This window comes from Podarcis tiliguerta (genome assembly GCF_965153285.1).
Source record: "Podarcis tiliguerta genome assembly, chromosome: 11".
Lineage (NCBI taxonomy): Eukaryota > Metazoa > Chordata > Lepidosauria > Squamata > Lacertidae > Podarcis > Podarcis tiliguerta.
This window is the reverse complement of record NC_139544.1, coordinates 36,610,713-36,899,070: the sequence shown is the minus strand read 5'-3', so window position 1 is coordinate 36,899,070 and position 288,358 is coordinate 36,610,713. Positions and strand designations below refer to the sequence as shown.

At 43.1% G+C, this 288,358-nt stretch overlaps 6 protein-coding genes and 1 long non-coding RNA gene across 11 annotated transcripts; 5 read left to right on the top strand and 2 right to left on the bottom strand.

Annotated features, from left to right (window-relative positions):
• Positions 1 to 123,780: 123,780 nt before the first annotated feature.
• On the bottom strand, positions 123,781 to 127,075 carry LOC310660149. The gene is made up of 3 exons (XR_014503243.1): positions 126,588 to 127,075; positions 125,928 to 126,140; positions 123,781 to 123,888 (listed from the first exon to the last, which is right to left on the bottom strand). It is a non-coding gene; the product is annotated as an uncharacterized lncRNA (long non-coding RNA).
• A 79-nt stretch (positions 127,076 to 127,154) lies between these two features.
• SLC30A5 (solute carrier family 30 member 5) lies at positions 127,155 to 145,342 on the top strand. The gene is made up of 16 exons (XM_083403936.1): positions 127,155 to 127,633; positions 129,873 to 129,995; positions 130,858 to 130,924; positions 133,236 to 133,321; positions 134,098 to 134,185; positions 134,589 to 134,676; positions 135,051 to 135,127; positions 136,556 to 136,726; positions 136,850 to 137,138; positions 137,977 to 138,185; positions 139,041 to 139,198; positions 140,003 to 140,132; positions 140,823 to 141,048; positions 141,322 to 141,548; positions 142,375 to 142,503; positions 144,448 to 145,342. The coding sequence occupies exons 1-16, from the start codon at positions 127,557 to 127,559 to the stop codon at positions 144,616 to 144,618; spliced, it is 2,316 nt and encodes a 771-aa protein (XP_083260062.1). The 5' UTR covers positions 127,155 to 127,556; the 3' UTR covers positions 144,619 to 145,342.
• Positions 145,343 to 148,050: 2,708 nt separating this feature from the next.
• CCNB1 (cyclin B1) lies at positions 148,051 to 153,125 on the top strand. 2 transcript variants are annotated; one of them, XM_083404220.1, is made up of 9 exons: positions 148,051 to 148,210; positions 148,739 to 148,891; positions 148,998 to 149,111; positions 150,305 to 150,487; positions 150,825 to 150,983; positions 151,387 to 151,623; positions 152,147 to 152,287; positions 152,614 to 152,724; positions 152,911 to 153,125. In XM_083404220.1, the coding sequence occupies exons 1-9, from the start codon at positions 148,190 to 148,192 to the stop codon at positions 153,013 to 153,015; spliced, it is 1,224 nt and encodes a 407-aa protein (XP_083260346.1). In that variant the 5' UTR covers positions 148,051 to 148,189; the 3' UTR covers positions 153,016 to 153,125. The 2 variants fall into 2 exon arrangements, with proteins under 2 accessions (XP_083260346.1, XP_083260347.1); XM_083404221.1 differs by lacking the exon at positions 152,147 to 152,287.
• Positions 153,126 to 155,434: 2,309 nt separating this feature from the next.
• On the top strand, positions 155,435 to 166,148 carry CENPH (centromere protein H). Its single transcript, XM_083404372.1, has 9 exons — positions 155,435 to 155,710; positions 157,471 to 157,526; positions 157,798 to 157,846; positions 158,860 to 158,934; positions 159,646 to 159,702; positions 161,577 to 161,640; positions 162,587 to 162,638; positions 164,482 to 164,645; positions 165,019 to 166,148. The coding sequence occupies exons 1-9, from the start codon at positions 155,577 to 155,579 to the stop codon at positions 165,109 to 165,111; spliced, it is 744 nt and encodes a 247-aa protein (XP_083260498.1). The 5' UTR covers positions 155,435 to 155,576; the 3' UTR covers positions 165,112 to 166,148.
• Positions 166,149 to 168,942: 2,794 nt separating this feature from the next.
• On the top strand, positions 168,943 to 197,390 carry CDK7 (cyclin dependent kinase 7). 2 transcript variants are annotated; one of them, XM_083404311.1, is made up of 14 exons: positions 168,943 to 169,179; positions 171,242 to 171,305; positions 171,683 to 171,885; positions 180,621 to 180,680; positions 181,327 to 181,360; positions 183,808 to 183,875; positions 184,607 to 184,675; positions 190,958 to 191,068; positions 191,576 to 191,694; positions 192,732 to 192,831; positions 193,084 to 193,170; positions 193,384 to 193,533; positions 195,801 to 195,948; positions 197,164 to 197,390. In XM_083404311.1, exons 1-14 carry the CDS (start codon positions 169,141 to 169,143, stop codon positions 197,187 to 197,189), a joined length of 1,278 nt encoding a protein of 425 aa, XP_083260437.1. In that variant the 5' UTR covers positions 168,943 to 169,140; the 3' UTR covers positions 197,190 to 197,390. The 2 variants fall into 2 exon arrangements, with proteins under 2 accessions (XP_083260437.1, XP_083260436.1); XM_083404310.1 differs by lacking the exons at positions 168,943 to 169,179; positions 171,242 to 171,305; positions 171,683 to 171,885 and adding an exon at positions 177,654 to 177,823.
• A 1,252-nt stretch (positions 197,391 to 198,642) lies between these two features.
• Positions 198,643 to 240,804, top strand: SERINC5 (serine incorporator 5). 2 transcript variants are annotated; one of them, XM_083404155.1, is made up of 13 exons: positions 198,643 to 199,185; positions 213,885 to 214,052; positions 218,089 to 218,267; positions 220,058 to 220,140; positions 224,541 to 224,634; positions 225,648 to 225,859; positions 227,169 to 227,264; positions 228,492 to 228,618; positions 230,114 to 230,180; positions 232,978 to 233,017; positions 235,510 to 235,657; positions 236,471 to 238,381; positions 238,658 to 240,804. In XM_083404155.1, the coding sequence occupies exons 1-12, from the start codon at positions 199,159 to 199,161 to the stop codon at positions 236,616 to 236,618; spliced, it is 1,389 nt and encodes a 462-aa protein (XP_083260281.1). In that variant the 5' UTR covers positions 198,643 to 199,158; the 3' UTR covers positions 236,619 to 238,381; positions 238,658 to 240,804. The 2 variants fall into 2 exon arrangements, with proteins under 2 accessions (XP_083260281.1, XP_083260282.1); XM_083404156.1 differs by having other exon boundaries at positions 198,658 to 199,185; positions 235,513 to 235,657.
• An 8,945-nt stretch (positions 240,805 to 249,749) lies between these two features.
• THBS4 (thrombospondin 4) lies at positions 249,750 to 288,113 on the bottom strand. Of its 2 annotated transcripts, XM_083403830.1 has the most exons (22): positions 287,754 to 288,113; positions 281,093 to 281,296; positions 274,205 to 274,452; positions 271,856 to 271,961; positions 268,878 to 268,972; positions 267,964 to 268,015; positions 266,277 to 266,449; positions 264,403 to 264,540; positions 263,736 to 263,813; positions 262,374 to 262,526; positions 261,900 to 262,004; positions 261,365 to 261,472; positions 260,269 to 260,428; positions 258,209 to 258,327; positions 257,230 to 257,282; positions 255,836 to 256,029; positions 254,368 to 254,546; positions 254,027 to 254,075; positions 253,255 to 253,451; positions 252,829 to 253,001; positions 251,175 to 251,314; positions 249,750 to 249,855 (listed from the first exon to the last, which is right to left on the bottom strand). In XM_083403830.1, the coding sequence occupies exons 1-22, from the start codon at positions 287,845 to 287,847 to the stop codon at positions 249,794 to 249,796; spliced, it is 2,880 nt and encodes a 959-aa protein (XP_083259956.1). In that variant the 5' UTR covers positions 287,848 to 288,113; the 3' UTR covers positions 249,750 to 249,793. The 2 variants fall into 2 exon arrangements, with proteins under 2 accessions (XP_083259956.1, XP_083259957.1); XM_083403831.1 differs by lacking the exon at positions 249,750 to 249,855 and having other exon boundaries at positions 249,870 to 251,314; positions 287,754 to 288,010.
• Positions 288,114 to 288,358: the final 245 nt, after the last annotated feature.

The following is a 288,358-nucleotide window of genomic DNA, read 5'->3' as shown; positions in this document are numbered from 1 at the left end:
TGACACAGACATGCAAGCAAAAGAGTGCAAGAGTCATGAAAATGTGGCAGAACTACTTCTTGTGTGTTGTGCTTTATGCTACCAATGGGAACAAGGAAAGACCCAGAAGCCTTCAGAACAAAGCAACTATTTCACACCTTCTGCCCAATTTCCACCTGGAGCACTTGCTGTTCCAACCTCACTCAAAACTTCCTTTCATTCTTCTTCCTCCTGCCAACTGAAGGCCTCCAGGTTTTGTTCAAGTTCACTGGCAGTTCACTCGACCCTCCGAGCAGCAAGTCCAAGGCTTTGAGTTCAACCTGTGAAGTCCTCTTGTCCTCAAGGCATCCTCTGGTGACTTGAGCAGTGCAGGAAGCATCTGAATCCTTCCAAATCATGTTCAGTTTTTGCTCTGCCTTTATGGAAACATTTCTTCTTGGTGGAACTGCCTACAGAGGCCAGCAAGCAATCAAACTGAAAATATTTTCCTCTAAAGACAACAGAAAGGATTTAAGTGTAACTTAGGCTGTCTACTTAAAGCACACCCACCAAAGAATCCCAGAAACTGTAGTTTGAGGGTGGGATTGGCCATTGTAGCCCTGTAAGAAGTAAACAACAGTTCCCAAGATTCAGGGAAAGGCACTTTGAATGCATTGTCTCAAATCTTTGGTGAGGTAGGGATTTTCCCTGCATGTGAAGGCAGGCTCCAGCAGATTGAGCAGACAAGACCAATAGTGGGTCCAATGGTCAAGAAGGCAGAGGGAAGTAAGAGCCAAGTGAGGCTCAACAACCTGAGAAGGTAGCGCATGTAGGAGAAGGAAAACTCTGGTCCTAAACCTCCAGTGCCTTCACATTCAGGAGAAGAAAAGGCTAAGGAGTAAACCCTACACAAGTCCGGAGTGAAGTCCCTAAAAAAGTTGGATGGCAAGTTGTACATCTCTTTCCAGCAACTCCTGCAGCCAAGCTGGTGCCAAATGTATTGCTCTGCTTTCCTTTGGACCACAGCTGTGAAGCCAAGAGGTCTTGTTGTCTGGGCAGCCCAGGACTTCCATACACACTGCCCAGGCTTGCACCCCAGGGAGGTCACTTGGTACTGCTATCACAGCAGTTTGCACACTCCATTGTCTCTAGAGATGGATGAATGCCAACAAGACACCACTGCTGGCAGGCATTTAGCCTTTAGCTGGTCCACACGCGGATCCTCTCACATCCTACTGATGCTTATCCCTGGAACACGAACAGTAAATCAATGAATAAAGCAAACTAAAAACCTTTGGTGGGCCAATAAGACAGGAGGAAGAATCGTACAAGCCATTTAACCTATCTCCTCAAAATACAGAATTCTTCCACAATAGATTTCCCCTCCAACACCCCAAAACAAGACCACCAAGCCTTAAGAGCCTTCTAAACTATAAGTCCCTGAGAGCTGGTTTTATACCTGGGGCCAGGATCAGAAAACCAGAATCGAAGCTTAAATATTGTATATGCTCCAGAATTCTCAGTCCACCCTTCAACATCACTCTGCTAAACTTCAGTAATCTAAAATCTGCCCCACACATTCTCCGTTTCCAAGCTGCATCATAAGGCAATGCTGTGCCTGCATCTGGGATGACATGAATCAAGTAATGGTTGCAAATCACATCAGGGCTTTTCGTTGTGGCAAGTGATTCTTGAATTCAATAAATCTAATGTAAACCTAAGAAAGACACTGTAGTCTACATGCATTTATATTTACTTGACAATGTGGATTGCCTTATTGCATTGGCTGGAACAATCCATAAGCCTTTTGACCTGAGATACAGGAAGATTTGAAGAAGTGAAATCATACTGCCTCCATCAAATTGCTAATGTGCCAAAATAACCCAGTCTGATTTTGGGGTCTCTCTCTCTCTCTCTCTCTCTCTCTCTCTCTCTGCAGCGTATAGCTCTGATTTGTTCTTAAAGCATGTGGCCTTTCTTTCCTTTTTAATTACCATGTGAATATGCTTTCCATGTTCTTGCTTGAATCACACAGCCAAAAAGGGAGGCACATTCTGACCAGAGGGGGATGAGTGATGTGAGGTGTGTGAAAGCGCTAATCTGAACTGGTAATGACAGAAGAAGTGGCCCAAACCATTACCATTAAGCTCTCTAATGAGAAGGAAACATCTGGAGTTTTCAAGGCAGTGACAGAATGAAAAACCTTTAGAACATGACATCCTAGCCGTCTGAATCATCTTACTTAAAGACCATTTCTCATTCTACTTAGAGCAGCAAGAATGCTGCGAATTGCCACCACAGCATGGTGTACTGCAACAAACCTTCATTGATTTATACAGTGGTACCTCAGGTTAAGAACTTAATTCATTCTGCAGGTCCATTCTTAACCTGAAACTGTTCTTAGCCTGAAGCACCACTTTAGCTAATGGGGCCTCCTGCTGCCGCTGCACTGCCGCTGCACAATTTCACATCCTGGAGCAAAGTACTTAACCTGAGGTACTATTTCTGGGTTAGCAGAGTCTGTAACCTGAAGCGCCTGTAACCTGAGGTACCACTGTATATTTCTCCAGAGCAGGGTAGTCTGCACTATAGAATATATGGGTGATATTCAGCCATAGTCAGAGTAGATTCTGAATATGGATTGACAGTTGAAGGGCTGAGGCTCAGTGGCAAAGTGTTTGCTTTGCATCCAAATGGCCTCTACATGTCAAGTTGGAGCTAGGAGAGACCCCTGCCTGAAATCTAGAAGAGTTGCTGTCAGTCAGTCAGTATAAACAATACTGAGGTAGATGGACCAATGATCCGACTCTGTATCCTTTTTCTGTTGTGTATTTTGTGTTCTCATTTTGTATTTCTATGCTGTAAACCATCCTGTGATTATTGGATGGAGGGTGGTACGTATATAAATTTAATAATTTATGAAATTATAAAGGTCCGCTTCCGGGGACCTTGAATGTGACTTTCGTTGGCTATAACCCCATACGATTTATCCAAAATTAAGATCCCCCTTTTCAGTGGCGTAGCGTGGGTTGTCAGCACCCGGGGCAAGGCAAGTAATTTGCGCCCCCTAACCCGTGGATTTGCGCCCCCTAACCCCCAGATGTTGCGCCCGGTGCGGCCGGCCCCCCCTGCACCCCCCCCTACGCCACTGCCCCTTTTCATATCAAAAGCAACCAACTAGCTCAGCTGGTTAGAGCAACGGCTGATAGCGACAAGTTTGCAGGTTCGATTCCTGTGTGGGATAGCTGCATAGTCCTGCATTGCAGTGGGTGGGATCACCTATGATTCTCAGGTTCCCTTCCAACTCTATGATTCTATGAGCCAAAAGGCAGCCTATGCCCATTATAGACTTAGAATAGTCCAGGCACCCAGATCTGAGCACAGGCAAGGTTCTCCTGCCCCTGAACACTTGAAGCAGAAGCATAAACCGGGTGCGTATGAAGTCAGTGGCAGCACAGATAAGCAGCCTAGTGAGCTCCTGCAGCAAAAAGATGGCCAGACTGAGAGAACAGGGCAGATCTGTCATATATTTGTCAGGAGTGGCTCCCTGAGATCACCTCACTCCCAGGACCAAGTGCATTCTGGGTTGCGGTCAGTGAGCTTGAACTGCCTGCAGTTCCCTCTTCAAACCATCCGCACTGATTGTGAAGGCTAATAAATATCAGGGGCTGATCTGCAGGTTTGAGCCCCATGGCTCCTGACACCAGATCCTCTGTAGATGCAGAGGAGGCGTTGGTCCCATGGTCACTCAAGCCTACTTGAGATCCTCCTCAAAACTTGGCATCTTCCTTGGACAGGAGGATTTTTTCCCCTTTTATACCGAGGCTGTCTCTGCCCAATTACTTTGCCTTGGAACTGTCTCAGCAGGCTACCTCAGGCTTGGCGCTCCCTCCATTAGAGGCACTGACATTTCCTTATGATTTGTATTACTCTTCTGCGGCCGCTCGCCTCCAACACAGCGGGAATAGCAATCACTCTATCTATAAGCTGATGTCATCGTGCCAGAGCACAGCAAAAGAGAAGCACTAAACTTCCCTCTTTCTTGCAGAAAGCTGCATAACACACAACTAGCTACCCCTGTATAATGATGGAGAGCAAAGTCTTTTTTTCACTACATCAAAAGCCCTCTTTGGGCATTATAAAAGAGCTGCAGTGGACACATGAGGGAGGGGGCTGTAGGGATCAACCCTCCATCACCTCACAACTTGTGGAAGGCAACAGTATGAAGCCCTGGACATTTCTGAACCCTGATTATGAAGGACTCTAAAACAATTTTTCTCAAACTTTTGGGGGCCACCCCAGCTCCTTGGTTCTATAAACTCACCCCCCAGTGCCTCCTATTCTACTCTTCTCTATCCTACTCTATAAAATCATTAATCAGAATACAGTGGTACCTTGGGTTAAGTACTTAATTCATTCCGGAGGTCCGTTCTTAACCTGAAACTGTTCTTAACCTGAAGCACCACTTTAGCTAACAATTTCTGTTCTCATCCTGAAGCAAAGTTCTTAACCCAAGGTACTATTTCTGGGTTAGCGGAGTCTGTAACATGAAGCGTATGTAACCTAAAGCATATGTAACCCAAGGTACCCCTGTAGCTGTTTCCATGACCCGCTAAAGAAGACAATAACAATAAAATTTAAAACAGAAACAATTAATTGCACGTTTATTCAAAATCTAATTCAAAATATTTTGTTTAATTGACTCAACCAAGCTGATGAACTTGATCCAGTGATACCAGATTTTCAAAGTCTGATAGTCATTGACACCTCCAGAGCCCCCTTGCTGCCCCCTTTCCTCTTAGCACCCCCCTGGGTAATCTCACTCTCCCCCGCCTCCAGGAGAAAGTATAACCCACTTTGGGTGCCACTGCTTTAAAGTATATGGGGCGTTCCCATGGCTACAGAAGGCTCCTCACATCAGACAGTTGCCTTCAGACAGTCACAAGTTGGAAGGCAACAAAAATGGGAGGCAAAGGTGGCCCACTAATTCCCCCTACCATTCTCCCTGCCCCCTTCACATTTTAATGGTCACTTGAAAAGGGTTAACTTGTTTTTCATAATAATATCCAACCCATGGATGTTACGGAAAAGGTCACTCTGCCATATTTCGACTGCCACAACTTAGTAATAGTGCCACTGTTTTCTGCTCTGGTCAGACCTCACCTGGGGTGCTGTGTCCGGTTCTGGGCACCGCGGTTCGGGAGGGACGCTGGCGGGCTGGGGCATGTCCAGAGGAGGGCAACCGGGGTGGTCAAGGGCCTGGAAGCGATGCCTTATGGGGAACGGCTAAGGGAGCTAGGCATGTTTAGCCTGGAGAAGAGGAGGTTAAGGGGTGATATGATAGCCATGTTCAAATATATAAAAGGATGTCACATAGAGGAGGGAGAAAGGTTGTTTTCTGCTGCTCCAGAGAAGCGGACACGGAGCAATGGATCAAAACTACAAGAAAGAAGATTCCACCTAAACATTAGGAAGAACTTCCTGACAGTAAGAGCTGTTCGACAGTGGAATTTGCTGCCAAGGAGTGTGGTGGAGTCTCCTTCTTTGGAGGTCTTTAAGCAGAGGCTTGACAACCATATGTCAGGAGTGCTCTGATGGTGTTTCCTGCTTGGCAGGGGGTTGGACCCGATGGCCCTTGTGGTCTCTTCCAACTCTATGATTCTATGATTCTATGATTCTAAGTTTGTTGCTTGCTTGCTTCACTTACAGTATGAATCACTTCCCATAAAACATTCCAAAGCAATACAGTTACACTCTGGGATTAAAAATAATAATAACCTGAAAGGCTTTATGGGAAAGGGAGGTCTTCCTTAGACATCAAAAAGACCACAGAAGCGGCTCCTGTAGAGTTTTTCCCTCCCCATTTTCTCCTCACAGGAGGCCCTCTACAGGTGTGTGGAAGAAGCTTCAGATACCATGGCCCCATATCCTATAGCCAAAGCTAACCATATGCTCTGAACCCTGGTCACTTTAAGCTGAAGAAGTATTGGGTACTCTCCTCATCATTGGCCAGCCAGTGCCGGCCAGGAGCATTGATGCGGCACGTGTCACTGGAGCAGCTCTCAGGCCAAAGAAGTTGCAGAACTGAGTTTTCCTATACCACAGAGGGTATTGCTGTAGCCACAGGGGCTATTGCTCCTAATCTGGGCAGTGGCCCAAGGCACTGCTGATGTTCCAGTCAGGGCAGAGGTGTTCAGCCAATCATCCTGCCCTCCCTTCCTGCCACCTCCATTGCTACAACCTGCCTATCAAGGGAAGGAGCTTTTATCATTTGCAGCAAGGGCTCAGGCAGCAAGTATCCAGGGAGCCAAGGCCCTTGCCTGGAAACATAGAGGTGGGTAGATCAGGCCACAGTCATGCGAGAAAGCCATTGCAGTGTGTCCTCCAACAGACTGGGATTTTGGAACTATTTTTGCTCATATACAAATGCAGTAGGTTGGTCATCTAGTTCAGTCTTTCCCAACTTTGGGCCTCCAGCTGTTTTCGAACTACAATTCCCATCATCCCTGACCACTGGTCTTGCTAGCTGAGGATTATGGGAGTTGTAGTCCAAAAACAGCTGGAGGCCCAAGGTTGGGAAATGCTGGTCTAGTTGACCTCATCTCATCTAACTGACAGCAATTTCTTAAATGAAGTGGCAGCTAACTTAAGACAGTGGTATAAAAGACTGAAACCCATTCAGTAGATAAGCCTATCAATGGCACTTAAACACAAATGCAAGTCTCTGTGTTCAGAAGCAGCATATTTTGGGTTATCAGAACCTGTGTACAAAGGATAATGTTGTCTTCATCTCCTGTTTGCAAGTTTCCCAAAGTCATCTTACTGAAACAGAATGCTGTGCAACAGAGTGTTTTCATAGATCCATAAAATTTGAGAGTTAGAAGGGACCACGTTCAACCCACTGCTAAGTGCAGGAATCTTGCACCTGAAACATCCCTGGCATATGCCATCCAGCCTCAGCTTAATAGAATTTGTAGGGCTGTATCAAAGAGTTACTCAGAGTAGACTCACTGAAACTAATGAACGTGACTAAATTCAGTCCATTATAATAGCTCTACTCTTAATAAAACTTAGTAGAAGACCACCCATTTAATTTTAATGGGATTTTGAAGGTCATCCATTCCAACTCCCTGCTCATGGAGGAATTTCAGCCCCGATCCAACCAGGATCTTCCTATATAACTAGTGATCTTAAAGACAATCACTCATTTTCCTTCCTTAAAAATGTCCTGGGGGGGGGGGGGGATCCAATGTCAGACATTTGCAGTGGTCAGCAAAAAAAGGAAGGCATGAGAGAATAAAAATGTTTTAAACATTTTTGCCACATTCACACAAAACGATGCCTTTCACAATGGTGTTCTTTAGAAATATCTCTTTGTGCATTTTGTGTTATGTGTTAAAATTCCCCTGTTCTGCCTCTAAGCACACAGCTGCCTTGAATTCACATATTGATTAGTACAGCCACTGAGTTATGTGTTCTGATGAATGGCTGGGTGAATGAACAAGACCCTCACTGTATTTCTAAACTACTGTTAAAAATAAACTTTCTGGGTCATGATTACAAGAGGAAATTAGCTTCAGACCAACAGTTTAATGAAAGCTAGAATGTTTGCAGCTAGTTTATGTGAGGGAAAGGGAAATTGTCAATTTGGCTGGACTCTAGGGATAGGAGCAGCTTTGTAGGGCACGGTGGAGACTGAAGGCCAAACTAGAAATGGCCTAAATGTGTTATTACAAACCCAAACCAATGGATTAAAATTAAAAGAATGGAGGAAAAACCTTCTGGCAATTAGAGCTGTTTGATAGTGGAACAGGCAACCTTGGAAGGTGGTAGACTTTCCTTCGTTGAAGGCTTTTAAGCAGAGGCAGGATTGCCATATTTCAGGGATTCTGCTATTCCTGCATTGTAGGGGAATGGACTAGATGACCCTCAATGTCATTTCCAGCTCTGCAATTCTATGATTCTATGGAACAGAGGGAGGAAACATCACATTGAATAGGAATGGGGAACCATTATCAGCCTGAGGGACTCATGGTGGTGAGGACAGAGGCAAAAGTGGGTGAGTGAAAGATAAAAAACAGGTGGGAAAATGGGTGTGACTCTCACCTGTGTACCTGTGTACATTTAGGCCAAACATAGTCAGAGGTTTCTATGCAAATAATAATAATAATAATAATTTTATTATTTGTACCCCACACATCTGACAGGTGCCTCAGCCACTCTTGGCAGTTTCCAAAAAAATATTAAAACACAGGGCTACCTTCAGATGTCTTCAGTGTAGTTGTTTATATGTTTGGCATCTGATGGGAGGGTGTTCTGCAGGGCAGGAGCCATTAATGCAGAAGCATAACAAACATTCATATCAAAGTATCAATGGCAGCATTTTGCAGCATTTCCATGAAGAAGAAGAAGAAGAAGAAGAAGAAGAAGAAGAAGAAGAAGAAGAAGAAGAAGAAGAATGCAGCCATAATATACAGTATGCATGCCTTTAAGATAGAAAACAAAGCCTCTCTCTCTCTCTGTGTGTGTGTGTGTGTGTGTGTGTGTGTGTGTGGTTACTGTTCACCTGTAATGCATTAAACCAATATTCAGGCATTCAACTTGAAGACATGAGGGCATATAGTGTGGAGGGTATCAGTGGAAAAGCCCTGATCCGGGAGTCTGAGAAGTCCCCCAATAAATTTCTAGCCATGGCACTCCCCCCCCCTCCCCACATAAGCTGTATTGTGGGCCTCTGCAATCCCATGGAAGTTTCCTTCCAATCTAAGGATCAGGATCCAATAATCAGAGTGGGGTTGGCGGAGTCCTTGCTTTGGTGATTGTTACAACACCATTGTGTTCATCACTTGGCCCCTTTTGACTCTAAATTCTCAGAGTCAAGGGAACCTCAGGCCGTGGGGGCTCATGTGGCCCTCCAGGCTTTTCTATCAGGCCCTCAGTACTCTGCCCAGGCCACGTGGTCTCTAGAGTGCTTTCGTCTTTCTGAAACGTGCCCTCAGAATGTAAAGATGCCCACTGCTTGCTTGGAGCACAATTCATCGAGCTAGTGCTGATGGTTTCAGCCCTGTAAACCTGAAGGAGCGTCTCCACTCCCATTGTTCAGTTTGGACATGGGAGATCCAGCTCCGAGGGCCTTCTGGTGGATCCCTGACTGCGAGAAGTAAGGTTACAGGGAACCATGTGGAGGGCCTTCTTGGGAGAAATGTTTATTGCCCAAAATCAGGACTACCTTCCTGCCTCAGCTATGATTCTTGAACTGCAGTGGGTTGGACTAGATGACCCTTGGAAACCCTTGCAACTCTACAGTTCTGTGGTTCTATTATGTAGTTTTTGAAGCACAGAAAACATAAATGAATATAGGACTCCAAAGCACAAGTGAAACATAGCTTGGTTGGAAGCATTATTTTATATTCTGATTCATTTTCCAACCTTTCTAGAGCACACACTATCCTGCTTGCCAGTTTGACTGAGGAAGCAGCGCTTTCAGTGAACTATCCAAAATATATCCAGTGAAACAAGGTGTTTTGCATTCGGATTTGTGTGCTCAAATCTACTTGACAATTTTGGATACAAACGCTCAAGCTGCAATAATTTGACATTTGGGCTTATGAAATGTTAATGAACTTGCAGTGCGAACAAACACCCCTTTTGCGTCAAGCTGCATCCTAGTATTTGTCCAGTTTTTCGAGGCACAAGTCCAGTCTACAAATAACTGTGCCATGACAAACCAAGCAAGAAAGTTTTAAATAAAGTTACACATCGCTGAACAAAAGAGGTGGTGTCTATTCCCAGTTGACCAGCTTCTGACATCTCCCTCTTCTCAATTTTTTCCTGAGGATCCATGTTCTCATACACAAACGCACACTCCTTTGATTCCTTTTCTACCTACCCCAAACAGTAATGTTCAGTCCTTTGGAGTACCACTGAAGCTATCATTCTGAAACTTGGTAGGTTTCATCCCCTCAGAAAGATTGGTGATGCCTGTCAATGGCATCCAATTCTGACAGAAAATGAAAAAGTTATAAACTTTTCCTTTGTTTCGTTTTTTAAATGGAACATTAAAAGGTGCCCTACAGAAAACAAGCTCTGAATATATACCCCTGTACAAGTTGGCAGGCTTAATCCACTCTGTTGGAGTTGCTACATTTGCAAATGCCATCCTGTTCTGTGATTTTTAAATTCCCCGTTATAATTAATGCGGGTGAGGAAAAACTGACCTTCATTTCCAACAGATCTAATTCAATTCTGAACAACAAACTGAACTGGAAAGATGCAGAGTGGATCCAAAATAGATTGGGCTGCTTTCCAATGCTACAGATACAAGTTAAATCCTGTGGCCGGCACACATCACTGCAACAGGGCTGGGAAAGCTGTGATGCTCCAAAATATCTTGGTCTCCAGCTCCTATGAGCCCTAGCCAACATAGTCAATGGTCAAGGATGTTGAGAGTTGGAATCCAGCAAAATCTTCCCTACTCTACAAGATATGACTCCTCTACAAGGTGACATTCCTAGATAATGTTTCAACTATGTTCAGGCATTCTGTGGAAGCACCAACATTTCTGTGAAAAGCTCCTTTCTCAGGAGGAATGGTGAAAGCTGGAGGGTGACAGAAATTTTGGCAGAATCTGCATTTGCCCACTTGCCTTTTGGGGGATGTTAGACCTCATCGGGGATCTGGTCATTTTATTGCTCCTTGGCTTTCAAAGTGATTCTCACACTTCATAAGAAAAGTGTCCGAAATGGAAGTCTTTCTACTTTGCCTGCCTTTTAAGAAGCCAGTTTATTGAATAGCTCTAAAGAAGATACAGGAGTATAAAACAGTTTCCAGCATGTTGACTGCAATGTCAGAGATAAGTTTAATAATACACTAAAATAAAACTTTATAGGCCCATGATAAATCGGGAAAAGATGAAACAGTTTGGAGAAAACAACTTGGACAGGATACAAATTGAGTGCAACCTTTCCCTCAGCATGAAACCCACCCTCCTTTTGGATGATCGTAAAAGTTCAGAAAATGACTTAATAAAACGTATTGTTTGTAACCAGAAGTAGCAGACCGTTACCCAAATAACACAGTTTTATATGATAACAGGACTCTTCTGCATCTAAGCTGCAATAACCTTTCAGTGCAATGGAGAAATCATTAGGCTTTGTAACCAAGACTGCAGTCCAGGCCCTGCAGCCAACAGAGGTGGGGCCTAGTGGGGTTGCCCTGCTGCCCATCATGGCTGCCGCCATCAACTTGCCACTTGCACCTGCCAGCCTGGAAAGTGGAGGGCAGGTGGGGAGAAGGCCTCTCTTCACTGCACCAGCTCCCAGGCTGGTGCCCGCAGAGGTCTGGATTAGACCTGTTGCCATCATATGAGGCCTGCGAGGTCAGCTCAGAAGCTCGTGGATCCTATGCCATCTCAAGCTCTGTTGCCTCCCCCAAATGTGCTGTTGGGGGTTTCTGCTGGTTTCTGTTGGAAGGGATTCCACTAGCAGTAGCTTCTCACCATCATTTCAGCAGGTGCATTGGGGCACCTCTTGGCATTAGGGCTCCCGTGCCAATGGGGCAGGGCTTGGCGGAGAGACACCTCTTCCTCAGCCAAACCCCCTCCAACATGGCTGACTGGGAATTTGAACTGTAAGGCTGTAATCCTAAACTTGCTTCCCTGGGAAGCCACTGGTCCCCATTGAACTCACAGGGACTTACTCCTGAGGATGCTCACATAGGATTGTGCTGCAAATTAACTTTGTCCCATTAAGGGATAAATGAAGCAAATCCATCCAAAGAAGTTTTGTGGAGCCCAGTTCATCCAAATCTACTGTTTCTTTCCCATTGCCACAACTTCAGCCATCTGTTAAATAATGTAATCCTGTGCAAACATCATAACCATCTTTCATTAGAAAATACTGATGGTCCAATCCCGTTGCTATGATTATTTGAAAAAATAGAACTGAATTAAGACTGTGCTTGATATCCAACACAAATCTTTCAGGAACTGCTCTTGTCAGAATCTGTTCATCCAAGTTGGCCAGCTTTCACAGCCTCAAGAGGTCTGATACACTGAATAAATGAGGGATTATCTTCCCACTACCCCCTGCCAACTCACTCAGCAGCCATGTCTAAATTCTTCCCCCCAAGCGAAGTCAATTCCCTGGAATTAGATTTACCCACAGACATTATAATAATGACAACGGATGAGGGAAACTGCTTTCCTCAACCAATTCTTACGTTAAAGTAAGCTGCAGAATTTAGCCGTTAACAGTACACTGAAATCTCCCAGTACCCCCAGAGCACACTTTAGCATTTAACCAACAAAGCAGAGTAAGCAGTTCCTGTGGAATAGTGCCATGTGGCAAGGGGCTGATCACGGACAGACAAAAAGTCAAGTTTAGTTGCACACAGTTTTAATCATGTGACCTATAGGTCTCATCTGCACTGAACGTTCACACCCGAGGCACTAAAATTATTCAGTTCAGCAGCACGTTGCCAATCCATTCCTGAGCTTGTTTATGGTCATGCTTCAGCTGCATGATCACCTCAGTTGCGCAGACTCCATGTGTCTGTTCCACTAAGGCAAATATGGCACTTGGGCCCACCATTCCGCAGACATCCACCACCAAAGTAATGGTGAAGTTGGAACTAACCACAGGATAGGATATCGTCCCTTATCAACATTGCCTAAATCTGTATTCTTCAACCTTTCCATCTTTAACCCAAGCACACATCTGAGGACGCTTTTCTTTTTTTTAATCCATGTATTTGTATGGTGGCCATACAAAGTAGGCTGCTGTCGCAACCTACTTTGGATCAGGCTGCGGCCTACTAGTGAGTCCTGATCTAGGAGTTGAAGACCAGTGGCTTAAATAACACCACTAAGGCCATTTTGTGGCCTTACACAGCATGTTCAACCAAAAAGGGGTTGTTGTTTTTTTGTTAAGTGGATTTGGTTATGTTTGGGGAAGGCTATGCTCATCAGGCTAACTGGAAACTGAAAATGAGAAACTCAGGGAAAACTCAGTGGGGACGACGAGAAGCAGGGCTTGTTCCATCAGGCATCTCCCTGAACTATTTCCAACTGGTCATTATAGGCACTACTATTTACATTTAATTGGCACATCACTTTGCTTTGTCCCCACCACCCCCAACCTTCCCTCCTCATCTCTTCCACTATTTGATGTCTTTTAGAAAAGAAGCCTGTAGGCGGAGACTGTCTTCTTTTAACTGATTGTATGTGAGCCACTCTGGGAATCTATTTTGGCAATACACATTCAAGTTATTTTATGCCTACGAACCAGCTAATTTGTTACACAAAATAAGGTTAGAAGCAACAGTTACCCCACTGCCCCTTTGGTTTTTTTGTCTTTAATAGGCTTGCCAACTTTAACTGGCTGCCAGTGCTTCTCTGCCTGCAACGATTCGTTCCCTGAGTGACAGTGGCAGGGGGCTACAAGCAGAAGTCCTTGTGAAGGGCTTCTGCCAGTAGGGGTCACTGGGTGAATCCCACCCTGTGTGTCTCGATTCCAATCTCCCCTGGGTGACCTTGCGCCAGTACTATCTCTCAGCCTAACCTCAGTGCTGAGAAGGAGACAATAAGGTGTTAGTGTTGAGTGGTTTCTTTAAATTTTAGGGTTCATTATTGTTTCACAAGATGTGTATGTCTTTAAGGGCCAGAGCAAATAACATGACCTAGTTTTACAGCTGTGAAGCAGTATAGCAGGTGCTGTTAAGTTATGTTAATTAAGCTGTTGGGTATAGTATATAAAAGGGACGCGGGTGGCGCTGTGGGTTAAACCACAGAGCCTAGGACTTGTCGATCAGAAGGTCGGCAGTTTGAATCCCCATGACGGGGTGAGCTCCCATTGCTCGGTCGCTGCTCCTGCCAACCTAGCAGTTCGAAAGCACGTCAAAGTGCAAGTAGATAAATAGGTACTGCTCCGGTGGGAAGGTAAACGGCGTTTCTGTGTGCTGCTCTGGTTTGCCAGAAGCGGCTTAGTCATGCTGGCCACATGACCCGGAAGCTGCATGCCGGCTCTCTCGGCCAATAAAGCGAGATGAGCGCCACAACCCCAGAGTTGGTCATGACTGGACCTAATGGTCAGGGGTCCCTTTACCTTTATAGTATATAAAGAGCAGCTTGTAGCTCTCTCAGTACCCTGGTGGATGGGTCACCCTTATTGATATAATGTAATTTGTGGAAAAGGAGTTTTTGTTTTTGTTATTTGTTATTAAACCAAGCAAAAGTTACTTTTGCGTTTCTTGAATCTGTGTGGTCTCCCCAGCATGCCTTCTGCAGCCCAACTAATCTGCGAAAAAGCCAACAGTTAGAACCATGTACACTGCTCTGAGCTGCTTGGGGGAAGAGTGGCGATCCAATGCCAATATAATTTGTGAAGAATAGCATTGTTTAATAAATAATAAAATGATGAGCAGGGGAGCAGGGCTAATTCGCACCTCTTGATATGTCTGCTACAGCACCTACAGTGAGGGAGGCGAAGGAAAGGTAGCGTTGAGTATTCCCAAGACCTCCTAGCCATTGCTGGTGCTGAATACTGCTTTGCTGGTTCTCTCCCTTCCCAAATCTGGTTTGGGAGGGAAAGGAAACCTTTGTAACTTCCTTTTCATGGCCTGAAGACTAGGGCAAGTTCTGGAGAGCAGGAGATAAGGCCAGTTTTGGAAAAGTAGGCCTGGCGTCTCTTTGTGCTCTGACAGCTAAACTGGCAAAGGCCCACGCAGAAGGACAGGAGGACACAAAGTCATAAGGGAAGAGCTCTTCCCCACCCATCCATCATTAAGCTGTGTGTAAAGGACCAGGCCTAATAATACAGTCACTGGTTCAGAACCAGATGCCTCATTCTATATCCCATATTCTCAGAACAGCTTCGAGACGCCTTTGGAAAATTATCTCATCTTCTACGAGCGGGTTTTCTATCCATTTCTTTTTGTGCATGTGCCATTAATGACTTCTCTTCTGAAACTCGGCGAGAAACTGTCATAAAAGAAGGTCGTGTTTTTCCCAGTTTATTCGAGATTATTTCGAAGTGACTCACAACACAGAAAAGAAATACTGAGGTGACTTCAGCATTATTTATGTTTCTGCTTGGCATCATGAGACTAGCAACTGATTTGCTTTTAAGATCGGCACATTTAAAAATCAGCATTAAACGCATTAAGCCCATATTTAACCACGCAGAGCAGCTGTTTACGAGATGAATCACATACTTTACACATTTTGTGAAATACAAGCTACAGATTTATGTGGCTGCATCTGCTACATTTGGAAGGATTTTTAAGTGCACATTTGCCCATCAACCGAGCCCTAAGAACCATTAGCTTTCTGAAGGTTAATGTGAAATCAGTCATGTTCCCTCTCCTCATAGTCTGTATTAAAAAAAAAATGGGAGGGACAAATTATTATGGGACATAGAGAAGAGGAGATGTAGTCGATCTTACTTTTTTCATTGAAGTAAGTTAGTTTCAGGGTTCAATTCAAAGTGCTAGTTTTGACCCAATTCCCCTCGCAGAACTACAATTCCCAGAGTTCCTTGGGAAGAGCGATTGACTGTTAAACCACTCTGAGAATTGTTGTTCTGTGAGGGAAACTAAGAACTCTCAGCACAAGAAACACTTACCAGGATTGTTTGGGGGAAGCCATAACGGTATTAAGTGGTATAAAACTGCACAGATGGGGCCTTAATAGTCAACTGCTATCTTAAGCCTTTCTTCAATCCATGTTGCCTCAACAAATCCATCAGTGCTAGCACTAAATATTAAACACAACTGGATACCTGCTATTGTTGTTAATCTTTTCACTCAAATTCAAAACACACTTTCTTTCATGTTTACATAATTCGTTATGAAATCATGAAAAATTGTTCAAGTTCACTTAGTCATTGTGTGTGACTTCTGGCCCCACAGCCTTCCCAAAAACAATCTTAAGTGCTCTATATTCTATAAACAGAAAAGCCCAAATTTGGTCAACGTGTTAACTCACTCCATAGTAGGAGTTCTATCTCTCTCTCATCACAATGTTACACCCATTACCTTCCTCATACATAGCATTGTTCAGCTATGGGATTCCTTTCCACAAAAAGATAACCATCAATTTAGAAGATTTAAAGGGGGATTAAATAAAATAATGATCAACAGCAATTGGAACAACAACAAACAAACAACAACAACAATATTGCCTATATGCAACTCCAGGACCAGAGGTCCCTTGGCTCTGAATACTTTTCACTTAGATAGAACCGGACTGCTGTTCTTTTGTAGGCTTTCCAGGGGTATCTGAGAAGAACTTAGGAAGTGGCCTTGTCAGTGAGACTATTTGTCCACCTATCCTGGTGCTGTCTACCCTGGATACATCCTGGCAGTGAATCCCCAGGAACTCTTACTACCAATCCTAAAAACCAGAGATGTCAAGAATTAAGCTTGGGACCTAGGATTGTCCAAATCTCAGTGTCACCTCAGGGAAGATTCAGAAGTGAACAATTCACAGGTAACATCATTCAAGGCGCGCCCCTCTACAGTCCCTCATCCTGAGGACATGGCTTTCCCATGGACTTCAGAGTCTGGGACACCTCCCTTGTAGCTTCGCCTGCAAGAGCATGTATCTGCAGAACTGACTATGGGACCTTTAAGGACTGCTAACAGCAATATCCAGGGGTGGAGCCACTGCAGAGGAAGGCCTTGCCAGCCTTCTTAAAGCAAACAGATAACTCTGGTACTCTGCTGAGACATCTTCCTAAGCTCAGCTAGAAAGGCCCACTGGGAGCAATCATGGTCCCACTTACTTCCCCTGGACTGCCAAGGTGCTGTTCATTGCTTCAGCTTCCCTTTCAACCCTGAAGCCCCGGGAACAGCAGAATAAGCATGTAGCTGAGGGCCTCTGATATGAGATTTGAACCAGACACTTCCTTGCTTTCATGAAACATAGCTTGCTCTTATACAAGTCTGGATCTTAAGTATTTTCAGTCTTTAGAAAAGTTTCAACAATTTATATATTACTTTTTAAACATTTATGCAGTGGTTCTGTTTTGGTAACTATCTACTTCATTACCAATCATAATCGATCCATGTCTAGATCTAGATAGAGAAATATCTCACAGCTGACTTGGGGGTGGGGCGTCTTCTACATGCATTTTTATCATCTTCCCCCATTAATCTTGCCATAAAATCTCAGCTAAATTATTGCAGAATATTACATCAAAGTTATCCACTGATCAGCAATCTGACTTATTTTCTGTTGAGAGCATCGCTGTCACTTTTATCTGATGGTCAATGCCGCTCTATGCTCGCGCACATCTTTCTTCTTCATTTTGGCCCCAGAGCAGATTTATATTCTTGGCATTCTCCTCTCGTCTGATGAGTTTGAGAAGACTCAAATTGTTGTTTTGTCCCCAGGAGCAAAGCAAGAGCTGGCTTGAACTGATAATGACACAATTTAGCTGCCCCATAAACAGTCATTTTAACTCCATGATATGCGGCTGCCACCTCAACGTTCAAGCAATGGGAATGACATAATTATCAGGCAACTCTAGATGATGAAAAATGGCCTGCATTAGGAAACAATCTGAACCCACGGAAACTTCAGCTATCAATCACTAGCATTGGACTGCACTTGCTTCTATCTGCACATTCAAGACGCAGATGAAGTTAGATTGAGGAAAACACACACATGCACACACCATTTCAAGATATGTTAAGTAGAAAGACTATTCCCAGAGCAAATTTATCACAGCCCTCTATTTCAGGTACACAAAAGAGCACATGTTCTGAAAGTTACATGATTTCAGTTCTGCCAGCAATTAAATTCTCTCCTAGAAATTTGCTCCAAGCAATATTAAGAATATGAAGAGGGCAACCCTGTTCAAGCTACAGTAGTCCTGATCACCACACCAAAACATATGCATTAAATTAAACTCCAAAGGCCTGGGTGAATAAAAATATTTTTACCTGGCATCTAAAAACTGATAGTGAAGGCACCAAGTGTGCCTCCCTAGGGAGAACATTCCACAACCAGTAAATTGCAGGTATTAATATTGCACAGCTTGAAGCAGGATGCATAAAAACTTATTCTTCTTGGGGTGAAAAATGACCAGACCTATAAATATGATTCAGAAACTTTACTTACAGAACTTGCTTCAGAACATATCATAAAAACAAATAATATCATAAAAACAAATAATGATACATCCAAACAGTTCTGCATGTCCAGCACAGGTTTCATCTTCTTCCAAAAATGAAATAACTCCAAACAGACCTAAAATCGGAGGTTTGCCTTTCACCATGCCCTCCATTAGCCTGGAGCTGTTTTCTCTTCAGGAGAGACCTCATTAGCACATCCAGAGAAAGACTAACTCCCCAAGATGACAATTTGCAATTGAATACCTCTCTCACATGATCTAAAGTTAAACATCACATGAGAACAACAATTATCAGCCCATGTAGGTACTCAGAGAGCTTCAAAATAGCCCAATGGAATTTCCCATTCAGCAATACCTATTTGAACATATATAGTGTTATTTTCCATTTCAGTGTCAATTAAACAATTATACTTAACAAGGTAGCCACCACTGAGAAGGTCCTTTCTCACATCACCAACCTCTGCACCTTCTTCAGAGGGGGCACACAGAAAAATAAAGTGCAGTTGTCTCCAGGGAGATACAGTTGTGGGATTTTCCCCCCTCAAGTACCAAAATAAATTGACTAGCCTTGGATACTATGCACCTTGACTAATGGTGTGGGGTGGCATTTGCTGTCTTGGGACAGCCCCAAGGATAGACTGGTGGGAAGGGAAGAAGACAAGAAGAAGTCACTGTGAAGGAGTTGATTTAGGTCAGGCAAGTCCAACAGGTAGGTCATGATCTACCAGTAAATAACTGGCCATCTGTGGTAGATCATCAACTTTGACCTGAACCCCAAAAAATGGGGTAGATCACTGCCAGTTTCTAACTCTGTGAGTAGATAGCAGTCTCTTGGGAGTTGGCCACCCCTGATTTAGGTGATAAATCAGAATGAGCCCAGAGCTACTCATACAATGTCTGAACCTCCACAGTGTTGTAGGGAAACAGTGAAGCAGAAAAGGAAGACTGGGGGATGGGGGTGATTGTTGGAATTTAAAGTAGTTCCAGGTATAATTCTCCCCTTGCATTCTGTTACATGGCATACACTCAGCTTGTTTTAATAATAAAGAATCAATGACGCTATCCCATCTCCTTCAAGCATGAATACATCATATAAAGACTTCTCGTTATCTCAGAAGAGTCCAATGTGTCTAGTAAAAGTAAATCAATGTAAGCCTCAGCCTATACAAAAACAATATCACCTTTTCCCCTCAAATAGGATTCAGGTCTTAACTCAAAGAAGGATATCAAGAAATGGCAGATTGATGAGGTTAGAGATTATAGTTTCCAGGAATCAATATTCTTTGATTACATCACCATTGCAATTAAAGTTTCTCTCACTTCACCATTATATTTTGAAGATAATGCAAATGAAAAAAGCACAGGAGACCCACATGGCATTCTTAGGAACTTAAGCAGCAGCCTTATACTCAGTGGTTAATACAGCCATTGTCCATCTCATTAGCAGGCTGCCACTGCAATTCCTGGTGAAATTATGTGTAATGTAAACTATTGTATTCCCTTTGGGCAGTCAGTATTTTCTAACCCTTTTCTTATTCCTACTCAGGAATAGGATATAGGAATAGGAAACTCAGCTTTGCTTTGGGAGGTTTTTGGTTTTTTTAATGTATCCATTTCAAAGATTGGTAGTTCAGTCAGAATCTGAACTCACGTCTCCCAAAGTTTAGAAGCAAAAATCTGTCTATTCCTCTCCTGCTGATATCTGTCGCAACCAATCTGAGACAAATAGTCGCTCTGCTGGTTATTTCCTGCAGGGCTTCCCTGCAGTTCAAACTGGTCGGTTTGGTCTGTCATGCGCTGGTATATGCAACTCCAGTTGATGTTCGGTACAATGTGCTTTTACTGGAGGCAGGGCCAGCCCAGGAAATTTTGGCACCTGAGGCAGACTCCAGATGACATCCCCTCCTCACCAGGGAAGAAGGGGTGAGGGAAGAGCTAAATCAGGAGTAAGAGAAAGAAGATGGACATAGGGAACTGTTGCCCCGGTGGAGCCTGCTGTCTCAGGCAGTTGCCTCACCTTGCCCCGTGGGTGGACAAGGGCTCTCCAATATTCAGGATGCATGTCCTCTGTAAACTGTATCCATTCCAGTTGTGGTGTAGTGGTTAAGAGCGGTAGCCACGTAATCTGGGGAACCGGGTTCGTGTCTCCGCTCCTCCACATGCAGCTGCTGGGTGACCTTGGGCCAGTCACACTTCCTTGAAGTCTCTCAGCCCCACTCACCTCACAGAGTGTTTGTTGTGGGGGAGGAAGGGAAAGGAGAATGTTAGCCGCTTTGAGACTCCTTAAAGGGAGTGAAAGGCGGGATATCAAATCCAAACTCTTCTTCTTCTTCTTCTTCCTCTTCAAATGAAAAAAATAAGCTGTTCTTTTATCTGTCAGACATGCTCCAGGCAAAGTTTCAGGGCCTTTCCAGATTAAGTGGGTTTCAAAAAATTAAAAAATAAAAATGTGGCTGTTATTAAATTGTTGTGCAAGATCCCAGTCAGCAAACGCCTTTATGGTGGGGGAACTGAATTGTTCTGGTACTCAGAAAACTAAATCTAGTCGCTGCTGTGAAAATGGTGGTTTTTTTTAGCTAACACATTCACTCTGACTGCAAGCACCATGTAGTGTTAGGGTGGCCCTGTGGCCTACTTCACAGCTGACAATCCTCTGGTTGAAAGGCTGTCAGAGGAGAGTCCTCTATTTGAAGGTTCGCGTCAAATTTAAAGCACCATAAGAAGGGACATTTAATATCAAATCCCATTGTCACAACTGTCATTTGCTCTTTGCTTTTGGGTTGGCAACAGAGAAGCCAAAAGGCATTCTTTGGCAAGACAGAGCCTCTGATGCCAACCGCTCTCTTACAGCAAAGCTACTGTCATTGATTACATGGAGATAGTAAAACATGGTTATTGCTGGACCTGGGCTATTTCTAGTGGCCTACGACAAGGTTGCAGTGGATTTCTTTATCAATGGAAATGGCCCTTGCTCTTTTGGTGACCTATATATTCTTTGAATGTGCAATTTTGTAATAAATTAACCACCGGAATGGCGTTGTCTCTTCAAGCCTGTAAGGAACAAAAATTACAATTATACATCAAGCCCAGTGATGAACCAATTAATAGTTTAACATCATTTTATACTTCCAATTAATTTGGTTCTGAATTCTGGGGCCTTCTGCATTAAGAAAAATGGTGTTCGAAGATTAATTATCCTTGTCAGAGATGAAGGAGCTCATTTCAATTTTCTTAGCATGTTGTAAGACACTGGTGGGTGGACAAGGCAGTGTGGGCATACTTTGAATCTCAGCAATCGCAAAACACATGAAGCAAGTTTGGAGCAATCCACAGTGTGTGATTGCTATTCTTCAGGCTGTATTGTGCAATTCCAAATTAATTTTTAGAAGATGGGGCCATGCTTTATCAGCAGGATAAAGTGCATTCTGAAATATGCAAAGCCTACCCAGTAATGCTCAAAGTAAGCCCAGCATGGTGATTCAGCTCTTTGTTAGAAACTGGTCTGATAATTAAACTGCACAGTGCATTTCATTCAGAGTTGGGAGGCCCAACATTGCAGTTGGTTGCAATTTGATTTCAACACTAGGTAGGACAGATTCAGTCCAAGTGCACACTCTATCTTTAAAGTACATTTGAAGCACATTATTTTCCCCAATAGCGTCGCAGGTGGCGCTGTGGGTTAAACCACAGAGCCTAGGATTGCCGATCAGAAGGTTGGCAGTTTGAATCCCTGCGATGGGGTGAGCTCCCGTTGCTCGATCCCTGCTCCTGCCAACCTAGCAGTTCGAAAGCACGTCAAAGTGCAAGTAGATAAATAGGTACCGCTCCAGCGGGAAGGTAAACGGTGTTTCTGTGCGCTGCTCTGGTTCGCCAGAAGCGGCTTAGTCATGCTGGCCACATGACCCGGAAGCTGTACGCCGGCTCCCTCGGCCAATAAAGCGAGATGAGCGCCACAACCTTTACCTATTTCCCCCAATAAATAAATAAATCTGGGCACTGTAGTTTCCTCCTCACAGAGTGACAATTCCTGGCAACCCCTTAACAACTACTGTGCCCCAGAATTCTTTGACGGAAAGAACATGCTTGGGATGTGCTTAAAGGAATAGAATGAATGAAGCCTTAGTCTTTGGACGAGGATCCAGAAGGTTCTCCATAGGATTGCCAGATGCAAAATAGGGTTGCTTTATCTTTTGTAGTTATGCAGAAGAGGGAAATTCAGCAGGTCAGCTTGCCATGATGAATTACCCCTCCTGAGACCCCTTCTGTTAGAACCCTTGCCCAGTTTCCCACCACCCATGGTTATTTTATAAAGTCAGAACAGGCAAATAGGGAGGACTGCCATTTTCCACACCAGCTGGGATGGGACACAGTAACCTTTTGAGAAGGAGAAATGGAATATGCATCAGCTGAGGTGGTGACACTGTCATCAGAGCCTCATGGGTGATAGTCACAGCAGTTTTCAAATCACTTATGAAAATGTCCTTAAGACTGCTAGAGTTTTGGGTTCTTTTTCCAAATCTCAGCCTCCCAAAAACAAGGAATTGCGAAACTAAGCCAGCCACACTTATTTTAATATGGGTCACTGTGTATTTGTACACAATTATTTCTTGATGTTAACTGCTGAGCAAAGAACACAGCCATAGTCATAGCTTGCATTGCCACACAAATGCCTTACTATTGTGGCAGTCAATGACCCTATGTAGCATTAGGCATGCTTAAGGCCATTGAAATCAATTAGGCGTATGCCTAACTCTGTCTGGGATTAGGCTATTAGAGTGAAACACTAATAGTGCAATCCTGTCCCTGTCTATTGAGAAGTAAGTCCCACTGAGCTCAATGGGACTTACTCCCAATTAATGCTGTTCTTATGCACTGAAATATGTGTATGTGTGACTGTCTGTAGAGCTCATTGAATACGAGAAAGACACACTGGGGATAATCTGGTCAATGCTAAGCACTTTCAATTGGTATCAATGGGAGAATTAAGGACATGCTTAACTTCTTCCTACTGAAATCAATCAGACCTTAAATTGCATAATTTTGACTAGTAGTGATTAGTAGATGACAGTGCGATCCTATGCATATCTGCTCAGAAGGAAGCCCCATTCAGTTCAATATGCTTCAGGCTTACTCCTGCTGGATATGGGACTGTGACCTTTGAGGGGCAGAAAAGGAATACCATTCACATGTAATTTAGTCATCCAATACCTTCCAAGAGATTTTGGAAAGGCATTAAACATCAAGAGTGAAAAGAGAATTCACTCTTTGAAGCAATGAATTCACCAACAGATCACTCTCTCCTCCTCAGAGCATATCTGAGGTGAGAGTTTTCCTCAGGGCAAAAGGCCACCACCATCTCTCTGGCCTGGATGGTTCACTCATCACAGCTGCCAAATCACAAGATAATGAATCAGTCTTGTGTACAAGGTCAAGTTCTTCCAGTTCTCCTGCTCTCTTTCTTTCGGGGTCTTCTTGATCTTTTAGCTACGCAGAAGCTCCTTGTTAAATTTGCCACTCACTCCTGCATGTCAGATGATGTAAACAGCTGTTTGGTTCTACTGTATGGTTCTTCCTGCTAGGAAGCGGTAAGATTTCCTAGTAAGGTCCGATTCCAGTAACTTCCACACCAGGCAAAACATTCCATATAAGGGTTCACTCTTCAGCCCTTCCCCATTTTCTTGGAATACCTATTATTTGGGATGACTTCATTTTTAAAAGATCCACATGGTCATCCATGAAGCAGTTTCTCACCCATAGAATTCTGTGGGTCAGGTGTACTGTTTAAAGCCTTTGACCTTAAGGTTGCATACAGGGCTGTAGAAAGGGGTGCAGGGGTGCGGTATGCCCTGGGTGTCATCCCTGAGGGGGTGACAAAATGGCACACCACGGGAGTGGCACTTACCGTGGGCCTTGGCCTGCAGTGAACCCAAGCCACGTGTCTCTCCTGGGAGTGAAGAAGAAGAAGAGTTTGGATTTGATATCCTGCTTTATCACTACCTGAAGGAGTCTCAAAGGGGCTAACATTCTCCTCTCCCTTCCTCCCCCACAACAAACACTCTGTGAGGTGAGTGGGGCTGAGAGACTTCAAAGAAGTGTGACTGGCCCAAGGTCACCCAGCAGCTGCATGTGGACAAGCGGAGACGCGAACCCGGTTCCCCAGATTACAAGTCTACCGCTCTTAACCACTACACCACACTGACGCCGTGACTTGGGGCCCCACACAGCCTGAGACGGCAGTGTGGGGCTTTCATCCACTAGGCGGACTCAGTGGGCAGCTCACCACATTGCCCCCCTGCGCGGATCACTGAAACGCCCCTGGGGGCAGCTCACCCCGCCCCCACTGCTCCGGGTGCCGGAGCAGCTAGCTATGCCCCTGGTTGAATACACACCTGTTCATTTAAAGCGCATTCAAAGCACATGAATTTCCGCAAGGAATCCTGGGAACTGTAGTGTGTTAAGAATGCTGGGCATTGTAGCTGTATTAGGGGTTCTGCACTTGAGTGAAAAGTGCAGAAGATCAGGGTGAAAAGACACAGACGTATATTTGGGGGAAGTCATGTGATTTAAATGCATGGTGTGTATGCAGCCTCTGCCAATCAAATCTAGGCATTTGAAGGAAGAAGGGAGCTGGAATGGAAACTTGCAGTAAGCTCTAGCCCTTTCTCTGGGCGGCTCCCAACAGAATATTAAAAACACGATAAAACATCAAACACTAAAAACTTCCTGGGCTGAATGATGCTGGTGGAGACACTCCTTTCTAAGATCACAACTACCCCAGATATCTAAAGCACACCACTTTGCCCTGCAAAATAAAAATTCCAGAAAACTGTGATTTGCTAAGGGAGCTGGGAATTATAGTTCTGCATAGTTTTGAAGGTATACCATAGCTCCCAGGATTCTTTGAGGGGAGCCATGTGCTTTAAATGTATGCTGTGCATGTGACTTAAAACTCCCAAGTACATTTACTCCCTTGTAAATCTTAGAGTCGGGATGATCATTTCATTTGGTGCCGTTGCTGTGCTTGGAGAGCAGCAAGCCATTTGGTCATTAACTCAGTACCCGAAGCAACACTGTCTTTTGAGAGCTCAAAACTGTGCCGAGCCCCAGGCTTCTCAGAAGACGCAGCGTCTCCCGACAAACTCCCTCTTAGATGATGAAAGGTGGGATTGAAGTTGTTGCAGCTGTTTGTTTTTTCAGCATCCTAGGGTTTCAAAATAAAAGTGCATCTTCAGAAAAACAAGCTCCGCCTATCCACGAAGCTTGTTAAAATGGCACTCTGGGAGCTGCACAGGGGGAGGCTTGTTTTTGCTAAATTAAAGTGGGCCTCAGATGCATAGTTTGCTCAGGCCGAGGGCGCAGATTTGCCGCCACCACATCTGTTTTCATGTGAATTTATCACTCACAAGGTCTGCCCTTGCTCGCCCTCTTTATTGTTGTTTTAGCAAATTAGTATTTCTGAAGTGCCACGGAAGCGCCAGTTCTTTGAAAAACCAAGACATAAAAGAGAAACTGGATTCTGCTTGAAGCTACAGCAACAATGACAACGGGACAGACTCCACTGTGCAGTGCATTACATCATTGGTAGATAATTGATATCTTGCTAGCCTGAGTGGGAGCAATGGGGCAGATTGGTTCAGCAAAGTTTCAGTTGTTTCTGTGTTGTGTTCTGCCATTTATTTGGAAACTCATACAAGTTGAGTTGATGGTAGAGCAAGACTGTATTTTTGATGAGGAGCCTGCAGGGAGGAGTAACGACTTCTCCAGCCAAGCCACACCTCTGAGGAGCTGGCCTCCAGGGTCATAGCTTTTTCTCTTGATGGGGCCATATGCAACTGGTAAGACATTGCTGTTTCAGCTGCTGATAGAACATTGGCATGTCCAAGCCTATCCTGGGTAAATTGCAGTAGCTAAGTTCACCTTGACACAGGCCACATGTCAATTGGCAACATTGATAAGAACCATTTAAACAGTTGCTGTTATATCCTATCCTTTGGGACAGGGTTTAGGAAGAGAGAAATAAGGTCTGTCTGTGAGCCTATAACTTACTGAGTGAACAAGAGAAATATGCAACTATAAAAACAGCACATTTTTAAATCCATAGTAATTGATGAGAGAAGAAAATTATCAACAGAGAATGTTGCCTTTGGCCAGGGAGATTCAGAATTTTAAGTTTACTCTGGTTTTACATACTTTTATTCAGATTTGCCTCAGTTATATTTCATTTCTTCTTCTTCATTTTAGCATTTGTTAAGAAGAATAACTTTTTCCTTTTGAAAGATGCACACACAAAGCTGCACACAAGCATTTTACAAGAATAAAGTCATTCAAGCAAAGAAAGAAGAAGAAACAAGAGGCATATTTCACACAGTAGAGATTAATGGTAGCCGTGGTGATGTGCCAGCCCAGGATCTCAAACTCTTATTAATATTAATATTATTTTTCTATTTTAAATTTCTATTCTGCTCTTCATTCGAGGAACACAACATGATTCACAATATAGAAACACAAAAATACATAACATCAGACCCTCCAAGTGTCCTTATTTTCATTGGAGAAATGTTGGAGGGTATGTAACATGAAAACAAATAAAAACAACAAACCCTCGCCCACACCCACAGTTTAAAAGGCCCACACATTGTTTAGGGAAAGGCCTGGGAGAAGAGGAATATTTTTGCGTGGTGCCTAAATATATGTAACGAAGGTGCCAGGTAAGGCTCTCTGGGGAGTGTGTTCCACAAATGGGGAGCCACCACAGAAAAGGCCTGTTCTCATGTTGCCACCCTCCAGACCTCTCGCTGAGGAGGCACACAGGGTCTGGGTCAGTTCATATGGGGAAAGGCAGTCCTTGAGATATTGCTTGAGGCATTTAAGGCTTACTAGGTAAAGGCCAGGACTTTGAATTGGAAACTAATTGGTAGCCAGTGCAGTAGGGCCAGAATTGGTGTAAGCCGTCTTGCTCCAGTGAGCAACCTAGCCACTGAATTCTGCACGAGCTGAAGTTTCTGAACTGTCTTCAGAGGCAGCCCCACATATAATGCACCACAGTAAAATAACCTAGAGGTTACCAGAACATAGATGATAGAAGTTAGACTATCCCTATCCTGATAGAGGCTCAGCTGGGCCACCAGCCAAAGCTGATGGAAGGCACTCTGCACCACCAAGCCCTCAAGTGACAGAAGTACCACGGAACTGCATGCCCGTTCCTTCAAAGGGAGTGTAATCCCATCAAAAAGAGGCAACCTCCCAAGCATCTGGTCTGGGGAACCACCCAGTAACAGTGCCTCAGCCTTATCTGGATTGAGCATCAGTTTGCTGGCTCTCATCCAGTCCATTACTGAGGCAAGACAATGATCCAGCACATCCCCTGCCACACCTGCAGATGCAAATGAGAAGCTGAGCTGTGTGTCATTAGCATACTGCTGCCAACATACACCAAAACTCCAGATGACCCAGTTTAGCCATTTCATGTAGATGTTAAACAGCAAAGGGGATAATATCGAACCCTGAGGATCCCCACACTGAAGGCTCCACAGGGTTGAAGGACACTCCTCAAGTATCACCTCTGGAAAGAACCATCTAAGTAGGACCAGAACAACCGCAAAGCAGTGCTGCTCACCCTTAACTCAAACAGTTGCCCCAGAATGATACCATGGTCAATGGTATCGTAAGTCAATGAGAGGTAAAAGAGAACTAAAAAGGACACATTTCCCCTGTCTCTCTCCTGACAGAGGTCCTCATACAGGGCAACCAAAGCAGTTTCTGTGCCAGAACTAGGCCCTGAATGAAATGGAACTAGAAAATCAGTTTCCTCCAAGAGCACCTGGATCTGGTCCACAACCACCTGCTCAGGAATCTTGCCCAAGATGTGGTGATTGGCTAGTAATTGCTTAGATTTTCTGAATTCAGGAACTCTACTGGCAACTCAGAGCTGGCCCAGATCCAAAATAATCATGCATGCCCACAAGGTCGTGTTCTTCTCTGATTTATGTACTGTTGGATTCTTTAAACGGTTGTGCACCTCAAATGAAGTACCCCATTGGCTCTCCAAATGACCTTCCTTTCCAACATGTCGCTTTGACCAACACCAGAGAAGTCAGGCAAGCGTACTGTCTATGAGTCAAATGTTCCAGCAAGTCCTTTCTGGCTGTGGTCTGTGTTTATTTAGATCACAAACATGCACAGAGTGCCTCTAATCTTTGGTCACTTTTTTCCATTCTTGCTCAAGCTTAGCTGCAAGCCTGACCACAACTTCCTGTTCTGATACAGCCAGCACATCTCTGTGAGTGCAAAAGAGAAACAGGGCAGAAGTCCCAGTGTTATGAAGGAGTTGTTGTTGTTTAGTCGTTCAGTCGTGTCCGACTCTTCGTGACCCCATGGACCAGAGCACGCCAGGCACTCCTGTCTTCCACTGCCTCCCACAGTTTGGTCAAACTCATGTTGGTAGCTTCAAGAAGACTGTCCAACCATCTCGTCCTCTGTCGTCCCCTTCTCCTTGTGCCCTCCATCTTTCCCAGCATCAGGGTCTTTTCCAGGGAGTCTTCTCTTCTCATGAGGTGGCCAAAGTATTGGAGTCTCAGCTTCACGATCTGTCCTTACAGTGAGCACTCAGGGCTGATTTCCTTAAGAATGGATGCGTTTGATCTTCTTGCAGTCCATGGGACTCTCAAGAGTCTCCTCCAGCACCATAATTCAAAAGCGTCAATTCTTCGGCGATCAGCCTTCTTTATGGTCCAGCTCTCACTTCCATACATCACTATATGAAGGAGTATGGGTATGCAAACTAAGGCCCAGGGGCTGGATTGGGCCCAATCGCCTTCTAAATCCGGCCCATGGATGGTCCAGGAAACTGCGTGTTTTTACATGTGTGGTAGTTGGAGCATTCTTTGGCACTGCCCTTCTTTGGGATTGGGAAGGTTTACTCCTAGGTAGTTGCAAATAGGTTTGGAAACCATAGAGCAACTGCATTGGTACCTCAGGTTACATACGCTTCAGGTTACATACGCTTCAGGTTACACACTCCGCTAACCCAGAAATAGTGCTTCAGGTTAAGAACCTTGCTTCAGGATAAGAACAGAAATCGTGCTCCGGCGGCAGGGCAGCAGCAGGAGGCCCCATTAGCTAAAGTGGTGCTTCAGGTTAAGAACAGTTTCAGGTTAAGTACGGACCTCCGGAACGAATTAAGTACTTAACCCGAGGTACCACTGTACAGTAAATTTCTACATAAAAACAGCCTGCGGTCACTGCAAATATTGTTTCAGATTCTTACTGAGTTATTCCAGCACAATGTAGTAAGGGCTTCTTTGGAGGAAAGATTCACAGGAGCTAAGCACTTTGCAGTACTTAGGCTTTCCCTGGAATATATGAAAGCTATCTCTGAGCATGTACAAACAGCACCTCTTGCTACTGAATAATCTTTCCCACACCTACACAACCAGGGATTGCAAACCAGAGCTATTGTGTGGTTGTGAGACTCATAAAATCTTTTTTTTAAAAATGTAATCTGCCTGTATTCATTAAATTGGTTCTTTTTATTAATAAAAAGGTTGTTTTTAGTCATTATTCTTTTGTACAAATAACACTTGCAGTGTACAGTTTAACACTAAGGAAAAGATGAGCATTTTTAATAAAAATGATGCTGTCTGTGTGAGTGTATTAAATCTCAAGAAAGCTTTTTTTTTTTCTTTTTAAAAAACACATTCAATATTCCAAGCTCGAAAACCTTTTGCATATCAAATTTTCAATGCAGGTTCATTACCCTAAGCTAGACTTCAAGGCTAGAGAATGGAAATTGACTGTAATTTTATTTTTTTTTATTTCTTTGCAGCTATCTGACATCATCGTCTTCTTTTAGGGCATTATGTCATTCCTGCTGAGACGCATTATCTCACGTTGGATCAGCATTAGTGATTTTTGTGGGCCTACTGCAGTGCTCCTAAAGTACTGCCGGGAACTACAGATTGAAATCAGAAGCATATTTTTAAAAATAATAATAAATTATTTTTCATTACAAACTGGAAGGAATGAAGAATTTAACATTGTAATATTATTTATTTCTTTTTCTATCTTCTGAACCAGTACCCTTGTTTGATTAATGCTGAGTACCCTCCATGTAGGGACGCGGGTGGCGCTGTGGGTAAAACCGCAGCGCCTAGGGCTTGCCGATCGCATGGTCGGCGGTTCGAATCCCCGTGGCGGGGTGAGCTCTCGTCTTTCGGTCCCAGCTCCTGCCCACCTAGCAGTTCGAAAGCACCCCCAGGTGTAAGTAGATAAATAGGTACCGCTTTATAGCGGGAAGGTAAACGGCATTTCCGTGTGCTGCGCTGGTGCTGGCTCGCCAGAGCAGCTTCGTCACGCTGGCCACGTGACCCGGAAGTGTCTGCGGACAGCGCTGGCCCCCGGCCTCTTGAGCGAGATTGGGCACAACTGGCCCGTACGGGCAGGGGTACCTTTACCTTTACCTTTACCCTCCATGTATTTAAAGCACGTTATCAAATACACACCCAAGAGTCCTGGGAACTGAAGTTTGTTGAGGGTGTTTGGAATTGTAGTTCTATGGGAGGTAAACTACAGGTCCCATGATGCTTTGGAGGAAGCTGTGTGCTTTGAATGTGGTGACTGTGCAGTCTAAGAGAAAACAACAATAGAATAAAAAAGTTGTGATGGATTTTATATCAAGAATCTATGTAGTAGGTAAAAAAATACCCAGACTCAAAGACTTATATCAATGATTTGTCCCCGTTCCCCACATAATAAATATGTGTCCAATATCTGGAGACAAGAGTTAACATAGAGTTTTTGTTAATTAGCAGCTTATAACAATAGCTAGTATTTGCTGGAGCTTCTTTAGCCAGCCAGGCTCCATCCCCTCACCCTCACCTCCAGGGATCATCTCTAAACTCCAGTCCCAATGTTTCCTGTAAGGAGATGTCTCTAAATGACTACAATCACTACAGCTCCAGTTTCCAGATAATTGGGGTGTGGTGTGGAGGGAATTAAGCAGTAAGTGCTGGCCTGTTCTAGCCTGTCAGATAAATCTGTCCTTATGCCTTTTTTTTTGAAAAAAAAATGTATAGTTTCTGCCCCATTAGAGCCAAATACTTCCTTTGAAGCTGTGCAGTTTTAGTTTTTAATGTTGACTTGCAAATTCGTGGTGAAAAGAATGTTAAGCAAGCCAAGGGTAATTGTTCCTGTCAGGCAAGTTACAAAAGGTTAAGGACATTACTTTACCAGTATCATTGTACTGATTTCAACACAGGGTCAGATCCAAAACCTACCGAAAAAGTCAGGATTTGTTGAATTCAGTTTAAGCATTTTGGGTTACTATTTTATTTGCAGAACCCTGTCCCCAGTACAGATTTTCAGTCAAGATTTGTTTTTCCTATAAGTTCTCGCCAGATTTCTTTGCTTACCATGAAAGATGCTTTATTTTTACACACACACAGCCAGGGCGAGAAAGTGAACAGATGGGATTACTTGTACTAGCTTTCCATATTGCAGTCTTGCGATGCAAATATTTTGGAAGATTGTTAAATACTTTTCGCTCCTGCGTTTGCCAGTCGTCAACCAAATCAGTTCTAGAGTTTTACATCGATAATCCGAAACATAACCAGGCTAGAATATATTGCTTTCTATTTAAAGACAACTCTTAAATTGAGAAAGGAGTCTGCATTACATCAGCGTGCCTATGGCAGCGGAAGAAGTGCGATGTGATTTATGAAGGGTCAGTCCATGTCCTGTGATGATGCAAGATCTATGCAATGCTTGCCTTGCATTTCATCAGAAATCTACTGAGATGCAAGACGAATGTACCGCCAAAGAAAGCCCTTGTGTCCTGAACAGAAGGTAGGTGCTCAGTCCTCATCCTGAACTGGGGCACTGGATAAGAAGTGGCCTACGAAGGAGTATATTTCAATGTGAAGCATTAACAGTGTTACCAACAGTATCTGTAAGTGGCTTTACCGCCTGAATTTCAAGAATGCCGCATCAGCTTGAGCTGAAGGGCCTTCATTGAGTCCCTTATGGATCCCCTATTTGTGGGTCACTGTTGCTTATGGGATGGGGTGGCAGTGATCCACCTGCCAGGAAGCTGATGCCACGGCTCTTCCCCATGGTGCAGAGCCACTTCTGACAGCACTGAAAATCTGGGGAAAAGGCCAGCATGGGCAAGACTCAGGGCTGAGCCATGCTGCTATTTGCCCCACTGTTTTCCCCAGGACAACCAGTGGTTTAGTGCTCAGTAAGAGCAAACAGTAATTGGATTTTCCACGGACTGCTGTTTGTTCTGATTTATCACTAAAGAAGAGGTTTTTCTGGGGGAAAGTGGTGAGGAAAAGGCAAAACCACTCGGGCCCATGCCTAGAAAGCCTGGGGCAAGCAGAAAACCACTTGGACCCATGCTTTTTTTGGCACAGAACAACTGGAAGTGTGGACAAGCCCACACTTTTGACACATTTTCCTCAATTGCCTGTTTTCCTGAAAGCCAAACATGCTTACGATTCCCCCCACCTGACCTTACCAGTCAACACAGGAATTTTGGACGTGAGAATCCCTAGAAACATGGAATTGTAGAATTGGGAGGGACCCAAAGAGTCAACTAGTCCCTACCATGCAGGAATCAGAGCTCCAAAGAGACAATTGGCAAACACTGGACGGGGACTCCTGATTCTACAGAATGGGCACACTGACCCTAAACTCCAGACAAAGCATGCAAAGGAATGGGTGAAGAGGCTTCTTTAGCACCCATATTTCCATTGTGTCTTCACAGCTCTATTCCAGTTCACTGACTGTGCTGAGATCTTGGCTGTGTGGGGGCAACGTAAGATGAACTGGCCCGGCTTTTTAAAATGAACTCAGCCAAGTGAAGAGATCATTTTTCTCTCCTGACATTTTCAACTACTTAGCTGCTTAATTATCTGTTACCAGAATGTCTCCCTGTAAGCGCCAGCAATTTCACCCATTAGCAATTAGCTACTGAACTTAGTGCAATTGAATAAATACATAAATACCCCCACCACCTGCGCGTGAATGCAAAGAATGTTCCGGAGATATAAAGGGCTGCACTCATGAAGGATTGCTAAATGCGTTTTGCACCCGACTATATTTTGCCTATTGATCTGGTGACCATCTGCATTTCTGTCCTGCACATAATTAGATTATATAAATAAACTTCTGCCCTGCCCATATTTGGGGTATTGACCCAGTAAGCACAGGCATTTCTTCCTACTGCCGTTGCACTGTCAGCAAAATCTTTACATTGTGATAAGGTGTTGGGAGAAATAGAAGGGAGGACAGGTTATGAATGACCGACCTACTCCTTAGTTTAGCTGAAGATGCAAGCCTATATTTATAATTTGGTTCCCTTTATTAAAGATCAGTCCAAGGAATAATAACTTCCCGAAGGCCATTAACATATGTATGGCATCGGAAAAAGCCATATACAGAGGCACTGGTGTAATTAAAGGCATTTTATTAACTCCAGATAATGGAAGCCACACATAAGTTAAATGCTCGGCTCCAGTTGTGCCACTGCAAAAGTCCCTGTAAAAGTTCCAAAATGTGAAGCAATTTTTCCCATAGCTGAAACCCCTGTAGAAATTTCAGTGAAATTTAACGAATTTTGTATTGCACTTACCATACAAAAAAAACACTACTTTACTTTCTTGCAGAAACATGCAGGAAACCCAAACCGAAAAGGAATAGAACATTGAACCAAAACCAAGTAATGGCAAGTAACTTTACAGAGGGGAAATGGGGGGAAAAACTTCAGTTGCTTGTATGAAGTGCATATAGGTAACTGTAGTGGTTCTAGGGGTTGCTCGTGCGTAAGCCGGTGCTTATCTCCCTGGCTGGGTGCAAACACCTGGCTGGGTTGCCTGAGTGAACCTTTTCTGTCCGGACAGCCACTTACCCGTGGCTGACTCAATCGCTGGGAGAATCCGTCAGTGGGCGTTTCTTAAACTTCTTCCAGCAAAGAAGCTCTTTGATGCCTAGTCTTCTCCTACTCTCTCTGCGCGAAAGCCTTCTGCGCAAGGAGGGCGTAGGCAGCGGAGGACCTCTACTCTCCCCGCTGGTCCCCAGCAAGGAGTCATGGGACCGCCTCGCCGCTTCCCCCATCTGCCCCCCTTCTCCACTGGTGCTACGCTGATTCTCTTCCCCAGAAGATGGGCTGCCTCTCCCAATCCCGGGACGCTCTCTGGAATCCCTCTGGATTTTGCTCTCTCCCTCCGGCACTGATGGCAGTTCCCTGACAGTAACACCGTAGCACAAAATGTTAGAAGAATGCTATGTTAAAAGAATGCCAGAATGAAGTTATATGGTTTTAGCAGAAATGCTATAAAGAATTAAACAAAAACTGATTGTTAATGGGCCAAAGTGGAAAATTTAAGGTTAGATTGTGTTAAGATAAATTATAGAACAAAAAATTGAGAAAGATGGAAAGGATTTGCTGAAATAGCTAATTGAACTAGAATACAAAAAAGGGAGGTGTGAGGAGGTCGATGAAACAAGTAAATGAAAGGTAAAGATATGGAAATATTGGATGTGTTTTTAAATGTTTTTGTTTTTCTTGTTGTTTTGCTGTATTGTTTTTTGTTTTTCTTTCTATTTTTGACGTATTTTTGTAACTATTAAACCTCTAATATTTTTTTTTTAAAAAAAAGTAACACTGTAGCACAAGGATGGGGAAATCCAGGCCCACTGGCCTATGTGCCTCCCCACCCCCACCCCAGGAACTTTCCCCAGGCCAAGCCAGAAGGAGGGGGGTGACCAGGAGCTGCTGTCGTGTCCATAGTGGGGTTCAGAGTGCAGAGCAGCCACCTCTGTAATTCGTCTAATGAAGCTATGCTGATGTGAACAGCTGTGAAATGCACCAGAGAAGGACAAACTTCGCTGCACTCTAAGGTAGCGATTTGAACACACCCTTAGATGGCTTTAAAAGGGGGCTGGACAGGGTTAATAGCCACGTATAAACATAACCCACACAAATATTTTAAAGAGCAGGCTCTATGTCACTTTAAGCACCTTTTAGAAAGTTCTTAAACTGGAAGGAAAAACAGTTGCATGAGAGGGCCTGATCTGGATTATGCTCTTGATCCAAATAAGGGATTAGCACTGGTTTGCTGCCAAAAAACCACCCTCCCCTGCTGCTACTTGCCCCTGAAAGCAGTGCGTTTGGAATCAAATAGCAGTTGGGAAGAGATTTGGGGTGAGAAGCCAGCAGGTGACCTCGATTCTATTGGGGAGCATGATCTGATTTTCCCCTGGCCCCCCCAAAAAAAACCAAAAAAAACCCCCTTATTTTCATTCAAACTAAAAGCAGCTGCATAAGCGTTTTTAAAAGTATATTAACATAATGTACAGTTTGGCACTTAAGTTAGTGTATTTCACCACATCTTCTTGTGTCACAATCCACATTCATTAATTTTTGCATAGCATGAAGAAATGCCATGTCTTTCCGGATTCTACCGCAAATCAATTTCAGTGGGGAAATCTTGCATTTTTGGATTATGTGAAGGCATGACAAATCCTGAAAGATCTGCTCTTAAAAATCATTTTTAAATTGAGTTCTTCAGCTTAACACTATTTTCTAGTCTCTCTCTCTCTCTCTGTGTGTGTGTGTGTGAGAGAGAGAGAGAGAGAGAGAGAGAGAACATGTGTACAGGGAAGGAGCACTGTGTGTACCCATACATTTCTCAGAAACTTTTGTTTTACGGTTTTCAGATTGGAGAAAATCTTCCAGGGATTCTTTACATGAAATCACATGTCTTTCTTGGACAACAGTTGCTGCCTTGTTAACAAAGCAGCTGTCTCCACTGCTGAATGCAGTGCAAAAAAAATTCATGTGACTCTGATCAAGGCCAAAGGGGAAAGAGGCCATCCTCCTTTATGCCTGTGACTGCAAATGGGGAGCCCAGGCAGACATGGCTCCCTGCCTACCAGCATGCTGGAGAAAGCGGGGGAGTTCAGATGACGAAACATGATAAAACTGATCAGATAGCTTGTAGCGCTAGGTGTGCTCTGCTCTGAGATACCTCCTTTGCACTCGACGACGTCTGTGCCTGTGAATCAGGCCCACGCTTGTCTGGAGTCTGTATTGTACGAAACACTGCCTTATACTTAATCCCTTTGCTAGAAGACCCTGGAGGCAATGGTTTTTAAGAACTGTGTGTGCAGGAATATCGCTAACACGTAATTTATATCTGTATAATTGCTGCTCACACTTAATTAAAATGCATAAGTAGACACACACCCCACAGAAATGTTGCAACGGTATGGGCACTTGCCATAATTTTCCACAGAGAGCGGTTATATTTTAATGTCGCAAACTGTGGACAATGCAGCCATTTATCGTGGCAGAAGGACAGAGCAGGAAGGATATTAAGGGGTACAGGAGCACCATAGCCTCATGGGTATGTCAGACGCTCCAAGTGTCCCTATTATCAAGGGACAGTCCTGGAATTACAGAAGCTGTTCCCGTTTCTGATTTGATCCCAGAATGTCCTCCTTTTCCTTAGGACGTCCCTACTTTTATCAGAGAAATGTTGAAGGGTATGGAGTTCTGCAACCCCCCAAACCAAGTAACCCCCGAGATAAATAACTATACAACCTTTAGAAGACGTCTGAAGGCAGCCCTGAATAGGGAAGTTTCTACAAAAAAAAGTTTAATGTTTTATTATGTTCTTATATATGTTGGAAGTGGCTGGGGCACCCCAGTCAGATGGATGGGGTATTATTATTATTATTATTATTATTATTATTATTATTATTACACGTGCCTATTTTCATCAGAGAAATATTGAAGGGTATACACAACAGAAAAAGAAACAGGATAACAAAATGGTATGGGCATGTCCTCCAAACAGCAGCCAACTGGGAGATCACCTACGTCAGCCCACTGTCACACTCACAGAGAGAAGCTCTTTGCCCCTCTCCTTTGTTCAGAATGGAAAGGAAGCTGGGTGTCCACTCCTGGAAGCCACTGAGATGTGTGCATGCTTAAGGGGGCATGTTCAATGCAGGAGGGGCTAAGCCATGGCAAAGAGGAACTGAGCAGGAAGAGCAAGCACGCCATCATAAATTACAGGAAGTGGTCACACTGGCTCCCATGTTGCCAGGTTGGTGTCTCCATACCCAACCGTCCCAATAAAATCAGGACATCCTGTCTTGTCGTGCAAGAGCATGGCAGCGTGCGTGCACAATCTTGCGTGACTCGCTTGGCAGTGCAGCCCCAAAAGACAACGTCCCTGTTTTTCACCTTGATGTGTTGGCGGGTATGTGATTCCTAGTGTGAAAAGAGTAAGTACAAAAAGGGTCATATTGGGGATTTTAAAAAAACCTTTTTAGTAGCAAATATGAGTTCATCTCCTCTCAGTTTATATCTAGCAATTCAACTCTCCTTGCTCCTTGTCAAGCCTGTTAACCTTCCCCTCTGTTAACCTTCATTCTTTTGCTTTTTCAAAGCAGCTTCAGAATCTTTCTTTCCCTCTTCATTTTTTCCACCGCGTTGAAATGTTTAAGGTCATGGGCTAGAATTATTCACATGCTCTGTAAGAAAACAGAGCGTTTCTGGAACGCACGCTAGCTGGTGAGCAGTAAAAATGAACTGGAGCCCGACAGCAAGGAGGGAGAAGCAGCTAAGTCTGCAATCTTATCTGCACTTAACCTGCGTTGAAATGGGATTCAAGGTGAACAAATCAGATTCTTATCCAGCCCAAAGTGAAATGAGTTTTTGCATCAGGCCAACCTGTTCCCAAAGTGTTCAAACTGTCTGCAGTTATTTAAGGTGCACCTTTTTTTACCTGTGCCCCAGAGGCTGCTTGATTAGGATATCTTGTCTCATTTCCACAAGCAGCAGCTGAATCTTACATGTTCCAGACCCACCCACACTGGGGCAGGTATCTCAGTAGCTGCAGGGGGGAGCAGGGCTGTTGTTAGCAAGGTGTATACAACCTCATGGCAGTGAAAGGGCAGTATTCTGCACATTGTCAGAAGCAAACTCTTCTTTGCTGTTACTTCACAAAGTTCAGATATTAAAACAACAAACAGTGGGCTTGAGCTGAGATCTACATCCAGTTAAAACAAGCAATCCTATGCCCACTTACATAGAAGTACATCCCACTGAATGCAATGAGACTTATTTCTCAGTAAACATGCATAGAATCCAGTGTTTAGATAAGCTTCTTGAGGTAGCTAAAGGCACATTACCCTGGTTTGGACCCAGAAGCTGTACACCGGCTCCCTCGGCCAATAAAGCAAGATGAGTGCCGCAACCCCAGAGTCATCCACGACTGGACCTAATGGTCAGGGGTCCCTTTACCTTTATAGTAGGCACAGAACTCATCCACAATTTTGCTCCACATTTCTAGGTACAAGGCCACGCTTTCTTGGTCTGTGTCCAAGAATCCCCCCCCCCCATGTTATCCCCATGAAAACAAGCTATTTACTGCTGAATCAGAACAAATGGCAATCGGCAGAAGACTCAAATTGCTGTTTGTTCCAATTCAGCATTAAAGAGTGGATTTTCTGGGGGGAGATGCTCAGACCTGGACTGGAAAAGTGCAGGCCTGTGCCTAGAAAGTGTGGGGCAAAAGTGTGGATGTGCCCTTAGACCAGAGAGGTGTGAGTTGAAATCCTCACTCAGCTACAAAGCTGGTGACCTTATTTGCTCACTCGCATATTTATTTGTTTTGAGCATCGCTTTGCTACGCTTCAGAATAAAACTCTCTCAGAATGATGCACATGTCAGTGACAAAAGCCTATCGATTAAAAAAAAAAATCACCACGAGCATAAAAATGGCAGAACAGCAGTCACAAACAAAACAATAACTCAGTGTAAAATCAGCTTACATTCTTGATTATTATTTTGTCATTTATTAAATTATATACCACCAATACGGCAAAATGGCTTCTAGACAGTTTACAACTATAACATCAATCCATAATTAAAACACACAATAACATTAAAACATCTTTATCAAGACACACAATAAAGCAATCAGCATAACACCTGAAATAGTTAAAACAATAACATCACAGTTCAGTCCCAGGAAATGCTTACCTAAACAGGTGTGTCTTCAGGAGCCAGTGGAATGTCCACAGTGATGGGGCCACTCATATTTTAGCATGCTGGGATGTCTGGCCAAATTTTAAAGACCTTTTTGCCTAGCACCAGAATGATATCAAAGTTGGCGGCAAATAAGTTTTCCTACAGAGAGTGTTCCATGAACGGGCCACAGCCAAAGCTATATTTTCTGCAGTGACTGGGGCTTGGGAGAGATGTAAAGGAAGCCAATCACTGTGGTAATTCTGGCAATACGTTTTCCAAGAAGCGTATCGTGGATTTGTATGCTTCCTCCCTCCCCTTGCAGGTGGATTCCTGATTCCTTACCATAGTTTGCCATTGAATCGGTGCAAACCATGGTCAGCATTGATCCTAACTGCTCCAAACCAAATCTTGGTCTGAAGATGTCACAACACATCTTTTAAAAAGATGAAAGATTAGCCTTAAAATGATCTGCAACTTGGTAGATTATGCTCCTGTTTTAGGAAAGAACTTGTCAGCCCCCAAAGTAGGATTTTGCTGCCATTTTAGAAAAGAAGCAGGCACATTAGGAAGATGTGTCCAAAGAACTATGTCAGACTTTGTGGTATAACTGTAGCCTGATGGTGGGGATAGGCTACTTGAAGGGATCTGGACCCTTCAACCCATGCCCATCTTAGCTTATTTGATTTCCCCAGAAGATGTTGACCATGTGAGGGTGGTAAATGCTTCCTTGAGGGAGGCAGTGTGGTCAGTTGTCTTGAAAGAGATGCTGCTACAGCCCCTCTTCAATAAGTGTGTAAGAACTATCACCTGGTTGCAAATATTCACTTTGTAGGCAAAGTGCTTCAGAGGGTTGTGACTGGTCAACTTCAGGGGTACTTGGAAGAAACAGGTTATTTCGACTCCTTTCAATCCACCTTCAGACCTGGTTTTGACATTGAAATGACCTTGGCAACCCTGATGGATGATCTGTATCAAGAGAGGGGCAGAAAATGCAACACTGTTAATCCTCCCAAGTATCTCAGCCACTTTTGATACCGTGGACCATACCATGGCTAGTGGCAAGGTGAAATGGGAGTCCTGTTTCTACCTACAGGGCTATTTCCAGAGAGTGGAATGCCCGGCTTTTAACGATGGAGAGCTCTGAAGTTTTAAAGTTTTTAACCACTGATCATTGGGGATGAGAAGGAATGGCTCTTATATTTATTGTCTGGCTATTTAGATGATTTATTGCATTTCTTTTACATTTTATATTTAACGTGCAAAGTAAGTAAGAACTGGATGCTGATTATATGTAGATGCCCCATGAAAAAGTGAGTGAAAAAAGGCTGCCTATTTACAATAAATGTATTGTGCAAAAGCATCCCCAGTGAATTCACGACTAAGAAGAAATTTAAACCACAACCTCCTAGATCAAAAGTTGCATTGTTAGCCAACGTGCTACACCCTTCCAGGAGTTAGAACTGCAGCCATAATCTGCCATTTTCCCAGGAAAAAGAAAAGGTAGAGGTTATTATCAGTCAATTAGGGTCTACCACACCATTTAGATATGTCACTGGATATGTTCCCACTCCTTCAGATCACAACATTATCCATCAGCCTTAGCAGCCCTGCAATATTTTAAGGCATATCCGTGAATTGTACAGGACTTGGTTTCCAGACAGCACATTAAAGTAGTCCCTCTTGCTGCCTTTGAAACCAGCCCACATTTCTGGGAATCTAGTTAGCTGCAAGAACTAAAAGCAATTGCAGACAAATCACAGCAGCAACAATCCTGGCTTTGTTTATTCTTTATAGAATGTGTCCAATCTTGGCAAACATAAAGTTTTCATCTCCTGGTCCCCCCGCCCCCAACCCTCTTCTCAGAGCAAAGACCGCGGCTATGCCAAAAGTTAATGGCTCTGGCATGATCCTTCATTTCTCTTAATGCATATATGTTTGAGCCTGCCCCAGTTTGTTTTCTGTTCTATGTTATTCTTCTGCCCTGTTGGGGGGGGAGAAAGCTGCTTAATTCTGTTTAATACAGTGCCATCTCAGCTGCTTGTTCCCATTTGCTACTTTGTCATCCACAACTGTTGTACTTGCCAACAGCATTTTCAGCAAAGGAAAAATCTTGCATACATTTGACTCCAAGAGAAATAAATATTAGAAACTCTACGTTGTTTTTCCCCCCTTTATATGCCGTCTATCTTTCTATCTATGAACCTGATTATTGCGTGTTACCTTACTTGCTCAGGACACATGTATTCAATCCACATTTGAAACTCCTTTAGTATTCATAGGAATGTAGAAAGGTGTAGCTCCCATAGTCCAGTGTTGTCTAGCTCAGTGTTTTTCAACCAGTGTGCCATGGCACCCCAGGGTGCCTTGAATGACTGTCAGGGGCGCCGTGGGCAACACTGGCCTCTGTCCCTCTTTCCATCCCTCCCTCCACTGATGCTGTCTTGTGTCTCTGTCTCCCAAAGGGATGCACAGCTGTTTACTACAGCAGCCCTGGCTATAAGCTCTACAGGCAAATGGTGCCTCTGGAAGGCACCTCTCTTTGGGGTGGGGGGACGGGGCTTAGAGGCCAGGGGAGAGGGGAGAGGAGAGAAGGCTGAGGGAACACTCCAAGTGGGAGGGTGTTTAAAAAAGGGTGAGAGGCTGCCAGCTCTGCAGGCAAGGGGTGACATAACGGGGCTCCTGGGCCCCACAGGGGTGACACAGAAAGAATGTACAGTGGTACCTCGGGTTAAGAACTTAATTCGTCCTGGAGGTCCGTTCTTAACCTGAAACTGTTCTTAACCTGAAGCACCACTTTAGCTAATGGGGCCTCCCACTGCTGCCGCGCCGCTGGAGCACGATTTCTATTCTCATCCTGAAGCAAAGTTCTTAACCCGAGGTACCACTGTAATTGGTTAAGGGAGCCGTGGACTCAAAAAGGTTGAAAACCTCTGGTCTAGCTCAATATTGTCTATGCTGACTACAATGGCAGCCTTTGGGCTTTAAAATTTACTTCTTACTTTTGACCAGGTCAAGGTCCAAACATGTTTCTGCCCCTGTCCAAACTGCATAACCTTTGACTGCCAATTAATTGATTAGTAGTCGTTGCCATTTGATCAGCCACCACGAAGCAAAAAAGAAACATTGAACAGCAATAACACCACCATTCAAGCTCTAAACTGTTTTGATACACAATGTACAGGCTTTCTTTGACTCTGGTGGCTGTGATAATAATATTGTTAATTAATTGGTATTGATCACTGCCAGCTGTAAAATAGGCATTATAAGGCCATTACAGTCCTACATAAATGGGCACTCTGGGATCTTTGGATAGGGCTGGAGCAGAGACCAGACACTTTAATTGATAAACATCAATTATATATGCATTTGAACAACGAAGCTAAGCTGTACACTTGTCATAGAAGCTCATCACTGTAAGACATAATCAGGTTTTACATTTACAGACAGTGTTTCAACCACAGAAACTTTGAAATAAAGTCAAATAAATACTTAGCAGATTGAGGGAGATGTAAGAAAGGCAGGTGACAACCTCTGAAAAGAGCAGCACAGGGCTGTTTGCAAAAGGGCTTTTAAACAGCCCTGCGCTGCCTTTGGCTGCACATAGACAACAAAGGAGAAGAGGATTTATGGGTAATACTGCAGACTGCAGACCCCATTGTTTCTCCCTGTACAGTAACATTCCAAAGACACAGGACCTGATTGTCTCAGTTCCATAGCCACCGGTATGTTTCATTTTATTTTTCATTCTCATTTTGTATTTTTCAGTTGTGAACCATCCTGGGATCTTTGGATGAAGGGAGTTATACAAATTTAAATAATAATAATTCAGATCTTTCATGATACATAGCCTTATCTTTCTGTGAGCACTGCTATATAGTATTCTTATACTGAATTTATGCCACACGCCCTTCCTCTAAAGAGCCCGAGGTGGCATAAAAATGGGGTTTTCCCAGGTTATTTTCTGCACAACAAACCTGTGAGGTAAGTTATGCTGAAGGATGTTGACTGGCCCAAGGTCACTCAGTGAGCCTCATGACTAGGTGGAGATTTCCAATATTCTATCTACGATAACCCTATAGGCTGTTTGTAGAGCAGAAATGGCTAAGCTCTTGTTCTGAGTGGGGGTGGGCATAACCTCAAGATCCTTGGAGATCAGATGGCTTCTGATGCCTCCCATAATCCACAATCCCCATGCATCCCTGGGTCTCTAGCTGTTTTGGAACTACAACTCCCATGATCCCTAGCTAGCAGGATCAGTGGTCAGTGATGATGAGAATTGCAGTCCAAAACCAGCTTGAGTTTGGGAAACCCTGATCTAGATTGATGACGAGTCCTAGAGAAGTTGTAAGCTCACACACTATTTTATAATGTTCTGGTTGACCTAATAAAGGTATGGCTCTATTGTAGATTTTGATTTTTTTCTTCTTCTTCTGATAGGCCATCATGGCTAGGAGCATAGAATCAGAAAATTGCAGAGCTGGAAGGGGTCATCTAGTCCAAACCCCTGCAATACAGGAATCACAGCTAATCACAGCTACGTTTGCTCTTTTTATGGGATGTAATAATAGATCTTGAGGGACGCAGGTGGCGCTGTGGGTTAAACCACTGAGCCTAGGACTTGTCGATCAGAAGGTCGGCAGTTCGAATCCCCGCGATGGGGTGAGCTCCTGATGCTCGGTCCCTGCTCCTGCCAACCTAGCTGTTCGAAGCACATCAAAGTGCAAGTAGATAAATAGGTATCGCTCTGGTGGGAAGGTAAACGGCGTTTCTGTGTGCTGCTCTGGTTCACCAGAAGCGGCTTAGTCATGCTGGCCACGTGACCTGGAAGCTGTACGCTGGCTCCCTCGGCCAATAAAGCAAGATGAGCAACCCCAGAGTCGGACATGACTGGACCTAATGGTCAGGGGTCCCTTTACCTTTAATAATAGATCTTAAAGTATTGGTTGCTGTCTTGCAGTGGTTTTTTTATGGGGGGGACTCAGGGGTACGCGTACCCCTAAACATTTTGTGAATCTAATGGGAAACGAAACTTTAAAAATTAGTTTCTTCTCTAGCACGGTGAATCGTCAGTTCCGTTGCTACCCCCAACGGCGGCCTCATTTCCTGTCACGGTGTTTCCTGAGTCCCAGACGGAAGCGAGCGTTTAATGTGTGAAGTAGGAGTTGGGATCTAGCATGGTGACTGGTCAGTTTCGTTGTTACCACCTCCGATGGTGGCTTCATTTCCTTTCCCAGTGATTTTCTTGAATCAAAATGAGAGTACCCCTACACACATATTTTTTTTTGGGGGGGGGGGGGAAGCACTGAATATAAATCTAGACAGACAGACAGATAGATAGAAAGCTTATGCACACTTTCTTGACAGTAAGCCCCACTGAATGTAAGATAGCTTATAAGTAAACATGTGTAGGATTGTAAGATGTATATATAATTTGATGAGGCTTCCCTCCCACTGACATTTACTTTGCACTTCTTGGCAATAAATAACATTTTAGCTTGAATTAGTCCTATCTAATTGGAGTTTTCATAATGTGAGATGCCTCCTGGAAGGCAAACATAGAAGCATAATGGATATCTCTTAGGGCTTGTCTGCAGTAGTGCTTTGATGCACATTAATTTTGATTTAATAAGCATATCTGCACCTGCATCTGGTAACTCAGGATCTATGTAAAAATTGTTCCCCAGGTGAGAGAGTTAAAATTATACACCTCCAATCGGTGACTCAACAGAATGTGCACAGGCTGAAATGTACTGTGACTGGTGAAAATGAGTAGGTGGAGGTTGCGTTCTTACACACCCTCATAGCCATTTCTCTCTTCCCCACCCTCCACATTTCAATCCACTTTCTCTAGCTCAAAAAATAATAATAATTCATCTACTCAGAAATCCTGTTTCCCATCTGTTTCCAGGGGTTTCTTGCTAGCCCATTGCACAATTGCATAGCTTAGCCAAGGCAACCCCTTTAAATTTTTCAAAACTGTGCAACTTCTGAGATCTTTAAAACAACCTGGGTGATTCTGGAGCGGGCAGGCAAGCAAAGGCAAGAGGGGAATTGTGGTTCGAGGACCCCCGACCCCCGTGAGGTGGAAATAAACACACAAGGACGCGTGGTATAAGGTTTATGGGCAAGGAAAAGGCCACAACTTTATTGGTTACTGCAATGCAAAAGGTATTGGCTTAGGCATTGGATGACCACAGCAGAGGGGTTGAATCATCAGGGGGGTAGACAGAGCCAGTTGATGCCTATCCAACTATAGGCTCACCCCTGATGTCACCGGGGTCGTGCCATGGCCTCCAGCCAAGCAGGCATCGGACAGAATACACGACCGCCGGATTCCTTTAACGGAATACCCAAATCGAAGGCGTAGGCGATGGCCACACCTAGCCTTCCCACACAGCATAACACCCAAATCCAATGCCTAACCTACCCACCAATACCACAAAAGTTGTGACGGTTGCTACGAGGTAGGCGAAAAAACCCATAGGCCTAATGCCAACAGGAAAAACTCCTACCAGGCCCCCAGACAACCGGGCGACCAACCTAAGGTCCATAGCAAGGCCAGAAGAAACCTGAGCCCTGAGCTAGAGGGAGTGGAGGGTGGGTGACTCTCGAAGCGGCTGTGAAGAAAGAGGGTGAGGAGGGGGCCGGCGCCAGCATATATTCCGGGTTCAGCCCGCCCCCTTGTGGGCGGCTCCAGGTGGGAGCCGCCTCCTGGGCGTGTGGCGCCGGCCAGGTGAGTTGGAGGAGGCAGGGGCTCCCGCCCCTGCGTGGGCGGGTCGGAGCTCCCGTCCACAACCACTCCCCTCCCTCTGGGAGGAGAGTCTTTGTGGTTCGAGGACCCCCGACCCCCGTGAGGTGGAAATAAACACACAAGGACGCGTGGTATAAGGTTTATGGGCAAGGAAAAGGCCACAACTTTATTGGTTACTGCAATGCAAAAGGTATTGGCTTAGGCATTGGATGACCACAGCAGAGGGGTTGAATCATCAGGGGGGTAGACAGAGCCAGTTGATGCCTATCCAACTATAGGCTCACCCCTGATGTCACCGGGGTCGTGCCATGGCCTCCAGCCAAGCAGGCATCGGACAGAATACACGACCGCCGGATTCCTTTAACGGAATACCCAAATCGAAGGCGTAGGCGATGGCCACACCTAGCCTTCCCACACAGCATAACACCCAAATCCAATGCCTAACCGCCACCCGAGCCGAAAAGGCTCGCCGCCAATACCCTCATAGCCGTAACCAATCCCTAACATTCCTGATTACGCTGTCCAACCATAAGTCATTCCCCTTGTCCGTTAGGTGAACCCCGTCATCCCGGTATAAGGCGCCATCGCCTATCCGGATGCGGTCATGACTGATAACTTGGCCATACAAGAAGCGCACCCAGCGGGACACGGCCCGGTTCAGAACTTTTCTGGATCTTTCAATGGCCATACAATTCTGCGCACCGCGCCAAACAGATCTTTTCAGGAGGGATGACCAAAACAACGTCGTTCCGGGGCACAAAGCCGCAATTTCATCGATATCAGTCCTTATGGCCCAAGATAAGTCCACGCTTTTTCTGTTCACAAGATCATTCTCGCCCAACTGAATGATCATAATGTCTGGGGGGCCGAATGCTGCCACCTTCGCCCTCAGCAAGGGCATAAGTTCCTGCCAGAGCATGCCTCTTCTGGCGTACCAATATACACGTACTCCTGGGTGCAAGCCCAGGTTGACGGTGAGGCCCCGGCTGACGGCTCTCTTGTGGGCCCAGTGAACAATACTGTGGCCACAAATCCACACGGTCTTCGTGAAAGCCACTACGAAAATGAAGGAGAGAGAAAAAGGGTAAGCAGGGAGAAGAAATAGGCCCAAATTAGCGTATGTAAGACTTATAAGCGTTAGACTTCCAGCGGCCCAATTCCTTAATTCTATCAGCAGGCAGCCCCAAGCACGCGGCTGTCGTGGCGGCACCGATCCTAAATGAGTGCGCCGCGTAATCCTGTGATGGTAAACCGCACGCGTCAATGGCCTTGCGAAGCACCCTAGTGAACTGGTGCCTCAACAGAGGAGACCCGTCCTCATGGACCAGCAGTGGACCCGGACCGGGAGGGCGCAGGCGGAGGAATCGTCTAGTATCCTTAACCGGGCATGGCCCAGGCTCCGCTGAAGCTGTGAGTTTTATTAGGACCCCCCTACCGGCCTGATCCGTCTTAGACTGGCGGATCCGGACGGTCATGCCCGCTTCGGACAAGTGGACATCCTCCATCAGGAGCCCGCGCATAGCGCCATTTTCCGCCGCCTCGGCCACCACCTCGCCTACCCGGAGGGCGCCGAAAAAGGCGATGGCGAAGGCAGCCGAAAAGAGTCTGGCCTCAAACTTGGACCTGCAAATTGACCTTAGCTTTTCCCGTATCTGGCTGAGCAGCCCATATGAAATTGGTTTGCGGCCTGCCGCTCTGGATGGTTGAGATCTACCCCATCCCTCTATTGCTCTACGAACTAGGAAGTCACAGCAAGGGTCGGAGGCAAATGTCGCTTTGGAGAAAAAACTGATGGCGGCCGTATGTATTTTTAAGGTTTTAGAAGCTCGCCCCAAGTCGTCCAGGTGTGCTAAGTATTCTAATACGTCATCAGTGGTGGGTGGCACGCCGGCGGGTTGCCCCGATACCCTGACCCTAAAGCCCAGGAAATCGCACCAGGCCCTCTTGTAGGACCTAAGAGTGGAAGGCGCGATAGACGCTAATACTCCCTTGATCACTTTGCGTCTCCAACGCTCCACAGGTGCTCCGGAAAGGGTTCGGGCAACAGTTGTGCTCCAGGTGCTAGCGACCGGAAGCGGGACATCTGAAATCGAGACAAAGCATCAGCGATGTTATTATCCACCCCGGGTACAAATTTAGCTGAAAAGACTATATTATACTCAAGACACCGGAGGACGAAAGATCGCAGGAGGGCAGAAACCCTTGCTGATTTTGATGATTGCCTCGCCAAGATTTTTACCACTGCCTGATTGTCAGACCTGAAGCACACCCGGCGATTTCGGAACTCCTCTGTCCAGATGTGAACCGCTACTGCTATAGGGAAGAACTCGAGGAAAGTAAGGTCACGAGTGATGGCGGTCCCTTGCCAGCTCTGCGGCCAACGCTGAGCGCACCAACGACCCCGGAAGTACACTCCAAAGCCTAAAGAACCTGCTGCGTCGGATTGGACCTGGAAGTCTGAGGAAAGGTTAGTAACGTCCTGCCACAAAGAGACCCCATTGTAGTGTTCCAAGAACATAGCCCACACCTCCAAGTCCGACTTGATTGACTTAGGGAGACGGACTCTGTGATGCGGGTACTTAAGGCCTGCTGATAGTCTAGCCAGCCGGGCGCAGAAGGGGCGCCCTGGGGATACTACCCTACATGCAAAGTTGAAATGGCCTAGAAGAGACTGAATCTGCCTGAGTGTGATCTTTGTGAGGGTAAGGGTGGACTGTATCATTTCCTTGAGGTTGCCAATTTTTTCCTCAGGTAAGCGAGATGACTGGGTGACTGTGTCTAGCTCGATACCGAGGTATGTGAGGCGTGTGGCCGGGCCCTCCGTTTTTTCTGCCGCCAGGGGTACTCCCAAGTCCTGCGCTAAGGCTGAAAATGCCTGAAGGAGTGAAGCACACTCCCCAGACCCGGGCCTGCCCACAAAGAGAAAATCGTCTAAATAATGTGTGACCCCAGTGGAATTTGTCCTAAACCTCAAAGCCCAATCCAGAAAGGTACTGAAGGACTCGAAAGCCGAACAGGCGACTGAGCAGCCCCGAAGCGGCTGTGAAGAAAGAGGGTGAGGAGGGGGCCGGCGCCAGCATATATTCCGGGTTCAGCCCGCCCCCTTGTGGGCGGCTCCAGGTGGGAGCCGCCTCCTGGGCGTGTGGCGCCGGCCAGGTGAGTTGGAGGAGGCAGGGGCTCCCGCCCCTGCGTGGGCGGGTCGGAGCTCCCGTCCACAACCACTCCCCTCCCTCTGGGAGGAGAGTCTAACCCAGATACCATAGCACAATCCAAGACACAGGGAATGAAGTGTATTAGACATACAGGAAGCAAACAATGAAAAGCAAATGTGCTATAAACAATACAAACCAAATGCCGGAATATAATTATGAAATTATCTTGCACAGTCATAGAATTAGCCCAGCAACCTAAGGAATCCTTGCTTAATGCACAAAGAAACCCTCCAGTATAAAGTATTTGTGAAGACATTTGCAATACTTGAAATTCTCTACAAGCATTGAACTTGAGGGTGCAGTCTTATTAAAGGTTCTAGAAATATGACTTGTTCTGGGCCTGACACATTTTGGAGAAAAATATTTCACTTAGGGCACATTTCTTGCAGAAATTCTCAAATGCCGCCCCCCCCCCCAAACCCTATTAGGTTAGGCCTAGAATAAATAACATTTCTAGCACCTGGAGTTTCCCCCCTCTTCTTTGCCTCTCAGTGGCAAATCTCTCGGTTTTTGTGGTTGATTTCTGATTAAAACCCCAACACTGGCTTTTAGCTCAGAAGTCATCTCCCATCAGCCACCAGAGCAATGCTCTCTTGTTGCAGGTTTCACTTCAGAACTACATGTAGGACCAACCATCAGTTATGGAATAAAACATATGCTGAAAACTGTGATAGGTTTGCTACATCAGCAAGAGTTATACTATGTTTATCATTTACTTCCAGGACCACTTCCCCCTTCTTTTGCAGATCCTAACTAAGAAACTAGTCACCCCCAAGTGACTAGTGACAGACATTTACACACACACACACACACACACACACACACACACAATTTACACAGGAAGAGCATCAAAATATCCCACAATGACATCCATGTGAACTGCAGAGTGACAACATTCTTACAATTTTATTATACACACACACACACACACACACACATATATCTATCTATATGACATACAAACAATTTGAAAGAACAGACTAAGGCAGCAACTGCCAATTTAAATTGATGCTAAAATCAAACCACTCTAACATTTGTTGTTGTTTAGTCCTTTAGACGTGTCCAACTCTTTGTGACCCCATGGACCAGAGCACGCCAGGCACTCCTGTCTTCCACTGCCTCCCACAGTTTGGTCAAACTCATGCTGGTAGCTTTGAGAACACTGTCCAACCATCTCGTCCTCTGTCGTCCCCTTCTCCTTTCCCAACATCAGGGTCTTTTCCAGGGAGTCAGTTATTAAAAGGTTGGGGAAACAGAAATGTTTTCTCTGGTGTCCAAATTGTAGTAATGAGGTCTCTAGACAGCCTTTTGTGAAGAAGGCTTTCCAAAGGTTAGGAGTCACTACAGAAAAGGCTTTCTCTCTCTCCAATCGGCTCCTACTATACTTCAGATAAGTTACTTTAAGATACCTTAAGAGGTGGCGAACCTGTGGCTCTTCCCATCAGCCTTAACCAGCATGTACTATAGGCATGAAGGAAGTTAATAATCCAACAGCTTCTGAAAAACTGCAGGCTCCCCACTGCTGATTTAAGAGGCAATGAGTCAGGCAGGGTATCAACCCCCCCCCCCCAATAGCTCTACTCACAGAAATCTTAATAGTTGGACTCTCTCATTATTGAGTTGGGAAAGATCCTGGGAGACCATACAGACTAATGTCCCAACCTTACAGAAATATAGAGTATTATATAGTATTATCAGCATGTCCCTGTTTTCATCTCTTAAAGGGAGGGAAGGTAAAAGGCATTTCCGTGCGCTGCTCTGGTTTGCCAGAAGCGGCTTAGTCATGCTGGCCACATGACCCGGAAGCTGTACACCGGCTCCCTCGGCCAATAAAGCGAGATGAGCGCCGCAACCCCAGAGTCGGCCACGACTGGACCTAATGGTCAGGGGTCCCTTTACCTTTATGCATAATGTTACTCATCTATGTCCTTCGCAGAGCTGAACAGAAAATGTTATAGGTTTGAACCACACATCAAAATAGTAAACATTTTAAGGGGAACCACAGAGAAACTGTAATGGATATATGGTGAGGAAATACCTCCCTTGTGGGCTGATGCATGATGACATCAAAGGCTTGTGGGTGATAATGAAAGCAGTTTTGAGTCGCTTGTGAAAACGCCCAATGTCTTGTGCCAACTGCTTCTACCATTTTTTCCATCTAGATGGGAAATCCCACATGAAGATGCAAAACAAATCATAAAGTGTTGAGCATCTGAATCTTAAGTGATCTGCAACCCCTCCAGTATGCCTGAGCAATGTTTCTTGATGGGTACATAAAATCGTATTTAATCATTATGCTTGTCTTTCTGGGTCGAAAGGGTGGGGGGGAGTTCCAATTTTCTCCTTTTAAAGGCTAAGTATCACCTCAGGATTTCTTCAACCTCCTCATGTTTATGACTGATGTGGATCATTACTTGAGGTAATGAGGTTGTGATCTCTTCAGTTTTCTGTGCCAGCATCATGTGTGACTTTGTTAAAGGGGAAGGAGGAGGAATCAGAGAGCTCGACCTCTCCCAGAGCTTAAGCCAAATGTTAACTGTAACTTAATAATAATGGGGGAAACTCAGCAGAAGCAGTGGGAGAAACAAGGGGGGTGGATATGTATCAATGTTAACAGGAAATAGTAAAAGAAGAACTGGGGCCAACTAACTGCTATGCTGTGAAGGTAACCTCAATACAGTGGTACCTCAGGTTAAGAACTTAATTCGTTCTGGAGGTCCGCTCTTAACCCGAAACCATTCTTAACCTGAGGTGCGCTTTCACTAATGGGGCCTCCTGCTGCTGCCGCGCCACCAGTGCATGATTTCTGTTCTCATCCTGGGGCAAAGTTTGTAACCCGAGGTACTACTTCCAGGTTAGCAGAGTTTGTAACCCGAAGAGTTTGTAACCTGAGGTACCACTGTAGTTGATTACAGCAATGCACTTTCTGCTGGGCTACCTTTCAGCCTGGTCTAGAGAGTCCAAGTAGAGCAAAATGCTAGACTGTTGATGGGGACAGACTATTACCAAGACATAACTCCAGTGCTCAAAAGTTTCTGCCATCTACCCATACCCGGTTGGGCCAGGTACAGGGGTCCTTTGTTAATTTACAAGGCCCTTAACAACTTGTGCCAAAGATGGTCTGATCCCATGATCACCGAGCTCTTTGGGGAAATTACTGTTCCTGGTTCCCAGCCAGGGGTGGAGACAAAATGCCGGGCGGAACTCACTGGGAGTGATGTGGTGGCTTGGGCGCGGTGGCTTGGGCACCCGCAGGCTCTGTGTTGCCCCAAACGGTCCACCCACCGCATCTCCCTCAGCTGTAGGGCGGCTGAGTGGGAGGAGGCAGGCAGACTCCTTGGAGGCCCCACGAGCGTCCTGCCCCGGCTGGCCCCACCCATGGGTGCAGGGCATGCATGCCACTCCAGGCGCCTGATTGGCTTGCTTGTTATGGATCTTTCTTCCAGTTGAGGTCAGGCAGGCCCTCTTTCTGTCGCTTCACCCCAAAGGTTGATATTCTGGACATCAATACAGTGGTACCTCAGGTTAAGTACTTAATTCGTTCCGGAGGTCGGTACTTAACCTGAAACTGTTCTTAACCTGAAGCACCACTTTAGCTAATGGGGCCTCCTGCTGCTGCCGCACTGCTGGAGCACAATTTCTGTTCTCATCCTGAAGCAAAGTTCTTAACCTGAAGCACTATTTCTGGGTTAGCAGAGTCCGTAACCTGAAGCGTATGTAACCTGAAACGTATGTAACCTGAGGTACCACTGTCTTAGAAGCATCTACTGATGACGTCTTCTGTTTTTTTTAATTCCAGAAGGCATTTAACTGAATTATGATTTTATAGTTTTTACACATTTTCATTGCCTTGTATGTAGTGCACACCACTTAGAGACAGTGGCAATTAAGTAGCATATAATTGTGGAGTAATAATGGAAGGATGCAAAAGGACAGTCCCACAGTCAGTACCTGGCCTGGAGGGGCAAATATCCACATGGCATTCCTGCATGCACACGCCCTTCGCAATTCCTTCTGGGGATGACAGCATCCCCTTCCACATGGGATGCCACACCTTGCATTGTTGGAAATGTGGATACCTTGTCACCTAGGAGCACTTTATCCATATTGGATTAGCCGATTAGGCTCTCAATTTGTCACATCCCATTAGGGAAAAGAATGAAAGACAAAAGCGGAGGCAATGGCGACAAAGTGTGTGTAAATCCTCTTCCACATAAAATCTTCATTGCATATCTACATTTGCCCGGAACATTAATGCAAGAAATAAATATAGTGCATGGCACAAAATCTTCCATTAGCCAGGAGAATATTATATTAGCATCAAGTGCAGAATGCAGTTAGATTTTAATGGCACCTTTTGTGCTCAGGGTGCTTTGCAGCGCCCAGTTGAGTGACATCAGAGCATTCAACAAACAATAACTGTTCAGGAGCACCCAAGGCCATATAAGGACCTGCAATTCCAGACACAAAAGCAAATGAGCACAGTTTTCTACAGCTTTCGGCTATCGCTTTAGAAAGCATGCACTGTACCCTTTGTGGAAAACTTCTGGCCTGTGTGTCTCATGAGGCCCACCAGGCCTCCCACTGAGGCTATTCCAGCCAAGCCACAGCCATCTGCCCCCTACCTTACATCCTATACAATATCATGTGTGGGGCAGGTAAAGGCAGGGTTTAGGTGAAAGGGGCTTTGCAGGCACAACCAATCAGCTTCCCGAGCACCACCTATCAGCTGATCACACTTGGAAACTGCTGTGGGCAAACTCTCCCAGTGTCAGAGCTGGTTCAGATGCACAGAGATGAGCAGGAAAGTTAACTCTATATTCAATAGTATGAAAGTCAGCAATGCCTCCAAACAGGACTGTACCCTCTCCCATGAAACAATTGCCAGGACTGAAGGTCTCTACCTTCTACTTTCCTCATAAGTCTCCTCCTCCCCAGCCGGATGTTTTCCAAGCAGCCTCAAACTACGCCGAGGAAGGGGGTGGAATCTGTGCTCTTTGTTCTGTCACACACATAACTTCGTGTCTTGGGAGACAAGGGGAGAAGGGAGTTTAGCACAGTAGGAGAAGCACGTTTCTGGGATGTTTCTGCAGCCTCTGTCCTCTCCTCCTCTGCTTCATCAGCTGGGTCTCAACTGTTTTCTGCACCTGGCTCTTCTTGCTCACTAAAGCCTGTTGCCTCTTCAGCATCCCAGCATTCTGCCCTTTCTTCCACCTCTGACCTGTCCTCAGTGTCCCACCACCACTCCCGGGGCTCTGAGCCTTCCTCCTCTGAGGCTTCCCTAAGGGATTTCCAAGCGGGGGCCTCCCACTGCTCCTCCTTATCCAACCAGTCCCTGACATCCAGGTCTAAGTCCAACACTAGAAACCACACTGGTTTCTAGTTGTAATATTTGCATAAGCAGCAGTTCTTGCCAATAGCCCACAGGTGAGCAGAGGGCCTAATCCACAGGCAGTACACTGGGTTCAGAAACCCCTGTTGGCATCTGAGAGCTCAAAGTAAGCCCAGGCAGCAGGTGCCAGCATTTGTTTGGTTTCCTTTTCAGAGTCAGTCTAAATCTACATCTATGGATCTAAATTGTTGTTGTTGTTGTTTAGTCGTTTAGTCGTGTCCAACTCTTTGTGACCCCATGGGTCAGGCACGCCTGTTTTCCACTCCTGCCTCCCACAGTTTGGTCAAACTCATGTTGGTAGCTTCTAGAACACTGTCCAACCATCTTGTCCTCTGTCGTCCACTTCTCCTTGTGCCCTCCATCTTTCCCAACATCAGGGTCTTTTCCAGGAGTCTTCTCTTCTTTTGAGGTGGCCAAAGTATTGGAGCCTCAGCTTCAGGATCTGTCATTCAGTGAGCACTCAGGGCTGATTTCCTTAAGAATGGATTGGTTTGATCTTCTTGCAGTCCATGGGACTCTCAAGAGTCTCCTCCAGCACCATAATTCAAAAGCATCAATTCTTCAGCGATCAGCCTTGCATGCAAATTGTTTGCAAATGTGTATCTTTGTTCTGTGCCCCAAGTCTTCTTCACAGGGTGAGGGGTGGGGGGAGGCAGAAGCCTCTTTGTGCTCTATCCTAGAAAGGAAGCCAAACCCAGGTAGCGCCATCTCTCAGGTGCAAGGGGCACTCCATAGCTTTAGCAGCTGTATGTGTCATATTGAAATTCTGCTTCAGTTGTCTTTCATTAGACTCACAGCTGAGGGAAAATCAAAAGGCTGGGATCAGGAGGCAAACTTCAAAAGCTGCAAATGACTTCGTTTTAGCCCCTTTGAGAAAATGAAGCGAAATGATAGCAAAGTGCCACCCATTATTCTGATTCCCTGCAAGATTTCTCTCCTCCCATCCTGACAGCCAGGTTGCATGCCCTTCCCATAGACACAGGTACATGGGGAGCTGCCGTTATTTGCTTCTCCCTTGGCCATCCCATGCCTGATGCTAACCCAGCAGAACCTTCTGCAGATGTGGAATCCATCTGGTCGTGATGGAATGCCCATTATCTCGTCCCAGCCCCATTCATCAGGAAAAAAGCAATATAGTTCTAGACATTATTATCTGTCTGCAATTCCCCGCTCGGTGGGAAGCGGTCTAGTGGGCCAGCTCTGCAATAGCCAGACTGCCAGAAAGCCAGGAAATGAACCAAGCTTCACATCCATTCCAAGAAAATAAACTTCTGCAGATGCCCTTAGATTCAAGTGGTTAAGGAGTTGCAAGCTTTGGAACGTCACCCAATCCCAGCCACTGGGGAACAAATGAACCCAGCAAGATTGTTAGGCGGGGACAAGGTAGAACATTTTTTAAGCTAAATGTGTCACACACAAAAACTATTATATAGTTTTCACCATGTGATTCAAAACTAGCTATCTGTAACCAGTCATTACTTTCTGAAGTAGCGGGGGTGGGGAACCTTCTTCACACCAAGGGCCACATTCCCAGCTAAGCAATCTTCCAGGGGCCACATGCCAGTGTTGGGTGCAGGGGTAAAAGCAAAAGGAGCTGAAGTAGCAAATGCAATTTTTTTTTTACCTTTGTACAGTAGGCTAGTTTCCAACAGACAGAGAGGCATCCACACATGCCTCTCTGTCCGCCCTCCAAGCAACCGAGAGTTCAAGGACATATTCCAGCCAGGCAAAAACACTCAAGGAGGGCATGGAGTAGGGCTGGTAAAGTGTGTGGCCTGGGGAGAGGAAGTATAACTTGGGAAGAGTCCTGAGGGCCAGGTAAATATGCTTGGAGGGATGCATTTGGACCCTGGGCTTGAGGTCCCCCACCCTTTCTACACAGCTATTAAAGGCACCGGTGCCCTGTCCTCTTTTGCATACCTTGGTGTATGACGAAGCCACCTAGCAGTGCAAATAACAACCTCTGTAATGAGGCTGATGAAGAGCAAGAAAGAATGGAAAATATGCCCACTATTAAGGGCGGGGGGGAACCTTAGGCTTAGCAACTTCCAACAATGTCTCAGGTTTATCTGCACAGATCCCAAAGTGCAGTTTGAGACAGCATGAAAAGCAGCCTAGGTTTGATGCTCTTTCACCAAAGGACGGGTCGCTCCAGAGCTGCCTGAAATGGTGCCCAGGTCCGCAGTACTTATCAGTCAGCCCCGTGCGCTGCTTAGTGCATTTGGAATGTCCTACACAGAAAGCACATCCAGGTAGGAAAGGAAAACATGAGGACTGTGTGGCAATTGTTAGGTTTAACGCCCACCTGCACATGCAGCAGCCACAGCTTCCCAGGGTGTGCAAAGCACATTTACATTCAGGAAAATCAATTCAGGCAGATTGTCACACAGTAGAGGACGTGAAAGACAGGAGTGCCTGGCGTGCTCTGGTCCATGGGGTCACGAAGAGTCGGACACGACTAAACAACAACAACAACTCTCTGTGTGAAGCTTTCTGCCATTCTCCACCCTGCTTACACTTTCCTTGTTCAAAATTTGTACAGTGGTACCTCAGGTTAAGTACTTAATTCGTTCTGGAGGTCCTGTTCTTAACCTGAAACTGTTTTTAACCTGAAGACCACTTTAGCTAATGGGGCCTCCTGCTGCTGCCACGCCACTGGAGCACAATTTCTGTTCTCATCCTGAAGCAAAATTCTTAACCCGAGGTACTATTTCTGGGTTAGCGGAGTCTGTAACCTGAAGCGTATGTAACCCGAGGTACCACTGTACTGTCCTCCCGATACAAGCAGTGGCTTCAGGGCTGCAGCGAGGGAGGAAAAGGTTAAAGCGTTCCCTTGCTCTTGCTCTCATCCCATTAATTATCAAACACACACACCCTGCAGTTGATGCAATTTGCTTTTTTAAAAACCCTGCACATTAAGTGCAAGGACGCACTGAACGGTGACATGCTGTTTGGCCCTCCGCCATGAGGCTACATCAGCTCCTATGCCTTCTGTATTGAGCCGGATGGGGGAGCAGCAGGCACCATCTTGTCATTTGCCATTCTGCATCACCACACGCAAAGCAGGTCACTTCATTTCATGCTCCCTTACTCTGCCCACAGACATTGCACTTTGAGGTTGCTTCACCTAATGCTCCATTTGATCACAAATACCAAAAGGTCTACCACTGACGAGAGCTGGGCTAGATGGCTTCTAAGACCCTTCCTGGCCCCAGGAGGCTATGATTCTGACGCTCCCTCCTGGCTGCTCCTGCAAAGAGCCACTGTCCTCTGTGCAGGCATTGGCCTGGATTTCAGTCCCTTACTTGATTTGTTTCTAATTGGGTCTAAGTCCACACTGAGGACCCCTCCAGACATCCTCCTTGCTGTGCATTTATGCTGATTTGTACTCATGATGGACACAGTTATGCACAATCTCACTTTCTGTGTTTGTGCCTGCAAAAAGTTTCATGGCAGATAAGACTGCTTAGTTTCGAATGTGCCGTAACTTCCTGCCGAAATCCTGTAGATTCTTACACTGCCATTTTCCAGGAGGCCTTAGGCCTCAGCAGGAAGTTAATGGCACATGCACCAATTTGAAACAAAGCAGTCTATCTGCCCTGAAACTTTTGCAGGAGCTGCCAGGAGGGAGCGGCGGAAGCAGAGACTCCTGGGATTAGGAAGGTTATTGGTCCTGCTTTTGTTGCACTATCCTGCAAGAGTGCCTCTCCAGCTGGCAACAAAGTGGTAACGTTAGGAAGGAATCACAGAACAACTAATAAAGCAGAATGATGTGTGGACAGCCTTGTATAAATCTGCTGCTAATGCACCATTATTGTGTCACCGACATGTTGCAGAATACACCCGCAACAAAAACACAACCCACCAGTCTAGAGGGGTCCTGAGTGTCCACAGTGAGTGTTTTATTGCAGAGCAGAGATGGTTATACAGCTGGGATGTCCCAGGTCAGAGCAGGGGAGGCAGGGAAATAGAACACCTCACACTTCCTCTGTCTGGAAGGTCGTTTTATTATTATTATCTAAAAAACCCTTCCCACTTAAATGGGAAACAGAGCCTTGGACTTGTTCCCCCTTCCCCTCCTTTTAGCTTGTACACATTCAAGATGTATGTTTCCAAATAGCACAGAATGAAGCTCAAGCCATTGCACAAAGCCAAGCTTGAGGCCTTGCAGCAGGGCTTCTGGTTAGGAGTAGACCACACGATTTGCACACATAGGATTGGCTATTCAGTATCTGGCATTGTCAGCTAAAATAATATTAGGCAGTAGGGCTGAGATCCTGGAGAGCAGCTGCCAGTCAAAACTGGCAGCACTAAGCTAGTACCTTCAGCGCCAGGGTATGATCTGAAGACAGTTGAGGTCACCAACTTGCTGAAGCAGAGACCTCCTAGGGTGTGCACCATCTATACCAGCTTGACTTCCATTATAGAAGAAAGGAGCCTCCAAACAATTCTCAGCACACTTAGTAAATTAAAGCTCCCAGAATTCTTTGGAGGAAGCCATAACTGTGTAAAGTTGTACCACTGTGGTGTGAATGTGGCCTAAGACTGTGGAGACTCAGGTTCATTCTCCACTCATGAAACTCCTTGTGGTCCACTCACTTATCTCTCAGACTAACCCACGGTTTTGTAAAGAAAATATGGAGGGCGAGCGGGGGAAGAGAACCATGTCTCTTGAGCTCTTTGTAGGAACGGGAGGATATAAATGTAATAAATAAATTATGTAGAAATAAAACAAGCAAATTAGTGCTGAATAATAATAATAATAATAATAATAATAGTAATTTATTTAGTTTCCCCAGCCACTCTGGGCGGCTCCCAATCGAGTGTTAAAAACAATACAGCATTAAATATTAAAAACTTCCCAAAACAGGGCTGCCTTCAGATGTCTTTTAAAGTTAAGATAGCTGCTTATTTCCTTCACATCTGACACATCAAGACAACACACCTTCATTGTCAGAGTCAGTGCTTAGCTTGATAAGGTGCCTAATTCCCTGCCAAAGAGCAATGAGAGGCAGCCTTTCAAAATGTGCTCCCTGAGAACTATCTCATTCACTGTATCTGCCCTGATAATGAAATTTCCCTGCCTGTTGTGAAAGTGCCAGAGAAAGCACTCAGAGCAGTGCAGCTGATACATCATGAGGACCAGTGGACTGCTCTAGGAAACCCATGCACAAGCCACAAAGTGAACACACCGTGTTTGTATTCTCAGAACAGAAGCTCCACTTATGATTGAAAGGCTTTTCTCACAAGGTTGTCCTTAAGTTCACTTATCGCAAAGCCGTTGTAGATAAGAAGGAAACTACATGCCGTTTTATGCGATGAATTTGAGAGTAGATTATTCTCCCTGCTTCTAGCATCGTCTCTCAATCTCTTCGGCTCCCTTTCACCCACCCCCACCCCCTCTCCACTGCAATCCAATACAGCACACACCTTTGAAAAATGATGCTTTCAAGACTGCCCTGTGGTGCAGTAAATTTGAAAGTGCTCTTAATAATAATCAGAATCAACATTGACTCTAATGGTCCTCAAAACCCATTGTGTAATTTCATTAGCTACCCGACACAGACGCAAGCAGAGATGATGTCACACTTTTCTTCCTTGCTCTGAAATCTGAGTCAGGCGCCAGGGATAGAAACCAGTTGTGCTGCAGCTGATCAGATTAAAGCTTCTGGCGGCTGGCGATCGATAGCTAGCTGCTGGAGTAATCCAAAGTCACTGAAGGCAAATTGCAATTTTGCCAGATCAGGCTGGCGCTTTTTGCAAGCTCTGTGTTGACCACAGGTGATAGAGAAAAGCTGCAGGTCGTCCTACTTGTATCCAGGTACCTACAAATGCTCATGCCTTGGAGATGCCAGGAGGGATCATATGGAGCGGAAATTTGGCTAACTGGCTGCAAACCAGTTCTCTGCCTAACAGAACATAAAGCAAGCCTGCTGGATCAGGCCAATGGCCATCTGCTCCACCATCGTGTTCTCACAGTGGTCAACCAGGTGCCTACAGGAGGTCCACAAGCAAGACCCAAGCACAACAGAACTCTGCTCACCTGCGATTCCTAGCAATTGGTATTCAGAACCGGTATTCTGTCCCTGTTTTCATTGGAGGAATGTTGGAGGGAATGTTCTCTATGCCATGCATAATTATAAAGGTAAAGGGACCCCTGACCATTAGGTCCAGTCATGATTGGGGTTGCGGCGCTCATCTCGCTTTATTGGCCGAGGGAACCAGCGTACAGCTTCCGGGTTATGTGGCCAGCATGACTAAACCGCTTCTGGCAAACCAGAGCAGCGCACAGAAACGCCGTTTACCTTCCCGCCAGAGCGGTACCTATTTATCTACTTGCACTTTGACGTGCTTTTGAACTGCCAGGTTGGCAGGAGCAGGGACCGAGCAATGGGAGCTCACCCCGTTGTGGGGATTCGAACCGCTGACCTTCTGATCAGCAAGTCCTAGGCTCTGTGGTTTAGCCCACAGCGCCACCCGTGTCCCATGCATAATTATACAAACTTCCAAAATGTCACCTCTTGCCTTTTTGCTAAGCAAGGAAGTCCCAAATTCTGCAATCTTTCCTCATAGGGGAGTTGCTCCACCCCCCTTGGTCATTTTCTGTAGTTTTTGCAACTCTATTATCCTTTTGGGTGGGGGGAATAATAGGAAGCATTTAGGCTGGGGGCAAGCGGGCAAGGAACAGGGCAACAGACTAGGCAGAATGCAGAGAAGATAGGCAGTGGGTCAAATCAGGACAAAAAGAAGCAGAAAACTCAAGAAGCACAAGGAACTGCCAAGTAGCTCATTCAGAATCTGCATATGACACGCTTATAATGCTTCCCTGTAGTCTAAGCTGGAGCAAATGTCCTCCATCTCACTCAAACGTTTATGGTCTCTGCACAAAACCCTGGATTTTACTGCTGACAATACTGGCCTAGATGGAGGATTTCTCGGCTGACATAGGAGAAGGCTGAATCCTTTGCTGCTGATGTGTGACACAAATGGGCATTCTGACCAAGGCCGGTTTTACGTTTGCATTACAAACCCCTTTAAGCAAATAACCTTTTAAGCCCCATGTAAGAAAACACACTTTGTGGGTTCCTGTGTCTCCCTAGATGGGGGAAACACTGCAGCAAGCAATTATTGCTTCTTCCGTGGTTCATGACTTCCTCTTTCTTACCTGGGGGGGGGGGGAATGAGGTGACTTCTATCTGAGTGTTTTCTGTCTCTTTTTTCCACTGTGCTCAGTGTGTGTGTGTGTGGTCCCACCTATGCAGCACAATATACACTCTAAAAATTAATTTCAGTAACAGTTATAGTCACACTGAATTCAGTCAAGTAGCTACTTAGGCCCCAGTGTTTATATGTTCAGGATAGCAGCTTTAATCACTGTAGTTACTACCTTTAATTACAAATCCAAGCCCCCCCCCCCAACAAATAACACTAAATACCCTTCTTGGTCTTTTACTCTTACAAACAGACTGAATCTGGGTACAGGATTAGAACTAGTTCTAAACCAAACATGCATTTTAGCTAATGCAGACTGACAGCGTAGATTATAGGTGTGGGAAGTGCATGAGAAACAAGCTGGGGAGGCATTTTCAGGTGAGAATAATTTGTTGAGGAAAGGATTAGGAATCTCCTCCCACCTGCCAATTATTTTGTTCAAGTGGCCCCCTCCACTACGTTCACATCATGTAGAAAACACGTTTTTGAAACAAAAACCAAAAAACACCATGCTTTCCTTGTAAAATGTCGTTCCGCACTGAGCCTCTGGGAAATGAAACCTCTGAGTTCTCCATGCCTGAAAAATTGCATTGTTTCCATAAGATGCTGCAGTTGTTTCTCTGGCAAAACGAAATTAGGTGATCATCTGCATGCTAAAATAACACAGCCATGCTATTTGTAAGAAGCAAAGATTTCAACAATGGTGAACGACACTGATGGGATCGTAGCGGTAGCTGTTTGCATCATTACGGCCCTTTCCGGTAATGAGTAAAATCTTCCAAGGCCAAGGACATAGCAAGAGTAGCAATAACAGAGGATTTTGTTCTCACAGTCCAGAGGCCCATCTTAAACCTGCACATGCAGTGTGTATTTGTGAGGCAGAGACAATTAAGCAAAGTGGTGGTTGCCAAAGGAAAAACATCTCCCTGAAGAGGAGGAAGGAAGAAGCTGCCCATCTTTAATGGTCCTCATGAAAGTGTCCTAAAAGGTCGCTTGACCTGGGATTTTAAGGAGTCTCAAATGTTAAAAATTTCCCTATGCAATCAGGTGACCTAGCACATCATAAAAACTGGGGCTTGTGAGGACTAGTCGCTTAGTGCTGAAAATGGAGAACAGTTTCAAACAACCACCTTAGAATGTATTCCACTTTGGGACTCTGTGGTTCAGGGCCTTCAGCGGAGCCAGTGTGAGGGTATTCTGATTATACTGGTACTCAGAAGAATAAACGACAATGTAATTTATGTAATTAATATTATTAATTGGGTAAACTATGTAATTTTGCCACAGAGGACAAGGAGACATATAACATAGTTTTTGGCAGAAGATGAACTGCAGCGAAATGGAAACATTGCTGTATGCAACGGGGCTGTATACCCCCTGGTACTACTAAGCTTTCTCTGGAACTTATCCTATCTACCCAGTTAATGCCCATCCCTGTCTCAAGCCACACTTTTGCAGAACTTTCATTTATTGAGTGGAAAGTCATCCCACCCCCAGGCCAAAAGGGGGGGGGGATAGATTTGTGTGAAGGTGACAGGGTTCATTCATGCAACAAACCATCCAGACAAAACAGAACATCATAGAAAAGAAGAGTCTGTTTGAAAACGGTTGGGTCGGCATTGTCACTCCTTTTGTCTCTAACCTTTGCTGTGTGCTTGTTCTCTGCCATGAATAGAAAACTTGCAAGGATACCGTGTCGAGACATTTTCAAGGAGGTGATTCATTTGCAAAACACACAAGGCAGAGAGTCAACTCAATTTAAAGTTCATTATAAAAAATTTTTAAAAAAATGTGCCCAGAGGCTGGAATGGTATCGTGTTAAACCTTCTGGGAACAATTAAGAAAATATTGTCCATCGCTTTCATAACTGATTGAGTCATATTATATCTTGAACATTCATGCATGAGGTATTACATCTCATTGTGTTTCTAAGTAAAGACAGATTCATTACTGATACAAAGTAATTAGTATGTGTGGTTTTCTCTTTTTTTACTTACACAGTTATAAAGTTGACTAGCAGAAAGGTAGGTAGCTACATGCTAATCTTTCACGCTGCAGTAAGAGAAATTCCTCTGAAGCTTTTCCTAGAGGATATTCTTTTAAAAGGCTTGTAAATGCAAATGCATTTTTTACTCGCTTTCTTGGCAAATTGTCCTATTACCCATAGACTGTAAAAAATACATTCAAGAGGGTGCAATGCACCTAGAAGTTCTTGGCACGAGCCACATTAACATGGAGACGGGAGTTGTGAGGCCCCCATCAGTTTTAGTGGAACATCTACATAACATCCAGACAGGCTATGCACAGAGAACACAACACAGTCAGTTTGAATGTCCCCAAATATTCTAATAAACACCTACACAATCTTATAGTGGGGCGAGGAGGCCATCAAGCAGCAGTGGAACTGCAAGGAGTGAGGAGAGAAGGCTCAGCCCTCTTCCCGGCTGTTGTGGTCCAAATTTTTAAAAATCACCCCGCTGAAGCTGCTATATGTATCAGGAAGGAGGCCTCCATTAGCACCAATAGAGGTGTCCCACCTGATACAGAGAGTGACTTCAAAGGGAGATGATGTCTGTTGGGACCACAGCAGGGTGAGGGTTAAACTTTTATTCCCCACCTGCTGCATGTCCACCACGGCTCAGCCCAACACCCAGTGACCAGTAACAGACCTTGGAGCCTCAAATTTCAGTGGTGCTCTATGCAACTCCAAAATTCAGCACCTCTCCCCACCTCTCATCTTCCTTTCTTCCCCATAGTTGCAGCGCCCGTAAGGCTGCACGCCCTGTGCTGCCGAACCAGTCACATGCCCTTAAATCCACCTCTACCATGACTGTTATTAACATTTTTATTCAAAGTGAGGGGACACATTCATTGCAACCCCACAATTCAACGCATAATTATTTTTAGACCACACTGCACCAAAGGCTCCATACTGGTTCACACCCTTTCATGTTTCCTGTCCTATAGGGTGATGATCAAGGGTCTCCAATAGAGCTTCCTGAAGCCAGGCGCTGTCAGGCTTCCGTGGATCCTTCCCAGCCAAGAAGCAGAAAAACAAGAAGAATTCTTACCAAGTAATTTATTCAAAATTTGCAGAGAATGACGAAGGAATGCTGTCTCTCCTAGATAATGGCGTTGCTCCAAGTAAAGTCCCACCCCCTCCATCTCTCCTATTCTACGCCACCCCTCCATTGGCTAATCTGAATTTTCTGCCTCTGGGCTTTCTGTTCTACCACCCTCAATGTCCACCTGATCCTGGGCGGAGGGGGGGAGGTCAGCAATGCTTTCCAAAAACACTGAGTCTGTCGGCTGTCTCTCCCCTGGTGCTTCTTCTTCCTGTTGTTCCTCTCCCACTTATTTTTGTATGCCACAACTGCAGCAAGAATTTTGTTAGCAAAGAATTGGAAAACACAAGGAATACCAACAGTGGACGATTGGCAGATGAAGATGATGGACTTTTCGGAGCTAGCCTACCAGACTGGAAGAGTTCATGACCAGAAGGAGGAGGACTACCAGGAGGAAATTCAAAGATTATTTAGCTAAATATGTTAAGATAATTTAAATTGGAAATCTTGCAAATACCAGATAGGCTTAGGATTTAAATACATAATGTGATGAATTAATATGTTTAAATGCCGAATTGGATAGAAAGAAAGAGGTTAAGTGATTACCGTATTTTTCGCCCTATAGGACGCACTTTTTCCCCTCCAAAAATGAAGGGGAAATGTGTGTGCATCCTATGGGGCGAATGCAGGCTTTCGCTGAAGCCTGGAGAGCGAGAGGGGTCGGTGCGCACTGACCCCTCTCCCTCTCCAGGCTTCAGGAAGCTATCCGCAAGCCTTCCCCGGCTTGCGCAGAGCTGCCTGCACCCCGAAGCCCCGGCACGCTGAGCAGTCGCGCCGGAGCTTTGGGTAGCTCTGTGCAAGGCGCAGGAGCCCTCCCCTGGCTTGCGCAGAGCTGCCTCTTATCCCGAAGCCCTGGCACGCTGAGCAGTCGCGCCGGGGCTTCGGGTAGCTGTGCGCAAGCCGCAGGATCCCTGGGTGAGGGTACCTGATTCACACCCTCTCAAAATTGTTAACCCAGAGAAATGGACCCACTGCCCCCCCCCATGCTATGCCCCTGATGGCACCTTATCCACTCTATCCCTGGGCTGCTACAAGCCTTGTTGTGGTATAGTATTACCTAGCAAGTACCACCTGCCATATCAAAGAACCTGTTAAGTGTCTGGCTGGCTGCTGAATCACAGTTTTATGTAGTTTAGGTAGGAAACAGGCCCAGACCTACTTCCTCCCCGGAATCAGCAGCTTAGGAGCGTAGACACCAAAGCCCTACAAAATCAGGAATCTCTGACTGAGAATGGGAAAAGAACACACAGAGGTTCTCCACCTAGCAATGCAGTTCTGTTTTTGGCTTGGCTGCTACGGTCAAATTTCTTTTGTAAATATGAATGTTGTTTTCACTGGGAAAGCACAATAAACCAGATTTGTGATTTATGTCATTTATGGGTGAGTTTTGAGGTCTGGCATGACTCCAGGCCATCCATCACGCTTGCCAGCTGACGTGTTCCTAAAGGGCACCACTGAGTCTGCAATATCAAGCCAGCCGCTTGATTTAGCACTCAGTCGAGCTGGCCTTGAAGACTTAACCCATCTCTGTCAGGTGGGGGGGAAAGCACGTACACATTGCCAAACAGAGGATAAAAGAGGGCAGGGATTTGCCTAAAATATGCACCTGCTCATTTGTACCTGCAGATATAAATTTAGAAATAATCACTATAATTTAATTACATATGCAGCTGGCCTGTGCGCCTGCTCTCATAAGAACATAAGAAGAGACTGCAGGATCAGGCCAATGGCCCATCTAGTCCAGCATCCTGTTCTCACAGATGCCAGCAACGTGGCCAGAGGCTAATTGCTGGTAGATAACTTCAAGGCACCTGTTCTACATGACCTCCCAAAGGCCATGGGGGGGTGGAACTCATACCGAGGGGGTACAGAGTTCAGGAGACCCCAGGGGAAAGCCCCAACTATTTCCTCCCTATGGGTTGGAGGAGATAAGCATCATCTCCTATTTGACTAGAGGAGGCTGGATCTTCAAAGTGGACTTGGACCAAATTGCCCTTCCAATAGGAAACTGTCCCCTGACAGCCCTTCTGTTTGAAGGAGTCCTATGTTGGAAGAGCTGTCCCATAAAGTAGGGCACACAGGTTCTCATGAGTTACGTGTGGGTTTTTGCTGTGCTTATATTACTTTCAAGGTGGTGAGGGGTTTCAGGAGTGACCTTTCATTCTATATCTCTGCTGGTTTGCATCTTGCAGTCCCTGGGATGCCCATGTTTCTTGAAAATCCCATAGCATCCTCAGCTAAGCTTGCAGGAAGGTAGATGGCTACCTATGATGCACCTGGCAATCACTCACTATTGTTGCTGTCTTTTTCCTTGCAAAGAAGTCAGTGTGGAAAAATTTTCTAAAAGTTCAAAGGAAGGACTTCCCTAAAAATGCTCACAGGTGCTTGGTAGCCAACCTACAATACTTTAATTAATTAAAGCCCAGACAAAGATATCATGAATTAACACCTCCCATGGGTTTTTTTCCCAGATCAGGAAGCATGGACAGCTAGGGAGGCTGCAGGGGGTTGGAGAGGTATTTAATGGAAAGAATAAGACACACACAGTCCTTAGTCAACCTCACAACGGTGAGGCCAGCTCATGCCTACCAAAATTATAAAGCATTATTTAAGTACCAGTGAATAGGGCAGAATAATGGAAGTTTCTTTTTTCAGGGCAAGAAAAGCATTTGAGAAATTGGAGGACAGGGTTTCAGCACAGTGCTAATAACTATGGCATCCTGATTTGGGATATTTATTAACGGAAAGGTTTTCAGCCACTGCCAATTAGTTCCCGACAAAGATGGCTTTCAGCATCCCCAATGCTGAATATCAGTGCTGCAGCATAATGTAGCTAGTACAGAGACGTTAGCACTCAGGAACAGATGGTTCATTGATGAGGATGAGCTAGGATTACACAAAGTCATTAAAGGCTGTGCTACTTGCTGTGAAGGCATGTCCATGTGGGGCAGATTTGGCTTGAATGAAGGTAGTGATAATATCCTCTTAGCCTCTTTTAAGTGACCCTGTTTTCATTTCCATGGGAGAGAGAAAATCCATTTCAACCATGACCTTATCATTTCCCTAAATCCTAAACCATTTTTTGGAGTCAGAGGTCCATGCCTCTCAAAGTCAGAGGTTAGATGAACGGCATATACAAAATATTTCGTGTCAGAAATCAGATGCAATAAATAAAATAAAATAAGTGTCATAGATTGCACTGGGTCTTATAGCCATGGGTGGCTAAAAACCAGCATAAACAAAATGTACGCCTTGAGTAATGTCTTATCTGTCTCCTTAGGCAGCAAAATGTCTTGAGCCAGCCCTGAAAGGGCTTCTATATTGCCAGGGTTCTAGGGGAACACAATTCTTTCTTGTCTATGGAGTCTGAGCCAGACCGTGTCAGGGGACTACGTAACAGAGCAATCTTCCAATGTCTCAGGGGGTGGGGGGAAGCAGGGACAGATTTCCTTGTGCAGTAGTCTTGCATGTGATCCATTTACTGTGCCCCACAGAACTTGGTGGAAAACACTGATGCAGGATCAAATAAATATGTTGCATCTGGGAACACAGCTTATGGTAGGGAGAGTCAAATCCTGTCATCCTCTGGTGACTTATGTCCCAGACATTGGTGACTACATACCAGATCGCTGCCCAATTTACTTTGCCCCATAGAACCCAATTAAGAGCCAAACCCATCCATCCCAGCATAACCATATTCTGGATACCATTTCTTAAAGCTGAATCTCAAGCTAATATGGACACACACCCTCTCAAGTACGAATGTTGAATGTAGGGGCAGAGAAGTTTGATTCCGTTTGCATTTATAGGTGAACCGATCTAAAATGCAGCCACCCTTTGAAATTTGCACTGCTCTGAATATTGCAACACAGCTTCCCAGCAAAGTAATGTGTAGAAAACTACAGATATTGAGTAAGCAAAACAATGCATGTATTAGTGAAAATAACACACACAAATACATTATAGCAGGGGAAAGTGCTCTGCAGAAATGTGTGTTTTAGGCAAAATTGCATACGAATGGGTATATTAGCAGAAATTTGCAGCAGAATGCTGCTGAGTATTCATGGAGACTAAAAAATTAAAAAATAAAACACTGGTGTAGAAATGTGGAGAACTGAACTGGGATAATCTGAAGCTGAAAAGCAGTGAAATGGACAGAGGTCTCCATGCCTCCTTGAGCGTGGGCACAGGTGTGTTTTTCATCCCTTTCCTCTTCAAAATGCATACAGGTGGTGGGAACCCTAAGGAAAAATACCAGCAGAGACCAATTAAACGATATGAATACATTAACAACTCTGTGCCTTCACATTATTTGCCACATGTCGGCCTAATATGGCTCCCCTCTCTGATTATAATGCGCCTTTGTATTTAGCGCTTGGCAAAAGCTGCTAGCTAATGTTTGACTTCCAGCAGCATACATGATTTAACAAATCCCTTGAAGAACTGCTATGGCACAGACCCAGACTACTTCTTGGTAGTTACATAACCTTTGCATGAACTTTGAAAGTTGAACAAAACAATAGCAGATTAAAGCTACGGTGGATGGTTCTGAATACTGTACAATCCCCCTTGACATCTCTGCCTTTTATTTATTTTCATTTTTTTAAAGGCTCTTTAAAAATAGAATACAAATCACCATTCCCTGACCTATGATTTTTAACTTGTTTTGGACATGAGATAGAAAACAACTGTATTCACTGCAAAAAAAAATAAATTAAAAACAGATGTTATCACTTTTGTATATGTATTCCTGAACCTAAAAAACAAAGTCTGGGAGACGGCAAATCAATTATTAACTTGTTTTGCATGAACTACTCATCACAATTGAAACCACCAGAGTCATGAGCCCTGTTTTCTTCTAGGGTGGAAGCAAGGCACTCCCTGCAAAACTGCCATGGAGTGAGGGATGAGTTGCCCTTCAGTCACAGCCATAGCTGCGTGGGAGACCCTTCTCCATCATGTGGTCTGAAGTAAAGAGGGGAAATCACATGGCATTCCCAACTCCCAGGTAGCTGCAAGGGAATAAATACATTAACCAGATCTTTCTGCAAAGCTCTCAGGCTGTGTACAGACATCCCCCAAATAAATGGGGCAAGTTGTATGTACAAATATATACATGTATATGTGGTGTGCGAGTGTGTGTTTGGCTGTTATGGTTGAATGCTGTATGTATGTTGCTTTGGGTACTTGTGAATAGAAAAGTGAGTAGCAAATACTACAAAAGAAATTAAACACATGTGTTTTGCCGATCCACTGCTGTCTGTGATCACAGTGGACTTACTGAACCTGGGAAATGGTAATCCATCTCAGAGAGAGAAGATGAAGATTGACTTGAAGTTGTGTGGTTACTATTGGCTAGCATCCATGATACCATTGGACAGGCATACACCAAGCTGTTGTTGTTTAGTCGTTTAGTCGTGTCCGACTCTTCGTGACCCCATGGACCAGAGCACGCCAGGCACTCCTGTCTTCCACTGCCTCCCGCAGTTTGGTCAAACTCATGCTGGTAGCTTCGAGAACACTATACATCTCATCCTCTGTCCCCTTCTCCTTGTGCCCTCCATCTTTCCCAACATCAGGGTCTTTTCCAGGGAGTCTTCTCTTCTCATGAGGTGGCCAAAGTATTGGAGTCTCAGCTTTAGGATCTGTCCTTCCAGTGAGCACTCAGGGCTGATTTCCTTCAGAATGGATAGGTTTGATCTTCTTGCAGTCCATGGGACTCTCAAGAGTCTCCTCCAGCACCATAATTCAAAAGGATCAATTCTTCAGTGGTCAGCCTTCTTTATGGTCCAGCTCTCACTTCCATACATCACTACTGGGAAAACCATAGCTTTAACTATATGGACCTTTGTTGGCAAGGTGATGTCTCTGCTAACCTTAAAGATGGGTCTTTTGAGAAAAACCTCCTCCCTAAATTCAGCATTCACTTCTTTCTCAAAAAGGCCTGTTTCAATCCCTCCCTCCCTCTCTCTCTGTCTCTCTCTCTCTCTGTGCACTTGTGTGTGAAAGTTATATATAAAAAATGATGGATAAATGGTGCTTTGTGTTAACATTGCCCAATGATGGGAGAGGGGAACCTAAAAGTAAGAAGACACATTTTTGCTTAGTATGAAAATAACAATGCAATTGAAAAATTGCTAAGATTGCATGAAGATCTATCCTTAACTTCTTGAAATATGCAAATGTTGCATCATTTGGCATAGAAAATGCATGCCCTGCGTCAAATACTCTGAGATAGCTGGCAATGGAGAGATTAAAGAGATTACTGGATTAAATTATTAAGACACACAGACATTCTTTCAAACTCCCATATGAGTACATTTTGCATCTAAATACACCTTCACTTCAAATGAGCTATTTTGCCCTCAAATATAATTAGTATCACTCTAATAAGACCAGACATAACTGGGTTAGAGAACACTGTAATTTATGAATAATATAAATACTAGTCTTTAATGCCAAAACTGAAGATTGAAACTCCAGACAACTATGTGACTTTCATTAAATGGAGTAATTTCAATTCTTCAGTAGGTCTCTTACATAAAAATCAGAAATTGGATAAATGGCCTCCTTATTCACAATTGCTGTTGGGGATATTGAAGTCTGTGAATTTAAAAAGTCTTTTGGTTTATAAAAGAAACATATGACTTTAATTTCCCTTCGTGACCCCTGAAAAGAAGGGGTGTAACTCACAGACTTGCTTTGTATCTCAAAGAGAATCAAATCACTCATTTGACTATGTAACTCTTTCGCTGCCATGGGCAGAAATAATTGAGGGCCTTGTATTATACCACAGGCAGCCTGCATAGGGGCAAGTAGACAGGGGACATGATGGTGATGATCATCACACTTCAGTGCTGGACTTCTTTTCAAGAAAAGGTCCTCTGAAAGAGAAGGTCCAATAGGACGCTGACCCTTGGGATGGTCCATGCTGGTCCGACTCACAATCACAACCCAGATACTTAAGGCAGCACCCTCAAGCAGTGGCACAGACCTGCTGCGCTCTCTTGCTCTCTCGCGCGCTCTCTGTCTCAACAGCTGTCATGGATGCAGAGGAGTGTGATTTGTGAATGATTGTATTAAAGGTAAGTTGTGTTGAAGGTAAGTTGCAGCAGACTCCCTCAATAAAGATGGAAGGGTAGTAATGTGACTGGGTTTGTGGTGTTTTACCATTAGACACGACCTGGCATTAACACTTAAGAGGTCTAAGATTCCCTGTATGTGGTAGCATTTACTAATATTCAGCAGCAAAGACTTTAATTGATGTTAAAAGGAAACCTGTGCTTATCCCTTAAACCGGTAATAAAGTAAAGATGAGTCATGATGAAAACTTAACTGGATTTTTATTCATACATGCTCCATGAGGGTTCAAGCTTAATGGTTACTCTGATTAGGCACAGCCCTTTGTTTCCGACAAGAATCACGGAAGTAATAAAGAACTTTACTTACAACTTTCAAGTTAAACCTGTTTCTAAATAAACTGACTCTTCCTAGAATGGCTATACTAATCCAATAAAACCCTTCCAGGCCCTTCTGGGATCTTCTCCTTCCCTTCAGGGAAGCAATCTGGTTTGCCCTGCCTAGCAAACTCCTAACCAATCAAATCCTTAGTCAAACCCTCTCCAAACCCTAACTAACTGCTTTCCAAGCCCTAACAGCTGAGCTGCCAGGTGGTGTATTTTAACTCTCCTGACTTGTGTAAAAAAGTGAATTTAAAACATTACAGCCGTTTTTATCCAAGGGTCAGATATCCAAATGCAACTCAAGTCCTGTATGCATGCAAATCAAAGTACTATTATAACTTCTGCTTGTATTCATTTAGCTATGTCATTTTCCCCATCCCAGAGGCTCAAGATGAATAAGAAGTGTGAAAACCATATTGATACAGGATTTGATTACAATGACCACCTGCATCTCTGCCAACTTAATCCTAACCACTAAAAATGGCCAACAAGGAGTGTGCAGAATGCATACCAACAAGGCTGTGGGAATCATCCTTTGTCTATGGTTGCAGGATCAGTTTCTTAGGCCCAAATGACCCTCCCAGCAGATAAGCAAGCAGTCACATCCTATCATTATTTTAACTGAAAAAAATTAAATTCCAGCTGAATTTGGCAATGAAGTATCAATTCCATCTCAGTTAGACAATTATAATAATTCAATGCAGGAATCATTTGCCCATTATGGGTCTCAAACCCACAACCCTGAGATTAGGAGTCTCATTCTCTTATCAACTGAGCTATCCCAAGTCATGATAATAACATGAATATACAGCAAACAGATTTCATGCAGACATGCATCTTCTTTCCTGGTACCTGACGGAAACCCAGGCCATATCCCCCAAAAAATGGCCGGTTCCGAAACCAGCTATACAATCACCCTCCCAATCCAACTGGAACCAGCCCTTTTGTCCACAAAGCATGCTGGGCTCCTATTTCCTTACCATGGAAATGATTTTGTAATGATGGTAGGGTTGCCACCACAATGGCGGTCCTAAATATAGCTTATAGGAAAAGCTACAAGTAAAATGGCCCACCTGTCATTCCAGTAGAACAGGCATAGGCAAACTCGGCCCTCCAGATATTTTTGGTCTACAACTTCCATGATCCATAGCTAACAGGAACAGTGGTCAGGGATGATGGGAATAGTAATCCCAAAACATCTGGAGGGCCGAGTTTGCCTATGCCTGCAGTAGAACTTTGTCAACAACTCAACTTTCCCTACCACCCGACACTTCTCAAATCACTTTTGGGAAAAGCAATGATTGAAGCAGATTTCATTCTTGTTATTCCTATATTATAATAGTCTGGTAAAAGCTATTTTCCCCTTAATTACCCCTTTCTCCATAGACCTGAGAGCGATTGGAGAAAGATTACAATGCAGCTTTCCAATTGAATTACAAAAGCATTGCACGTGGTTGTCCTATTAACTTCAGAGTGCCGATGTGTTATAAAATGCAAATTGCAGGAAAGGCGGCAGTAATTTGTTTATAAATATGTTAATGTGGTGGAGTAAATGTCATGCCATCTTTGAGGTGGTGGGGGAGGAATGGCTGATTGCCAAAGGTGCCTCCTAGCATGGGTTTCAGAGGGCAAAATTGCAGTTAATAAAAACTACCTTTATGTTTTGTTTTACTGCTTTTCAGCACAAAGTGCTAATAACCAATTTACATTAATGGTATTGGCACACATGTAAATGAGGCGCTCTCTCTTTCTCTTTGTTTTGCTTTTAAATGGCGAAGTGAGGTTCCGTTGTGAGACTATTTAATTTCATTAGCTGTGGGGATATGTGGAAAGATGTGCAGGACATCCTTGATGGGGCTTTGTTATGCCACAAAAGTTATGAAGCACACTTTTGTTAGCATCTTGGCAAATGTAGAGGCTGCTAGCTAATTGGTAACCTTTGGATGGTGTTGTATAATTATTATTTATTTATTTATACATACATACATGCATACATACATACATACATACATACCCTGCACATATGGCTGGGTTTCCCCAGCCACTCTGGGTAGCTCCCAACAGAATATTAATAATAATTTTTAAAAAGTGACAAAACATCAAACATTAAAAACTTCCTGAAACAGGGCTGCCTTCAGATGTCTTATAGTTGTTTATTTCCTTGACCTGGTGGGAGGGCATTCCACAGAGAAGGCACCACTACCATAAAAGCCTTCTGCCTGGTTCCCTGTAGCTTCACTTTTCACAGTAAGGGAACCACCAGAAGGCCCTCAGCGCTGGACCTCAGTGTCTGGGCAGAACGATGGGGGTGGAGACGCTCCTTAAAGCATACTGAGCTGAGGCCATTTAGGGCTTTAAAGGTCAGCACCAACACTTTGAACTGTGCTCAGAAACGTACTGGGAGCCAATGTAGGTCTTTCAGAACCAGTGTTATATGGTCTCGGCGGCCACTCCCAGTCACCAGTCTAGTTGCCACATTCTGCATTAGTTGTAGTTTCTGAGTCACCTTCAGAGGTAGCCCCACTACAACTCCAAGCATCCATGATCATTGGCCATTCTGGCTGGGACTGATAGAGGTCTGTTCTGTACAATACAGTATAGGAATCGGGCAAATAGTGTTGTGGCATCTACCTGTCAGCATTCTCTTTCATTACATATTAAACTGGTATAGTGGTACCTTGGTTTAAGAACAGCTTAGTTTATGAACAACTTCGATTAAGAACGCTACAAACCTGTAAGTAGGTGTTTTGGTTTGTGAACTTTGCCTTGGAATAAGAACATGTTTCAGTTCCTGTTGAATGTGTTCCATTTGTAAATTGAGTCTCCCGCTGCTATGGGAAAGCACGCCTTGGTTTAAGAAAGCTTTGGTTTAAGAACAGACTTCTGGAACGGATTAAGTTTGTAAACCAAGGTACCACTGTACTGCCTCTGTTGTCTTTTCAGCACCTGCTGAAGACCTTCCTCTTCTAACAAGGCTTTGAAGTAGAGAACTTTCCCAGTCTGCATCTGTACCAGAACTGTTTTAGGGGCTTTCATTGTTTTATAGTACCTTCTACTCTATGAAGCCAAATAAATATTTTTGAGAAGGTATAAACAAAAGAAAGAAGCATGAAAATACTACATCTTATAACTTTGCTGAAATAAAAACCTTAAGAAAACACAATGGTTACCTTTTTACTCCCAGGAGACCCAGTCAGAGGCCAGGAAGAGTACCTTCTTTACAACATTATCCTACAACTCCAGGTAGTTTTTTTTAAGGTTACAACTCTAAAGCTATGTACACATTAGCAGCTGAAAATGCAGCAAGGTCGTTTTTCTTTTCTGCATTTCAAGTCCCATTTGCACATTGCTGTACATACCAGAGAGGGTGCAGGAATGTCTTTGCCAGGTGGGCATTGCCTGGTTGTTTCCCCTCACTTGCAGCTGCCCAAACTCCTATGCAATGCAGCTGCCATTTGTGCATGTGCTATCCTTTGCCCATGTGCAAAGGCTGTCTCAAATGTACACACCTCAGGTTAACAACGACTTAAGTTTTCAAACCGGATGGATGCTGATTTGAGGGAGAATGCATCAAAGAGCAGCATTTCTCAAGGAACTAAAGGATGTTGATGGATTGTGGCTAACACCATGTGTCCTTGGCTTCAAACACCAGTGGTGAGAGTCCCCTGGAGTCAGAGTAAACAGTAAAATTATGCAATCTAGAATGCAAAATCCCCCGGAGTAACACCTCTCAGAAAGATCTATTCTGCAATCCCCTCTTCACCCCTTCCATGGCTCAATGTTGGCTTGAACATTTCTTCCAATGGTCCTCATGAACTGCTCCACTGCAGACCTGAGTTTGAGAGGCAGAGAAATCATTTGAACAGACAAACTTTCCTGTTGCACCCAAGACTCTTCCATACCTGGCTGGGAGAGGGGAGTGAGAAAAAACAAAATGCGTTCTGTGTTGCCTTTGCTAATAAAATGACCCCAGGAGCCCAAAGACCTGCCCTTTCCATACAATACAATAGTGATTTTAATCTAACAGACCTGATTTACCGGTATACCAATTAGCTTAATGACACCAGGACAAAGAGAACACCGTAAAATGACGATTTCTGTAAGTTTTGGAGGCAGGTACGGAAAGAATCGTTGGGACTTACTGAATTAACATTTTTTCAATACTGGACCAAAAGAGCAACCATGGCAACACAGTCATTCCACCCACACAAGCCAGTAGTATATAGAACTATAAGATTGCTGGATTCATCTTGATATTTTTTGTACCTAAATAATCTGTAATAAACATGTTCTTAAAACGAGTGGATATACTGAAAGTTCATTTATCCACATGCCTGCATTACACAATCTTCAATAAATTGTTGTGGCTGCAATCCTATACACACTTACTTGGGAGTAAGTACCATGAACAAGCTTTCTTCCACATAGAAACATATAAGAATTGCATTACAGCTTCATTTATTTAGTGGTTTTTAATCCCATCCTGGGGTTCGCAATGCATTAAAAACATCATATACACCCCAATCAATTTGTTAGTTTCATCTCTTTGTCTCTACTGGGAGGGGAATGAAGAGAGGAGGAAAAAAGGGAGAAGGGAGAAGGAGGTCTGGCTGCTGGTGGGGGGCGGGGGGCAGCAGGGAATAAAACATCCGCTTCAACATCCATTCATCCAGCATGAATTGACTTTTCCTTTAGCCTCTTCACAAGCAAGAAGGCAGTGCAGTGGTATGCCCTTTTCTGGCCACCTCCAAGGAAAGAAGCCAGAGGTGGAACTTGTCAACTAACCTGCCATTGTTCTGCTTTGGATCAAAGTAGAGAAGGGTGAATTTTTCCATTTTGGCTCCTCACTCCATTTCTCATTTTTCCAATCTTAAATTTAGTTCTCCACATGTTCAGAGGGTAATTTAAGAGAGAGAAAGTCCTCATGAAATTTCAGGATTTCAGTGCAGATTTCGCATAATAAAAATTCGTATTTTTTTGCAAAGCAGTGTTCCCTAATGCAATACACTTCTGTACGTTTTTTCACTAATATGTGCATAGTTATGTGCACTTGAATCAGCAGATGCATTTTGTACACCTTAGTTAGATCATAGAATCATAGAATTGGAAGAGACCCTGAGGGCTATCTAATTCAACCCCCTGCAATGCAGGAATCCTGCCCACAGCCATCCCTGGATGGGCTCCAACAAACAACCATCTAGTAAACAGCCAGACACACTGACCCATTGCACCACTGGGAACACACTGTACTTGGCTGGAGAACTGCACAGCAAAATTCGGAGAAGTGTGAATTTTGATGGATGGCTATGTTTCAGTTCATGGATTGTTTCAGAGCACATGAATTAAGTAGACTGACCTTTGAAAAAGAACCGAATTGAATTTCTCCACCCTTCATAGGGAAAGGATAGTGGAAAGAGAGAGTTGTGTATAGAAACTAGGCTATTGTTGTCGTTTAGTCGTGTCCGACTCTTCATAACCCCATGGAACAGAGCACACCAGGCACTCCTGTCTTCCACTGCCTCCCGCACTTTGGTCAAACTCATGCTGGTAGCTTCGAGAACACTGTCCAACCATCTTGTCCTCTGTCATCCCCTTCTCCTTGTGCCCTCCATCTTTCCCAACATCAGGGTCTTTTCCAGGGAGTCTTCTCTTCTCATGAGGTGGCCAAAGTATTGGAGCCTCAGCTTCAGGATCTGTCCTTCCAGTGAGCACTCAGAGCTGATTTCCTTAAGAATGGAGAGGTTTGATCTTGCAGTCCATGGGACTCTCAAGAGTCTCCTCCAGCACCATAATTCAAAAGCATCAATTCTTCGGCGATCAGCCTTCTTTATGGTCCAGCTCTCACTTCCATACATCACTACTGGAAAACCATAGCTTTAACTATACAGACCTTTGTTGGCAAGATGATGTCTCTAGGCTATTGCACTAAAGTAAATTTTATATTAATTCATCCTCCCACTGTTTATTCTGGCCCCATCTACTGAGATGCAGCCCCTGGAAGGTTGCCCAGAAGGAAATGTGGCCCTCAGGTTGAAAAAGGTTCCCTGGCTCCTGATCTAGCTGAAAGTTAGAGTGCTTGGCAGAACTGCACCATTATGGCTGAATCAGTCTGTGGTTTGGGTACCCATTTGAAAGCATTTCAGGTTTAACTGCCTTCCTTGAAGTCCGTCAGCCACTCTTGAACCATGAATGGGTTAATATCAGCTCCTATTTTAAATCTGCTTATGGCTTTAACTTCCATACAGCTTTCTTCTATTGGGTGTTGATACTCATGCTCCTCTGCTTTGGGGGAGGGGTTGCTTTGTGTTGCTTTGTGTATTTTATGTTTGGAATGGTTTCTATGTTGTTGAAAAAGCCAAAAAACAAAACTCCGCCCAAAAATCAATGGGTTAATACGCTGGGTGCCACATTAAGCAGCAAAAGTGCACCTGCAGACTGAGACAGAGCACAGAAATTGACAGTAGAATGTATGAGATGCAGCCACATATTTACTTCTGCTTTTAGTGTCAACATTACCCTGGAGGGCCTTTTGTCTTTCGCAGAAATTAGAGGTGACTCCATGTTCGTTCCGGGTCAGTCTAGAGTCTCTATGAAATGAAAACATCACCCCCAAAAAATTGTTATAAAAGGGAAGCTCTCAGATGTTCAGGGAACTTTATTTTACAAGTGATCAGTGGGGAACATCGAAGGCTACCTTGTACAGAGTCAGACCCTTGATCTAGCCAGCTCAGTATTGTCTACACTGACTGGAAGCTACTTCAGTGGCGTAGCGTGGGGGGTGCAGGGGGGGCTGGCCGCACCGGGCGCAACATCTGGGGGGGGCGCTCACACTCGCAGCTCTCTGCCCCTACCTGGCATAATCACTCTCTCTCACTGCAGTGCTGGCTGTGCGAATCCGATCCGAGCCGCCGGGTCGCCGCCCACTGTGGAGGGGAGGGTGCCAGGCGTGCGGCGCGGTGCGGAGAGAGAGAGCGAGGGACTATCTGGGGGAGGGACAGCGCAGCGGGGGGGGCGCAAATTACTTGCCTTGCCCCGGGTTAGGGGGGCGCAAATTACTTGCCTTGCCCCGGGTGCTGACAACCCACGCTACGCCACTGAGCTACTTTCCAGAGTTTCAGACTAAGGTCTCTCCAAGCCTTAGCCAGCAATGTCAAGGATTACACCTCGGGCCTTCTGACTGCAGAGCAGATCCTCTACCCCTCAGCAATCGTCGTTTTGTCATGAATTTCCCCCCAAGTTTGACTGTATTTGTGTGGGATGTCTTTTAATGAGTAGGAGAGGATGTGTTGATTGCAATTTATCCCTCTAGGCACCCATGTGTGGGGGTGGAACAGAGTTTCTAAATCCTATCCTTGGCAGAAAAATTTAAAGCATATGAATTAGGCTATAAAACCTTGTTTTGAGCAAGTCCAGTTAATGAAAGACGCTGGTTTTTCCCTTCTTACTCTGGACACAAAAGTTTAGCTTTTTTCCTTTTTGCAAAATCTCCAAAAATATATATGAGGTTTTTACCTATTTTTTAGGAAACACCAAAAAATCAACACTTCTGATAGGGGCTGCCATGTGCCCTTTTAAGCCACGTAAAGCTGGAGCAAGGGGAGACATGTCAGCATCCATCATTGGTCAAAGGAAGAGAGAGAGGAACAGGAAGTACTACATGCTCCTTCCTCTCCAAAAGTGGAGGGGAAATGACATCACACAGAACTCTCCCTACCAAATGTATTTCTATGGTCTTAATATCTGCCTATCTGCAACACAGTTCTGTTGACTTAGCCTCTTCTCATGCTAACCAGCAAGAATATGCATTTGTTAGGCTTGGCTGCTAATCTCCCACAGTTTGCAACCTGTCAGCCATGTTTTGTAACCTAACAGAGGTCCCTTATACACCTATGGTAGAAGCATGGTTGGTTGGGACAAGGCAAAGGGCATTCTCAAAGGCCACACCCAATTTATGGAACACTTTGCCCCATGAAGCTCAGCCAACCACTTCTCTTCCTGTCTCTCACCTGTTGGTAAAGGCTTTTGCCTTGCCAGGAGGACTGTGTTTTTGTGCAGCGAATGTTGTTTTTAATCTGTTGTGCCTGTCTTATTTTATTTGCTTTATACTCTGGTTTTATTATGAAGTTGTGGTTGTATAAGTTGTAGGCCGTCCAAAGTAATGCCTAGGAAGTAGAAGGGCAGGATTTAGACTCTTGAAAGAGTGACAAGTACTTGCCTTGGGAAACCCATTCACCACGTTTTAAAAAAAAAAGGCACTCTAAAGGGCAAAGTGGGTTTAATTTATATCACCTTATGTCCTTTTTTTAAATTATTTCATTATTAATAGAACTGAAACATTGTATGCTTAAGCATTGCCATATGATAAAAATGCAATCTCAGGGTGATTACACTATTGCCCTGCCATAAGACAAAAATATCAAATTCAGAATTTTTCAGTACAATAAAAAAATACTTTCCAAACAAATAACAGTTGCTCCGAGTAAATTGTTACACTAGCAATAGTTCGTGCACAGAATGCTGAGTGTTCCCATCAGTATTTTTGTTAGAACAACACTCTTTGTTCTTTCTGCTGCAACAGACTAACATGACTACCCCTCTGAAAACCCCATCAATGTCATTTTCATCAGCTCCTGCAGCAAATCACTTTTGCAAAGTTTGCAGAATTTGTGAAGAAGTTTGGAGATTTGGCAAGGGGGAAACTGCTGAATGGGATACTGGGAAGCAAACCGTAATGCGGGCACATGTGTACATCTTGATAGCCACCATGTTCAAATTTGGAAGGGGATAAAAGAACAAAATGAACCATGATAGCTAAGTAGAAACTGCATGTTCAGAGGCAGTATTTCTCCAAATACTAGATTTTGGATTGGTGTAGGGATGAAGAACCTGTGGCCCTCTAGCTGTTGTTGGACACAAACTCTCAGCATCTTTGACCATAGGTCATGGTGGTCAAGACAGGTGGAAGTTGGAATCCAACCAACAACATCTGGAGGGTCATAGGTTTCCCATTCCTGGAATAGCACCTTCACGTCCTGCTTGTGAACTACCAGGGGTCTCTAGTTGGCCATTGTCAGGAACAGAATGTTGGATTAGATAGACCTTTGGTGTGATTCATCAGGATTCAACAACATGCTTATTTGTAGGAACATGTCTTTTCGGACCAATTTAGTAGTTTGAGAATATGTAACAAGAGCACAAGTTTTACACACACAGAGCCTAATTCATAGCAAGATCTTTTAAGTGGCTGGTGTCATGCGAATATAGATTTTTGTTAGCTTGGGGCTAAACAAGCAAGCATTGAATGTTGCCAGGGTCAACACAATTCAAGGTTTTAACATCCAGGAGTGCCAATTTAATGTTGACCCACCAATTTATACGTCACCTTTGTGAAGAATGCTGGGCAAGCATAATATGATCATGATAGCACAAATCAATGAGGAATTGTGCCACAGTATTCCGAAAAAGCTGCCAGCAACAGGACAGCCCTATCAAAAACCTTGTGATGAATGAGATGATTAATCAAGCCTAGTGCTCACAAGGGTATATGTTGCTTTTGCAAGGTCGCTGCAGGACAAATAAAAAATACAGCCAAATGCACATTGTGCAACTATATAAAGCTGCTCAGTCTCCACTAAGGAAAGGGCACCGTCCAAAGTATACCACAATTCTGACCCTGGCTCACTCACTTTGAGCAAATTCCTTCAAATAATCAGAAGTTGTAAAGACTAAAAAAGCACGCCTAAGCATGATTTCCGTTGTTCCATGGGGAAGATCCAAAATAGCAAGCTAACAAATGACATTGCTTAAGCTTTCCTTTGACTCTGTCAAAACTCGTGGCTTTTTGAATCCAAAGACAGCATATAGCAAACATGTAGTAGGCCACAAAGTTATCATATCTGCTCTAGCTCACACGTTCCTGGGTGGTTCTTGCCAGCTGCACTTTACATGTCTAATAATATTCTATATCAGACTTTCCCAACCTTGTACCCTCCAGATGTATTGGACTACAACTCCCATCATCCCTGGCTGGGACTGGTAAGAGCTGCAGTGCAAAACATCTAGAGAAAGAAGCTGTTCTGTTCTGTGTCGTGATACTCCACCTAATTATTATTATTATCCAAGTCTAATAATTCAAGTCCCTGCATAAATAATTATGCATAATAAAAGACAGAGAATTGCCCTCTCTGTATTTCAGAACTTTATTGTACAACCATCCAGACAAAACAACCCAGATCAAAAGCATGAGCTTTCTCTTTCCCAGAGCACCAGCACATGCACGCAGTTTTATGATCTTAACCTTACTTCCTCGAAATGAATTGTCATTTTATCACAGGGACAGTGTTTAGGGTCATAACACTCATTAAACTGTAGCATCCTCAAAACACCAACAATGAACAGGGAGTTTTTCTGTTTGCGATAGATTTATAGTAGCTTGGATCCAAAGATCCCATTGCCCAGACTGAAGGCACTTCCCTTTGAGCAGCCATTTTGACTTAAATGGGGATCTGAGATGGGAGTGGAAAGGATCCAGACAAAGGCCAGGATAAATTAACATGGTTTTAAAATAGGTAGGTAGGTAGGTAGGTAGATAGATGATATAGATAAAGCAAGCTGCAGAATTCCCTCCCTCACTGACTCTTACTGTTCTAGTTATCTTTTTGTATATTGCCTTCCATAGCTGCATGCACACACAGTGTCTCAGATAGCATGGCAATATACTGCAACTGCTGCCAGCTGTGCTGTGCTGTTGGCTTTCCCACAGGAAGGCTCCTGCTCCTGCTTGCCCATTACAGCCACCCCACCCCACCTCATGGTGATAAGGCAGGTTTAAAAACCAACCTATAATCTGTAAAACTGGCTAGAAAGAAATAACCTTTTTGACCAGCTCTTCATTCACACCCTTCTCCTCTTCCTAACACCCTGCTCCTGTCTTCTCCTCCCTAACAACCATTCCCGGGCACCTGTTGCCATGGCTCTTCTTCCATTTTCTTGACACAGTTACTTGGCACCAGTGAACCTATCTACTCTATTTGACTATTTAGCTAGGAAAGGAAGTCCTTTACACGCCTTCCTGCCTAGAAGGCTCCAATGGCCAAAATGGGTGGGCGGTCAGTGCAGCAGGTTCCTTACTGAGAAATCTGCCACCTGCAGTTTGGTGGTTCACCACAGAGGGCAGCTGCGAACAGATTCCAGTAGGTCCTGGCATTTGCCTCAGAGCACTGTTGTTGATAGCAGACCTTGCAGCCTGGGTGAATTAGATTGAAGTAATCACTTACAGTTTCTGGAGTTCAAAGGCTTTATTCATGCAGGACCATTTGAAAGAGTGAGTGGAGATAGAAGGAAAGAATAGAGGACATCTTGTCTGGAGAGAACAGCAAACAAAACAGCCCAGCTTTTAGGAGAGTAGTTAACTTAGACATAGATGCTTACAAACAAGTGCTGGCTAGATTGCTAGACAAAGCAGTGCCCCCTTGTGGTTCAAAGTAACACATGCACTAACAAGAAGTTCAATAATAGGAAATATATTTGCTTTTTTCCAGCAATTGTCAACATGAAAGCTATTAAAACTGCAGTCCTTAAGTAGATGTGCTAATGACAGTACGTTGTATAACACCTATTTAACACTCTCCTGAGAGAACAACCTCTGCACTTCTCGAATGTCTCCTTTGTTTGAGTGACCCAAAAGACTGAACAGAGCTGAAAAATAGACATGAAAAGATGATCTCTTGACACCTTCTTTTCATTCTTGGCTATAGGCCTTCAGTTCTTATTTTCTGTGGTTAACAGGCAGTATTTGTCCATATGAATGTGTGCCAACTGCTGACAGGCCTGCTTTCAACTAAATTCTGTGTTGCTGTTGTTTTAAAAAATACTATTTCACATTTGTAAGGGACGCGGGTGGTGCTGTGGGTAAAACCTCAGTGCCTAGGACTTGCCGATCGTATGGTTGGCGGTTTGAATCCCTGCGGCAGGGTGAGCTCCCGTCGTTTGGTCCCAGCTCCTGCCCACCTAGCAGTTCAAAAGCACCCCTAAGTGCAAGTAGATAATTAGGTACCGCTTTATAGAGGGAAGGTAAACGGCGTTTCCGTGTGCTGCGCTGGTGCCGGCTCGCCAGAGCAGCTTCGTCACGCTGGCCATGTGACCCGGAAGTGTCTTCGGACGGCGCTGGCTCCTGGCCTCTTAAGCGAGATGGGCGCGCAACCCTAGAGTCGGACACGGCTGGCCCGTATGGGCAGGGGTACCTTTACCTTTACCTATTTCACATTTGTGATCAAAGCACTTTACGTGCATTATCTAGTTGTGATGGTTGTCATCAGGCTATGGCAGGGTAGGAGATCGGGCTGCAGGACCTCTTTGTCAGCCCAGCTGGGAGACCAGAAACGTTCCATTCTCCTTTTCCTTGAATTTTCATTATTCCACCTGATCATTTCAAGAATTTTGTAACTCCCAAACAAATGCCTGGAATTCAATTTTACCTTTTGTATGGTGTCTTTTGGATTGTAAGCCTGGGGGCAAATGACATTTGTAAACCACTCTGGATGCCCTTTTTCAGATGAAAGACAAGGTAAAGCTGCAGTTAAAGAAAAAAAAGAACAAGAATATATGGTAAATCAAAATTAGTTGTATGCCATATTGTGGATGGGGAGAATAAGGATAAAAGAGAGAGGGGCTTGCCTAAGGAAAAGAGCATCCTGATATATGCTGGGCGGGGGGGCGGGGAACCCCTATAGGAACTAGCATAATTTATGCCAGGGTAAGCGATTTCCACTAATGTAAACCCAGATTAGCTGGGGAGGGCCCAGAAGTTCTGCATCCAAAAGTGTCCAGCCTGGAGGACCTGGGTTTAGGATTGGGCTGCCATCCTCTTTGACCTAGCTACCTATTACATTTACTGCATGGTTTGTAGATTACATTTTAAAAATGTAATCCAAGGCGCAGGATCCACCAATTTCTATTGGGAAATACAGCATGTTGGGAGGGGTGCGAACCCTTCCCTTCGCATACACAATTCCGACAGAAATTGGTTCCTGTGCTGCAATTATTGATAGAAAATGATCCAATGGAAACCAAAGGGAACTTTCCCCCTTTTTGTTAATTGTTGCAGAGACAATCAATTTTGTGGTGTGTAGGAAGGGAAGGTTAAGCTCCCCTTACACCACAGGTCCAATGAAAGTTGTCCCACCCCAAATATATATTTTTATTTTTTAAAAAATGTGATGCAGCTGCAAGCCAAGTTACACATTAATGTAACGCATACTTAGGCCCCTTGCCATCATGCTGCACCAGGTTTTGCCCTGTCCTTTTAAACTCTTATAAAAAGAAAAGTGTGTGTTACACCAATGGAAAATTACTGACATTAACAGCCGCTGTTCTTTATAAGAGGCTTATATAGATTTTCTCACACACACCCTACCAATGGCTTATAAACATGTAAATTGTTTTATTACATCACCGCAAACTTCATAAGGAAAAAGTGCCTGTTTAAGCTATGAAAAAAGGCAATACTGAGTCATAATATGACTCCCAGTGGCCGCCAGATGATTAGATTTCTCTGTGCACCCGTGTATGTGCGTAAATTATGGTGGTAATAAACACTCATGTTATGACCAAAATATATTGAAGCAAAATTAGGAACGAATTTTCATACATGTTGGCAAAGGATAGATTAAGTACAGCTGCCATTACTACCCGCCTTCAATAGTATCTAAGCCTGCAACTAACACCACAACCATTGAAAGTGCTCTTTGTTCATAAAATGAGAAAGAGAGGAGCGTACAATGGAAGCCTTTTTGTCTGAACATCTAAATATGTATGCATTCCAGACATCTGTCATATCTATAATGGAAGAAGAAATATAACATATTGGTTTAGAGTTGTAAGGAAACTGAAATGTATCTACTGCATTCAGAGATCCAGTTATAAGACATAAAATCATATTATTGCAGGTTCTGCTATTCACAAAACTGGATTAATCTTTATGCTGTGGTCTTTATAGACTTTTGCCCTGCATAGTAATCAGATTATAATGAAGCATACACCTATGTTTCAAGGGGAGTTCCACCATTTTAAAATACATGGAAACAGAGCCCAGATCCTTTGACATTCTCAGCTTTCCTTCAGCTGTGGACCAAATCCTCACACACTTTCAATATCCATCATTCCATTGTAAAGTACGATGCAAATGCTGAGCAGGGCTGAATAGTAAAGAAAAAGTTAAACTACAAAATGGAGTGCGCATTTAATCCATTTGATTTTACAATGCGTCCCTAATAATTTATATCAATGCAGGATCCATCCGGACTGGTGCTCAATCGTGGGTGCATTTTTCAAAATATTCTTGACACAATAATAGTGTGTTAGCAGTGATTTATTCTGTTTTAGTTTCTTCTGTGATGCTGCCACATTATTGCTATCTGGAGAAGCGATAGCAAAATTCAAACAGAAATAAACCAGAACATTTGTGGTGTAAAAAGGTGCCGGATTTCAGCAGGAAGTTGCAGGGTATGTGCTACTTGGAAATTCTGCAGCAGTTTGACAGCCCCTAAACCTCCGCAGGCTTTGAAAGTGGGATTGCTTATCACCATCCCAAAAGCATCATGAGCACAAATTGTCACAAATGCATGAGAAGAAAAGGATGTAGAGGTAACATAGGGGATAAATTTTCATAGAGATAAATATAGTATAAAGCACACACGTCCTCCAGTAGCTCAGAAAGGATACCCAAACATTTAAAACTCTCATAGTTTAGTAGAGTCTCTGGAGTATTCAAGGGGATATGCCATGACATACCGCCCAGGGTTGAATTTCATGCATAGTGAACATTTATAGTTAAGAGTTCACTAAAGAAAATATATAAAATCCAGCCACCTTTCTGCAAAGGGCAAACTTTAAGCCAAAATTGTGTAGAGTGGCAGAAAAGTTATAAACAAGAGAGCAACTTTCAGAGGAGCTTTTAACACTGCAATCTTCTGACAGGCTGAAGTCCTATTGAGTTCAATGGAACTTACTCCCTGGTAAGCATGTATAGCAGTGGAGGCTGGTCCACTTGACCCATCAACTTCATTATGTCCCCAAGCAGCCCTCACCTGCCTGCCTGCCTTCTTACTTGCAACCAGTCATATGGATGGCATAGTGTCTCAGCATCCTTCTCTTCTGTGTTGCCCTTGCAAAATTCAGCAGGGAGGAGGACGGGGACAAAACTAGAATTAGTTACCTCAGTGGCTGTGGCTCTACCAAGGTTAAGTCTCCTAGTCTTCAACCCTGCCAGCCCCAGTGGGTACCAGCTGCCACTGGTGTATGGGATTGCAACCTAAAAGATTGAACAGCCAAAGATGGGACCCTGAACTGGCTGAAACCAATGCAATTCTGTTTCACCCTAGTGAAACTCTAAAAATGTACATACTCTGAGGTTCATTGCCTATTTGCAACATGCAGACTGTGTGTTCACCATTAGCTATAACAAGGGTGCCAGAGTGTATATTTTACGGCTAAGTGTGCAATAGTTGGGTAAGAGGGAAGTAGGAGGTCTCCAGGTGCAAAAGATAAATGTTATTGCGCCCAATGAATTTCAAACTGAACTTCACTTTTATGTATTATGTGTTATAAGTTGCATCAATTATTTGTATTCTAATAGATTCTTCATTCCCTATATTCATAGTGCATCTTAGGGAGATCTCTGTTGAAAACACCTTGGACTCTATTTTTTTTCTCCTGCATCTAGAAGCCTCCCTTCTTTGGTGCCTCCTGCAATTGGGCCTTCCACCTTCTGTTGGGAAACTGTGTACGTGCAGCTACTCACAGCGTCAATTAAGGTTTGGCAGACAGCCAGAAGGCAATCTGAAGGAGTAAGTCTGCCTGGTGATAACAGAGACATGGAGACCGCTCCCTGATTGGTCAAGCTCTCTCAAGGGAATGATAATTAATGGCCTACTAACTGGAATGTTTTCAGTTCAGTAGTTCGGAAGTTCAGAGTTCTGTGTCAGTGTAGGAGTTGTGAGTCATGTCAGAGAGAGCTAGCAAAAGATCCAAGTTCTGTTCCTGTAAATACTCCACTGTATATAACACCTAACTACAAGTTCCTGGTTCCTGCTTCGTCTATCCTGTCTGCAGCCAAGTCGCCAATTGCTTCCGTGGATTCTGCATCTACTCTGCTAGGTCTGGCTAAGGTCCTGCAACTAGTCAGAAAGTTGCGAAACACCAAATAGGTTTTACCAATACCTTCTTTCTTTCTCACAAGTTGAGAAGCTGCCACCATTTGTCAGCTTCGTTTATGCCTGCTCATGAAGCAAACTGGCTCCATTTATAAAGTGAAGCAGCTTAACTATACCAATTCCATATTTCTAAGGCTTGAGGAATCCCATTTCTCAGCTGCTTTTTGGCTTGGGTTTGTATGCTTATATCCTTCTCCTTTTGAATCTAAGGCTGTATTCTCACTCCCACTTGTTCTGCATCCAGCGCCCTCCCACTGCTGGTTTGGGAAGCTGGGTACACATGATGTTAGTCACAAGCCAGATCTATCCCGTTGTTTCTTATGAAATGCTGCATTTTGACGTGTTTTTCTCCAAACTAGCTTTGATCTGAATCAAGAAAAAGAGCCTAACTGCATGCTATGCTGGCAATGTGTGCACTGTCAAAGTTGGCCATCCAAGCTGTTGCCACACTGGGTATTTACTGTACAACAGCTATGCTTCGTTCGTTGCTCTTTATGGAGCGGCTGCATTATGTTGTGAAGAAAACATTCCATTCTCACATTTTGCTTGCTTAACCTATTTCCCTGCCTCCCCTCCAGAGCTCAGAACATCCACCACTGTACACAGTACAACGAATTCACATCCATCAGGGGTAGAGCCTGTCACTGCAATGTTTCATCACCATCCATATGTGTTTGTTGTATACGCAGATATCGTATAGAAAGGGTTAAAGTGATGATCAGTTTTATCACTTCATGACCAGACTAGACTGACCTTGAAATATCTATGAAATCTTTGATATGGAAGTGTCTGAGGGGAAAACAAGAACATATTGAAAATCCACAGATTTTCTAGCTGCTTTAGTACCTGATGCATACTGGAAAACCTCACTCTGCATCTCAATATAAATTATCTATCCTATTCAGACCTCACAAGTGCACTTCATTGAAGCAATACTTTTAGGAAGGTAAAATCTTTATTGAGATTCAGTGCACCAAGCACATTTCATAACAGCTGAATGAGTTACATTGCAACCTTGGAATCTGCAGCTAGTGCATTAATTTCAAAGAACGAAGATCCTTTCATTTATGCTGAATTTCCCCCTTTATGCCAATTTCTATGGCTGTTTGTAAAACACTAACTACATTTAAGTTGCAATTTGATTGCAGGCACACAACTCACCATAAAAAGGTAAAGGAGATATATTTTAAAAGCACATTGTAGCTAATAATCTGGGTCAGAAGTAGGAGGACCCATTCACATCTGAAGGAATGCTGTTGTCTTCTTTCTATTACCACTCATCTATCATTCAGCTTACTGCAATCTGCAAAGTACATTACAATTGTCATTTCTACTCACAACAGCCTTGAGAGATAGGTGCCTCTGAAAAGTGCCAACATTTATTATTTATTTATTCCAGTCTTTTTCTGCCTTTCCCTCTTGGCACTTAGGGTGGTGTGGGTTCTCAGGCAGCCTTCCATCTCAAACAAGATGGGGAGCCGCATTGTCCCATTGTCAACCCTCCAGGGACCACATGTCAAAGTGAGTATGGCCGAAGCGTCAAAGTACCATATTTTTTCGTCTATAAGATGCCCCCATGTATAAGACACCCTCTATTTTGGGGGACTCCGATTTATGAAAATGGGGGGATCTACCCATGTATAAGACGCCCCCAAATTTTGGACATTAATTTTTAGGGGGGGAAACCTAGTCTTATACACACAAAAATACGGTAGGTTTGGTCAATTTTAAATGCTAGATTCTATAGCTGGATGTGCTTAGCTTCAACAAGGTTATTGACGCATCTGCCTTCAGATTTTGTCCCAAGCCACCCAGCGTCCTTCACACTTGGACAGAAAACTGAGCTCTTGTTGTCTCCCACATCCAACAGTGACACCCCAACATTTCTTTATCTTGGGTTCAACGAGCTTTAATCAGGCATAGTCTGCGGATACCAGCTGCTGGTTTTTCAGGGCCAAACACAGAATACCAATAAGTGCTCTCCAATATTTGGAGTTCTTTGATGAAATGCAGCCATATGCAAATCTGATTGCCGCAGTAACACTGGAAAAGCTGGTGCTTCAGTCACCATTTATGTGTCTAATATTCCCCCTCCCCAGCCACCAGACTTTTCCCATCTGTAGGAGGAGGGGAAAGATGGAGACGATCATATTTTTTTCCTCAAAGTGTGGGACAGCAGCTTGGGAGGGAGGAGTCCATTTTGACTGCAGATCACACCTTGCTCCTCTGGTGCAACCAGTGCAATCAAATTTACAGCTGTATTTTAGTTTTAAGTCAGGAATTTTCTCCTGGACCTGCAGCATCGCATGTAGCAATTTACTTCTAGCAAATTTACTTCTTGATGAGCACAGGATTAAATGGGCAGACATCGTAAAGAACACTTTGCTTCATCTGTTTGCCTCCTGCCCATCTTTTTGACACTTCTCTGCAGGTACCACTGTCAAGTACATTGTGATCCCGATCTCTGCCTGGCTGGAGACGGTCAATAGTTATTAGAAGAGTTGGAGGTGGTAATGATAGAGGCATAGCTGCCTAAGATGTACCTGCGCAAACTCTTTCTCTTTTCTCCCGCTGTTTTTGAAGTGCTTCACATCTGGGAAACCTGCAAGCAGAGACTAGCAGAGGTAGAATTCCATAGAGGTAGCCGTGTCAGTTTGCAATAGAGTTTTAAAGTCTAACACATTTACGACATAAGCTTCCGTGAGTCAAAGCTCATGTTGTCAGATGCAGGACAGGGTCACCTAAGTGAATGCAGAAAGAAGAATATATTGTTACCGCTGTTTAAAAAGCAAAGTCAAAAACTGCAAGATGTGTTATAGTACTGTGCAGAACACAAATGAATTTAGGCTTCTATCAAATGAATACTGTGAGGGTGTGACTCCCATCTAACAGACATCAGATGACTGACCACCAGAGACCTCTGCCACATCACCTTCAGCACTGTCCACTTCAAACACAGAAAAGCAAGGTGGGGTGGGATTAACTCATTCGCTCTGCATTCCCCAGATGCTATTTGCAACAAATAGCAGCTGCAGAGGGGTTATCAGTGGGAAATAGGGAAAGGTTTTAAAAAACAAAACAAAAAAAAGACTACAACCTTTCCACAATGCCAGAGTTCCAGTCCAGGTCCAGAGAGGTCACAACTGCTTTTGCAAAGAAAACAGAAGTGGGGAGACCAAAGTATGGGATTTAGTGTGGTGTTTGGGATTTTTAAAAATCCCAAAGTATGGGATTTTTAAAGTGGTGTTTAGTGTGGCCCAAAGTAGCAACCATGAACTTGTTAGAATGCCAACTATAAATAGAAGTGTGATTATGGAATATGTGGGTTGTACATATCCAGTGCTACGGATCCACTTGTACAACAGAACTTCTTCCCTACAAATCTCCCTTGAACCCTCAAAATCTGCTCCAGAGGGTGGGGAAGCCCTCCAGAGGAGATTTTGGGGGCACACAAGAAGGGGAAAGGAAAGGGGAAAGCCTGTGGCATGATACAGCATTGAAACAACCCTATGATTTTGCAGGTAACCCCAGAAGGAAGATTGTCTTGGCACTTGCAATTGCAAAAAAGGAAAGTGGGAAGCTGCAGAAAACTCAGACCCAGAGAGAGAGGCGGAGAGTTGTGGCTGGATTTTAAACATTCTTCCTCTATTGCATTTCCAGCTAGTCAATTTGTGATGGAAGCATTAATACACCGACGTAGTCTCTGCAACACTGGTTTCCTCTTTTTCATCTCTTTCCTAGTACAATCAATATAAGGAAAAGATTAGCCTGTAGGTAAAATGGGACACCTGAGCAGGCAATGGCAACTCCAGTAAGGACCTTTTTAGACACCCCCAGCAGCAGCAACCTCAAGGATCATATGTCACCTGCCAGTTCATCCCATTTTAATGTGCTGTGAGCTATGTCCTCTTATCATGCAACTTTAAGATTTGGCTCGGAATTATTTTTGTAATACGTATTGTGCCACTGTGCATTACATTTTAATCACACTTTTTAAAAAATCTCCCTATTAGTTCTGTGATGTGTGCCTAGAATAGAAAGTGCTCTCCTGCCAGTTTTTAAGTTGTATATAGTTGGGGAAGGACCATAACTCCAAAGCTTTGGTATCCATGCTTTGTATACAGAACTCCCCAGGTTCAGTTCCTGGCAACTCTGGTTAAAAATGTGTGAAGGAAACTTCTGCTTGAGACCTGGAAGAGCCAGTACCAGTCAAACCCAATGACGCACCATTTATACCCTTTGCATGGCTTTAAAAAACACCACTTGGGCTTTAAAATAAAAAAGTAGCTGCACCTTTCAGACACCAATCCCTGCCTTCATCTATTGCCCACCCTGGCTTGAAGTAAGGTAAAGGGACCCCTGACCATTAGGTCCAGCCGTGGCCGACTCTGGGGTTGCGGCACTTTACTGGCCGAGGGAGCCGGCGTTTGTCCACAGACAGCTTCCGGGTCATGTGGCCAGCATGACTAAGCCGCTTCTGGCGAACCAGAGCAGTGCACGGAAATGCCATTTACCTTCCCGCCGGAGCGGTACCTATTTATCTACTTGCACTTTAACGTGCTTTCAAACTGCTAGGTTGGCAGGAGCAGGGACCGAGCAATGGGAGCTCACCCCATCACAGGGATTTGAACTGTCGACCTTCTCATCGGCAAGTCCTAGGCTCTGTGGTTTAACCCACAGCGCCACCCACATCCCTTCTGGCTTGAAGTAGGTGCTGCTTAAAACAGGTTCAAATCCCTCCCCCACCCCACAACCATGTAGCTCTCAGAGTGATCTTGGGCCAAATACTGTCTTTCAACTGAACCTACCCCACACCACCATTGTAAGGGGGAAAGAGGCAAAAGCGGCGAGAGCAACTAATTTGGATTTCACCTTTGTACTGTAAGCTCATTTCTGCTCATATTCACATACCCCTCTCTTTCCTTCATCCAGGCAAGCTAGAGCATCATCAAGGACACAGCCCAGCCAGGCAAAAACACTCAGAAAAGGTGCAAAGCAGGGGAGAGTGGGGGTTATAGCTGGGCAGAGTTCCAAGGGGCAGAGAGAGGCCTCTATCCACACCCCAAGACCTGAGATTCCCCAGACTAAGCAGAGAGAAAAGACACAAAGGACACAACCTCCGAGCGAATTTTCCACCCAGGACTCTTTGATGGAAGCCAAGAGATAAAGTGCAGTAAGACTAAAAGGTCACAGACCCATAAATCATTTTCTGCAGAAATCCCATTTTGTTTACGTTCAACATTGGAACTTCCTGAGCCTCAAATAAACAAGCCCTTAATTGCACCAGGGGTTTTCCCCCTGCCTCTGCTCTGTTTTTACTATTGTCCTGGGCTTCTGGTGTGTGTATCAGGACTTCTTGCAGGGTTTCAGCTATGGAAAATGACGGTACAGTCTGGTGCAGCATTATTTTGCCTGTGTTAAGCTTCAGATTGCTTCACTTCATGTATAGAAGGGTTCATAACAATGAATCGGAAAGTTAAAGTGAGGTTGGCCACTCCACATGATCAAGAACTCATCTCCATGCAAAGGTCTCCGCTTAAAAATGTACTAGGTCCCTTTCCCAAAAAAAACAAAGAACTTCTGAAACTGACAACACAAATCTGAGGAGTTCAAGCATGCAGCTAATGCAATAAAGACAGTGAATATAATTCCAAATACACGGTTTACGTAATGCCTCAAGGAACAGCTCCATCAGCATGATTTAGAAAATGATTCCATTATGTGAAAAACAACTTAAATTGGATAAGAGCGGGTGAGATTTGTTGACATAAACCTTGTCTTTCTGATGCAAATTATTCCAAGCAAATACAAATATGGAAGTACACACACGAACAGAGTTGCTGGTGCCCAGTCTGGAATTTCTCCGTGTGTGTGTGTCATGGTCCAGTTCATGGGCAATTGAAGTCCCGACTGGGGACACTGGGACTGGGGGCAAGACCGTGGGGTGGGAGCGGAAATGGGAGTCCAGAAGCCAGGACTCAGGAAGCCAAGAGTCCGAGGGTCAGAGAGCTGGGAGTCAAGAAGCCAAGGGTCCAAGGATCAAGAAGCAAGGAGTCACAAAGTCAAGGGTCCAAGAAGCAAGGAGTCAAGGAGCCAAACACAGCAAGGCAGGGAACGTGTTGCTATGGCAAAGAGCCGAAGAGAAATGCTGACCTTATATCCCTTCCTGGCTCTTGCCACCAGGTGCTGTGAGTTACCAATCGGAGTTACCTTGCCTCTTCAGAACAAACTTAGGAAGGCCCCAGTCCTGCAAAGTCCTATTGGTCACAGGGCCTGGCTCCTGCACACACACCTGACACTCTCACTCTATCTCCTGTACCCACCCTCACTTCTCACTTGTTTTCAGAGAAGAAAAGCTTCACATCACTGACCACTCATTCTATTGAAAGTTAAAGGAAAGGAACATGTATAGAAAATTGTAGTGCCTGGTGGTACACGGAGAAGCAGGTGGTGATCATAAAAAAACAAAGCTGCCCTATTAGAACAATGGGTTTCTCAGCTTGACTTTTCTACAGATATAATTCACAAACTACTCGTTTTGCTTCAGGGAAGGTGTATCGGTGTACAGTCTACAAGAAGCATCAAAACCAAAGCAAAGAGCTTTAAGGGGAAGCTTTGGGAAGTAGAAGGAGGATTAGCTTTTAGCCATGACTAATAATAATAGAATCACAGAACTGTAGGGTTGGAAGGGACCCTTAAGATCATCTAGTCCAAATCCAATATGCAGCTATCCCATAGGGGGATTGAACCTGCAACCAGGCATTATCAGCACTGTACTCTAACCAGGGTGATACTTAGCATTTCTCCAGTTTGAAGTATAGGATGGGTCACACATATCCAGCCTAGTGAGAGAATAGTTACTGTTGTTGTTATGAATTGTAATTTACAGCTTAAGGCCAAAATAGGCTTCTAAGAAGTTTACAAGTCTAAAAACCAGTGACACAAACCTTGCAATATAAATGTCCATAATTGAGATCCGCCATTAAAATATAAACTTCCATAATTAAAATATGCAATCAAACAATCCCATTTTAAAAATATAGCAATTGAAACTGGAGACTCAGGTTGAGTTGATGCAATAATGAGAAGACAATAAGGAGTGAATCGCCAAGTCAAGGGAAGTTTCCCAATCACTAACCCAAGATACGATTACAAAGCCATATCAAAAGACAGCACCTGTTCCTTGCATTCTGCTCTTCACTGAGTAACTCCCACTGCATCTATTGCTAGAAACATCTCAGTTCCTGCTGTTATCAAGCAACCGTAATCAGTGAGGGTGCCAAAGGAGAGTGGCTTATTGGAAATCCCACATGAACACAAGTATATATATATTGCTAGACAAATGAAATTGGTTTACTGAGAATAGCTCAGAAATATATATGCACCAATGACGTCTTCTTGTGCTTGACCCAGTGAAGAGAGGGAAACCATCTTGGAGGTGATCATGGCTTCTGAGCCAGCAGAAAGACAAACACAAAAGCTTGTTAGTTTTATAACCATACCTATGACCTAAGTACAAGGAGATAATCCACCCCTTGGACCATTAAATACACATTTTTCAATGTGCCTTCTATTAAATACTATTCAATTTATATGACAAAATGGTTTCAGCTTGTTGGATCTAAGTATGGACTACTTACTGAACTGCTGCAAGGAACTGAAAAATCAGTTGAAAGAGGAATGGGGAGACTGCAGTAGGTCTCCTGAAGTTCGAAGAGCCTGCTGGATCAAGCCAATGGTCCACCTAGTTCAGCATCCTGCTCTCACTGTGGTCAACCAGATCCCTACAAGCAACAGCACTCTCCTCTCGGTTTCCAACAACTGGTATTCGGAGACATAATGCCTCTGACTGTGGAGGTAGAATGTAGCCATCATGGCTTGCAGCCATTGGATTTCAAGTCTCATCAGCCCCAGCCAACATGGCCAATGGTCAGAGATTATGAGAGCTTTAGTTCAACAACATCTGAGCGGCCATAGGCTTTCTCATCATCCTAGGGTGGAAAGCTCAGTTGACACTGAGAGATGATTAGGAATGAAATTTTGCATTGATTCCACTTCCATGCAAAGAAAAAGGCACCTATCCATTCTTTAATTTGTTCTTGATATTTAACGCTCCGCTGTCTGAATGATCAATGCACAATTTTCTATTCATTCCTTTCAAATAGAACCGCGCTGTGATCAACATAAACCGTAAGGAATGTGGAATGCTGAAGTTACTTTTAAGCTCCGTCAATTCAAACCCCCAAGATACTGTCTGTGAAAATGGGCTTGGACTGTAGCAAAGTGGGGTTACCTCCCCATCATTCCCACCACCCAACAGGGCTCCTCAGTCTTGAACAGGCAGAAACTCAGCAAGTATCAATAGTATTAAGAGAGCCCATCTGTTATTGTTTGTTGCTGTTGTATCGGCCATCATGGTCATTGCAACCTATACAGTGGTACCTCAGGTTATGTACTTAATTCGTTCCGGAGGTCTGTACTTAACCTGAAACTGTTCTCAACCTGAAGCACCACTTTAGCTAATGGGGCTTCCTGCTGCTGCTGCGCCGCCGAAGCAAGATTTCTGTTCTCATCCTGAAGCAAAGTACTTAACCCGAGGTAATATTTCTGGGTTAGCGGAGTCTGTAACCTGAAGCGTATGTAACCTGAGGTAGCACTGTACATAAATAGAACATTAAAGCACAATATCTATCTATACATACATATATACATACACATAGACAAACTAATACAAATAGTTTTTATATTTCATTCCCAAATAGATCTTTACAGTCCACTATGTTATCCTCAATTAACGTTCTCCTCAGTTGTTGGGCAGCAGCTGCAAAACTCACAACTTTCTCACAAATTTGTCAAAACCAGAGAACAAATATGTGATTTTTCGCTTGATCATCCACATCAGGTATCTTACATAAAAAAATCAAGAATAAACAGCTCTCGGTTCAGAATACAGAGAACGATGTAGTACATAATGGTACAGATCTTCTATTGCATGGGTACCGCATAAGACAGCCCATCTTCCAAATCAATCCTATTTCTTCACAGTCCTTTGTAGCCTCACCAGATGCACACACAAATGCGAGCATTCAAAAACGATGTTGAAACCTTTTCTTTGGAAGCCCTTCTTCTATTATCCCTTTCCTGCTGCTCTACAATAAGCGTTTTTGTCAAAGCCACTGCCCTGCTTCATCCTACACAATTAACCCTGTGACTCCTGGAGTTCACAGGTTAACCAGGGAAGAAGAAACAAGGCAGTGTCTTCGATAGAATACTTAACACAGTGCTGCAGCTGCGGGGTGACTTGGGGGGGGGGTGTCAACCCCTATTGAGGCTGCAGAGCTCTTTATGAATACACCTCCATACTTAATACTGGCTAGTTTGACTCTGCACCTGCCCTCCAAGAAAGCTGTGAACTCTTAATTCGGAACTCTGTTGTTGATATGACGAATTCAAGTCCAGCCATTCTGAATTGCTGCGTGACATGCCTCTGGGGACAGCAGAGAACATAAAGGCAGGCATCATCCAGTGCTTTAGGTAATTAACAGAATCAGCTCCATCCACTCAGGTGCCACTCAGCCCTATTCCAATGGAAGCTTGTCACCCAGTTCTTCCACTAAAACTTTTACATTTTTTCTCACATCTAAAATTAGCGGCCTGGCCTTACACAGTTCCAGAGTATTTCATGATCACTAGGTCCAGACTACCTTAAATGCAGGCTTGCCTTGTCAATTTATAGTTGCGCCAGTCATGTTGCAGAGGCGCAAGAGACATCAGCCCCGTTACAAAACTTGCTCTCTTTTTTTAATTAGCTGTGAATTATTTTCCATCCAATATTTTTCAATAGCTTTTGTGTTGTTACATTAGGAGAAACAATGATTTGAGTGATGCCACCTTGGCACCCTTAAAGAACTGGAAAAAGTCAAGATGGCTGCCAAATTAGTTTGGCAGCCCAGCAGCGTTCTTTTGAGATAAATGGGCAATTCATCACCTCCACATTTGCTACAGATTACAGTCAATTATAGTTCAAATTTTCTTAATACCATCTATATGGCACGCTTAGCAAAACAATCCATTTTCTTCAATATCACATCTTGTTAAAGTCTGCTTAATCAAAATAAACTGCAACTTTATTGTTTTAATCACTTAGGAACAATAGCAAATGGCACATGGTGCTAACAATTACGCAAGTACTACTAATAAAAATATACTACTTTAGGGTTTCGGGTGGGTGTACGTGTTTTGAAGGGCTGAGCAGACAAGCATAGAACTCAGAAATAATAAGGCATTCTGGAGAGAAACATTGACTGAAAATGTGAGCATCAACCACAGTACTGTAAGTAGCAGAGTACTTTAGAACTCCTCTATATTATACATACTGTACATACACATTGAGGCAAGGAATGGATGCTAGAGGGCAGCTTTGTGGTGCTTCATGCTATTTAGTTATTTATTTTTGTATAAATATGGCAAGATGTGTTGGTGGCAAGAAAAAAAGGGGGGGGGATGAGAATTCCTGGATGCCAAGATTCACACTTGGGGCAAGTACTCTTTGGTGAGAAAACCCCAGCAGAGATTTAAAATCACAAAATATGAAATAAAGTAAAGTGTGGAAATATAGGCTGTTAGACCTTAGAATATGCCCTTGTGAGTTTCAAAACTTCCCTTTTCCCCTAACATAGAAAAAGACCACACATTTGGTAAGTTAAAAATGGTTTACTTACAAACTCTCCAAATGTTGGATTCTCTTGCTTTTCCATACAACATTCAGGAAAAGTTGCACAGGCAGTAAAACTTGACTTAGTTACAGTGATGAACGTTTCCAAATTATTGGCATAGGAACTCAACAGTGACTTGTGAGAGGCATGTGGCTAAACCAGCTTAGTCTTGTTACACACTGATTTCATCAGGTAGACAGGAAGAGAGCAAAGGCTCCCAACGTGAGCTAAGGACAGCTTATTCTATGGTCTTCATCCCTTCATGCATTAACTGGTTATATTGGTTATAGGAGGCTGGTTATCCCACAAGATGAACATTCCTGCACTGGGGGTTTAAAGAGAACCCTACTCCTTTAAAAATAAATGAATGCAAACTTGAAAGTTACAAAATTATGCAAGCATGGGGAGCATTATCCAATAGGAACTGCAATGCTTTGCACAACCACATTCTACTCATCACAATGCAGCAGCAGCAGCAGCAGCAGAAGAAGAAGAAGAAGAAGAAGGAGAAGGAGAAGGAGAAGGAGAAGGAGAAGAAGGAGAAGAAGAAGAAGAAGAAGAAGAAGAAGAAGAACGGGGGTTTGGATTTGATATCCCGCTTTATCACTACCCGAAGTAGTCTCAAAGGGGCTAACATTCTCCTTTCCCTTCCTCCCCACAACAAACACTCTGTGAGGTGAGTGGGGCTGAGAGACTTCAGAGAAGTGTGACTAGCCCAAGGTCACCCAGCAGCTGCATGTGGAGGAGCAGAGATGCGAACCTGGTTCACCAGATTACGAGTCTACCACTCTTAACCACTACACCACACTTTATCTGGGGATAAGGACCTCATTTCCCAGCAGCACTACACTCCTACTAGAGTACTGAAGAAAATGCAGGGGCCGCTGCAACAAACATGTACTCTTGGGGAAAGAGATGTACTCTACAAAATAAGAAGTCTTTGTACACCACAAATTATTGTGTGGGAAAGCCAAAAGCTCATGCTGCTTCCGTCAGTCCCCCAAAGTAATCACATTATACATTAGCTTTCTTCAAAATATTGAAATGACAAATTAAACGCAAGCGTCGCCTTGGCCTAATTGAACAGCAACTTTCATTTTCCCAGGGAAGTCACTAATAAGGTAATTTCCATATACAACAGAATAAAGCTTACTGGAACATTAACTACTTTATCAGGTCTCTTGTGCTTTCCATTGTCTCCTTCCGACAAGCTGACCTCTTCCGTCGCCCTTGCCTTGAGAACCAAATACGGTCTAACATTCTGTACCAACCTGTGAAAGACAGGAAGATGCTTATAATAGCTATAACAAGCAACGTTGCTTATGCCCCAGAAATATTCATATTACAGTGCAAATATAGGAAACTTCTCATGAGAGAGGCAATTACATTAAGAGAGCGCTTATCTGCATGATATTTGATTAACAAAAAGAGAAGTCAAACAAACTGTGAATTCACTTTGGCTACCAATACCATTTCCTCTGTGCAAGATAGAAGGGTGTTTTTTTAAGAGCCTATTTTTAGGTGCAGAAATTACTTTTTTTTATCTGCTAATATAGTCTTGCACGACTATTTACCTCTACCTTCATAAATCTTGCAAGATGAATGAGCTGGATGTATTTGAACACTAGCATCCATGGAAAGTTAAGAACCCTGAAATCTTTCCTTAAAAGAAAAAAAAGTATCTTTGACTTCTAGGAGGCCTCACCATCAGATTATTTATCTGCAGCCAAAAATGACAGAAAGTTCACACAAACTTTTAAAGCAGGAGGTGGTTTGGGCTGCAATTCATCCAGGTTTCAATGAGAGAAAGTTAAGCACAAGTTTAACTTTCCCACCGATATGAATGGAACTTCAAGGTGTGTAACTTGACAGTATTCTGATCTGCAATAGCACATGCTCTTTATTATATATATATATATATATATATATATATATATATATATATAGTGGTACCTCGGGTTACATACACTTCAGGTTACAGTCTCCGCTAACCCAGAAATAGTACCTCGGGTTAAGAACTTTGCTTCAGAATGAGAACAGAAATTGTGTGGCGGCAGCAGGAGGCCCCACTAGCTAAAGTGGTTCTTCAGGTTAAGAACAGTTTCAGGTTAAAAACAGACCTCCGGAACGGAGTAAGTACGTAACCAGAGGTACCACTGTAACCCTGCTCTGCCCTCAAAGAGCTCAGCATAGTATGCATGGTTCTTATTCTTACATATTTGTACATTCAGTGCTGTCCTCACAACAACCCTGCAGAGTAGGTTGTCCTGAAAGAGAGAGTGATCCAGCATGCTTTGTGACTGAGTGGAGATTTGCAAGATATTTAATACATGATGGTATACAACGGCATGTGGGGACGCAGGTGGTGCTGTGGTCTAAACCTAGGGCTTGCCCATCAGAAGGTTGGTGGTTCAAATCCCTGCGACGGGGTGAGCTCCCGTTGCTCGGTCCCTGCTCCTGCCAACCTAGCAGTTCAAAAGCACCTCAAAGTGCAAGTAGATAAATAGGTACCACTCCGGCAGAAAGGTAAACGGCATTTCCGTGCACTGCTCTGGTTTGCCAGAAGTGGCTTAGTCATGCTGGCCACATGACCCGGAAGCTGTATGCCGGCTACCTCGGCCAGTAAAGCAAGATGAGCACTGCAACCCCAGAGTCATCCGCGACTGGACCTGATGGTCAGGGGTCCCTTTACCTTTTTTATACAACAGCATAAACACAATCTGTTCTACCATCCATTTTAAGGTGCTACCAATATCAGCTTTGCTTATAATTGCAATATTTTTATGCATTGTCAGCGGCTGCAAGCCAGATATCAACTATGCAGATCCCCATGCTGATCACTGCTTCTCTTAATGTACTATTTATTGATGTATGTGAAATATTTATAAACCACTGAACAGTTAGGAATGTTGTAGTGTAGTGTATTTAAAAAAAAGTCTCAGTAAAATTAGGGTTGCCATACGTCCAGGAAATTCCGGACATACCCAGAAATCAGACGTCTAAAATGGCATCTTGGGGGATTTTTTTGGATTCAGCAAAATGTCTGGGAAAAACCTGGACATATGGCAACTAGGGTCAATTTTTTGCCTCCAAAAGCCTAAAAAAATATGTCTATACGTGTGGTCACTTCCTTTCCTGCCAGAGAGCATGTTTGAGGTGGAAATCAGATCAGGATGGGCAGAGGGAGGACAGCATGTTTGGGGTGGGGAGAGGTAGTGTGTGTGTGTGTGTGTGTGTGTGTGTGTGTGTGGTCTGTCTTTTCCCCCCTCTCACCCACTGTACAATGCAACTCAGCTTTACAGAAATGCCATTGGGATTAAAATGAGCTTGAAACTGATTTGAAGTTCTTCAGAAAGCATCATTGAACTGGGCTGAGGGATTCCGTTGGATCACTTTGCTGCTGTCTTCAGGGTTTTATCCAGGGATGGAGAAGTCAAGTACTACTGGAGTCAATGTCACATTAGCTTGGCCTACCACAGAGCCAACAGTTAGGAATGTTGCGATTTGGAGCGCAACAACATCTGGACAGTTCCCCATCCTGGGTTTAGCCTTATTTGAAAACAAGGACTTCCTGAATGCAAAATATATTTCTTCCTCCCTTTTTTGTTGTCGTTTCATACAGAAACTCGCTACATCCCTAGCACTAAACTACAGGGCACTGGCAGATGTGCCATAAATGATGTCATGCGAAAGTCTTTCATTACAAATGCCGCTCTGCGCTTCTCCCCAGGAATGATTTATTACGTTTTGTCAATCCAGTTCTTACGTACCCACATCATTTTTAAGCATCATTTTTCTTCTGGACATCTTTACATTTTTACAAAAACACACGGAGATAGCATCACGGCAAGGCAGGCACTGAAGCCGACAATTTACGAATGTTGTTACTAATAAATAAATATGGAGTGTGAGGGAAATGGAATGTCGGCTCTGAAAGCCAAGGCAAACCGAAAGACAGATTTCCAGAGGTGTAATCAGATGAGGTAACAAAAGGACATAAGTAGATCCCTGCTGGGTCAGACCAATGGCTGATCTCGTCCAGCGTCCTCTTCTCGCAGTGGCCAGCCAGATTCTCCTGGGAAGCCCCCACACAGGACCTGAGTACAACAGCACTCTCCCCTCTCATGATCTACAGCAGTTGGTATTCAGAGGCTCCATCAAAGAACCATAGAATTGTAGAGTTGGAAGAAGCCACAAGGGTCATCTAGTCCAATCCCCTGCATTGCAGGGATTTTTTGTCCAACATGAGACTCAAACCCACAACGCTGATGAAATATACTTGGAGTCGAGAGTGGATTTCATGCTCTTTATTCAGCTCATAGTGGTGAGGAGGAATGGAGTTCCCTCAGAAGGTCTGCCTTATACACATTATTTACACAATGGGCCCCACGTGATTGGCTAATTCCGGGATTCTCCTGTAGGCCAATCAGGTTGCGGATTCCCTTCCACTTGGAGCTGGATTGGGTGGCTCCTGTGGACCAATCAGACTGCTGCATTCTGAATCGTATTGCTCTAGGACCAATCAGAGTGCTACCTTTTGGATCCTATTCAACTCAGTCTATAACAGCTGAGATTAAGAATCTCATGGTCTAGCGACTGAGCCATCCCAGCTCTAATATTGCCTCTGATACTGAATCCTCTTTCAAAGCCATCCAGGACAGTGGCCATCACTACATCATGTGGTAGTACTTTATTTTGCCCGTTGCAAATTCTCCCACTCCTCAGGTGGGATGACAATTAATTATTTCTGCTTCGGGGGGTGGAATTGCTTCTCTTTGCCCACCTCAGTTTGTTCCTTCATTTTTCTTTGTTCTGTTAATCACCATGAGATTGCCTATTCCAGCTTCTTGAACAAATCAAATCACGGCTAATCAATTGGCACAGGCAATGTCATCAGACGGCCAGATTAATTTCGCATCAAAAATAATACCGGAAGGCTAAACTTCAGAGGGCAGAAAGACCCAAAAGATTAAAATGGAATATGGACATAGGATTTTGGGATGAATCTCTATGTGTGTGTTCTGAACATACGCATCCCAAACAGTGGCAAAGCTGCATGCACCGCTACAGGGGGCGGAGAGCAGACAGGGGCGTGGCTGGTGCCCCCGGGGGTGTGGCATGCTGCCCACAGGGGCGTGGTGTGCATTCTGGGGGTGTGGCGCATTGCCTGTGGGGGCATGGCGCCCAGCGCATGGGGTGTGTGTGGCGTGTGTCCAGGGGGCCACTGCAATGGCACCCTACCGGAATAGTGGTGCCGGGGGCGGTCCGCTCCGTACGCACCCCCGTTCCTCCACCAGTGATCCCAAGGAGGACAAAGAGACAGTAGTTTAATTCTTTATCGACATAGCACACACTTACAGTAGCTCTTAAGGTGCTGGCCCTGCCTCCCCTTAATACCTTCATCCAAGTAATTTATAAAGATGTTGAACAACAATGGGCCTAGGACAGAGGCATCCTACTTATCACTTTCCCCTCAAATGACGAGGAGCCATCAGTGAGCACTCTTTTAGTTCGGTCTGTCAGTGCAACTGCAAATCCACCTAACAGTTACCTTGTGCAGTTCACATTTTACCAGCTTCTCCGCAAGAATATCACGGGGGACTTTGTCAAAGGCCTTACAGAAATCAAGTTACACTACGTCCACAGCATTCCCCTGATCCACCAAGCTTGTAATTCTGTTTAAAAAAGAAATGAAATTCGTCTGGCATGACTTGTTTTCAAGAAACGCATGCTGGGTCTTAGTAATCACAAGGCAAAACTAGAATCAGTTGTCTCTAGCTCTTCCTACTGTTGAACTCCCTGTCTTCTGCCCTACCAGTGCCAATGGGCACCAGTCACCACCGAATATAATTTAACATAGTTTTACCTCAGTGAATTTTACTCCTTTGTCTTAAATTGCTTTAGTGCCGTGGATTTTCTTGGGGGGGGGGGAGTTCGTTCTTAAGTGATACATTCTAATCTATTGTGCTTTATTTGTTTCCTCTGACTGTATTATATTGTAATAGTGCTTTATTTATTTATGCTCTTAATTGCAAACCACCTAGAGAATATTTAGACCCAAAAATAGACCCAATAAATATATGGGAACACCTTATAAGTCAGTGGGCACAGGATGTCTATAACTTGTCTTGAAAGCTAGGGCCTACCCATCTTACAATATTTACACTGGCAGAAATGGGAGTTTCCGTTTCTGTTCAGATTGATGCCTGGATGCAAATTAGAATTTTATTTTAAATGGAGGAGTGACAAAGTATTGGCATGAATCCTTCTTGATTATGATCTTCCATCATTTTGATTTTATAATTACTGAATGAAATACTGAATGGAATCAATCAGATTCCAATTGTTACCTTGGTGAAAGATTAAAACATCGTTACTTGTCATACATATTTCACACTTTAGCAAATTTTAATAAACTGAATGCATGAGAAATGGTTGTATTATCTCGCATGGAAGTGGGATGCTAATGACATTTCTATTGATTTTAATTCATATTTGTTGGTCAGAATTACTCAGATTCAGGCAAGGCATGATGTCCATAATTATCGCTAACAAATGACGACCGCAGAACACTGAAACAGCTAAAATGAAATCATTAATCAAAAATACCATAAAATAATTGCCTACAAGTTAGGGAGGTCTCATCTTCCTAATTACTATCTTTTATGGCATATTGATCTGTTTTTAATTTGTACATGTTGGTGATTTCTCTATCAGAATATTAAATAGGAGATTTTTATTTTATTTTTTTGCAAAATCACTACAAAATGGGCATAGTGGAGGTGGTCGGGGGAGAGGATTGGAAGTAGTTGTCTCAATGGAGAAAAACTTTTGTAATATGTATAATTATTTGCATTGGTGTATAGATAATATATGCATTTGCTTTATTGCCTGCTTGCTTATGTATGTGGAGGTTCTTCCAGAGACTCAGGAAAGCCCAGGCCACTTCCAACTGTTGAGGCCCCAAGCCATTAGAAAGAAACGACAACGCACAAAAACAAACAAAGGCACCCCCAAAAAAGAGTGATACATAAATTGTGTGGGGCACTCATTATTTAGAGGGAATCTCGCTTTTGTGTAGTGTCGCAGTTGATATCAAGCTTATGACAAAACCTAGATCAGGGGAAAATAATGTCTTTTAACAAACCAAGTCTCCTGTTTGCAGTTCTAAGCCAAGAGAGTGTCACAATGTGGTCTGATGCACCTAAATACAGTTGAAACACTTGCGTGTCAAGGTCCCCAAGCCACCCCAAATAACACGCACAGAATTTTTGTTTAAGGTTTTTGGCATAATTTTGGCCACAACTTTATTAAAATACAGAAATGTGAGTGGTTGCTTAGACATTGGTATCTGACCCCGGTGGGGACAGACTGACTTTTCACACGCCCGTGAAAGTCAGAAAAGGGGAATACATTTTGGGAACCTGCCCTCAGCCCTCCCCAAATGCAACCAAGGGCTCTTGTGTGGCCTTAGCCCCTTGACAGGGTCCGGACAAAAGCAATGGTGTGCCCCTGTATTCCTTTAACGGGATACCCTTGCAGCAGCAGCATTAGAGGGGCAGGCACAGCCAATCCATGCCCCTCAACCAACCAAACCGATGCACGCAGCGAAACAAGGAAGCTCTACGCTGCGTGCAGGGAGTTTTAACGTTTCTGGACGTCAATCACTAAATGGCAACATTAACTTCTCCCCAACAACAAGGGAAGCCCAATCACAACAGTGGCCAACTATCAATTAGCCCGCCCCACAATTGTGTCTTGTTGGCCCCCACCATGAAGGAGAACACGCTTTATCAAAATTTAGGGGATTCTTTGAGCTTGAGTCTGGGGACCAAATAGCTCTCACGGGCCACCCCTCTGATTTTAAATGCCAACTCTAAGGCACCCAGAGCCCTCCAATGAAATATTAGGGGGGAGCAGGGGCCACCAATGTTGAGGACAATCAGTTGTGGAGGAGGCTGAGCATGGATCTGAACGTGGTACGGCTTCAGTGGCTGGTGACTCCTTCTGCTGCTGAGGAGGAGGAGAAGGAGAAGGAGAAGGAGAAGGAGAAGGGGGAAAGCAGCTCTGGACCAGTGGCAGTGGCAGGAGGAAGAGGAGGCCAAGTGTGGAGCCAAGCGCAGGGGCTGGTGGTTCCTCCTCCTGCTGCTGCCATGGAGGGGAAGGCGGGGGGAAGCAGCCACCAGCCATTGGAGGCGACAGGAAGAAGAAGAAGAGGAGGAGGAGTTTGGATTTGATATCCCGCTTTATCACTACCCGAAGGAGTCTCAAAGCAGCTAACAATCTCCTTTCCTTCCTCCCCCACAACAAACACTCTGTGAGGTGAGTGGGGCTGAGAGACTTCAGAGAAGTGTGACTAGCCCAAAGTCACCCAGCAGCTGCATGTGGAGGAGCAGGGAATCGAACCCGGTTCACCAGATTACGAGTCCACCGCTCTGAACCACTACACCACACTGGAAGAGGAGGAGGCCAAGCATCTGAGAGGAGGAGCTGCCAGCCACAGAAGCCTTGGTGCCGCCGCTGCCGCATTTGGCTCCGCCCCCTGGCTCCTACCATCATCCTGGCGTCCTGCACATTTAATGCAAGCATCATCGTCCATCCCGTCCCTCCATCTTCTGCTCAAATTGGTGCCTCTGCCTCTGATTTGCCCTATGTTCGCATGTGTGACATATGTGTGTGTTCTGGGCCAGGATAATGAGAGATGAACAGCTAAAGTGCCTGCAGTCAGCATTTATGCTCCTTCAGCATGCCTCATGAGAAAGTGCACATAACCTATCCGTCAAGAGACACCATGGGAGTTGAAATCCAAAACGTCTGGAGGGCACCGAGTTGTCAAAGGCTACACTACAGACATTTCTCCCCTGTACCTCTGAAGCTACAACAGATGTTTCTGAAGTGACCAAACAACATTGCATCACCAAATTTCCAAACTAAAATTTATGGCGTGTCAAATAATTCTGGCCAGATTCATGAAAAAGAGAGGTGAATTTTGGCGCACGGATTAATATACGTGAGACCAAAAAAAAAAGCAGCAAAACTTTCTTCAAAGCTGAAAAGAAAAATATTAAAATTGCCATGCAATTGTTTTGCATTCTTTCCCAGCCTCGCTGCTTGTTGGAATGTCCTCCTAACCACGAAAGGGTCTATCACCTGTTCCCTGGCACACGCACCTCTTTTGAATGTGTCTATGCTGTGATTAATTTGCCTAGTCCTTTGAAGTGAGGGCCTTATTTAAGCTCTCCCTTGGAAAGGATGATGTAAAAGGAAGACATGATATTTGCTTACAGTTTTTGCTTAGATATGTGTTTGCTGTTTCTTAGGTAACTGCAGTGCCGCCACAGACTTACTTATTCACTAAAACACACACACACACACACACACACACACACACACACAGTGTTATGACACCTTAAGGACTACATATTTCTTGTGGCCTACACTTTCTTGGACCAGAGCCCACAGCATCAGACAGTACGCAGAGTGCTATCCTCAGTTAGCAGATTGTGCATGGGTACATACACATGTGTACATCTATGGGCACAGAGGCAAAGAATTATAAACATTGGAGCCAAAGGACCATGAAATGCGAGAGGTACCGTCTGTGGTAGGGCTGCCATACACCCGTATCCAGCAACCCTAATCTGTGGCATTTCTATAAACACCCCAAATATATACAGTACAAGATGAGTATAAAGACCATTCACAGCAGAAGGAGATGGTTTGACAGGGCCAGCTCCAGGTTTGGGGGAGCCGTTGGGCACAGGGTTCCAGTGGGCCCCTTGTGCCCTCTTTTCTCCTCAAACCACACTTCCATACTGCCCAACTTTTCTATTTCAAAAACCAGGACTCGTGTCCAGAGGTTGGCATCATGAGGACGGGCCTGTTCTGTGGTAGCTCCCTGTTTGTGGTATGCTCTCCCCAGCAGGGCTCACCTGCTGCCTTCATTACATATCTTAGGTGCAGGCAAAAATGTTTCTCTTCAGTCAGGTGAACACTGGTTACGTGCCTGGGATCCCTGGACTCTCACACCACTCAGAGATTGGGCTGACGTGGAAAAACATTCTATTAAAAATAATAAAAATAAATAATATTTCTCTCATAGATATTTAATGCCTGAAGGAGCACTTTTTTAAAAAAGAAAGAAAATTAATAATAATATTCCATACCTTCATTTCTATGTTTCATTTCTACGTTCTATGTTCTCATTTCTATGTTTTCATGGCATAAAAGAAGGGATGAAAGACCAGAATTACTCAGGATTTGTTATGTTTTACTGTCATTTTTGTATTTAAGGGAAAAAAACACTTTTGACAGGTATTTTAGTATTTATACCTTATGACTCATTCCAGCCAGCAGAGAAGAACTTAAAACACAGAACAAAATTGCCATCTATAATTGAAATGGGCAGCATTACCACTGCAAAGTACTTTTATGTTTCAACTCTATTAGGAGGAAATTAGGGAGATATCCCATCAGTGTTATTGTTTACTTTATAATGAGAACAAGAGCATGAAAATATAATCAGCACAAATGCCCAGCAGATCCAGAAATGGATTAAACTGACTGTATCAGGATCTCAGAGTGTAGCTTGTGATCAATGACAAGTTGAGTCCATGCGAAGCTCCTACGAGATGAAGCCCCTGATCCAAATATGTTCCCATGTACACGAACATATTCTGTGTGTGCTACTGTGTGCAAGGACCTGTAACTTTATACCCTAACCAACAGATGATCAGCGCTGTCGTTTCTGACAGTACTAACCAGGTATTCAAAGAATGGAGAGGCCATTCTCCAACCCCCCAAAAAACAGGCAACTGGTTCTTTCAAAGCTAAGAGCACCGATTATCCATTGAGCAATAGCCTTTCCCACTGTTTATAACTTTTTAATATGCTTTTTTATTGTATGGTTTTATTGCTGTAAAACCACTTTGATTTCTTCCTTGTGACATAGCAGTATATAAATATTTTTATAAATAAATAAACTGAGCTGCATCCGGTTTATCTGCACATCAAAGCCTTCTTCCATTTCTCAAGGGATTGGTGTGGATGAGGGCTCGTGTGTCAGAGCTGTGTTCCAATGTGGAAAATATGCTAATTTGTACAGAATGGTTAACAAACTTAAAAGCTATGCAAATACAGCCATGCATTTAATACCTCAGCTAGTCTGGCAGTGAAATGGTCTAGTGTCTTTTGTAGAGCACTGTGAGATGGGCACCTGTTAATGAGAGAATACAGTGAGATGTAGTAAAATCCCTAAAAGTGTTTACTATTTTGTGTGCATCCAACTGATGTGTGACCACCAAGGTGCAAGTCCTTTTTGGACCCAAACCTACATTTCATTTCATTTCATTTTCTTTTTTAAAAAACAAAATGCCCACTTACGGGGCTTAGAAGGTTTAAAAGTACTGAATTTCACAAGGTGATACTTAACAGTACTGCCTTAAAATTCATCAAGGAGACTAAAGATTTGGTTTTTTGAACCTCAGCTGTAAAAGCAGGCAGAACTAAAAGCCCATCATCTTGGCAGCATAGCCAACAAAAGATTGAACTTTTGCTTAAATTGATCACCTGATTGATCTCAACTCTATTTTTATCAGCAGTGGATTGGATATCCCTGAGATTCATCAAAAAGCCTTTTCCGGTGCTGGCAACAGCAATGACAACAAAACCGTACCATATTTACAGTAAAGAAATGTGACTTGAAGAAAGACACGCCTTGTTTTCTTAGATCATATACCCTATCCTTTGCCCTCAAGGCTTCGTTTCTGTAACACATGGAAGCTCCGAATAGTGTAAATACAAAGTGATACTGGAAAAAACATTGTCAAAACATTTAGACATATGTGATGGTGGCCTTCAGCGGGGGTAAGGATTTTATGGGAGAAACCTTGAAAGATGACACTATCAATAGCTCAGCTGCTGAGTCTAATGCATGTGTTTTTAGAAAGCAAAACCTATTCTATGACCAGCATGGCATGCGCTTGTCCCTTTGCTGTGTTTTGCACAAAGGGGAGTTCAGCTACAATCCTAGAAGCATTTACCAGTGTTCCATTGGACACAATGGGATTTACCTTTCATTAGCTATTCCTACAACTGCGCTGTCACTGTCAAAAGTATATCATCCTGCAGCACAATTATATGCATTTCTACTCAGAAGTAAGTCCCATTTGGCTCAGGGGGGCTTACTCCCAGGTAAGTGTGTATAGGATTTTAGCCTTGGCCAATAGGTAGCCCAAACATGAAAGCTATGTTTGCAACACAATTCTATGCTGTGTCTATTCAGAGGCAAGACCCACTGTGTTCACAGTATGGAAAGTTCACCAGCGTTTTAGAGCAAAAGTCTCCTAACACACATTTGTGTGCAATTTTGCCTAATGTGCAGATTTTTGAAAAGCAATTTTGCTATGTTGTTTTCACCAATACGTGTGATTTTATGCACACTGCACCACAGTATATTCATTTTTGGCACACTCCACTGGTCTGGAGAACTCCATTGCAAAATCCAGAGAAGGGCAAACTTTGAAGGATAACTGGCTGGATACAGAAGAGTGGTGGGAGACACCAGCTGGGGAACCTGCAAAGGAAGAAGGTTCAGAGCCAGGGGTTGGTGGTTGGATGGTGATGAGTGTTCAGAGGCAGAAGAGGGAGCAGACTGGGAGGAGGAGGTTTTGGAAGCTGAAGAGGTAACAGCGTTTAGTGAGCAGGAAGAGGCTGTGGCAGACAGCAATTCAGAATCAGAGACAGGAGCAGAGGTTGGAAAGGAGGGGGCAAAGAGGCAGAAACGAGGTAGGCTGCTGAAGAAGTCAGGGAATATCCCCCTCCTGCTGCGACAAGCTCCCCTCCCCTTGATTTCCCAGAACACATCCAGTTTAGCATATACATTCTGAACTAAGAGTGCTAGAAGCTGTCGCCTAAATGTTCTCTTCTTTTTTAAAAAGAACAAAAACTTCCCTGTACTCCTGATTATGCAAATAAGACAGAAACAGTATTGTTAAGCCCCTATCATCCCCAGCCAACAGGGCTAGTCGTCAAGGATGATGGGAATTGTGGTCCCAGAAGCATCCCTGCCATAGTGAATGAGTCAGATTCAAACTTTGTCATGGGTCTACTCTTAGCGTAGCTGTCTGGATCCAACCAAATATTTCATAACCTAAGCACCCAAAGGTTTATACAGTATAGCTAGATGCAGTCTAATCTTAGTTTTGCTAACCTTTGTGATCTGAAGCTCCTAAACATAACCGTTCACACCCTGTACTCTCTCCATATGGCCTCCTGTCATTGTAACCCTAATTAAGAATTCCTATTTATACAAATTTCCCATTATCCAAATGTTTCAAAAGTCCCTTAAGCACTTCAATAAATGAGATTGTAAAGTGTATAAATGTGCATTGGAAATCTACCTTATCTCTATAACACAGCCACTTATACTCTGAGCCATATCTCTCTGATCATTATGCCTATTTTCTTTCAAGCCTACAGTGTGACAAAATCCACATAATAAGACTAAGGTTATTTTGATGTCACATCGGGCTGTATTATTACCGACTTTTAAGTGATGTGGGCATGATTCACACATCTGTTTTTGAGATAGCAAAGTCTCCACGCAGCAATTTCTAACGCCTCATTTTCATGTGGGGAGCAAAATGCCTTTTCTTCTGAGGTGATTATCTTTTGAAAAGGTCAGATGGGCCCTATTTCACACGATTCACAGCTTTTTCACACAGAGGGTATTTTTCGCTCCATAAGATGCACCTGACCATAAGACGCACCTAGTTTTTAGAGGAGGAAAACAAGAAAAAAAAATATTCTGAATGAAACAGTGGATGTATGAATTTTGTGGTTCATGCTGTGGCCACAGGCATGATATGTGATTTGATGGTGAGTTTGGGGTAGCCCAATGCAAAAATCCTCAGAATCCATGTGGCTCCGTGCTTTGTAACCACGTTTTTGCACCATTGCAGCCCCACAAAACTATGGATGTATGATTTTTTGGTGCAGGCTGTAGCCATGGACATGCTGTGTGATCTGATGGAGAATTTGGGGTGACCCAATGCAAAAATCCTGAGGATCCATGTGCTTTTACCTCCTCCCTCCCAGGCAGCCTCCTTTATCTCTAGAGTCCCTTATCTCCCTCCCGATCCCTTGCCAATCAGCTGCTCAGCAGCTTTGTTTCAACACCCCCTTCCCTCTTGTTTGCCTTAGTGTCTTTTCCTTAGCTGGAGCAGTTTTTTGCTCCTCCTTTTCTTCTAATTTCTCTCCTTATTGCTTTACTCTTCCTGTCTCCTCTCCTTGCAAGTTTGCTGTCTTTACCTCCCCCCTCCCAGGCAGCCTCCTTTATCGCTAGAGTCCCTTATCTCCCCTCCCGATCGCTTGCTGATCAGCTGCTCAGTGGCTTTGTTTCAACACCCCTCTTTCTAAAAAAAAAAAAGCACGACCTGCTTTTTGCCCCTGGGCAATTCGGCTCCAGGGACCACGCATTCGCTCCATAAGACGCACAGACATTTCCCCATACTTTTTAGGAGGAGAAAAGTGTGTCTTATGCAGCAAAAAATTGGGCAGGCCACCAGGTGGATCTTTGCACCCCGGCCCCGCATATGCTTAAGACAACCCTGTGAATGAGCTCAGTAGAAGGCAGTTCTTTCCTCCTGTTCTGCTTAGAGTGTCTCCTTCTTTCCTCTTTACAGACTGTAGTTTCAAGGATGGGACTGGGGCAATGACAAGGAGATCGTCACCTCCACTTGGGTTGACTGTGTGCTATAAGATTGGTCTCCTCATACTGCAGGGTCTTCCATTTTACAGAGTGTACATTCAAGAAGGGAAGGGGAGGAAAAGTGCCCTGGTGGAGGAATTCCTTTCCTCTTCTTAGATGGCATGTTTGAGGGACAGGCAAGGACAGTGCCATCCTGTTTCATCACCCGATATGAAATAGGAAGCTGCCGCCCCAACTCACCACCAAATCTCTGGACATCCCACCTTCCCCTCCAGGGATCCTATTGTCCACCTTCTCAACTGCATATTATTTCATAGTCCATATTTTATATCTTTCCACATTATCCATAATATTCGCTACATTACAAGTGTTATTAAAATCCTGCTAAGGTTTTCATCTGCTTACAGTGGTCTCCTAGATAAATTATAAATTTTTCCCATTCTTCATTGAAGTTTTGGTCTTCTTGGTTCCTGAGCCTTCCGGTCAGAGAAATCAATGGAGGCCTATACTTTTGCACCAAGGTTGTATGTATGGCCTTGGTTGTTTTCAGTGCAGTCACAACAAAGGAGAGGAGGGCATTTGTGTTTTCCTACCTTGGGAGTGTGTGTGTGTGTGTGTGAAGCAGAACATAACAGAATATAATAACAAATGCCCAGAGTAAAAGTAAAAGGGATATCCAGTTTCACCTTGGGAGTATTTTTGTAGCAGTTTTTAACCATAGCGGCTACTAGAAATTAAAAAAACCAAAACCAAAAAACCCAGGAAACAGTATTCCTTCTTAAAGACTGCCTGACAAACAAAATAAAATCAAAACATCAAAGTCTGTGGAAAACAATGGCACCATGTGGACACATGGAAAAAGCCTTTGGCTTAACAGCTGATTGGAAAATAGAAAATGCCATTAATTTTATACAGCAGAGAGAGGACTTGCTTCGCATTGTGAATGCAGATACCAAGAATGGCAAAACTTGCAAGTAAACACCTCCCCCCTTGAGGAGGCAGTAGAGACTCTTGCATGAAGTAGTACAGGCCTTGCAATGACCCTGGTAGCATTTTTAAAAATATAAATAAATAAAAATAATCAAAAGTAGCATCCAATGAAAATATATTGTTAGCCCTAAATTGATTTGATCTTGATTTGATTTATTATATATCAATGACGCCTTTCATTCAAATGAATCCCAAAGCGGGTCACAAACAATAAAAATACTTCAAAAGCTGCAAGCATTCATTCAAGATGATGTTTGGTAACTGGTGAATCAGTGTTATTGGGCTGTTTAAATAAATTTAGGGGTATATTATTTTAATCCTCTAGCTCGAAGAAACAAAATACCCCACCTGAAAGTGAGTTGTTCCATGTAGGTAGACACAATGTTATAGACAGATAATCTGGTGTAGCGATGATAAACGTCCTAAGCGTTAGCATTAAAAGAAAAGGCTAACCACTGTTTCAAAGGAGTACTGTATAAGATTAAGCACATGTAAGCAATTACCTGGGGAACTGTCTTGCTGGTCATGTTCTGTCTTGTTTTTTACTAGGTAGCACACAGAAACGCTTCTGACATTTATGTGCTGTGGAACAGTGGTATTTCTGAGAATTATTTTGATTAAAAAAAAAAAACGCAGGAAGGCTTTCTTCCGGTAACTATTTTTGGTTAGGTAAAAAAACAACCACTAAAGTGATATATATAGCCAAAGACTACTGCAATGGGCCTTGCAGAAGAATTCTACCATAGAGGCTGTTTAACAGAAGGAGGGGCTGTTAATCTGATGATGCAAGTGAATTCAAGTCTGTTGCAACAAAACAGAGCTTTAAAAAAACACCCCAGCTATATATCTGTACTATATTGTATATATGTATGCGTACCTATTTATATGTATACACATGCAGGTATATACCTATTCTCTCTCACACACACACATCTCTCTCTCTCTCTCTCTCTCTCTCACACACACACACACACACACACACACAGATGGGGGGGGTCAAAGTAAAATAGACAAGGTAACGTAAAAGGAGGAAGCTTGCATGCACCTGTTCAGTGCACAAGTTTCAATGCACACACAAAGCACTCTTCACAGGGACAAACTAGGAGGAATGGGCACAATTCTGCCCTTTGTACAGGGCTGAGCCCTCAGTATTTGCCAGCTGACAACTACATAGAGATTAGATCACAGCATCCCCAAGATCCAGCACAACATGGTGTTGTCTGCTTTCTGCAGATGCTGCAAAGCTTCCCTCTCCACGTCACTCTTGCTTACTCTCCCCCAGCTCACTCCAAAAAACCCCACCCTGGAGCCTCTCTGTAAACACAGTTCAAGCTACTGGGCTGCCCGCATCTAAGCTGTAAGTGGAGAACTGCATGGGGGGGGCACATGTGGCCCTCCATGCCTCACTATCTGGCCCTTTGAACGTTCTGTAGGTGTCATGGACTGGCTGGATGCAAAGGAGGGGTGGGAGGCACCAGCTGGGGAACCCCCAAGGGGAGAAGGCCCAGAGCCTGGGAATTAATAGTGGGACAACAATGAGTAGCCAGAGGGAGAAGAGGGAGCAGACTGGGAGAAGGAAGAGGGAACAGGGTTAAGTGAGCAGGGAGAGTCTGTGGCAGACAGTAGTCCAGAAGCAGAGGCTGGAGAGGAGGGAGGCCAGGAGGCAGAGTAGAGACAGGCTGCTAAAGAAGCCAGGGGGGTCTCTGCCTTCTGCTGAGACCAGCTCCCTTCCCTGCTGGTCTCCCAGAACCAGAAGCGGTAGAAGAGGGCAGAGCAAGGACAAGCATGGCAATGAAGTCTCAGATTGCTTAGGAAGGAACCAGGGGAGGAGGAAGCTTACACAACTATGAGGAGGTGGGGACCTTCAGTCCCTACAACTGCCCCATAGGGGCAAGATCTACTGGGATGAGCTGTGCTCACTACGTCTGGGCTCCTGAGTCAACAGTGCTTCCTTGAAAATGTTAACTTCGCTGATACTGTGTGATTTATTGCAGACCTGCTTCCGCCCTGTCACTAGGCCACGCCCCATCCCCAGGGCACACCCTTCACCTGCCCTGCTCTAAATCCCCCTCAAGTGCTTTTGCCTGACTGAAGTGTGCCCTTGAGCTGTGACGGTGCCTCATGTTTGCTTGGAGAGGGGTGTGTGTGTAAGAGAGAAAGAATATGTGTTTAGAAAAGTGCTTATTTATGTATTGTTTTGCTCAGCTGGAATGTCGCCACCTGTCCAGGCGTAAGAGACTGCTGTTGATTTGCCTCAGACGCTGTCCCACACAGGGGCATGTGGCCCTTGGAAGATCATCTATGAAGGAATGTGTAGCCCCAGGCTGAAAGGATTTAACACTCCTGTCTAGGCCCAAATAATCGGTGGTGAGGCTGGGAAGCACTTAATAATTAAATTAAAAAACCAATTCCTTTTGTAGATCTATGTCAGTTAATTCCAAGTCTCCATTAATCTGTTAAGACCAACGTTGCACAAGGTGGTAGCATTTTATTTTTTTGTTTTAACATGCTATTCTCCCTTTCTCTCTCCACCCTTCCACCCCCAACAACATTTGCCAGCTCCGGAATTCCCTGCTTCTTGCCGGAGATCCTGTTACTCAATGGGGGTATTAAAGAGCTGAGCCCAGGCCCGTGGAATGCAGCCGTCTGCATGCTTCCCTGCCATAGTTTGCTCCACACTGTCGTATTTTTGTATTTTGGAAACTGAACATGCAAATAGTGGCAGGAGGCGGCAGGACGAGGGGACCAAAAATACAAAGCAAAGCCTTAGCATATGTTAGGGCCTCTCGGGCTAAAACGTGCAAGCTTGGGGGGGGGGGCGGGAGGGCGGGAGAGGCAGACAGAGATCCACCCACCTTCCACATGCTCAGTAATTGTGTTACTCAGCTGTCTTTTCCTTGACTGCCCTTCCGGTTGCTATTGCTCAATAAACACAAGGCCATAAAGATAACGATATATGCTCCACCACAGATAAACAAAATCCTAAATGAATAAATTTGCTAGGCAGTTGACGATTTCATCAAACGCCCATCTATTAAAGCCGTCAAGCAATATAGAGAATAAAATTCAGGGCTGTTCCTTTAAGTGCTGCTTTATTCAGTTTGCTTTATGAAAGGTAGTCATCTTTGTTTATGTCTCTTTTTCTTTTTGCAAGGATCCCCACTTCCTACTTTTGAAGTACTTCCTACTTTTTAGGGGGTTGGACTTGCTGCTCCTTGGCACCCCTTCCAACGCTACAATTCTATGATTCAGTTCTATCATCTGTCTTAAAGCAAGGCTGGGGGCCAACTTGTGACCCTCTGGGTGTTGCTGGACTACAACTCTCATCATCTTTGACCACTGGCCATGCAGGTAGGGACCAATGGAGTCCAACACCTGGAGGGCCACAGGTTCCTTATCCTTTTGAAAATATTATTGGCCTATTTCGACTTGGCATTTGTTTTGCTTTGTCCTTTTTCACTTGTAAATACCTATTTTTAAAAATTGTGTCAACGCATCACTTTATGCAGTTTTCTTACACCTTTCCTCTCTTTTTTTTGTAAACATCATTTTCAAACAACTGGAAAGTTCCCAAATGGCCAGTTATACACCTCGAGCACATTTATACTCTCATAGAGGCAGGAGTTTTATAAAGGCTGTAATGTGACACACGCTTCCCAGAAGAAAGCTCCACTAACTTGGTGAGACCTAAATACATCAACAGGATTGTGTTTTAAGTTCATGAATAGCACAGTCCTATGCATTTTTTGTAAATTTATTTATTTGGTTTTTCAGATTAAAATTTTACAGTCACATCCAATATCCAACATAGAAACAAGATTCCAAAGAATCTCCTGGACTTCCCTCCTCCCCTTTGTGGGTCCTACTGTTAATCATTTCCTCCTGCATCTTTTATGATAATCCAAATCTTTTACCTCTCCATTGTGTCCAAAATTCAGGATTAGAATAACACTTGTATTTTAATGCAGTCCTATGCCTTTTTACTCATACGTACATCCCACTGTTTGCAGCAGGAGGTCTTATTCTTGAGCAGGCTTCCTCAACCTCGGCCCTCCAGATGTTTTTGGCCTACAACTCCCATGATCCCTAGCTAGCAGGACCAGTGGTCAGGGATGCTGGGAATTGTAGTCTCAAAACATCTTGAGGGCCGAGGTTGAGGAAGCCTGTTCTTGAGCATATGCAGTAGCAGTTGGGGCAGCACTTACCTGACCTCCCTACACCTGCTCGCATCGCTGCTACTCACTGGGAGGTAGAGGGGAGCAGGGGAGCGGTGGCAAGGTCAGCTTGGTGCAAACCAACAGAACCAGTCATCTGTCCTGCCAGCAAGTTTGTGCTGTGTTGACCTCACCACTGCCTCGCCCCCTCTTGACATGGGCAACAGGAGGTCAAGCAGAGTGCTGCCACTCCACCAACCACTGGTCTAGTGGGTTTATGTGTGCAGGATTGCAACCTCACTGAACTCAATGGGGCTACTTCTGAGTAGATATGTATATGATTGCAGCCAGAGCCACTTAGGGTATGTTCACATCACCACTTATTGTAAATCCAGTGTGCTCCCACTGCTAGTTTTTGAGGCTGCATTCGGTGGGAGGGGGCAGAGAAACCAAACAAGTCACACACCTTGGACATCCTAGCCCCCTCTGAAATGTGAAGAATACAGCTCAAATGTGGCTTGAAATGCAGCGGGAAGGGGGGAAATGACCTTGCTGCATTTTAAGGTGCTAATGTGGACATATTCTTAATACACTAGCCAAGCAACAAAACAGTGGTCTATTTCAGAAATAGACTTCCATGCACAAAGTTAACTGATGTACATAACATGGTGCAAAATATGTGCATCCACTGCCTGGATCTCCAAATCAAATACTGTATAAATTTTTTGATGGTGAATTGAGAGCCACATGCCTTGTTTCCAATATCTCTCAAGGAACTTATATCTCAAGGAACATCAGTCCTGCAATGTTCAGACAGGGATGCTCCTCCCCATCTGTCATGTGAAGCATATGGAACTAAATGTGCGTGCCTGTCTGCTATCTGAGGCCACCGCACATAGCTATGAGCAGTGCATTATCAACCAAGCTGCACTTTACAGAAAATTCACTTTATGGATCAGGGCCATAAACCTCAGCTGTCCTGAGATAGCCACACTGTTGGTACATTATATTCTTGAGGAGGCTTTTAAGAGTTGTTACCTGCCCCTCAAAGGTAAAACCCTTTAAGTACTATGCAAACAGTGACTCTTGCGCTGCATACTTCAAGAGAGTGTGTTCCTGAGGTCAAGTTTTCAGAACTCTGTAACATGCACTCTGCTGTTTGGCAACATCTCCCCCTTCTGGATAGAAAAGGTGCACTGTCTGAATCCGTCAGTGGATAGATGCACAATTGGGGAGGGGGAAAGCAGAAGATCTACAATCTCAAGAAGCAAAGGAGGTTCCCAGTGGTATCGTTCCCACAAAAGGAGACTCCAAAGCTGAGCTTTGTGAGCTACCCGATCCTACAGTTCTCTGAGCCATTCATGTCTCAGAAGTGAGGGTTCCGTTTCCATGAATGGAAAGCCTCTGACTCACAGGACCACAATGTGACCCTTTTGAAAGCGCATCTGGCATTTGCATGGGTGCATTTAAGAATGGACAGGGTCAGCAAATGCAGAGAGCAACGACACTCTCCCCACCACCACCCTCCCGACCTTTCCTTTGAAACCCAGAGTGATATATTATCAATTGTACAGCTCAAAGGATTTTTAATCCACGCTGTATGAGTCACTGGAAAAGCAACGTCCTAGCAACACAGTTTCTCCTCCTTTGATATCAATAATTACGGCACAAGCTCCTCCTTCTTCCCTGACCAGAGGGGTTTGTGTGGGCTAAGGAGGCACTGTGCCAAACTGTTCTTTTCCCAGTCGGGGCAATGTGGGCGAGTGTAAATTTAGGCTCTGTACTGATTATACAGCGCTGGAGGCCGCTGTAAACTGGCTTTTGCAGAACTTTTTTTTAATTCTTAAACTCTAGCTTTCTTAAGCATGTGAACCCAGTTCTGTGCCTTGGAACCCAACATGCCATTTGAAAGTTACTGCCTCAACCAATTTTGTCAATTAACAGCACTATCTGATGCATGCTTACTCAGAGGTTAGTCCCACTGATTTCAACAGGATTTACTCTGTAAATGTGCATAGGATTAGCCTTTAGTAGTGGGGAAAAGCACCCTCCTTATTTTTTACAATCTTATGCATGTCTACTCAGTTGTAAATTTCACTGAGTTAATGAGACATTTTCCTCCCAGATAAACCTTGGGGAACTGCACTATAAGATTGAACATTACAAAGCTCCATATTAGAAATTCTGAATATTAAGCAGTATAGAAATACCTCAAATATATTAGTAAATAAATATTACAAAGCATTGACAGCATTCCGATAACAACCTAGCATTCATATAAGTGCTTTAGAGAGGACTCGTAGTGTTTTGGGTCTCTTCTCTCAATAATGTACCATTTGGTAATTTATTCAAGCTGCAATCCTTTGTACACTTATACTCAGGAAGTAACATCACTGAAATATTAGGATTTACTTCCATGTAAAATTGGGTAAGAGCAGGCTGGATATCTTCAGTTCCTGATTTTTTGAAGTGGAAATATCTACCTGAACATATTTCTATTTTCTATACAGTGGTACCTCAGGTTACGGACGCTTCAGGTTACAGACACTTCAGGTTACAGACTCCGCTAACCCAGAAATAGTACCTCGGGTTAAGAACTTTGCTTCAGGATGAGAACAGAAATCGCACAGTGGCATCGCGGCGGCAGCAGGAGGTCCCATTAGCTAAAGTGGTGCTTCAGGTTAAGAACAGTTTCAAGTTAAGAACGGACCTCCATAACGAATTAAGTTCTTAACCCGAGGTACCACTGTACATAGATATGATTTTATGCCTATATTATGGATTATATCTGTTATGTACTGAAGTTCTCACCCTGGGCCAGCAGGAGGATACTGTACTGTAGACAGTTTTCACTCAGGTCCACATATGCAAATAAGGAATTGAAAGTGACGTTCAGTGATTGGATAGTTACAGAAAGTTGTTACTGCTGCGTTGTAGTGGAGCTCTATATATGCAGGTTGGCTGAACCCTTCAGTTCAGTTCTGTTCTGGCCTGTGAATAAACAAGAGCAGTTTGAAGAATTGCTGTGTTGCCTGATATGTTCACCCACAACTTAACAATATCATTATAAGGCTGTCATGCAATTGAATAAAGTTTACTCAGTTAATCAAATCAACAGTGCAATCCTCTGCATGTCTACTCTGAAGTTCCTTTGTGCTCAGTGGGACCTATTCTCAGATAAATGTGCATACCAAATAGCAGTTTAAATCTGCATAATTTAGCAAATGACTAAGACAATAATTTAGTAGCAAATTATTCCTTCTCTCTCTCTCTCTCTCTGTTACAATTGGTACTTTAATCACTTTGGGAGGACGCATCATACTCTCATATAATGCTTTTCAGGTGTTCTGTAGGTTTCAAGTTGCTCCCTAGCCTAAGAACACACATAGGCCCCAACTGAAACAGAATCCTGGGGACTGTAGTTTCTTAAAGGTACTAAAAGTTGCTAGGATACCCCTATTCCCCTCGCAGAGCTATAATTCTCAGAGTGGTTTAACAATCAAGCCCTCCTCCTAGGGAATGCTGGCAATTGTTGCTTTGTGAAGAGAATAGGAGTCTCCAAACTCTGAGCGCCCTTCTCAATCAACGTAATACAAATACATTAAGGGTTAATTAACCTGAATGAAATTATTTTGGGACAGTATGTCCTGATACTCAACTCTTGCCCCTGCCTTGACAGCCTTGACACCAGGTGTCAAATGGCCACCCTCTGCCCCAGAGGACGGGTGGCATGTCTACACGGCTGAGGTCACATGTGGCCAGCTCCAATCTCGCCTTTCACTGTTGTTGGGTTTCCTCAAGAAATTGTCTCTTGCTGGCACAGCCAACCCAAGCCAGACCTTCCAGTAACTTTGTGCACGAGGCAGGCAGGCAGGCAGGCAGGCAGGCAGGCAAAGATGAGCACCGTCCACGATGATCAGGCTCAACTAAGATCAGATCGGGGCAAGAGGGTGAAATCGAATGTAATTTCACACACAGAGCCTCCCAGGCCTGGATCGCAAGGTGTCAGATTATTCTCATTCCTTTAGTCTGGCAAGCCAAGGAAGACGAGGCTGGAGAGTAGGACTGCAGCGGGCTCCATGAGAAAATAAATCCTGTTGAATGCTGCATAAGTTCCAGGAAATCCTAGGTCACCTCCAGGCATTCAGGGCAGGATTCAGTTGGGCACCAGTAATATAGCTTTGTACAATTAAAGTAGATTAAAGTTGTTGCAAGAAATCCACTTTTTAAAGGGATTTTGTGCGTTTAGAAAAAGCCTATTCCATATTACTTTTTTTAAAAAAAATGTATCTAAACGATGAAATAAAGAGTAACAATAACAAAACAAATACAGGTCTGTTGCCATCTGTTCCACATGTAAATACATTCACCAGGAAGACAGAAACAAGGAATGGAAATAAAGATGGAATCACTCTGCAGAAATCTGCATGTAATATGGCTGGTGGTTTAGGACATAAATATGAGGAACTGGTAAATGTGAGAAATGGGAAACCCCACACGGCTTGCTGGTTTCCTATAGGCATTTGGTTGGCCATGGTGAGAACAGGATGCTGGACTAGATGGGCCACTGGCCTGATCCAGCAGGCTCTTCTTGAGCTCTTATTTGTAAACATACCAGGTTTAGCCTGCTGTTGGTTACTGTTGTTATTTTAAAGTTGATTTATTGCCCTAGGATCTGCAGCCCTTCAGATGTTCCTGGACTGCAGCAAACTCCCATCAGCCCCAGCCAGCATGGCTGATGGGAGTTTGGAGTCCAAGCCCTCCCCAATCCCTGCACAAAGGGAGCAAAACTATTTAGTTCACTTTAAAGATCCAAACCTGTGAGGAACAGGTTTAAAGATTTAGATTTGCTGGACAGAGTGCCTGAAGAACTATGGGTGGAAGCTCGCAACATTATACAGGAGGCAGCAACGAAAACCATCCCAATGAAAAGGAAATGCAAGAAAGCAAAGTGGCTGTCCAACGAAGCCTTACAAATAGCGGGGGAGAGAAGGCAAGCAAAATGCGAGGGAGATAGTGAAAGATACAGGAAATTGAATGCAGATTTCCAAAGAATAGCAAGGAGAGACAAGAGGGCCTTCTTAAACGAGCAATGCAAAGAAATAGAGGAAAACAACAGAATGGGAAGAACCAGAGATCTGTTCAAGAAAATCGGAAATATGAAAGGAACATTTCGTACAAAGATTACCATAATAAAGGACAAAAGTGGTAAGGACCTAACAGAAGCAGAAGACATCAAGAAGAGGTGGCAAGAATACACAGAGGAATTATACCAGAAAGATATGGATGTCTCGTACACCCCAGGTAGTGTGGCTGCTGACCTTGAGCCAGACATCCTGGAGAGTGAAGTCAAATGGGCCTTAGAAAGCACTGCAAATAACAAGGCCAGTAGAAGTGATGGTATTCCAGCTGAACTATTTAAAATTTTAAAAGATGATGCTGTTAAGGTGCTACACTCAATATGCCAGCAGGTTTGGAAAACTCAGCAGTGGCCAGAGGATTGGAGAAGATCAGTCTACATCCCAATCCCAAAGAAAGGCAGTGCCAAAGAATGCTCCAACTACCGCCCAATTGCACTCATTTCACATGCTAGCAAGGTTATGCTTAAAATTCTACAAGGCAGGCTTAAGCAGTATGTGGACCGAGAACTCCCAGAAGTGCAAGCTGGATTTAGAAGAGGCAGAGGAACCAGAGACCAAATTGCAAACATGCGCTGGATTATGGAGAAAGCTAGAGAGTTCCAGAAAGACATCTACTTCTGCTTCATTGACTATGCAAAAGCCTTTGACTGTGTCGACCACAGCAAACTATGGCAAGTTCTTAAAGAAATGGGAGTGCCTGATCACCTCATCTGTCTCCTGAGAAATCTCTATGTGGGACAAGAAGCTACAGTTAGAACTGGATATGGAACAACTGATTGGTTCAAAATTGGGAAAGGAGTACGGCAAGGCTGTATTGTCTCCCTGCTTATTTAACTTATATGCAGAATTCATCATGCGAAAGGCTGGGCTGGATGAATCCCAAGCCGGAATTAAGATTGCCGGAAGAAATATCAACAACCTCAGATATGAAGATGACACAACCTTGATGGCAGAAAGTGAGGAGGAATTAAAGAACCTTTTACTGAGGGTGAAAGAGGAGAGCGCAAAATATGGTCTGAAGCTCAACATCAAAAAAACGAAGATCAAGGCCACTGGTCCCATCACCTCCTGGCAAATAGAAGGTGAAGAAATGGAGGCAGTAAGAGATTTTACTTTCTTGGGCTCCGTGATCACTGCAGATGGTGACAGCAGTCACGAAATTAAAAGACGCCTGCTCCTTGGGAGAAAGGCGATGGCAAACCTAGACAGCATATTAAAAAGCAGAGACATCACCTTGCCAACAAAGGTCTGTATAGTTAAAGCCATGGTTTTCCCAGTAGTAATGTATGGAAGCGAGAGCTGGACCATAAAGAAGGCTGATCGCCGAAGAATTGATGCTTTTGAATTATGGTGCTGGAGAAGACTCTTGAGAGTCCCATGGACTGCAAGAAGATCAAACATATCCATTCTGAAGGAAATCAGCCCTGAGTGCTCACTGGAAGGACAGATCTTGAAGCTGAGGCTCCAATACTTTGGCCACCTCATGAGAAGAGAAGACTCCCTGGAAAAGACCCTGATGTTGGGAAAGATGGAGGGCACAAGGAGAAGGGGACGACAGAGGATGAGATGGTTGGATGGTGTTCTTGAAGCTACCAGCATGAGTTTGATCAAACTGCAGGAGGCAGTGGAGGACAGAAATGCCTGGTGTGCTGTGGTCCATGGGGTCACGAAGAGTCGGACACGACTAAACGACGAAACAACAACAAAGACCCCAACCTAAAGTTATGGTGTGTGCTTTAAACCCTCACAGAAAACAGTGACAATCTGGAGGCACCTAAAGTGATGGGGAAATGCACTAAAGGGGGGGGGGAGAGAGAGAATAATAGGTTAATAGGAGGGTGTGTAACCACCGCACAAGGCAAACTAGGGTGAAATTGGGATTAACGTTCGTTGTCGCATCACCTCTCTGCTGACAAGTCAGAATGAATGCTGAGTACAGTGGTACCTCGGGTTAAGTACTTAATTCGTTCCGGAGGTCCGTACTTAACCTGAAACTGTTCTTAACCTGAAGCACCACTTTAGCTAATGGGGCCTCCTACTGCCGCTGCACCGCCGGAGCATGATTTCTGTTCTCATCCTGAAGCAAAATTCTTACCCTGAGGTACTATTTCTGCGTTAGTGGAGTCTGTAACCTAAAGCGACTGTAACCTGAGGTACCACTGTAATAACTTGAGACTGTTCAGTTTTGGTGAGGAAGGAAAATTGTTAACAGCATTTATATAGCACTTTTAAGTGTTTGATGCACTACAGGTGCAGTATATTGATGTAATTCTTACAATAATCCTGCAATGTGCTTAACCTGAAGCACTATTTCTGGGTTAGCAGAGTCTGTAACCTGAAGCGTATGTAACCTGAAGCGTATGTAACCCGAGGTACTACTGTTTAGCCTGGGAATCACCTAAGCTTGCTTTGTGCAAGCGAATCAGGGTGCTCAGTAAATCAGGATGAATGCTCAATAATCGCAGCCTCGAGAAGCCCCAGGAGGCGGTTGCTCCATTGAACTCATCAGGACTTGCTTCTGAGTAAATGTGTGTCCTGTGCCCACATTTATTTGAGAACGAACCCCTACTGAACTTTGGGGAAGGGCAACAGCTCATGGACAAGCTTTGCATGAAGATCCCAGCAGGTGGATCAGATACCCCGGCGGCAAATGGAAAGGCCATTTCCTGACGCAGATCCTAGAAAGCCACAGCTGCCAGCCAAAAAAGATAAAATACTGGACTAGACCGACAAAGAGTCTGGCCAGCATAACGCGGCTTCTTGGACTTCTATAAACTCGGTGGAAGTGGCGCGCTTACTTCCGAGTACAGGTATGGGGGAACCTCAGAGCGGCCAGGTGCTTTGCTGAACTACTTATCCCATCATGCCTGGCCGCGCTTGCTGGGGCTGATGGGAATTGTAGTTCAGCAACTACATCCGGCGGCCAAAGCTTCGACATACCTGTGCTAGAAAACCGGGCAGCTTGGAGAAACACCGCCGACTTTCGGCCGATAGGTGGCGCTGCACCGCATTCTTTTCTCTATGAGCCCTGGCTGGGCGAATCCATTTAGCCAACGGGAGGGGAGGGGGAGCGTAGTCGTTAAAGGCATCGCGCGTTTCCTCCTCCATCCCCCCCCCCGCAAGGATCCGGCGCTCTCCCAACCTCCCGGATCGGCAGTTCCGGCGTCAAGTGAGGACGTGGCTCTGCCGTTTCCCAGCCTCTTCCTGTTCCGCTGCGGGCCCAGGCCTGCCCGCGGGCCTTGCCTGTTGGCGGAGCCGGCCCTCAGCCCGCGGAGGATGAGGCAGCCCCGCGCGGGGAGCGAAGGCGGCGGCGGCGGCTGAGGAGGCCCGGCCCGAGAGCCGGCGATGGAGGAGAAATGCGGCGGCGGCGAGGTCCTGCCCGGAGGCGGGCGGCTGGGGCCCGTGGACGTGCCCAGCGCCCGGTAACGGCCTGCGCCGGGGGTGGAGCGGGCAGAGGGGCTCCCGCCTGAGGCGGGGCTCGAGGGGGGGCGCCCCCAAACTCACCCCGACCGGCGTGCTTAGGGGGCGCGGAGGGAGACGGCCAAGGGGTGGAGCATCCCGGGTTGAATCCCCGGCGCCTCCAGGGAGGGTCAAGAGGTGCCTCATCCTGGGCAGCCGCTGCCAGTCAGGGCGACCATACTGAGCTAAGATGGGCCTCTCGGTGTACGGCAGCTTCCTATGCTCGGCCTGCTCTGCAGGGAAGGCTGGCCTAGGCTCAGGAGGACCCAGGCATTGTCTTGAGCTATGCCCGGCCGTCCAGGCTAAGATGAGGGATCATAGCTGTCAAGGTTTCCCCCTTTTTAAGGGAAATTCCCTTATTCCGAATAGGATACCTCGCAAGAAAAGGGGAAAGTTGACAGCTATGTTAGGGATGCCAGGTTGAAGGAGCACAGGACTTCCTATACCAGGGGTCAGCAACCTTTTCCAGCCGTGGAGGGGGGCCGGACTATATTTTGGAGAGAGAGAGAAATGAACGAATTCCTATGCCGCCCCACAAATAACCCAGAGGTAAATTTTGAATAAAAGCACACATTCTACTCACGTAAAAACACCAGGCAGGCCCCACAAATAACCCAGAGATGCATTTTAAATAAAAGGACACATTCTACTCATGTAAAAACATGCTGATTCCCAGACCATCCGTGGGCCGGATTGAGAAGGCGATCGGGCCGCATTCTGCCCACGGGCATTAGGTTGCCTACCCCTGCCCTATACTGTTGAATAAGTGCTCAAGGGCTCCTATTGTTATCAGAAAGAGAACAGTCACTCTGACCCGCTCAAACAATGAAGAACCTTGTGCTCTCTTTGAAGGCTTGCCAGCTTCTTAGGACATAGGCTTTGGTGAGTTGGAGTCCACGCCATCCGATGTAGTGCCTAACGGTAAATTGGGTTCTGGAAGTTTGTGCCCAAAGAAACCTGTTGTGTCACGAGACTTGGTGCTCTTGCTGAAAGAAATGAACAAAGCTGCCCTTCTTTGGAATTTAAAACTTAGATAGTTATGTGGAATCGGGAAACTCCTGAGATATGGTTAGATTTTTCCTCCTGTGTCCAATATTTTTGCATGTCATGCTGCGTCTCCCAGATTGCCTCTATGGTAAAGATATAGGAGCTACCCACATGTCTCTTCTTTGCATCTGGCTGGCCTAGTGACAGGTCCAAACCCAGAATGTGATCCTATATCTAAACCTTGTGTTTAATAGGGAAAATCCCACATTGGACAGCTGCTGAGATTTTATGTCTAGTTTTCCATTCTGTGTAGCTAGTTCTCCATTCTGTGCAACTCCCAGGAGCCATTTAACACATTGTCAAACTCCTACACAGAAGTAACATGGTTTCTGCAGGTAGATTGCAATATATAATTTTCCTGCTGGTATGCATATCTCACACAGCAGTATGTGCACAGCAAAGTGCATGTAGGTAGGATAGTCATCTGTGATGACTTGCAAGTGGGCATTGTGTACGAGTTTGGTAGCTTGTGAAGCAGCATAAAAGCTTCACAATCTCTGGATCTAGCTTCCCAATATAGGTTTCATCTGTTTAGTTCAGTTGCACAGGTGGCTGTTGGATAACTAGGCTCACTTGTTTGCTAAGGTTACCTTTTGTAGACCAACCACGTTAAGTAAGCAGTATTTTGAGTTGCATAGAAGCATGCTTCTTCTTGTTCCATTCACACATTCCCAGACCCAGAGTTCAAGTTCTATGGCGCATGCAATGCTTGGCAGGCTGGTTGCAGTGCCTCCTATCCCAGAAGTCATCTTGTTCTTTTAAATATTGGAGCACAAAAATCCATAGTGATAAAGCGTTTTGTGCTCCAGGCATATAACTGCATACATTTTGACACATCAACACTACAGCATTTGATAAACAATGTTGAGCTGAAATTAACTATTTCATAGTATTCCAGTATAAGGATGCTTTGAAGAGTAAACGGACACATCCAGGCCCCATAGTTTTGTTTTTGTTCAACCTTTTGTTTAGGCACAATTAAACAGTTATCTGCCAGGGGCAATTAAATATTATGATCAAGAGTAAGTTGTGTTTATTGAGATGGTGTTCTAAATGTTTGCGTTTTAGAATAATATAAATTGAATATATTTAAATTTTCATATCTAAATGCTTTCCAATATCTCATAAAACTTTTTTCCCTTTTTCTCTCCCCAGCCTGACTAAATATATTGTATTACTGTGCTTAACTAAGTTTTTGAAGGCTTTAGGATTGTTTGAATCTTATGACCTCCTGAAAGTAGTTCACCTTGTACAGTTTATCTTCATAGTGAAGCTTGGGTAAGTTGACTTTTGATTACAGCAACTTCTATTGAGGTTAATTTTATATCTTTATTAATTTTATAACTTGCTTTTTTACTAATCATAGAGTTACAGTTGATAATGTATTATTATTATTATTTATTGAATTTATATACCGCCCTATATCCGGAGGTATGTAGGTTCAGATGTGATGCCTCGTAGTCAGCAAAGCAAATCCCTCTTGTCCTCATTTATTTTCACAGCTAACTAGTTGGTGTTCATCTGCCCCAATGTTTCCGCTGAACATAATTGGTACCAAACCACTGTTTAGAACCATGGTCAGAAGTATGTTTGCAAGCTGTTTTGGACCAAACTAGTGGCTAAGAGGGGGACGCGGGTGGAGCTGTGGGTTAAACCACAGCCTAGGACTTGCCGATCGGAAGGTCGGCAGTTCGAATCCCTGCGACGGGGTGAGCTCCCATTGCTTGGTCCCTGCTCCTGCCAACCTAGCAGTTTGAAAGCACGTCAAAAAGTGCAAGTAGATAAATAGGTACCGCTCCGGCAGGAAGGTAAACAGCATTTCCGTGCGCTGCTCTGGTTCGCCAGAAGTAGCTTAGTCATGCTGGCCACATGACCCGGAAGCTGTACGCCGGCTCCCTTGGCCAATAAAGCAAGATGAGCGTGTAACCCCAGAGTCGGTCACGACTGGACCTAACGGTCAGGGTTCCCTTTACCTTTAGTGGCTAAGAGCTCATTTTCTGTTTTGTAGGATTAAGATTCCAAATGTACTGATACTTAAAATAAGTATTTTTTAAAAACACATAGCCAGTGTTGGTTTGAACACTTGCCTTCTATAAACTGTAATTTCACTTGATTTAATGGAAATCCCAATTTTTCATAGGTCGGCATTTTTTATGATTTTATTTCAAAAACCATTTTCATCTGGAAAACCTGTCACCAGACATCAGGTGAGTATTATAGATGTGGTTTATATATGTAGCTTGTTCTTCTAAAATGTAAACTTTAAGAACTAAAACTACTTTTCTACTCATGGGAAACTTCTTGCTGCCTTGGGGCCATGGCCACATGGAAATGAATTAAAGTTGTGCAAGAGCATTGGTGTTTATTTCAGTGGAGCTTGCGTAGTAGTTCCTCAATGGATTTGTTTCCTATAGAACTTTTGAAAGTTGCATCCTATGGGAAAACTTTGTACTTTTATCAGCTTAGGTTTAATCATATTGGCCATTATCATTTCTTGGTATTCACATGGGATGGTGGAGTAGTTCTGCTTGGTACATTTTGCCAATTTGAAGAAATTTCAGCAGTTCTGCAGTGGGCTCATGTCCTTTGTCACTACAGTGGAACCTCTGTTGTCAAACATAATCCGTTCTGCTCGTCTTCCGTAATAATTTAGTCTCACACCAAGATGGATTGAAGGGATCTCACAGCCTCAAAAGCTGCTGCCCGCATTTATTGTGTACAGCAAAGCATACAACATTGTATCAGAAGCAGACAAAGACAGTACAGTACAGTACCATACCCGGGCGTCACACCACTCTCAGGCTATGCTACGTGAACCAATCACTGAAATAGCATGGACTGTTCACGCGCTGTCCATGCTCCAATCAGCTTCTTGCTTTACCCTGTAATAAACTTTCGCCCATGCGCTTATGCATAAGCAACCATTTCCCTACACCATTCCGGAAGACCATTCAACTTCTGAAATGTTTATTAACCAGGTTCAATTGCTGGTCGGCAAATTCCTTTTAAAAAATGGAGAAATGCACCTCAGAAGCCGTTAAACTTCCAAGGCCTTGGAAGTCTAATGACTTCTGAGGCGTGTTTGAAAATGGAAGCATTCACTTCCGGGTTGTTGGCGTTCGGGTTCTGAATTGTTCGGCTTCCAAAGCGTTCAACAACCGAGGTTCCATTTAAAAGGCTCCCTATAGCTGTCTGTCCACCTGTCAAATTTGGCTTGTGACTGTCCTAATAAAATGTAGCCCACAGAGCAAGAAAGGTTCCCTACCCGTGATACAGTACACGGAATTGTATTATTTGGTACTTTATTTCGTGGGGAGTGGAAATACTTGTGCTGTGTCAAAAAACTGCTGCTTCCCTGTGGCTGTATTAAATCAATCAAACTGTTCAAGAGATTTGTCATTATGGTTTTTATCTGGACAATGCTCTTGGGAAGCTAAGAAAATATAGTATTTGGGGGGGGGGGGTCTGAACAGTATTTTAAAATTAAAGAATTACCAAGATTGTCAGTTTAAAGTTAATTTGGAGACTAGTTCCCTGCATTTCGAATACTTAAAGTGCCTGTGGTTTGAATAATTATACGGACATTGTGTTATATGTGGAAATTTGAAGATCTAGATACCATAGAAGAAAGGGATCAATTTGTCAAATCTTATTGCAGTAGCTAATGGTACCCTATTTGCCATGTTACAGACTGAAGTTGATATTGTTCTCATGAGTGCTGGGTTACAGAAAGCCCTACTTCTTTGTTCAGTTAAATACTCCAAATAATAGCTCTCCAAGCAAGTGGCTTTTAGGACAAATTGACACACATGTTTGGGTTAAACAATGTGAAGATTTTCCCATAGAAGCCTTAGTTGAGGTTGCTAAAAAAACTATGGATGAGTTGAAAGCATCCCACTCAACTGCTTGTCATAGATTGACTAGGAATTTCTGAATGAACTAGATGGAAGACAGTGCTTGATTCCCCTGTCAGCTCACTGCATTGCTATGCTGGATGTGAAGAGCAGCGTTTTACCTCCTTAGCCATCTGCTTAGAAGCTAAGCAGCATGCTTGGGAAGGAATGAAGCATTCAGCTGCTCCTCTGACATCCCACGGTCCATGTCTGCTAGTTGCACAGGAAATGAGTTTCCTCTTACATGCCCAGCATCAAGGAGATTGGTGGCAGCTGAGTGGACAGCCTGCTTTCTTTCTTTCCTTGCTAGGCATGCAGCAGGTGAATAAGCTCATCCAGCTTATGGTGTGGTGTGGCTGAGGGAAAAAGCCACCAGTCTGCTGAGTTTCTGTGCTGGACATTCATGGGATGAAGCCCTTTCTTGTGCACCCAGCAGAGAAATCAAGTGGGTTGGCAGAGCAGGTGAAAAGTAGTCATTTCTAGCCTGCAGAATAGAGTTATGGTAATGATGCTTAGGTTGTTAATTTGACCTCATTTGAATTGTATATCCCAAGTAAAATCAGCAATTGAAATGTTAACTGGTAATGGTTATTTCTAATGACTGGGTTTATGTTTTCTCTTACAGTGGATCAAAATAATTAAACATGCCGTCGTTGGCTGTGTAATTTCCCTCTTGTGGTTTTTTGGCCTCACCCTATGTGGACCTTTAAGGTAAATATATTCTTGTCATGGTACTTACTGTAGATATCTAACATGACAACTTGTTTATTCACATAAAGAAGGGGTACAGAACTGGATCAGGCTAGCAGTCCAGATCCTTACCTTTTCCACCCCCTGCAGACCACCCCACCTGTCACCTGACATTCTGATATCAGTAACCCATTTTCACCTCTGTGGATTGAAATTAAGTTCTGCGGGCACAAGTCCTGACAATTGGGCCTCAACAATCAGCTGGCTGTCGTAGCTTCAAAGCACCTCTTCCCAAATGTAGAAATCATAGAAATTTCAGAATAATTCGTTTTCTATGGAGACCACAATGATGTTCTTGAGACTGGCCTTGTATGATGGTGGTTTGTATGATGCTTGGCAAGCCTATATTCAGATATTGTTGTAACCGTTTGGTTAGTAGGAATCCAGGAAGTCATTCATATGATTATAGCAATAAGAAACCACACAAAGTTCAAATAGCTTCACAGTGACTCTTCCTCTTTTTTTGTGATGACACTTAATCAACTATTTTTAGATAGCTGTGTAGCATTACTGAAATATTGGTGATAATGATTTCTTAATATTCAGAAGTACACCATAATTTTTTTAAAAAAAATATTAAAAAAATACTGCTAGATCTGCCACTGAAAATTAGAATTGTAGCTAAATGCATCTATTTAATTGCTTGTTCAGACTAGATTTTAACCCAATTCATGCATGTTAAAATTATTTCTATTTACTGTTTGTCATAAGTGAGATTTGTATCTCTTGATTTGCAGAACTCTGTTGCTTTTTGAGCACAGCGATATTGTTGTCATTTCACTGCTCAGCGTGCTGTTCACAAGTTCAGGAGGAGGACCAGCAAAGGTTAGCCATTTATTTTGTGAAAATATCCCACATGTTTTGGAATATAAAAGAAGTGACCATAGCATTTGTCTAAAATTCGTAAGAATATCTACCTAACTGTAATTTTAAAATACTCCTTCATGGAGTGTTTACAGTCTTGGTGGAAAAACCTTTTAAGACTATAATTAAGATTTATTATACCAGGAATTATTCTAATGAAGGTCAAAGAAATTCAAAGCACAGTATATTGTATTCAGTTTATCAAGATAACCTGCATCAAGGCAGATTTAATTCCCCCTGTTCCCTGCCTCACCCCCCAATCCAGAGGTATATTGAATTAAATTTTATTGGAAGTTCTTGGCATATCTCTGTTTTCCTGCTTTCCTAATCAGCTTTTCTATTGCTTTTTTTGTTTGTTTTTCAGACAAGAGGTGTGGCCTTTTTCATTATTGCTGTGATCTGTCTTTTGCTTTTTGATAATGATGACCTCATGGCTAAAATTGCAGAACACCGTATCCTTTCTGACCGTGTGTAAAGGATAAAATTATGTTCCAACTGCCCAATTCAATTTAGATACTGATTGCTGCTAATGAAAAAATATTTTCTGGCATAATTTTGTGACTGTACTGCAAAATATCAGTTTTCTCTGTTGTGCTGTTTAAATTCCTGTGTATTGTTTCTAATTCTTAAGGGAGTATTTTCAAGTGAAGTGTCTCCTGTGAAATGTTTACCATTCAATTTAGGTCACATGAATTCTTAACCTCCTATGCTTAGCAATTCACAAAGATGGGAGTGCTTTTCATACTTGTCTGCTCATATCTGTTTATGACTGAAAGGGAGGGGTAGGACTTCATTGCAGAATTTTCCTGATCTTTACTTTCTTTAGCTGAAGGACACCATGACAGTGCTCTGACACACTTACTTTATACAATCATCGCTTTCTTAGGAGTTGCCGATCATAAGGTAAATGCTGCTCATATGATGAACTGTTGAAAAAGTGCACAAAGCACATAATGTTAGGAGCCTTGAATGGCTTGTTCATGGCAATAGTGCAGTTCTTAAATGTCTTCCGGTTCTGTTGCATTGCTTTGTTGATTCGTTTCAGCAACAGTTTTCAGATATGTGCAACAGGTGCGCGTGTTTTATTTGTCGCTTAAAAGGTCATTTCACTAACGGCATTCTGATCTTACTTGAGAACAATAACCATTTAAAAATAAGTAAATATTAAAATACACCATCAAGTTTGCAGTACGATAACATAACATACTGGTGTGATTGTAGCTGCTGCTAATGCTCAGCACTTCATAAGCTGCCTGTTCTTCACCCTCAGTCTTTTTCCATACAGTTTATTTCAATCAAAATTCTGTCCATTGATAAAAGGTTGTGGAGTTCCTAGAACCTTAGCATGCAGATATAAAGGCATTTTGTAATTTCCATTCCACTATTGAAATACTTACTGGGATCTAACCATGGAGTCCATCTTGCACATTAAAATTGGTGCCCTATAGTCAGGAAAAAATAAATAGGAATGAGTTGCTGAATTTTGTTACTTTTAAACTTTTGCAGAACAATCTTACTAACGTAGAGAAAATGAAACACATTTACTATAGAACAGCATAGGATACTTAAGGTAGCAATCAAATAGGTCCTGTTATAGACAATCACACACATTTTTAATTTAGCTGTCTCCAGTTTGCAGTAATTAACTATGTTTGTTTATCATAATAGACTAGAATTTTTATTTAGGAAATATAAGCATGGATGCCATTGCAACAGTATAAGGATTAATTTTATTAACTTATGTTCCAGTATTGGAAGCTGCCAATAATGTACCGTATTTTTCGCACCGTAAGACGCACCGGACCATAGGGCGCACCTAGTTTTTAGACGGGGAAATCAATAAAAAAAATCTTCCCCCAGCCCCAAAAGGCAGCGTACCGGCTGCGCACAACCTCTCCCTGCCGGAGGGCGGAGGGGTTGCACGCGGCTATGTCACAAGCCTAGGCAGCGAGCGGGATGGATCCTGCTCGCTGCTTTGGCTTCCTCTTTTGCCCCATGCATCCTCTCTCTGCTGGGAGAGGCTGCATGGAACTAAAGAAGCCAATGCCCCGTGCATCCTCTCCCTGCTGGAGGGGTTGCGTGCGGCTAAGGAACAAGCCTGCATTCGCTCCATAGGACGCACACACATTTCCCCTCAATTTTTGGAGGGGGAAAACTGCGTCTAATAGAGCCAAAAATACTAAGAATCCCCCATGCATAGAACTTCTGTGCATCAAATAAGGTGGCTGGGGGGAAAAGAAGTTTTTCTGGGCCTTTCACAAATAATATTTAAAACAGATTTACAATGTGTGATTCTTAAGTATACTGATATTACTTTCCCTTCCTTTGCAGGGTGGAGTAATTTTGCTAGTGTTAGCATTATGCTGTAAAGTTGGTTTTCACACAGCTTCCCGAAAGCTCTCAGTAGATATTGGTGGAGCCAAACGCCTTCAAGCACTGTCTCATCTTGTTTCGGTCCTCCTTTTGAGTCCCTGGGTGATTGTTTTATCTCTGACAACGGAGGTAAGTGGCATAACCGCTGACAAATGGCTTTCTGGCAACTACCGTAAATTTATAACCACAACTACTGTGAATGCAAACTTGTTTTTGCCGCCGGTATTGAATGTTTGCATCTTTTTATTGCAGAGTAAAGTAGAATCCTGGTCTTCTCTCATCATGCCCTTCATCACAGTTATCTTTTTTGTCGTGGTTTTGGACTTCTACGTAGAATCTGTGTGTTCCATCAAGATAGAAGTCTCAAAGTGTGCTCGTTACGGATCCTTTCTCATTTTCATTAGTGCCCTACTTCTTGGCAACTTTTGGACACATCCAATAACAGACCAGCTTCGAGCTATCAACAGACCGACACATCAGGAAACCACAGAGCATGTTATTTCTGGAGGAGTGGTCGTCAGTACCATTTTCTTCATTTTGTGTACGTATTAGTAACTTCAGAAGAATGGTGGCATGTGCTTAGGACTGTTTCATACTTGGATAGAAAGAAATTCAACACACCTTGTTATCACAGAATGTGTGGTCTTAGATTTCATTTGCATTATGATCTTCAGGGACAACTTATTTGATCCCTCACAAGTGTAGTGATACAATGGGAAATTGTTCCTCTGTTTCTTCTATATAGTTTGTACGTAGGCAGTTCTAAACTGATCATTGGCTTTTGCACCTGTACAAGTGTTTTAAAATTGGACTAAGTTTGTGGGTTGTCACTTCTCTCTTACTTGACTGCTTGTGGAAACATTGATCAGCTTCTAAAAGGTACAGCCTTTCCATGAAAGCTTAAGGTAATAACCTCTTGCTTTACTTCTAGAGTTAGATTTTGCTCTGCATTCCCTGAGCCACCCCCTTTGGAAATTTAAGCTTTGGTTAATATGACCATAGGACTGAGGCTGCATCAAACCCAGATTCATTTGGCCTTCACACCTGAGACTTTTCTTCCCCCAACAAACAGGATGACTGAGCAATAGTTTTGCAAAAATCTCTGCATTAAACACGCAAAGTATCATGGACCTTGAATTCTTTTGCCACATTCTGAGTTCTTAGCGGGTACATAAAATGTTCCAGTTCTTGTTTGTAGCTAAAATGCTTATGGGTTGTATACAATGAAGTTCTACTCGGGGGTAAGTCCCATTGAAATCAATGAACCAAAGTTAGCCATATTCATTCCAGTGGGTCTTCCTTGAGTAGGACTAACATTGGGTACAACCCTGCGTTACAGGACTGTTACAAAACGTAAACAACATATGCTTTCTCTTCAGCTGCCAATATTCTCTCCTCCCCAACACGAAAAGGACAGAAAGGCACTCTTATAGGTTATTCTCCTGAGGGAATACCTTTGTACAATTTTATGGGGGATGCCTTGCAACACAGCTCTCAGTCCTTACCTCGATTTATCAAAGAATCGCTGAAACAAATTCTTGAGGAGTCTGACTCAAGGCAGATCTTCTATTTTCTGTGCCTAAATCTGGTAAGTTGGTTGTTTTTTCTAATCCCTTTGAGGAAATTATTTCTGGTTTTGGTGAAGTGGGGGTAAACGTAGGTTTTAAGACCAGATATGCAATGGAAGGTGGTGGTCTCTCCTTCATTGGAAGCTTTTAAGCAGAGATTGTGTGGCCAACTGGCATGGATACTTTAGTTGATATTCCTTCATTTCAAGGGGGAGTGGGGAAGTGCCTGATTTCTGCATGCTTCCCTCTGCAAATGACTGGCATCTTGACCCTGCCCTGGCTGTTCTCCAAGCCGCTACTTTGTCACTAGCCTTGTTAAGGCATCTTTGTTTTCCTCGTAAACTTTTAATTTGTTGCATACACTATTACTTTCAGTAACGAAAGAAACTTCAATAGATCATTAACTGGAACAGTAGCTCAGTTGGTTAGACCATCGTGCTGATAACACCAAGGTCCAAGGTTTGAAACCCCACCACCACCAAGGTGGGACAACTGCATATTCCTGCATTGCAGGGGCTGGACTAGAACTAGATGATCCTCACTACAGTTCTGTGATTCTACTGTTTTCAAAGTTCATTTCTAAGTTATTCAAAACAGTTGATAACATTCTTTCATAAAAGGTAAAAGAAAATAAAGCATTTTTCCATGTCCTCGTTTTAACAGAAGCAGACATGTTAAGACTGCAATTTTCTACCTCATATTGTTACACTGAGTAGTGTATGGAAGTTTTGATTTCCTCATTCTATGTGAGCCCCTCTCCTCAGGGTGGAGTTGCTAAAGGGGGAGTTTCAAAATATGTCAGGCACATGCTTCTTCAATGAGTTGTTTTATGTATCATTTTACAATGAAATCTCTGTTATTCACTTTTGTTCTAGGCTTTTACTTTTGTGGAATTATTTTATGGTGTGTGGACCAACAGCCTAGGTTTAATCTCAGATGGATTTCACATGCTTTTTGACTGTTCAGCTTTAGTTATGGGTCTGTTTGCAGCACTGATGACTAGATGGAAAGCAACTCGCATATTCTCCTATGGGTATGTATGTTGAACTAATTATAAAGACCTATTACTACTAGCTGAAACAGCACGAGATGTAAAGGACTATAGCTCAGTGACAGAGCAAGTGCAAGTTCATTCAGCGACTTGCCCAGGTAGGGTTGGGAAAGGTGGTTGTCTGAAACCCTAGAAAAATGTTGCAGGTCAGTGTAGACAATTCTGAGCTAGGTGGCTCAATGGATTGGCTTGGTATAAGGTAGCATCCAATATTAATGAAGGTTTGTGGGGGATTATGTTGGGAAAATGAGCTTTCCAGGTTAAACTACCCCTGTCACATATTAGAGTCTAATCAAACACTTCTCACAACAAGGCAATTATTTGGCTACTGTGGAATTGATTTTATATGCATTTGTATTTATTTATTTTCCATTCCAAAGTTTTGAGGGGGAAATGTCAAATGGAAAAACATAAAAATGTTCCCATTTAACCATCCCTTTTATCCCAGAAAATCAGAACTGCTTAGTATTACTTCCTGAAGATTCTTGTCTCTCTTTCTCATACATATCTTTCTGAGAAACATAGCCTGACAAAAAAATGTCACTTTCATGTTACACATTAGCAATTTGTGTAATAGAGAAAGCCTGGAAGTCAAGCAAAGTCATATACATCAGGCTAATTGACTTCATTGGTTGAATAATCATGGGTTTTCTGGCAAAATAGTTCAGGGTTTAGCATAATTCAGAACGCCACAATTATTAGACTACTTTGGAATTGTTTTTATATGTCTTTTATTCTTTTTTTCCATTCCAAATGATTTTTTATTCCTCACTTTCTTAATTCCAGGTTTGGCCGTGTAGAAATTCTCTCTGGGTTTATTAATGGCCTTTTTCTCATGGTAATAGCTTTCTTTGTCTTCATCGAGTCTGTGGCCAGGCTAGTTGATCCTCCAGACATTGATACCAATATGCTGACCGTGAGTTTATAACCTTATTTTCTGTTAATACCTGATTTATTGCTCTTAAAAATTCTGATCTGTATGGTAGAAACAAAAAAAAGTTTTAATGCCTCAAACATTGCTCTGGTGCACCGGCACTGTTCATTTCACAGATGTTTCCATAAGATTGCAATGCATATGAGAGGCAATAAATTATACTTGGCTGGAAATTCTTATCCTTAACAGTCATAACCCTTTTCCTCCAGGGCAAAGGCTATAGCCGCTGTTTAAGAGGATGCTCTCATCTTCACATCTGCTAAAGTACAAATAGATTCACTACATCCTTGTTTTCTGAAAAAGGTCTTAATATTGTACATGCTTGCAACTGTTCAGTTACATGGAGCCAGCACAGATGTAATGCTTCTGAACTGGGCCACATAATTCCACCCTCTTACTCCTATTAATCTCTCCTCCTCCTCCTCCCCCCTCCCCCGCTTCCCATCTCTCCCCCTAAGCCAGGGTAGAGCACCTGTGGTCCTCCAGATGTTGTTGTACTGTAACTCCCATCACCCCTGACCATTCGCAGTGCTGGCTGGAGCTGATGGGAATTTGAATCCAGCATCTGGAAGGCCACCCCTGCTTTGTACTGTATGTGTTTGTCGTCGTCCCCCCTTGGCACAGTTAAAAGGAGTAAACAGTTTAAAGATTCTCTGTCTCTCCCTCATGCAGCCTGTCTCTGTTGGAGGATTGATAGTAAACCTTGTTGGTATCTGTGCCTTTAGCCACGCCCACTCCCATGGGCCTTCTCGGGGAGGATGCCATGCACACGACCACAGCCATTCCCACCATGGACACGGCCATAGCCACAGCCATTCCCATAGTGACCATGGGCACAATCATAATCACGGACACTCGCATGGGGCACTGGGAGGTGGCATGAATGCCAACATGAGAGGTAAGTGGGGGACGGTAAGGTGGTTGGGTTTTGTTTTGCAAATTTATGGGGGGAGGGGGACAGTACTAAAAGGGAAGTTGTAATAAGCTTGTTTGGTTTTTAAAGATTTCATAATAGAATGGTCAATTTAAAGGATCCAATACGATGATAGGAGTACTTTGGCATATCAAGCCATGTTGTGCTTTTCCAATGCATGCTCACTGTTAATGTCTGTTTAACTGCCAAATTATGTATTAATGATCTAGGAAATTTTTGGGGTTTTTTTTGTTTCAGGAGTATTTCTGCATATCTTGGCAGACACCCTTGGCAGCGTTGGCGTGATCATATCAACAATACTCATTCAGCAGTTTGGCTGGTTGATAGCCGATCCCCTTTGCTCCCTCTTTATTGCTACGTTGATTTTTCTCAGTGTGATCCCACTCATAAAAGATGCCTGTCAGGTACTCTTGTTGAGGCTTCCACTAGAGCATGAGAAAGATCTGCACATGGCTTTGGAAAAGGTTAGAATTTACTGCCCCTTGGGGGTTTTTCCTTCACATTCGCTCATGTGTCATGAAATTTAGAATTTCTGCAGGACGTTTTAAGTACTCCTCATTGTCAGCCACATAACATCCTTTTGGAAAGGGCCTTGTTTTTAGGTTTGTTCACTTTCAATCAGCAACCTTTGCAAAACTACAGAGTTCAGGTTACTTCCCCCCACCCAAAAAACAGTACAGTTTATTATACCACTTATGTCAGAAGCTGCTACTCAGACTAAGAATCTCTCTCTCTCTCTATATATATATATATAATATTTTTATTAATTTTTACAAAGACAAAATCATTGCATTAAAGAAAAAACAAAACATATTTAAAACAACTATGTAAACAATAAATTTTAAATCCACATTCTGGATTACTTGAATCCCCCGACTTCCCTCCACTCCCATCCCCTGCTTCCTTTGTACTATTTTTATTTATGCATGTCTATAAAATCTTTATCTCTAATTACCTCCATGTTTACACATTGTATATAACATTACAAGTGTTTTTAAAAATCCTGTTAATGTATTAACTTGCAGACTAAGAATCTTCTAGGGCATTCAGATGCACTGAGGAGAATAGTGTGCAATTTAAAGAGTATAGAATTTAAAGCATTACACTGTCTTTGAAATAAGGCTTGCATTCACAAATATGTGCTGATACTTTAATACAATGATTCTTTTATTATATAACTGTGATTTAGTGAAAACCAGGTACCGAGATAGCGGTAACATCAAACAGTCAAAAAAATACTATTACAAGTTCTGCATATGTATAGAAATGTTTTTTGGTGTTTTTTTACAGATCCAGAAAATTGATGGTGTCATATCCTATAGGGATCCTCATTTTTGGTGTCATTCTGCTAATGTTGTGGCAGGCACTATACATGTGCAAGTAATGTCAGAAGTGATGGAGCAGAGAATTATACAGCAGGTAACTTCGTGTGTTCGCACTTTGCCTACCAAGGCCCACAGAACTAGTTCATTCTATCAGATTTCTCCACACAGTTGCGTATGTGGGCACTCGGCAGCGTAAACTAGATGGTATATTATAAGCTGACAGCCACCTCTGTAATAGCGACTGCTGGATACTGCTCATGGTGCTTTGTAGATTTTTCTGCTCTTACACTTTCTGTGAGATTCCATATTCAGCTGGGCAGGTGTTTTGGCAAACCGGGGCCTCATTTCTTCACCGTCTCTGCAGCATATTCCAGCAGCGAAGGTGTGAAGTGGTGCTTTCCACCCGCTTCTGGTTGTTTATTAATATAAACAGTTTATACACTTCTTAAAGCAATAGTTTCTGCATTGTTTGCAGTAAGGTTACAGAAATAAAATCAGATGTCAAAGCGATAAACAACTACCTGACATTTAGAAGACATCTGAAGGAAGCCCTGTTCAGGGAAGTTTTTAATGTGTGACATTTTAATGTAATTTTAATCTTTGTTGGAAGCCGCCCAGAGTGGCTGGGGACACCCAGCCAGATGGGCGGGGTACAAATAAAAATTATTATTATTATTATTATTGCTGAATTTTGGTTTTTTTGTTGTTGTTTTTTAATAAAAGCATATTCACCAAGTGCCTGAACATCCAACAGGGTGGAGGCACCTCAGCTGGGAGTTCTGCACAATACTGAATGCATAGCTCCTGTTGGATGCACTCCATGTGTCTAAGCAATGGGGGACCGATAACAGTGACTGCCCTGAGGACCTCAGTGCTTGGGCTGGTGTGCCAACTACAGCCATTTTTGGACATGGGTCACTTGGCCATGGAGATTCTTGCATTCATGACTCCAAGACATAGAGCGATATGCACTGTGTGTCTGGAAGCCCCAGCTACCGCAAAATGCAGCAACTAACTATTGGTGGGAAAATCTTACTGCATCCTTGTCTTTACCAGGCTGTATTAGTCTCTGGAGCGGACACTTTTTTAGAAGCATCGCAACACATGCATATTTTGAATGGCCTGGGATTTCAATAAATGGTGGGGAAATTTAAAACAAACTTCAGTTTTTGTTCTGTATACCGTATTTTTCGCCCCATAGGGCGCACCGGCCCATAGGACGCACCAAGTTTTTTGAGGGGGAAATAAAGAAATAAATTTTTATTTCCCCCCCAGGTGCTTGTGGGGCCGGCAGCAGGGAGAAGCGCTCTTCTCCCCGCTGCCCGCCTGCAGACCAGGTCCGGGGACAGCTGGAAGACGTGCTGCGCCTCCCAGCTGTCCCCAGAGCTTGCGGGGCAGGCAGCGGGGAGAAGCGCTCTTCTCCCCACCACCCGCCTGCAGACCAGGTCCGGGGACAGCGGGATGGCGGCATTCCGCCTCCCCGCTGTCCCCCGACCTTGTGGGGCTGGCGCTGCGGCTCTCCTGAAGCCTGCATTCGCCCCATAGGACGCACACACATTTCCCCTTCATTTTTGGAGGGGGAAAAGTGTGTCCTATAGGGCGAAAAATACGGTACTTCAGAAGAAGTTGCAGTAAGAGCACACCAAGCCTCCAAGACAGACAAACTATAAATAGACCCATGTCTGGGGTGGAATAGTGTGTTCTAGTCCTCATCCCTGCATCTTCTATGCTTATCATTGCATAACTGCAAAAGATACTTTCCATCATTGTTTGTAGACCTGCTCCCGCACCATGCTCTCTCTGCTACCCATTTTTTCTTTTTTGTTGTACTTGGAAAGAATAGATTCTAGGTAGTCATTTGAGCTCAGTAGGACTCGCATGCAATCTTATTGGTTCATGCAACTCTTTGTGGAGAATAGGATGTAAATCTCAAATGCAAAGTGATACCACTTCTCCTTTGTGCAGCAAGATTGTCTTGCTTAGAGCTCCAAAGAAACATTTGCTGAAGGTGTGATGCTCGTATTTTTATTCTGTTCAGGTTTCAGCAATTCTTAAGGATGCTGGAGTTAATAATTTAACTGTTCAAGTGGAAAAAGAAGCCTATTTTCAGCATATGTCTGGCCTCAGTACAGGATTTCAAGATGTCCTTGCGATGACAAAACAAATGGAATCCATGAAATACTACAAAGATGGCACTTACATCATGTAACCGGAAGCTGAATCTGTAGGGTTCACTGTCTGTATTTCATCAGGTGAATTTGCACATAAATGTACAGAAACAAATGCCGTATATATTTGGATTTTTAGAAAATGTTACATACCTTTAAAAATAAGATCAAGAGATTTAAGAAGAGGTGGGATAAGTAGAACATATGCTGTATATGTGGAAATACTGGCAATGTAAAAATACTGTTATTTGGTGTCTATTAAAGAAATTTTGCTATGTGATTGTGGATGAGCACAACTATATTGCACATTTTCCCCCAAAAGGAATATCAAGCATTTCTCTACCATCTCAAGCCTAAAGAAAATAATTTTAGGTTGCAACAGAAATAGCCAGACTCCAAAAAATGGCAACTTCAGAGTTATTTTGCTGCTGTATGTGTATGTGTATCTACACATTTTTAAAATGGGTTTTTTCAAACTAAGTTCATTAGATACAAATGAATATGTACAATTTTATATTCCAGTTCTGTATATAATCCTATTTTCTAAGCACAGCTTTGTTAAATAAGGAAAAATAGATTCTACCAATTAAAAATTGTCACTGAGCTGAGCTAATTTTTTAAAGAAGAAAAGTTATTTTAACAATTAGTCAGGGGTATAAAATACATTCTTTGTTCTTGCACTCCTATGTTTCTGTTCAGTGGGAAAGTTGAATAACTAATTGGAAATTTGAACCACTATGTAAAATAAACATTTTATAATTTTTATATATTTCTAGTGACATATTATTGATTACACCTTAAAACTTGACTTATAGGATAGAAAGATGTCCCAGTGATGAGACAATTTAGTTCTGTATGAGTTTCTTCTTAACTGCCCTAGTCTGTAGTTAATGATTTATTGTAAACATGGAGATTGTTCCTGTTTTTTGTCTCCTCTCTAGCCAGCAGGAGTAACAAACCACAATCTCTGGCATAGCAATTTAAAAAGCACATGTCCCAATACCAACCATTGGTAGACCATGCTTCTCATTTCCCAGCAGTGTAAGAAATGTCAATTTATTCCTATTCTCTACTCCTGTTCATTAACTATTACTGACAGTTACAGAAAAAATGGGTTGACTTTTACAGGGATTCAGTGTTCCCTAAAACCGTTATCAGTCAGAGAGGTAGGATCCAGTGAAAGCAAGGAAAGCCTTTATTTTCTGTTGCAACAGAGTCCGTCCCCTGTCCCTCCCCCCCCCCCCCGCAAGGAGGTGAGGACCAAAGTCTGTAAGCCCCTTTACAGACTTTCAAAATTGCCCTACCTAGGCAGTCTGGCCATTCTTTTGAGACGCTTTAGTTTTTCGATCCAGGTCCCAGGCATACCCTATTCATATACAAAATATGCCCTCAAGACAGAATAGTAGGATTTGTAAGTGAAAAGAACTTCTCCAAGATAATTCCTTCTGCAGACAAAATCTTTGGGGTCAAGGTGACTTCAGGATTGTTCTCCTGTACTATTTCAGACATGTGCCTTGAATGTGTGTTTACCATGTGCATTTATGAACATTTATTCTATATTTGAGACACTAGAATTTTTATAACAATTCCGTAAGTGTATCTCTCTTTACATTCCGAGACTGCTAAACATACACAGGAGACTCTAAATTCATGAGATTGATTGTCACCCCTTATAGTCTGCTGCGTTTCTTTTGCCAAAATTTGTGCTTTTTTATTTCCATTTGGACAAGACTTCCATTTTCTGAAGGAAGCCGCCTTCTAGTAGCTTCCTAGACTTTGCTTGTTTACCACACTGGCATCCTGTTGGCCTTGATCTATGTTGTATATTCTGACTAAATTTATATTATTGTGGTTTTGAAACCCCCAAGTATTCAGGAGAGATTTGGCACTATTGACTTTTATCAGTCTTTTGGGCAAGCTTCCTCTTTGGAAGTGAAATGTGGAACCGTTGGACTTTTGGGGTAATTGCCCACTTCTGTACATGTAGAATTCAATAGTACTGTGCTTGCTGTTCTCAGTTATTTCAACATCACACCAAATACCAGGAACACCACTTAAAATTACATTGTGTTGCTGACCCTCCCCTCACTTCCATCAGCAAACTATTCTAGGGCCTGGTCATTTTGGATATCTACAAAGTTTACCTCTTTGTGATAGGATCACACTTATTTGGTACATGTGAGGGTAACCATTTTCCATCATCATCACCAGCGCACAAGAGTACTCGCCCCTCCTGTGCTTTCCACCAGTTAGTATCCAGAAACATACCGACCCTGAAGGCAGTAACAATTTTTAAAAATCGGTAGGGGAGAAACCCTAAAACAAGACAGGGACTGAGCATGCTCAGTGGCTATGACATGCTGACTGAGTTTCTTGGAGGAAGTTACATAAATGTAACCAGGACTCTATAATACAGCTGTCACCCCAAATACTTTATACAGTGGTACCTCGGGTTAAGAATTTAATTCGTTCTGGAGGTCTGTTCTTAACCCGAAACTGTTCTTAACCTGAAGCACCACTTTAGCTAATGGGGCCTCCTGCTGCCGCTGCGCCGCCAGAGCACGATTTCTGTTCTCATCCTGAAGCAAAATTCTTAACCCGAGGTACTATTTCTGGGTTAGTGGAGTCTGTAACCTGAAGCGTCTGTAACCTGAAGCATCTGTAACCCGAGGTACCACTGTAATAACTTGAGACTGTTCAGTTTTGGGGAGGAAGCAAAATTGTTAACAGCTTTTATATACCACTTTTAAGTGTTTGATGCACTACAGATGCAGTAGATTGATGTAATTCTTACAATAATTCTGCAATGTAGGTTACTGTCCCCATATTGCAGTGTTAGGGTAGGGGCTGAGGCAAATGCTTAAGGCTACCCACTGAATTCATGGCACAGGTGAGCCAGAGACCTCAGCCTATCCTCGTTTTTCCTCTACACTTGCCTAGTCCTAAGGGATTTATTCCTTATCCTTTTCAACGCTTGTACGACAGACAAAGATTCCATCAACGTACATTTCCCAGCATAGGGTAGGAAAAACCTGCGGCTGTTGCATTCCTTCCTATGGTGACGCTATTGAAATTACAAGTGGGTCTGGAAAGCCGTTGTAGTCCAAAACATTCTTGTGCAAAGCGGTCGGCTTTACCCAACTTATTTTTGTAATATATATATATATGGACCAATGGGAGTTCAAAATCCGGCGCACGTAAGCAAGCGGGAGAGGACGCACAACTCAGAAACACAGTCCTATAAGCAAACGGCTCCACCTATTTATTCCCCCTCGTCCACCAGCTGAGCTCCCAAACTGAAAGCGAGCCATCCTTTCCACGTGACCTTCCGCATCTTCTCGCCACGCCCCCCTTTTCGAACGCCCGGAGAAGTCATCCTCCTTGTAGCCGTGGAAACGCATTCAGGGTGTAACGCCGCACGGCCAATGGGAAGCGGCGGACGCCGAGAGATGCAGCCAATGAGCGCAGCCTGGTGCGAGTTTTAAACTTGCGGCGGTAGGTGGGGCGGCCGTCGGACTCGTGCGCAGCAGGAATCGGCCGCTGGGATTTTGCTGGGAGCAGAAGCGACTGGTTCGGATTAACATCTCTTGTTGCGCGGACCGAGTCTGGATCATGGCTTTGCGGGTCACCCGGGTAGGAAAGGGGCTTTTGGAAGGGGAGATTTTTTTTGTTTTTCAGCCTTCCTGCTGCGCCCTCTTTTTTGCAGGAGGTGGCAAACTTAAGGCTGCAGTCCTAGGCAAGCGTATAAATGGGGCTTACTCCCGAGGAAACGTGCATAAGCTTCTGTTTCACAGGAAGTAAGGGGCGGTGGTGCTAGTAACTGCTAATTGCCATATGAAAAATGGAATTATAACTGCTGTGTCGAGTTTTTTTCTGCCTACCAAAATTAGTAAATCGGTTCCCAGACCCTGGGGGGGGGGGGGGGGTTGGGCGTTGCCCTGGCTTGTTGAGTTTCACCAGTTGTGAATTGGCTGAGGCGTCTGCTTAATTAGTACTGTGCCTCATCAAAATTGATAGGAGGAGGGCTTTAGGGTAGGGAAGCTTGCAAGGTTCAGAACTCTTATTCCTATCCATCCTCGCTTTATCATAAAGCTGTGCAAATGCTTCTATGTGTTTGTGAAACAGAGAGGTACTTAAACGGGGTCTTCTTCCTTCCTGCAGAACACAAAGATCAATGCAGAGAACAAAATCAAGGCTGTAATGGCAACCAAACGGGGAGGTGATGGTGCCAGACCCGGCTTGAGGCCTAGGACTGCCTTGGGGGATATTGGCAACAAGGCATGTGAAGCAAAAGCCAAGGCTGTAATGAAAAAGGTAAGTGTCTCCTTCCCTACCCCCTCCCAAGTAGAGCTTAACATTGGGAACTATCAGGGCTACTGCAATGATTCCTCCCTCTACCCACTTCTATTCCCTCGCCCAGGAAATATTGAAACCTGCCATTTTGGACAAAGTTGCAACTCAAAAAGTCACAAGACCTACTGAACAGCCAAGTGAATCTGTGAAGGAAGAAAAGCCCATCCTTGAACCCGTTAAGGTATCAAATGACATGCAAATGATAGCCCTAGCTTTATGGTTGGGTGGGGCATGGGGGTTAAGGATTGTGAATGATATTTTTGCTATATATGTTGTACATATATGCTATATAAGTATGTGTTGTCTCTTGATATTGAAACAGCTGTTTTTGAGCATTCATTAGCTACCCTTAGCAATAATTGGCAGTCTGCATACTGAGGCTTGGGTTTTAGCCCCTGGGTGGGCTACATTGTCCAACTTAAGGCTGTCTGAACAATGTACCTTAATGGCAAACAGCTTTTTTCCAGAGCTTGCAAAGTGTGTGTCCAGTGGTCTCCAAAACACCACTGGGTATTTCCTGCTGCCAGATTAATACTGATTTTCTCCCCCTAGATGCAGAAACTTGAGACAAACCATGTCTATTACAATGGGCTTTTGAATCTTTAACTGCAATCCCTTTGGTTGCAAGTCCAATACTCAATCCAGTATCTGACTTAAGGTGGATATTTGACTCCTTCTACCTTAGCACTTGTCTCTGATGTGTCTGTTCTTCCTGCAGCCTGGGTATGGACCATTGAATCCCTTTATGCTTCTATGCCCATTAGCATCATGATTACACCTGCGTCAGTAACACGCAAGTAGCTTTGCATCCCATGCAATGCTCTTGTACAAACTATTGTTCAGGAGTCTGAATATTGATTAGGAGTCTGGCATTTCACTTCTGGTCAGCATTCGTGGGCCATAAGGGCAGAGCAACAAATGAGAAATTTACCTTTGCACCATAGCGTGTCTTACACACACACCCCTCCCCAGACAACAGGCAAAATAGTTCTAGGACACATTCCAGCTTGACAAAAACACTTGAGCAAATCAGGGCCTTTAAGACGTGTGATCTGGGGAGATTCTAAAGACCAATAGGCCACATTTGGCCTCTAGGCCAAGAGATTCCCCTAACCCTGACATGGATGCAGCAGAGACTTGCAGTTGACTTGTAACTGGGGCTATTATACAGAGACCACATATACCTTTTGCCGACCAATCTATAGAGTGGTCAGAGGACTCATGATGCAGCCACCTTGCTGAAGCTAAACAGGTCTGAGTCCTGAATTAGGAGCCCAGTTGCAGTCCCATGTATGCTGTCATGAGTTCCACAATCCAAGGAGACGTGTAGTGTTGTAGCTCAGATATTAATAAGTGAAAACCTCTCTTCAACAGTTGGAGTCTCCATCCCCCAGCCCAATGGAGACTTCTGGTTGTGCACCAGCAGAGGAAATACTGTGCCAGGCCTTTTCAGATGTTCTGCTTGAAGTGAAAGACATTGATACAGATGATGCTTCAGATCCAAACCTTTGCAGTGAATATGTGAAGGATATCTACAACTACCTGAGAGATCTTGAGGTTGGTTCAAGTAGCTAAGGCATGCCTGATATGCCTCTAGAAATTGAGGTTACTTCCAAATCTAAGTTAACTAGGAAATGTCACTACTTAAGTTTGTGCACAGCAGGTGCCCCCCCCCCAATGAAAGCAGCAGCTAGGAGTCTTGCTCTTTGCGTGCCCTTGCTGTGCTTGCAAAATATCAATGGAATCCAAACTCAGTTTATAAAACTGGGGGCAAGGAACTTGCTAGTTCAAAAGCAATGAATGGTGGCGACACATCAGCTTCAGCTGCAGCAAGGCTTCCTTTCTTTCGTTTGTGCGGGTAAACATGATTTGGCATCTGTTGTTTTCTTCACAGGCTCAGCAGTCAGTGAGACCAAACTACTTGGCAGGCCAGGAAATTACTGGGAACATGCGGGCAGTCCTAATTGACTGGCTTGTGCAGGTCCAGATGAAATTCAAACTCCTGCAAGAGACTATGTACATGACTGTTGCCATTATTGATCGCTTTATGCAGGTAAGAGCAGCATGGCAACACTTTTCTTTTTTGGCCTGTTTGCAGCTGTCTTTCCTTAAGAATCTGCAGGGACACAGAAGGCAGAGAGGCTTAGCTGCATTGTATGGAGGCCATACATTGCATCACAATGTTTCCCACACCCATGTATGAATTTGATCACACATGGAACAATGCACTTTCCTTTTAAATCGAAAGCTGCATGCTTGGTAGATGCACATACTACACAGCTCTCCCAGGGTAGCTAGACTGGAGGTGGTTTATCAGTTCAGGAAGTTGACCATTGAACTTGCAGTGGAACAAGTGCATAAATATTCCTTGCTGAAGAGTGTGTCTGCTTTGGGAGTAAGTGGTCTTCCCCAATATTGTTATTGGCCAGTTTGGCTAACAGTTGTTTCTACTGCAGAACAACAAAGTTCATAAGAGGATGCTGCAGCTGGTTGGTGTAACAGCCATGTTCGTTGCCAGCAAATACGAAGAAATGTACCCTCCAGAAATCGGCGACTTTGCCTTTGTGACAGACAACACCTACACCAACGTGCAGATTAGGCAAATGGAGATGAAGATCCTGAGATCACTCGACTTCAATCTTGGTCGTCCTCTTCCACTGCATTTCCTACGGAGGGCATCAAAAATTGGAGAGGTAATGCTGTTTAAGGGGATGCCAATCTCACTAGGTCACAGTATGACACTCCTGAGTCAAATATGTGTGTAGGAAGATCAGACTTTGAATCCTAAAATGTCTCCTTTTGGCGTGAGGAGGTGTATTCAACGTCCTACCAGTAGGCCAGCCTTCTCCAACCTGGTTCCTTCCAAGTGGGTGAGTCCCATTGGCTGCAGCCAGCATGTCTAATGGGAGCTGGACCAAAAACTGAAAGACACAAACTTGGGGAAAGCAGAAGTGGGCTATCACTACTTTTATAAGCATTTGTGGTTCAAAATGGAGCCTGGCAAATTTAAAATTGGTCATGGAGTTGGGTTGTTTTGTCCTGAAAAGGCTGTAAAAAGCTCAACATCTTGCTTTGTCTTAACTGTGTGTAGCTGTGAAGGCACAACCTTTTGATTCAGTTCTTCAGATAGGGAGAAATGTAATGCAAGGCACAGTCTTCCTTGTTGATCTTCAGGGTTCGTTGGCAATAAACACTATCTTGCCCTAACTATTCCAGGCCGATGTACAGCAACACACACTTGCAAAATACCTGATGGAGCTCTCACTGGTGGATTATGACATGGCACACTACCCTCCCTCTCAAATTGCTGCTGCGGCCTTTTGCCTATCTACTAAAATACTTGAAGAGGGAGAATGGGTAAGTAACTGAGCCCAGGCATAGCCTTAAATTTGTAAGGTAAAAACTAAATACCAGAAATGACTTTGGGTATTTGTTTCCATGACTTTCATTCCCATGTGTGAGCTAGAATTGCTGGAGCAGAGTGGCTTGGAGAATAAGCTGTGACCCTGGTAGATCTGCCTCAAAATTTGCCTCTGCTACAAAGCCTCTAGGTAGCCTTAGGCATGCTGTTATGTGTGCCACTAGATCAAGTGCAAAGGAGGTTCATAGGGCATTCTGATCTCTTCCATGACCTTCAAGTGTTACTCAAAGGATTTCTAATGCTTAACTTCTTGCTCTCTTAGACAACAGCTCTACAACACTACATGCAATATACCGAGACCGATCTTATTCCTGTTATGCAGCATATGGCAAAGAATGTGATGTTGGTAAACAGAGGCAATGCAAAGCATCTGGTAAGCAAAAACCATACCACTGTGCGTCTGGTTACATGTAAATCCTAACTTGCTACTAAACAAGGTTTATAGCTAAGTGAGTATGATTAAGCACAGGTGTGCTTTGGTTATGCTAATATGTAGTGATATAGTTGGCTCTACAATGGTGCAAAAAATTATGTTAACTATTGATCAATCTCTCCGCAGACCGTCAAGAACAAATATGCCACCAGCAAGCATGCCAAGATCAGCACCCTTCCAGCACTGAACTCTGCAGTCATAAAGGATCTGGCTAAACCATTCTCGAAATAAACCTAATTTAACTGTTGGACAAAGTTGACACCGTGTGTTGCTACTTAAGTGTGTGTATATTATAAATATAGTGGTTATAAAAGTTTTAATAAACTTCTTTTTTACTTTAACCTCCTTGTCATGGTCTAATTGAAATTTCTGAATTGCAGATTAGCTAGTGAGTTGTTGATTCACAAGGGCAGCCTATAATTTTAAGCTATAAATCTTTGGCTTCTCAGTATGAAGATGGTTGTATGTTCTTTAGCACAATGGAGCATACATGAGCAAACTTTACTAAAAAGCAGCTGATTAGTTTCCCTAAAGCATATTTTTATAATGGTTTGCCAATTTGGCTAGACTTTTAGGTTGCTTTTGTCTGCAGGAAAAGTAAGTTGTAAGAGCAACTTCTAATAGTCGAACTGTTCTTTTAAGGTCTATTTTATTGCTGTCCTGTAGCCACTCTTGTTAGGATGACCAAGCTGCTATTTGGACACAAGTGGAAATCAAATGTAATCACAGGTACATGGAACATAAAATGAGCCATGACTACTTGACGTGTAGATCAGTCTCTGATCCTTCCCTCCTATTAGTGTAGTTTTTAAACTTCAATATTTGTTGCAGCAGCAATTCTGAAGGAGTAACAGAACACACTTTCAAATTAACATTATTTTAGCTAATGCAAAAAAAAAGGGCTATAGAGAAATTATAGCTGTCAGCTCAGGCCTTACAAATTGGGTTTTCTAGAGAGGACAGGTGAGATATACCCTAGTTTTTATTATTTGAATTTATAATAAATTGCTTGGGGTGTTTCATACTGTAGCTTCCAGAGTCTGGTGAAAGTTTAATAAAACAACTTGATTGGGGAAGGTTAGCTTGAAGCTAGTCAACTTTAGTAGGGTTCTGTCACTTTAAAAGTAGCAAGCCATGCTGAAAAGGATGGGAAATGGCTGCCTATCTGAATTGGTGCAATCATTTTGAGTGACTTCAATTTATCTGAGCCAGGTGCATTGTGTGTGCTATTCCTGCAGTTGGGTGTGGTGGGAGGAAAAATATTTATTCTGATGTTCACAGCAACTCAAGCATGCTAGTAAGGATTCATGGTCACAAATTTGCAAGATCTTGGGAAGAGCACTACTACAATTACACTGCTTGATTGGAAATATTTCCAGTTCAATCAGGCAAAAGGGAGGGTATGGCACACTTGAATTTGTGTAAAATCAAGCAGCTGCAGCTGTTGTTAAAACCAACCAATGTAATGACTACAATGAACATGGTCACCTATGATATAGGTCAGTCTTGGCAGATGCTATTGTATAGTGAGCTCTAGTAAGGCCATCCTGCTTCTGTTTAAATCCTACTTAAGTAACTGGCTGTTTCTCATGAGGTGGCCAAAGGACTTGAGCCTCAGCTTCAGAATCTGTCCTTCCAGTGAGCACTCAGGGCTGATTTCCTTCAGAATGGATAGGTTTGATCTTCTTGCAGTCCATGGGACTCTCAAGAGTCTCCTCCAGCACCATAATGCAAAAGCATAAATTCTCCAGCGATCACCCTGCCCTTATATATAGGTCGACGCTTGGCAAATCCACACATTGCCCGGAAACCAATGTCTCCACTGTGGAAGGACATGTTGATCCAGAATTCGCCTCCACAGTCACTTAAGGACTCATTGTTGAAACCGTGTGCAGTGCTACCTCGGGTTAAGTACTCGATTCGTTCCGGAGGTCCATTCTTAGCCTGAAACTGTTCTTAACCTGAAGCACCACTTTAACTAATGGGGCCTGCTGCTGCGCCACTGGAGCACGATTTCTGTTCTCATCCTGAAGCAAAGTTCTTAACCTGAGGTACTGTTTCTGGGTTAGCGGAGTCTATAACCTGAAGCGTATGTAACCCGAGGTACCACTGTATATGGAAGACAATCTTACTCTGCTACGAGTGATCGCCAAAGAATATAAGGGTCTGGTGACTTCTGCTTCACTGTAATGAAGTGTGCATGCACACGAAAGTTTATACCCAGAACAAACTTAGTTGGTCTATAAGGTGCTACTGGACAATTTTTTCATTTTTTCATCCTAACACTGCAAGCCTAAATTCACCAGTTCCACCAAATTCAAGGTGTAAATGTGTTCAGGATTGCAGCCTAATGCCCCGCCCCTTGTTTTAGTTGGTTTATAACCGCCCTCCTTTACCCATTTTTCTTTGTTTTCTTATGGGTGTCTGCGCGAGAGAGGACCTAACGCTGTAGTAGTAGTAGTAATTAATAAAATGATGGCCCAGGAAAAAGACTATCTTCCCCCTTCTGCGGGGTCCAAACGCGGCTCCACGAACTTGACGCCCCGCCCCCTTGAAGAGGAGCTTCCTTCGGCACGCCCATCGCAGCTGGGAGGCGTGGCCCACCAGGCCGGAAGGTAGAGCGTCTTCGGATTTCGTTCGGAGCTGGGAGTGGGGCTTATCTCAGGCAGGAGCAATCGATCGTCGCATTCCTTCGGGACCGTGACGTAAGGCTCAGGCGGCGGGTCTTTTGAAACAGAAGGGAGGGAGTTGCGCGAGGGAAGCGGGCCTGGCTGGGAGCTGCTGCTGCCGGGATGGAAACAAGGGAGGGCGCGGCGGCAGCAGCGGCGGCTCCTCTTGAGGGCTTCGTTGAAGAGACAGCAGAAGAAGCCCGACGGCTCGTGGGCGAAGAGGGGCAGGAGAAGCTGGACCTGGTGTCGCTTTTAAGGTCAGGCCCTCTCTGTGTATTGGTGTCGGGCGGAGTCTCAACACACAGAGAAACACTCACACTCCCTCACATAGGAGCCAACGCCCTTCGCTCCCCCATAAAATATTTGAAGGGGTCGTCCCCCCTAAAGTTGATGGGCATTGCCATTCAAATAGTGAACGTGCGCCACGTCATGTGATTCATTATTGTTGTTCCGCCTGGCCTTTGGCTTGGAGCCAATTTGATTCCCTCCCCCTCTTTCTTTTTTCTTTCTCCTCCTGTGATGAGGCTGCATTTTAATGTTTCAATATTTTAATGTTGTATTTTAATCTTGTTTTTAAGTTGTATTCATTCAACTTATTTTTATTATTGCTTGTTAGCCGCCCTGAGCCCGGCCTTGGCTGGGGAGGGCGGGGTATAAATAAAAATTATTATTATTATTATGCCTCCCCCCCCCCAAATATTTTATTCATGTTGGCACCCCTGCCGTCTCTACAGGCACCCACACACAAACACACACCCCCTCCAAACTGCCGCATTTGCTGTTAAAAATCATGGTGAATTTGAATTTCTATGCCACCTCTGTAATATTATTTAGAAAAAAATGCATTGGAAGCATGTAAACCTTAATTGTGCATATTTAGTTATTTATTAAAGTGCCCGGGTTAGTGCAATGGGTCTGTGCATCTGGCTGTTAACCAGAAGGTTTGTGGTTTGAGCCCACCCGGGGATGGCTGTGGGCAGGATTCCTGCGTTGCAGGGGGTTGGACTAGATGACCCTCGGGATCCCGCCCAACTTTATGATGCTGTGGCTTTTATTTGTTGCTTCCCAAAGAAAAAATGTCCTGAAGGGATTTAACAGTGAAAACATGCATAAAAAACAACTTGGGGTCCAATGCAAAACAAAATTCTACCCTTAAGAGGCTCGTGGGAAAAGGAAAGTCTTCAAAAGACTATAGAGGCAGCATCTGATACGCAGTGGGAGGGAGTTCCAAAGAGTAGGTGCTGCCACGCTAAAGCCCCAGTTTCTACATTGCATGGAGCAGACCTCCGGAGGATATGTTATCTGTAAGAAACCCTCTCCTTCAGAGTGTAGTCATAGGCTGGGCATAAAGGGATAAGATTATATTTTAGGACTTATGGTTCCAGTCTGTATTGGGCTTTGTCCGGCTGTATTGACATTACAGCTAGTTGAGCCATTGTGTTTTGCATTAGCTGCAGCTTCCACACCAACCTCAATGGCACCCACACACCCTCACATTATAGGTTATAAGTTTCAAGTGGTATACTATGCTTGAGCCCAGGCCAGCTAATTATGATTCATTAAGAGAACAAAGGGAATGGCTCTGTGCCAGAGGCCAAACGGGTGGGCCTCCCTCCCTGATTAGTTAGGTAAAAGTAAAAGGCCATAGCTGAAAATTCAGTTATGTGAATGAGAAGTTGGGAGAGAGGCTGCAGGCTGCAACGGCAGAGAGAGTGTCATGGCTGATTTCTTCTGGAATCCAAGGTTGTGGCAATGGGAGAAGCAAGATTCTTTCAGGATGTTAATTTTTTATTATTATTAAATTTGTATACTGCCCTTCATCTGAAGATTGGGTCTTTCTGAAGACATACCCAGCTCCTCCTTTAAAATGCTGATCAGAATGCTACTGTCTTTGATTTCAGTATCAGATAAAAGGTGGATGCTATTAATTCGTATGTGAACAAGATAAATTTTCTGTAAACTACTACCAGATCCACTCTCCTGATTTTTTCTGTTAATTTGTTTTTTTACTTTGTAGAGTAAGAGAACAAATAAAGCAACAACTTTTGGAATATAATGCAGCAGTTAATGCAAGTAAGTGTGTGACTACCATTGTGAAAAATAAAAACTTTCTTATGTTTATATATTGCTAAATAAAAAATACAGTACAAACATGTAAAGTTATTTGATAAGCCCTTGTTTAGAAAGTAAATACCAGGATGAAGTCTATTGAGGACTTAATTTCTCTTTGTAATGTATAATCCTATGAAATGGTGTTTTGAAACTTACTATACTATTGCATGTTCCTCTTGGGGGGGGGAGTGTTTTTCAGTTACTTCTAACATATTCATCTTTTATGTGACAGATGAAGAAATCATTACGGATCAAGTTATTGATGAAAAGGCCATTGTGAGGTGTGTCATCATAACTTATTAATGAATATGCTACTATGATATTTCCATGGTTTCCCCCCACGTACAGTTCAAACAAGCAAAAACTTACTTTTGTGCTCTATGCAAAAGGCAAAGGACTAACGGCAATGTTACATTTGTAAGGAGGAAATGGGCATGAAGCATTAACTTGTATCTCTTTACATGTTGCATAGTCTAGTTCATTTCTATTTGCAGAATTATCTGTGATTTAACAAAATAACTGAAAATGTTGTAGTATTTATAAACTATCAGGCTTGTGTTTAAAAGTGTCTAAAATATCTTTATGCTTGTTTTAAGTTCAAATGGCAAGTTTTAAAATTGTTTATCCTTAACAAACATAGTTGAAAGTAAACTGTACTTATTTCAGTGGGATGTATCTCCAAGGGAATGTGTGTGAAAGCAAGGTAAATGGGATAAGCGGCTTGTCGTGGTTTCGTTCATTGTGCTCCGACCATGTTAAAAATACACACAAAAAACTGGAAGTTCTGTGGCCAGTTTAAATTGTGTAAATGGTTGTCCGCATATTTTGTATGTTTGCCCCTTTGAAGAGCAACAAGCTGTCCATGGTGTTAATACTCCACTGCCTGTCTGGGGAATTCTGCTCAATCCCTTCCTCTGTATTGTCCACGCACCAACCTTGTTTCATAGCCTTGGGGTCTAGAAACTGGATTAATTTCTCAATGAAAGTTGAAATCTGTATGCTGAATGCTGCATCCAATAACAAGTTACATACTTGTGTGGCATGGTCTCAGAAAGCTTTCCCACCCAATAATGCTGGCAACACAGATGTTACATTCCCAACGCAACTTGCAGAAAGAGTAAGGACCAATATCTGAGCAGAGCAATATTGCTTTTCAAGCATCAATAACTAGGAAAATGTGTTAAAAACTTCTCCAGTTAGAAAAGTTTGATAGAAGAATCACCTTCTAAGAAATATACGTTTCAGATCGCCTGATCCTTGGTTTCTGTTTACCTGGGTTTTCTTTTGCTCTTAGTACAATAGAAGACTTGGAAGGGGAATTGGAAGAAGTGAAGCTATCACACAGACACAAAACTTTGGCATTACAAAGGTAAAGATTCAATCTTTCTGAAAAGTTAAACATATGACATGAATGAAGAACTAATGTAGATTGGAGGAATTGAAAATATACTGTGTCTGTTACCACAGGGATGGCTTGTTTGGTCAGATTCTTACCACATGGAAGTTAAAAAATCCAAGCCACAATCCAGCAAATGTTATGTGGAATTAAGATCCACTGAAATCAATGGGCTTGTGCATCCAACTCAGTGCTTGATTGTGCAGCAAAGTTACATATGTGAAATTACTTAATAGTAATTTTTATGCTTTACAAAATTTTGCATTAGACAACTTTTTATTCTGCAGCTGCCTTCTATTGAACTTCATATATGTCTGTTTCTTTTTTTAAAATGGTTTAATGGTTCAGTGAATATATAAATAAAACCTATGACATTTAGCACATGAAGCAGCTTAACCACTAATTGAAATAAAATATGTTATTGGAATTTCCTCAGAAATACAAACACAAGCTTCCTTACTATACAAAGATTTATATACATCTTGATCTTTGAAATACTCTGATGTGATCTGTAATGTTTAGCCAGTAGGTTATGGTGCATCACTTGTTCATGGAAATGTGTATATGAAAGCAGAAAAAAATTCTTAGAATCCAGTTCTTATTTCTTTTATGAATGTCCTAGACATGCTGTCATGCATTTCCTCAGAACACATCTTACTTTTCTTCTTCTTTTTAACTGTATAGGTTGCAAGTAAATGATGCACTTAGAGCCAAGCTGAGGAACAATGATGACAACTTAAAGTAAGGGGATTTGAAAGTCCAAGGAGTTATTTAAACTGAATTATTTAACTGACAAGAGTATTTATAGCTTGTTTAATGACTATGGAATTGATATGCAAATACTGCTTCTGTGGATAATAGAATATTTCAGAAAGGCACTCTGGTTAGACAACTGATATTCCTAGATGAAATTTCTAGTCCCTTACAATTGGTTTAAATCAGCTGTTGCAATGCCCTAATTTAGTCCTTTGTAAAATTATGGTACTGTGGTTCCATTTAACTACAACTGGGATACAGTTTAAAACTAGAATCAGGTTAAAATTAGCTGTGATCTCAGCAAATCTGTTCCTTAGAATTGTGCTGTTGCTGATTTTTTAGAAGGCAGCTGCTGCTTTTGTTTTTGGTTGTTTGGTTGTTTGTTGGGCAGTGTCCACTTAGAGTAAGCACCTATGTCATTTACCTCCCCATAACATGTTTTGGCAGTTTCTCACAGGGAAGTCATAACAGTGAAAGTAACTCCCCTAGGAAGAAAACAGCCGAAGAGGGGGAAACATGGACAATAAAAAAGTGGGCGGTCTAGCATGCTGTTGTCCCCACCCTGGTTTTTAAATGGCTCCAGCCCCTTTGTTTCATAGGAACTTGACCAAATCTGCATTACAACACACAGGTGCTGGTGCCATAACATGTACTTTTGAGACTTTTTCTCTAAATACTGCTTTTTATTGTTGTTTTTCACTGCTTGCAACTTGCTGCAGATGCAGATGAATATCTTGATGCCCAGGTGTGTTGCATGCTTAGCTGGCATAATACACACATAGAAGTACTAGTAAAAGCCAAAGACAGATCTCTTGATATATGAATATTTGGCCATTAGAAATACCCCCATCACCTGGCTTTTAGACCTGATCTGGTGCAGGCCGTTTTCAACTCTTTTTGTTAGAGAATAGTGGATTGAAGTCAAACTGCCTTCACTTAAATTGAATCTGTGAATAGATTTAAACCAAGGGTGGGGAATCTGTGGCCCTCCAGATATGTTAGACTATGTTTGTTTGTTTGTTTGTTTGTTTGTTTACTTATCAGTTTCTACACCACTCAACATAAAGATATCTAGGCATCAAAGCAAGAAACTCAATATGATATAATATAATATAACATAAAATACAGAATAAAACTGTATGTTATGTTCAGTAAAACATACAAGGCTGGGTCATATTGCAGGGGAAATGTGTCAATAAAGTCTTAACCAAGAGTCCAAAATATATTTTCCATAATCCCTGACTATTGGTCATCCCGGTTGATGGGAATTGGCCAACACCTGGAAGACTCAAGAGTTCCGCAGCCCTGATGTAAACTAAGGACCAAATGAAATGCTACGCACAAAATGCACAACAAAAATACCAGCCACTTTGGGATGGGATGATTTGGAGAGAAGTAGCAGTATGGGGGCTGCTTAATGCTTTCTGCTGCAACTCCCCCTGTGGGAAACACATTTGAAACTCTGTAGGGAAAAGAACAATGTGGGAAGGGGGGGGGGATTGACAGCAGAGAACCACAGCAAGGGAAGGAATTAAGCAGCTTAATCCAGCACTGCATATTCACTCCAAATCACCCCATCCCAAAGAGAAAGGGCTGTAGTTCGGTGGTAGAGCTTTGCATGCTTTGCTGGGAATGTCCCCTATCTGAAACCCTGAAGAGCCACTGCCAGTCAGTGTAAACAGTACTGCGCTAGGTGGACCAGTGGTCTTCCTTGGCATAAGACAACTTTATATGTCCCTATATATGCTTTTCTTAGAAGAAAAGGGCATCAGGCTTCTGTTTAAGTGCATTTGCATATAAGTTTGATTTGATTGTATGGGCCTCAGGGTCATGCTGATTTCTGTTTATGCTTTCATTAGGTCGATCGGGGAGACTATAAAACACATTATGATGCTTAGTACTGCAGTAATTAAATTAAAGCAGGCAAGTATCCTTTCTGTTAAAACGTTAAGGCTCATTGTCTAGAAAATATATATTTGCCAACCCATGGTAGATACAAGTGTAGCTGTACTTTAAAAAGTTACTGTGTCTACATACTACACTTTTTCCTTTAAAAAAAAAGTACTAAAGTTAATATTCACAGTTACAGTATTACTTTGGGGTGTCAGGGGGGGGTAGTGGGGGACACACAATGTGCTCTTTTCAGGGTAGCTTATTCACCTTTGGTCCCCACCCTGCACCTGTGGCTCCTAGAAGCTGTCAGCATGCAACAGTAGCCACACCCCGGGAATGGCTTTGACTGGCCAGCTAAACCAGGTGAGGGGAGCCAATGGGTCTTAAACCCTCAGGAAATAAGGGACTTCTCAATATGTGAAGACAGGTTCTGGCGGATTGAGTGGATGAGACCAATAGTGGGTCCAATGTTCAAGAAGTTGGTTTCTGTACAGAGAAGTGAGGGGCAGGTGGGGCTTATCTGGAAAGGTAGTCCATGTAGGAAGAGGAAAACTGATCCCAAACCTCTACTGCCTTGTGGGACATCTTCAGGAGAAGAAAATTCTAAGGAGTAAATCCTACACAAATCTGGAATGGAGTCCTTAAGGTGGTTGGATGACATCTTGTACACCACCTTCTGGCAACTCCTGCAGCCAAGTTGGTGCCAAAGATATTTATCTGCTTTCCTTTGGACCACAGCAGTGAGGCCAAGAGGGGGCAGTCTTGTCATCTGGGCATCCCAGGACCTCCATACACACTGCTCAGGCTTATGCCCCAGGGAGGTCACTTTGGTGCTGCTAACTCAGTGTTTTGACTTCACCTCTGGAAGAGCACTCCATTGTCTCTCAAGGTAGACAGATGCCAACAAGTATTACTCTGACAACCGGTGTAGATAATTTTTTACAAAATATATTAATGAACTGCTTTTTTATTATAGCAGTCACGTGAACTGGAAGAAAAATTGAATGAAGTTAAGCAGAGAAGACAATGTAAGTTTTTTAACGGTAGTGAAATATCGGTTTCCCTTTTGTATCTTATAAAGGTGGTGTGCCATGAAAATGAGAGTGTGTTGGAAACATTATCATTCCACCCAGTGATGGGTGTGCACATTATAAATTCTCATGAAGAGTCAGTTTGGTGATTAGTGCAAAAGGGGTGTGGTAAGGAAGGTGCCCCAAGAACAGTATAAAGGCCACATCACAGTACCATTGTGTGCAATTACACAGGTGCTAAGGTTTCTTTCTGTGGGCATTCAAGAACAATAACAGAGATTGTAAGCATCCCCACAAAGTTTTCCATTAACTACTCCAATTCTGGTTTTACTGGATGATTACTGCCGCTTGCTTTACTCATACAGTGGTACCTCAGGATGCAAACGGGATCCATTCCGGAGCCCCATTCACATCCTGAAGTGAACGCAACCCACGACTGCCCGTCTGTGTGTGGGGGAGGTCGCGATTCGCCGCTTCCGCACATGCGCGTGACGTCATTTTGAGCATATGCGCGAGCGGCAAAACCTGGAAATAACGTGCTCCGTTACTTCCAGTTCGCCACGGAGCGCAACCCGAAAAGGCTTAACCTGAAGCGACTTCAACCCGAGGTAGGACTGTATTTTCATGATCCCATTTAGAAAAGAACCTTACGCTATATTATGGCCTTAATACAGGTCCATGCAGAGCTTGTCAGAAGCCCAGGGTGGGAGGCTTGTCTGTGAGACAGGCCAGCGCCTAATCTGACCTAGTGTGCAGTAACGCAGGTCCAGATTTTACTATCAGAGCCTTGCAGTGCATATGGACAGGCATGGGTGTTTCACCCAGTAAGTCCCCGGTCTGTCACAGGGCGTTCTTGGCATGACAGCATGTCTGGAGGGCCCCTTGGCTACCTTAGCCCTCCGATGCCCAGGGCAAGTGGGCCTGGCTGCTCCCACCCACACAAACCTGTCTTAATGTGTACACACTTTCTTCCAAAACTAAGTTTTTGTAGAATCAGCAGAGCTTGTTTTTATTTGCACACTTAATATATACTTCTGCATACACGGGGAATCCCCTTAGTATGTAGAAACCAGTACCTTGATTTTTCATTGGTCCAGGTCCAGTTTGCTTCTAAACAGCCAGGCACTCCCCGCTCAAAGTTTCCAATTGGTATATAAGATCACTTACCTATGATTTTTGTTCACTACTCAGTGCTGACTTGCTACTTTTTACAAACAGTGTAGAAATGCAATACTTGCATTGTAGTAGCTTCTTTAAGTGGATTGTAGCTCTTTATTGGTTGTATTAATACTATGCATGCCCATAAATCTGCTCTGGAAGGTCCCCCAACCCTGTGGAGCAGCTTTTGAGGGTGCGCAGATGGCTGCAGGAGGGGGGGAAAGGAAAGGGAATTGAAGTTGTGTCATATGGAAGTCTGTTCTGCTCAAGAAACAGCAGCATTGGATAAAACTCTACATGTGTTTAGAGTTCTAACGGTTTAAGCATGGTGTGTGGAATGGAGGCATACAGCCATACCTTGGAACTTGAACGGAATCTGTTCCGGAAGTCCGTTTGGCTTCCAAAATGTTCAAAAACCAGATCATGGCTTCTGATTGGCTACAGAAGCCTTGTTGGACATTCGGGTTCCAAAAGAACGTTCACAAACCAGAACAATCACTTCCAGGTTTGCAGTGTTTGGGAGCCAAAACATATGAGTTCCAGGGTGTTCGACAACCAAGGTACAACTGTATTTATATTAAAACCGTGTCATAAATCACTCACTACAAAGCCTCTTCTTGCACTAGGGTTTGGGAAATAATCAAGTTCATAGTTTCATATTTTTCTCCTCATAATGCAATAGCACTAAAGCAAGCTATGGATTGCAAACTGGCAGCTATACATAATATGAATATGAAACGAAAAGAGGAACTGGACAATATGGAAGTGAGTGAAATGTTGAAGAAGGCCCGTAGAAATCTGCAAAAGGAAATTGAGATGACGACATTGATTCAAAACATCTTCCAGGTAAAACTGCCTCTGAGAAGGACAGATTAGTTCATTTTGATCACCTATGACAAATCTGTACTAAATATAAATTGAGTCAGTTTATATCCTACTAGCAAGAATGACTTTACTGATGAGAAAGCTGCTTTTACTGGGGAATTTTGTGATCTATTGACAGTTTAATATATTAAACTTTTAAATTTCTGTGCATAGATGGAGAATGACCAAACGTATAACTTGCACGATGCATGACCACTTTCTTTTATCAGCCCACATTCCCCCCCCTTTTTTTTTTTTTTAGTATTGACATCCTGAAGAGAGTTCCATTTGCTATTGGGAGCATGAAGTAGCTGAAGTATTTCTTTAAAAGCTAAACAAACTGATTTTGTTTCAGAATCTCATTATTGGAAGTGAGGTCAATTGGGCAGAAGACCCAGCTTTGAAGGAAATTGTTCTGCAACTGGAGAAAAATGTGGCTAGAATGTGAAGAAGCAGAGCAGTACATTTTCTGTGGTTTGCTGATTCAGAGGAGAAGCAGTAGTCTGACAAGCTCTTGTGACAAAGAGGTGTGTTTTCATAATCATAACTCCAGTGGCGCTTAATTATATTGATTTCAAGTCCACAGATGGACTTGAAAACTTCCTGCTGTAAAATATGTTGCCTAATTTAATGGCTAGATTTGTTTGCTCTACCTTGGAAGAACCATTCCAGTTTTATGGAAGGAGTTATTAACGGAGAGTATTGTAACTGCAACATTCTTCCCACCGCCTCATCAATTTCCAGAGAAATTATTGGCTGTTGCCTTGGAACGAAGACAGAGCAACAGGTTTGCCTTTTAAATCTTATTTCCTGCTGGGAAGGCAGGAATGCCTTTCCTTACATTTTGACTTTCTTTACCACCTATAACGAGCACATCATTTTTATGTGTGCCAGTGGAAAGCAGCTTAGCATTTTGAGGGATCATTTTGAGGGATCATTTTTGTTATATTCAATGGATTTCCAAAGCCACTTCACTACAATGGTATGTTATGCGTGTTTAATTAACTGTTGTGCATTTAAATAGTTGGCTGCTGCTATTATTGCAGTGCCATCAGTAAACATGTAACATTGTGCATTTAAGTGTTTCATTAAAAAGTTAGGTGCCTGACTCCAAGGAACTTGAAATCTAAAATAATGAGGAACATAATGAAGGGAAGGACAGGGGTGGAGAAATTTTACTGTAGAATGACCATAGGTTAGAATTCTTGTATTGTTTACACATGTTATGCCATAGTATTGGCTGCGTTTGCAGTGAAATAAAATAGCTTTATGTGTTATCCTATATGGTTTGGAGGGTTCAAACCTCTTACAAGCTTAGCACTCATGGGAATAAGATGTGGCCCTCTTGTGGAAGGATGGTTATTGGTTTGGTTTGCTTTAATTGTATATTTTGCATCTTCATTTTGTATTTTTATGCTGTGAACCATTCTGTGGTCTTCACATGAAGGGTGGTATATAAATAAAAAAAATAACTATTGTGTATCAGGAATGGTTCTACGAAGGGAGGTAAATTGGTGGTGATTGGCCAGGAACAAGATCTTGGGGTCATGTTGATCCACTATGTAGCAGTTGCAAAAAATATAAATTCCATGCTAGGGATCATTAGGAAAGAATTAAAAATAAAGCTGCTGATAGCATAATGCCATTATACAAATCTATATTGCAACTGTATTCCTACTGCCCGTAGTTCTGGTTGCCTTACTTCAAAAATGATACTGTTGAGTTGGAAAACGTTCCAAAAAGTGAAAAGCAAAATGATCAAGGAAATGGAACAATTCTCCTATAAGGAAAGGCCGCAGCATTTGGAGGTGTTTTTTAATTTAGCTAAGAGGTGACATAATATAAACGTGTGTGATAATGCCATGGAGAAAGTGGATCAAGGCAAGTTCTTCTTCCTCATAACATTTGACTTGTAGCTATCCTATGGAGCCAAATGTTGGGAGATTCAGAACAGACAGAAGAAAGTACTTCTTCACACAGCACATATTTAAAACCATGGAATTTGCTCCCACAAGAGGCAGCCACGACCACCAAGCCAGATGGTTTAAAGGAGAATTTAGGTCAGGGGTCAGCAACCTTTTTCAGCTGTGGGCCGGTCCACCATCCCTCACACCATGTGGTGGGCCAGACTATATTTTTTTTTGGGGGGGGGGGGGAGAGAATGAACAAATTCCTATGCCCCACAAATAACCCAGAGATGCATTTCAAATAAAAGCACACATTCTACTCATGTAAAAACACACTGATTCCCGAATCATCTGCGGGCCGTATTGAGAAGGCAATTGGGCCGCATTCGGCCCACGGGCCTTAGGCTGCCTACCCCCGATTTAGGCAAACCTTGGAGGATAAAGCCTACTGAAGGCTACCAACCATAATGGCTATGCGCTCTCTCTGGCAGAGCCAGTGTGGTGTAGTGGTTAAGAGCGGTAGTCTTGCAATCTGGGGAACCGGGTTTGAGTCTCTGCTCCTCCACATGCAGCTGCTGGGTGACCTTGGGCCAGTCACACTTCCTTGAAGTCTCTCAGCCCCACTCACCTCACAGAGTGTTTGTTGTGGGGGAGGAAGGGAAAGGAGAATGTGAGCCACTTTGAGACTCCTTAGGGTAGTGATAAAGCGGGATATCAAATCCAAACTCTTCTTCTTCTTCTTCTTCTCTCTCTCTCTCTCTCTCTCTTTCTCTTTCTCTTTTTTCCCTCCATTGTGGAAGATACAGTATAGGATGGGAGAGAGCAGTTCTGGTTGCAGACTTGCTGTAGGTATTGTTGTAAGAATTTAAGGTCTAAAAAAGGTAAAGGTAAAGGGACCCCTGACCATTAGGTCCAGTCGTGACCGACTCTGGGGTTGCGGCGCTCATCTCGCTTTACTGGCCGAGGGAGCGGGCGTACGGCTTCCGAGTCATGTGGCCAGCATGACTAAGCCACTTTCGGCGAACCAGAGCAGCACACGGAAACACCGTTTACCTTCCCACTGGAGTGGTACCTATTTATCTACTTGCACTTTGACGTGCTTTCGAACTGCTAGGTTGGCAGGAGCAGGGACTGAGCAACGGGAGCTCACCCCATCGCGGGGATTCGAACCGCCGACCTTCTGATCGGCAAGCCCTAGGCTCTGTGGTTTAACCCACAGCGCCACCCACATCAAGGCATGTACAAGGCAAACAGATACATAAATACATAAACCACATATCTGAATCAGTACAGGAAGGCAGTCTGGAAACCATTTTGACTCTCCCAAATTGACCAAATGTTTCTCTGCAAGGAGGGAGGAAATGTCTCTGTGCTCACCAATCCTGCCTTAAGGGCACATTTAAGGTATGAATAGGGTGAGCCTGTGACCTGGATTCAGGAATTAAGTAGTTATAATAAAAGAGTGCTCAAAACCCAGATAATGCATTCAGGTAACCTGCCAGACATAAACAACACACTCATGTTGTGTTTTGACTGCCCCCTGTGTTGTATGTATGATGCATTGTGGAAGGTGGTCCTGGGATACACCCCTTCTGTGATGTATGTATGATGTTTCTGGGGGGTGGTCTGGAGTTTGAGGGTGGGCAATTTAAAAGGTCTATATAAGGGCCTTTGTTCTGGGTTTCTCCTCCCTCCGGCATGTGGTGAGTGAGGACCCTGTTGCAACAGTTTAATAAAGATGAGACTTACTAGCTGCTTTGCTTCTCATTATTCTCTGGTTGGTCTCTGGTATCTTCTCCTACCGATGGAGAACCTACAAAAGGACTCTGTATGGGCTCTTCGGTACCCCATAAGGGGAAAGGAGCAGGTTTTTCTCCTCATAACAGTATCTAGTTGGCTACTGTGGGACCAGGATGCTTTTGAGGTGGGCCAAGGGCCTGATCCAGCAGGGCTCATATGAAGAAGTTCCCAACGGAAATAAATCCAGCAGGCCATTGCTACTGGTTTCTTGATAGCTTTAGGACACCCCCACCATCCATAAGACCAGGCTTCCTCAACCCTGACCTTCCAAATGTTTTTTGGCCTACAATTCCTATGATCCCTAGCCAGCAGGACCAGTGGTCAGGGATGATGGGAATTGTAGTTTCAAAACAACTGAAGGGCCGAGTTTGAGGAAGCCTGCATAAGACCATCCTTTCTAGAGACTAGCTTGCCTTGCACTAATGAAATCAATGGACATGGAAAACAAAACACGCTCTCCCTGTCCCAGTAGGAACTGTTTACTTATTTTTTTCCTCGGCTGTTAAGGACACAATGAGACAAAGCGAGTGTCAGGGGCGCGCCCAGGCTTGTCAGCTTGGACTCTGAGCAGTTCAGTAACGCGGCGTGTGGCGCCCGGCCTCTTCTTCCACGGAAGCCGCCCGACGGATCTGCTCCGTGCGCTGAGCGTCGCCGTCAAGGCCCCTCCCGTGGGTGGCGCTTCGCTAGGCCGCCGCCCGCTCCTCCTCGAAGCCCCGGCCCCCGTCGGCGCGCACTTTCTCCTGCCTGGGCCGGGCGGGCCGGCGGTCACCATGGGCAGCAAGATGGCGGCCGCCAGTAGGGTCGTTCAGGTAAGTCCTTTAAGGCGTTTCTGCCGCAGGAGACCCCGCTCCGGCTTGGCGCACGGCCGGGCCTCGCACCTCTGGGCCAGGCTTCGGCGTCCGGCGGCGGGGAAGCGGGTCCCTGGCCCCGTGGGACTAGCGGAGGCCGGTGCCCTTGGGCGGGCAGGGGAGAAAGCGCAGGAGGGAAGGCGGTCGAGGGGGGATGCGCTACCTGCCGACCTCGGGAGAGGAAGGCGAGAAAGCGGCTCGGCTGGGGCCTCGTCACCTTGGCGGCTTCGGAGGGAAGAGGCAGAGGTTTGTTGGGCAGCCTTTCCCGGTCGCTTCGCCTGTCCTCCGCCTTTGCCCCTGAAGGTCCCATCTCAAAGCAACAGGGTCGCAATGCTGTCCTACGGTGCACCATCATCGGCACCATCATCTTCCTCATCGCCTCGAGATTAGATCCTTCTGTACTCTGCAATTTAACTCCGGATTAAGTCTCTCGTCTCAGCCCTCGTGTCAATGACAAGCCTGTCAACTGTAAATAAGAGTTGAGTGAAATATCAGTGTTTGCAGTTCCCCTGGCAAAAGAGGGAGAGGCACTAAAAAAAAAAAGAAAATAAAATAAACTGTTGGACTGGACATGTTGACGAGCAGCTTGACCCCGTTTTTGCTCACAGGCAATGCCTTAAAAGATTTCTGGCTGGTTTGGTGACTTGGAGAGAAGTGGCTCAGTCCGTTATTAGTGCTTGGGACAGCGAGCGGGATGGTGATAATAACCAAAATAACTGGCAGTTTCCTGTCCTTTAGCAGTAAGGTGGCTAGAGCACCTTACTTAAATATTTGTACATCTTAAGTTTAGGGTGGAAAAGCAAAATGTGTATAGGGAAAGGCATTGTCTGGGGTGTGAAATAACTTTTTCTTCCTCTTTCATAATATTGGAACTCAGGTCATGCCATGGAATTGATCTTTGGCAGTAGAACTGGAATAGCCACACACACACACACACACACACACACACATATATATATATATACTAATGTGCACAAAGCATTCATTAACTTAGGGAATTCGCTGCCACAAGTTGTGCCAAACTAGACTGGATGCAAAATGTGTCATTATTAGCCACTTATTTTATGCTTTAAATGAAAATAATGCCAGGAGTAGGAGGAGGTGCTTTTCATCAGTACTGCAGCTTGTATTGAAGTTAGATTTAAGCCTGTCCATAACTACAGTTCCAACAAAAATCCCATTTTTATACTTGCCATTGGATTTTTTTTTTTTTTAAAGTAAACATCATTGCTAACAATTCTTTTAGTGCCACTTCTAGTTTGGCTCTTAGATGGCTTTAAAAGGGAATTAGAAAAAGGTAGTTTCCCTATCATATTTCTGTCATGCAAGTTTCCCTTATTCCAGCACACTTTACTCTTGCAGAACATAACAAATGATCTACATTTCAGACATCACAGCAGCTATAGACTGCCACTTGTGAGCAACATTCTATGAGAATAGCAAGTGATATACTTCCTGACCACCCCTTAGGTAAACAGTAAACAGAACAAAAAACCCTTTCTTCTCTGCAATAGAAATAATAATGGATAAGGAAACACTTCTGGAGAAATCTGTGCAATTAATTCAAGTATGACCATTGAACCTTTTACTTAGTGCTTGTTAACTATCCATGCAGATAAACCTGCTGCCTCATGTAGTACAATAGTCCACCAGCTATGTTTCATTTGTCTTTGGATAGCATTAGATTGTGAATGAATAAGTGGGTAGTGTTTCTAGAGTTTACATGATAGGTTTTGTTCTTCAACTGCTCCAACATTTCAAATATAAAAGTTGAACTCTTCAGATGTCTTTGTATTTTGCTCCCAAGCAAGCCAGTTTGCATTGTATCCCATTCTACTCAGAAGCCATTGCTGTTGCCAGTGTTCTGTTCCAAAATGAGTTGGGTTGGGCTCTCCACTAAAATGCAATTTTGCAACAGTGCTTGGTGGATTACACCTTTTCTTTGCAATAAAATGTGAATATGTATATTGAATTGCTGTCCTAGTTATCTTATATTGCCTTCCATTTACCTGTTTTACTCTAGGTAGTGAAGCCACATACACCCTTAATTAAGTTTCCAGACAGAAGAAGTACTCCCAAACCTACAAGTAAGTATCTCTTTTTGTAAATGTATGTTAATTTTATCTAGTAATGTTTAGAAAAAGTTTAATCCCAGGCTTGTGTATTTATAAGTATGTTTTATTGGATTCCATGTGACCTACTTCTATATAAGAGTGCATAGGATAACAGCCTTAGTCACCATAATTCTTTTGCTTAGACTGGAAATTGGTGTTAACTGACATTTGCTTTTTCTTTGAACATACCATTCCAAAATTCCCCTTTTCACTTAAAAAAGATATTTTTGTTGGTTTTTTCTGCAACAGAATAACGTGGCTATTACTCTGAATGCTTCATGATCTAGGCAGGGTTTCCTGAATATTTTTGCTAAAGTAAATGGTTTAGAACCTGTCTCTTGTTCCTTCAGTACAGGAGCCTCTACAGTCAAGAGTGCCTCTGCCTCATGGTTCAGCCTCACAACTCTCTGCAGGAGGTGGGCCGTCACCATCTACAAATATTTCATTCTCCAGTAGAATTCAAGGCACACCTGACACTTCAGAATTAATAAAAACATTACCTCAAAAATATAGAAGGAAACCCATGTCGGTGGAAGAGATGGAGTATATCCAAGTAAGGTCCCAGAGATTTCCTACATAATTCATTCTTTGCATTTGTTTTACTGAAATATCTATTATGTTGCCTTTCTTTTATAAATTGGACACAAGGTGGCCATTAAATGAAATAGTTTAAACAGTTCCAAAATAAAAGCCTAGGGCAGTCAATGGGAATGTCTGCAATCTAGTGCTGTGTTGATAAGACAGTAACCAGCATTGAAACAGTTCCAACAGCCTTATAGCCAAACAATAAAATAAGCATTAGGTGAAAAACCAAACTGCCAAAACCTGGATAATAAGACAGCCTAGTGCCTAGAAAAAAATAGGTCACCAGGTGTATCTTTCTTGGGATGAAGTTTGACAGATGGGTGCAACTGCAGAAAGGGACCCCTCTCTCCTAACCTTTTCTAAACTTCACCAATTGGGGCACCCAGAGAAAGTTTCTGATGATAAAAACACAAAAACTCTGCTGGATCAGACTAGAGACCTATGGACAGTTCACAAGAAGGACCTGTTACCAATAACTCTTTTTCATTATTGTTTTTCAGCAACTGGTATTCAGAGGCCTGGTGCTTCTGTTCCTGTAGATACTGTATATCACAATTGTCATAATCATTATCATCTATTATTTGTACCCCGCCCATCTGACTGGGTTGCCCCAGCCACTCTGGGCAGCTTCCAACACATATAAAAACATGTTTTAATGTTTTCTGTGTTGTAGCTATGACGATCAGTTCCCAGGCCAGTTGATATGGAAGTGGGTGGAACATTGTGGAAGCCTGCTCTTAGACAGCCTGGATTTAAATGTTAAAAACAGCAGTTTGCATTGTTTCCAGGAACAACCTGAAAGCCACATGCATAACAAGCCATGATCTGCAACCTAGCTGCTGCATTCTGAACCAGTTTAAATTTTCAAAAGCAGCTCCATATATAATGTGTTATGGTAATCAGCCCTTTGTGTTACTAAAGCATACACAACTTGTGTAGGAGAGTGAGTAGCTGGCATAAAGGTACATAGCGCTATGAAAACAATCTCAGTATGCAGTATCCCTAGCTTCTACATCTAATATCCCTGTAGGAGTGCAACCCCATACAGTACAAGATAGCATCTTCAACGTCAGATAAGATACCACTAGGTATCTTATCTTTAGTCAGCTCCAGTTTATTAGTGCCCACCCATCACATTACTGCAGGTGTGGAGAACCTTTTTATTATTATTTATAATTTTTATTAAATTTCCAAATTGTACATTTCAAAATAAACATTTAATACAATACCATATATCAGTTGACATACCTTCTTCTCCTTCCATGGTTCATTTTACTTATCTCTCATTTCTGCGTATTTTACTATAACCATTTTAGTCTATTCTCCAATTTACATCATTCAATTATTAATCACACTGTTGAGTTTATCTTAATGCTGCTACCATTTTCAGTTGTACACAGTTATTTTCTAAAGAATCAGCAAAAAAATTCCACTCCTCTCTAAATAAAAATTCTTCTTGCTCTTGTAATCCATAAGTTAAACCTGAAGAGTCTATCATCTTAAGTTGCCAATCTTCCTTACTAGGGACCTGCCTCACTTTCCATCTTTGGGCTAACAAAACTCAAGCCGCCGTTGTGGCATACATTAATAGATTTCTCTGATATCTAGGAACGTCAGTTCAAACTATTCCTAACAAAAATGCTTCAGTCTTTTTGGGAAAGTTGTTTTAAACATTCTTTTCAACTCATTGAAAATCATTTCCTAATATTCCTTAACCTTGTTACACATCCACTACATATGAAAAAAGGTTCCTTCAATTTATTAACATTTCCAGCACATATCTGATTCTGTTTTATACATCTTAGCCAACCTACTCAGAGTTAAATACCATCTATGAATCATTTTCATATAATTCTCTTTCAATGCATAACATGCAGAGAACTGGAAATCATTCTTCTAGAGTTTCTCCCAGAGGTTTAAATCTATGTTATGCCCTATATCCATTGCCCAGTGTGTCATAGAAGCTTTAACTAGCTCATTGTTTGTTTCCCATTCTAGCAATGTTATACATTTTAGACAATAATTTATCCTAATTCCATAGTAACTCTCTTTCAAACTCTGAGCTTTGGTCCAAAATCCATTATTTAGTCTGTTTTAAACAAATCATATAATTGATGGTACTGTAACCAATCCATAACTTGGCTCCTTACTTCTTCTATTGGTTTCAACCTGGGTTCACTACCTGTGCAGGTGTGGAGAACCTTTATCCTTCCAGATGTCACTGAACTACAACTCCCATGAATCCCAGCAAGAATAGCACATCACCCAGAATGATGAAGTTGTAATTCAGCAATGTCTGGAAAGCCAAGTATCCCCACCACCTATCTTAAAATGGCTGTTCGGAACATCAGCTGCTTTGCTTGGACAAAAAGGAGAAATAGCCATGGGTGTCATCCACATTTTGATGACACTTTACTCCAAATCCCACATGACCTTCCTGGATTACATGAAATAGTTTCATGTTCAAGATTGCAGTGTTTGGGGGAGGACACTTAGTGCACAACTGTGGGTTGGGCCCAAAGGACTCAAATTTATATTGTTTTGAAAAATACAGAAATACAGGCAGGCAGTTAATTTACTGGACCCGTAAATAGGAAGTGGGATATAGCACACTACAGAAAAGTCCAAATGGCAACAAAAATTATGTGTGGCTTGCTGTTATTCTGTATATCCCTATAAAGTTAGACATCAGTCACTTTATCCAAATGCAAATAGATATCAGTGCAAGAATTGATTTTTCTTTCTGTTGAAAGATAAATAACCAATATTTTTTCTTACAGCGTGGAGGTCCAGAATAACGCACAAGACTCCGGTTAGCTACTGGTGTACAGCAAACTCTTATATTCACAACAAAGGCCTTCCTCACTCTCTGAATGTTATAAAAGTCTAAAAGCAAATAACTTTGTTAAAGGTATTTCACGAGGGATGAGAAGGTAAATGCTTCTTCAGAAAGTGGCAGTGTCCTAGAACAGAAGACCATTCTGTTTTGAGAAATTGTGACTCCACTTTATACAGCTCTACAATTAAAATTTTATTTTATTTGTTCTACTTAGCAATAATGGTTTTGTTATCTCCTTTGTAGCTGTTGTTGATACACTAAGGAAGAACAGCAAAATCTCGTGGTGTTTTCACTGTTCATGTAATGCCTGTCTGGCATGAAGGAAAGCAATATTTGTTTCTTCTCTCAAACAACATCAATCATGCCCTTTGGGAGAGTTTTTTTAAAGGGTGGGGGATGTAAGAGACAGTAGCAAGACAGAACTTGCAGGTGTTAGTGGATGAATTGTATTTATTAAACATCAGTTACATATTATTGCAAACTTATCTGCCTGCTCTTTTGGAAAGAAATACAGGCCTCCATTCTTGACAATTCCACTTGTAGGTACTACTCTCGCTCAGCCTGCTTGTCAGATGAAACGTAGTCCAAATATACAGGAACTCGTTTTAAAATGTATCTCTAAGTTATGCTAATGACTAGAGGTTTTTCTTTTGAAATCTCAAAAGTGTAAGAAATTAAAATGTTTGCACCATCTACTCATCAATCAAGTTTAGTATTGATACTATCCTTTGGTCTCAAAATGGACTTTGTTCCTGTGATCCTCATCAGTTGTGATGTGAAATGAGGATCTTCTGAAGGCTCAGGTGCCCATTTATTTTAATGAAATGAGGCATCTATCAGTACACATAGTAGTAGCCAGAGATACCCTCCCAACACCAGTGGTCACTGTTGCTTATCTATAATAAGGTCAGGCCTACCCAGTTATATGACTGGGAGCACTACAATCAATCTGACACTCCTGCTGCACCCATGTCATCCTGACCTTGCTCCTGCTCATCTTTGTGCTTTAGAAACATATTAAGTTCAAGCTACTAACATCAGTTAGAGTTGAGGCCTGGAACCTTTTCCCCCTATCTTCCAACCACTCCCAAGTTTGCAAGGATCACTGGAAATGGTTTCTGAGTGGGGGGAGAGGGGCAGGGATTGATAAAGCTGTGTTCTTAAGTGAGAATTCTATAAGTGGGAAGTGTTGGAAGTACAGGGAGATCCAGTTATGTGTAAATTTCATTGTAAAGAGGTTTCCCATCTATTGCATACAGCTTCCAGAGACCTGGAACTTTTTTAAAATGCAAAGCATATGTGCTACCACTGAACTATAGCACTTCTTAAAAAGAAATGCATGAATGAAATCTGCCAAGGAAGGCAATAAACACGCCTTGCAAATAAAATGCTGGTCGCATCCACATTGTAGCAGGGTATCTACTTCCCTTTTGATTCCCTGGTCATCAAGAAATGACATTTCCGTTTGAACAAAATGGGTTCTGCTCCAACCTACATCAAATTGTGGAATCTTCTAAATGTGATGGGTTGATTACAAATAAAGCTGCAACTGTTAATTTTGGAGTGCTTTTTTTGCTCTTTAGTTTATCTACAAAGTGACCTTAAATAAAAAGCCGCAGGGTATAAATCCTGAAAATAAATAGAGTAATAAATGCATCTTTTGTTTGGAAAGTCCAACAACAACAACACAATCAGTACGTGCATGCCTACTTATTTTTTGGAATTTGCTTCTGAGTAAATAAACTTGTATCACATTGTGCTGCATTTATATTTTCTCAGACTCATTTGTGTGCAACCAAACATGCATTTATTATGTTACCTTTACTGCTGTAGTCAGGTGTAGTGGCTGCCTTGGCACTTGGGAACTTGAAAAGAGGGAGCTGCTTGAGCAAAGTGGTTGAGGTTCACCGGAGTTTGCTCACTCCCCTATAGTTTTCACTAAACTACGTGTATATACTTGCCAACTTATGATTACAATTTATATATGATCCAATGCAGTGGATTGTGGTCCATGAAAGCTGATACCATATTAAATACTCATTTTCAAGCAGGGATGAGAACCTGTGCCTCCCCAGGTGTTCGACTTCAGTTCCCACCAGCCTTGGTCAGCATGACAAGTGAGAGTAACAATATCTTGTGGGCCACAGGTTCTCCACCTCTGCTTAAAGTGCCACAACACTTGTTTTTGTTGCAAGACTAACACTGCTTAACAACAAGCTTCCCCACCCCTCTCTTTTGGGATGGCAGTGACAGCTGGGAAACAGGAATTTAGACTTTAGCAAGATGTGTACGGGCAGCAGATTATCCAACTGATAAGGTCTGACTGCTGGTGCAACTGCTTCTTCTCTCTGCTCAATGGTAGCGCTGGCCCTGCTGCAATCTGAAGGGTGCTTTTGACTAGCAAACCCTCCACCTCCAAGCAATATTAACAATGGAATACATTTGTGGCCTGTCACCAGCTGGTCATCCCCAGTGACCCTCCCCACCCCAGGGGCACACTTACAATATGGGGATACTGGAGTTCACTGGCAAGGTGCTTTTAAACGTGTACAAAACAGACTAGAAATAAAGGCAGAGGGTTTTTCTGCGGCTACATTTCTTTAGGCAGGCGAGCGACCTACAAACCTGCAGCTTCCCAATAATCAGTTATGTCGAAACCCCGAATTTCTCCTCTCTCTTTTTTTTTAATGGACAGTCCTCACTAGCACTCCTGGGTGGGCGAAGTTGCGACCCGAGAAGAAAACCACGGATTTTTCTATCCTCGTAACAGCTCTATAAGGGATTTTGCTTGCTCGTCTATCCTTTCCTATCTCTTTGTTGAGAGGCTGTTGTCACGACCGGCGGAAACCTCGGGGGGGGGGGAGCGTCATTTGCCCGCGTGCGTGGCGCATGCGTAGAACGCGGTGGGAAGGCCGGTGGTGTACGGGAGAGGGGGGAGGAGCCGCAGTCGCGCTGGTTTCCTGGAGGCGTCGTAAACTTGACGGTTTTTAAATCGCGCTTGGTCGGGATGGACGCCCGCGCGCGTGCGAAGCGCTACGAGAAGTTGGCCTTCCTAGGCGAAGGGCAGGTAAGCCGGACTCGGCTGAGGGGAGGGGTAACGGCCGGCAGCAGCAGCTTCCGTAGGGCTCCGGTGGAGGCGAAGGAGAGGCACCACCTGAGGGAGTTTTCAGGGTTAGCCGGGGCGGGAGCTGCGGACGCCCCACCGAATAACGGCGTCGCCTTCAATGCCACCCAGTTAAGCCGTCGCCTGCGCAGAGTTCACCTTTTTTGAGATCGACGACGCGCAAACTTTCGCTCTTTGATAATAATAAAACAATATTTCCGCTCGGCATTTCCACCCCAACCCCACTTGCCCTTCGCCATAAAGGCCCCAGAGGACAGTGATGCGGTTAAAAATAAAGTGAAGCCGATGACTAACGCAGCGCCCAAAATACAGTTTAAATAGGAAAATAAAGGTCTCGGCTATCAAAGGCCAGGTTAAAAGGTGCAGTTTCAGCATAAAATGAAAGGTGCATTAAGCACCTCTGCAGAGGGGAGGAAATTCCACAGTTTGGGGGCAGTCACGGAGAATCCCCTCTCCAGGGCTGCAAAAAAGCTTGAGAGCAGAGAAACTATGAAAAGCCACCCCCTCTCCCTACTATATATATAAAGTTGCAAGTCTTAATTCCTCTTACCTCGGAATAAGCCCCATTTAATTCAATACGGGTTACTTGTGAGTATGGGATGCGGGTGGCGCTGTGGGTTAAACCACAGAGCCTAGGACTTGCCGATCAGAAGGTCGGCACAACGGAGTGAGCGCCCTGTTGCTCGGTCTCTGCTCCTGCCAACCTAGCAGTTTGAAAGCACGTCAAAGTGCAAGTAGATAAATAGGTACCACTCTGGCGGGAAGGTAAACGGCATTTCCGTGTGCTGCTCTGGTTCGCCAGAAACGGCTTAGTCATGCTGGCCACATGACCCAGAAGCTGTACCCCCGCTCACTCGGCCAATAAAACAAGATGAGCGCCGCAACCCCAGAATTGGTCACGACTGGACCTAAAGGTCAGGGGTCCCTTTACCTTTAACTTTAAAGGTAAAGGTGCCCCTGCCCGTACGGGCCAGTTGTGTCCGACTCTAGGGTTATGCGCCCATCTCACTTAAGAGGCCGGGGGCCAGCACTGTCCGGAGACACTTCCGGGTCACATGGCCAGCGTGACGAAGCTGCTCTGGCGAGCCAGCACCAGCGCAGCACACGGAAACGCCGTTTACCTTCCCGCTATAAAGCGGTACCTATTTATATACTTGCACTTAGGGGTGCTTTTGAAGTGCTAGGTGGGCAGGAGCTGGGACCGAAAGACGGGAGCTCACCCCGCCGCGGGGATTCGAACCGCCGACCATACGATCGGCAAGTCCTAGGCACTGAGGTTTTACCCACAGCGCCACCCGCGTCCCTACCTTTAACTTTACTTGTGAGTATATATGGCTGGGGTAGTGCCATAGGTGTATTTGTGTTATAGGTTGTGGAAAGCATCTGGAGATGGGCAGTAGGAATCTTTTTCAGATACTTGAAGGTTGTTTGCTCATTCCAGTTTCCCAAGTTTGCATTTCAGAAACCTAAAGCACCTGCTTGACTGGAGATGGCACTCATTTGAAAGAAAAATATCTGTTCAATTAGAAGCCTCTGTCAAAGCATTTTCAATATGGGGTCAATAGCTTAGCACCTAGAAATATTGGCTGTTCACAAAAAAAGTAAAGGAATGGGTAATTGACTGGTTGCTCCCAGAATTGACTTTGATCTGTCCTTTGATGTCATGAAGGCTTAGGGCAGCAGCAAAATGACCTGTTAAAAAGAACCTGTTAGATATGTTTGTGTAAGCAGTTTGTTGCTCTGATCAAATCTACTTACAGCCAGACCTTTTTCTCATCCAGCATTGGACAGAGAAAAGTGTTTTCCTAGCCACCCAATTGTTATCCAATGGTCAAACCTGACTTACAATGGAGAATAAATTTTTGAGGGGCAAGGTCTGTACCTTTTCATACTTTAGCCAGAAAGTAGCATATGTCTGCTGTATCACTGATATCTCTGTTTAAGGCTGTCGCTTGCCCATCTGATTAGTAAACTTTTCCAAAATGGAGTTTGAAGGTTGGTGACTAGAGAAACAGTGGGCAGTTGCAAAGTAACCAACAAGGAAGTAGGAGGTCTGCATTTTGCAGCTAGCTGGAGCGAGAAGGTAATGATGGGGAGAGAGACTCAAAAGTCTGATTTTTTTTGGGGGGGTGCTGATGTTACAGGCTGCTGGAGCTGACTGTCTAGGTCCTGCCTGCTGCTCTATATACAAAATTATATTTGAAATTAAATTGGGAAATCAAACCCTGTAGTGCAGCCACTGAACTTCCTTCTTAATAGGGGTATAACAATGTAATACTTTCCTGCTTTGTGGAAAGCCTTCCAGTATAGGACATGTTCATTATGTGGGTAGATTGCCATATGTGACATTCTTACATTTATGTACTTTGAGGTTTGTACAGATGTTTGAAACAGCTTTGCTAGGGGTTGGACCAGATGACCCTAGTGGTCCTTCCAACTCTAGAGTTCTATAATTCTGTAATTATGCTGGATCTCTGGAAATTTATCAGTTAATTTCCCTTAGTTGCTAGTATTGACCAGCTGAGAGTGACTTTAGAGGGAAGGCATAGCATTTCATGAGTTGAAGGTGTTCAACATTGTTCAACATTTTTACTGTTTTTATTGTGATCATTTGTATTTATTATAGCATGCCTCAAGATATTTTATAGAAAAGAAGACTAAACACTTTCTAAACAAAAAGCAAGGCTGCCGCTAAATAATTAGAAAACTGATTTTTAAGATGTGCTCTTTTTCTCTTTAGTTTGCTACAGTTTATAAAGCAAGAGACAAGAATACAAATCAAATTGTTGCTATTAAAAAGGTAAGTTAGCTTTATTAATCTGACAGCATACCCAAACCATGATTTGTGCTGACCATAGCTTGGAATCCTAGCCACATTGATGAGATTTTTATTTATTTATTAAGCAACTCATAAATTGTTCATTGATATATTCAATTGCATTAACCAGAGCTGGTCTGCCCATGAGGCTAACTGAGGCAGCCACCACAGGCAGTGGAATCCTAAGTGGTAGTGCCCCTGTGGGTGCTTCAGTTACCCCTGCTGCCACTGAAGAAACAAGAAGGTGCAGCAGCAGCTTCCAGTGAAATCTCACAAATTATTGTGAGCTCTTGTCGCCACTGCTTCTCTTCACCACTCCAGGTAGTGGTGGGCAGCCTGCCTACTGCCACTGGAGAAGTAAGGAGAAACAGTTTCAGCTTCTGGGTTCTAACCATGCATTTTGTCTGACCATGTTTTATGTAATTGTGCAGAGCTTTAGTAACCTAGAGCAAGTAAAAGCTGCAGTCTAAGCACACTTAAATAAACCTCTCAGAAATTACTTCCAAGTAAAAATACATAGACTGAGCTGTCAGTCAGTTTAGATACTTACAGAACAACAGACTGTAGCCTTTGACCTGCCTTTGGTAATGAGAAATATTGTCTTAATTAAACCATTTTCTTATTTTAGATCAAACTTGGGCATAGATCAGAAGCTAAAGATGGTAAGTTTTTGAAATACACATATATAAATGAACTATTTTGCATATGCTAGAATATTGCCACCATGCTGGTAAATGACTTGCTGTTCTTTTCAATTTTGAATGGAAGAGATAACAAATCAGATCCATGTAATTGTTTGTTTTGAAGTAGACCAGTGGCATAATATCCATACTCCACTGGTCCTTTGGTGATTTAGATAGAAAACATTCACATTTTTTTCCCTTTAGTATTCTTGTTTTATTTTTATCCATGGACAAAATTTTAAGCAGTGGCATGATTTTGAATTGAAAAAATTCTGATATGCTAGTAAGTGATCTAATTTAACATGCTTATTTTACTTGTAGTTAGTCATCAGATCTAAAGAAGAAAAACTGCCAAGCTTGCCTAATACTACATTTGTAATTGGCATCTGTTCATTGTTTCTAATGAACTTATGAAGTGGATTTTTTTCAACGTAAAATTAAAGCCCTGGAAATATTCCTATTCCGTATCACTGATTTCAAGTAGAATGTACTTCTTTATGTGAATTGTGCAGTCCATCAGTTCAGCAAGCTTGTATTCAGTTTAATTTATTATTTATCTTCTGTCCTTTTATTAAAGTAACAACTAAAGTAGTTTACAATTAAAATATATAGTTATTTGTTTATCCTTCCTCCCAAGAGAGCCCAGTATAGTAAAACAGTACATCATTACAAGAACAGAGTAAGCTCAATATAAAATATCATTTGTAAAAACTTTTAGATACTTGTGCTAAGATTTCATGTAGGGCATCTTAGAAACATGTTACTGTTTAAAAGCTAGCCTATTTTTTTAAGTGCTTACAGTCATTTGATAAACAAGAAGAGAATGGCAATGCCAAGAGATAGTTCCACAGTCACAGCACTACGGCTGAAAAGGCCCTTTCTCTTCTTCACATCCACTTGATTTCATGTATGAATGGAGCAGAAAGTGTGGCTTCCAGGTGTTATCTCAGAGGCTGGACAGTTTCACATGTGAGCAGGCAGGTCCTAAAATAACCTGGTACCAAGCTGTTTAATGGTGACTAAAGTAAAGTAAAGGTACCCCTGCCCGTACGGGCCAGTCTTGACAGACTCTAGGGTTGTGCGCCCATCTCACTCAAAGAGGCCGGGGGCCAGCGCTGTCCGAAGACACTTCCGGGTCACGTGGCCAGCGTGACATCGCTGCTCTGGCAAGCCAGAGCCGCACACACGGAAACGCTGTTTACCTTCCCGCTAGTAAGCGGTCCCTATTTATCTACTTGCACCCGAGAGTGCTTTCGAACTGCTAGGTTGGCAGGCGCTGGGACCGAACAACAGGAGCGCACCCCGCCGCGGGGATTCGAACCGCCGACCTTTCGATCGGCAAGCCCTAGGCGCTGAGGCTTTAACCCACAGCGCCACCCGCGTCCCTTTGCTAATGGTGACTACCAGCGCTTTAAATTGAGCCTGTAAGTAAATGTTGAAATGAAATAAGATTGGAACATGACTACAATCTTCACATGGCAGACAGTAGTCTGGCAGCAGCATTCTACACTAGTCTAATTGTCTAGGCATTGTTTAAAGGCAGCCCCATGTAGAGAACATTGAAGTAGTCCTGCCTAGTAGTAAGTAGGGCATCGATAACAGAAGCTTAGTTCCATCTTTTCAGGAAGAGTTGCATCTGGGAAATCAACTGCTTCTAGCAAGGCAGTCCTCTTCATTCCTACCACCTGCATATCCAAGGAAATCAAGGGACCAAGGCATACCCCAACCCACACATTGGAAAACAATCTCTTTAAACATACTAAACTGTTAGAGCATACTAAGTTGTTTGGGTGATGCTGGGCAACATAGTGAAGAACAGTGACTAAAATACCTTGGACCTGATCCAATGTAAGTTCTTGCTTATCTATTGTTGAAGCAAGAAAGATGTGAATTAGCTTCTCCTTTTGCCCATGCCATTGCTTTCCTCCCTAGTATAGAAACACTGACATTTGAGGGAAAGTTTTATGACATCTGAAAAAGTACCTCAATCTTGTTTTAACTACAACAAACTGAACATCTTCTTCATTCAGGATGTGAGGAAATGGGAATTACATTGATCTGAAATACTTTCATTGCCTAGAATATTTGAAGCTGTGTTCTGGAGCTTGAATCTTATCAGAAATATTCACCAATTTGAAATAAAATAGTAGCAGTCTCTTGTCCACAAAATGTTATGCTTAGTCTTCATGAACATTATTCCCAAGGTACAGAGACCTGCTCACCTGAGCTAGGTGACTTCAGGATTTGAATCTCTAACCTCATAGGCATAAAACTAGCAGGTATGTGGCATAAATAATTGTGGCAAAAGTACCTATACCTCTTCCCTCTCACCTAGGATTACTTTGAGCCACTAGTACCACCAAATTCATACACTGTTGAGGGTGTACAGTTCTATTGTTATTGTCATGATTCTTATTTCAATTCAGGTATAAACAGAACAGCCCTTAGAGAAATAAAGCTACTGCAGGAGCTTAGCCATCCAAATATTATAGGGGTAAGTACAAAGTGCTGTTTGAAGGGAATATTCCTGTATTAACAATATTTAAATACTATCCAATAACAAAGTTCTCTGGTTGGTTTATAATAACAGTGAAACAAAACAATAACTAATAAAAGTGAAGCAGAGAATCAAATCAGTATAAGAAACTCTCAGCAACACCCAGATATGATAGATACATAGATGAGAGTTTAAAGGGCCTTGGAAAATAAGTGTTTAAATTTGAGACCCTATTTATACCTGAGACCCAGGTCAAATTCCCCTTGCCCTTCGAACTTCCCTCTGATTGGCCATGCCTAAAAGTGAAGACTCATAAACTATCCTTTTTCCAGGTGTTAGGAGTTTCTGTTGCTATGCAAGTCAACACAAAAATGTGCCAGATTCAAGAAGTACTGAAAACTGGCTGTAAGGGAAGAATCAGGAGTACACTTCTGATTTTTGTTCCTGTTCAGGATTGGGTTGAAGTTTCAAGACATGGCTTGAACTTTTCTGAGCATGGTATCATAGGACTTCAGGCCTGGCAAAGATGGGTGTGATTTGCCCCCAAACAGCCTGGCAGGCCTAGTTAAGGAAATTAAAAGGGTGGTGAGACTCAGTCACTCTGCATTGCCTGGAGTGCTGTAAGCCTGCCAGGGCACATTAGTGAGGATACCTTGACCCGTGTATGCACACACATTGGATTAAGGGCATACTATCACATCAATAATTTGAGTGTATTTCTCTTCCAGCTTCTTGATGCATTTGGACACAAATCTAACATTAGTCTAGTATTTGATTTTATGGAAACTGATCTAGAGGTAAGATTGCCATTAACTGGCTTCTGACTTAATTTTGTGGCCGATGAATAAGCTTTTGCTTTGTTTATATATTGAAACCAAAAGTCCTGGGGGAAAGTTATAAGAGTTGGAGAAGAGACATGGAGGAAGGGGGTGGTAGAAGAGAACAACAGAGAAGGCAGAACAGTATGCCTCTTCTTTGCATCTATTTTTAGACTGTAAGCCCCTTGGGGTTGGAATCATCTCTCATTCTTTCCAAAGAGTTGTGCAGATAGGTGGCGCTGTATCAATACTTTTTAACATAAGCAGAATAACAGGTTTTATGCATAAATAACTCATATTGTAGGTGTGATGGGATGAAGAGCTGCTTGTGTGTAAACTGCAAATCCCTCAGAGTTTGAACAGTTTCTCAAACCTCTGCCTGTGACGGAGCCCCTCCAGCATGGCTGCGTCAGTCGCTAGCAGAATCCGAAAGTGGTTGCTTTCGGAAACGTTTCCAACATAAAAGCTCCTTAACGGAAACACGTCTTCTGGACTCTCTGCGTGACAGTTTCCGGCGAGGAACGGGTGTCCCTATAGGAGGACCTGAAACATCCCCACTATTTTCGCTAGAAACGTCTCTGAGCCATTCCTCCGACTCTCCCTCCCTTGACATTCCTGTTCGCCCCCTACTGGTTCCCTCTTCAGGTGTTACGTCTCTCTCTACTTCAGAGAGCCTTGGCACCTCTTGTGCTGCCGATGGCAGTTCCCTGACATCCACCTCCCCTCCAGGGCCCCCTTCACCCCCTCCCGTCTCCTCCCCTTCGGGTTGGGAGGAGGCAAAACCCCGGAAAGAACCTTCCTCATCGTCTGAAGTTTCGAACACCTTTCTCCACTTGTTGCGATTCCTAGTCTCTCGGTACTCCTCGTCGTCTGAGTCCGTTCCTTCTTCCAACTCCGACTCCGCGAATCCTTCCAGTTCCTCTTCCTCGTCTGTGGTGCCGAAATACTCCCTCCTAAACCTTGCTGCCGGCTGTGGTTTCCTCGGGAATCTTTGGTGGAACGTTTCTGTTAAAACCTCGTCATTGACCTCCTCTGCTGTCACCCAAGTGTTTTCCGACTCCGGTTCCCCTTCCCACGCCACTAAATACTCCACCTGATTGCCCTTCCACCTGGAATCGAGGATTTCCGCTACATGGTTACTGCTCTCCCTCTCTTCCAAGACTGGTCCCCTGTTGTACTCCCCTTCACCTCCCCCCTTGTACGGTGACAGTAACGACCTGTGGAACACTGGGTGCAATTTCATGTGGTTGGGTAACCGGAGTTTGAAAGCCACTGGGTTGACCTGCTGAATGACCTCAAAGGGTCCCAATCTCTTGGGTCTTAATTTCTTACAACCCCCTTTGAACGGCAACCCTTGGGTGGACAACCACACCTGATCCCCCACCCTTACTGTTTCACCTTCCCTCCTGTTCTTGTCTGCCTGCTTCTTATATTGTGCCTTGGCCCTTTCTAAGTTGAGCTGAAGCTGACGATGGATCGCTTCCATCTCTTCTACAAAATGTTCGGCCGCTGGGACGCTCCATCTCTCGCCTCCCTCCCCCGGGAATGCCCTGGGGTGACACCCGTAATTGGCCAAAAAGGGGCTCATCCCTGTGGACACATGCTCCGCATTGTTGTAGGCAAATTCTGCCAGCGCCAGCTTTTCGACCCAATCATTCTCTCTGTCATTGACATAACACCTCAGATATTGTTGGAGGATGCTATTTGCTCTTTCCGCCTGCCCGTTGGTTTCAGGGTGCCGGGCCGTCGAGAAATTGACTTCCACGTGCAGCAAGCTCATGAGCTTCCTCCAGAACCTGGAAGTAAATTGTTTCCCGCGGTCCGAGATAACCCTCAAGGGGGCGCCATGCAGCCGGAAGATGTGTTCTACAAACAACTTCGCTGTTTCTTCCGCTGTGACTGCATGTGAACATGCTATAAAGTGGCACATCTTAGTCAACAGGTCCACTACTACCATGATGGCCGTTTTCCCTTTGGATTTGGGCAGATCCGTCATAAAATCTATTGATACCGCCTCCCAAGGCCGTTCCGGCGTGGGTAGTGGTTCTAATAACCCTGCCGGCGCCCTTCTTTCCCCCTTGGCCCTCTGGCATTGGTCACACCCTCTTACATACTCCTTTACATCTTCCCTCACCTTGGGCCACCAAAATTCCCTGGTGACCATCCACATGGTCTTGTGTTGTCCAAAATGTCCCGCCGTGGGACTATCATGCAACTGCTTGAGTACCCTCCCTCTCAATTCACCTTCTGGTATATACAGTGCCCCTTTGTAATACAATGCCCCATTTCTTTCTTCAAAACCCTCCGGGCTCTCACCCTCTCCCCTGAGACCTCTGAGCTTATTTTGGGCATATTCGTCATTTTCCGTTTCTTCTACCAGTTCTCGTCTCCCCACCAGCGCCGCCCCACACACCCAGCGGTCCTCGGGAATGACATGTCTTTCTTCGATTGCCCCCTCCCCCTCCAAGTACTCTGGTTTGCGTGAGAGAGCGTCCGCCCTGACGTTCTCTGGGCCTGGTACATAACAAATCTCGAAGTGGAATTTGGAAAATTCCTGTGCCCATCTCACTTGTCGTTGGTTGAGTACTCGAGCTGTCCTCCAATACTCCAAATTCTTGTGGTCGGTGCACACTTGCACCTTGTGTTGTGCCCCAATCAATAAATGTCTCCACCTCCGGAACGCTTCGTGAATGGCGAGTAGTTCCCTGTCATACACCGTGTAGTTCCGCTCGGACTTATTCAGCTTCCTCGAGAAAAAGGCACACGGTCTCCACTCCGACGTATTTCTTCCCGGCTGAAGAAGCACCGCCCCCACTGCTTTGTCTGACGCGTCTGTCTCCACTCTCATGGGCTTCTGTAGGTCCACATGCAGAAGTTGTTCTTCCGAAGCGAAAGCCCTTTTCAGTTCTTCAAAAGCTCTCTCCGCCTCCGCCGTCCAAACAAATTTCTTCTTGCTACTGAGGCAGTCGGTGATGGGCGCTGTCAAGTGTGCAAAATTCTTGATGAACTTCCGATAAAAGTTCCCAAACCCCAGGAACCTTTGCACATCCTTCTTGGTCTTCGGTGTCTTCCATTCCAGCACCGCCTGGACCTTGCCTGGATCCATGGCCAATCCTTTGTCTGACAAGCGGTACCCCAGGAATTCCACCTCCTTGGCATGAAACTGGCACTTCTCCAGTTTCACCCACAGCTGATTGGCTTGCAGCCGGCCCAACACTTCTCTCACGTCTCTCACATGCTGCTCTTCATCTTCCGAATACACCAACACGTCATCCAAAAAGGCCACACAATTCTTGTAGAGCAAAGGTCCCAAGACGTGGTTGATAAAACTTTGAAAACATGCGGAGCCGGCTTGGAGACCGAAGGGCATTACGAGGTATTCAAATGCTCCCAAAGGGGTGAACATGGTGGTCTTCCATTCATCCCCCTTCCTTATCCGTATCAGATTGTACGCCCCCCGCAGGTCCAGTTTTGTAAAAATCTTCCCCTTCCTTACCCTGGTCAGAATGTCATCAATTCGGGGCATAGGAAAAGCCAGGGGTTCCGACACGGCATTTAGGGATCTGAAGTCTACTACAAGCCTCGGCTTATCTGTGTTTTTTTTGTCCACAAAAAACACTGGGCTGCCCCCCACCGCTCGGGACTCTCTGATGAAACCCCTCTTCAGGTTTTTGTCAATGAACTCCCTCAGCTCCTGCATCTCCCTGTCTGACATGGCGTACAGCTTGCCCACTGGGAGTTGAGCCCCAGGGAGTAGGTTGATTTGACAGTCAAAGGGTCTATGCGGCGGCAGTTTGTCCGCTTCCCTTTCGCTAAATACGTTGCTCAGATCTGCATATTGTGGAGGCACCTCCCCTTGCTTCATTACCTCCATCCCAGCTAGGGTGAGCTTGGCTCCCCCTGGATCCTTTCCCTGCTTGCAGTGTTCTAGGCAATGCGCTGACCCAAAGGAGACCACCCTCTGGTGCCAGCCCACTAGAGGATCGTGTAGTGCCAGCCAGCTCATCCCCAAAATTATGGGAGCTCCTCCCAAGGTGGCCACATTAAACGCTATCCGCTCGGTGTGCCTTGCCACCCTCATTGTCATGGGGACTGTCTGTTGGTTCACTTCTCCTCCCAACAACTCTCTGCCGTCAATCGTGGTTACCTGCAGGGGTTTACTTAAGGGGAGGGTTTGTATCTGGTGCTCAGCTGCGAACTCCTTACTCATGAAATTACAGGAGCTGCCTGAATCCAGAAGGGCCTTGATCTGTAGAGGATGTCCGTTTGGCAGCTCTAGCAACACCTCTATCACTAGAGCAGGTCTGGGAGGTTCTGGTGCGGGCACTCTCACTGCTTTTGAGCCTGGCTGCTGTGCCCCGACGGCAGCCAGGCGTTGGCTTTTACTTGCTCCGTGCTTTCCTCCTCCTCTCCCCCAACAGCTCCTGCCATGCCTTGCCATTCCTTTCTCCGTGGACAGACTCTGGCAAAGTGTCCTGGCTGTTGGCAGAGATAACATTTCTTCCCGCCCTTTCCCTCCTTCTTCCGCCCTTCACCGATGTTTGAAACTGCGCGCGCGCACGCTGTTCCCACTTCCATCGGCTCTGCCGGCGGGAAAGGCTGCTCTGGAATGTCTGGAATGCGGAGCTCCCTCCAACGTTCTCCTTTCCCCTCCCGCTTCTCCAAAGCTCTCGCTTCCTGGCGCGCTCCTATGGCCAGCGCGGCTTTAGTCAGCTGGTCCATAGACTCCGCTCTGGGGGTCCGGGAAAGTTCATCTTTCAAGGACGAAGACAGACCTTCTTCGAAAAGCATCTGAATGGGGTCAGCAGACAAGTCCCACCCCAATCTATGAATCAGCATAGTGAACTCAGTCCAGTACTCACGGACAGTCCTGTTTCCCTGTCTGCAAGCCATTAACTGCCTTCGCACCTCTCCCTGCTCAATGTCGCTGGAAAACATCAGGTCCATGGCACGAAAAAACTTCCTTGTGTCCTTTAGGATCTCATTATTTGCTGCCATCAAGGGTCTAACCCAGTCCTTCGCCCCTGATTCGAGATGGCTAATTACAAAAGCCACTCGCGATTCCTCATCAGGGAAGTCATCAAATTGCAGATTGAGAGCGTATTGCATCTCTGTCCTAAAGGCATGATAATTTCTGGGGTCCCCCCCAAATTTCTGCACCAATCCTGGCATCTTTCTGTTGAGTGGGGTGGCTTTCTCCTTCCCCCTTTCTGCATCCTGAGCCCTCCTCTCTTCCAGCCTCGCCGTCTGCAAGGCAAGCTGGATTTCCAACGCCCTGTACCTTTCCTCCAGGCTTGGACCTTCTCCAGCTGCCCCTCCAGTTCCGGCTGGTTCGCTCATGATGCCTCTCCCTGGCACAAGCTAGCTGTCGGTGACTTTCGGATTGCTGTGATGGGATGAAGAGCTGCTTGTGTGTAAACTGCAAATCCCTCAGAGTTTGAACAGTTTCTCAAACCTCTGCCTGTGACGGAGCCCCTCCAGCATGGCTGCGTCAGTCGCTAGCAGAATCCGAAAGTGGTTGCTTTCGGAAACGTTTCCAACATAAAAGCTCCTTAACGGAAACACGTCTTCTGGACTCTCTGCGTGACAGTTTCCGGCGAGGAACGGGTGTCCCTATAGGAGGACCTGAAACATCCCCACTATTTTCGCTAGAAACGTCTCTGAGCCATTCCTCCGACTCTCCCTCCCTTGACATTCCTGTTCGCCCCCTACTGGTTCCCTCTTCAGGTGTTACGTCTCTCTCTACTTCAGAGAGCCTTGGCACCTCTTGTGCTGCCGATGGCAGTTCCCTGACAGTAGGTTTTGTGTATCTGCTAGAGAAAGCAGACATACACACATTTTCAGCAGCTAAAGAGTAATACAGACTTCATTTGAAGGGAAATAATTGCAATTGCTTAGGATGCCACCCACTTAAAGGAATTCTCATTACTAGTGAGAAAACATAAGAATATTAGATACAAAGTTCACAGAGAATTTGGACAGTGGTCAGAGTTCAGAACAGGAAGTTGCTATAATCAATACTTTATATAGGTCTAACAATGTAGATAGTGAAAATACTGAAAGTGAGGGCATTACCAATCACATTATGATAATCAATTCTATAGCATTTCTGGGTCAGAGAGAGTGATTTCTCTAAGGCTTGCTTGTTATTGGGGACATTGTGTACCCCAACAGATACATCTGTGTAATTTTTCTGGTGTGTTTTTTTTAAGCATTAAGCTAAGCTTCTGCAATTTGTAAAATGCAATATATATTTTACAGGTTATAATAAAGGATACTAGTCTTGTGTTGACACCTTCTCACATCAAAGCGTACATGCTGATGACACTTCAAGGTTTAGAATATTTACATGAACACTGGATCCTTCATAGGGTAAGGAACTCTAGGAACAAAAGACAGGAACTTTAAGACAATGAGAAATGGCTCCCATCAAGGAGTTTGAGATGGAAATGTGATTCTCCATGTAAATTATCTCAGTCTTAACAACAACAAAATGTTTCTTGGTCCCTTTTGATTATTATTATTTTTAATGCCCCAAAATCTGAGGTTTCAAATGGGTATATAAAAAAAGACAGAATAAGTAGTTGGGATATTTTAGCTTTTAATAGTTATCGGCAATTTGCGTGCAACATTTTTTAAAAAATGAATCCAACTTCCAAATCCCTGCTGATTCTCAGAGCCACAAATGGATATAAATGGCACAGTCTAATTTACCATATTCTGATCAGCCATTGTAGTTTCTATCTAGTGCCTCAATTCTATGCAATCCTATTGTCACTGCTTTCAGAAGCATATTTCTGGTTAAGGTGAACCTTTGATCACAAAGCAAAATATTTAAGTATTCTCAGCGATGGCATATTCATGTGTTTCTCCTTTAAGGATCTTAAACCAAATAACCTGTTGCTAGATGAAAATGGAGTTTTGAAACTGGCTGACTTTGGTTTGGCAAAATCTTTTGGAAGTCCTAACAGAGTTTACACACACCAAGTAGTAACAAGGTAAGAGAGAGATCCCCCAAGGAACACATCTGGCCTATTGGTATGACAACTTCATCTGCTTGCCCAATCGCTATGTGTACATGAAGATAGGAACATGAATAAGATAGCCAGTGTGTTGCAGAGTTTAGAGTATCACATGAGGACTGGAAGACCCTGGTTCAAAAATCACACTCTGTGACATGAAGCTCAGTTATTCTAGGCTAGGGGTCAGCAAACATTTTCAGCAGGGGGCCGGTCCACTGTCCCTCAGACCTTGTGGGGAGCCAGACTATATTTTGGGGGGGGGGGATTAATGAATTCCTATGCACCACAAATAACCCAGAGATGCATTTCTACACATTCTACTCGTGTAAAAAAAACACGCTGATTCCTGGACTGTCCGCGGGCCAGATTTAGAATGTGATTTGGCCGGATCCGGCCCCCAGGCTTTAGTTTGCCTATCCATATTTAGGCCAGTAGGATAGGTTAGGTAATCCTACCTAACCTATCTCACAGGTGTGTTGTGAGGATAAAGTGGGGAGGGCCATGTACACTCCCTTCAAATATTACCGTATTTTTTGCTCTATAAGACGCACCAGACCACAAGACGCACCTAGTTTTTGGAGGAGGAAAACAAGAAAGAAAATATTCTGAATCCCAGAAGCCAGAACAGCAAGAGGGATCGCTGCGCAGCGAAAGCAGCGATCCCTCTTGCTGTTCTGGCTTCTGGGATAGCTGCGCAGCCTGCATTCGCTCCATAAGACGCACACACATTTCCCCTTACTTTTTAGGAGGGAAAAAGTGAGTCTTATAGAGCAAAAAATACGGTAATTGCATCCACTTTTGAATGCCAGTAAATTGTGCAGTACTAATTTAAACAGCTATTTTGTCACCTTTGTTGGAGAAAAAAAAGATTAGATTTGCACCATTTTCTTACAGAAAGAACAAGATAAGATGTAAATCTTTAGGCACAAAATAGGATAGTGTTTGTACTGAAGGTACTGTGCACAGCTCATAAATGGAGGAGGGAATGCAGCATGTCTTAACTTGTTTTTCAGGTGGTATCGAGCTCCTGAGCTACTGTTTGGTGCTAGAATGTATGGTGTAGGCGTGGATATGTGGGCAGTGGGCTGCATATTGGCTGAATTGCTCCTAAGGGTAAGCTCTCAGTAAAGCTGTCAAATGAAATTTTCTTCTGCTCTTGCGCAAATGGTTTATCTTCTGGCACTTTTACATGTGGGAGGAGTGCTGGAAATGCAATCTTTGTTCTGGGAACCCTCATGTTTGCTTTAAACTGATCCAATGCCATTTGCTTACCAGAAAAGTTCAAAGATTTTAGGGCTGAATTTCTTTTTTGTAGGAGTTCAGAACAAACCAATCTTGAAAGCCACTGTATTCGTCTTTCTATAGGTTCCATTTTTGCCAGGAGACTCTGACCTGGATCAACTCACAAAGATATTCGAAACCTTGGGTACTCCAACAGAGGAGCAGTGGCCTGTAAGTTTGAGTTAACAACCTTGTAACAAAAGCTGGCAGGGAGAATTGATGGAAACTTGATTGTTTTGACTTGCTTGCCTGTTTGACTAGCTTTATACTTAATGTGCGTTTACAGGTGAGAGGACCATTAATGACTTTTAACTATTCATTATGTGGGTGCTGATTTCTCTGTGCTATATTTCTTTCTCCTCCCCCCCCCCCCCGCCTAAATAGGGTATGACCAATCTTCCAGATTATGTGACTTTTAAAAGTTTCCCTGGAATGCCACTTCATCATATCTTCAGTGCTGCTGGTGATGATTTGCTAGAACTGCTGCAAGGCTTATTTACATTTAATCCTTCTACTAGGGTCACAGCTACTCAGGTATTTAAACTTAAATTTCCACCCATTAGCTTAAAACTGTTTCTGTCAGTATTTAGCAAAAATAAGTTCTGCACAAGTCTCAAGCAGAATTGCTTTATGTAATGGAGTGTATAGTTCTTCCAGGGGCACCTCCACAGATTTTTATTGTGATATTTTAGCAGTGCGTTCCTAAACAGGTTTGTATCTAGACAACCATTTCAGCTCTCTTTCTGATGTCAACTGATCTTTCAGTTTGTGTTCTGATACCTGCTTCATGAAGTAGAAGAATGGATTGCATCATTTGAGATGAAAAAGACACCTGTCAGAGGACTGCTCTGAAAGTCTGAATTCAGACTGGGATGCTCACCAAATAGCTTTACCCAGTTTCAGGGGGGAAGAGAAGAGCCACCCTTGGCATTTGACCAGTGCCACCAATCCCATTCCTCTTGTAACAGACTAACCAAAGCAACTGAGCAGTAAAAAGGGGAAGAGAGTGTGAGCTGGGCCTGAATATTTTGGTTGGGGGCAAGAAGCAGCAGCCTATTTGACCTGTCAATATTTAGTGGCCAAGAAGTATTTCTTTTTTTAAAAAAAAAAATATGTTTTTATTAAAGATTTTCTTGGGTTACAAAAGTATATGCAGCGTTTCTGCTTTCAGTTCATAAAGTTCTTTCTACAGGTCATTTCTATTCAATGTGAGACGCTAATGTAATAGTATAAAGTTGGAGGAGAAGTGAGATGGAGGAAAGTTGTTCCCTATGGCTCAGACAGCAAGCAAAAAAGGAGGAACAGGGTGCCAAGCCAGCAGCTTCACCACTTGTGAAGCTGAGGCCCACAATGAGAACCAATATGTCAATTGGCCCAGAGTGTCTGTGGCAGAATGTACATCTTCCACAGCAGTCTTATCATTCTAGTTGTCTGAACCTATTCAAGTTTACCTCATAGTAAATTAAGTGGGACTTAATTCCAAGTACATAGTTTTGCAACTTGGGGAGGCATGTATTTTGAGCTCTTTGTTGCTTTTTAAAAACTCTTACTGAAACAAAGGGCTGATGCAGCCCTCTTTCCTGAGCCACGGATTGAGAGCTGCAGATGAGAAATGTGTTTTTAATTGCTTGTACCTTTTTATTATTTGAACCTGTAATTATTCATTGTGGATGTTCCTTCTGGTCTTAATTTCCCTGGTTACTTAATTGCAAGTGTTTCTTGGTACAGACCAGTGATGTGGAAACTTGTTCAGTACTACAAGCCACATCAAAAAGCAACGTAAGACTTTTTAGTTGTGCATAATTACCATAACTTGGCTATAATTTGAAGGCAAAGCACAGCAAAGCAAGAGATGGTGATCCTATTACATTTATGTTACAGTCTACTGCATATCCCATAAAGTTAATCCTTGAATATTTTTTGCTGCAGTTCAAAAGCTATTTGCAAACACAAATATTAATTGGGAAACCATGGGAAGAGAGGGAAGTAGCTGGATGAGATGTCAGGACTGCAGAATTTTTATTCAGAATGTACATGCAATCCATATGTTCTAGTGCTATACAATTTGCTTCGTCCAAAAGGAGTTTATTTAAGCATTAACCACACTATAAAAATATGTTTTGCCTAGATGCAATAAACGGAATTATTTAAGGACAAATATAGGTTCCAGTCAGATACAAACCATGCAGATACTGATTATATTATAGGAGAAAGTTTACAACTGAAAAACATTAAGCCCAGGGCTATGTATACTCCACTCTGGGGTAGGGAAATTGAGAAATTGCATATGCAATCTAAATTATGTGCCAAAAAACTAAATTATACAACTTGAGACATTTTGCATTTGCTATTTTGCATAATTCTAGTTTGATAGAGAAGTCAGTGAATTTCTGCTTTCAACCACTGTATATCTTATTCAGCATTCCTCTGACTTTCAGCATGTATTGCTTTCAAAAATAACCAGAATGATAATATATGCACAGCCCTGGCTGTGCCCACATTTAAGAAAAAGTGTCCTTTGTAAGAACACAACACACACATGCACACAGAATCTTGCAGGGGGAAACCTGCATAGAACTGATATTGTGAGGAACCATAGACAGCCTCAGTGACCATAGACGCTATCCATCACCACCACCACTGCCACCCCTCACGCTCTTTTCTCCCCACCACACAAAATATTACTAATTAGCCAAGAAAGCTACATATTATAAACTTAAGTACAGATCTTACAGAAATAGTGTCATTTCTAAATACAGTAGTGTCATTTTTTATTGTTATCTCATTCTGTTCTCTTGAAGGCACTAAAACAGAAGTATTTTAGCAGTCGGCCAGCACCAACACCTGGAAGCCAGTTGCCAAGACCCAATTGCCCTGCAGAAGTCTTGAAAGAGCAACAAAACCCAGCTCCAAATTTGAAAAGGAAAAGACTGGATGGAATAGATCAAGGTAGCAACATTTTTAGATAGTCTCTTCCAATGTTAAGTGTAGAATTTAAACACTTATCATATACCCAGATATGATTTCTCACCTTTCCTTTGCCTGCTAAAAACATTTTTAGTCATGCCTACCCAGAAAAGCTGGTGTGAATCTTAATACTTTTAAAGTATTTTAATTTCTTGTATGTTGTAAAGTATTGGTCCCCACACCTGATTTTATTATTCTATCTTTTGTATACTACTTTGAGGTTTTTTACAGTCAAGTGATGTATAAAATTTATATTTATTTATTTCACAATGTAACATTTAATTTGCTAGCCTGGGCCTAGAAACACTGGCCTAGAAGTGTGCATACCCTAGCTGACTTAAGCCATTCTAACCAAAGGGTTGCAACGTTGTAGGGTTGCTCACACCAACTTTTGCACTTAATAATGCAATAATATTTCGGGGGATGGGAGTGTGACTAACTAATCATTATGAGATCAGGAGCTTTTCTCAGTCTTGCTTTCTTTCACTTCATTTTGATACAGATTTCCTTTATTTTTTATTTTTTCCCTTTGAAACTATGGTTTCATGTTAGTACGCATGTAACACTAACAACTGTTGGTTCCCCAAAGGGAGAGAATGTGTTTATGATATCCCAAGCATGATTTAGAAGATCCGGTGTTCTTACATCTGCTTGAGATGCAACAATTGTTCTGCCGTTGTAAGCAGAGAAGTCTAGGCTTGGCAAATCCTTGTGCAGTGCACCTAACATGGGCAGGTGTCTAAGTGGAGGACGTCAGCTATGCTATTTTCAAATGAGACTTTTTGGTGAATGATGCTTCAAGAGCCTGGCAAAAGCCCAGAGATTCTTCCTTATCTGTACCAGTCCCAAAACCTATAACCTTTGCTGGCAGATGGTTACAGAACTGAGAAGAGCAGAGAAGTATCATGGACAGGAAGCAGACTGTATTGGAGACACAGTAGGGCCACTGGAGACACAGCTAGCTTGATTTTGTACTTGCTGAAGCAGTATTCTTTCTCTACCCACCCACAGCTGAAATGGAAATGGACAGTAGAGTTTGTTCTCCATATGCTAGCCCACATTTTGACACTAATTAAAACTATGTAATTGTGATAAAAGTTTGAAATAGGTTAGGCACAAGCAATCTTACTATTGCTGTATGACATAAGAAAAAGAAAGACAAACTGATGTGCATTAAACTTACCTCTCTCTTCCCAGGGTTACCAAAAAAGTTGGTGTTTTGACTACTGTGGAAACAGGGATATTGAATATTTCTGCTGCTATGAAGTCTGAAAAGAACAAATAATGTGAAAACTAAAAGTCACAATATGGATTAAAGCGTAATTTGTAAATGTAAACATGTAAAATGTGTGTAGTGTTAAACTCTAAAAACCATGTATTTTTATTGCTTTGCTTTTTTTAAAAATAAAAAAGTTAAAGACTCATTTGTTAATAATATATAATAGATGGGATATGGGAACTAGGCATATGGTACTGATGAATGAGACCTTGTGCTAGAAATGCCCTGGAGGCTGGAATCCCAGATGCAGAAATTGGAAGTCTCGGTATGGATGAATCTTTGTTTCCCCAGTATCTGCTCTAGACAAAAAACAACAACCAAAATGTGTGGGAATCTCATTCCCGTTACATATGCCAGTGCAGTTGTGGAAAATAAGGTGATTTAGTAGAAGAAAGGGCTTCATTGAGTGCCAGTATGAGCTACAGTATTACCAGAGATGGCTGTGAATAAAAATCATATTCCACAATGGAGAAAGTTAGGTGTATCTGTACCTTGCTTCTGCCTAGACTGGTACAGTGGATTTAGGGCAAGGCCCTAATTCCACATTTATGAGAATAGGTTCTACCTAACAGGGATATTACTACCAAGCCCCCTGGTAAGCCATGAGTGAAAATAAGCCCTGAATTCCTGCTTGTTAGATACATCTGGTCAGCCAGTGTGAGACAGGATGCTGGACTAGATGAATTGAAACAAAGCTGTTCTGGTGCGAGTAAATCCTAAAACATTTATTTTGTGATAATATGGGATGCCTGAATGTTTTTTCACTGAACCCCCCAGCCAAGCAGACCAAGGCCTCTTTAACCCTGTTATCTTTTCTACTGCAGTAAAGATTTAGCATGGGTGTGACTAGTTTATATCTAGAGATCCCGGTGCTGGAGCAATTCCCTTAATTGCTGCGGTGGTGACCAAAGTTGCTTCTTCCAACATCAATGTCCCTCTAGTTCGCAGTATAGGAATAATTGCCACAAGCTGTGGGGACAAATTTGTGTGTAAGGGCGGGAGCTCTTCCATCTCATCTCCAGAGCAATCTGCCTCTGACCAGAGGCAGTGGGAGACTATTCCTTTCATGCCCTGCTTGTGGGCTTCCCAGGGGAATCTGGTCGATCCCTGTGGGAAAGAGGACACTAGACTAGAATAAGAGACTTCTGCTCCAAAAGAGAACTGCTTTGATGGCTTAGAAGCAAACGTATCGTGTGAAGCAGATCGCGTGAGAAGCAAATCGGAAGCGACTTCCATGCCAACGGCCGAAGGATGGATGCAGGTAATGCAACACCTGCAGAAGCCGCAGCAGCTCTCCCCGCGAGAGGCGCCCCTCCTTCCGAGACGGCACCAGCCTCGGAGGAGGCGCCTCGCCAACCGGCGCCCGCAGGCCGGTAGCTCCGCCCTCTCCTTGGGGAACCTCAATCCCAGGTGCCCTCGCGCTGCGTTTCACTTCGGAGCGTGAGAACGAGGACAGGTGGTCTCCGCCGCGCGCCTGCTTCATTCCATCCAGGCTGCTTCCTCTTTTCTCCCGTCTCCTAAGCGGGGCGGGCCGTTCCTAACCTCCCGCACCGGAAAGCCATTTATCTCCTTCCAAGCAAAAAACTGACGACAGCGGAAGCTTCCAGCGCGCTCCGAGCTGGGCTCGGGCAACTTACCCCGCAGCGCAGAAGCCGAGCTCGCCAGCCTCCCGTGTTTGTATCATGCGTCGGGGCGAGCGCGCCGCGCGCCTCAGGCCCGGCCAGCTGCTCTAGGGGGCGCGTGTGCGCTCTCTGCGCGCCTCGGCAACCCAGGGCTGGGCGGCTGAGGAAGCCTTCAGCTGCGCCTCGGCTGCTGCCCGGGCGCGAGGCCGCTTGCCTGAGCCAGCGGGCAGGTGCGGACGGAGAGGGCATTTGCGCGCGGCCAGCCCGGGGCTCGCCGTCTGAGGGGCGACCATGTCCGCGCGCTGTTGTGCGGGTCAGGTAAGGAGGTTTTGTTTTTGAGGCGGGGGGGGGGGGGCGCGGGAAAAAGCCATTCCCTTCTGTGAGGAGAAGGAGCGAGACGAGGAAGCCCCTCCATTTGGAGGCCACCCTTCTCCTCTTCCCAGGCGGATACGGTCGGAAGCCCCACCCTGGCTGCGTGGCAGGGTCCTTTGGGACTGCGCCAGCGCCTGCTTGGCGGCCGCGCTCGCTTTCGTCTTCCCTGGCCAGGATTGCGATTCCTAAGACTCCTCAGCCTGCCAGTGCCCAGGGCGGATCTGCCCGTGCCAAGTGTTCGGCTTCTGAGTTTAGCTGCTGGGGAACTGGGTCTGCAGAAAGTCTGTCGATCGAACAGGCAACGCGTAGGGTTTGCGGTGCTGCTCATGGGTGCCAACTCGGGGCCAAACGGATGGTGGTGGCAGACCCGTTGGCCTGCATTCAGACGCTGCATCAACAGTCAGTCTTGTGGCACATTGAAGATGGACAAATGCATAATGACAGAAGCTTCCCTGCTCTCGAGCTCAGTTGGTCAGATGTCTAGAGTGAAATCTTGGCAGGAGTATATGCAGCGTTTAGTTTCTGATGGATTGGTTAGTTCATGTGCCGCTTCGATTTAAGATCAGGAACGATTAAAAGGAGCTTACCAATAACCGCAAATCCACTCCTTAGATGGTGTGCGGATTGCTGTCCTTTTTCTCTTCCAATGGCTTACAGTATATGTTTTGTTCAAAGGTATACCCACCATTGAAAGCTTGGGATTTCTCAAGAGGAACTGTTTTTATTACTGCGTTAGATTTTATGCACAAAGTGTTATGTAGCACTTTTAAAGACTAAGAAATACTGTGTAGCAGATCAAGACAGACCAAATCACACCCCCTCATTCTTTCTGAGCATTGCCAGTTTACAAAATAGGCAGAGTAGGTACTGGGTTATGTAGGTACACACATTTTGGGGGCCCTGCAACAACAGATCATAATTTATTTATTAAAATTATTGGTTGGTGAAATAAAAGATGTATTAGGAGATGATTTGTGAGCCCCCCCCCCCCAGATTTCGACTGCCTAGGGGCCTCCACAGGGTTTAATCCAACATTGTTTCTGAGTACAGTTGAGAAATTTTAGTTCCTGAAATCTGGATAGTTCATTTAGTTTGTGGGTTGCTGCTACAGGGACATTTGGAAAAAGGAGGATAGCATTCAATTGCCACCGTATCCTAGAGTGGAAGAACAAATCAGAATTTATCTGAGGAAAGCGATACTGCTAATGAATTGTATGCTTTGGCAACAGAAAGCATTTGTCAGTTGTGTTCTCACTCATTACTAATGTCATACAGCCCCACCCTAAATGTATTTGTTTAGGAGCAATTCCTGTTAAGTTCAAAGGAATCCTCTTCCTAAGTAGATTATGATAGCCATTCCCAATACATTTCCCATATTTTGTTTAATTATGCAACAACTTTTCAAACATTGGGCTGTGGTTGTAAAATATTGACAAAAGAGCTACAGCTGCTAATTAGTGGGGAGAAACATTGTTTCATTCCAGAGTGGCAATGTTTTTGTTCCCTGAACTTGCCATGCCAAGTAAGTCTAACATATACTTTAAGCATAACTCCAAAAGGGCCGTTTAATCCTCCCTTTTGCTTTTTGTGTGTCACTAAGGCAGGACAGAAACACACTGAATGTGTCTTCTCTAGCTACTGTAGAGGTTACAGCAGCATATTGCCATAGGTAAAGCACATAAGAAAACATAGCTTTATTTAATGGGAGTAAACTCGGCTTAGATCCAGTGAAACATTGCTTACAAATGTGCTGCTTTAAAATTGCCTCTTTGTGCTGTTAATAATTTGAAATTCTCCCTAGCTGTACACAACTTGAACAAGATAGCTGAAAATTCTCCTAAAGACGAAAGGAAATTATGGCATACTTAACATCATAATTTGCAATTTATAAATATATGGTACTAATAGACAGTTCAGTCTGGAGGCCATAATGTTCTTTTCAGAGTTACACCTTTTCTATTTGTATGTGAAGGCATAACTCTCTGAAAGGAATGGATGGATGAATGAATGAACGAAATTCAACGTATTAGTTCATAGTTGCCTATTGTATCACTGTGAGATTGCAAGCACCTGTTAAAAACTTATCACATTCCACATGTGGCAGTTCCAGTTCCCCATTTGTGGAATGCTATCCTAGGTGAGGTGTCTATTTCTCTCATTATTGGCTTTCAGGAGGAATTTCAAAACATTACTTTTTACCCAGGCTGAAAGATGCTGCTCCTAGGAAGCCTGAAACCATTGGGTGAGAGAATGTGATTGATACCTTTTAAAACATTCTAAAAACAATCTATTTGCACATTAGGCTACTTTGGGAGGAAGGGCAAAATATAAACTGAATCAACAGCAACATCACTGACATATTTCTTATATTCTGAATAAGCATATGTTGCACATCTGTAAAGTCATTTGCAGTAGAAGGTGAATATCATTGTGTTTCAACAATCCACAAATTCAGTAGCTTGGTCACGGGCAATTCCAGGCAAAGCTTCTGATTCATTCCACCACAAATATAAAGCCATGTGTAGGGAGATGGATGCAGAGATGACTACTTCAGAATGTAGGTAAACTATATCTTGTGCCAGGATGTAGTACAGTGGTGCCTCGCAAGACAAAAAGAATCCGTTCTGTGAGTCTCTTCGTCTAGCGGTTTTTTTGTCTTGCGAAGCAAGCCCATTAGCGGATTAGCGCTATTAGCGGTTTAGCGGCTATTAAAGGCTTAAGGGATTAGCGGATTAGCTGCTAAAAGGCTATTAGCAGCTTAGTGCCTTAGAAAAAGGGGGTGGGGAGCGGAAAAAAACCCCAGGAATCGCAAGACATTTTCGTCTTGCGAAGCAAGCCCATAGAGAAATTCGTCCTGCGAAGCACCTCCAAAACGGAAAACCCTTTCATCTAGCGGGTTTTCCGTCTTGCGAGGCATTCGTCTTGCGGGGTACCACTGTAGTTGTGGCATGTTTTGTGAAGCAGAAGGGTTTCTCCTTTCTTTTCTGTAAAAAACAATACCTTTCCTAACCTGTGAGTATGGCATGGATGGGCAGGAAAATGGTGGAAGATGCTGATAACAAGCAGAAAATAAGAGACTAAGTATCTGAGGAGCAAAATAATAAAACTGGATAAGCATGTTCCCCTGCAGGTACTGTTGGATTACATCTCTCACTTGCCAATGCTAGCTTGGGTTGATAGAAGCTGGAGTCTAACAACATACTGGGGGCTTCGTGTTGGCTTATCCATGCAGCAAAGGTTTAGCAGGCCAGCCCACTTCATAAATGCCTTCGTCAGGGGCACTTAAACGTCCTCCTCACTCATCTGTAACCAGATGGCCCTACAAATGTGATCCATGCATGTACTTGGCTGCTTTGGAAGGGGGAGTGAGAAATCTCTGCTTCACTTGCTACTAGAAAGAGGGGGAAAACATGGCTGTAAAGTTTTTATTAACCAAACATGGTGGACCTCTCCTCAGTTTATCCACACTGGTTACAAGAGCTACAAGGTATATAACCTAGAATATTGACATTTTATTCAAGGAAAACTGCTGGAGATTGATAGAACAGAAACAATTTTTTTTAAAAAATCTGCAGAAGCATTCTAGTTCCTACACATTCTTAAAAACACCAAAATAGAATTAAAGTTTGGACAGTGTGTTTTGGAAATGTTTGGCCGAAACAGGATTTTAGGTGTTCCATTATGACTTAATTAGTTTTAGGTCATTCCAGTTCTTCCTATCCCTAAGAGTGTATAATTTCCCAAGAATTTTTTTTCTGGGATGAGTCATTGTCATGCACATCTTTTGTTCCTCAAATAACAAATATTTGCCTTCACTATGCTGTGAGCTCTGACAGCGAATCTTAATAGCATGAACAGGGTCGGCTCTGAGTTTTAGAAACCAGTCATCCTTAAATTTCATAGGAGTACTGTGGTTAATCCTGGAGTGTTTTTTATATTAGTCATGGAAATGTTACTTTGGGGGTGGTGCATAGGAAACAGCTGCTTGAATTACATTGAGTAGCTGTCTCTATGCAGCATGCTATACATGTTCCATAACTCATCATGTGGATTAAATAAACGCCTATTTATTTCATCAAAAAATATTTTATTCCATAACATAACATTTATATATGACTTGATTATAACCCCCCTCAAAGAAAAACGCAGTTTGATATTTGTTTTCATGATAATTCTGTTGGTAGAACATAAGACTTTTAATCTCAGAGTTGTGTATTCAATCAAGCCCCACATTCAGTGAAAAATTCTTGCAGGGGGTTGAACTGAATGACCCTCATAGTCCCTTCCAACTCTACAATTCTATATGATTCTATGACTCTAGACATTGTTTACAGCCACTACGTATCTAAGTTTTCTGTACAGCAGTTGTGGCTAAATTGTGATGTCCAGATGTTGCTGTACTACAAATCCCATCATCCCTGATCCTTGGCTGTGCTTCGTGGGCTGACAGGAGTTTGAGTCCACCAATGTCTGGAGGACCCTAGGTAAACTACTTCTCCTGTACAATATATTGATTCCTTGCTAGGCAACCAGAGCCCTGTGGTTTTGATATGCACAGCAATACAAACTGGAACTATCCTTGCACAAGGCAAAATTAGTTACTGCAAGTTATCTAATATTAATGAACTTGGCTATATCTTTGGCCATTGGTACCTAACCTCAAAATAGTTGCCCGTCTAGTTTTAGACTCTGCAGCTGCTTCAAAGCACATGCCTCCCCAGCTGTCTTCTGAAGACACAAAGCAACTCAGACCTAATTGCAATGATTTCTAACTTCTCTTTTTGTGGGTACTCAGCCATCATATAGGTTATATCCTAGCCCATTGCTAGTCCTGCACGGTTATGATTTGCTTTTGCTTACATAAAAACATCTGCCCCGTTTCACAGGAAACAGGATTTTACATGTGGTTTTTCTGTAGCATTCTCTTGAGACTGAAAAGTTGACCTCTGTTTTAAATGAAGCTGCTGCAGTGGAAAACGTTAGTTATAATTGTTTCTTTTCAGAACACATTGTATATAAATGAAATGCTGACAGCCTTTCACTGTGATGCTAAGACAAGGTTGTTGGTGAGACTGTGCTTCATCTTGTCAGATCTCCTAATATTACATTTAGCAATGTTTACATTTCATTCTGATTTATATAGCTTTAAAGAGTAAACTTTAAAAGGCCTGTCAGATTTCTTGGGTCCTCTTCTTCTGTCATAGCTACTCTGTTTGTAGAAATAATGCTTTATGATAAAATGTAACAAGGAAAATTAAGTATCAAAATATTGTAGTAACTTCTGTGAGGTTTGGGGACGATGACTTGTAAATACAACTTGAAAATGTTTCCAGAAGGGTAGACATATTAATCTCTTGCAGCAAACCCAACGTTATTGTGGCACCTTAAAGACCAACAAGTATGGCACAAGCATTTGATGAAGTAGATTCTAGTCCAGGCTTCCTCAAACTCGGCCCTCCAGACATTTTTGGCCTACAACTCCCATGATCCCTAGCTAGCAGGAACAGTCGTCAGGGATGATGGGAATTGTGGACTCAAAACATCTGAAGGGTCGAGTTTGAGGAAGCCTGAAAGCTATGTGATAATAAATGTGTTGCTGTTGTAAGAAGGTCCCACAGTGGGTCATAACAATATAAAATACAGCATTAAAAACATATCAAAACAAATTACAGTCACGCCTAAAGCGAGTCCTAAGCATATGTGTATCACAAGTGTCAAAGACCAGGATAAAAAGGTGTGTCTTCAGCAAACAACAAAACTGTAGAATGAAGGTGCCAGGTACACAACTAATCTTCAAGGTGCTAAAAGACACTCTGCAGGGATTCTTTTTAAAAAAACAAAAACAAAAACACTGGTTCTGTGTTTATACTACACAAAGACACACAGTCTACTAGTACTTAAATTATGAACATGCATTAGTGTGTCATAGATGTTCTATGGTTTTAAAGGCCATCTGTGCTATCAGTAGCAAGGAAAGTTCCCCTTTCCTTGCAAGCAGTTTTTCAGGGGTTTCCTGAATCTGGTAATTCTTCTAATGGTTTACACTCCCTAAAATTACTGCATCTTCCTCTGAAGCCTGAGGGTGAGCATTTTAAAGTGTGGATAAGGGAACCTTTTGGACTCCACAGGCCAGATCCTTAGCTGGATCTAAATTGTGGGCCAGATGTGAGAGGTGGGCAGAGCCTCCCATTGTTAGTCACCCAGCATCACCATTATGTCAGTTGCAAAGTGTTGCTAAAACAGGGTTTCCTTCCCCGCTTCATTTTAACAGGCATGTAAATCCCTTCCTGAATCAGGAAGAGGTTTGCATAGAATCTTGCCAAACTGAGCAGGATTGATTCACCAGTCATGTGCATTGAGTGCAGACTTTAACCCCCACCTTCCTAAACATCAGATGATGCCGTTAGTGGCCATGGTTTGGGGGAAATGGTTTTGCAGGCCAGTTTGGATCCCTTGGTGGGGCAAGACTGACCTGCAGCTTAAAGGTTCCCCACTTCTGTTTTAAAATATTAGTACTGTACATAAGGATGCGGGTGGTTAAACCACAGAGCCTAGGACTTGTCAATCAGAAGGTTGGCGGTTCAAATCCCCGTGATGGGGTGAGCTCCCATTTCTCGGTCCCTGCTCCTGCCAACCTAGCAGTTCAAAAGCACGGCAAAGTGCAAGTAGATAAATAGGTACCGCTCCGGCGGGAAGGTAAACGGTGTTTCCTTGCGCTGCTCTGGTTCGCCAGAAGCAGCTTAGTCATGTTGGCCACATGACCCGGAAGCTGTACACCGGCTCCCTCGGCCAATAAAGCGAGCTGAGCGCCGCAACCCCAGAGTCGGCCACTACTGGACCTAATGGTCGGGGGTCCCTTTACTTACTGTACAGAAAAGCCTGCAGCATAACCTAAACTATTAATAAAAATAATCTAGAAGATGTGGTTATCTTATCTCTGTGCATTATAGTTTAAAAGTTTAGAGTTTGCTGCTCTGTGAAGAGCAAAATGGGTTCTTAAGTGGTGCAGCTTTTATGTCTGTCATAAAAGGTTTGTATTTGAAATACCTTTGCTTATCTTTACACTCACTAAACCTTAGGAAAGGGTAAACTTCACCCAGGAAAAATAGTATCAAATAAATTAGAATATCGAACACAAGCAACAGGAACAGAACTTAATAAACACAATTAATTGAAATTACATTACATGCCTCTCCCTAGTGTCCATCATCGCTATTAAAAGTTGCAGGGAACACAGTTTCAACCAATTCAACATTAAATGTTGACTGTGCTTTTATAGGAACTTGGCTGTAAAATTGATTCAGGAACATAATCTATTTTAGGAATGGTCTGGGCTTGTCCTAGGTATTGCATATTCAGTGCCTGGTGTGGAGCAAAAACCAATGAGTGAGGACTACAAAAGACTTCATCACTTCAAATTGAGAGCAGGTCAGTCCATTCAAATATGGACAAATAAGATTATCTTTAGTCTAAAGTTACATTACTAAATCTAGCTGGCAATTGATACATTCCAACTACCTGTGTTAAGGATATTATTTCATAAGATAAACCCCTTCAGAGATTAAACTACATCTCTGAAGTACAGCAGTTACTAAGGGGAGGTATTGCACGGATAAATGTTTGAATTGTATGCAAATGTAGTCTTAGCATTTAAAAAAATACTCCATACGCTGTAGGGACAGGATTTACAGTTATAACTAGAATTCCTATGATCTCCTAAAACTATTGACCCAAAGGCCACAAAAATCCCCCTAAATCTTATTTTAAAATCTGGCATTGTCGGGATAAAGGAGATAAATGCTCTGCTGTTGTTCCCCTGGGAACACTTCACAGCTGAGACTGGACCAGCCAATCAATATTACCCCAGCAAGCGCTCCAGTAAAAAGCATTGTCTGATGCTGTGGCGTGTTAGCCTTTGCTTACAGAATTGTACTGAGGGGTTAAGGCAGCAAATGCAAGCAAGTCAGTGGGACTTGCAAGCAAATCTGTTTAGGATCAGTGTGCCAGCTTTTACTGTTACTGTTTTGCTGTCTGCTTTTCTTCAACTTTTATGAAACAAATACTAAAAAGAAAGCGAGAGAGCAAAGGGGGGGAATCTTAATCCTTCAATTGAGATGTTTTTACATTTAAATCCTTATGTGAACATAAACCAGCTATTTTAACTGTATGCTTAAAAAGTGCGCGCCAGTAACTTACTTGAAGTTCTTTCATGTTTCTGTATTTAATACAGTAAGCCTGCAATTTACACACATTAAACTTGTGTGCATTCCACTTTACGTGCTTGGCAAAAATAAAAATAAAAAGGGTGGAAAGGCATCGGGGAAGGCGAGGCTTTAGCAATCCCACTCACTGTAGCACCCAATGTGTTTTGACTATACACAATTTTGGCTTTAGGCACTATCCCCAGAAACATAACCCCTATGTATGTTGTAGACTTACTGTACATTTCTTAGAGAATTTGTTGCTGCTATTGCATTTGTATCCACCCTTTCTCCATGGAGTTCAGATAGATTTCTTCAGATGTGAGCAGAAAGCCAGTAATATAGTGGTAGTGTCAGAATAGGACCTGGGAGACTAGAGTTCAAATCCCCTCTCAGCCATGCAGCTCACTAGGTGACTATGGGCCAGTCACCAACTCTCGACCTAACCTACCTCACAGGGTTGCTGTGAGAATAATATGGAGACCCATGTAAGCCACCTTGAGCATCTTGGAGGAAAAGTTGGGATATAAATGCAACAGCTATCTTTTTTTTTTTCCTCCTGGAATTCCTCGGTTAGTAGGCCTGACTTTAAAGCTAAAATGCATTGCTTTCTTCTTTAATGGCTTCCAGTTGTAATCAAATACCTTGCAACTCCTTTCGTCTTTGCATAAATATTCTATATACCATAGTATTATATTTCCATACAGTTTCCCTCTTACTCCTGCAGTCTTCATATGATGAGAAGCAAGCCAGAAGGTTCATTGTGGGTGGAATAGGGTTTAAAAAAGCTTATTGGAAGATACTAGCAGAGCATCTTGTATTTTGCCCTTACCTTATCATTATTCTAATAAACTTAGGGAAGTTGGTTCTCATCAGAAAAATAATGGATGCAGTACATAAATATAACTTGACAACTGGGCAAATGTAACTGGTTCAACTAGTTATTAAATGCTTGGAAGTAGTAGGGCAACTTCCTTCACATCTTAAGGAGGGGACAGCCTTCTCTCACTCTAGATTGCCAGATGTGAGAAATGTTGTTTACTTTATAGCTTTCCCTGCTTGTATGCCGATCATTATTTTTATTCTTATTTTTGCAACCTTATGGACCTGATAGCACCTCCTGAAAAATGAAGGGCTCATATACTTTGTTAATAGCTTGCTGCCACATTTGTATATTCTTTTGGTATTTGGTTGGTGGAAATATTTCTTTTTTATCTTTCCATGTATTTATAACATGTAAACAAAATGTTTTTTTGTAAGGACAATGGTGTGACATGTGCTGCACTTTAGTCAACTTTTATTTTTATTATTTAAAAAAAGCAGGTTGGGTGAATGCACCTGCCTGCAAGATTACAATTTAATAAACCAAGGAATGAAGGGAATTGCAGTGCCATTTACTAGAAAGCCCCTTTTTTCTATTAGCATATACAGTGGTACCTCAGGTTACAGATGCTTCAGGTTACAGACTCCGCTAACCCAAAAATAGTACCTCGGGTTAAGAACTTTGCTTCAGGATGAGAACAGAAATCATGCTCCAGCGATGCAGCGGCAGCAGGAGGCCCCATTAGCTAAAGTGGTGCTTCAGGTTAAGAACAGTTTCAGGTTAAGAATGGACCTCCGGAACGAATTAAGTACTTAACCCGAGGTACCACTGTATGGTTATTCTGAGATGACAGTCAGTTCTTAAGTAGGTGAGAGATGAATTCAACTTCAGCAAACACAGAAATACTCACCTCTTGAAATTGTTGATAAGAAGGCTTAAGGCAAAATTCCAGTTGCTGTGTTCACTGAGAAAAAAAAAGAAACGACTGGGTGTGACTTCTTCTACTGCAAAGTTTCTTTTTTTCATAATGTGTTTCTTTATATTCCCCAGAAGACAGCTCAACACAAAAAAGCCGAATAGAATAAAGCTGTTTCTTGCTATTAAAAAAAAGTAGCTAAGCTATATCAGAATACAGTATACGTTCCCTTTGATACTGTCCCTCTGAGAATGTGCTTCTATTGGTCTATAAGAGGGGAAGGGGGGGGGACTTCCCAAGTCCACTGCTGGGCAATACTTTTATTAGGATCAACCAAAAAGTCACAGCAATGTGGCAAACTGCTCAGGTCTCCAAAATTCTTCAACAGGACAGATGGTATACAAAGCAGGGGATGTCAGACCACCAATAGCAGTTTGAAGAACCTCCATAGGGCAGGATTATGGTTTGACTGTAATCTGCCCCACAGGCCCAGATGTGGATCTGGGCAGATGGTTTACAGAGGCCCAAAGGACCTAGCTGCAGGGATTCCAAAGGAGGATGAACGAAGTGCCAGTGATCAGTTCTAAAGCTTCACTTACAATGCAATGCAGAGATCCTCTTTGTTATGACTTGGTACAGACTCCAAAAACAGCAAGCGCAGAGCCAACCCCTTCCCATGAGGCTGGATGAGGTGGCTGTTTCAGACAGCAGTCTCCAAGGAGCGTCACCCCAGTTCTGCGAACCAGCTTTGCTGCTGGTCTCCCTAGCCTCTAGGGGCAGAGTGTGACCAGCAGCAAAGCTCTGTGGAGCTTCTCCCCTCCTGCCAAGTTGGTGAGAGGGGGAAGCATTCCACCATCCAGCTTTGCCATCAGGCAAGGAGATGATTCCCCACTCCTGGCAGCGTGGCATGGTTTTGCACTGGCTTCTCTTGAAGTAGCCAATGAAAAGCCCTGCTGCCGAGTGAGAGTTGGGGATTCAGAAAGGATCTACCTGCCTGATTGGGGAGACTCCTTGTGGAGTTTGCACTATCATCATGGGGGGGGGGGTAGCAGAGGGCTGTTTCACTGCAGCTGCCAAAGCCCCCCATGACCCTCCATGACCAAGTGCATCATGACTGTCCATACCCGGGCAAGCATTACATGCTTTACTAACACAGAAACATCATATGTACGGTAGTCTGCCAGCTATAGTCTAGTAGTTAATCACACCTTCCTTTCTGGTCAGGAACTCCCTCCCACCCATTTGTCAGATGAGGGAATTGGTTGCAGGCATCTATGTTGCACAGGTAGCTCGCAACTCCCTAGGCCAAGCTCTCAAAGCAAGCAGATCTTGCAGCATGGACCAATTAGCACCGGGTTATCTTGACTACCAAATGCTGTTTACAGGCCTTGTGGGACCGTTTCACTGCCTGGCTTTGCACAGACTGATAAGCTGTTATTGCATGTTGAACTCAACAGGAGCATGATATGCTAAAGTAAGGTCTGGGATGGTGTAGTAAAGCTTTGCCAAACCAATGTGGCAAACCTCCTTACATGAGAGCCACCATGTTGAACATGGATGGGAAGGCTGTGGCTCTTGAGATCTTGCCAAACTCACAATTTTTATCAGCCTCAACCAGCATGGCCAAAGGTCAACAAAATCCGGTGGACCATGGGTTTCCTACCCCTGATGCAGAACAATTTAAAGTGACAGTCGTGATATCTAAACCAGTCTTCTTCTGGCATAGTTCATTTACCAGGCGAACAAAGTTTTTGTGTGGTAATGGCGAAGGCACACTCTTCTTCCTTTGAGGATATAGATAGTGCCACATGTGACATAGGTCCTGTGTGAGTGCCCAGTTTACATTGTCTCCTACCTTTTTTGATGACGCCCATCTGCCACCCACATGGAGAGGGCCAATGAACATATGACAAAGGGGACATGCCCCCAGGACACAGCTCTGCATTGAAATATGCTAAAGAGATAATTATGTATAGAAAGTGCAAGGGATAATATATTCCTATATTAGCTTTTAATGTTCGGATATGTTTGTCTAGAATGATGACCGAGCGACATCCCTCATACTTTGTATTTCCCTATCATACCTTATTCAATGCCAGAATTTATACAGTATGCCAGCTAGCACTGAATTTCCTTGTGTCCCATGCTTGTTTGGTTTGGTGTGTTTTTTCCCATATTAAGTGAAACAGAGCTCTTTTGTTAAGATGATCTAACTCTTCACCATTCAGTCTGTCACAAAAGCTTCACAGTGTGTAGTAAATTATTAATGGTTCAGTAAGGCTATTCAGTCGATTCTTGCGTGTTTTTGGATGGCATGAAGTAAGGGCAAGCCTCTAGGTTCCTGTTTACTCAGTGGAAACAAATAGAATTGGTGGGAGTTTTGTCTGAGTAAAAAAATAGGAAAAAGCTTTACTCTTAAGCCTGGAAGGGTCTGAGTTGTAAGGCTTGGCTTTCAACATTGTCAAAAGTAATTGGTATTAAATACTATACATGGATTGTGTTTTGGTTGTGATATGCCTTTCTGCAACATAATCCATTTTTTCTTATACAAATAATTCTATCTGTAAAATATTTGGAATGTATTTGATCAGGTGCCCCTATCAAAATTGTGTTGCCACCACCAAGCATCATTTCCCTACAGAACTTTTCTTTCTGACTCTTGTCCCTCTGGCTCTGTCAGATCCCAAGGACTACTAAGATCAGTGAACACCAGGGTCAGCCATGATGGACCACTGCAGCAGCTAATTTTGGCTCTGAGCAACTTTGGTTTGGTATGGAGAGGTTGAGAAGATGCACGTGTGAGATCTTGGCTGACAAGGAGATTTAAGCTTTAACAAAAGATAGGGGCAGATGTAACCTACATGTTACATTAATGATATGATTAGCAATCTCGTCGTAGGTTTTACAAAATTAAATTCCTTGCATATGTAGGCAGCATTTGACATCAGCATAGTCGTGAATGGGAAGGGGAGGTTTAAGCCTTACCTCCACATTTGCAATCCTACCCCACAATGTGGCTATTAACACTGGGGAAAACACACTTGATTTTTACCAAGATTGTAAAGAATTAAAAAAAAATAATTCTTGAGCACTGCAGTGCAAAAGAGTCTCTCCTCACCCCCCCCCCCGAAAAGAAAACCTCACTTATTTTGAGACATCCACAACATGGTTGGTAGTCATTACATTAATATAGCAGGAGTTGTCAACTTTTTAAGGCCAGTGGTACATTTTGAATTTTTGAGCCGGCGACGTGGATAACATCCCATTTGGTCACTTAGAATCATAGAATCGTAGAGTTGGAAGGGACCAAGATGGTCATCTAGTCCAACCCCCTGCAATGCAGAAATCTTTTTGCTCAAGGTGGGGTTCCAACCCACGATCCTGAGATTAAGAGTCTCATGCTCTGCTGTCTACTTCTTGCTCCCTTTTCTTGGGTTTCTCACATATATAGAGGCAGAAAGAGAAAGTGCCTGCATAGACACACTTTGCTTTTTTGACGTATGTGGTTCAAAGCTGGATCAAGTAGAACTAAACAGAGCCCTGAAAAGCGCATAAAGCTGAAAGAGGAAGTGAGAAAGAGTGTCACTCTTTCAACTTCTTTCAGTTCAGGTGTTTCTCAGGAGAAAAGTTAACCACCATCGCCATCCCATAACCAAGGGGGCTAACCACCTTCACTACCTCATGAGCAAGCAGGGCAATAATAATACAATGGTACCTCGAGTTAAGTACTTAATTCATTCCGGAGGTCCGTTCTTAACCTGAAACTCTTCTTAACCTGAAGCACCACTTTAGCTAATGGGGCCTCCTGCTGCTGCCGCACCGACGGAGCATGATTTCTGCTCTCATCCTGAAGCAAAGTTCTTAACCTGAGGTACTATATCTGGGTTAGCAGAGTCTGTAACCTGAAACGTATGTAACCTGAAGCGTATGTAACCCGAGGTACCACTGTACTATCATTTATTTGGCTAAACTTTCATAAAATATATCAAGATGGCTTTCAGTATTATTTTTTAAAAACTACAACAACAGTATATAAACACCCATAAAACATCAGTAGATACTGGTTGGTGAAAAACCAACATATTGTGGAGGCTTGTCTAAACAGTACAGTTTTCAGAAGATATCTGAAAGAAGGCAGGGATGATTCCTGCCAAACTCCTACAGATAGGGAGTTCCACAGGGCAGGACCTGCCACACTAAAGGCTCCATCCCTAGTGAAAATGAAGGCTAACCAAACCACCAGAAGTGCCCCACCAGAGAAGCTCTGTGTGATCAAGGTTGGAGTATAAGGGATCAGATACTCCTTCAGATACTTTGAAACCCAAGTTGTGTGTAGGACCTCAAGGCCACCCTTGCTGCTTTTGGCACCAAATCGGTGACATCGTAATGCATAGCTTGGCCTATGTGTTGGAGATGCCAGTTACACATTTCTCTGTGAAGAAAGTGGATAAACAAAGAGGATAGGAAAACCTTGTTTCCTTCTGTAATCAAGTGGAGTGGAGGGGGAGAGTTTCAAAGTCTAGTTTCACTAGCAATTAGGTTTGCTCTCCCATTCCACCATATGCAGTATTGGAATCTTTCATAGCTCTTGGTGCATCTATTAAAAACATCTCTCTGGATTATAGTAAGTGATCAATGAGCTGTGTTCGCTGATGTAAAAATTATAACAATGTTAACCTTTTTTATTATCATTGATTTCCTCTAGTTGGCCTGCTGTTGTGGCACTGCTCCGTGTTCACTCTGCTGCAAATGCTGCCCAAAGATAAAGCAATCCACTAGCACCCGCTTTATGTATGCTCTGTACTTCATCTTGGTGACTCTCATCTGTTGCATCATGATGTCAGAGACGGTAGCAAAAGAAATGAAAGCACATGTAAGTAACTGGGTTTTTTAAGGAAGGAGAGGGCAGGTGCTGATACCGGTTGTTAAATGGAATGAAGATGACTGTGTCATTTCCAGTAAAAAGCACGTGTTAAACTTGGCTCTTGACAGAGGTTTGGGTGGAGAAACTATAATTATTAAATTGCTGGACCCTATCATTTGCATGATCTATGTTCCAAATTAGCATTAAAATGTTTAGTGTGTTTTTGTTTTTTAAAAAATCCCACTACTGTCCTAAGAATGTTAAAGGCTCACTGTCTGTTGATTTCATCCTGTGTTTTGCTTTGAAAACTGAGAAGTAGGAAGAGCCAGGAGGAGTAGGAAGGGACAGTACAAAGGGTAATTGTTTGAATGAAAGCAAAAGATTACGGCTCTCGGAAACTTGAGTGTTTGGCAGATTTAAAAGAGAGAACACAAGTGACTCAAGCAGGTCCTTTGTTGGAACTCTTAGCCTCTTTCTTGTGCTCTAATGCTCTGCAGCAACGTGTAGAAAACTCAAGGGCCTCTCAAGTTTATTGTGTAATAGAACAGATCCAGAAGCAATAATTGCTCTTCTGCAGAGAGGAATACTGAATTCTGGTTTCTCACTCTTTTTTCCATCTCCATCCTGATTTTAATGCAACTGCTGTTCCCATTCATTCAGCTGGAAAATGATTGCATTATTATAATGATTGCCAGTTACAGACAGCTCTGACACATGCACCCTGCATATGAAGGATTGACATAACCATGGGGGTGAATCTCTAGTCTGCAGACAATGCAGTTCATACAAATACCAGCACTGCAGTTTTCCTCATGCTTGTCTGGAAGGAAGGCTCACAGATAAACAGTTGATTACAATTCAGGCATCATTGTAAGAAGCATGGCAGATATCAAAGAGGTAGGGATGGGAAGAGAGAAGCCTGAAAACTCTGCAGAGGTATTTTCTTTTGATGTCTGCTGCCTGTACAGTGGTACCTTGGGTTACAGACCCTTTGGGTTACAGACGCTTTGGGCTACAAACTCCGCTAACCAGGAAGTGTTTCTCCAGGTTAAGAACTTTGCTCCAGGATAAGAATGAAAATCACGCACCAACAGCACAGCGGCAGCAGGAGGCCCCATTAGCAAAAGTGTACCTCAGGTTAAGAACCGTTTCAGGTTAAGAACAGACTTCTGGAACAAATTAAGTTCTTAACCCAAGGTACCACTGTAGAAGAAACAAATACTGTACTGTTGCCATTGTTCTGTACAGAGCTGGGACAAAAGTGACCTGATTGCATAAGCAACCCTATTTGCAGGTGTGTTTGTGAAGCAGAGAGAACAAGAAGTACACCATGGAATCTGCCTTTCAGTTTCAGTAGCATTGCCACTTGATCAGAACTGGGGGGCTGGCCTTTAGCAGGGAGTTATGAGTAGTTGTGACAGCTCCCTTTTGACTCTTCATGCCTACTTCTGACTTGATTTTGTTTGCTTAGCTTTCTGCAGTCTCCAGACTTGGCTAACCTCTAGTTTGGGGTCTTGATCTAGCCACCATAAGCAATTTTTTCCTGCCCCCATCCCACAAAAGATCCCACCATTCATGGCAAAAAGTTATTAAGAAAAATAAAAGCAGGCACAGCACTGAAGTCAGTGGAGCTCAGCATCCCGATGGGGATATAAGTTGCTCCCTCCCTCATATGATCAGAGAGAAGGCAATAATTACCCCTCTTTAGCTGTTCTTCACAGATTAGGAGAGTCTCTCTCCCCGCCGCACCTCCTGTTCTTCTGTGGGAAGAGAGAGAGAGGTAGCCAAACCCGTTGCTGGCATTTAGTCCTAGGAGGGTTGACCCAAGATTTGTGCAGTCCTTGGATCAAAAAAAGTTGGCCACCCCTGGCATAAGCAGTTCTTCTTCTGGAAAATCTTTAGTAGTAGTGTTCATCACTGCATATTGGTACGGAAAACACCAGGCTAGGGCAGCTACAGTATTCTGGTCTGATTTTTATAAATGAAAGTGTTTGCTGTTTCAAGACTGATGTTCTGGAAAATGTTTATTAAATGTTTCCAGACCTTAACAAAACAGTGTGGAGTAACATGCTTCCTCAGCAATTTAGCAAAGGACTGATAATGTTGGCCAAGTTTGTAGAGACTTCATTCTTTAGTTGCCAAACTGCCTTCTTTTTATAGACTTCCATCCTCAGTTTTGTAATTGCTTTAATTCACCCCTTAGTGGAAGTGGCCTTAGACTTTCATCAGTCAAAGCAGTCATTTGATGGTGAGACATGATTTCTAGGTTTTGTGCCCTTTAAGCCCAGAGTCCAAATTTTGTGGTTTTGCTAGCCCTACAACTGAGTGGAAATTTGAACCTGGCACTCTCTAGTCCTGGTTAAACACTCAAAGGTCTCATCCGCACTTACCGGTACCTTTTGCCCCTTGCTTTATAGGCAAAGGTCCATGCTTTACTGATCTGTGTCCAATAGCTCTGCCCTTCCCTACTCTGGCCGCCATTTCCCCCAGAAAAACCTGCTCTTTAACTCTGAATCAGAACAAATGGCAATTTGGGTTTTCTGTGCATTCCCATTTGCTCTGATTCAGCAGTAAAGAGTGGTATTTCATGGGGAAAGTGTTGGGGCATAAAGAAAGTGCACTCCGACAGGGAATGATAAAGTGTGGACCTGTGTCTAGAAATGTGGCACAAAAGCAAGACTGGATACGCCTACATATTAAACCACCATGGTTCTGAATTCAGAGCTTATTTTATGGCTCTTTGGATCATGGCCAAGGTTTGGAGCTGTTGGCATAAGCAAATGGAAGTATTTCCTATATCTCAGAATAATTATATTATGTTCCTACCAGGCATAGTCTACATCTTGCATATTTTCCCTTTTCCAGAGATCGTTAAAGTGAAAATATTTTTCTATACGTTGTTTTCTTCCAATTCTGCAAGCTGGGTTTAGCCTTGGAAGAGGTTCTTGGAGAGTTGGCTCTGTTCATAAGAGGGAAAAGGGAGTGTTAATGGTGTTCTGTTCAGCTGTGATAAAAAGTTCAGTTAGTCCACACACATGAGGATATAGAGAGGCCTTTATTTTATTGTAAATGCTTGTATTTGTATATCAGTGCTTCTATTTTCAGGCTGCCTTGGTTGTGAAGGGGTGGGAACCAGTCTTCATAGGGGACACAGCTGAAGTATAGAGCTTCAGATCAGAAGCTTGCTTTGTAAGATGTGTTTTCTGAGCACAACTCCACATTCGTGTGGTGAGCTTGAGACCAGAATGCGTAGCTGGCTGTTCTTTTTCCATGAGCGAAAGCACAGCCACAAAAGCAAATATTGAGTAAACGAGAGCTGGAATTTTCCCCACCTTTCTGGTATTTTATTTCTGCAACAGTTTTGTAACTAATAAGCATTTCATGCTGTTGGGAGTTGTTGGGGTTTTTTTGGGTGGGGATACTTTTTCCGTGGTAAAATAATTTTTAAAAATATTTTATTCTTACTACTGTGTATTATCAATGAAAGGCGATAACAGAAATGTTTCAAACAAATAAACTAAACAACACTAAATCACTAAATCAAGATAGTGACCCTCCAAATGCCACTGAATTCCATCAGCCTAAACCAGCATGAAGAATGATCAGAGATGACAGGAGCTGAATCTAGCAATATCTGAAAGGTCACAAGTTTCCTACCTGGATTTGTTCAGGATCATCCATGTAGCACTAAAATATGGTTTAGTGTTACAAATGATCATGGTCAATCTTTCTGGAATGCTGTTAATGAATACCTTTTTTGGAAAATACAATTATTCCACAAAAGTACATGTAACTTAATTTCTAAATAAAGAATTGGCATATCTCAATATTTCTCTCCCAGAACATCTTATAGCACCTCTATAATGCACAGATTGGAGTTTTGTTTGAAATTCTGATCCTCTGGCAAATGTCTGAAGGTAAATTTAAGCAGAATTCTGGGTTGGCAACTCTGGTCGCATCGCCTAATGAACTGAAAGTCTCTTGAACTGGGTGTTGTTGTTTTCATACCACGTATATCTAAATTTGTTTTACTGTTCTGTTTCAGATTCCCTTTTATGGCACACTATGCCAACATATTCAGGCAGGTGACTCATGTGAGAAGCTGGTGGGGTACTCTGCAGTTTATCGAGTGAGCTTCGGAATGGCCTGCTTCTTCTTCATCTTCTTCTTACTCACCATCAAAATCAACAATAGCAAAAGTTGCCGTGCATACATGCACAATGGGTAAGCCAAACGGCTGTCTTGGTTTTGCAGTAATTTAAACACTCACTATTCTAAGCTGCTGGATTTCTTCACAATCTAAATATGTAGTGCTTGGTGCTTTTTTACCATCCGTGTTTATTATTATTTTATTTTATTTATTAAACTTATTAATTGCTTGTCACTCAAAGGTCTCCAAGCAACTTACATGCAATATATAATACCACAGGGAGAAAGCGGGGTGGGAATAATATAATACTATAATATTTCATATAATATAACATCCATGGGGAAATAAATATACCAGCAATGTGCTACTATTTATACGGCTTAATGATATGCAATTAATAAGCAAAGAAATAATCTTACCCACTAATTTAGATGTTGATGCTGATGATGATTTAATACCCCGGCCATCTGGCTGGGTTTTCCCAGCCACTCTGCGCGACTCCTAACAGAATATTAAAAACATGATAAAACATCAAACTTCCCTAAACAGGGCTGCCTTCAGATGTCTTCTAAAAGTCAGATAGTTGTTTCTTTCCTTGACATCTGATGGGAGGGCATTCCACAAGGTGGGCACCACTACTGAGAAGGCCCTCTGCCTGGTGATTCCCTGTAACCTCAATTCTCACAGTGAAGGAACCACCAGAAGGTCCTTGGAGCTGGACCTCAGTGTCTGGGCTGAATGGGCTAATCTCAGCCTCCCCCTCCCCACCCAGAAGTCTGGTGTCAAGGCCAGCTATTACAAGTCAGGGGTGGGTGGGTCCAGTACCCTCCCTGGATGGCCCCGTGTCTCCTCTTCCTTCAGGGGGAGCAGAGCAAAGCAGGAAGATGGTTGCAAATGTTTTATGTGCTTTGCGCTTTACCCAGCTGCTTCTCCTCTACTGCTGAAAGCTCTTTGCGGCTTTGCCATTTTTTAAAGAAACCCTGAGCATATTCATAGCACTGAATAAACAATACTAGCAGAAATTCCTTTTCCAGTGCTATATATACCCACCTCTCCTCCTCCTATGTTTGCATGGATTTCTTTGCTGACTTCCTGTCATTTTCATTAGATCACACACACACACCATTCTTAAAGCATTAAAAAAAAAAAACTAAACGTATTTAAAGTGCACACATGGTGTGTCTCATTCAGGATGGATAGTCAAGTCTGAATGACAGTGTTCATAGTGATGAGGACTCTTTCCTTGTTTTATTTTGCTTTCCTGTGCAATTATGTGCCACCTTTTACAGTGCAATAGCTGTGGTGTCTTTTGGTTTGTTTGTGCTTATTTCGGATCCTATGGTACATTGCAAAAAATAGCAGCCACACAGTTAATAGAGAATACACTGTTTGCACTGTCTCTTTCTAAACCCCATCTTGATGGAACTCATATATGTTCTCTCTTCAGACACAGCCGCAATGGCTATGTTCCATCTTCCACTGTCAGACTAATATGTCCCTGAATACCAGTTGCTGGGAAGCACAAGTTGGTAGAGTGTTCTTGCACTCAAGTCCTGCTATGGGGCTTCCCATAGTTGGCTGGCCATTGTGAGAACAGGATGCTGGACCAGTGGGCCATTGGCCTGATCAGTAGGGCTCTTCTTAAATCCTTTGAACTGGGGAGCGTAACAGAAGAAACACAAGAATAAGTGAGAAACCAGCCGATTTCTTTTTCATTTCCTTGTATTTATAAGGAGAGGTGATATTGCTTAAGTTACCTCCGCCCCTCTTCATACAGGTTAATAAACAATGAACCTAGAATGGGTTATATGATTTTCACAGCTTAAGTAAATTAAATTCTCTGTGTTTGTTTTTTCCACTTCAGATTTTGGTTCATTAAACTTCTAGTCTTGGCCGCCATGTGCTCAGGAGCCTTTTTCATTCCCGACCAGGATACCTTTCTTAAAGGTACTAACTTTAAAAGAATGGTGTGTGTTTTCTCTTCATCTGTTACAAGGATGGTGAACCTGTGGCCTTCTTGATGTTACTGGACTCCAGCTTCCATGACCACCAGCAAGCATGGCCAGTGTTTCGGGATGGTGATGGTTGGAGTCTAGGGAGCTTCTTCTAGGAGGCACTGGTCCTCTATCTCTGATCTACTGAGTATCAATTGATAGCAGATAACCAGAGATGCTAGGGACATGGGTGGCGCTGTGGGTTAAACCACAGAGCCTAGGGCTTGCCAATCAGAAGGTCAGTGGTTCGAATCCCCGTGACGGAATGAGCTCCCATTGCTTGGTCCCTGCTCCTGCCAACCTAGCAGTTCGAAAGCACATCAAAGTGCAAGTAGATAAATAGGGGAGGTAAACGGCGTTTCCGTGTGCTGCTCTGGTTCGCCAGAAGTGGCTTAGTCATGCTGGCCACATGACCCGGAAGCTGTATGCCGGCTCCCTCGGCCAATAAAGCGAGATGAGCGCCGCAACCCCAGAGTCGTCTGCAACTGGACCTAATGGTCAGGGGTCCCTTTACCTTTAACCAGAGATGCTAAATTGGTTATGGATGACATCTGGCACAGTCCTTTGGAGGGAGAGTGAGAAACAGTTGAAGCATGGTGCTGTGTTTTCTCATCTGCTCGACTTTTGGAAGAAATAAGCAGGAGCAGAGTGACAGGAGTAGGGACTGGATGTCCATGCTGCAGATGCAAGACAGACAAGGAGAGTGTTTGTGTGAAATGTAATAGTTTGGACAAGAGCAGATGAAGTTAGGCTCATGCACTATTATACCACTTTAACAGTCATGGCTCCCCCTGTCCTAGGATTCTTTGGAGGAAAGCATGACTGTTAAAGTGGTACGAGAGTCCATTAAATGTATGATGTTGCTGTGACCAGAATCCCTTTCAAGGTTGTGCCTGAGAAACAGGCCTGCAAGCCTACCAGCAACTTGTGCAAAAATAAAAAAGCCAAACTCTAAAAGGCCTAACTATACAATAATTCATTAAACACATTTGCGTCTTTAAAAATGATGTATGGCAGCAGGAGTGGGGAGAAGACCTGATTCACGCTAGAAACCAGTGGAGGAGAATTTGACTAATGTATTTTAATGTATTTTTAATATTTTGTTGAAAGCCGCCCAGAGTGGCTGGGGAAACCCAGCCAGATGTGCGGGGTATAAATAATAAATTATTATTATTATTATTGACTCTCCCGCACCAAAATAAAGCTGCAGTTTGTCACAGTAGGGAAGCTGCAATTGATGCCGATAACATCTTTCCTCTCAGGGCAGTTGAGTTGGAACTTTGAATTGTGAATGCAGCAAAGAGGGATAAGGTTAGCCTCCCTCTAACCCCAGCCATGCTTCCCATAGCTCCCTAGAAACTGCAAGTGCAAACTGCATGTTTAACATAGCAAATAAGTTTTGCTCATCCCTCCCCCTTTCAGAAAAATACCCTGTTGAGCACTTGCAGCTGCAAGATGCTCCTTCTCTCCTTAACTTAAAGTGCCAAACATCAGGGCTACACAAATACAGCATTTATCCACTTCATTCATAATGTGTGGGTGGTTGTTTATTATATGAGGCAGAAAACCTTTCATCACTTTATTGCTGTTTGAAAATATGGTTGATTCCCCCCCCCCCAATGTGTTAGGTGCATATTTTCAAGCAGCGAAACTCCCAATGAATGCAGGAGAAATGACTCACTATGGAATGTGAAAGACCTTGTTGGTATGTCAAGCCTGATATGATTAGCTCAGTCTAAGCATATTAGTACAGCTGGACTGCATCGCTTGCAGTAGTCAGTGATTTGTTCTGTTCTTCATGTGGAACAATTAAACCAAACTGCATTTGATCTAGCGCTGCTAAAAGTCAGCAGCAATTTCAGTTAAAGTCACCCACAATTTCATTAGTTTCCAAATTGACATTGTCTAGTAGTGCAAAATTAGATTTCTTGCAGAGCTTTCATTTCATTATTGTAAGATCCTGTGTCTGAACAGCAGTTCTTATCAATTAAGATTATTTGTTGTTTGTCAGAAATGCTGGCAGATGGCAATCTCCAAATCCTCTAGGTCTAGGAGGAGAAAAATACATGATAGTTTAGGCTACATGTAGAATATCCCAAGGCTTTAGAGATAAGAAGGTGCTTTTATTAACTAGTTTAGGCTGTAAGCACTCACACATGCAATTGCAGGATATCTAATTAATTGTCCATAAAATGAGACACTTTTGAAAAATCAAGACATGAAGAAGGACAACTTCAAAGTCCGCAGCTCCATTCCGATTCACTTCCTTGCTTTTTCAGTCCACTAACTGGAGAGAAACCAGTCGTGTTGGTGGAGCACATGTTACTAGGCCTTGTAATGAAGCTTAGCTGCACTGAGCAGTCTCAATGGAGTAACACACAGCCCCATCTTGCAGCCACTCCATGCTTTTGTATGTGCCTATAATTTAATTAGGGACGCGGGTGGCGCTGTGGGTAAAAGCCTCAGCGCCTAGGGCTTGCCCATCACAAGGTCGGCGGTTCGAATCCCCGCGGCGGGGTGCTCTCCGGTTGCTCGGTCCCAGCGCCTGCCAACCTAGCAGTTCGAAAGCACTCCCAGGTGCAAGTAGATAAATAGGGAGCTTACTAGCGGGAAGGTAAACGGCGTTCCGTGTGCAGCTCTGGCTCGCCAGAGCAGCGATGTCACACTGGCCACATGACCCGGAAGTGTCTCCGGACAGCGCTGGCCCCCGGCCTCTTGAGTGAGATGGGCGCACAACCTAGAGTCTGTCAAGACTGGCCCGTACGGTCAGGGGTACCTTTACCTTTACCTTATAATTTAATTGGCTCTTTGATTTGAGTACTTTTTAAAATGTGAGGACCTAAGCTGCATTGCTGAGATTTTGTATGTGGTTTGCGCAGAAAACCGTTGCTGATTAGATTGTCCCCACATATAATTTATATATTGAACAAAATGTTAATGTTGCTTTGCACTTCTCTTTCATTAAAAATATGCTGTGTGTGTTTTTGGAGTGCTAAGGAACAGTGTGAATACAATTATGAATCCTCCCTTTTGGTGGGAATACAGTAAAGCCATCTAAATTTGAATCTGGAGGTAAACATCTGGTTTCAACCACAAACTGCTGTTTGAGGTTGTCTTATAAAGGCCCTTTGGGGCCTTATGCTTCACTTTCTTTCGGTTCTAAGTATAGAAAGTCTAAATAAAGGTTCTTAAGTATACAGTTTTGTATGCGCTACCCAATATAGTTTTAATTCTGGGTAGCTCTGCAAGAGAAATATTTTGCTGTTGAGTTGCCTTATTTTGAGTAATATTTATATCCTCCTTTGTGCTTATATGTCTTTTAAATAAAACTTTTAAAATGTAATATTTATTTATTTAAAACACATTTCCAAATGACTTAATGTTTAAAAATCCTTAAACGGTATACAAAGATCCAACATAAAAACAGGTGTAACATATAAAAATAAAACAGTACTTGTTTCCTACTTTGTTACATTGTTTTTAAATGGACGCGTTGTAATCTCAGTTTTGAGAATTATGGTAGTTGCAAAATGTTTTAAAATCCTCAGAATTTTAGATCTGATACTGCTTTATCCAACCAAACGATGCACATTCTGCTCTTCATTAATAATAATAATAATAATAATAATAATAATAATAATAATTTATTATTTATACCCCGCCCATCTGGCTGGGCCTCCCCAGCCACTCTGGGCGGCTTCCAAAAGAATATTAAAATACTGTGATACATCAAACATTAAAAGCATCCCTAAACAGGGCTGCTTTTAGATGTCTTCTAAAAGTCTGGTAGTTGTTGTTCTCTTTGACATCTGGTGGGAGGGCGTTCCACAGGAAGGGCGCCACTACTGAGAAGGCCCTCTGCCTGGTTCCCTGTAACTTGGCTTCTCGCAGGGAGGGAACCACCAGAAGCACCTCGGTGCTGGACCTCAGTGTCCGGGTAGAACGATGGGGGTGGACACGCTCCTTCAGGTATACTGGAGTAGTGATTGCAGTCATATTGCAGTGTTGAAAATGTAAAATGGGCTGGAAGATGGATCGGGGAGCCTGGGACTGTCTGGTGCTGCTGGACTCCAACTCCCATAATCTCTTGCAGTTGGCCATGCTGCCTGAAACTGGTAGGAGCTGGAGTCCAGCAACATCAGACCACAGTTTTCCCATTCTTAGGCTAGTTGACAGAATATTGGACCATCAGAAATCTGCCAAATACAATTTTGGAGTGTACTTTTTGTGAACCAGTTTCTTTCTGATTTTTGCCATGAATTCATTGCTTTTAAAAAAAGAACCTGTATAGTGAATAAAATAATTCATTTATCTGAGTCAAAACTGACAATGCAACTCTTTATTGTCCTACAGCATGGCGTTATGTAGGTGCTGCAGGAGGGTTCCTCTTTATCCTCATTCAACTCATCCTGCTTGTAGAATTTGCCCACAAATGGAATAAGAACTGGTATGTATCTTTGCACATGCATGCACTTGTGTGAGTTTCTATATTGCCTTGAATAGCAGCTGTGATCAAATTTAGCATTTGTATCAGGCATTCTCATATTATATCTTTTAGAGTGCTTCTTTCTTATCCATGCTGCTTCCTTTATTCCTGACTCTGGGGTTTGGTGTGTTTTTTTGGTCTTTCACTTACTATTTATTACAAGCTGTTTCTTTGAGTGACTATCACAGTTTTTATCGCTGCAGAAAACTTTCACATGCATGGTGCAACAGTGCCTTCATTACTCTTTTTCATTCCACAAACGTTAGAAATGCATGAACTTTGGAAGAGAAAGAAATGTAAACCTCTTGAGATTTCTGCATTATACTCAAATGCTGGGGGGGGCAGTGTTTGCGTCTCTGAGGAGTCCTCAGCCCTTGTACTTTTGGCGAACGTGCTGACGATTGGTTGCTTCATTGATGTGATGTGATGTGATGTGATGTGATGTGATTGGGTGTGTTGGTCCTGCAGGTGAATGATTTTCGCCTCCCCTCCAAAACAACTCTGGGCAATTTCCCCCCATTTTATCAATTTGGAGTCCCAAAAAAGAGGAGGCATCTTATACATGGGGGCATCTTATACACGGAAAGATATGGTAGTTTTTGTGCTTCCCGATAGTTCCTGTTCTGTTTCATTCCGCTGGACCCAAATTCATTTTCATGGAACCAAGCACTGACTTTTCTAGCCTTGAAGGTTCATCCTATAGCTGGTCACAATTTACTGTATTATAATCCCTCCAGACATGCGTAGACCATATCAGTTTGTGAATCCTGTATGCGGTAGGCCATGCTCACTTCAAATAATTAAGGCATGGCTTGTTCTTCTTTAGAAATGTCCATTGTATTAAACAATATAAATACAGCAAATTTCCCCCATAATGAACTATCCTCATGAGGATACCTCTTGACAATGAATCCATAGAATTCATTTGCTTTCCCTTCAGCTAAATCCATGCTGCCCTTTTCTTTCCCCAACAGGACATCTGGCACAAGGCACAATAAGCTCTGGTATGGCTCCTTAGCTCTTGTGACTCTCATTCTGTACTCCGTCGCTGTTGGAGCTCTGATTGTGATGGCTGTCTTTTACACACGTGCCGATGGCTGCAATTTTAACAAGATCCTGCTTGGCGTCAATGGCGGCTTGTGCTTGCTTATTTCAATGATAGCCATCTCGCCTTGTGTCCAAAACCGTAAGCAAGCTCTTTTGGTCTGGTATTACTTTAGCTGGAACTACTGTTGATTTCCTTGGCCGTAACTGAACCTCAATATATTTAGAAGTAGAATTTTGCCTGCGTTTTGGGACTTGTCTGTTTGTCACAGTCTCTGACCCAGCTGCTGAATTTCTGTTGTGTAAAATAATCTGCCAGCACCCACTGTCAATTCTGACAGCCCATCTGTATAACCCTGCTGTATAGCCTCATCAGGTCACAGCACTGCTGTGGCTTACCTGCATGCATCAATTTGCCATATGTATTGAGAGGAAGGACTGTAGCTTAGTTGCAGAACACATCCTTGGCGTGCAGAGGGTCCCTAGATCAATTCCTGGCATCTCCAGTTAAAAAAGGATCGGATAGCAGATGCTGTTAAATGCATATTTCTGAGAACCACTGCCATGCTGGACTAGAGGAATGAATAGGAGGCCTTCTAGAGGAATCTTTGCATTATTATTACTACTTATGGGTTGGAGCCAGACTAACAGCACAATCCAAACCCAAGATCCACCAGGATGTGCAAGCTTAGAGTAGGCAGATCTTGGAGGGATGGTGTAACTCTCTCAACCCAGCTGAACTGGAGCTAATCTGACTCAGTTGGCAGAATCTATGCTGGTGTAAAATCCCCAGAAAAGTTCATTCTTGGGGTGAGGCAAGGAGAGACTTAAGCCAACCTCTGTCAGCAGAACTTAGAGCACCAAAATGGTTGGTGTAAATCAAACTGAATTTTAAAGGTTTGTTTTCCTTTTACCAGACTTAGGCTGCCTCAGCTCTGCTTCTGAACAAAATTTGGAATAGGGATAACTTACGCCATCTTAATTTAAGCCAGGATAAATTTTGCCAGCTTCCTGTGCTTAGAATTACTTTATTAGTCATGCTTATAATAGACTCATTGAAATCAGTGAGACTTAAGTGATAGTTTCACAGAGGTTTTAAGTTCAATGCTCCTCTTGGCCATTTATGTCTTCTAAGGCTTGCTTAGCCACTTGAGTCTTTAATATCAAGCCTTTGGTGACAGAAAACATTTAGAGATGTAAATGAGTTAGGTAACTCTGAATCCCCCTTCCCTTTTGACAGACCAGCTATGAGAGCAAATTGTAAAGTGTCTTTTACTTGTCACTTTTGGAAAAATCTAATTCTAAAAATAATATAAAAATCGCAGTAGGAATTAGTGGGTTAGATCCAAAGCTTTTGTTGAAAAAGAAAAGACACATTTTCATTCTCTAAAAGCTTTTCAAAAATGTATTAAAACAATGATTATTAATAATATTCCTTTTTTTAACTTTAGGTCAGCCACATTCTGGCTTGCTGCAGTCAGGCATTATCAGCTGCTATGTCATGTATCTCACCTTTTCATCTCTTTCAAGCAAACCACCAGAAACTAGTAAGTTTAATTTGGATCAGGAATTATATGTGCATTTACACCAATGGCAATATAAAGGTCTCTGCTTTACTTGTTAGTATACTGTTGTAGTATTCATATCAGGACATGAATCTATCCTATATAGTTCAGGCTATGCCAGCCTTAGGGATGCGGGTGGCGCTGTGGGTTAAACCACAGAGCCTAGGACTTGCTGATCAGAAGGTTGGCGGTTCGATCCCCGTGACGGGGTGAGCTCCCGTTGCTCGGTCCCTTCTCCTGCCAACCTAGCAGTTCAAAAGCACATCAAAGTACAAGTAGATAAATAGGTACCGCTCGGGCGGGAAGGTAAACGGTGTTTCCGTGCACTGCTCTGGTTCGCCAGAAGTGGCTTCGTCATGTTGGCCACATGACCCGGAAGCTGTACGCAGGCTCCCTCGGCCAATAAAGTGAGATGAGCGCCGCAACCCCAGAGTCGGCCGCGACTGGACCTAATGGTCAGGGGTCCCTTTACCTTTATGCCAGCCTTGCCTAGCCTGGTCCCCTATAACTCTCATCATCTCTGATAATTGGCCCTATTGGTTGAGGCTGAAGGAAACTGTAGGCTTAACTATCTGGAAGGTATCAGGCTGGGGAAGGTTAATATATATATTTTAGCTTCAGCTGATACATAGAATGTAGAGTTTTCTTCTGTTTTATTTCTAGCAATTACAAAAAAAATGTTTTGTTTGGAAGATGTTATATGATTACTATTGGGGTTTTTATTTTTAGAATAGGATGTGTCACTAACTGAAAAAAATGAGAAAGTATGTTTTGGGGGTGTAGAGCAGGGATGGGAAACCTATGACCTTCTAGGTGTTGTTGGACTCCAACTGCCATCAGCCCCAATCAGCATGGTCATTGGTTAGGGATGATGAGAACTGTAGTCCAGCAACATCTGGAATGCTGCAGTTTCCCACCCATGGTGCAGAGTGTAATAGCTGGTTATTGGGGTGAGTGGGGGAAAGTGATGCTTTTCAGACCTTGCCATTTAGTCACAATGGCATGAATAAAAGTGAAGAATGAATGAATGAATGCAGCAAACCGTAAAATAGAAAAGAGCAACAGCAAGTTTAGCCTTTTCAATAGTACACTGTGTTTCATTATGGATCATATAGATTTTATTAATTTAAAAATACAGTTTTAGGGTGTATCAAATCATATAACTGAAACATAAAATGAGCCATGCTAATTGTGATTTTTTTCCCCAAGTCCTAGATGAGAATCAGAAGAACATCACGATCTGTGTACCTGAATTTAGCCAGGGGCTACAAACGGATGAAAACTTGGTGACTGGACTGGGTACTGCCATCCTGTTCTGCTGCATTTTATATTCTTGGTATGTCTTGAGTTGCAGTTGTAATGAAGTATTGAAGTAACTGAATAGAATTAGAAAACTTGCATCAGTCTACTTTATTTGGCCCTATAATCGGCAGGAGAAGTCTTACTGGTGGTGCTGTCACTGGGTGCTGCCCAGTTTGTGCTGACCTATAGCAGGGCCTTCCTGGTGATGGTTCCCCATTTGTTGAATATCCCCCTTCCCCACTGTGAAATGCATCTTTCCATTGTGCTTAACATTAAAACATTCCTGTTCACCCAGGCATCTGATAGTTGATTGTTCCTGGCAATCTTAGCTGGTTTAAAATGCTTTTAAATGTTCTTAATGGTTTTAGTTGTTTTTATCTAATTGCCTTGTTTTGCTTTGTTGTTTCCTATCATGAGCTTCTCTGGGAGGATTGAGGGGGCAGAAATTTAACTAATAAATACTTCTGAGGGAGGTAGCAGTTATTATTTGGCACCATTTCAACATACAGTCTGCTAAATGTAAATTGGCGTGTGTAAATTATGAAGCCACTATATATGCGAACAGTAAGGCAGGGAGTCCCCATCTATATGCTTGGGTCAGTACAGAGGTACCATCCTAAAGAGATGATGATACAATCTTTGTAGTTTAATTAGAGTCCATTAAGAGGCCATATTATTGCTGGTATTCTAATAGAAATTACTAGAGTCAAAATGTTTACACAGTGCATAGAGATCCATCATACCAGTATTATGTAATCTTCCTAATAGTGTTTCTCTAGTACAACATGCACATTTTTTCCTTGCCTTGGTGTAAGAGGGCATTTACATACTGTTTCTCTCAAAGAACACGAATAAGTGAAATATGGCTCTAAAGTAGTACAAAACCTGTAAAACTGAAATTTCCTCCCACTAGAGTGGTCTTTACAAAATCAGAATGGTATGTCTTTTTGGTGTGTAGTATGTTGATTTTGAAGAAACACTAAACTGGTTAAATATCTGTCCCCTTCATCTCGAAACCTCTAGTGGAAGATTGATTAAACCTAAGTTCCTGTGGGAAGAGTATGTCTGCCGTGCTCATTCATATACAGATACAAGTTTTTACTGGGGCTGTGCACCAGATTCAGCTGGTCCAAACCAAATTAGACCAATTTTGGGGTATCTGGTTTTGGGTTGGACCACCTGGAGCAATGCAGAGCTATCAGGAGGTGAAGCATTGGGTGCAAAGACTGCAGGGGTCTGTTTTGCCAGTGTGTTCCTTGTTTTCTCTAATGTCTGGCAAACTATTAGGAAACACCATTTCTGCAGAGGTTTCTGGTTGCATCAGGAGTCTGTCTTCCCCAAAGGGTCAACTTCTATTAAACAATCCTTTTGGAGCTAGCGGGCCTCCTCTGTTCCACTGAATTCATTTGGGACTAGTGCCTTCCAGAAATTATTCAACCTATTGTTAGAAAAGATGTCTCTTCAGCAAGGCTGCTTCTAAGAATGACGCATTCCCACTGATTAATTTCTGCTTTCCTGTTTGTGTCTAGCTTGACCTCAACAACGCGTGCAAGCTCTGAAGCCCTGAGAGGAATATATGCCACACCGGAAACTGAAGTGAGTTAACATTTTTCTTTGTTCTGCAGTATGTCTCTTTCTGCCAAGTCCATGCACTCTCTCATGGAAAGTTCCATATGCTCCACACACACACATTTGCAGTTTCCTCATTAGCATTTACAAGATACTAGCTACAAGCATAACACATTCTTGTTCTGTGCAAAAACTCAGGGCTGTTTCAATATTATTGTAGAACACGATCGAATGTTGGCATTGTGGTGGTCACATTGAAGAAACTGCAAACTATACCTGTCTTTGCTCTGCAAGATGTTTTTAAGCTTTGGTACTTGAGCTTTCTCCTCATAAGTCACTGATATCAAGCTCCTGTTATCTTTTAAGAACTGTAGCCCCCACAAAGCAGTTACAACCTGCTCCCCAGGTTCTCTCATGTGGCTAAAAGCTCCCAGGTTTATTTGCCTGGGTCTCGCTGGAAAAGTCTCACTTGCTCAAACTTACTTATTGTTCTTAACTTTAGAGCTGCTACCTTGGTGGTGTGATATCCCTCCCACAAAAGAAAAACCTTCTGCATAGCCAAACTTCCACATTACAGTGGTAACGCATGTATGCAAATGTCAGTCATGTGGTTTGACCGGATTTTGTGTTTAGTTCTTATGCCAGTGTATAACCAGTGGTGTAAGTTTCTAGGAGTTTGTGGTACTTAGCTGAAAATATGTTCAGGCAGTGCTGATCTCCAGTTGGAGGCAGGAACCTGAATTCAAGTGGTTATGCACAGGCTTAAGGAGAGTCATCTACACACAAAATTGCATATTTGCTTTGTTGTAATTGCACCTTCTTTTTAAAAAGTTTGTTGTGCAATTCAAACAACTGAGGCTCAACTGGCAAATAAACATACCTTCAGAAAGTATAAACAATGAGAGGGGGGAATCCTGTGTGCTTCAAAGTATGGGAGCTGCCTAGTCCTTGCTCCCCCATACACACACACAGTAGTGTGGTAGGGGGAGTGAGTGAAAATTGTTTTATAGCACCATCTGTCTACAGAAACTTGATTCATTACATAGTTCATAGGATTTATGCACTACTTCATTTTTAATGTGTGGCATGTTACACTGGAACGACCTGTGGAGCAGCAATTAATGTATTTTTAAAAATAGAATAATCTGAAGTGACAAAACTGGTCCAGTGTTCATTGTGGCGATGTCAAGTCTATACAGTAGCTGGTCCACAATGTCACATTATAGCATAGTTTTTAACACAAGTAGTGTGCTGGTGCACATTGCTCAAATGTTCCCGAGTTACTCCTCCCTTCCTAACCCTTTCCTGCACTGAGCAGGCTGGTTACATGTGAACTAGCACTTAGGGTTTGTTTCCCTCAAACAAGCCATGATTGGAAAGCCGAGGTTTGCTTTAAAATAAACTGTGGTTTAATGTGACTTGTGAACCAGTTCAGCATGCCAGATGTTCCCAGCGTAGATCAAATATGTTTGGAGTGACCAACTTCCTCTGATCCTTATTAAACATTTAATGCAAAAATCTCAGGTTTGTTGTGCTAATAGAAGTTCTGAAAGCATTTAAAGTTAGAATAGTTTCAGATGGCAGCCAAAGTACAGTACTTCAAAGAAATGACAGCTCCTTGTGTGGGGCTTTGGCAGAAATGTAGCTGGCTTAGTTCTTGCCATCGCTATGCTGCCAGTTTTGTTCCAGCTAGTTCGTTTGGACTAGCAACAGCCTGAAATGTTGGCCATGTGATTTAGCACGCCTGTCACTTGCAAGCAGCACTGTCAGGGAGCGCTCTTAAGTGTGTTGATTCTCCTTTTGCTGAGTGAGAGACAACACAGATGGATTCTGTCTGGGACGAGAGTCCAAGCTGCAAGAGAGAGCTCTGAACCGCTGTACTAAAGTGGAGCATAATAGAATTACTTTTAGATCATTTGCTCTTAAAGAATGCTACAAGAACCATTGCATAGTAACATAAAGAAAAGGGTAGCAGCAGGCAGCTTATTGTGCGCTTCATTCTTCCCCATGACAGAAGGGCTTTTGTCTCCTGATTAGAAATGTAAACATAATTCTTCAGCTGCATCTGTTAAATAGGAAGCCTTTCTTGCGTCTAAACTATAGACTGTTACCCACATTATGGAGAGCTCTTGGCATGCATGGCAACATTGCTAATTGGATCTCTCAAGAATTTGCAAGGCTTGAATGTCTGATAAATCTAACCATATATGTTGCCGTCTTAGACAACTGGAAGGCAAAAACTAGAGCAATTATCAAAAGTGTTTTAAATTTTAAACTCAAACAGTTATGGAAGCAATGCACAGAATTGAATTCCTACACCTCAATAGCATTCATTGAAAGTATTTTGCCTGTGTCTGTGTCAGACTTAAGCATTCGACCATGTGGTCAAAGGAAAATAATTTTTTTTATGTAGGTTAATGGCAAATAAAGCAACATTCCTGTGCTGCCTGGAAAAATAATAATTTGTTTAGAATATCGCAATGTGGTGCTTTTTGCATTTTTAAAGAATTGTGTTTCTCAGTGTACCTCTTTTACCCAATCTCAGGAGAAATCCAAAATACTCTCTCACTTTTCAGCTATTTCATTATACTGTGTTGCTTTCAAAAATCTGTGCATTTATCATAACATTTGTATGTGTAATTTTTTCCCCTATATGAATTCTTGGTTTCCTGCCATCATCATTACTGAAGTCTTGCTAAATATCAAGTAGTCTAAATTTTTTGTTGTTGTTGTTTTGATTGAAAGCCCCTCGTGTTTCTGCATTTTTAATTGTTTCTGTCCTGGTAAATGTAGCTTTCTCTTGTTTTCTGTATTTATGGTATAGGTGGCTCGCTGCTGTTTCTGCTGTACTCCTGCTGAAGATGGTAGGAATTCATTCTTTCATGCAACTCTACTTCCATAGTGATACATACTACCTTGAAAAAGGGAGTGGGCTGCTTGTGTTTGTAGACCACTTCTTACCTTTTTGTGTACTTTCCCCCCCCCCCCATTGGAATGGACATTTCTCCCTAACCTCTTGTGAGGTGAGGGATGCAAGAATAGATAGAAAAGCTGTGGGGGAGGGCATCCATTTCTCTGCCCCTCTTTGATGCATAGAGGCAGTTCAGTAAGAGGTAGTTGAAGTGTTTTCCCTGATGCATTCTGAGAACTTTCTGCACTTAGTAAATGGCAACAGCCAAATGATCCTTGAAATAGGAAGAGAGAAGTTGTGTGCAATTTGCCCAGTAAACCCAAGAATGCCAGCGATACAAATAGCTGTGTGGCATGTTCTGCTCAGAGCTAAAGGCTGTATACTCCAAATGTTGGCATAGGGCAACACTGTAAGAAACCTAAAATGCATGTAAAACACCTGTAAAGCCAAAGACGCATAGATATTATGGAACACTTTCTATCGAAGTGCATTCCGTCTTCTCAAAGGGTGGGTTATTTTTATTTTACTTTTTAGATTTTGCTATGGTGTGTGGGGAAAGTAGATATATATAACTACAGGGAAGAGAGTCCTGCAACTTAAAATAACAGTTACAACCACAGGGATGTTAATTACAGGCACTGCTTTTCAAAGAGAGAGAACATCTGTGGATGGAAAATGGCATAGTTCTTTTCTTGCTTATGTGTTGGTGTGGTGCATATAGTAAAAGATTCAACTCCTGTTTTGACTTGTTCTGTTCAAACCATACTCATTCTAACGTCGCTTGCTCTGCTCCCAAATAGTTCTATCTCCCAGTGATTCATGCTGGAGAGTGGGAAGAGGACGAGCACATTACAGCTGCCCCATCCAGTTTTGTTGCGAGCTTCGCTTTTTTTGTTCTGCAATACTCATAGTGCGCAAGCTCTCCTGAATGGGGAACTATATATAGCGTGTGATTGCCTAAAGTTTCATGACAGCTGCAGTAATTTAATTGTTTGGGAAATTCCCAACCTTGCCTTTCTGAGGAGCATGTAAGTTTGTAAGAAAGGGTTGCTTTTGTGGGCTGTGACTCATAGCTTTTGAGAGTCCCCGATAGGCACTCAAGTAGCAACAAGCCCTTCTCCCTACAGCTCCCGGCAATGGTTTCCAGAAGTCCAGATACTAGAGTACAAAATGTGTGAAGAGCATCATTTTCCAAAGGGATTGCACTTGAATAAGTTGCAGGTTTTGCTGGCAGGGCAGGCCCTTACTCATATTGGGCCACAGATCAGAAACATTTTTTCTGGCAAAAACTGTATTTCATACATATTCTATTCATTAACTGTGCTGTTTGCACGCATTCTCTTCTCTGAAATTTGTTCCTGAATATGAACAGTAACTTACGATGCTGTGTTGAATCTGGGAAGATGAACTGAGTACCAGGCACTGGGAGCTCTTGTCACCATAAATTGACAAATAAATGCTTCAAGCAGAGAAAGGCAATAGCTCAGTGATAGAGCAAAGCATTTGCATGCAAAAGGTCCCAGCTTCAGTTATTTTAGCTCCCCTAACAGACTGACAAAGGCTTCCCCATTCTAGTGGAAGCCTCCCTTGGATCCTAGTTCCCTCTGTTTACAACTGCAGGTCTTCGTTAGTCTCAGAATATGACATTACCTCAAAATCATTTGATCTCCAGCCTGACAGCAGTGTGCCTGCCTAGCCTTCACATCAAGCGATAGACTTGGTTCTCTCTTATTTTTGCTCCCCTGCACTTTGTCTCCTCCTCAGCCTGGGTTGTGCTTATTTCACCTGTCCAGAAGTTTGAAGTTCCTACATTCCACCTTCAGTAGGGAGCTTTTACCTCCATGAGAAGCGCATGTCACACAACTGCAAGTTGCTTTGGAAAATCCACTAATGGGAGTTTTACCATTAGCTGAATGACACTGTTGGATACAAGCCAATGTAATCTTCAGTTACATTGTACAACAATGAATATTGCAGAAGACAAAGCAGACAAAATACACCAATTACTCTCAGACAGGAAAACTGAGTCAACAGTAATAAACTCACACCTTTGAGTTCATTTGAACCCAAAGCCCTGCCATAATAGAAAGATCTTTTAGTTTTATATCTTTTCATATTAGGAAGGAGCCAAACAAACATCCTTAGTCAGAACATTCCTTAAATTAAAATGCAACTTTTTTCCTTGGTTACATTCAGTACCTTGATTCTTCTTGGCCCAGAATAACAAAGCCAGTGTCTTCCTTAGCAAAGGCCATTTTAAATATAATTAATTTCCCAAAGACTATAATAAGTGCTTATGGAAAGCTTGTGTTTTTGTATGACCTGAAAGATGAGAGCTCTTCCTAAAATGGCATTCTGCTTGTTTTTCAAAGTAAATGAATGGTGTTGAAGATTTAGGCCTGAACCAAATCTTAACATTTTTCTTATATGTGTTTGGTTTCACAGCAGATGTTGAAGAGCCTATTGGCAGAAAGAGTGGCCAGAGAGTAATTTATGATGAAAAGAAAGGGACTGTATACAGCTATGCTTATTTCCACTTTGTGTTCTTCCTGGCTTCTCTCTATGTGATGATGACGGTCACCCACTGGTTTCAGTAAGTCACATTCTTGGAGTAAAGGGTTATAGCACTGAATGGGTATGCTACCATAGTGGCTTGGTGCTAGACAGGATATTCCTGGTTAAATCTCAGCTTACCCACAAACCTACTTTGTCTTAGTCTCACTCCTCTGCTTCCCTGCAGTATGGGGCTAATAATACTGGCCTTACAAGGCTGTTGTGAAGATTAATATGTAATTGAGTAATATATATGCAGCACTTGAAATGTACGATATAAATTATAACCATTGTTTTGTGTTATGTGTATTTAATATCCTGTCCTTGGTGAAGTTAGCTTGTCTTGATTTGGATGGTGATAAATTTAGCTTACATTTGAACGTGTCAAAGCACTGCAACACGTGAATGAAACTGTTGAACTTCTAACAAAAATATGCAACTTATTAACATCAGTTTCATTTCCAGAAGACTGAAGATTAGCCAGTGTGATACAGATTAAAAATTTATTAAGGAGCAGGAAATAAGTAAATTGCATGACCCACCAGTCTAATTTCTGGCCCTGGTTAAATTATTAAGCATGAGTAAGAGTGCAATCCAAGAACCTTTTCCTGAAGTAGGCCCCATTGAATTCAGAACATTTCTGAGTAAATATGCATAGGGTTGCACTGTAGCTAGAATGATTAAAGAATAATGAAATGAACCTTGCAGAAGATGAAACTCTTTATTGAAATTGCACCTTACTTTTCTCAGCGTGGCTTCTGCAAAACGAAGTCCTGCCTTATCAGCCTTTTATAATAACAACAAATGGGTTAGCCAACTCATTTACACCCATCTCTTATTTTTATCTTTCTAGTTATGAAAGTGCTGCAATTGAAAAATTCTTTGCTGGAACCTGGTCAATATTCTGGATTAAGATGGCTTCCTGTTGGGTGTGTGTCCTCCTCTACGTTTGGACTCTTCTGGCTCCCTTCTGCTGCCCAACTAGAGAATTCTCAGTGTGAAGCTGTTTCTGGTACAAGTCCATCAGCTTAGGGAATGGCAAAATAAATCAGTGTACTAGCTATCCTAACCTTGATGTTTAGGATACTACATTAACTCTTATGAAATCACACATGTAGAGTCTGGTTTTGAAAACTTATTTACATTTCGTGAATTAAGAGAGCCTGGAGAACAAGTTTAGTTAAAAGTGGCACCTCAGTCTGGAAGTCAAAAGTTATGGATTCTCTTAAACATAATTGGTGATAAGACTGATGCTGACATGTTACAGTCCTCGCAGACATTGATCCCCACTTTTTTTGTTGACAAAGAAACCAAACTCGTAGATAAAATTACAAAATGGAACTTAAAACTTAAAACTTCACTGGGATGAAGATGTTGTCCTGGGTGGGAACGACATCAGCTTGAGGGTTTTTTTTTCTCTATTAGATGCTCTTAGTAAATTATTGGAAATGTAGATTGTGGGTGAAAAGGATTTGTGGGTATAGAAATATTTATTTATGCTATTAATGAAAGGCACCTTTATGAATCACTGGGTGACATGATGTAGAATCTGAAAACCTGACTGGGATGCAAGACACTGTAAAGGTTGGTGCAATTGAAAGTTGTTATGAGTCACTCTGGGAGTGAATGCATCTAATAAAATATTCAGAACAGAAGCAGTGAGCAACAAAATACAAATCTGCCTATAGCTAGCCTAGTAAGTCTGGAGAGTTTCCCTTTTTTTGCAGGGGTTGTTAAGAGTCTACAATATGTAAACTTATTTAAAACTGTGATTTAATAGAGTTTAAGAAATCAGGTAAATACTTATATTGTAAAGTAGCCGTACCCTGAAAAATAATTGGGAATGTTCAGAATTTGTTTACAGCAGTTTCTTTTTTAAAAAAATAATCCATCACTTTTTTGATCCCTCATTTCATCCCTAAATACATTTTGATGTGATTATTTTATATCAGTTATGGATAGAGGATTACAAGGAGACAAGGCAAATTTAACTCATTGTAATATCAGCGGTCTAACTTATTTCCCATGCATACCAAAGTCCGCTTAGTGAGTCTTTCTTTACTAGGATCAGAACTAACTTTTTGCAAGCCCTTATATGTGAGTGGAATAATGGTGCAAGAGAAAAACTATTGGGTCATAACTATTTAGTGCACAAAGCCTGCAATCCTATACACACTTACCTGGAAGTAAGAGCCATATAATAAAATTGCGCTGTGTACTATTTTAATCAATAATGAAAGGGCATGCATGCTTCACATATTAGCATATTGCTTTTTAGATTCTTTTTAATGTTAATGCATTCCAATGTCTCCGATGAAAATTAATGGCAGTAATTTAAGTAGTAACATTCTGCTAACTGTGAAGCTAGCTGTGGTATCTCAGCTGCCATGTTCCAGAAAGTTGTGTTGTTTAAAAAAGCAAATCAATGTAGTTCAATTGTTAAAACAAAAGGTGCATGAGTAGTGGTTGTGTGGCCCACCTAGGGAATGCTCTAATGCTTTGGCTATTGAATTAACTTGCAACAGCTGCTTTTGTTTAAGATTTCCTGATAATTGGAGATGGCAGCCATCTGTCATTGACAAAGGAGTGCTTCTTTTCAGAGTAATGAAGACTCCTTAAACTTCGATTCCAAGGTTTGAACCAACAGATATGGTCACTTTTCCTGTTTTATCTTGCTTAATTAGTTAGTTACTTATTTTCCCCCCTACTAGTTTATGCAGGGCTTAGTGAATTCTATAGGGCTGGTTGGCATGCATATACAGTGGTACCTCGCAAGACGAATGCCTCGCAAGATGAAAAACTTGCAAGACGAAAGAGTTTTTTGTTTTTTGAGTTGCTTCGCAAGACGAATTTCCCTATGGGCTTGCTTCGCAAGACAAAAACGTCTCGCGCCTTTTTCTTAAAACCGTCAATGCATTCCTATGGAAAACCGTCAATGCATTTCCTATGGGAAACCGTGCTTCGCAAGACGAAAAATTCACAAGACGGAAAAACTCGCAGAACGAATTAATTTCGTCTTGCGAGGCACCACTGTATAGAGGAGCTGCATGTTACTAGGGCTTTGTTGATTGAGCATTCTGAAGCAGAAAGCATCAGCAAAATCCTAAAGCAGCTTAATAGAACAAATTGATCCAATCAGGGGAAGCTCAGTTTTCACCAGCCAGATCTTTGAGGCACCTGGTTTTACTGTAACGAATTCAGCTTCTGTGTTTAAAGCCATGGTGGCTAACCTGTTGGACTCTACCTCCCATGGGGACCAGCTGGCCTGGCCCACAGGCAGGGATGATTGGAGTTATGGTCTTGCAGGATCTGGAGGGCCAAAGGGTAGCAACCCTTGGTTTAAAGAGAGTGATAACCTGCTTTGGAACACCAGTCTCCATGTTTCCTCAGATTACTTGAGAACGTGTTTTTCTCTAATCAAACAGAACAGCATTTGCTTTATCGAGCAAGCCTTTTCTAATTGATGCTACTTTAATTAAGTTCTGGATATTGGACCACTGTGAACCCCTAGATGTCATCAGTCTCTTTATATTAAATATTCTTGAAAAATTTATGGGGCTTCCATTCTCTCAAACCTTTTGAGAGTGGTACACACAATGGAAGAGTTTTAAGGCTTATTAGACAGCATAGTGTCTTGCCTTTTGAGTCTGCTTGAAAAGGCAGCTGGGATAAGCTCAGGAAGAGGAAATGGTGCTACTGTTTAAAAGTGACCTTTATCATCTCCAGGACTTGCTAGAATAATTCCTTGGAGACTTCACTAGCCTCTGTATTCTGGTGTTTGGAGAGAGAGAGAAATGAACCCTTTAATGAAACAATAGCAAAGACAAATGTAAACTGCAAATGGCAAAGAGATGTAAAATGCTGGTGCTTAAATATGACCCTGAGAAAGGGAACCCCAGGGACCATTTAAAAATGTACTGAATTTCTTACACTACTGACGCCTTTCCTTACTTAATGTGTCTTTATACTTTATAATCTGAAGAACAGCACTCAAAATAAGAATGCTTCATGCATAAAGATGAGTCTAAAGGGGGCATAATTATGTCCAATTGTTTACAACCCTTTTATTGTGCGATAACAGAGTTGGCATGTTGGGTTATTTGTTTTTCTAAGTGGCTTTTAAAGGCCTTAAATCCACTGACCTTACTAATAACCATGGCTAACAATGCAGCTCACACTATCCAGCATCTATTTGTGCTACTAAGTGCTATATCACGAAATTATAACTGAGAAAAAATGTTATATATATATATCTCCTGGATTCTCTTAAATCCTATTCAGTTGACTTTTCCTGTAAAACCAGTGTGTGATAACTCTCATAATTAACAAGTCATTTAAACAAGATTTGCAAAAACTTCATTGTCAAATTTGAAATCTTTCTAGCATTGAAATGCCCACTTTAAAGAACTGTTTAGTTTGGGCTACAGCAGCACTCAGACCACCTGCTTTTGCCAAAGAATTTTCCTACAGAAATTAAGAATATTGTGAAAAGGTAGAGAAAAATCCATTAAATGTCCACAATAAACCTTATGTTTTATTTTACTGTGTGTGAAATAAAATATTAAATGTTTCTTGGCAGTGTTTGAAAGCAAAGAAAGTGTGGGGCACAATCTGTTGGGAAGATCTCTTGTACAAGCTGTTGATATGAATGGCAGCTGTGCAAGAGCTCAGATTCCAGTCTGTACCCATTCATTTCAATAAGGCTTCCACACAAAACTTTCTGGTGGAGTTGTAACCAAGCAGCCCATGCTCTCTCCAAATGTACCACCAACTTTTAATATCCTAACTCTCTAAGTGTTCTTTTTATATATTTTTAACTGCAATTTTTTTCATGTCAATTTTAAGGAATGAATTAAGAATAGAACATAATTCATAATGAGTTTTTTAAATATTTTCAATTTTTACAAGTTTTTTTTTATACAATCTTGTTCTTTTTTCAATTTCGGGGAGGAGGGAGTTCATAATTGTAGCTCAAAGAGGTTACCGTTTGAGTCATGTAACTTGTAGCAGTTTTAAGACTATATGGATTTGTGGGTTTTTTAGTTGTTTGAGAGAAATCTTAAGTGTAAAACAAGCATTGTGTATGGTTTTTAAAGCATTTTGTTGGGTTTTCTAGGAATATTGAAAAAGTATTAAAGATGTAATTGTTTAACTGGCCAATAAAGTATCCTTTGTTTAAAATTGCAATGGTTTTTTTTTCCTTTAACGTCTCCTCCAGACTGTATGTATTTTATGGGACTCATACTGGAAATTTAGGTTTGAGCAAATGAAGTAGGTGAGAATGCTCTTACCCTGGCATAACAAATCCGCTTAAAAACAACAACACAAAACCTGACTTTTTGCAGGTTGGAATGCCCTGATACCTAGAAATCCATTTTGATCAGTTAGTTTAAAGCTGCTATACCATTTCAGCTTTCATTAAGTGGTCAATGAATTTATTTATTACATTTCTATACATTTCATCTGAAGTTCACAAAGCAGTTTATAACATAAGCGCAGAAAAACATAATAACAAAACCAATAAGTTGCCCCAAATGGTACTGACGGTGCCCCGAAGACCCTGGCTCACTGAGAATGTCCCTCGCTCATTAATCATTTTTCCTTGTTCAGTCCACTATCTAGGTGCTGTGTTTCATCAAATATTTATTCCAGGCGTGTATCACCACATTGATGCTATGTCTTAGGGGACTTACAGGGTGAGTGGATGGGGAACAAGATTCCAAAGCCTGTTCTTGGGTACGTTCAAAATTAAATAGCAATGGCCTGTGCTAGCAGGAGAAGCTAGTGCAACAAGGCTATTCCCTGTTACCACCCTCCCCCGTCTGCCTCCTCAATTGGCTCTGGAAGGTCAGGAAGATCCTCAGAACAGCATTGAGTGGGTGGGAGGAGAAACGCCTGCTGCCTAAATGATTATATTTGTGTGCTGTTGAATTCCATTCCAAATACATAACACTGCATTCCCAGAGCAACCAGTCAGCCTCACACTGGCAAAAAGAATAATGCTGAAACCCAGGTTGAGACAATATGTTGATTCTATACTGTGCCAATTTTTTAAAAAAATAAATCCCATGATTAGATGCCTGGTTTTTCAAAAGCATATATAATACACTTATTTATTCCTATGTTCTCTGTGCTCCTTGGATAGCATTGTTGTCGTTTAGTCGTGTCCAACTCTTTGTGATGCCATGAACTTGAGCACACCAGACACTCCTGTCTTCCACTGCCTCCCGCAGTTTGGTTAAACTTATGCTGGTAGCTTCGAGAACATTGTCCAACCATCTCGTCCTCTGTCGTCCCCTTCTCCTTATGGCCTCAATCTTTCCCAACATCAGGGTCTTTTCCAGGGAGTCTTCTCTTCTCATGAGGTGGCCAACATATTGGAGCCTCAGCTTCAGGATCTGTCCTTCCAGTGAGCACTCAGGGCTGGTTTCCTTAAGAATGGATCAGTTTGATCTTCTTGCAGTCCACAGGACTCTCAAGAGTCTCCTCCAGCACCAGAATTCAAAAGCATCAATTCTTCGGCGATCAGCCTTCTTTATGGTCCAGCTCTCACTTCCATACATCACTACTGGGAAAACCATAGCTTTAACTATATGGACCTTTGTTGGCAAGGTGATGTCTCTACTTTTTAAGATGCACAGCTATATGCTCTTAAATTAGATACTTAGCTTTCTGACTCTCTTTATAGTAGTAAATGATGGATGACCTATAATTTATGCATATTTTTTAAAAATTTTATGAATGAGTTAATGTCAGCGAGGTACAATTTAGGATGCATTAAATGTTGTACCTACATACCTGCACCTCTGCTCACAAGGATGGGGGGGGGATCTTATGGCCTTCCAGATGTAGCATGGCTGGTAGATGATGTTGTCGTCCTTCAGAGATAGTTAATTACAGGTTTCCCATCCCTGTTTCAGCTGTTGTGGGGGATTCTATGGATGGGAAAACACTGCCACCTTGCACTCCTTAGGGAAATGTAATAATACACACCCACCCGCCAAAAGGCAATATTCTTTTAAGAGGAGACCCATTGAAAATAATGGACATAGCTAAGTTAGCTCCATTGATTTCAGTAGGTCTACAGCTATTCCACCAGGCTGCAGAGCAGAGGGAGAGAAAATGGAGGTCTCTGCTCAAGAGGTCTGTTGCCTTTGGCCCTCCTACAGCCCAGCCACAGCCATTCCCCCAGGCTACCCATGCAGCTGCCCCCCCACCTGGTTGCTATCAGAGATGTAACTTTAAGGTGGGGCTTCCACACATCCAGGATTTCAATGGCGGAAGTGATGTTCGGAAGGCGGTGGTTCGGCCTGGATCTTCAGCAAGTAAACCAAGAAATCGCATCATTTTGGCACAACTTTTGGGTTCTCCTTAAAAAACAACAATTTCAGTGGTTTCCTCAACAAGCGCAACTCTACTTTAAGTACAGGAGTCTTTTGGCTGACAAGGGTGGGGAGCAAAAGTGCTTTCCTCACATAATTATTTATTTAAAGTCCTGTAGTAAAAAGGAAAGCAGGATTTATTTTTAAAAAAATAATAATGATGAAGCATTGATAAAATCTTCAGAAGTATACTAAATTTATGAAAAAAAATTATGTATTCAGCTATATATGCTGAATCTCAAAGCAGAGATTGCCACCTAGTGGACAACTAAACCCCATATGCTCAGAAATCCATCCCCTTCAAATCGTTGGAGAGTCGAAGAGATATTACAATAAATCTTGGACCTAATTTTCATTAGCAGCAGATGAGGTGGTAAATTAACCATAGCTCAATAGTATAGGTTTGCATGAAAAAAGTTCTCTGTGACATCCCTGGCATTCCTTTCCCAAGCAGGACAGGAAGAGATTGCTGACTGAAGCCCCTCAGAGACACTTCCAGTCAGTGCAGGCAGTACTAAGCTTGATAGACAAATGGTCGTATTTTGGTAAAAGCCAGCTTCCTATGGTCCTGTGTTGGACTGTACCTATTCAGAGGCAGGTGGCAGTTTACAGGCTTGAATGTTCCTCAAGTAAAGGAAATGAAGTCTCTCATACATAGAAATCTAGCCTGCCACAGAAAAGATGACTAGGGTAGCCTAGAACTCCTTCACATGGTTTGCTCCTCAGTACAAACACCTAGAAGGCTGTCACATGAGACCACATTAACAATCCAGTTTTACCACCTAAACTGACATTAGGAAGAACATGATATTTGTTTCTTTGGTGCTTGGACCTTTTACACTTTAATGTATAAAATATGATAGCTGGAGTCTGAATCTCAAGTATCTTGCTGAAACTACGGTGTTATCAATGTATCAGAATAAAATTTTTAATCCAGTTATTACTTTAAAGTAAGAAAAGACAAAAATGAATCTGAAAAATAAAAGGTGTTTTGATGAGTCCTGAAGGTCAAGAAGAAGTGAGGGGAACCACTACTCTTTGGCATAGGCAAATAAAGTTAAACATCAATTTGAACTGAAGAATTGCAACTGAACTTTTAGATGGGGGAGTCAATTTTAAACTATCCAGCTGGTAGCCCTACAGAAGGGGCTTTTGTTTGCAGATTTTCCTCAGCTCAATAGAACCCCTGTCTACTCAAGGCCTACTCAAGACCATTTCTCCTTCAGCCAAGCCATCCAGAATTGCCTCAGAGCAACCCATAATCTGTTCATAGACCCTCTGCTCGCCCTACAGATTAGGGTTTTTTTAATCACTTGGCTAAGGTTTTCACATTCTTCTTTGCTCAGCACCTACATACACCTTGATGTCTGACTCAGCCTTATCCTAAAGTAATTTGTGCCGCAGTGAGAGCCATAGGAATGCTTTACATACAGTGGTACCTCGGGTTACAGACGCTTCAGGTTACGTGATTTCGGGTTGCGCACCATGCTGAACCCAGAAGTACCAGAACAGGTTACTTCCAGGTTTTGGTGTGCACACATGCGCAGACGCACTAAATTGTGTTTTGTGCATGAACAGAAGTGCCGAATTGCAACCCGCGCGTGTGCAGGCGTGGCGCTGCGGGTTGCAAACGTGCCTCCCACACGGATCACGTTCGCAACCTGAGGTTCCACTTTACTAATTTGTTAATTTGACAGACACAGGCTGTGTACACGCTTCTGTTTGTTCTGCATCCCGTGAACTCTCACTGCTAGTTTGAGAAGCACTGTACACACCTTAGTCACAATCCATACCTATTCAGTTGTTTCTTAAGAAATACTGCTTTCTCATGCACTTCCCCGTCCCCCAGCCAGCTTCATTCAAAACTGAGGAAAAAGAATGACCGCATTGTTTAAGCAAGTGATGTGTACACTGCCTTAAAGCTACAAGCCTTTAGGGCAGGGGAGGACTTAACAAAGGCAGTTTTAACTGCCTCATCCCAACATCCTGCTGGCCTCTCACAGGCAGGGTGAAAAAATGGAGGGCTCTGCTTTCCTCCATCTGTTTCCGGCCTAAAATAATAACACTATTTCCCACCCACCTACCCACTTCCTCACTCATTGAAGAGGATCAGTGGCACTCAAAAGCATGTGTATGTTTTATTCTAGTTTGGGGCAGAGGGAGTGCTGGGGGTAAGGTAGGCTTGGGATCCCGACTGCTACCTAGAACAGGGGTCTGCAACCTTTAAGACAAAAAGAGCCACTTGGACCCATTTCCGGAAAAACAACAACTGGGAGCCGCAGCAGGCAGGAAGGTGACGTCGGGACGGGGTGTGACTAACGCACGCACCGCCCCCATGCGACGTCACAGCCAGTACAGCGCCCGCCACAGTGGGGAGTGTCGGGGCGCACAATGCGCCTCCTCCCCTCGCTAGCATCCACCCCGGAGCCGCGGCAAAGGTGTAAAAGAGCCACATGCGGCTCCGGAGCCGCGGGTTGCAGACCCCTGACCTAGAACACCCCCCAGCATGCCCCCATTTGGATGTCATAAGTAGGTTGGCTGGTGATTCAGAGGAACTGGTCTTGTTATTGTGGTTGTTACGTACTGAGATGAATAGGATCCAAAAGGCAGCAGTCTGATAGGTCCTAGAACAATAGGATTCAGAATGCAGCAGTTTGATTGGTCCACAGGAGCCACCCAATCCAGCTCCAGGTGGAAGGGAATCCACAACCTGATTGGCCTACAGGAGAATCCTGGAATTAGCCAATCACGTGGGGGTCATTGTGTAAATAATGTATATAAGGCAGACATTCTGGGGGAACTTCCATTCCTCCTCACCACTATGAGCTGAATAAAGAGCATGAAATCCACCCTTGACTCTGAGTATATTTCAGTAGTGGAGGTTGGCTCCAGCATTAGGTAGTTCTCTTTGACATCGGAGCTCATTTAATATATCCTATGGCCAGTGCTATTCTTCTAGAAAAAGAGGAGTCAGAGCTCATCATGAGTGCCTCCCTTGTACTCTTACAATAGCAATGGCGCCCACCTGAGAAGTGCCAGAACTGAGTTTCGGCAGGAAAAAAACCCAGCCAATGGCCACTCACTACCCTCCAGCATTCCACACAAAAATGGAGACATTCTATTAACATGATGATTTCTGCCCTTTTTCACTAGGGCAGTCGCTCATGTGCAGTAGCCTCCATGTGCAAAACTTAAAACCACATCACAGGAAACACTAGTTTTTAACCATTTGTTATGGCAAAAATGCATCAGGAAGTCTTTACAAGCCACAAATAAGGTATGAATTTGCTCACAGTGGTTACCTACCTAAAATAAACAAGCATCATGTTTTCCATTTAAAGTACTGGCTTCTAATCGCTGCTGCTTTTACAAACAACAGAATGTGATACTACCCTGGAGAGTTTTAAAAAAAAGTTTTTAGAGAATCAGACTTTCAAACATGTGCTACTTACACTACATGGTCATTGTAAGTAAATTGTTATACCTAGCAAGCAAAATAACAATATAATAGATATTTGTTCTATATATTCTTGTGCCCTCTTCTGTTCTATTTATTGGACATACTTAAATGATGTATTTTTTTTAAAAAAAACTAGTTTCTCGTTATTTTAGTCAGGTTTGTTTTTAAGCTAATGGGTAATATTCAGCTAAGTTCTACCCAGAGTAGAATCATTGAAATTAGTATACCTACCTGAATCATGTTTGTTCATTTTAAGTGATCTACTCTTTTAATGGATCTACTCATACTGCTGCTGGGTTTACTTCCGGGTAGACATGCATAGGATAGTAAAGGTACCCCTGCCCGTACGGGCCAGTCTTGACAGACTCTAGGGTTGTGCGCCCATCTCACTCAAGAGGCCGGGGGCCAGCGCTGTCCGGAGACACTTCCGGGTCACGTGGCCAGCGTGACATCGCTGCTCTGGCGAGCCAGAGCCGCACACGGAATGCCGTTTACCTTCCCGCTAGTAAGCGGTCCCTATTTATCTACTTGCACCCGGGAGTGCTTTCGAACTGCTAGGTTGGCAGGCGCTGGGACCGAGCAACGGGAGCGCACCCCACCGCGGGGATTCGAACCGCCGACCTTTCGATCGGCAAGCCCTAGGCGCTGAGGCTTTTACCCACAGCGCCACCTGCGTCCCCTAATGCATAGGATAGCACAAGTCAATTCCCCCCTGTAATCAGACACTTCCACAGCCAAATGGGAGCATCTGCCCATGGCTATTCGAGCCACGAGAAGATGATGACCAGTGAAAGACTCCACTATGCTGCATGTTGAACAAGTAAATATCTTTTCAAGCTGCAGTGCAAAGCTTGTAGCTGTCCAGGCATATGCAAAACATCCTGCGCAGAGACCCTTGTGGGTCTTAGGCCTTTCCTTCTGCGGTACATGGCTATCAAAAGTCTGCGCTTAGCAGCTGTTTCAGCACTCAGCAAGCTGGCTGACTTCATGTGAAAATAATGTTGGCTACAGTTCATGCCTTTGAAGCCAATGGGGGCCAGATGACTCTCAGCATGGAAGCAAGGTTTAGGTAAAAGGTAATGGGGTTTAGGGCAGCAGCCACAAGACAAACCCAATTACTAGCAGAGTTGCTTGCCTGATATGTTGCTCACCCAATAGTGCAAAAACCTCAAGTACATTTAAGTGGCACATTGGAATTGCATCAGCCAACAATTTTGCTCCAGCTTGCTCCTCCTCCCAAACAGCTGACGGGTGGGATTCTAGTTTCTTTAAAGGTCTGCAGCCCTAGCTGTTGAATCTGGCTGGGGAATCGTGATCAGAGCAGCAGTTTGTACGTATAGCTACTTTATCCAGTATCCAGGACAAGCCTAAGACATTTTGCTGAGACAGAGCAGCACACCTCCAAGATAAGGAACACAGTACCCGAGGTCAGTTCAATAATTTGGGAGCCTGAAGCTGAAAATACCACAAATACAGTGGTACCTCGGGTTAAGAATTTAATTCATTCTTACGCACACGCTTACATTTCCTGTTTGGACAGAACACCGAAATAGGGCTTAGCTGTTACGCACACAGCCTTGACTCCATGTTGTTGTTTTAAATGAGAAGCTACTGTGGCAGAGGGAAATTTGGAATGGAGAATGACCTGGGGGAGGGAAGAGGCGCTTAACCCTTTCCTGCCTCCTTTCCCCCCTTGCTTTCAACAATTCCCTGCCCCCAGCTCAACTTCAATTATGCGTTTGCAACACATGACTAAGATGCTATTGAGGGGAAGGAGGAGGAAGGAAACCATGAGAGTAAATTTGGAGTGGGGAAAATGGGTAGAGTACCCGCTCTGTTCTATACTTCTGTTTTATAAGCACCTTTTTTGTTTGTTATAGTGAAGGCAATGAGAAAGCTTTCAGCACACCTTTTTGTGTGACATGTCATTAGCCGATTTATTTCTGTTTATTTACAACAGGAGGGGTGAATTATACCCGGAGTCGAGTGTGACTTTCATGCTCTTTATTCAGCTCATAGTAATAATGAATGAAACTTTTCCCAAAACATCTAGCTATATATACATTATTTACACAATGGGCCCTGTGTGATTGGCTAATTCCGGGCTGTTCCTGTAGGCCAATCAGGTTGCGGATTCACCTCTTCCAGAAGCCTGATTGGCTGCTCCTGCAGGCCAATCAGGTTGCTGATTCGCTTCATCCAGGAGCGTGATTGGCTGCTCCTGCAGGCCAATCAGGTCGCTTATTTACTTCCACCTGGAGCTGGATTGGGTGGCACCTGCAGACCAATCAGACTGCTGCACTCTGGATCCTATTGTTTTAGGATTCAGCTCAGTACATAACAAGGGGGGAACCTCAGACCCAAATGCAGCCCCCCAAGCTTCCCTATTTGCTCCTCAAGACTTTCACAAGACCACATGACCTCTCACAAAGCCACACTTCACACCAGCCTCGCTCTGTGCTTCTGCCTGGCTGGATTGTGTCCCTGAACTGCTACAATGCCTCTGGCTTACCTGGACGGAGAGAGATGACAGTAGGTGGCTGCTTGTTGAAACTGCTGTGGCTGGAAGGCTGCCCTACTGTGCAGCAGGAAGAAGCGCATGCATTGCTCCATCCACTTTTGCGTCCAGCATATGGTCCCCAGAAGACATCCCATGAGAGAATGTGGCCCCGTCTGATAAAGAAGATTCCCCACCCCTGATTTACAGGAACAAACCAATCAGCTGTACCCTAAATGTTTTAACTTTAAAAAAGAAATTCAACCCTAAATGGTCAAAGGCCTGGAAACGATGCCTTATGAGGAACGGCTAAGGGAGCTGGGCATGTTTAGCCTGGAGAAGAGGAGGTTAAGGGGTGATATGATAGCCATGTTCAAATATATAAAAGGATGTCACATAGAGGAGGGAGAAAGGTTGTTTTCTGCTGCTCCAGAGAAGCGGACACGGAGCAATGGGTCCAAACTACAAGAAAGAAGATTCCACCTAAACATTAGGAAGAACTTCCTGACAGCAAGAGCTGTTCGACAGTGGAATTTGCTGCCAAGGAGTGTGGTGGAGTCTCCTTCTTTGGAGATCTTTAAGCAGAGGCTTGATAACCATATGTCAGGAGTGGTCTGATGGTGTTTCCTGCTTGGCAGGGGGTTGGACTCGATGGCCCTTGTGGTCTCTTCCAACTCTATGATTCTATGATTCTAAATGACCCCCACCCTATTCTATCTATGGTGTGCTATCTTTACATCAATAATGACAAGCGTAGTGTGGACTTGCACCAAAAAAAAAAGCCGTATAAGAATTTAATATACATTGCTTTATTGTTTGCCAAAGCAGCTTGTATTCTTAAATATCTCCAACTCCATATTGCTGAGCCTGAAATTCTTGGAAGTCCTCTGGGATAGTATCTAAAAACATGAAACAGAAGACACACGATTAGTCTTTACTCTTGGTATGAAACTCATGAGCATTTTATTTTCGAAGTTCAGGCTAAGAGCTGGTGCCTGCTTATTACACACAGCTGTAACTTTTTTTTTTTTTTAGAGGTTCTGTTTTACAGATGGATTAATTAAATATGAGTGTGGTCTCTACAGGGGGGAAAGCACACCTTAAGGCCAGTATCGTGAACTCCTAGGTTATTATTACCCATGTCGCATCTGCAGGGGTCAAAATGGTTCAGCTTCTTACATGACACAAGTCCAGTCCTAAGCAGGAAAATGTGCAAACTTCAGTGATCCTCCATGCCTCCTTTTGGGGGGCAAGTGCCCCCAGCCTTCCCTAAAGTGCCCTGGGTGCCTTCAGGCAGAAGTTCATCCTTACCTCACTCACCCACCTTCCCTGTCCCTGAACAGGACAAGCTTGTAGCTTTTTGCCAGTATGATTCTGCATGCCCAAGATTTCTAGGCACCTTGGCTGTGCACCGGCCAAGCAAATCCCAGGCACCTTCGCATGCAAACTGCCAGGACAAAATCTTACCTGACCTCTGCAATTTCAAAGTTAGAAAGAAGGCAAGTCACTCATCAGGGGTGCCAGAGTGTGGCATCACACTTGCCAAGGCAAGCAGAACTGCTCAAGTCTACATGTCTCTCTGCTTAAAGCTGGACTTGTCTAATGCAAGAAGCCACAGATGTAAGGAAGGATTTACATCCCACTGAATTCAATGGCCTTCCTGCCAAGTAAGACTGCTTATTAAGATTGCAACTTTAACTGTCCATGGCTGTATACTTTTGTTAGTAATCAGCTGAACAGTTTCTATGACTAAGATCTGAACAGCAAAGCCTACACCTGAGGGCTTCTCCGTTTATCAATTGTTCCCTATTTTGTGGCCCAAGTAACAGTGGGAATATGACGACCTAAAGGAAATAATGTGAGTCAATGGATGCACCTGTTACTTCTTGATGTTCCCCCCTGCCCCAGATTCTTATTTCAATATTTCCAAAATGCTCAGTATTGTGCAAAGATTGCTGGTGTTTTTAACATGATTAATTGCACGCTTTTTAGATCTCCAAAGGGTATTCTGCAAGCAACTGACATTTACACAACAGTTGAGTTATCAGCTGTACTCACATCTGAGCAGCCCAGAGACCTGCTAAGTCACATTGCAGATTTGGAAAGCATACGCGATGCCTTATCTGCAAAGTCATTCATGCAGCCTCCCTAAAACAGCTTTCCTCTTTACAGCTGCCCATTTGATTAGGCAAGAGGAGGATGTGGGGGGAAATGTTACCATTGCAGCGATACTTCAGATTGGACCAAATAATGTTTTCCTGAGAGAAGCAGAAAACACCAAGCCTTCCTCCACGCATGGTAGTGTCTATGGTTACTCCAGAATCCGCCACCAGTTCAGAACCTTCATAGAACCTTGCCCTTTGAAAGTGGAACAAATAAAGATAGATGTATCCTGATTCTCTACACACAGTGGGTTGTTTTCTTTTCTTTTTTAAAGTGAGGTGCTGGTACTCAGATATAGATATAGATATATAGATATAGATATAGATATAGATATAGATGATATTGATATTGATATAGATATAGATATAGAGATATAGAGATATAGATAGATGATATAGATAAAAGTGCTGTGAGTGGCAGCACAAAATGGCTGCCATGGGCAGAAAAAGAGAAAAGGTACTTTGTATTTTTGAGTATTGTTACAAGCACACACACACACCTATGAATTCTCATTTTGCAGTTTTACTGGTTTTTATCTTTATTGTAGAGTTACTTATACACTGCTTAGAGGTGAAAATAACTAAGTATATAAATTGCCAAAATATGGAAATATCTTTCTTTTTAAAAAAGATAAGAACCTGGAGCTGATTCATGTTATGATATCGTGAAACAAACATGGAAGACTTGCAGCTGGATGTGTTAATAAGTTCCTAGTGAAAAGCACCGTGATTGGGGGTGAAAAGCTGTATGTTGTGGTTACCAATATGTGTGAACTCAGCCTTAGTTTGATGGGGAAAAGAGCTTGCTGAGAGTCTTGCCTGGTAATAATTTCTGACAGCAGGAAGACAACATGCCAGATCTTTTACAACTCGTCTCCTTGTCTGTGAGTATAATTCACATTTACATATTTCAGGCGGCAGAAGGGCACTGTTGCTTAAAGCAAAGTAAGAAGAACTTTAATTAAGTGTATATCCCGAATGAAGGCTTGGGGTGGATAGCATGTTCTACATACAATATTTAATAGTTGCAACAGACTATTCAGGTACTGGGCAAAAACTGGAAACCAATAAAATAAAATAAAAAGCAAACCCATTACCATCATTAGAACTACATTTACAGTGGTACCTCGGGTTACATACGCTTCAGGTTACAGACTCCGCTAACCCAGAAATAGTGCTTCAGGTTAAGAACTTTGCTTCAGGATGAGAACAGAAATCATGCTCTGGCAGTGCGGTGGCAGCAGGAGGCCCCATTAGCTTAACCTCAGGTTAAGAACAGTTTCAGGTTAAGAATGGACCTCCAGAATGAATTAAGTACTTAACCCGAGGTACCACTGTATACACAAACGTATGGTAGTGTGTATCGTGAAACAGAAGTTTGTTTTTTGCTTTCACATACTGTACAGTCGTACCTTAGTAGTGGAACCGAATCCGTTCCGGAAGTCCGTTCAACTACCAAAACGTTAGGAAACCAAAGCACTGCTTATAATTGGCTGCAGGAAGCTCCTGCAGCCAATCAGAAGCCCAGTTGGACGTTCGGCTTCCAAAAATAGTACACAAACCAGAACAGAATCTCCGGGTTTGTGGCATTCAAGAACTAAGCTGTTCGAAAACCAAGGTACAACAGTATTGCATTTTTAAGTATACACATAGACCACAATAGATGTTCACTAAGAATTGCATTGTATCCTGCTTTGCCCATCGCCTTACCTAATATACCCAACCTGAGGTCTGTGCTGCAAGAACCAGCGATAGGAAACTTTATCCTTCCAGCCTACATTTCGAGGGTCCTTCCAAAGCAGTCTGACTTGATCATTAGTGTCCCCTGTGTGCCAAAGTGAATTCCTGAGGTGTTCTCCAGGCCCAGTTTTTGATTTAACAGCCTACACAGAACACAAGTACAAAGACAAGTCAAAAATAAGAAATCTCCTTTAATAACAATAACATTTCTCCGAGTATTATGAGAAAAACCAGAAGTTTTAATTCTTTTCCCATTCTGTAATGGAACCAGGCACACACATCCAAATAAACGAATGTTAGAAACCACATCATACAAACGCCCTGCCAGTTCCATCTTAGTGCAACGCTAGATGACAGCATTAATGAGATCTGGGTCATTTTGGCTCAAGCCTGTACCTTCAGCTGAATCCCAGGTTCTGCAACAGCTCTAAACGGAGTTGCCTGCCAATAGGTCTGCTCAGTCTGTTTCCACATCACCACATAAAAGCTGGAGCTGTCTTGATAACCAAAAATGAAGCCGGCGTAGTCGTCATCCGTTGCCGTGTTGACAAAGAAAGTGCCTTCAAAATCAACTCCGTTGAAAGCTGTGTAACCTGTTCGAATGTATAGGTATACACATCAAGTCCAAACCAATTATATCTGTAAAATTCTATACTTGTTCTTCCTTTAGATGTAAAAGGTCCAATCAACTGCTCCAGACCCCAGGCCTGCAGTGTCCAACCCCTGCTTTAACCAGAAATGCTGGAGATTTTATCTGAGATTTAATGCTTCTAGCACTAGGCTATAGACCAAAGCATCCTGAAGCTGGATGAAGGCTGCACATTGGGGATCCCTATACAGTGGTACCTTGGGTTACATACGCTTCAGGTTACAGACGCTTCAGGTTACAGACTCCGCTAACCCAGAAATAGTACCTTGGGTTAAGAACTTTGCTTCAGGATGAGAACAGAAATTGTGCTCCGGTGGTGCGGCAGCAGTGGGAGGCGCCATTAGCTAAAGTGGTGCTTCAGGTTAAGAACAGTTTCAGGTTAAGAACGGACCTCCGGAATGAATTAAGTACTTAACCCGAGGTACCACTGTATGCATCTTTTGAGCAAATAGTTATAATCCATTTCTGCTTGTGAGCTGCTGTGTGAGTGTCTACAAAAAAACCAACAACCTCACATACCTACAGCAAGTCCAGGATCACTATTCATGGTCTGCACAATCTCCATGCCCTATGAAACATAAGCAATATAATTCATGAAGCTAGTCTAAGGATGTTTTATTAAGTCATGCCCAAGATGATGGATAAAGACCACTCTCATTATCAATGCTCAACCATGTATCACCTTGTGAGTCCAGCAAATTTATGTTCATTGCCAAAAATATCCAGATTGTTTTCTTCCAATAAGTACCATCCCCTCAAACCCCACCACTACCACATTTCAACATTAACACCCTTATACTTCCAAGTTTTTTTCTTGCCTATCATTTCTGGATGCTTTAAGATATTAAAAAATGTTTTACCTGGTTCAGAACCACCCAGTTAGGGTCAATCTGAGCATCCCCTTCTGGATCCAGGACGACAGTCTGATAAGCCCTGAAATCTGTCAGGGTGATCTCTGCATTCTCGGGACAAACGTCAATCCTATCTATCACTGTGTCTTGATCAAAATCTGATTCACAGATATCACCAACTCCATCACCTGGACACATGAACACAACACCCAAAGGATGTGATTTGATAGCTGTTTTCACAAAACAGCTGTTTCAGCAGCAGTTAACAGGAGGAAACAAATACTTATGTTTTGCCAAGCTCATAGATATGCAGGAATTGCATCAGGCCCAATTTCTGATTGCCTTTAACAGTGAAAGGGAGGAGGGGTGGAGCAACCTAAGTAATGGCCAGGTACCAAGAGATAAAACCAAAGAGAAGCATTTGAGTGATGTGTAAGCAATCCTGAGGACTGAATTAAACAGAGTTGTACATCACTTTAGGAGATTCTGGCTGAAGCCAGATTATGAACTGAATTCATTTCAGCTTTCATTAACTACTATAAAGCAGGTAGGACAGCCATTTGGACACCACCTGGTGAAAATAGGTGAGAAGGAGCAGCTGCCTTGCTATGAAGTGAACAAAGCAAAGGTGTAGCAGCTGGTGAATCACTGCCCTGGTACTTCAGACCAGAAGCACAGGAAGAGCCTGTGTTCCCTGTGGGTTACACCTGAAGTGCATACTGATGTATAAAGTGTGGGTTCTAATTGTGTTTGTGGATAAAATCGGGGAACTGTGGTTACTCTGAATGAATCACCCAAAAATAAACGGGTGCAATTTGTAAATACATGTGTTGTTTGGTCTTTACATCTTAATTTTATTGGGCTTCACTAAGAGCATGTAGCCTTGACTTAATGTGCTTCATACCAAACCTTACCACCACTGCCCTCTCATGGCCTTTTGTAACCTGCATGAAATCGTTCACACCTGTGGTAGTCTGGTTTGACAGACAGGCCTCTGCTCTGCAAAAGAAGCTGAGACACACAGGACTGTCTGCGCAAGGGGAAAACTTTCTGCTCCTACTATGGATAAAATGGCACTTGCGCCTTATAATCACCAATTATATTCAATTCTCATTCAATATAAGTTTATTGTTCCTGTCAATAAAGCTCAATAAAGGCATTTCTTAAGGAAGCTGGTAAGAGCCTGGTCACATAACTAGCTCTGAAATGCTCTGTTTTCAAGAGTGGATACCAAGAGGGAAATGTGGTGTTTCTAATTAGTTGTAGGTCCCTTCTGGATTCAATCCAGAAGAGCCAATAAGTTGACACTTATTCAAGGTCAAAGCAAAGCTCAGTTCTGGAAAATATAGGTTCCTTATGATCAAAGGAAATAATCAGCTTCCTTTGAGGATCAGAAGGCACCATATCGTCACCATATGTTGTGCATTAAAAAAAAAACTGAGGTAAAAAGAGAAAGAATAAGAAATGTCTGCCATACTGTTGTCATCTTCTTGTCCTGGATTAGGAACAAGCCGGCAATTATCTGGGCCTGGAGGAACAAGGTCTGGAATTCCATCATTGTCGTCGTCATCATCACACTCATCCCCCAGCCCATCCTTATCGGTGTCTAGTTGGGAACTGTTAATGACTGTGGGACAGTTGTCGGTGCTGTCTTGGTGCCCATCCCCATCGCTGGGAGTAAAGAAGGGGGCAAAAGCAAAAACACCCTGTGTTAGTTCCTATTTCTATCTTTCTAAGTAATAGGAGTGTTGGCTACTACTTCTTGTACTACCAACAAAGAATGCTTGTTTGTTTTCCTGTATCCATTGTTACACTGGAAGGCCTCTAATGAAGGTTTGTTGTGACAGTTAGTACTAGGAGACAAAACCACCTTATTTGAGGAAACAATTGGAGATATTCACATGATCTCAGGGAACTTCTTGAATCTTCTCTAACCAGAATATATCTGAGGTTACTACAAGCTGGAACTAGACATGAAGGGAAACACTGATGTTTATTCCTGTCCTAACACTGGTAAACACTCAGCAGCCTGAATTGAGGTCTTTAGCCATAAGGGAAGTAATTCCCGCAGTTAGGTTTATAATGACTACCATCCTTGATGTATTACTGAGAATGGAGGGATCCAGCAAATGATTTCAACCCTTCTGACAATATTTGCTTATTTTACTTGTATGAAGTAAAGCCCAAATGGTCTTTTGCTGTATTTGTTTCCATGCACTTTTGGCACACAAAAACCTGTTTTCTATACACCATCATGCAGTTGTTATTGAAATGAGCTTTATTGCTCTTCTGCTTTAAATAACGGCATTAATTAAAGAAGGAATAGCTAGGGGGTGAGCCTGGCAGTGCTGGGGTGTGGTTATCTTTTTCTCCTAAGCTATTTTCTCAAAGGACATCCCCACACCTCTCTATTCCATAGCTGGGCAAATAGTAACTTTGCGAGGTGAACTGCTTATGAGAAAGTTTAATCGCTATCCGCCTCAGCCTGTGAGGGTGCTTTTAACATATATGAAGAGAGACGATTTGTGGAAATAGATTGTAAATCTGCATTGGTTCCAATAATGAGTACAGTGTATTGAAAATAATTTAAGCTAAACTTTTACCTTGGTAGAGACATAGGTGCAATTTCAGTGAAATTAGTGGATGGAATCCAACAAAGTGAATGTTTCATCATGTCAAGGATATCTGCTTGTGCAGGGGAATGTTTCTCCCCTGACACATGCCCCCTACATCAGGAGCAGATTGAGAGAGGGTGCAGGCATGTCCCATTACACAAGCATAAATATTTGCAGTGATGAGGCAGGTTAGTTAAATACCTCCAAGCAGCATCATAACAAGGATGAATTTGATTCTGGTTAAGATTTACCCTACCTGTCTTGATTGGTGTCACAGGAATCTCCTACCAGATCATTATCAATATCTGACTGTAAACAGAAATACAACAAGATTAAATTACTAAATTGCAGAGAGGGGAAAATATAAAATTACATTGCTGGAAGTCATTAAAATTCAACACACATCTTTCAATAGTCTGTATTAGCAGGGGATTAATATCTGAAAAGGTGGAAAGATGGATTGGACCCCAGCTGTCCATACAATTCTGTATTATATAGGCACAGATTATTTATCCTTAGAGAGATCTCCCTGTGCATAAAATCCTTTTCAGTTTCTTTGTTTGCTTGCTTTTGCAATTAAAGAAGATTGACATTTAATTCCTATGGCTATTTATTCAGTGAGAACATTTATTGGCATTGGGCTTTATCTCAGTGATTTGCACAAATGAGGGCTCAGGAGCGGAGAACATGTTTTGAAAGGAGGAAGTCCCATGTTCGATCTGACACCTTCAAATAATGGCTGTCAGGTACAGAACTGGGAAAAAGCCACTTCCAGAGATTCTTAGACACCTGCTACCAGTCAGGCTGAGGTAGCAAACCTTTTGGGTTTTCTGGACACCTTTATGCATTGGATTGATTAAATGTCAGATCAATACTTGTGTCATACAGGAAAACAATAACTACAGCATTACTGTAGTTCTCATAGTTCATACTAAAGTTTAACAGAGCTGTACTTTTCTTTCTTTCTAAATATTTATTGCCACAATGGAACTGGAACACCACACTTGAAATTTTCATAATCTTAAATTGACAGTTCAATTTTTGCTTCCACTAAGAACCAAAGACTTTGATTCCCCATCCTGGTGCCATGCAGATGTTGTTGGACCCCAACTCCCATTTGCCCCAGTCAGCATGGCCAATAGCCAAGGATGATGGGAATTATAGTCTTAAATTATCTGGAGGGTCACAGGTTGCCAATTCTGGCCTATGGCTTTTTTTCTTCTGCTGTTGCTCACCTGATTTGGGTTGCTAATATCTGGGCAGCTGTCACAAGCATCACCCACACCATCATTATCTCTGTCTTTCTGTTCCCGATTGGGGACCCTCTGACAGTTGTCCAAAACGTTCTTAATACCTGAATGAAATGATGACACAAAATCAATGTTGGCTTTGCATCGCTCTAGCAACTCATAAGGCCAGAAACAAAGAGTCAGCGTGGCATAATGGATAGCAGATGAGATGTGGACCAAGGAAGACCTTGTTGCAAATTGCTACTTGGCCATTAGATTCACTGGGAAATCTTGGGCTTGTTGGTATCTCTGCGCCCAATCTGCCTCAAAAGTCTTGCCTGAGGATGAAATGGGATAGTCCCACATATAATTCTGAGCTCTTTGGAAAAGAGGAAGGATACAAAACAACAGTAGTAATGAGGATTGTGGAGAAGTCGTTTTTTAAAAAAATTGTTTACTAGAACAGCGTTGGGTTTAGATACAATGTCTATGTATATGGGGTCATGTAAAGGGTTAAATTTGATGTCCTAGATATCTGTTGGTGACTGATAGTTGGCTTTTATTTACTTACATAAGACTGGGGGCGGGGAAACTAGATTCTTAAGGAGAAGATTGTAAAATTGCAGTTCTGAGTGGCCGGCTATGTAGAAATTCTTGGTAAATCACTGAATGGCAAAAATGGCCTGATGAGGGGGAGACTTATATGCCACTCAAATCTTATGTAATGAAGGATAGGGTGGCTGGAAGATAAATAGGCCCATTCTACTACTGTTGAGAGAGAGAAAGAAGAGCAAAGAGATGAAGAAGAGGAAGACAAGAATGAAGAAGATGACTTAGGATGAGACTAGCTGAGAATAAGCTGAGGGAGAAGGCTGAAGTCTAGACTCTGGAGCTGAAGCAAGATGGAAAAGAGGTTATTGAGGTGAAAGAAAAGCAGCCTGCTGGTATAATTTGCCCCCCAAGAGCTGAATCACTGGCTTAAGCCAAAGATTGGCCATGAGGGCATTGAACAGTAAGGAGAATTCAGCAAGGAGCTTCTGAAGCTGACCAGAATGAGAACTGCCTGCTAGTCTGGCTTGAAGGAAACCAGGTGAAGTCCACAGCACGTGGCACTGGGATCGAATGAGTAATTGCCATATAGGTTAAATAGTGCTAGGAATTTCTCTTTACCAGCCAGCCTTATGTAAACCTCTGTAACTGTCAGTTAAAGATACAGCAACCTTACAACAGAAAACGTAAGCCAGTCTTAAACAGTAACCAGCTATTGTTACTGTTACTTTACATGTATAGGGTTTTTTTAAATAAAAAAATAAGACAAATGATATCTTGCTGCTTTTATTTAATGAGACAAGTGTGTCTGGCTGCTTTCGTACCACATCTAAAATACCACAGCTACTGGGTTATATAGTTATGGGCTATAGCCAAACCTAGTAAACGGTATAGTAAAGATACAGTGGTACCTCAGGGTTAAGTAATTAATTCGTTCCGGAGGTCCCTACTTAACCTGAAATTGTTCTTAACCTGAAGCACCACTTTAGCTAATGGGGCCTCCTGCTGCTGCCACGCCGCCGGAGCACGATTTCTGTTCTCATCCTGAAGCAAAGTTCTTAACCTGAAGCACTATTTCTGGGTTAGCAGAGTCTGTAACCTGAAGCGTATGTGACCTGAAGCGTATGTAACCTGAGGTACCACTGTATTTTGTTGCAGTGGTTGCAGGTGAATCGGCTGTGGTAAATAAAAGCTCATTCTCCACATATAAAAAGAAAAGATTAACTCACCACAAAGATCGCAATTGTCACAATGACAATAAATAGGCCAGGAGCTGAAGAGGGCTTTGTTAATTGTCATTTGTGACTAAGGGACCACATGATGTTGTTGCTGCCTCCTAGTCTTCAGAAGCAGCTCTTTGGGGCGCTGAGAGCTGTGTTGAGTAAGCGGGTCCTGAAAATGTGCTACAGCTGCTTAAAAAGTCAATGTTGAAAATGCAAGCTTGGATGCTAGGTCCCTTCTGTGCCAGTTTCAAGTGCAGAACAGAGAGGGTATCTAACAGGCGAAGATGTACTCACCATCTCCATCCATGTCATCATCACAGGCATCACCTTTGCCATCTCCGTCCGTGTCTCGCTGGTCATTGTTTAAGACCATACGGCAATTGTCACAAGCATCACCAAAGATGTCTTGGTCACTGTTTCTCTGGTTAACGTTAGGAGCCAGTACACAGTTGTCCTGAAACAGAGAAAGGCAAAGTGCTCTGGGCTAGAGTCTCTCTGGAGCAGCATCACTCATCATCACTCTCTGATGACTTTGCTTTTGCAAGTGATGAATTTGCAGAAGAATTCAGCTCACTGGGTTCACACAGGGAATCTCCTTTTGAAACTTTGTTGTTGATGATGATGCCTGGCAACTCTTACAAGGTCTGCTGTACCATGTCCTGGGAGACTGAAATGCTCCCCCACCAATAACTGTTACCATTCTATATGTCTAATTGAATCCTGCATACAGATAGACCTGTTTGATCTAAGTAAATAATCAATAAAAACACAAGACGCAACCGGCTGTACTTTTGAATAAATAAGGTATACTATTCATTGTATCAAATTGTAGATTTCAATGGAAGTCTCATAAAGTTCAACGAGAAAAGCAGAAGACCACTACTATGCTATAAGATCCACTATCCTGTAATATTACATATGAGCCTGGAAGGCTAATATTCCGGAAATCCTTGTCTTAGACTGTGAAAGGATTCTGTGGAACTGTAACAACCCTTCGTGTGGATTGTTGGACTCTTTGAACAGACAGGTGGGATAGATACTATTACATGTATGGACCTTATGCATGAACTGACTAGAGAATGAACTGATCCACTGGGTCTTCTGCTTTTCTCGTTGAACTTTATGAGACTTCTGTTGAAATCTACAATTTAATACAATGAATACCTTATTTATTCAAAAGTACAGCCAGTTACGTCTTGTGTGTTTATTGAGCATGTTACACATAACCATAGGTTTGTTGTTGTTGTGTTGATCTAAGTAAATGGCAAAAGGCCATTGATGCACTAGAGGCTGTGCAGGTGCTTGATATAAAGGCTGAAGCTTACAATCCTGCTGCTTGAGTATGGGAGGGATGTAAATTACACAGATAAATAATATCTATAACCAGTACCTGATCATTCGGAATACCATCCCCATCGGCATCATCATCACAGGCATCTCCTATTCCATCTCCATCAGCATCTTCTTGTCCAGAGTTTGGAACCACCTTGCAATTGTCCTATGGGGGAAAACAAGGCGGTGATCTAGAACCCATGCTTTTGATCATGGGTTGCAAGCTGTGGGCATATTTGCAAACTGCCAAAACTATTATGGGCATCATGCACATGATGAAGCCATACATGTGCATGCACATTCATTTAACCCCTTCCCACCAGCATTTAAAGCTTGAAGAAGTGTTTTTGCTTTTTGAAAAACCTAGTTGACGAGTGACCATCCTGGAAAGAGCAGCTGGGAAGAATTAATTTCCCCAAGTCTAACTTCATAAGCAAAATAGTGCAGGTGTCAGAGAAGACCATGTGTGTCCATAGGCAATACGTTGCTGACTCATGTTTGCTCTGTTTCTCATCCTCCTGTGCATTTCCCTGTGCTGTGATTTAAAATGAAGCAGACATGAGAGATAAGGTGCCTGCCCTCTTAGATCTTACCTTTCTGCAACTCTCAGCTGAGCATGAAAGTTCTTCATCAGGATAGCCATCAATATCGATATCTTTTCCGCACACAAAGCCATCGCCAGCCCAGCCAATACCACACTGCGAGCAAAAGTGTTACAAAATAAAGCCAGGCTGAGGAATTCATTCTACAAACAAACACAAGTGCTGTTGGGATATGGAATTAGAAGACTCACAATATGCTCTTAAGCAGGGCAGTGTAATTATGTACTACTTAAAATGTAAATAATTAGTATGTAATTAAGATGTCCTGCTTAGAGCATATTGTCAAATTAATTGCATTTTTAATATATATATATTGAGAAATATGGCTCACCCCCAAAGGATAGCACAACACATTTTTTAAAATGAATGAATTAATTACAGAACATGGTTTTACTGAAGAATGTCAAAATAGGATTTGCTGTTCTGGGATCAAATGAAAACAAATCTGTGGGATCATCAACTTACAATACATGAGATGTCTCCTTGCCGCACTTCAGCACACTGTGCATGGATACTGCAAGGGTTCAGAGCTTGATTTCTGCAGCTCCTTTCAGGCCTGCATCCCCTGACCTGGTCTCCAGTAAAACCTGGTTTGCATGTCCCACAGTGGAACGAGCCCTTTGATGAAAGCAAACAAGCATATAAGCCAGTCGGGCACTCTTTGTGAATGGTCCGCGCACGTATTGTAGGAGGAAAAATGTAAAAAGAGGTATTCTTTCCTCTGAGAGAGAGAATGTTTTAACACATCTACACTTCTTTATTTTCCTTTTTAAAAAATTGTAGTGTTTTAATAGACCCCCTTTAAAAAAAAAGTATTAAAAATAATGCATATTTTAAAAGATTTGCCGCCTGATGAATTGAAGGTAACTTTTTAATCCTTCCACAAAATGTAAATTGGTGGATCTAAACAATTAAATGATTAAAGTGTCTTTCTGTTTGTTGCTTCAAGATAAGAAAATTTTCTCACAACAGTAGTGTCACTGATTTGTTTAATTTTGGAAGCCAAGCACAGGGAGTCTATTCCAATATGCTGTATACTGCCTTGATATAGTTTTATAAATGTGTGGGTGATAAATACTTAATGAATAAATGAATAAACCTGTGGATAAGAAGAGAGGGAGAAATTTACAATGGGGCAGGGGGGAGGGACTATGTAATACCCATGGCCCACTTTGAGTTTCTTGAGGTTCCAAAAGGCACTTCATTAAAGTCTGCACAGATATTTTAAATCTCTTACTGAGAACTTTATGCAGAAAAGGTAAACTCAGACCTAGTATTACACCCACCAAGGCCCATCCTTGGACACTTGAAAGACACGTGGCAGAGCACATTGTTTGCTCTAAGAAGATGCTAGGGTCAATCCCTAGTATCTCCCAGGGAAAAAGACCCAGTAGCAGGTGCTGAAAATACTGAGGAGCTGCTAGCTGTCAGAATAACCAATATCAGGCTGGATGGACAAAGAATCTGAGCTCATATAAGGCTGTTTCCTATGTCTCTCTTGGTTTGCACAGGGAAACTGTTTTTCTTGTTAATGTATCTGGTTAATATAATGTGTCTTTCTTGTTGCAACCACATGAATTGGAATTCCCTTTTTCACAGATGGCAGAAGAAGAACACCCTGGATAATGTCATTAAGTGGAAGGGGACCAGAACAGGATTACATAACTATCTGCTGGCTTTACACAATCGGCATGTGGTTGGCATTTAAGTGAATGTTGTGCCACTGAGTTTATAATCACTTGACGGTGGTTTGTGTGAACTGTCCCCTTGTTTTGGGACAGCTCCTCAAACATGCAGAATGACAATCTGACATAACCATGTGCTTACCACAGTGTTTACACACTGGGAATTGGGAACACAGCCCCCGTTTCCGTTGTTCTGACATTCATCTACGTCCAAGCAGATCTAACACAATAAAAACAAGTTAGGTACAGTGAGTCAGTTATTAAAGTATAAAATAACTAGCATAAATCTGTTATAAACTATCGGTTTGTTTTTTTAATATGGTGTTAATGCAATTGTGAAATAGTCTAAAAAGCACAGCAAAAGGTCCTTTGAGTAGTAGATAGGTCAACTAATCTCTGCTGTAGCTGCTGAGCTGGTGTAATGGAAAACATTCCATTTTAGAAGTTCGATAGTAACAATGAATGGATGCCAGTTGCAAAGACAATATTAGGCATGTTTGGCAGTTTCAAGTAAAATAAGTGTGCTAAAGTAGGTCCTGCTCTATGGCAAGTTATCTAATGCAAACTGAAAAATTTCCAGTGCAAATCATGGGAATATTTTTCCAGAAAAGCCACATCTCTGTCCACGAACAAAGCTATTAATACTGCCTTTAGTTAGGCCAGTATTATTTTGCCATACATTCGGAAGCAGCACAGACATATCTGTTAAGATCTTTAAGAGAAATACATTCAGCTGTGCAGTGCACCCATAAACAGATACAGAGCTAGACTTTTACTAGCTTTTGATGGATTGCAATGAGATCACACACCTGTTTGTTATTTTTGGCAAAGTTGATTCCCACTCCTTGAATGATTTGCCCGCTGTATCCTGATGGGCAGGCCTCACATCTGAAACCTGGAGCTGTATTCACACATCTCACCCCTGGGAAGCATGGATTATACCGGCACTAAAAGGCAAACCAGCAAAGTGATTCAATGTACTAATAATATAGGTTTCAGCCAGCAAAGTTAAGAGTCCATTTGGACATTTTCTGGAAGCCTATGTTCTAACAAATACTTCTTACACTGGAGTAGGCAAGCTTTTTTCTCTAGAGAGTTAACGTAACCTCACAAGAAATGGGCATGGGGCGGGGGGGCCACTAGGGGCGCATTGGAAGATGGCTGACAATAACATCTCTCCGACCCACACGAGGTAATTAAGAGGCTGTGCTGTCCCCCCCAAGCGTGTGGGGGAGGCTGCCCTTGCCTGCTGTGCCCTATACCACCCCTGAATTTGAGGGGGTGGGGGCACTAGGCAGAAAGCCCTTGTGCGGATCTCGGCACTCCTGGACGCTGTCTCTGATTCGCGCCTCTAGCTGCAGCAACTTCAAAAGAAACAATTAGGAGGAAGCTAATGCACATATTTCAAGGAAGAATGGGGAGTAAAGACTGCTAACTGAAGAGATCTCTGATAAACAAGACGGATCGGAGGAACAGGAATAAATCATGAAAAGACACACCAAGGCTCGGTATGTTCGGCAACGGGACTGGATGGGGGGGGGGACTTTCCTTTCTTTTCTCTATGTGATTAACCAAGAATCCCCCCCCCCACAAGTCACAAGTCAGAAATGCCGTTTAAATGACTTAAGCTGTGGATTTAAGACTGTGTGGAGATAATTTTCTAACCAAAGCATGTTTTAAGAAGATCGTGGAAAGCATAAGAGCTTTGGAATGATGCAGCAAAAAATAGCGTCGCCATTTTGGCAAGTTGTGTCGAAAGACTTATGTCTGGGAGGAGGAACAGATCTGTTTTCATATTGTGGGTGAGCCTCCTCAGAGGGACTAAAGGCGGCGACAGATTTGCGAGACTAATGATGGAAAGAGTGCTTTTATTTATGAAAGTGATGATAAATGGAAACCATCTCGACATGATTGGACGAACGGAAAAATTCACACAGGATTATAATTGGTGTTTACCTGCTTAAGGAGATTATCAGAAGAGATCATAAAGAAAAAAAGAAAAATATACGAACAAGATGAGATGTGGAAACAGCAAGATAGGACTGGATAGAATTATGAACATTATTTGGACAGATTTGTGGATATTAGCGCAGCAGCAAGAAGATGATCGGAATCCCCCTTCGGAACTTGAAATATGGGTCCCACCAACAAAAATTTAAAATTTGGCTTTGTAATTCGGAATTTATGTGATGTGATTTGATTTGATTGGTCGGTTAATAAAAATTATTTTTTAACAAAAGAAAGAAATGGGCATGGGGCAGAACTAGCAGTGGGTAGGGATTATAATAATAGTAATTTATGGTAAGAGCAATCATGGCTTTAGTAAACATGGTATATTTCCTCTACCTTTCTCCCTACTTCTTTATCATCTTTTTCTCCTGCCCCCGCTCCCTTGTATCTCTCTTACTCTTGCAATGGAGATAGAATGGGGAAGGAAAGGGACATAAGCCAGATAGCCCCCCAGGCCATGTTAAACCAGACTGAGGGCTGCATGTGGTCCCTGCACCACTCATTTTCTAGTGTAATACCAGGAGAAAGGGGACTCACTCTGAGCACCAGGAATTTATTTACCCTTGGTCATCAATTGATGAGACATCTTGGATTTCTCTAGCTCCAGAATTCATAGGCTAAACCTCTCCTTTCTCACTGGGCTGTGCATGGGTGCTTTTAAACAACATTTTACCTCATCAACATCTGTGCATATAACTCCATTTCCAGTGAAGCCTTCAGGACAAGGCCCACACTGAAATCCATCTGCCGTGTCCATGCATCGCACCCCTCGGAAACAAGTGTTGGCTTCACATTTGGGCTTAGGGGGCGGTGGGGATGGTGTGGGGAAATTTCCAGCTCCCAAACCTGTGATTGGAGGTAGAGCAATTTATTTATTTTTTTAGTAATCAGCTGCTGATCAGTAAATCCTGAGGTAAATGTTGAACATTTGTACCACGCATAGCAGTGGATCAATCCTCCGGCTGGGTTGGATATCTTCTGAGATAATTGTGTGAAGAACACAACATGTATCTATTTTGCATCTTGCACACATTACAGTAACCACCACAACCAGCTATCATTGTTGGCTCCAGATTCGGTGAAGACCTTGGGGCAGGCTGTGTGAAGTGAGTGTGTCACCAGTGCCCATCTCCCTCCAAGTGCAATCTGACCAGAAGGAGACTGCAAACTAAGTGAAAGTTGCCAATCCTCTTTGCCACTGCTCTTATGCTTAGAGAGGCCAGATAAACAAGCAGCCATAGCAAGGGAATGAGGAAAAGGGCTATAGGAATCTGGGGATCACACAATCTGTGGTGCTGGCCCCATCAGGTGCTCAACAATATTGACTTTTGATGCCAGCCCTGCCCACCACTCAGCTTCCCACTGCCTGTCCAGGGGTGGGGGTATACATGTATGTTTGTCTCACAACAATGCACAAAAAATCAAAGTACAATTTCCCCTACATAACTGTGTAGGGAATCTGAAAAGTGTGGCTCTGAATTCTGCATGGGAAAAGGCATTTCAAGGTTGTATTCATGACTTCTTGTTTTCTGTTTAAGAGCAATGGGCTGATAGTTTTGCAGCAACACCACCCCCAACCGAAAAAAAGTATGAAAGGCTAACAAATTTACTATGGCATTATTCCATTCCTGTGGAATAAATTCCATGAAATCTTATGCCGTAATAAATTTTTATGTTCAAAGGTGCCGAAATACTATTTGTTGTTTGTGCTGACAGGTATGTTCTCTGTTGAGATATACAGAAAACAAAACTACCTAGAGCTGGGTTATCTTCTGTTTGGTGTTCAGGTGATCGGTATATTCAGAAGAATATGAAGCATCTCTTTACTCTCAGTCATTTAAGCTCCAGTTCTATGCACAATTACCTGGGGGTAAGCCTCACTAAATGGTTGGTTGACAAATCTGTCTGTATCGGGAGACAATGGAGGAGTGGCAACTATTTCTGAGTAAGCATGCATAGAACAGGGTGGTATATTGTTTTAATCTGCCAATCAGTCAATTAAAAACTCAACTATTGAGTCCCACCAGCAGAAGCTCTGCACAATGACTTCCACTTGCTCAACAAGTCTCTCCCCCCCCCCCCCATGAGACCATGATATTAGCTCAAGGGGGAATAAGGAGAACCCCTGGAAAAGTGGGGGGGGGGTAGGAGAGCCAAAATGCTCGCCCTGATGGAACAAACACCTAAGCATGTTGAATTTTCCCCTATGTCTACTTGGAACTCCTATGAAATTCTGTAGACCTTACTTCAAAGGAAGTGTTCACAGTTGGTGTGGCTAAGGACAAGAAATACTGCTTTTTCGGTTTGATGATTTGGTTTATACCATCATATCTTAAATCAGGAAATACCAAAGTGCTTACCACATGCCTGGCATTCAGCTATTGTGTTCCTCAAAAATGTTGTTTCTTTAACCTTTGAATTATATAAAATAAATACATTCATCAGGCTTGTTTTTCTTGAATTGCCCCTATGACTATTACAGAAAAACCAGACGATGCACATTATACAACCTAACCAATAATACTGCCTAATTTTTCAAAACAGTTACTTGGTACTGTTTTTGGCATAATTGTCCATACTGGACCTTATGACAAGTCATCTCCATGTAAACAGTTATGATTTCATATTTTAACCTCCTGATATCTTCAGCTGAACTACTTAGAGCAGATAGTGTTCACCGCAGCTCAAAAATCCCATTGGCCTTCAAACAAAAATAATAATGCAAGGCTTAAAATTTAATTTGGGCTTTAAATGTTTTTCGAGTGAACTGTAGACACATGCCTGAGCTCAGCCTTGTCTCATTTAATTGCCTTCGCATATCACTAAATTAGCTCCAGGAGTCTTCATGATTTTCCCAAGTCTGGAAAAGTGTGCAGGCTCAGGCCATCACCATTCATAAATAACTATATAAAGTTAAGCATATCCTTCATGCTCTCAGCCACGATCTTTCTTAGAATTTAATCCATGGAGGCCAGTGGTATGATTCAGGAATGAACTATGCCATGCACATCCAAAAACAACCAAGTCTCTCTCTTAAATTGCAGTGGACTATTTCATTACCTATTTCTTAATGCAAAGAAAAGAAGTTTGCCCAGAAGTCTCACTTGTAGTGTGTTTTTAATGTTGTACACCGCCCTGGGATCTTTGGATAAAGGCTGGTGTATAAATTGAATAAATAATAATAATAATTGTGGGTGAAACTTTGGCAGAAATAATAAGATACCCATTTAGCTAGTGGTCAGCAAAGTAAGTGTTATATAAACGTTTCTTATACCTGCTGTCGGAGAAGATCTTTCACATCACCCAGTATTTGGTTCATTTGCATCATGTGACCTAATAACTGCCTGTTAAAGTCACTTGTAGAGACACCTATAATAAAAGGAAAGTTATGAAAAAGTGTAATGCAGAAGTTCAGAAACCCAACAGTATTGACACTTATCTAACCTCCAAAGAACTTCATAAAAGTTCACAACTGCCTAGAATTTGGACCTCAGCAAACTTACCATCTGTCTCTATGCATGTTTACTCTGAGATTCCACTAGTTTCACTAAGACTTATTTCCAGCTAGTTTATTATTAGTTTTGCAGCCATGCAGCCCTATCTTATGCATGCTTATTTGGAAATACGGTAAGTCCCACTGTTCGACTGAGCCTTACTCCCAAGCAGCCTTGGTCTAGTAGTTCAAGGACTGCACTGCAGATTAAGGCCCAGCTCAACCTCTACAGAATCAAGTGATCGCTTAAATGTGTTAGCAAGCCATTCATGGATCAAGAATTATCAACATCATCCTTGCACATGCAGACGGCAGCAAAACTGGAAATGATGTCACCATCCACCAATGCCAATGCCACTCATCAATGACACTCTGTATAATAAAATGTGGCCCGCCTTGAGAGGACTGTGTGGTCCTGAAAGGCAGCGTAAGGTAAAGGTAAAGGGACCCCTGACCATCAGGTCCAGTCGTGACCGACTCTGCGGTTGCGACGCTCATCTGGCTTTATTGGCCAAGGGAGCCGGCGTGCAGCTTCCGGGTCATGTGGCCAGCATGACTAAGCCGCTTCTGGAGAACCAGAGCAGTGCACGGAAAAGCTGTTTACCTTCCCGCCAGAGCGGTACCTATTTATCTACTTGCACTTTGATGTGCTTTCGAACTGCTAGGTTGGCAAGAGCAGGGACCGAGCAATGGGAGCTCACCCTGTCACGGGGATTCGAACTGCGACCTTCTGATCTGCAAGTCCTAGGCTCTGTAGTTTAACCCACAGCACCACCCGTGAAAGGCAGCGTAGAAATACCCAAATAAACAAATGAATACATGCATGGAGGGAACTATCAACACATGGCAATGGTGGGAACACTGACATGTCATCCTCCCCCCTCCACGTGCACACAATTAAAGTTGTTGAAAGAAACACCGGTGTTGTACTGACATTCCTCACAGCAAGCATGTAAAGAATGGACATCATACACACATGAGCACATGCACATGAGGTGTTTGATGCAGCAGTCTTAAAGTGCAGAGCTCTCCTAAACAGAAGAAAGGCAGCTGCTACAGAATTCTGTGCATTAAAATCCAAGACACATCAGCTCTCCCAAGATCAACCACCGATGACTTCATTTCAGCTAATACACAAAACACAAAAACGCCCATGCACTGATGATATGATTCTTTTCTCCCCAACATATGCTAAAGCAATCTAGTTTAAATTGTTTCTGGCCACCACTTTGATATCTGCTGAACAGGTTTACTAGAAAAAGACTAGAAAACATGCCCATAGAACAATGCGAGCCAAGTCAATGCTTTTCTAAGAACATACGCATCTATCCTGAAAGGAGGAGGAGCTTCTTCTTTGCATGACTTCATACCTTGTTGGCATAGAGACAAAAGGCTCTGGTGCCCCTCCTTCAAGTCACTTCCCATCCTTATCCAGTGGTGATTATTACAAGCCCCTGCTGCCATGCTGTCAGTCCTCAGAAAAGGAGGACAGGGAAAGAAAAGCCAGCCGACAGATAGACACCGAGAGATCGAGCTGCTATGAAGTGGCATTTGCCACATTGTGTGCAGACCTGTCCAAGATTAAACTCAGAGGGAAGCAATGCTGTCAAAGGTCTATCTTTGCACAGGCCTAATTGGTTGGTGGATGCAATGTCACAAATCCAACTTCCCCAACATCCTTGGTGCAGTTTTCCAGCTCTTTTTGCATTGATTTCCCTCTTTAAAAAATAAAACAAAAGCAGCAAAAAATGCTTAAATGCAGATGGGGAGTTCATGCTGAGCTTCAAAACTTTTGAAAAAGATGAACACCTTGCCAGGGTTATAGGACTGAGCAAAAATAGCCTCCTAAAACTATTCATAAAATGGAGTTAAGTGAAATTCCAATAACAGGTTTTCCTCAGATAACTCTCTTCTGATAAATTTCCGCCTCCTGAAACTTGGGTGAAACTTTACTGACCATCCATGCAGGTTTGTGTTTTGCTGTTTGTTTAATGTTTCTGGTTTGGATTTAATAAATAAATAAATAAATAAATAATAATAATAATAATAATAATAATAATAAATAATTTTATTTATATCCCGCCCTCCCCAGCCGAAGCCGGGCTCAGGGCGGCTAACAACAATAAAACAGTACAAAAGTACAACACAACACAACTCTCTAAAATCATTCATTATAAAATTAATATATTTCCTAAGGCAGTTGCCTAAGGAACAAGTCGAAGGCGCTGTTTATGTTTTGCCTGGTACAGAGGAGACTGAGAGGAGATACGATAGACATCTTCAAATCTCTCAAGAGCTGTCACAAGGCAGATGGAGTGAGCTTGTTTTCGCCTGGTCTGGAGGCTAGGATCCGAACCAATGGATTCAAGTTACAAGAAAGGAGATCCCGACTAAACATCTAGAAGAACTGTCTGACAGTAAGAACTGCTCAACACTGGAACAGACTTCCATGAAAGATGATGGACTCTCCTTCCTTTTTAAGCAGAGGTTCGGTGGCTATCTGCCATGTGTGCTGTAGTTGCAATTCCTTGCCTTTTTCTCATACGTCAATTGGAGAATTAAAGTACAACATCTGGTGTTGAGGGCAAGACGTGGCAACTCTACTGCTTAGTTACAGGAGACTTTCTTGGAAGGGTGGTATATCTTTGCTTCCTCTTGCAGTACAGCTAGGATAAAAATAGTCACTGGGAAACCTGGTTATGCTCTGAATACAATATTACATATGGCCAAGCACATTTATTTTGTAATATAAAAACTACCTGGATATTGAACTGCTGGCTCAATCTGTGGAAGAAAACAGTCCTGGAGGCCAGCTACTTGGGACAATGACCCTTTTACTACTAGCTTCAGCTCCTCCAAAGTGTCCTGCAATGACAAAAGAGATTTGGGGGCACAACATTAGGAAGAGGTATCCCAGCTTTTCCTTTAGAAAGCTCACAACAGTTCAAATGCCTTTCATGGCCTTCACAAACACAACAGGCAGCTGCAAGGACTTTTTGTTAGGGGATGACGTACAAATGCTACTAACACAGAAGTCAGTACAGTGGTACCTCGGGTTACATACGCTTCAGGTTACAGACTCCGCTAACCCAGAAATATTACCTCGGGTTAAGAACTTTGCCTCAGGATGAGAACAGAAATCGTGCTCCGGTGGCGCGGCAGCACCAGGAGGCCCCATTAGCTGAAGTGGTGCTTCAGGTTAAGAACAGTTTCAGGTTAAGAACGGACCTCCGGAACGAATTAAGTACTTAACCCGAGGTACCACTGTAATAGGTGCATCTATATGTTGTATGAATGAAAATGTTCTTGCTGTAACAGTCATAGGAAAAGTTGTTTCCCAAGAACCTGAAGGATATGCATTTTGGTTATGACCAGCTAAGAAAACTTACAGGTGCCCTGTATCTTAAAATATTGGTATCTTTACCAAGCAGAGATTAGGTAGCTGCCCTTAGGGCAGAGTTCTTTGACGTTGTGCCTCCAGGTGTTGATGGACTAGAACTCCCACCAACCAGCTTAGCCCAATGGTCAGGGGACCTGTAATCCAATATCTGGAGGCCCAAGGTTAAAGAAGGCTGCCTTAAAAGGTATAGGCCAGCCAGACTATTGTCCAAGACGGAATTTCATCCGGCTGACCTGTTGTCAGGATAGGATGGGGCTATAGAGCTTTGGCCTCTGCCATCAGGACCTTGAGACACTAAAAGGGTATTCCTGAATCTCAGGTTGTGACCAACCCTGCACTACCCATCAGCCATAAAACAAGCAACTGCAAAGAAATTGATTCTTCACTTCCTGCCAGAAGGAACATTTGGCTCCTCTTGGGACTGCAGAGCTAAAAGAATGCACACATGAACATTATGATCCCATCCATCAGCCAGAGAATGAAGGGCTGCTGGGTTGTGCAGGTTTAGGGGAATGTCTCTATGTGCATTCTTCAATTACAATGATGATCACTTGATCAAAGGCAGGATATAGTAAGTGTCAAACCGGGGGGGGGGGATCTATGTACCACTGGTATCCCCCCCCCCTATCCATTGCATATTTTTTAAAAGCAGAATGGGGTACTTTGCACATAGAATCATAGAACTGTAGAGTTGGAAGGGACCCCAAGGGTCATCTAGTCCAACCCCCTGCAGTGCAGGATTCTCAACTAGATCATACATGGCAGGTGGCCATCCAACCTCTGCTTAAAAAGGAAGGAGAGTTCGCTTTCTTTCCTGGGAGTCACTGATTTTTATAAAAAAAAAATTAAAGTTGCTTTGTGCCAGAGGCAAAAGGAATACTGCACATGCCTAGATGTTAGTGTAACTTTAAGTCAGTTAACTAAAAGAGAAGTTGGTTTTCCTCATAAAAGTACACAGAGAGACAGGCTCAGTCTGAGATGCCAGAGTTGTTGAAAATAAAAGTCAGCAACCCTAATTGGTCTCCTTTCATATATGTAAGAGGTTCTCTGGTTAAAAAAAGGTTAGGTAAAAGTAAAGGACCCCTGGACGGTTAAGTCCAGTCAAAGGCAACTATGGGGTTGCGGCGCTCATCTCGCTTTCAGGCTGAGGGAGCCAGCATTTGTCCGCAGACAGCTTTCCAGATCATGTGGCCAGCATGACTAAACCACTTCTGGCGCAACCAAACACCTTGACAGAAACCAGAATGCATGGAAACGTTGTTTACCTTCCCACCGCAGCAGTACCTATTTGTCTACTTGCACTGGCGTGCTTTCGAACTGCTGGGTTGGCAGGAGCTGGGACAGAGCTATGGGAGCTCACTCCATTGCAGGGATTCAAACCGCTGACCTTCTGATTGGCAAGCCCAAGGGGCTCAGTGGTTTAGACCACAGCGCCACCCGCATTAGCAACCCTAATTGGTCTCCTTTCATATATATAAGAAGTTCTCTGGTAGAGCCACAGAGCTCTTCAGTTGCAAGGGAAGGTTATACTCACGAATCAGGAGGACTGAGGGGAAGAACTTGACCGATGAACTCGTGAATCTCCCCTGCTCCCTCTCCACCCTGGGCCTGACAAATGAAGTGCATGTGTCTCCACCCAATCAGCAAGCAGCCTGACATGAGAGGAGCTTCTGCATGAAGACTCCATCACTCATCTACAGCTGCTCACCTGTGCTTTTTTCTGCAGTGTTCGTAACTCCACTGCCTCTGAGCTTTGTGACAGTCCTGAAAAGGCTTTAGGCAGATCTTGAACGGAATCCATCTGCACACAGTCCACGTACAATTCGGCTTTGCTGGAGCCACGTTGCAGGCCGCTTAGCCTGAGGAGGACTGAGCGGCGCTTCCCATCTGCCAGTGGCACGTTGCTGAAGATCACAGCATTTAACTTCCCATCGCTCCTCAAATATCGAAGGGAAACTAGAACAAAATAACATTATTGTAAGGCAAGAACACAGTATAATTGGTACACAGTGAAACCTCTGCCAATGGAGCAGGAAGTTTGCGGAAAGTTAAGGAAAGCCAGCTCAGCTTTCCTTGGTTTGATCGTGTCTGTTGCGACAGCTCTAGTTAACAAATCACTTGCAAATGCATATACCATGTGGAGTATTGTCCTAGATGCAGATAAAAATAAAATAGCTAACAAAGGGAGGGGGGCACCCGTCAGCTCCAGCTCTCTCCATGATCACAGATGCACAGGTTCGGTGGTGGCCAAACGCAAAAAGAGGAAGGGCCTCCTGCAGCTTTAGAAGTTGTGTGGAACAGTGGCGTAGCGTGGGTTGTCAGCACCCGGGGCAAGGCAAGTAATTTGCGCGCCCTCCCCCGCTGCATTGTCCCTCCCCCAGATAGTCCCTCGCTCTCTCTCTCTCCGCACCGCACCGTATGCCTGGCACCCTCCCCTCCACAGTGGGCAGTGACCCGGCGGCTCGGATCGGATTCGCACAGCCAGCACTGCAGTGAGAGAGAGTGAGTGAGCCAGGTAGGGGCAGAGAGCTGTGAGTGCGAGCGCGCCCCCCCCCAGATGTTGCGCCCGGTGCGGCCGGCCCCCCCTGCACCCCCCACGCTACGCCACTGGTGTGGAAGAAGGAATTTCAACAGGGTTCCTTCTTCTAAACAACTTTTATCTATCAGTCATCTGCTTGAGACATCTTTTGAAGACATCTTTTGCCCATGCCTTTGCCCGATCCATGAAACTGGTCCTTTTATGCATGCTACAACATCGGGCAAAAAATTTCTGCATAACAGAGGGTTGGACTAGATTATCCTCATGGTCCCTTCCAGCTCTACAGTTCCAGGCATTTCTGTACTTTTAGTCGCTGTTTAATTGTTTGTTTCATTGCGTATTTTTACATTTTATCAATGGGTTTTCATTTTAATTGTACTCTTTTTACCACTTTAGTGTTTGCAACCCTGGGGTCCTTTGAGAGGAAGGGCAAGATAGAAATTTTAATGATGGTAATGATTAAAAGAAGCAATTTTGTGTTTCCTAGTAAGTTAAAAAACCATTTAGATCTATTCTTATACAGTGGTTCCTTGGGTTACAGACGATTCAGGTTACAGACCCCGCTAACCCAGAAATAGTACCTCAGGTTAAGAACTTTGCTTCAGGATGAGAACAGAAATCGAACGGCAGCAGCGGGAAGCCCCATTAGCAAAAGTGGTACCTCAGGTTAAGATCAGTTTCAGGTTAAGAACGGACCTCCAGAACGAAGTTCTTAACCCGAGGTACCACTATATATTAAGTGATATAGAAATGATCTTCTATAAATCACAAAGGTGTAGGAGCTCAGTTCTGTTTTGTATCTGGCCCTGAATTAGTTTCTGGTTCTCAGATTCCGTTTCATATTATTAAAGCAGAAATAGTAAGGACTGCAGCAGGGTTGGCTAAAGACATCTGGAAAGAAAACTCCAGAAAGTACCTCTCCCCATGCTAAATTATATGCAGTAACTGAACAACTTATAATTTCTTGCCCTTTAATGTAGCTGCATCTTTGCTCCCTAAGGACCAAACTAGAAGTAACTTGTGAGATATCAGTTTGCTTTTTAGGAACTGGCCCCACTATCTCATGGATTAGATCTGCCCTGCTGGTTTGTTAAGCAAAGGTACAAAAGTTAAGACCACAGAGCATTTTATCCACTAAAAGCTGCTATGTAAGTGGCAACCACATTAGAAGAACACTGAACATGCCTTGGGTTTTTCCCCCCTTCGAAAATAAAAGCAACTGAGGGAAGAAACAGGACTATGATAAGGGGGGGGGGGGATTTAGCCCTTTCTCTGTGTACTGTAATCCTTGTAAAAATAAACCCTCCCCCTTGCATTATTTGCCCCAGGAACAAAGCTACCAGTGATCTCCTGTGCAGCCATGTTTTGTCAGGACCTGGGATGCCACAGACAAAAGGAATCTCTACTGCAGATTTCAAGGTATGTGAGCATTCGCCAGCTTTGAATCTGGCAAGCCCTATAAGAAAGATCCTGCATCTGGAGCAAGACTAGATAAATCCAGCAGAGAATAAGAGAAAGATAGATAAAGGAAAGGGGTGGAAGAGCTCACAATTGGCCAATGGCCACGAGACAGGATTGCCGGAGGGCAGCTGGACTGGATAGAAGATCAAGGTTCATCTGAGGGGGTGGAATACTTTTTTTGGAGAGAGCAGAGGGGGAAATGCTTGCTAGGAAGGACCAAAGACATTATTATATTTAAACCATCTGTGTTGCTGCACCCTTCCACTGCAGGAAAAGTTTGAATTTATTGGTGCCAATGGACAGTGAAGACTTCAGTCGTTTTCACTGTGGAGAAAACCAGAGTCCCTGTTGCTTTGCTTATGAAAGGCAGTAAAAAAAAGCTTCAGTTTAGGATACCAGAAATCCTGTTGGATATTTGAATAGGCTTCAAAGAGCTGTTGTTAAGTGAGCACATACAACTTTTAAAGAAAATGCTATTTTTAAAAGATGAGCAGTCTTTTATCTGAGTGTATATCCAGGTGAGAAGGTCAGGAGAGGGGGGGAAAGTAGACATGGATGTATCTGGGGAGTCTGCAGCATATATTTTGATGGATTAGCATATGTTTTTGTGATCACTGTCCACTTCTGGAACACTACTGACTTGGTTAAAAAATGCTTTCATTTCTTCACTTTTTTAAAAAAAACACAAGTCCTTATGGTTTGAGAAGAATGAAAAGGATGCAGTTTTAATATTTTAATGCATTAAATGCAATAGTAAATTACAAATTCAGTAGTCAATTGATAAATCACAGAATCGCAGAGCAGCATTTTAGTGAAGGCCTTTAATGCAATAGCCAAGAATTTATTCGTTCCTTATTAACAGAACTAAAGCATTACCCCTGAACCATCATCAATTGTTTATACTTGTACAAATGTAGTGGTGAAGGCTGGAAGCAGAATAATCCCTAAATTCCTAATCCCTAAATTGTAGCTACAGTGGTACCTCTGGTTATTCATTCCAGAAGTCCGTTCTTAACCTGAGGTACCACTTTAGCTAATGAGGCCTCCCGCTGCCGCCATGCTGTTGCGTGATTTCTGTTCTCACCCTGAGGTAAAGTTCTTAACCTGAGGTACTACGTCCGGGTTAGTGGAGTCTGTAACCCGAAGTGTTTGTAACCCGAGGTACCACTGTACTTCTTTTAGATGTTATGTGGCAATGGAGACAATGACATTAACCTTATCACAAGCAGCTTTTAGCCTGCCTTCTAAGGCAGTGGTTCCCAAGCTCCTCACCCACCTGCCCTAGGAAGGACCACTTGAAAATTGCTACTGGTTTTGGTGGACCACTTAATGATTTTTCAACCTGTTGTAGCAATTTCAATGCACTGTGCTATATGCTGTATGATTTGTAACTTTATTCTTATAGTTTCTTTTTTATAATACAGTAAAATACAACAGAAGTACAAGAAGCAATAAAATACAATTTAAAATAAATATTAATGTTAAAGTGAAACTGATGGACCACTGGTGGTCCACAACCAGTTTGGAAACCCATGTTCTAAGAGAATTCTTCTTCTCTTTTAGGAGAGCGAGAGTGAAATCATCATGAAGGACAATGCAGTTATGAAACCAAGAAGGCCAGATTGCAAGCGGATTCTGCTTTAATATGTTACAATCCTAAGGGAAACAAGTGAAAAGAGATGGCAGGGAGAGGAATGTTCTGGAATAGCAAAACATCACACAGAGGAAACAAGGTACCAAACTCTTGTATTTTTTTAAAGGGTTCCTTGAGTGCATATGTAGATATATTGGTATAAAACTGTTCTGTCATACTAAAAACAAACAAACATGAATTTTTAAAATATTGCTCCTGACAATGGCAACAGGCATTGGCAGTCAGACCACACAACTCAGATGGTCATGTCCCTGCTGAGCTGCCATAAATTACTGCTGTAAGTAACCATAGCAATTGTTGTTATACAATTCCATTCACCATATAGATGGGTTTATGAAACATTTCTGTGTCCTTCTGCTGTGCTGAAGAAGAATTCCACGAAACAGTGGGTATATCCGGAATCACTGTTCACGGACCACTTCGGCAGCGTTGGACGTCATGAAACAAAGCTTTACAGCTTGTTTTCACCAGATAAGAATCTGACCCATTGCTTCTTTCAGAGACTTGCATAGCCCACAAAGACTTTCAGAGACCTTTAAGACTTATGTTTATTTGGTTCTAGGTTTTCAAGAGTATCCATCAAGAGTGCATAATTTTTGACTTTCAGAGATTTAGAAGATTTCTATAATTTACTGCTGGGCTGCACCTGGCTTGGTGGGCCACAAATGGTGCATTATAATGGCCAGACTATCTCTGTCCAAGAATCACCATAGTTGACGTAACAGCTAGAGCTGGTAAAAGGCACTCCTAGAAACTGAGGCTACCTGTGCTTCCAGCAACAAAGATGGATCCAGGGGCCCCCACAAACCCTGAATGTGTCTTTCCAGAGTAAGTGCAACCCCGTTGAGAACAGGCAACTGGACAATCTTCTGGACATGGGAATCACCAACCCAGTGCCTCTGTACTCCCATGGTTCAAGCTCAGTTCATTAGCTCTCAGATTATATTTGCATTAATTTTTATATGACTAACATTTTGTTCTAAAGCAAAACACATGTTCTTTATTTGCTGATTTATAACAAACAATTATCATCATCATCATCATCATCACATTTCTAAACCACCCTTCAATCTGAAGGTTACCAGGGTGATATAAAAATTAAAAGCAGAAAAAGGAATTTCAGTAGAATATAATTACAACAGAAGTCAGACTACCTCACATACTCTTCCTGTCCCCCACAGCTTGGAGAAGCAAATGAGTCTTCACTTGACATAGGAAGGATAGAGTAGGGGAAATATGGTATATCTTCAGTGGAAGTGAGTTCCATAACTAGGATGCCACAACAGATTGAAAGCCATGAATTGTTTGACTGTAGAATGGACCATGCTCACCAATAGAAACACTAGCAGGGCCTCTCCTACAGACCTTATTGCATGGGACAGCAGATAATGGGAGACACCCCTTCAAATATTTGGGCTTAAAATATAGGGATTTATACTTCGGACGTAGTCCTTGTAGCAAATCAGGATCCTGTGCAGCTCTTTAAGGATCTGTGTAACATTATCCTATTTTGTTGTAGCATTTATTAATCTAGCAGCTACATTCTGCAGCTGCTGCAACTTCTGGAACATCTTCAAGGGCAGTCCCATGTAGAGCTACATATGAGGTTACGAGAGCATGTAGTACTGTGGCTGGAATACTGCAGTCCAGATGCAGTTGTGGGTAGTGAATGAATTGGAAATGGGCATTCTTGCTACTGAGGTCACCTGGGCTTCAAATGACAATATCGGTTCTAGAAGCAACCCCAGACTACCCATTTAGGCAGCAATCCTACACTCACTCGCCTGGGAGTAAGCCCCATTGGATACAATGGGGCTCACTCTGAGCAGACATATGCAGGATTGCAATGTAAGCCCGCAATCCTGTGCATGCTTACTTGGGATTAAGTTTCATTTAACTCATTGGGGTTTACTTGTATAGACCTGCACTTGACCCAACCAAATGCATTTTAAAAGGCTCACCTTTTAGTCAATCAAAAGTTTTTAAATCTGTTAGTCTAACCAATCACTAACGAGTTGCAGCCCCAATTTAAAGGCAATTTAACTAAACGTTTCTGTAATTGGTTAGCATGCAATTTTAGTTAGTAGGTTTATTCTAATTGCACAACCATTCCTCCCTTTGTAGATAACACCACACGTTTTTCATGCTGTACATTCATGAATTTACCATAGCATGGCAGAGTTCCACACAAGTCAGTGCTACGGCTCTAAACAAGCGCATTCCACTCAGCCAAGAGCATTTTCTGTCATGTGGCTGATTTTATAAGGCCTTTGCAACAGGAATGTTTATCTTGCACAGTCAAAGCTAAACTTCGGGATCAACTAAATTAAGTTCCCATCTTTCATATGCTGAATGCAGCATGTGCGTGTATCTATCAAATTCCTCAGTAATTTGAAACAGTGATTTCCCAAAGGGGAAAAAGGAAGAAAGAGAAACCTTTGACTTGGTTCTTTGAGAACCATTCATCACTGCCAGTGGGAAGTTTGCTGGCAGAAAGATGCCAGCCCCCAACTCCCAACATGGGGAATCAAGGCTGTACAAGAACACAGAGACAGGATGTTGCCATAAGCTAATTCTCGTACTTCTCTGAAGCGTGGAATGCAATGAGTATGCAAGCAGGCAATAAAAAGCAGTAGCAAAGTGTTGGAATTGTATTTACATTAGCTTTCATTCCTAGTCTCAGTACTGATAAGACTCCAATACTGCAATAAACTCTGAGCACCAGAATTTAGGAAGGATATCAAGAAGAATTCAGGAGGTGTTTAAGAGGATGGTAAAAACAATTCCAGGAGTAAACATTAATTAAATGAATTAAAACTTCACCAAAAAATGTAAGCTAATCGTAGAAGATTTGTGTGAGAGACCTTCTTGAGAATATGCCCAATAAAATCACATCTATTCATTGCTTTCACACCCACCCACCCGACTTTTGTAGGACTTACCTTTATTCACCCGTCCCATAACTGTGAATTCAAAGTATTTTCTGTTTTCAGTGGAGGAATATAGCCCAAATACAACAGCGGTGCTTTTGGGTTGCAGTCTGAATGTCGACAGCACGTAAATTTCATTCAGTGTAGGATCGGCCAGTGTCTGTTGCAAGAAGGTTTTTACTAGCCTCTGGTTGGGTGTAGAAAGAAGATCAAAAACTATAAAGAGATAAGAAGGATTTCACTAAGTTGATTATTATAAATAATATACAAGTGGGACTTCAATAAAATGGTGCAGTTCGTCTTTGCAACAGGAACGCACCTGTAGCATGACAGAAGCCTGTAATTTTATCAGGATAAGTTGTTGTAACAACTTCTGTAACAATTGTTTTCTCAAAATGTATTTTCTGTACCATGAAAAATAAATAAAAACAAACCCACAAAGGCTCCTGTTTCAGTTTCTGGCCAAACAGCTATGTCCTCCTCCAGGAAGTTCCATTTCACCACCAGTATCACCCCCAACTTTGCATTTCCCCTTGCCCAAATGCCAAGCTGAGCATTTAAGGGCTGATTTAGTTCAATGAGAGAAATGGAGCTCTGCAGCTGCAGATTCAAACTGCCTCAAGCCACCTTAGTTGGTGTGAGTCATAGCTCAGTGAGTGGTAACCACATGGCTTGCTTGTGGAAGGTCACAGATTAAATCCCAGGCATCTTCTGTTACAAGTACAGTACAGTATCTTTCAGGTGGCCTGTTTGGGAACACCTTGAAGCTGTGGACAGTTTCACCTGTAGTACCAAATAAGAAAGATTTATGGTCTGACTCACCACAAATCAGAGTCATCTGTTCTTTCGGAAGAATCATAGAGTTGGAAGAATTTACAAGAAATTCCTCCTTGGGCTGGCTTTTAAAGAGGTGAGATTTTATTCTGTTTCGCTAAAAGGAAAGCTTTTTCTTTTTCTTGGTCTGAGTATTTGAGATGGAGGTGGCTACAGATACAAATAAATTTCCAATGATTATTAGTGTTATTTAAAATCGCCCTTCACTAACCCAACTGTGTTGAAAGAATAAAGTGTGTTAAGAGACATATCACCAATCTCCTGGTGAAAAGTACATCAGGAAGATGGGAAACATTTATACATCATAAGCGGTTATGCTTATTTTATGCTTGTTGCTTAATTGATTGCAATAATTTATTTGTTAGATTGCTTCAAGTCTGATCTGGAAAAAAGTTTAAGTCTAATGACCTTACTAATTGTAGTCAAATTAAAATGTGTTCCTTCTGGATATACAGTTCTTTGAATTAAACTCATGTGACTTCATAGATGCCAAGAATCAAATTAAACTTTGTTTTTTCAGGAATTAACATGGTGCTAGCTCCCTGACCAAACTGTACTCGTATATAAGCCACAGTGTGGATACTGTTGCCTGCAAGCTTACCCTGTAGGTGGTACATTTTTCCCAGCAGACAGGACTTATTTCTGGCTCTGGGTGGAGACACTCTGGATTTAGCTAAAGAGCACAGTTCTGCCGGATGGTATTTTGCTGAAGTGAGTGATCACTGAATATACAAGGTTATAAAACTATTTGCTTATTAAAAGTGCTATATAAAGAGACAGTGGGGAACAAAGGCCAGATATTTGTAAAGAATGATAAAACAGCAGAGCACACTCATTTAGAAGCAAAAACTAGGTCTTGGCTTTTTGATTCAACTAGAGAGAAAAGAGAGGAAAAGTTGAGAAGAGGCAAAGGGCCCTGGGATACAAGCAAATGGTTAGATACTATTTGGAGATTTATGCAAGTCTTTGTGCTGCTAGCTTGCACATTCCCCTCTCTTACATCACACATATTATAACATTATGAAATACAAGCGGTTCACATGGAAGTCTGCACGTTGTTGAATGGTTTCTGGGATTCCTTCTCCAAAAGCAGGAGAAAATTGATACAAATTGAGCTTTCATTGGCTTCCATTTAGACCAGGGGTAGAGAACCTGTAGCTTTTCAGATGCTGTTAGACTCCAGCTCCCATCAGCCTCAGCCAGAACGGTTAGGGATGATGGTTGTTCTCAACCCAAGGGATCTGGACGGTCATACCTCATACCTGAAACAGAGCACCTGTTGCACACACTATGTTTATGTGTGTGGTAGAGTGTGCTTATTCCTTAACTATGCTGTATCTTCATCAGGATGTGTGAGACCAGGCCTCTGGTTTCAATCCTATGAAGATGGTAAATTGTTGCCTAGATTTATCCAATAGCAGAGTGCTAATTTACCACAATGTAATAATCCTGCCATGTGGTGTGGATTATATAACATATATCTACACCTGGCTGAAAAATTGACGAGGTAAAATTATTTCCATCAGTTGGCAGCTTGTTACAGATAACCAATTTACTAAGTGGATTTAAATGGACGCCATGTTAAATTTCCTTTGGGTAAAGGGTCTTCTGAAGCCACACACTTAGCAGCGCTTATTTGAAGAACTAACTGCTGACATTCACAGAGGTTAATTATCACAGAAGGGCTGAACATCTACAAAAGCTTATTAGCCTGCAAGTGTACACAGAATGCATGACTTCCCAGAGTGAATTAAACCAATTGTTTGTGCACTCCAACGGCCACCTGGACACAGATTGGTAGCTTTAGAAACAGATTCTCAAACTTTTCCAGAATGATGAGCCTCCAACTCAAAATAGGAGAGGTGTGGGGTGGCTAGCTTTTCCAAGTGTAGTTTATGATGGGACCATGATGTATTGGAAACTTAAAAGCACAACCCACACAACTTTTAATGCTCATTGATTTCAAAGGAAAATAACAAAGGACCTCAAACTGCAACTCTTTACTCACTTACATGGGAGTAAGCCCCAGCAGACTCAATGGGCCTAACATCTGGGTAGGCGTGTATAGGATTGCACTGCTTCACTATAGTAGGATTACCCCTTTATGAAATAATGTCATTTCATTGGATCATTATTCTCTAACAAAGCATATTTTTCCAAAGGTTCTTTATGATTTTAAGGAGCTTTTGTTAAATAAAAGGTACAGATTCCTTTGGAATAATGCTCCTGACAGTTTATGTCATTCCAGTGCCTTCAAAATCGAGTCCTTTAAACTTTGTACTTTGTCTTTAAACATTTTCCTGTCCCGTTTCCACCTTCTGTTTCTGCTCTATTAACAGTGCAGGTCTCTACCTATCTACTCAGAAGTAAATCCTATTGAGTTTAATTAAGGGAGGTTACTCCCAGATATGTAGGGACTGCAGTCTCATTATCTTGTTTCACTAGCAACCGCCTGTACTTAAATTTAAATTTAAGCTTAACGTGAGTCAACAGTGTGATGCAGCAGCAAAAAAAGCTAATGCTATTCTAGACTACATCAAGGGAAGTAATAGTACCACTCTATTCTGCCTTAGTCTAAACCACAGAGCCTAGGGCTTGCTGATCAGAAGGTTGGCGGTTCAAATCCCCACAACAGGGTGAGCTCCCGTTGCTTGGTCCCTGCTCCTGCCAACCTAGCAGTTCAAAAGCACGTCAAAGTGCAAGTAGATAGATAGTTACCGCTCCGGCAGGAAGGTAAATGGTGTTTCCGTGCGCTGCTCTGGTTCGCCAGAAGCGGCTTAGTCATGCTGGCCACATGACCCGGAAGCTGTACGCCAGCACCCTCGGCCAATAAAGCGAGATGAGCACCGCAACCCCAGAATCGTCTGTGACTGGACCTAACAGTCAGGGGTCCAATACCTATTCTGCCTTAGTCAGACCACACTTGGAATACTGTGTCCAATTCTGGGCTCCATGATTTAAGAAGGATGCTGACAAGCTCGAAAATGTGCAAAGGGCAACCAAGATGATAAAGGGTCTGGAAACTAAGCCTTATGAGGAGCGCTTGAAGGAGCTGGGTCTGTTTAGCCTGGAAAAGAGGAGACTGAGAGGAGATATGATAGCCATCTTTAAATATTTTAAGAACTGTCACGTGGGGGGAGGAGCATGCTTGTTTTCTCCTGCTCTGGAGGGTAGGACTCGTACCAATGGCTTCGAGTTATAAGAAAGGAGATTCCGACTAAACATTCAGAAAAACTTTCTGACCATAAGAGCTGTTCAGCAGGCTCCCATGAGAGCCTCTCCTTCCTTGGATGTTTTTAGCAGAGGCTGGATAGCCATCTGTCATGAATACTTCATCTGAGGTTCCTGCAATCCAGGGGGTTGGACTAGATGACCCTTGGGGTCCCTTCCAACTCTATGGTTCTAGGGAGGCATACATTAGGTTAATAGATATAATACAGCTCAAAAAAGAAACCTACATGCATCTTCACAACATATTCAACATTCTACTCATTGAAATAATTCCGCTTGAGAAGCATGAAAGAGATTCTTTTCCATTGCATTCCATTTATTTTAGATTTCATTCTTACTCATACCTACAGCCTTTGGGTAATGCATGAAAGGAGTCAAGGTGGTTCAGTTGATTAACTGATTAATCTCGAACGAATGATTCTTTAGTGTCTTCACAATCTATCATCACACAGCCCACTAAACAGCTTGAATTTAAAAACATGCCCTTTCTGCAAAGGTAATTAGCACCAGCGGTGCATTGTGCCTACATGGGAAAATCAAAACCATAAAAATGTGATCTGCAAACAGGTATCGGCTACAAAAACCGTTCATCCCCATTTTCAACAACAGTACTATGCTGTTGTCCTTGTAATATTAACAACACAGCAACGTATGAGACACTACTGTTTAAATCAAATCATATACAGTAATGAATGCCAATTCAAAGCTGAATAATTATCCCCATCTGGAATCAATATTAAAATATCTTCAGGAACACCATCCTAATCAGAGGTAAATTACATTGGATGTATCTAAGGCTGTCTCTCTGCTTATTAAAGGCTCTTTGACCCAACAGTGGGGTTTTGTCGCTGGAATGGGGAGGCAAACTATTTTCACTAATTCACCCTTCCCTGGTAGCTCCTTATACTGTTCCAGTGAGTCTCCCAACCCCTGGGAGCAGATTGGGAACAGATGAGAGCTGCAGCTGTTGAGGGTGAATATGTAGAAATCACATTCCTTACCTTTTCTGCTAAAAGAAGCCTCTGCTGCATCAAGCTGTCTTCTGTCACTAGATAAAATCCCAAGTTTAATGGAATTTAATCACTAGCATGTTTAGGGCTGTGTACACACCAAATTTCTGAAGCACATTTAAATTAGTGCACACACCCCAAAGAATCCTGATAGCTATAGTTTGGAGGCTGCAGATACTCTTACTGAATGAGGTTCATAATATGTTTAGTAAGGATTTTACAGGTGTGGTGCTGACTTTATGTGGAATTGCCACCCCAATGAAGCCCACCAGGATCAGGTTCTGGCTGAATTCAGGCACTTGGCTGAATTCAGGTGAGCATTTGGCTTGCACATACATACACACACACACTCTTCACAAGGAGTTCAGAAGCTTTCGCTTCCATTTTTGATTATCTGCAGTTTGTTTTGCTATCTGAATATGACAAACTGACTTAGCCGATTTGTCTGAAACAAATTAATTTCAAACCTTAAGTTATAAAACTACCTTGTATCAACAAAACAATAGTTGAGATTAACCACAGTTTAAGGTTACAGCACAAGACTTAACTGTGGTGAAACAAAATATGAAGCACAAGATTCTGATCTCCTTGCAGTTGCATCAGGAGAGGAGAAGGAGGGGGTGAAGAATGAGAGTTCATGGCTCAACTAGGCTTCTTTCTCTTACAAAGAACATAGTTTATTATGATGTGTCGATGCAACAAATACATGATTTCATATAACCCTGGCTTTTTCAAGTAGCATTTAAGCTAAATTGAAGTTGATTTATTTGATCCTGGTCAGGCTTTTGTTTGTTTTTGTTGACCCCGTTTGTTATTATTGCAACTTTTGTTGTTGTTTTGCTTGTGCTGCACTGTTTTTCATTGCTAGTTTGTTCAATTTTTGATTTGATTTGTTGTTTTGTCTTTACAAGGTAAAGCGGCATATATATATATATATATATATATATGAAAAAAATAATATCTGATTCTGTATTCACATCATTGCTACTCAAACAGGCTAGAACCCTACATACTGTAAATATTAAAGCAACAGATGTTTCCATTCCTAGGCAACAGAGTAGGAAAAGAGCAGAGGTAAATCAAGATAAAAGTACCCCCTTGTGCTCCTACAGATCTTTTTGAAGGTTTGAGAGTCTCAAGAATCTGTGGAATGTGTTTCCACCTATACAAGAATCAAACCTTTTTTTTTTTTTTAATGGGCTTTACTATCCTTGTTCTAAAGAAATCCCTTCAAAAGAAAAGCATCCGGTGGTTCTGATTTTGCTTTATCAAAAATTCAGTTCTAAAGGAACTCCTTAAACTTACGGTTTCATAACAGTGCAGTTACCATCACCCATTACAAAGGTGGCTTTAAAAACTAACCTCTTTTGTCAAGTCTGCTTAAACTCCAGCTGCTCCTTTTCTTTTGCCTCAAGAGATGGATGTGGGGCACCCCACCAGAGGCTGCAAGTTGCTGCCATATGTTTCCTATCAAATCTCCTATTCGGCCACCTATTCCCTATCCTTGCCTTCTGTAAAGTTCAGCTCCATCGAGGGAAACGAGAGGCTCCCCCCCCCCCCTTTTTGGACGCCTCCAAGTTGGGACTGTTGCTTCTTACCTTGAGGAGAGGGCGGCTGAGCGTGAGTGGCTCCGCCAGGGCAAAGCTGCAGGGCAATCTGCAAGAGGAGGAAGGCGGCTTTGCGCTTGTTCATCCTGCCCAGCAGTCCAACGAAGGGAGATAGATGCCCAAAACCTGTGGCTGAAGAGCTGCTGCTGCTGCTGTTCACTCGAGGCTCGCCTCGGATAGAGAGAGGGATGCGCGCGGGGATGTGTTCTTTAGGAGAAAGGCATGGAGGCGCGCGGCGCACTGGAGGCTCCTACCTGTTGCTCGGACACCGGCTCACTGAACTGCAGCAGCCCCGACAGGAGCTGTTTAAATGCGGGAGCAGGCAGACCCTAAGCCCGGGCTGCGAGGGGCGGAGCGAAAGGGACCGGGGCCGCGAGCCATTGGCTGCGACGGGCGAGCCGCGCGCTGCCTCAGGACCGGGAGGAGGCGCTTAGGAGTTTTGCAAAGGGCAAGAAACGCACGAAGAAGCCTCCAAGCTCTCCCAACTTCCATCCAATCCCAATAAGTTTGTGCCAAATAAAAAGGAGAAGCCTGGACGCAAAGTCCTTCTCCAGATCTCATACCTATCTATCGATCTTGATGCTGTGATCATTGTA

Bases quoted from the DNA above. Each gene is read 5' to 3' on its own strand.
- SLC30A5 (XM_083403936.1), top strand. From the start codon at position 127,557: ATGGAGGAGAAATGCGGCGGCGGCGAGGTCCTGCCCGGAGGCGGGCGG. The intron at 133,322-134,097 runs GTAAATATATTC...CTTGATTTGCAG, and splicing joins ACCCTATGTGGACCTTTAAG to AACTCTGTTGCTTTTTGAGC. The intron at 142,504-144,447 runs GTAACTTCGTGT...TATTCTGTTCAG, and splicing joins AGCAGAGAATTATACAGCAG to GTTTCAGCAATTCTTAAGGA.
- CCNB1 (XM_083404220.1), top strand. From the start codon at position 148,190: ATGGCTTTGCGGGTCACCCGG. The intron at 148,211-148,738 runs GTAGGAAAGGGG...TCCTTCCTGCAG, and splicing joins TGGCTTTGCGGGTCACCCGG to AACACAAAGATCAATGCAGA. The intron at 148,892-148,997 runs GTAAGTGTCTCC...TCCCTCGCCCAG, and splicing joins CCAAGGCTGTAATGAAAAAG to GAAATATTGAAACCTGCCAT.
- CENPH (XM_083404372.1), top strand. From the start codon at position 155,577: ATGGAAACAAGGGAGGGCGCGGCGGCAGCAGCGGCGGCTCCTCTTGAG. The intron at 158,935-159,645 runs GTAAAGATTCAA...TTAACTGTATAG, and splicing joins AAAACTTTGGCATTACAAAG to GTTGCAAGTAAATGATGCAC. The intron at 161,641-162,586 runs GCAAGTATCCTT...TTTTTATTATAG, and splicing joins CAGTAATTAAATTAAAGCAG to CAGTCACGTGAACTGGAAGA.
- CDK7 (XM_083404311.1), top strand. From the start codon at position 169,141: ATGGGCAGCAAGATGGCGGCCGCCAGTAGGGTCGTTCAG. The intron at 183,876-184,606 runs GTAAGTACAAAG...TTTCTCTTCCAG, and splicing joins GCCATCCAAATATTATAGGG to CTTCTTGATGCATTTGGACA. The intron at 195,949-197,163 runs GTAGCAACATTT...CTCTCTTCCCAG, and splicing joins ACTGGATGGAATAGATCAAG to GGTTACCAAAAAAGTTGGTG.
- SERINC5 (XM_083404155.1), top strand. From the start codon at position 199,159: ATGTCCGCGCGCTGTTGTGCGGGTCAG. The intron at 218,268-220,057 runs GTAAGCCAAACG...TTTCCACTTCAG, and splicing joins CGTGCATACATGCACAATGG to ATTTTGGTTCATTAAACTTC. The intron at 224,635-225,647 runs GTATGTATCTTT...TTTCCCCAACAG, and splicing joins CACAAATGGAATAAGAACTG to GACATCTGGCACAAGGCACA.
- THBS4 (XM_083403831.1), bottom strand. From the start codon at position 287,847: ATGAACAAGCGCAAAGCCGCCTTCCTCCTCTTGCAGATTGCCCTGCAG. The intron at 263,814-264,402 runs GTGTGTGATCTC...TTATTGTGTTAG, and splicing joins TTGCCAAAAATAACAAACAG to ATCTGCTTGGACGTAGATGA. The intron at 256,030-257,229 runs GTAGGGTAAATC...CTTTACTCCCAG, and splicing joins TGTGACACCAATCAAGACAG to CGATGGGGATGGGCACCAAG.